This window comes from Apteryx rowi, unplaced genomic scaffold, assembly GCF_003343035.1.
Source record: "Apteryx rowi isolate R43461 unplaced genomic scaffold, aptRow1 scaffold_796, whole genome shotgun sequence".
Taxonomy (NCBI): Eukaryota; Metazoa; Chordata; class Aves; order Apterygiformes; family Apterygidae; genus Apteryx; species Apteryx rowi.
In genome coordinates, this window is record NW_020451089.1 from 93,251 (window position 1) to 343,468 (window position 250,218).

The window sequence follows — 250,218 nt, forward strand, 5'->3', positions numbered from 1 at the left end:
AGCGGGGCGGCGGGCCTGCAGGCCGCGGGCTGGAGCAGCCGTCCCGCAGCCCCCGACGGCGGGGCAGCGCCGCCCCCTCAGCGCGCTCCCCGGTGCGCCGAAAGGGCCGCGGCGGTCCCCCGGGACCACCGTCCTCCCGCGGGGAGGCACCGGGCTGCTCGGCACCCACGCGGGACTGATAACCTGTAATTAGCGTTAATTCTAACTCACTTTGTCATAGTGTAAGCAGAAGTGGATTTCCCTTTTTTTTGTTTTGTTTTCCTATGTGAGTCTGAAGTGCAGCACTAAGAAAATCAGATTCATCACTTTCGCCAACTTCAACAGTTATTGTCTGGGGCTTGTACATGTTTCACGCTTGCCAGCTTGTGTTTTGACTCACAAAAGTAGGCAGCTGCCTGCTTCGCTTGGGCTCATCCCTGGCCCCTAATGCAGTAACAGCAGCAGCCAGATGCACCAGCTACTTTTAAAGATTGCACAATTCTTTTCTGCAGGATTTCTTGCAATAACCTGCCCAAAGAGGAAGTTTCTTACTATTACTTAGAGGATTATATATTCCTTCTTTTAAAAAAGTACATTTTATCCTGAAACTTGTGAAGATCCAGTTATAAAAGAAGTAGATGCTCAATACCTTCTGTTAAGATTGTTTCCTTTGCCAGACTTTAACCAGCAGGAGCTCTTCCCGTTGCTGTTGTTTGCCTCAGGCTGAACTGTTTTGTAAAGTGTGTTGAAAATTTTATCCTGAATAGGTCAGCAAAATGAGGCTTGGGGAAAGATATCGTGGCAACCTTCTCTTCAACCTGCCTCAGTGGTCCTGTGCTCTGYAGTAAGAACTGGTATTTGACACACATCATAGCTTTTGTGTCYGTAACAAGACTAAACTTCTCTACTTCCTTCCCCTCCTCCAAAAAGGACGGGGAAGTACTCCCAGTCCTGATCAGTTTGTACATATCTCTCCTCACTGAGTGACTGAACGCAGTGCCTGAGCTCAGGACTACTGGAGTGCAGTCACTTTCCCCATCGTGGCCTCTTTTGGCAGGGACGTTTTCTGCTCCAAGCTGCACAATTCTAGATTGGCTGAGCAGAAGACTGAGCAGGAAGCTTCTGTTTTGTGATGTCCATGTCAGGGCCACATGGAAAAGAAAGTAATTCTTTTAAAGAAATTCTTAAGAAAGTAACAGGGAAGAGAAAATAATTCAACACAATACAGAGAAGATAAAGCTGAGGCCAGGAGAATAGAAACAGGTATGCAGGCACCCCAGGCCAGCACGTAGGTGGGCAGTGGGTGCCGTGCCCTTCACCATGGCAGTGGGCAGGAATTAGTGGCTTTCTACTATGACAGGAACATTAGGACAGATTGAGGAGAGGATCTGGACCTTCTGCTTCCCAAAGGAGACTGCAACTAGACACTAGGATTTGGGGCAATTAGGTGTGTTTGTCTAAAGAAACTGCGATTAGAACTGAAAAACTTAGACTAGCGGTAAAATAAAAAAAAAATGAGCTGGGATTGGGAGACAATTGGCTGAGGACTGGGAAAACATGGAAAAATATGGGAAAACAGTTAGCTGGCTGGGCTTAAAGGCATATTTTGCAAGACGGGATTAAAGGCCCAGTGAATAGCCTGAAGAGATGAGCTGCAGAGAAGAGGGTGTGGAAGGAATAAAGAAATCTTGAATATCCAGGAATTAACTTGAGGCCTCTGGTTCCTTATGTGTAAAATCATATTCTCTCCTTACAGGACTATTGTGAAAATAAGTTCACTAATATTTCTGAAGAACTATGATTTTATGATGAATGCAAAATCTGCAGAAATGAACAATTCTGCCTTTGGGGGATGGTTTGACTATCATGTAATAAATAAGAACTGAAGACACACCTTGAACAAAGAAGAAAATAAATTATCAAGCTCATCAAAAAAATAATGTACATTCTGTGCAAAAAAATGCAATAGAAGTCTTGTGGAAAAGTAGTACATAATCTCATAGTTAACACAGTCTGGCATTTCTTGATAAATTTAAGTGGTTGACTTTGCAACCTTAATAATATTCTTGCGGTTTAGGATTTGTGGAGCCCTTTTGTTTCTATGTTTATATACATGGCTATTCTATGTAGATGGCTATGCCTACCTTGAATCTGACTCAGTCCTTTGGACGAGAGTTAAAATTGACCACTTGGATCCTTGAGTTCTTTAGGCATATATACAAAAAGATTTGTCTTTACCACTTTTAGAATGGTTGCCCATCAATTCCTTTGAATGTCTTTTTTTTTTTTCTCTCCTGTACTACCAACAGGTAAATAGGATTGCCTGATTTTTCTTTGCTGTATTTTACATTTTGCATGTTTCAAGTATGCCCCGTTTTTCCTTTTTTTGTTATACTTAAGGTCCACATATTTTTTCTTCTATTTGATGTTTTTTCACATCCTAATCTCTCTATCACCCTCCCATACCATAAGTGTGCCCACACACACACGCACTCACACAATTCATTTCCGCTTCATCTTTTGATCATTTGATATTTTCAACAGGCTGTTTTAATGCAGTTTCCTGTCTTTATTATTGATACCATACATTATCAAATATACGGGGGTACCATTTCAGTTTTTAGTCACACAAAAAGTACAAAGTCTCCTGTACTGAGGTTTAGGGCTTGTTTAATTTTCTAGTATAATTATATCAGTATGATTATATTGCTATGGTGTGGCTGTATAATCCCCTGTATGAAAGCTTTTATACTGGAATAAGATTGTCCCTACCAGAAGTTTTATTTACAAAATTTATGAGATAAAAATTATGCTGGTATATTGCCTTGTGTTTGTAAGGCTTCAGAAGCTATGCATTGTTTTCACTTAGAGGATGGATATCATTAAATTTTATGCCAAATTTTGAATTTCTGCTATACGCTTTGATTCTGCATTTCTACAACCCTCATTAATTTTCAGATATTTTAACCAAAAAGTAATATGGTGCTGAAATGTCTGCAGCTGAATGAAACTCAAACTTTTAAATTCATGAAATGAGTATGTCTACCACAGTGATTAGATTCAGGACACTGCCACACAAATCCTTTCTTCCTGGGATTCATAGGTACTTTTTATCCTAGATCATTCTGATTTAAACCACAGAAATTTGAATGCTGGTCTTTCACATTCTAGAGTACAGAGGCAAAATGAGAAAACATGTTCTGACCATCTCTACAGTTTGTAATCTTTAGTCCTATGAAAGCATATGTCCTAATAACACCTTCTTTAACTGAAATGTCAGTCTATCAGCTGACTTAATTACTAGCCATTTTACTTTCAGCTGGAAGAAGAAAGATCATTCCATTATGAAATTAGGGCTCCAAACCTGTTAAGGTATTCATTATTTTCTTTGGCATAACAGCCTTGACATGTTTAAAAAAATAAACAAGCCTGTAATTTGGGGTCAAAGGGTCAATCTGACATGCCTAAAGAACTGAGTCTGTCTGCTGTGAACATAAGTATTTGTGTGTTCAGTTCCCTTGGCAGTGGTTGCCACCTATAAACTGGACACTCACCACACACTGGAAAAATATCAAACTTTCATCTTATAGTGAAAAATGCCCATGACTGTCCCCTCTAGAAGGAACCATAAACTGTCTCTAAGCACCCACTGAGAACATCAAATGATTTTCTCATACTGCTAGTCACATGATGGTGTTTCATAAGTCTGTCACCCACTCACTGTAATTATCAATTAGAGTAAGCGAAGCCAGATAACATTAGATACAAATCAAACTGCCTTGAGGTTTAAAACTTAAACCTTTAGAGGTGGATTCAGACCCAGGCTGTCTGTACAGTGCGTGTCATGCAGAAAGTTAAGAAGGACAGAATAGTATCCAAAGTGAATCAACAGCCAGAGCAAGACGTTGCTTAAAATTAGCAGGCTCAGTGTGTATTTGCATGGAGTCAGGTAAAAGTAAATGCTGAGGACAGGGTTGCATCCTAAGTCCTGCCTCCCAGAACTTCAGTCAGGACTTCAGAAATGCCTCTGTTGACTTGGGATCCACCACCCACAGYTCTCTGAAAGTGTTTGGTAGAACTCACACTTCTTTTAACAAGGCCAGAGAAGAAGCCGGTGCCACCTCCTATTTCCACCCTCGTGGATAAAGAACTGGATTAAACTTGGATTCAGGTTGATGAGGGTATCAAATCCATAGCTCCTGTCACCATGGAGAGTGACCTGCAAGGTAATAATGGGCATCTCTCATGTTGAAGCTGCATTTACCCAGTGATTGTTTAATGTAACATGAAAACAGTTCTTAAGGGTGGCTGCACTAGGTTAGATTACAGGTCCTCTAGCCCTGTCCCTTGTCTCTAATGGTGGCCATAGCCTTCTGTATCTCTTAATGCTCTAGGAGATGAAGGCTTCCTTGAATCCTGCAATCCTCTCCTATCTCAGGTGAGACTTGTGGGAGGGTGGCCACTGACTCTGGCCTTGCAGGACTACTTCTTGGACTTCTATCCTGTGAGGCTTCTTGACTGCCTCTCACACAGCACATGACCATTCTGCACAACATCTAGCCAGTCCACCGCAGAAACACTTCTACAGGCCTGTGTCTGCTTATTCCATTCTTCAGTTCATGTCCTGCCCAGAGACCCAGTCTCTTACTATCAGAAAATGGTGAGGAACGCCAGTGGGCCTGCTTGGGCTCTGAGCTAACTCCATGGCCCACCAGAGGAGTTTCCCTCTTATGTCTCTGGGTGGCAGTGGTTGTGTTCTGTGATTTACAAAATCCTCTGACTTACGCCCTTGCAGTGAAAGGGATACCCTGGTTCAGATGTACATTAACAGGTTTCAGTCCTTCTCTGCCTCCTATGGAACCTCTTCTTGAAGATCTGGCTCTATTTTCCCCCTCCACAAATCAATAAGAGCAGCAGATACCTAGGAGTAAGGACAGGGCAAACTTCTCCCTTGCTCTCTGAGACTTCTGCARGTCCCCTCTCTTTGTAGTTCAGGGACCAGAGCCAGATACACTTCTGTATAGCAGTAATCATCAACAAATTTATCTTACATGTACCTATCCATGCTTTCCTTTACCCATACAGGCTTTCAGCATCAACACCACCCTTTGGCAAGCAGTAGAATCATCTTGTTTTGTTTTGAACCTGGATCATTGTAGGTTCATTTTATGTACCTTAGGTCTTCCACTGAAAGAGACAGAAAAGCCTTTTCCACTCTTATTTGTGGCCATTTGTGATTTCTACAGACTTCTATCATATCCCCTGTAGGCTGTCCCTTTTCCAGACTGAATTTTATTCTGTTGTGCCTCACATGAAAGCTGTTCTATATCTTCTCTCTCACAGGCATAAGAAACATTAGTTATGGTATTTGCTAACTTTTAAGATTTCATTTTGCAAGTCATTCTTCTTTATCCAAAAAGAAATTCCAGAATTTCATGTGAGACATTATATTGACTGTCATAGGATTTATCTGTAAAAACAACTTTCAGAAACTCTGCTACAGATCTAGTATAGTGTGTCACCATTGAATAAACCAAACTAGTAAAGGAGGAAAAACACACTTCGTCAATGGTTCTAAAACATACTTGATGACCCTAGAGAAATGGTGATTCTCAAGACTCTTTATAGACCCTTGAGGAAAGTGTGTTTTAATGAACACAGACTCTTTTGCATCAAGCTGGATCTCTTCTACCTTTCATCTGGCTCCAAGTTTTCTCCTTCCTCCTGTTGGACTCCTTACCCTATTTCCAGCCTTCACTCATCAAACTCTTAGTCTCCCTTCCAAAATCCATCCTTTGTTCTCAGTTCTACTCTGTATCTACATGCTTTTTCCCTGCCTCCTTCCCAGGCAAACCTAAGTACTTCTACTCCCATGACTCCTGTGCATCCCATTCATATTTCTCACACAGTGTCAGTCTCTTTCTCTTAGTGAATCCTAGTTTGTTCCTAATTTCCCATGAGGGATCCTAATCCTGTTATCCTGTCTTCTGTATGTCAAAATCTCCTTGCTCAAGCAATTCTAATTTTTACTTCCTGCCTACTTGGTCCCAGTCCAGACTTTCCTCCGCAATTCTCAGTCACAGTTTCACCCTCGACCAAGAGTTCTACTCTTTCCCCCTCCTTTGCTCAAACTCTCAGTACTTTTGCTTGTAACTTGTATGGCCTCTTCCTCTTCCACTGTGGCACTCAGGTGTCAGCAGTGAGATCACCGAGAAAATGGGAAAATGAGTTACCTTCTCACAGCCTGCTGCCTACCTCCAGATAGGCCTTGGCCAGGCCTAAGGTGAGAAGCACACTCAGTCCCTTAGGAAGGCTAGTATCTACACAGCCTGGAGCAGAGGACTTGGGCATGTTCAGTGAGAAGAGAATTTGTAGCGTTTTTGTTGGTAAACTCCAAGATGTCCATTATGCACTTGCAAACAGATTTAAAAGGTTTGTGACTTCACTGAATTTGAGCAGATTTTCACTGTAGCAGCAGAAGATACATCCATAGCACAGATGTCTTATCACTTACCTAACATTACTTTGATGTCACTATCATATCAAATTTTAAATTCTTCTTCACAGGCCCAAATTGGTAGAAAAGAAAAAGGTTACCAGGATATTAACACAAGCAGAATAACATGTTTTCCATAACTACGTTCCCTAAAAGAACTCAGTTTAAGAAATTTCACCCCAAACTTTTAAAATGGGCAAAGATAAGAAAACAAACAAAAGCATTTGAAATCAGAGCTTATTAATTAAAATTGTGAACTGACTTTAATATAAGGTGAGCTACAGTTCTTGCCTACAATTAGGTACTGTGTTCAAAGTGGAAATCCAGCTGAAGGACTAAGTTAGTATTTGCATACAGAAGCCTGAGAAACCTTGTGCTATAAGAGAGTAGAGAAAACAGGTTATGTGGTATGCCTAGGTATATACAGCTGCTGGTGTTTAGCAGAGCCGGGAAAACCAATTTAACTCTATATGTGAGTTTTTAGTGAAGCACTGGTTACCTCCTTTTATTTGAAAACAGAGCTTTACATATTGCCTTTTTTTTTTTTTTAGTTCTGTGCTATCCCAAAGCCACATACAAGGGCTTTAGCCACAGTAAAACAGCATTTTTGTATGGACAATATGCCTTCAGTATGAGAAGACCATACACAGAGATATTTTGCTGTAGGAATCTATACCATTGCTGCTATTAGTAGACTTATGTAATTAAGGTTATCCACCAAAACTGACTGTAGCTTGTCTGTGTACCTTGTCCATAGAAGAAGAAGCTAGGCTTGCTACCAAAGCTGAGCAGCTTTGGGAATACTGGGTTCAACTCCTGGCTCAGATACAGGCTTCCTATTTGCTGTTGTAAAAGTTATTTCAGTTTCCTACTTATAAAATGAAAGCAATACTTATCTCACAAGGTCATTGTAATGGCAAATTAATTAAGCTCAGAGGAAGGATACTCTTGTGATTAAGGGACTGCATGGAATCTCAGTTTGCCTCCTGAGCGCAGGCTTGCTGTAGCACCTGGCATAAGTTACTTTGTATCTCTGTGCCTCAGTCCCTGTGGTGTAAAATAAGGACAGTATTTCTTCCCCCCGCCCTTTATTTGTTTAGACTGCGAGTAGAGCCGGTTGGAAAAATTCTGACATGTTTTTAATTGAGTATTTGCTGATTCATCAAAATCTAACGTTTCAGTGAGAACCTTACCCAGCTTCCTGACAGCTTGCTGACCTGGTTCCTTGGCAGAGATCTGGGAAGTGCCGGGAGCCTTGGCTCTCAGGGCTTCCAAGCTCTCATTTCCTTGATAGCTGGAGCTCTCAGTGTCCACAGCTGTGGGGCAGCCTGCTGCGTGGGGAGTCCTCTTGCTCATGGCTCAGGGCACTCCACCTCAGGCAGTTCCCCAGAGCCACAGTTCCACTCCTTTTTTCTAAATAGGGGATTGCTCCAGACAGAAAGAAATTGTATTCTGAAATAGCACAATCCTCTGCAAAACAAAGTTGCCCTTCTCTGTTCACCTCTTCAGAGCGGGACTGTCTTTCGCGTTAATGCTAGCACATTGCATAAGACAAGGAAAAGTATAGCACTCTGTGGAAGAAGCGATAAACAGTGTAGAAAGATGACTGACACAGCAGTTACAGTTAATCCCTTCTGTGCTTCCCACAGTACTTTTGTCACAGTTTCCAGTCTCCAAACATGAAATCTGTTGTTTCTCAAGCCATTCGTCTACTGATGAGACCTTGGTGTAAGAACAGAGGTGGAAGTAGTTGGCTGATCTTCACTCTGCTTACTCCTTTTCTTATAAAGGGAAGGTGATATTTCCTTATCTGATACTGTAACACCCAAAGAAAAAGGGAAATACACACAACATTTTATTAATACAGTTAGCTTCAGCAAAACAAATCTCTGTTCATCTCCAGAGGAATAACCTGCGAAATACAACAAGTAAAGACTTCCTAGAAGATGCACACATACAAAGTCACCATTCTGTGTGTGCTCACCTATAATTTGTGAACGACTAGGTGGAACTGGGTGGAGGATTGCCACCTCTTTGGCTATAGGCCACCTTTATCTCTGAATCCTGTATAGAACTACTTGAGAAAAGGAAAATAGAACAGTTTGTATACAGATATATGGATGAAAATAACCATCTCAATGCTCAAAGTACTGATGGTCAAAACTCCTAAAATGTCTATCTGTGGCATTGATAATGACTTTCCATCTTGGGACAAAAGCATAGAAATGCAAGACTGATAGATCTCAAAAGAATCTCTTCAGGCCCCTTGCATTAAGATAAGCTCAAGCTTACCTAGATAGTCCTTTACATCTTCTACTTTTAAGAAGGTTATTACCAGCCTTCCTCCATGAAGTCTCTTCAGTTTTCCTTGTTCTGGAGTAAACAAGTCTAATTTATTCAATCTTTTTTTCATAGGCCACATTTTCTAAATTTCTTCCCATTTTACTTGTTTTTTTCTTCACTCTCCCCATTTTGTCAACATCTTTCTTAAAGCCCAAGCTTAAAATCCTCCTCCTAAGGAAAATAGAACAGAACAGTTATTTCATGTTTTACAAAATCCTCTTGTTTGGAGAGATGAGAAAGGGAGAATCAAAGTAACAAACCCCATGTGAACACCCAAGATGCACTGGTATGCCACTTAAGAAGACATTTTGGAAGGAATACTACATGAAAAAGGAAAGAAGGAGCAGTATGGTTCTCTCTCAGACTTGGGGCAAAAGGTGGCTCCAATATAATAAGGAAGGATAATCTCCTATATATGCTGTGGACAGTAAGACTAAGGAATAATATGCCATAGACCTACACTTTTTGCCATATGCCCAGATCCTGCTATCAGACATAATCATTTGAACCATCTGTCAAGGCACAGAAGCTGTAAACATAGTTGTGACTCAACATTATAGACTGCAGAAATTGTGTTCTTACTCCATAGGGGCCTGCAGGTAGCTGCAACATCAGTGGAACAATCATTGGTGATATAATCCAGAATAAATGTATATATGTAGAGTTATCCAATTCTATGATGGGCAATATAGAGTTTATTCATTTCCCATTATCTTACTTGAAATGCCAGACAGAGGAATGCATCCACTTTTTATTTACTGCTCCTCTACCAACAATGCTTGCATAGTCTACTGAGCGTAGGCAGAATTTGCTGTCTGCATGAAGAAAACGGTTAACATCATTGATTCCACAAGTTGCAGGGTTTCAGTTCTATCAATACATGATGCTATATTTAGGAAAGAAGATCTGGCTAGTCTGTCAGTCTGACTTCAAAGGACTTTAAAATCTGTTTTGATGGAAAGAATGATTAAAGAAACTACAGTTACTGTAAAAGAGGATAAAATGCAAACTGCATTTACTAACAGTAGTTCATGAAAAACAAACTGGATMTCTCTCCTTAATAAAGGTAACTGAAAAAATGTGATAGACTTATATGAACTTCTGTAAAGCACCTGATACAGTGCCAAAGGGAAAATTATTGTTTAAGATGGAGAACTTGAAGATTAGTATTAGAATTGTAGGCAGGGTGAGGAACTGGCTAAAAAGAAAAGAACTAGCGATTGCAAGCAGAGTTATTCAAAGACAGGTATTGTCATTGATATAAGTAAATATTTTCTTTAATAACTTTGTCACAAAAAGTAGGGGTGTGTGCTGTTGTTATTTCGTAATGGCACAAAACAGAGTAGCTGGGTCAGGACAGAGCTTTGGCGCATCATTTAGTAATGGCAATAGCGCATTAGCCTAGAGCCCAGGGAACACTGGTTCCTTTGCTAGGTTCACGCGTGAACACAATAAAATTATTATGAAAGCTACAGAACTACTTAAACAGAAATAGAGTTAGCATTCTTTTTTTCTAAATTGCATATCTTGTTCATTTTGACATCATCTATGGTTAAGTCAGAGGCAGAATTTCCAGAAACATGGCTGAGGGAAAGCTACAGAAAATTAGCCTTACTTATGTTTTTATGTTACCTGCTTTACCAATTCTTTTTCTAAGTTTTATCTTAACCATATTGGTTCCTACATTAATATATTAGGTAATAATTATATTAGTTAATCACATTTGTGAAAATTACCTAAATGCTTCTTTTCATAATCCTAATTATTGCAATTTAACTTTGCACTTCATGTGTAGCAGAATACTCCAGCACTCTAATTTAACAAAAGGAGAGTGTATATTTTCATTTTTGAATGTACAAACAAGGTCACTGTGATCTTCCTGGGATAGTAGAATATTTTCTATTTATCAACAGAACAGTAATGCAGTTCTTGTGTGTCAAAAAAACTCCTTAAACTTACATCCTTCCTGCTGCAGTTTGGCAACAGCAGAACAGCTCAGTAAGGTTAACAGGTTTATGAGAAATGAAAGTGGAATTAACTGTAACACTGCAAAATGCAAGTCTATGCACTGAAGAATTAATACTAAGTATTTCTACTAAAAGGTAGAAGCTTACCTCTTGGAAATGAGAGCTTTCCAGTAGGTGTAGTGGGGCAATAAAGCCTAAGTAGTTTTAAGGTGGAGCTTGATAACTTTACAAATGGATTATATGAATGGTCCTAAAATAGCAGACAACTGGGATTTGATGACGCAGGTAGTCCTTTCCTGGTCTGTGTTGCTTTTGCAGTGGTGCTGCTGCTGAGGAAAGAGCCAGGTGCCCCTGATAGGGTGGAGAGGCACATCGCGAGAGGCTGGGAATTGTGTTAGGGAATACAGACTTTGCTACCTTTTTCTAAAGGACCAGGGACTACACAAAACCCCAAAGAAACAGAGGTTTTGGACATATGTGAAAGAAAGGTTTTCAGTATCAAAAGTTACATCTGTTATCGTTGTGACCCATGTCAGAGAGTGGGTTTTGGTCCCTAGGCTAAACAATGTGGGAAAGGGAATTAGAGATCCATGATGATGAGCACCATGAAACCACCTGGTGGGGTGCTGGGTCAGAAAAGCTGAGTAGGTAGTGGGAGAGAGGTGCTCTACACTGCTGTGGGTTTTTGTTGTGCACAGTAAAGGATTTTCTAAATCAAAGCCTTATATTCCATCCTTGTGGCAGGCATATACGTCTTGAGCAATACACAAAAAGTGAAATGCTTCCAAATATACAAATAAACTAAATATTAAGATTGGAAAGATACCTCCAGCAAGATACTCCAGAAAGATAGCTTTCAAAATTTCCAAGCTGGAGATCATCTTTCCTGGCATGGAAAAAAGTTTTATTTATGATTCTGTAGATAAGAAATGGTTTTGTTTTGCAGTTTAAATCTTACCTTAAAATAAACTGAAGGGCTTTTTGCCTTCACACAGCTGTGCTGAAGTCAGGGAGGCTCTGAGAAGGCATCTAGTTCATTCCACCTAGCAGTTTTTGCAAAATCAAGTCCTTCTTAGGTACAAGGGATAGTCAAATCAAAGAATTTATTTCCAGAGATCCACAGATCACTGAAAAATATCTGGTCCATAATAGCAGGACTCAAAATATCTGGGTCACAGGGATGGGACTTGCACACTGCTCTCTTTATGTAAACTCTTAGAAAATTAAGAAATTAAACTCCCAATTATTTGGGGCATAAAAAGGAGAAAGAAGTCATGATCATTTTCAGAACTAGAAAACGCTTAAATTATGCAGACAGAGCAGYAGGATCAAGATTTGCTTTCTAAAATATATTATATACTACCAATTATCCAAATTTAGTCTAGGACATTTGTTAGTGAGTTACAATCACCAAGTACAGTATCAACAAAAATATACACATGAGATTTCCTGTTTTTTAAAATATTTTTTGTTGTAAAAAATAAATTATGTTAATAGATGTTTGAAGCCATGGAATTTATTTCCATATAAATCCACCTTATTTTAGTCAAACAATCATTTAAACAACGTGTGCATCCTTTTAAAGTAAGATTCAAAATATTCTGGCCAAAAACTGAGGAGTACCATTATTTTCATCAATCTTCAGTCTGAAAGTGAATAATATTATACATCTCTTTTATGGACAGACCTTTTAAGAGAATATATTGTCTAACATTCACAAATGTAAAGCATTTAATTGAAGAAAAGAATGAATGGAATTCCTTTTACACAATTATGGTACCATAATTAAAGACAGAAAATATATTAATCATTTCCTTTAAAACCAAAAAGGAACTTTGAAATCCCACAGGTCATTAAGTTGGCAACTCATTAAAAGCAAGACATTTCCCATGCAGCAGCACAAGTATACTACTTAGTTTCACAGAACCCTGTCCTATAAAACTAAAGCTAGATTCATAAGAAAAAACTTGCTGCAAAAGTGCTGAATATAATTAAATTTACATCCTTCTCTTGTATAGGCAGATAGGTACATGAGCACGTAATTTCTGAAATGTTTCATCAATAAGTATCAGCACAGCAGAGAGGTACTGTTCATCCAAGTTTGCTCTGAGAATAGAAGAAAAATAAAAATATTAGCAAATCATATAATACCACATTTCCAGTTGAAGGGATCCACTTTCAGCATTATCTTGTGAGTTCTTTCTTTCTGTCACTGCAAAGAATAATGTCATTATAGTCCCGCCTGTGCAAGTTGCCGGAGTTCTGAAAACTTAACCACAAATCCTTTTCTCATGGGAACTTGTTTAGGGAATCTCCAGAGTCCTAATTATTTCAGTTTAGAGAGCTTCCGTGGTTACACTACCTAGAAGAAAACTACAAAGGCTATTAATGTGTCATATGCCAAATTCCAGGTGCAGTCAGGAAGACATTTCTCCTTGTTCATACGATTGCAGGAATTTATGTAAGTACCAGGGTTTTCTCGGATGTGTTTGGCATGGGGCAGTAACAACAACAACAGTGAATTGAACTAGATGTGCACTGAGTTATTCTGGGGGGTTTCCTTACAGGCAAATGTAAAGCGACAATCATTTCAGAAAGGGTTTCATTAGAAGTAAATGTACTTTGGTTGTTTGCACATGGGGTGAGAATGTCCCTTTTGCTGGAAGTGATGGGATGTGCTGCAGCTCAGCCATCAGCCTCCCCTCCTGGCAGCGCTACCAGCTGAGTGCCGAGGCCAGGGCAGGCTGATGCGGACCCCCAATGAAAACATAACAGAGCAGCCTTCCCGTGGGAGAAATCACCCCGTCAGTCACCCCACTGGCTGACAGGGCTCATGAGGATTACCACTTCAGCTCCCTGCCTCATCTACTCTGTCTGGCAGGTTTAAGGGATCTTGCAGCTCCAGGGCAGCACTCTTCCCTGCTCCACAGTCTTGTGTGAAGAATTTCTCACTGCAAGAGCAAGATAGGAGAAAGAATGCATTTTGAAGCGATAACAACCTCCAAGAAATTGAGTTAATTTTCCCCACCCAGTTTTCAATGGCAGGCTTGCAATTTAGCAAAAGGGATGCTCAGCACTTAACATAGCAATGTAATTAATTGCACCCTGTAGAAACTCTCATCCTTGTCCTTTAAGGGTCTAGCACTGAGGCTTCTGATCATGCTCTTCTCAACAGGCGGTTTCACATTATACCTAATTTGCTGCAACTCAACTCTGCCTCTGACCAGAGCGGGTCCTCTCCCCTCAGCCATAAGTTCCCACTGCTTTCCTGATATCAATGCTGGGTGACTACAAGTTGAACCTGATCAAGCAGCTGAAAACTAACCCTCTGAAGCAATAAAAAAGGGTCACTGTTCCACCAAAACAGCAATCGGATCCATGCTAGTCTGAGGCTATCCTGTGTTAGATTCCCTGTGGAGGAGGTGGGGGACCACCCTTTTCGGCAACGGTTGGCAGTTACGATGCATTAGTGTAATCTCACTCCTCTGCCTGACAGTTTTCTTTGGCGAGGCAAGAGGTTTGGGTTGCAGGGAGGCTGGTCTCCATGTTCCTGTTTTAATTAAATCATCGGCAAATGGCTCCAATGGAAGCAAACTGAATTCTAAGACAGCATTTGTCACAACATAAATGAGTGAGGAAGAAGGGACTGACTTTTTTTCCTCGTGGTGGGAAACAGAGAGTGAGATGTGACAGAAACAATTACAATTAAACACAGGCATTTAAAAATAGAYGATGGAATTGCTGGGTTTTCACCTTGATTGTATTACAAGGTGAGATCTTTCACAGTAGCTGTGCTTAAATGTTCATGGAGATTCTCCTTGCATTGAGGGAAATTTGTATTCTGTCAGTTTGCTATCACCCAGATACATTTTCCTTGCTCCATTTTGCCAAATTGAGTTTCCTTTTCGCATACAGACAAAGATTTCTTTCTCTTTAAACATTGCTTTTACTGCCTTAGGAACATTGCCAAGCTTGTGCCCCTTTTTATTCTTTGCAGCTAGTCTGGAGCTTTTAATTCATGATATTTAAATAACATTTCAGCTTGATCATTTAACTCTTTCCTAGCTCAACTTACTTCCCCATTCAGTTGCACAGTACAGTATACCTAGAATAGTGTGAAGTCTTCTCTGGGAGCTGAGTCCTCTCAGCACATTAAGCCCTCCCAGCATATTACTCCTGTTTGGAAATCCTGTGTTTGGCTTTTGGGTTCAGTAAGACCTTGTTCCATGCCAAATGGGAGCAACACTTTGAGTTGAATACACCAGAGTGACTTGCACTTGTACCCTATAGAGTTAGGGACATGAGACAGAAAAGTGCTGCACAGATGGGAGGTGAGTGAAATTGCCAGTTCAGGGGCTGTGGCTCATACTCTGATTATTTAAATGAATGCTCAGTAGTAAAGGAGTTCCACTTGAAAAGCAAGATTGGGAGGAAAAGAAACTGGGCTGAGGAGAATGAAYGCTTAGAGAACGTTTACTGCATGACAATATGGTATAAGCTATGCCAATTGATTTTTTTGACTTCACACAATTTCTGGCTCAAATATGAGATTATCGCAGGTAACTGTAAATGTAACATACAGCTGGGTGCATTCTCAATGCTCTTTTCAGGAAAGCTTTGGAAGTTAGAGGAAGAAGCGTTATATCAAAGTTGTATCATTTCTCCAGGTTTTTTGAGGGGCTTATGTTCCTACTGTCCAAACAGCAGACTCATTCTACTGGTCTGCTGGTAGAGGCATCTCAGTTCTTATTCAGCGTACTCCGAATAACAGTGCTAGCTGGCAGATAGCTATTTTCCCTGACCGAGAGATCAGCATTGTCTTTTGTCATCAGCCATAGAGCCATTACTTCTCTTTTCTCACAGTTAGCTTAATATAGAGGTTATCTGTAAAGTGTTTTTTCATATGGACAACAGAGCATTCACTGGTCACTCCACTTCTTGCTTGATCAGTGGTGATACAAAGTATTTTTATGCCCCACATTCTGGCTGCAATGGATCTAAAGAATCAAAACTCGGTCCCCTCCACGACACACAACTTCCAAAGCCTTCAGCAGTGGTGTGAGAGGGAGCCACGCTAGYGAAGCTGAGAACACTCTATTCCCATACACCATCAGATCTTCTTAGTTATGACGAATTTTCCACAATCTCAACAACTCTTTTCCAGAGCAACTACAATCGAGTCAATGACAAAAGAGTCATTTTTGAAGTGGTAGCCTTATTTCTTTCAGTGTTTAAGTGAATGCAGAGATGTACACCATGTAACAAATCAGAGAAAAGGCTGCAGTAGTAATCCTTTTGGAAGCTTTGGCTCTTTTTAAGGAATCAGCATCTTGGTTTTGGTTGCATCACTGCCAATTTGTATTTAATGAATGATGTATACAACTTTGCCACTGCATAGGTACACATTTAAAACTAAAGGATCTAAAGAAAACAAATTTGAATTCCTGGAGGCATCTCAGCTTGATTTGATCTATTCTGTAAACCATTTCACTGTACTTTTAATGTTAGCCATCACACACTTCACACCTTATGCCACCGAGGTTCTCTGAGTTGCTGGTGTCCTATGGGGTTAGGACTTTCTCTTCTCATGCTCCTTGTTTACAGAAGTCATTGCCATCTAATATTAGGAACTCAACATCCCTGCCAGTTCCTAGGCCCAATTTAAAAATGTTTGTTTTGAATCTGGTCTTTCATTACTGCTCATCTAGATTTTTGTATACATGTAAGCCATGCATGAAATGCTCTCAATAAACTGCTCTGTATTTTGAAAAGATGTAACGGCATCTGGGGTTTTCTGTTTTCACATGAACATTTTCCTGAGCCACTCAGAGTAAATGCTCTGGCTCTCTGGAACTGAGCTGTTCTACTGAACTGAACTTCCATAATTTTCTGTGTGGAAGCCATTCCCTGTAGCTGAATGTTACAAATATCTGTCCATTAAGAGACACGTGATCTGCTTTCCTTGAGCAAATAATTTCTTATTGTCCTCTGCAACAATAAATTTCAGTTTTTCTGATCATCAACTTCAAATATCTCCAAGTCAAGGCTAAAACAAATAGGGGAGGTTTTAGAGCTTTTTAAGCGAAAAGGACTGTGGGGACTTAAAGCAAAATAAAAAGGCAACATAAAAAAAATGAAGGACACAATGGCAGGGAGTCGCATTTGCCTTGCAGACTTAGGTTTGTTGTTGTTGTTGTTTTGTTTTGTTTTGTTTTGTTTTGCTTTTGGAGCAATCTCTCCTGAGCTTTAGATTTACAAGCTTTCCTGCTTCTGGCTCGTTTCAAAGCCGAGCTCAGCCTCGGCGAAAAGGGAGTTCCCTCCCACCCGGGTGCGGGGTGCCGCGCGTGGCGGCCCGCGGCGCGCCAGCAGGGGGCGGCGCGGCGCAGCGCGGAGCGGCGCGGAGCGGCGCGGGCGGCCCCGAGCTCCCGCCCGGCCGCGGCCCCCCGGGGCCGCTGCCCTGGGAAAGCCTCCGCCGAGCCGGGGTGCTTGTACCCTGCCGCTGCGTCCCGGCTGAGCGCTTCCAGTCGCACAGACGTCTGCAGRAGGGTACTGAAGTCATGCTTAAAAATAAGACGAAAGGACGTGTTCTGCTTTAATGTTTGAAATACCAGATGCTGGACACACACGTACTTCAAGTAAATACAAATAAATCCTGCCATGGCTTGCGAGGCTGGAGAACAACGAATTCCTTGCAAAAACAAACAACCCCCCAAATACCCTTATGGGCTAAGTGAATAGAGACATACCACAAATGGTTGGTTTCAGTGTCCTGGGGTGAGTTATGAATATGAACTTGTTACAAAAGATGCATGACCTTTTCCTTATGTGAAATTAATTTGAGAGCTGCTGTTAGCAACTTTGTTAGCTATGTTTTGCTAAACTCTCCTAATATACATATTTTCTGAGCTGTGATCTAGCATTATTCCCAAGGGTTCTCCAAGAAAGGAAGTGGAGAATGTTCTTTTCAAAAGCATGAAGTGGGAAAATGTTTAGAACTATTTATAGCTGCACTTAGGCTGTGGAAATCCCAGACATTATAAACTATTTATAGTTATTCTTTGGGTTAAAAGGGTGAAGCCAGAAATCTTATTAAAAAATTACATATGCTTTTTATCCACCGGTTACATTAAATGGTACTTTAGAGTGAGGGATGGGGCTAGCTGAGATTTCTGAAACCTAGGAGAAATCAAAGACCAGATAAAGACACAAATATGGTGTTGAGCAGGGCAAACACACACTTCATGCTGTGAAAACAGGAAATGGCTTCTGCACAGCGCCCTGTCCTGGGTGAGGCCTGCCCCTCTGAGCACCTGCCGATTTCACTGGCAGCTGCAGGGTGGCGGGGACCCACATACTTGCTCTTCAGGCTTGGCTCTTTATTGCAAGTTGGTGTCTTCCACTGCCAGAGGCTTATTGGTACTGGCCGTTAGAAGAAATCCATACTGACTGCAACTGTATTAGAGTCATTATCCGTACCTGTTTTCATGTATTGAATCTCTTCATGCTTTAAGTCCTGGGAACTTTGCACACGAGCCCTTTCTGTAGTGACCTGCCCAGGGCACTGGCAGGAGCTGGGTATCACTGGGGGCGTTAGGTTGCATGTTACTGGCTGTGCTGAGATGCGGGTTCTCCTCCAACGCGTCTGCAGCCGGGATTCCCCACATGTGGAAGGCAGGGGCGCTCCATCCTCAGAGCTCGCTGGGGCCTGATTACATTTTAAAAAGACATAATCTGTAAAGCTTTTTTTGCTTCTGTCAAAATCCAGAATTGGATGGAATAAGTCTGAATTTCTCATAGCACCTAACAAAGCAGCGAAAGATCTCTTTACTATACTATTGGCAATTGAACACAATCAGCAGATGCCAACAGACATCTAAACATAAATGTCCTGTATGACCTCAATAAGTCATCGAAATGCAGCTTGTTAGTACAAAAACATCATATAAAATAACATTGTTAATGCAATTAAACCTTTCAAGAGGAGGTTTTTGCTAGTGTAACATATGTAACGTGTAACATGAAATCAGTGATGCATGTTTTTTTTGTTGTTGTGATTCACTGCTAAAGCTACCGTTCAAAATCAACTTTGTCTCTTTTAAAATGTCTAAAAACAAACCTAACTGGTAAAGCATTATTATTATTTTTTTAAAAAAGCTGCCCTATCCTCCAACACTTTTTACTCTGTCTATGATATCTTTCAGTTAGTATCACTCTGAAATGGATTATTTCAAGCACTGGAAGAGACATCTTTTTTAGTACCTTAAAAAACACTTTTCATTCTTTGAATAGAGGATTTAAATGTCTCATTTAAAATGAAAGATGTAGTGACTGTTAAATGTGGGCGTCCTACTTTCCTTAAGTTTGGGGATGTATTTGGTTTTCAGAATATCAGACTGGTTCATTCAGAGAAATGACACAATGACCTACAGCGTCCCAAACTTCAGCTGAAGCAGTTCACATTTGTGAATCAGTTTGACTCCACCTGTCCTTCGCATCTGACTGTCAGTTTTGGTGGTTTGTCCTGCGTCATGTCTTCTCTTTCAGAGTTGTACTGCAAAGGGTTTTATTAAACACTTTGACAACTATTGTGAAAAAATGCCCTATGGACCAGGTTGTTATTACTATCATTTTTGTTCTAAGCCAAATTTCTCTTCTACTTGATCCTGCAGTGAATCGTAATGCTGAAATTTGTGCAACTGTCTTTAAGCCTTGTATCATTTGCAGTTTGCCACGGGTTTCGGGTCAGCAGAGAGCTCCTGCACGGTGATGCCTACCAATCAGGTAGGTGATAACCTCTTACTTAACATCTCTGCTTGCTAATGGCTCCCTTTGAACCTTCCAACCCTTTCAACAAAGATGTTTGCTTTGGGTGTCTAGATTCTCTTACCTTGTACTTGAAATATCTGTTCACCCAAAAACCTCTATCAGTGGACACGTACATGTACAAACTAGCTGCCTGTTCTTCCTCTTTCTTTCACTACTTCCCCCAACTTGAATTTATTTCTGTAGTGACCCACAGTAAAGGGGAAAAAGAGGAACTTTCCTGGGGGGAAAAAACTTCAAAGTGCTATTCCTTTTCTTTTTCTCCACCTTCCCTTTCAGGTATAGCAGGTTTAACAGACCACATTTTAATCAAATGCTGGTGATATACYGAATAGCTTCCATCAGTCAGAATTTGGCTTCCATCACTGAAAGAACAAAGCCATCAGAGCTTCATCTGATGCACTCGTGCTTTTATTACCTTTCATGGTATGAAGGACTGATGAGCAAAGATGGGGTAAAGTTGTTCTGGCACAGTCAAAGCCCAATCTGGCAATGGCTTGAGTAGGATTTGATTTACCACAACTGGCATTTGCTAACGGTTATTAACCCTGCCATGATTCTCTTAATGATTCTGCAACCTCCTAAGGTAAGAAAAACAGACTTAGAAGGCTGCAGACAAACTGCCTTTTAATAGGCAGGCCTAGATGGCTTCTTTTATTTGCACTAATGCAGCCATTTATATAGTCTTAGCAGCAGCCATGTGCATATTACTTAAGTATTACCTAAGACAATGCTGGGTGTTTTTAAAGGGTATTTTCAAAGTTATTTCTTCTATGCAATGTGCCACCTTTTTTCCAAACCACAAATTCATCAGGAGTTGGGCTCATTCTCTTAAAAAATAGAAGAATGTTTTACAGAAACATAGTTAAAAAAACAACATGGAGAATAAATAGCGTCATCTGTCCATAAACCAGCCTCTCATTACCAATGTTAGCTGGAGAGGCGGACTGACAGAGCCTGTGCTGATCCAGTTCAGATGTCTGGTCTTTTCCTTTATTAAGGAAAAGACCGCAGGCAACAGCCAAAGACGAAGCACCTCAGACCATCTCTAGTGCAGTAATTTTTCTTCTTTTGAGTAACAGAGCTGATGAAAAAAATAAAGTGTGGAGAGAGGAAAGTCACCTCACTAGGTCCTTTTGGGTGCAAAACTTAACAATGTTACCTGAATCATGGACAATAATAACGTGATTGATCACATTTGTAAAGAGGCAGATATTAGTACTTTAATTGAGCAGGTAATACAAAAAAACATATCTCTTCTAGTTAAAAAAGAACATTACTTCTAGGTACCTGTTTTGGTATTTTATAGAAAGATTTTATTAAGTCTGTAAATRTAGCCATATTCAGGAGCTGATTGTACAAATTATCTCAATACCAAACCCACAGCAAAGCAGTGTTTTACGTCACTGACTACCAGTAATAGCAACACAGAAACAGAGGTGTTGAGTTTAAATGTCAGCCATGACCTGAAGCTCTGAGCATTTTCCCACACTCCATTTGTACCATTCAGTTTTCCTGAGAGACCCCTGGGTCTGTACTCTTTCCATGTATAACTTGGGATTGTACATCCCAGTTTCTTCTCTGCTTGGAAGTTGAACGTTTGTATTTGGAAGCTGGCGTAAGAATATTTATACTTTCTTACTGTGGAGTAAGGTATTAATCATCTTAGTGAATTCCTGGTTTTACAGCATCCAGCTACTAAGACAGAACTGGAGAAAGGATAAAGCCTTTGATGTAAGGGAATTTCATTAGCTAAGATGGAGCAAAGCACTCATTTCTGATCTGCAAAAAGTAAAGGCCCTCATATCTCATTAACTGAAGCTGATTCTGCCAAAAACAGAACAGCAAAAAGTTATCAAGTTCAGATCAAGTAATAACAACAGTGGCTTCAGTTATTTCCTCACAATTTCAAATATTTTTGCTTCCTAAAGATATTTGGAACATTGTTCTTTGATTAATTTGAAAGAATTCTAGAATTATTTCAGACATAAGGAGTAGTATTAGTTAGTAGCTACCATYAGCTACTCAGATAATGGCTCCAGGAAAACAAACAGTAATAATATAATTACTTAAAGCACTGAACGATTCCTAGCCATTACTAGGAGGGGTTATGTGTAAATAACTAAGAAACAGTGTAGATGGGAATACTATTCTTTCCAAAACTAATTCTTTAGGGGTGTGATTTCATGATTTTGAGCACTGGCCCCGAGCACTTGTGAGTACAGACTCAGTTGTAAGGAACGCATTTCAAGTGGACAGCAACAAATTAAAAAAGCACCTGACGGTGATTTTTCAGCCAGATGCATCTTAGCTGTATCATGCAGTAGCCAAGACTGCGCTGTGCCCAGCCTACTGCGAGCCTACCCTGTGTGTGTGGAATGGCTCATGTTATGGCTAAGTTTGGGCAGCTCCTGTGAAAAGGATGTTTCTCAAGTCAGCCACCGCAAGGAGGAGTTGTGTAGAAGGTGCCATGCACTCCACTGCTGAGCCAAACTACCATTTGCATCTCTGCACAACTAGAGCGACGTGCCATTTTCAGCTTTGCCTGGGACAGCTGTATTTGCAGCAGCAGCACAGGTCCATTTCTGACTGCAGACATTGAGACAGCTGGGAACTGTACTGAGATTCCTTGTGCAGTAAGCAAGCTTTCCTTGTCACTGTGTGCCATACAGAGCAGCTGGTGGCATCTGTGCAAAGAGTTAGAGCAGTCAGGGCTGGCTACTTTGGTAGACATTTTCTGTGGTTATACATCCATTTCATAGTGTCTGGCCATTTCATAGTATCTGGTCCATGAAGAGTGATAAGTGGTGACAGGTTTGTGCTGTTGATATGGGAAGACATGGTCTCCCACCAGTGTAGGAAGAACTTCAAGATAGAGAAAGTTCCTCTTATTTGGTGCAGTAATGATAGGACCACCAAGGTAAGATTGCCAAGGTTATTTGGATGCTGACTTCCACTTCCAGGGTTGCAAAGATGATTGGACAGTACAGCATTCATAAGATTCAACCCACACTATCTCAGGCTGACAGACAGAAAGGAAATCATAGGAGACTTGGCTGTCATGGCTTCCTCAAACTGTGTTGTAGCCCATTGATGCAACATGCATCTTACCTGCTGCCCTCACCAGATGTGATGGTTCATCATCAGGAAGGACGTTGTACCTTCTTAGTACTGCAGACCAATGTAGATTAGCATACCCATTTCTTCCAACTAGTTTTACAAGGTGTATAATATCTTGTATAATTGCCTGGCTGATACTACTCAAAAAGGCCAGAATGCACCTGGAACTGGTCCCATGAAGATCAAGGGAGTCAGCATGCCRTTCAGGAGAGTTGCCCAGCCTCCAAGAATTCCTCGCTCAGAAATTTTCTGAGCTAGATGTTTTCAATTTGAATTTGTCCAGTTGCTTTTTAAATTCATATAAACTTTCAACATCCATGAAGTTTCATAGCTTGATTATATGTTGTGTGAAGAGCAACAACTCCCTCTAAGCCATCTCTTTTCCAGGTGGGAGAATCCTAGTCTAAATAATCATTTCTCATACGGAGACCATTTCGTAAGTTTGACTTTGTTGCTGCTCTCTCAGCCTCTTCAAAACTTCCTGTTTTGATATAGGGGATCAGAACTACATGCCTGCATGCTTGAAAACGTGAAGGAAGGTGGCTGCTGGTCTGGCATGAAGTATGGAACTTCTGTTAAGTTCAGCGTGTWGACACCTTTCGGTTTACTTGTCACTTTAGCTAAATTAGACTTGGGTCCAAAACCCTTCTGAGCCTGAGAAGATTCAAGCCCATGGCTCCCATGAGAGTTCTCTAATTTCTAAGTTTGTGTGTGGCTCACCACTGCTGTTCTAGGTATATGAAAGATTTCAAACAGGAAGGCAGAAGAGCAGAACTGATTCTGAAGCTCAGTGGCTAAGATACTGSTTAGGTGAGAACAGACCATGGGTTTCAGTCTCTCATGCAACATTTTTTAAATTTAATAGACAAAAAATAGCACTAATAATAATAGGAAAAAAAAAAGAAGAAATGGCACAGAAGGACAAAAGACTGGATGAAGTCAGAGAGAATCTGATGTCGAATCTTTCTAAAACTCCAGATTCCTTTATTTGCTTCCTCATGCCCTCTAATAGCTTTTATATGGGTCATCAAAATATGTTCAATGTCCCTGCAGTTACAAAGTACATTCTTCTCTTTGTCAAGTCGGATACTGAATGTAGCTGGGAATAAAATAACAGTGTTGATTCCCAGACTAGAGAACTCTGCTTTTAGCGTCAATTTTTTTCTTCAAGCCTGTGTTGCCTGGGCAATGTCAGGGAAAATATAAATTCTCTTCTGTAGGAGGAAATGCTCTGCCTCCAAACTTCTAAAATGCTTATCTTTGTGTACAGCTGAAATATGATGAAGCATGTGTCCAAAAAAGTGTATTCCCAAGTCAACATTTCAAGTGGGTGTGAATTTTAAGTTATTCAGAAATACTCAGTCATCAGTGGGGGGAGGAGGAGCACCAGATTTCTTTAAGTGCATATTAAAAGTGGCAGAGTGACCAGTCAAGCTCTTCACAGAGGTCAAGTATGTGTAAGCTTATGATATTGTTTCCAAATGACTTGATTTTCATCTGAATCGACACATTAGGCTATAATCAGAGCAGGTCTATATTTGTTCATTTCTTAAATTAAAACCTTTACCCCTCCTCAGATGATGCAGAATCTCAGATGTGAGTTTAGTTAGCCACACTGATGAAAGAGTCTTACCTGTATCTGTTAAACTGAACATGTAAAGTCATGTCATCTTCAGTACTGCATACATAAAAATCATCTTGGTTTTCATGGTAATCATCTGAATCCCAGTGATTACTTAGCAAAATTTCTTTAGACTGAACTTCTCGTGCTTAAGAGCGTGACCTGCAATACTTCACTCTGGAACAGAAAATCTAGAAAGYGCTCTTTCTTTACCTCTCCCCACACTTGCAGTCAGGTCAACAATATAAAAATGATCTACAGGAAAATTATCCTTAGCTGAGTCTAAAAAACTCTGAAAAGTAACTTAAGGCTCAAGCATATTATGATGCATACAGTCTGAATGTACACAGCCTTTCCAGGATAACATGTTACATTATTTACTGTTTGTTGAAAATAGGCATAGGGTTGTGCAAAGTACATATACAGTGTCTTACCTTAATATAATGAGAATCTCTTCTGTTATGACTCTCCTTCCACATATCTGGCAAGGTAGAGTCTGATGGTCCCTAGCACTTGTCCACTCACGAACATGACAACGTGCTGGAGGAGAGCTTCATCTGGGAAACATACACAACAACAGATGAACCAAAGGGCTGGAAGAGGAATAGATAGAGCAACATCATCCAGATAAAAGAGCAGATACGCAGTTCTTGGCCCATCAAAAGCTGAAAGTACAGCTTTCTACCTGCCTAGCCACGAGCAGGTATTTGTGGTGTACCACACACGGTAAAGAAGCAGAAAATTTTGAAGAAGGACTTGGAGAGGATAAAGAACTGCACAGTGGATTTCTACAGTAACTTGTAAAAGGGAAGTCCGAAAAGAGAAGTATAAAAACAGTTATTAACTCACTCAAGACTTAGTGATCAGGGCTGGTACCCTTTAGTGAAACAAAAGTGAGAATCAACAAGTAGTTAGATGTCAGATCTGATAGGAAGGGTGAGACTAAACTGATGAGAGCTTAGAAAAAAAGGAAGTCTTTTTTTCATGAACTGGAGGAAGGGAAGCAGCTAGTGACTAAAGATGACATAACTTAGAAGTGACTAAGATGGCAAGAACAGAACTGGGAACTGCACAAATAATCTTAGGAACAGGTGTTTGGTAGATAAGAGGGGTTGATATTGCAAGTGTCAAGATGACTGAAGGGAAGATAACAGTATTCAAGATGAAAAATATGTTCGGGACTTGGACAGCAGTTCTGGCAGAGAGGAAAGGGTAGATCTTGAAGTTTATGTGAAAACCAAGGTGCCTGGCTAAGGAAAATATTTGTGCTTTAGAGGGGAGGGTCAAGTCAAAAACAGAGCATGATTTATGAATTTGATTGACACAGCACAATAGAATCTGTAGGCATTATACAAGAAATAGTTATTCTGGAGGAATATGAAGGAGGAAAAGATGATGTCCAGTCACTGTGTAATATAAAAATTGTACCTCTTTTTTGATTTGAGTAAAAGGATTTGCTTGTTTCTCTTCCTCTGCAGATGGTTCTTCATCCCCTGGTAGCAAGGTCTGTGATATCCTTATCAAGGAAGTTCTTCCACCTTTGACAAGGCAATTTCTTCCTTATTTACACTGTGCTCCAGACTGCATTCTTTCGATATTTGTGTGTAAATAGCCTGTATTGTAATTTAGACATGAGATCATCTCTGGAATGAGTAGACGGTTTGTCAGTGTGCAGCATAACAGACCATGATGATTCCTGTCTCTTTTCTACATCATCCAACTGTACCTGATATTTAATGAAGTTCACAGTTCTCAACTGAAAAGCTGTCTCCTCCTGCAAATTGAACGTATATTTCTTTAACGAACCCAAGATTAGAAAAACAGGATCTTAARAGAGACTCATGTTTGGCAGAAAGCATTTACTTACTGAAGTTTCGAAGTTTCAGCTTCAGTTGCTTTGTCTGTTATTAAAGGATCATGTCACAGTGACAATATTGCAAAATCAGCTCCGTTTACCCACACCTCCCATTAAGATCTAGTTTCTATATCTCTGAAAATCCGTAACTATATGGTTTCATAAAATCTGTCATAAAGAAGGAAAAAAACAACTCCCAAACCTGTCTGGACCTGCAGTACCAACCTTTGGTAGCTGGAGAACAATCCTTTTCCCATCTCACATGCAACTGCAGAACTTTTTTTTTTGACCAAGAACAACGTGTAAGTCATTCTGGGCATTGATAAATCTCTTTGGGAAATAAACTCTGCAGGGCGGTTTGTGCCTAACGATAGTTCAGGTGCTTTCCAGACTACAAAAGCTACTACGCAAACTACACTGACCAGAACAGTAGAAGTCACAGGAAGGTTCGGGATTCCCAGAAGCGACGAAGGTGCGGATGCGCCAGGGGCTGGGAGTGCTGCCACACATCACCAGGCAAAGGCCCCTCTGAGGGATGCTGGCTCTGGCATTTCAAAGCAACTTGCAGTCTTGCATTACACCTGGCTGCTACCTATCAACACCTCAGCCCTGCGCAAGAGTTCAAGCTATTCATTTGTGGTTAAAGGATTGTTTCACATCTGTGTCAACAGGAGAAAAACTCCATTTTGTTTACTTCCAGCCAGAGCTCTTACAGGACACCTGTGCTGATAACCTGAAACACCAGTTGTTATTTACTACCAGCAGTTTTAGACCCCCTTGTTGTCAAGCTGCTGCACTGTGGTAATGCTCTTCCAGGACTCAAGCATTTGGTCATGTCACGCAAAGAGCTAATTCTGAAATACAGCAATAAAAGGAGATCAGAAATAAAAGTCTCCGCTTAATGCAAGAAGGCATACAGCCATTTGGTTTTCTGTTATTAGATCTCTCATTAAATAAGTCAGACTTCTGGCACAGATGCAGAGTTTTTCATGCTTTCCAGTTTTCAGTCTGAGCAAATATTCCAGTTTTATTTCAGGGCTGTGAGTTGCTCTTGAGGAAAAGATTAGAGTTTAATCAGCTTTCTAGACAGCGTTCCTCGGACACCTCCACGTCATGCTCTAGAAGTGCCACAGCTCCACTCACAGCCACGGTTCCTCTTCAGAAATACTAATTTAAAAACACTTTTGCCTCACAGATCCTAAGTTGCTTATAGGCTTCACAAAGAAATGCATGTTAATGCTAGCAGCTTCTTAGCTCTGAATGGATTAATAACACTTTACCACATAATGCAGTCATGCCTATATTATCTTCTATACAGATCAATTAAGATACAGAAGTTTCTCACAGTGAAACTATGAATAGAAGCTCAAGCTGTGCAATAGTCTTTACAAGTTATTTTTATTTAATAAGTAACTATCTCCAAAAAATTACCCATGGACAAGTCAGGAAAACACACAGAAACATAAAAGCAGCTCAACAAATCTGTATTTAATAAATCCAAACCAGATGGCTCATACACCAGGATCACTGTGAATATTTAGAGGCTTTTTACTGACTAGATACACACCCCCCAAATACAGTTGTAATCTAAAACTGATTAGAAAAATAGAGAGGGGAGGGGGAACCCGGATGTCTAATCCACCCACCTTATTAGTTTCCAGCAGTCTTGCCTAAAACACATCCCTAGCCAATCTCATATTATTGGCCACTGTAACTATAAAGACATAGTTTTAGATCCTACCTTATTTTTAAGGCTGCCCTTTTTGAACAAGACACCAATTTTGTTTCCATTCAGACACAAGTTTAGCAACACAAGGTCATCCCTGTGTTTGTCCTCAATATTTCTGCATTTGCCAATGTGAGTCCCCAGTAAATTATGTAAAGTGTGGTAAACTGTCTGTGGAAGAGGAAGGAGGGAATTGTGGTAAGGATATTGGCGGACCATGAATCATCGAGTGATATGACCTATACCACCTACGCAAGTGTCATGAGTTAAAACAGGACCTGTGCTGGGAGTTAACTACTTTCAGAAATTAGCTCAGCCAAGGTGAATCTCAAGAAGGATACTATTTTGGTTTTGATTTCTAATTCTAATTTAATTTTTGTTTCTATATTCCTAATAAAATTAAGCTAACCTAAAGAAATCTTTAACCATCTTAATGTAATTTTGTTACAGTTGTACAATTGTCATCATGGATACACAGCACTCCTTTTACCAACAATGTGAAACCAAAATTAGGCATTTCAGTTCCTGCTGGCTATATTTACCTGTGTACTACAATCTTTGCAAGAACTGCCAACAGAGATAAGGATTTCTGTCAAAACACACAATTTAAGCTGAAATTATCTAAAGTAACAGATTGTTTTATCTGAAATTTTTATTAAAAAGAAGTCTATTAGACTTATCATGGGTGTCTAATAAGGACCAACCAATTGACCCAAGAAGTTACAATTTAAATAGCTGAGATTCATCTTAAGAAGATTTTATGAGGAAACTGATTTGGAATGCTATATTATATAAATTAGTAGTGACAAATTTTTATGTGTAGTACACTTAAGAAATGACTACAAAATAAACTAGGAGTCATAATATTCAAAGTTAAGCAATATAATTTAAACAAATTATTCTGCTATTTACTGGGAACCATATGTTCACATGTCACAGCTTATTTAAGTATTTCTATTTTAGTTTATAGTACTTGGCAACCAGACTCCTAAATAGAGGCGCTCATAAGGTCAAGGGTGAAGAGTGGTACCATGTTACTAATGCTTTTAGTAAGTTGGTAAATAGTTTCAATTTAAAATAGGTAAATTTATAAACAGACCTGATTAGCAACTTTTGCATCTAAACATATTTTTCCTAGGTAAAATACTGTTAAAAATGTACGTTAGAAAAGTTAGCAGCAAAAGACCTCAATTAATTGTATTTATTGCAATATTATTGATAAATAAATCCTCTTGAATTACCGGTGTTCAGTATTTCTGAAAATAAAGTCAATCTAATTCTCTATGAAATAATTATAACTTGGAGTTTTTCCATTAAAAAGTATGTTACACATTTTACAGAGCTACCATAAGGATGCAATTTGTGCCTGAAACAGCCTACCACCTAGATACTGCTGAATTTTTTCAGAAGAAAAACATCTGTATAATCCTCAAATTTAAAGAAATTGTGCATCCAAACCCCTGTGCCCTTAAAAACCCCAAGAAGTTAGAATATTGCAATAGCATGGCAACATTTATAAAGCACTGTACCTTGACTGTTCCATAGTATTCACTCGAGATCATTATTTTTAGTCCAGGGTTTCCACTGTCTTATGCTGACAGTTCTCTGAGGGGAGCACTGAGTTTGGAAGGTGTGAGTTATGAGCAGCCATTAATTTACTTGATTATACATTATTCTCAATGGTGGTGATATATCATTTTGAAGAATCCTGCAAATCTTTAAGGGAGGTTGTGTATTTATAGCTTAATATGTACTACATAATGCACTTTACAAACATACAAAACTTACTTTGTACCCACTAAAAACAAAACCTCAGATTGAAGAGGATTTTAACATTTAAGATATTTACAGCAATATAAAAATTTCAAATATACCTAAAGAATTTAATTACAAGTTACATTTTCAACAGATTTAAGCATATGAATGATTTGCTGCCTTAATTCATTTGACTCAGTATCAGTACTTGCTTATAGTTTTAGCTTACATGTGAGGTAAACACAGCTTGAAACTCAATTAAAGGTATTTAAATAAAGTAATATCATAACTATGCATCTGAGCATAATTACTGAGTTTCAGTTACTTTTGAAAACAGGATTTAGGAGTGCAAGTTTACACCAGAAGTGTGAGTTAAGCATGATGGGCAACCTTATACTTTTACCTAAAAAACTTAATTAGCACTAGTCATGAAGATACGGCAACATGGGCCTTCAGCTGTCCACAGAGGCACTCAGAATAGAGGAGGCTTATAGCATCCACACATCTTCACTGGTTGCACAACTCCTGCTACCTAGACCAAAGCCAGCTCAGGCACACACATCCACACAGCATGCACATCTAATTGCACTGCAACATGATCAAATTCACTCAGGCACTAGCAAATATCTTCCCACTTCTTCTCAGTGAATAATGATTAATTCAACTTTTAGGCCTAATGGTCTCCAACAAATAAATAAAAGCATGATGATTTTTATTAGGGAAGTACTTTATTATAAAAAGCTAAAGATTTCACAAGATGGTCATTTACACAAGTAATAAAAATGTAGAAAACATTTGACTATATTTATAAATATGTTGCTTGCTTTTTCTTAGAAAATTTATTCACAGCTTAGTTTCTTGTTGAATCCAAACTAGGCTTGTTTCCTTAAAACCATATGGAAACTCTTGAGTTAGATCACAGCTGAAAAATGTAGTTTTCCATAGGACATATTGTATGCTGCGTGATTGAATCTAAAAGAAATAAAAAAGAATTATTTAGGATAAAATGCACAAGAAGGTGATTATAAAGTGCCGTGTACTTTAGACCAATTTTTGATACAAAACAGTGTGACGGAGCTGAGGACAGAGAGAGGAGAACCCTGTAAATAAATGCAAACAGTCAAATGATAGTACAGCAAACACACCATTTACTTTAGTTTAAAAAAGGTGCTGAATTATCGACTTATTTTTTTTTTATTGTGGTCAACCTTGGTTGAATTAATTGGCAGTAGGTATTAAGAGCAGAAAGCAGATAACCACAAACCAACTGGACTGCAACACAGAAGTGTCAAAGATTAGACAAAATTTCAGATTTGATTTGATTTATTTAACACATCAATCTGTAGGGACAGGCTGCTGCGTACATACAGTAAACATGTCAACAGTTGCTGAGAAAGGGTCAGAACTTCAAAGGTCTGTATCCTTCCTCTCAGATATGTGCTCATGATTCATCATTTACAATCCTTTAGCAGGAGTCTACATAATCATGCCTCATGAGCAGAATATAACAGTTAGAAAAGGCGTCATCAGAATGCAAGAGCGCATATACTGAGAAACTTGCAAAAGGCACAAAGAATTCAGAATCCGCTTCCTAATGTGTGAAACTCTGTGTGGTGGGACAAGTGACTCCTTCGATCCACTGGTGGGCTGAGCTTGGCCTATCCAACTGCATTTAGCTCATGCGGTAACTGGGGCTGGAGAGAGGCAGAACTCTATGAGACCAGGAGAAGAGTTAGACGTGCACAGTCTCATGCAATGAAACTTGACTTAATATATAAACTAGAGACAAAATTATATAATAGCAGGAGATGGGTATTAAATTGCATGTATTATAGAATGAATTGCATGTCATTCTAGATTATTACATTTGTCCATCTGAAAGTTATGACTGATGAACTGCTGTGAAAAATGTTTTTCTTTAGTTTACTACATCATATTTTCAGTCTCACACAAACCTCGTTTCCTCATCTTGTCACTTTTTTGGGACATTTGCTCTTTAAATCTTCTTCAAAGCTTAAAAAAGGGCACAATAAACAATGGCTTCTTCTTGTGTGTCTCTTTCAACTCTTCATGATTTTATCTTTGTGGAAGTATCAAATACACTTGTGTTTAGACAACTAGCTTTTCCTTATGGCTCACTCACTTTCTTTTTTCAGTGATTCTTTCAGGTTTTAAGTCATTATGGTCAGAGAGCATTAACAGTCAAGAGATTAGGACTTGTTTGTCTGGTCTTGTGTAATATTGAGTCGTGGTACATTTATTGTCAGAGTTTGAGTGAGGTACTATCTGGAGGAGCGTCAAAGATAAAGTAAAGCTAGTTTATGAGCAAAATTAATCTTAATTTTTTTTAGTATGCAAGAGTTCTCCCTTTTTGGAAAAAAAAAACCCTTAGCTTGTCAAAAAGAGGGAAACTGTCAGACTGGAAGCTGTAAATCCTAGAGAGATTATCAAAAGCTTTTCTTTGAGGGAAATGATATTACAATTTTACATCTGATTCCCTGCAAAGAGATAACCTTTAGAACTGTGGTGTCCATAATGAAAAAGCAGTCAACTAACAACTCTCAGAAACTCAACAGGAAATTTTAAGAAGAAATTTGTTGCAACTGAAATAGTGACTGCAGAAAATTGTATTTCAAATGTATAATATATAATTCAAGAGAGATTATCAGAGGGTACAAATCATTGTATTTCAGTAGTGCTATGACAGCCTACACCAGTTTAAAATCTTTCTTACTTGTATCTAAAACTGAAACATATGCCATTTTTTAAAAGCAATTATCCCAAGGGGGTTTTCCCATAATTTAGTTTGTTCAGATATACATGATATCTAAGTGAAACAATAATACAAAAGATAAATTGAAACACTTTGGATGAGACTGTTCTTGGTAAAATTACAATGGTAAGTACTAGGATCAGCAAAAAGCAGTCTTAATTTTAACAGAAAATTCTTACCATGGAGACAATCTTCCTAAAAATGTAACAACTGTTAAAGTCTGTTCCATTCTCTTCTCTCCATAATCTCAGTTTAGTAATCTATTTACAGTTAATTTTTGAATACATATTCCATAATATTTTATAYGGGTTGAAATTTAGTCTCTTACCTAATATCCATTTTTCTGATAGGTATTTTACTTCCTGGTACTTCTTTCCTGGGAAACCCCCTATACAGATTTTTGCCTGACGTAAGGCTTTACATATTTTTCCTCCTGAGAGCTGTATAAGTTCAGTCAGCTTTTTGCAGGGTGGCTGACTGGTAGGAGATACAAACATCACAGGCTGACTTGAAAAGAGATTCTGCTGATATTTTCCTGTTGATAGATGACGTTGAAGTCTGCAGATCTGTATTTGAGGAAACATGGAAATTGATAGTCAATATGTTTTAACTGCACTAAAAGTAAAACAAATCCTTTTCTTCATGAATTCAGAAACAGAATTATAGTACATGAATATGTCATATTTTGTCAGCTGATTCAGAAGCTCTTGGGTAAACTGTACCATGAATTTGCTGTATTTTAATATTATGGTTGTTTTGAAAGAAGAGCTAAAATGCCCATACACAATGTACTTGACTGATATAATTCCAAAACCAGAGTTGAGACAATTTCATTTACAGATTAGATGGTTTTCCTATAATTCTTCTTATGACAGAATTGTCTTTCACCATAATCATACATGCTTACRTTTATAATACTGGTTATTGCAGAGAAATACTAAATGATATACTAAATAATTATAGTTGTTCAGTGCAAATACAAACTGAGATTTTTACAGAATTTAGAAAATATAGTGCTCATCAGTTTGTACCTGTGAACTTTATAAAGTATATAATTCAGAGTTTATACTACYTTAGCGGCTATTTCCACCTCCTGTGCTCCAAAGATACCAGCTGCCTTTTCTTGCAGACATATTATGTGACACAAATAACAAAATTCAGAGCAATTTAACCAGTTTATATTTAGCTTTGTAATTTGCTGCTTTTCTATTTTAAATATTGAAATGGGTTTATGCATCCAAAAGCTTAACTACCTTTGCCGGCTCAATTAAATTTAAAAAACATCTAAGCCTAACCTTGCATTTGAGTATGAGCCAACTGTAAAAGACATGAAGGTAAACCTCTAGAAATAACCCTCTACTACGTTATTTGTTTCTAATGTTGCTGCACATTTGTGTAAATACTTAATGGAAATTCATGCTTTAACTCTTAATTCCTTTCGATAGGCCCAGATTACAGTCTAAGGGGACAGAAGACAGTTTAAAACAAGCAGCTCCTGGTAAAAATACATAACAAAACTATGTGGCATATCTAGCAGAATCTGTAAACTAACTGTTTCATGTAAACTCTTTCGTCCTCACAAAAGCAAAAAAGGAAGTCCTTTGTGAATGTTGCACAGCCTGTAACACTATCGAATACGAACCTGCTTGATCTATATGAGGCAAAGTTTCTTCTTTGCATATACCAGATAGGATAGTGGTTTGGCATTTAAAACCATTTCCTTTAGCTACAGTGTGCACAAAAGCAATGCATATAAGCACACCAACCATGTTAAACAATATAGAGTTTTCACATTAAAATAAAAAAGAAATCAAGCTTGCATTTCTTACAGTGAGGTTAACCTTGATCTGACAAATAAGTGTGTAATATTTCTGATCCTGTATCCCTTGTTAAAGGTTAGAGAATTTATAATGAAAACAAAAACAAAGTTTTCATATTATTTGATGCTTGTAATTTTTTATACAGATGATCACAAGGAATCATAAGAGCGAGTTGCACGGCAGAAAAAAGGCTACTCTGCATATATCTCTTACATTTACATAACATGGAAGAATAAGAAACTGTAGTCAGTGAAGAGGTGTAACTGGAACAGTGGAATAAATTACTTATTGAGTAGATACCTGAGTTCTTCCTCCAATTCTGGCACAAACTTGCTGTGAGACCACAGGAAGTTAAGATTTTAATGCAATAATATATATGCTTAGCAGGAGATGTGCAGCCAGAGAAAGTGCACCCAACTTACCCAACTTACAAGGGTTTATGAAACCAAATAGTTCTACAGCATTTTCACACATCCTTAGATAAAAGTGAAAGTGAATTGCCTTAGCACTCATAAAAAAATAGCCAGCTGAAGCACCAGTGAAGCATGAAGCCCGTGCAAATATGAGGTATAGCTCAGGTAGTCTCTGTGCGTTGTCCTCTGCTTGTGAAACAAGTCAATCCTGGCCTGAACTCTGAGATCTCCTCCATCAACAGAGAATTCAACTTTCTGTGCTTGTCAATTCCTCAGCTACTCTCTTGATACTAAAACAAAGTTGATTCTTTGTATGCTGAATGCAGCTGGTTACAGAGACTGCTATGGCTGAAGGATGCCAAAAGGACTCAAGCAGAATCCAAGAGACACCCTCTATTTATAATTCTTGTGTGAATTTACGTTTGTGAATGTAATGGCAYCTAATCCTGCCTCACTGCAGCCAAAGAGCTTCTAAATAATTTTGTTGAGCACTGCAACAAAGTAGAGTTACACTGCAGACTTTGGAGGAYGAGGGCTCAGTTCCAAGGGACAGTCTTGAGTCTCAGTGAGATAAATGATACATGTGTAGAGCAACTCTTCATCACTCATGCAGTGGACAAATCTGATTGTATTTCCTGTGCATAAGTTGGCACATGATATCTCACACGTGCAGATCTTATTTTGGACAAGGTATGCACCATTTACCTCCACCTGAGGTACATATGGAGGTACACAGAATGCTCTTCTATAAATACCTGGCTGCTGGGCATCTTGATGTCATGAAATACAGAAAACTAAGTACTGCACAAATTTAATATGTGGCCTCAGAGGAATCTGTAAGCGTACCACTTGCTGATGGGGTCTTGGGAGCCTTAGGCTTTGAGGCTATGGTCAGTGTCTTAAAATGGGACTAGATCAAGAATATAACACAGCTTGCAATCTCTGATGTAAAAAATAGTGTCATAATTTTGGTGTTGCTGGGATTGCAATCATTCATTTTCATATATTAAAAAACTGTGCAACCATGAGGCAACTACAAAAGTGCTTGTGGTAAGTTAGGTCAACCAATTAAAGAATGCACTATACTCTAATGAAAAATAATAATCCCTTCACATCAACCTCAAAACAGCTTCATGATAGATACAATCCCATCTTAGTTGATCTAACACAGAGAAGATCTCTGCAGTTGTTTATTTGGACAAAACAACTGCAATGAAAGAAGAAAAACTATTATCAAGAGACTTTAGCATTAGTTTATCTAAAATAAAACAGTTTTAACTCAAAGACTTAACACTGTTTTTATCAGCCTGTAACTCTAAGATTTCAAAGATGAAAATGTTCAGGATTGAGAAATTATTTTAAAAATTCAGCAGAACTTGTGTTAGATAGAAGATGCAAAATATAACTTGTTGCAGTCCTGCTATTTCTCACATTTTGTGGAATATGACTTAAAAGGGCTAATTGTATTCCCACTTCCTCATGCATTTTCCCTGAAAGCATTTATTTGCTGTCACTGTAATGAAAACTCTTTTGTACAATATGTCTTTCTACAAGAAGAACATTTGGACTAAATTAATATTAAAGGCAAAAATGCACACAGCTAATCATCAAATCAGGAAATGCAAATTTTGAGCACCARATAACACTTGCATCAGCTGATGTATGCAAGTAGCATGTTTTATTCTATGTTTAGCTTAGATTAAAAGAGACCAAGAAAGTGAAATGCTCACATGCTATTGAGATGGTACCTGATTTCTTAAATTTCCTTTTAAACACCTAGCTGTGGGTATTATCAATGCATTTGTTAGTATGACAAGATAAAGTATACAGTATATCTGTGTGACATCATCAAAATAAGTTTCAACTTGGAACTTCGTATTTATCTTTCCTTCACCTGAATCACCACCAGAGCTTTCCAGACACAGTTGTGCTTGGATTTGCTCGAGCACCTGGGGTCCACCCATTTCTCAGAGCTCAGAAAAATTAGTAGCGTTTAAGTTCACACAGCTCACAGAGTATTCTGAAAGGTTAACTTTGCTTTCTGGCCCACTAATCTGAAAGAAATAGTACTAGCCAGGTGCTGAAGAGACAACCATTTAGCTGACCGTGCAGAGTTTGGTTTTGGGATTAAATAGCATAATCTAGCTCTTACCATTGAATTGACTCAGCTGCTTCTGCAACATCAAAGAGTTCACAGCACTCCAGGAGTGCTTCAAGCCCTTTGAAACCATACAGATTTTGTGTAAGCTTTTAAAAATAAATAAATAATTCCTCAGCAGAGACCAAGCCTGGGAAAATTTCAGGCCCCCAAAGTGATTATTTCCACAAATTGTGTCTGTATCAATTGGCAGTTATAGTTACAATTGTGTCAGTCTGTATTATTACAGATGGCACTGCTGTCTGCTATGATATCAGAGTGACGTCAATTTTCCTTTCTAATTATATTTGTTAGCAGATGGATAGAAAAATGAAATCTCTTATAAGAGGGTCTGTTTACTCTTTTTATTAAGACCGTAAGCACTAATTTCATTCTTTCACTAGATGGATGGATGGTAGGAGGATGCCTGGTATATGTATGTATTTGTCAAAAAGGTATCATTAATGTAGATGTTTCTTTGAATCTAAGATTGGAAGGGGAAAAAATCACTCTTGACAGAAATAAAACTTATGAAGAACTTATGGTAAAGAAATAGAACTTCTCTTTCTCTTCCTTACAAAAATAACACATTTCACCAACTATCCTCCCTCTTGTGTTTCAGTAGTATAAGACGTTCATCTCATGTTTCCTAATATTTCCAGAATTCAGCTCAGAAATTTCAACATCAGCAGAAACAAAATAGTAAAATTTGTTAACCTATGTTGTACATGTACTTGTTCAATATTGAGACTTTTTGCCATCCACCTGTTCAATTTTGATTCTGGTTCTCAATCCCCCCAAACCAAAACACCACTTATTAAACGAACTTTACAACTTTGTCTAGAATGTTATGAAAATGTATACAAATAAGCTCTTGGTGGGTAGGGTGCAGGAACAAATACAAAAGCCTTCCATATAGGAACAAGGATGTGACCTTTTAACGAGACTTAGGAAAAAGCCTCAAGTCCCCCAAAGGTGTATCTATTTGTCAGATCAGGACCCAAATCACAGCAGCAAGAGAAGATGATCAGAGATGATGATCAGAAGAGACAGCTAAGAAGGAGGGGAAAATATCTGATTGTAGGCTGCTTTCACTGTGGGAAATGTTGAAACTAACGGAGTGAACTCTGATTTATATTTTTACAAGACATCAATCTCTTTTCCATCCATCCCCTTTTTTGGTTTTAATTCTGGGTGAAAAAGTTAAGCTCAAGAACAAGAAAGGTTGGCATACAAAGCTTGTCATCATTAAGTAAATAGTAAAATAACATTTTTGCTTAAGATTTTAAGAAAATATTATATTGGATGGCAACTAAACTTGTTTTAAAATGTTAGTTTAGGCTACACTAAGGAGGAAGATTAAAAAAGAAAAAAAMCTTTTAGTAAAAATTATTCTTCCTTTTTGAATTATGTGAGTTCTTCCCCTAAGGTATATATCTGAATAGATGCTTGAATTCATGCAATAGACAATATAAGAAAACTAATTTTTCTGAATGTCTATGGGAATGTTTTCAGCAATGAAACTGCTAATGTCCTACGAACAGCACACAGTTTCCAGTGTACTTCCAGAAAATGGCACATGAAGACATTTTCAGTCCAAAACGCAATTAGAAAAATAATTCCTCACAAGAACTAAATGGAGAATACGGTCCTGAACTATTAAATTTAATATAAATTGTATTTATAGTCTGGAATTCAAAATGTGAAATACTTGCTTTGAAAATATTATATAAAATGAAGCCATTTATAATATCTGTACATGTCTAAAAATTTGAATGTGCATTATGGTAAATCTTTACTCTTAATTTCTGCTATTAATCAGAGACAAATAAACCTACAAAAATACACTTCGAAAATGTATTTTATCATTACTATTTTGCTGAGGGGTTAATATAATATTGGAAACCTTACCAATGCCTATTTAGGCTATTTTCATATGAAGTATTTGTTGAACATATGGAAAGTTTTAACTACATCGTGGTTACTGCTACTTGCAAAAATAATAAATACATTTTATTAAATGCAAACAGCAGAAGATAAAATTTCAGAGATAAGTCTGAAGAGATAAGACTGTATATTTTATGGCTTATATGCGTCTAAAACCCAAGTGTTATTTCATTTGAAGTTGATGAGAAATTGTCCATTTTCATCAAACAGAAAAGGATTTGACCATCAAAGTCTATGGGTTAATTCACCACTCTGCAACTATTAAATGTCAAAAAAGCATGAAATTGATAAAACTGAAAGAATCTTTATGCTTCATTAATCTACAAATTTAACAAGAAGGATGCACATAAAATAATACATCTATTTAATATAGCTGGGTAATGTTGCTGGGGAAATCTCAATGTCTAAGATTTTAATATCCATATGATTTCAGTACAAATAAATATATTGTGCCAGTAACATCTATATTTTCAGTTACTGTAATTCTGTAAAAAGACCAACCTATTCAAGAAGAGCAACATACTAAAGCTACAACACTGCTAGATATACAAGCTACAGCACTGTTAGGAAACATTACCCTAAAATCGTTATGTGCATTTTCAGACAGTCTGTCACTTAGTAAAAATTTAAAAGAAAAACACATATGTGGAACCCCATGTACGTTTGAAGATCAAGGGCTCACACACATACACAGAAATGAAGTATTGGCCTGCTTCTGATAAAGGGGAGCATATTGCAGTGGGCAGACTTCTGAAAGTACAGTTATCCTGCAGTGAGGAATTTGCAGAATCTGCAGGACCCTACAGGGATCAAGGGAGTTTGTGCTAACAGTGCTGTAGCTCTCCTGCAGGACAAGGAAGAAATGCTCTCTTTCTCATCTTTCTAAATGTCAGGTTTATTAAAAGAATGGAAATGACTAATCAAATAGCAACTCTATTTTTGTAGTAACAATGTGTGATGTACATTTGCTACTTAAATTAAGAGATCACCATTTTAGTTTGATTTTTTTTGCAATTTATTTTAGCACTCTGCTGTTATTTTTTCAATATATTAACATTAGAGCTGAAAAATATTCACTAAATTCTTTAATTTAAAATTATATTGAAATGCTGTGCTAGATAAATAAATTGGTGCTCACCAGCATAAAAGAGCTTGTTGAAAGTTGGATACAAGATCATTCAGCAAGTTGTTTCACAAAGAAATAGCTCTTTACCTTTGAAGAATCTCGCCTAAATTAATGTGGCATCACATGGATGCATGAGTCCAAGTGGTTCAAACCATACAAGTATTGTTCAGTAAAAAGCAACTGGGTAAATATATTTATGTGAATAGCAACAATAATCTCATTCCACTCCTTGGCATGAAATACATTTATAATTGGTATGGATGGTTGTTATTCTCTGAGCATAACTCAACTTGCAACATTCATGCAAATTATTTATATTATATCCATATTTCTGAATATTTACTGAAATAACATTTTTATATTGGATAGTAGTAACACTTGGCTAAAATAGAAACTCGTCAAATTAGACAACCATAAGCCCTCAAATAGAGAAAACTGAGAATGCACTTTTTGAATGCTTGATAAAGCTACATCATCACCCCAGCACATGGACATAAACAGAGATTATGTACAGGCAAACTCAGTTTATGTTTTTGCAGTAAGGGACTTGTGCACTGACATGGGAGACAGAAGAAAAAGGAGAAAGGTTTAAAAGACAGAGTGAAAAATTTGGTCCTGAAAAAAGAAACCTCCCATGTTTGCTCTTGGAAAGAAAAAAAAAAAAGAATGTAGAAGAAGGATAAATGACATACACTAAAGATTGTATTATCTGGAAGTTTCTCCAAAACACAGTTGCTTCCCCTCCTCTCCATAGTCCTTCATGTGTTTCCTGGCCAAGATGAAGGGAAGAAAGCTAAAATGCAGCCGATTTAGCTAATATTGTTTCTTTCCACTCCGTGTTGGCAGACAAGCTTGCTTCTCTCAAATCCCACAGACTGATAAGAAAAGCTAATTTCACCAATTTATTCTCTGAAAGACTGAGTCCCAGTGGGAATACTGTATGAAAATGTTTGGCAAATAAATCTACTGCTTGGCAGATATTCAAAATTATACTGGAAGATGTTTGAACCATTTCTTCCGGGACAGAAAATTTTTGCAGGAAAAAAGATAACAAATTCACTTATTTTTAGTTTAATTTACTTGTTTTCCTAAACTAGAACTGTTTAAAAATACTATATAATATCAACATAATCATCTATAGATTAATAGAAAAAAATTAGGGTAAATAAATTTAAGGACTTTTTTGTAAAGTCTTTTCCCTTTTGAGGATAAGCTTGATGTCTAAATCAAGGAGCTGTATTTCTGCTCCTACATATATAATAGAATATATAATATATATAGGATAATATATATCACATAAAAACAATCTGTTAAGGTTGTAAAATGTGGTCACTTTATTGTGGTATTTGTTTATAATTCCAAAAACTTTCTGAATTAAATATTTTTGTATTTGGCTTAAACACCAACTAATTCTTTTTGAAATTAAAAAATCCTTTCATTATAAATTAGTTAAAGAAGGATTATTCTGGATAAGAAAAAGTTTAAACCTTCCTTCAGAAATACCTCAATAACTTGTTCATCTTTGGTTTTGTCTTCTTTCAAGAGAATTAAACTCAACTGACTATCGGGCAGTGATGAAACTGCAAATTGCAATTGCAAATTGAGCTCTAAATTCTGCAAATAATTACCAATTATAACGAATAGTCCTGAAAAGGATTTTTTCTCACCCAAATATAGTAGATCTGTGCCTTGCATCACTCTGAAGTGGTACATGAGTGTGCCACATATCAGTCTGTGCCATGTATCATTCTGGTGTACCACTAGAGGTACTACTACAAGTGGCAAGACCCCAAGAAACCTAAAAAGGTTCAAAGATAGAAATTATCAACCTCTGTAAGCAATCTATGCCAGTGTTTGCATACTCTTATAGTCAGAAAGCTTTTCCTAATATCTAATCTAACTTTTTTTGCTGCATTTTGAGCATGTTACTTCTTGTTCTAGTGCCAAGGGACATGGAGAACAATTTATTCTCTTCCTCTTTGCAACAAACTTTTGAATATTCGAAGACTGTTATCATATCTCTCCTTGGTCTTCTATTCTCTAGACTAAACAAACACAATTCTTTCAATCTTTGCTCACAGGTCATGTTTTCTAGACCTCTGATCACTTTGTTATTCTCCCCTGGATTCCCTCCAATTGATTCACATCTTTCCTGAAGTGTGGTGCCCAAAACTAGACACAATACTCTAGCTGAGGCCCTACCAGTGCTGTGTACAGTGGGAACAATTCATGTATTTTAGGTATAGCATTCCTGTTAACACATCCTAGTATGCCTGCTTCTTTCAGCAGAACATGACATAGGTGACATATTCTGTTCTGGATTCTCTAAAATACTCAGTTGCTTTTTTCACAGAAATACTGTCAATCTAATTTTTCATTTCCGTGGTCAATTATTTCTCCCTGCTTTGCTCTTTTCCTTATTGAACTCCATCATATTATTTCTGATCATTTCTTAAATCTGTCAAGATCATTTTACTTCCAACCTTATCCTTATGCACCTGAGTAATGCCATTGACCTCAATGAGACTATTCGTGTGTGCAGAATTAGCAATCTGTGAAAATCTGTGCAGAACTAAGAACTTCAATATGCAAACATAATTTAGCAAAAATTTTTTTTTCTGCAGTATTTACTTGCTCTAGAAAAGGAAAAGAAAGTTCTCTAAAGAACATCTTTATATGCAATAGGAGAGAGGAAAAAGCATAGAATATGGCAGGAATTGCCATGTAAATGRTAGCAATTTAAAAGGAGATTGAGTTTTGTCTTTGAATATGTTAAACTTTATTTTAGTTTGCAATAGTGATGACAAAAGAGCTAGCTATGACAAGCTGGGCAGTAGGATACCACTTACAGAGTCAATCTACAATTCTACTACTTTAGGTGATGATTAACCAGATTTTCCTGCCTGTTAGCTTAGAAAAATCTTAGACAATGAATGTAGCATATGGATAGGATAGCAGTACATTGTATGCCAATGACTCCATAGTATGCTGGTGTGGTGGGCTCATTGTGTGTATGAGAAAGAGTTGATCTGAGCATACACAAATCGTCTGTGCAGCAGATCTGAAGTAAGCCACATTGAAGCCACCATTTTCTATCTGACACTGTTGGGAGGACTCTCCATCTAAGTAAGTTTTTAAATGTATGCAAGTTCCTCCGCTTCAAAAATCAAAAGGAAGTAAATTAAAGTCAGACATTCTTCTCTTTCCTTAACTCAGCAGCTGGCAACTGAACAAACACAGTTGAACCAACATACAAATCAAGAAAATCTCAGCCTCCAAATAATTTGCTTTAGAAAACCATCCACAACTTTAAAAGGTATACAGCACATACAAGGACATGTTTTCCCTCACAGTTTACAAAGACCTACTCTTGCTGGATATAGCCTCACAAGACCTTCAGCATAAGAGATACTTACATACTTACAGTTTTAGTTCAAACTGGGAGTGCAATTTTGAAACTAATCTCTTGGTTGTCCCCAACTCTGTTTGGGCTTACATCGTGGAGCAGCCTTCAAGTGCACAGACTGGATTCCTTTCAGAGGAAATTTAACCAGCAGATGCACTCAGTTCAAGGGACCAGACTCGAACTAGTCCAGAGCACCGAACCAAGTATTATGTGCAAGGTGGGTTCTCAGCGCTAACTGGCTTGCTCTGCCATCCATTCCCATCACTCTGCATTACTGGCTTATGTAGACACAGCCACAAGTAAGTATGAAGTCACTTTTGGTAGATGTAATAGGTATATTTAGTGAGTTAAAATTGTAAAAGTTAGGTATGGAATCATCTTTTAATTTGAATTCTTATCTGCACAAAAATAATTACCTCAACTAAATTTAGCTTATTTTTTTTTTACTATAACAGTTGCAATTTATCCTTATTGTTCTCTCATAGTCCATTCCCACATGGCAGCAATAAGGAATGTCACATCTTGGCATTTATCCCCCTATGTTGAAACCATTTACCCACGTTTTACATATAGTATCCTCTAGACTTACTTGACTCTGCCAATCCACAAAAAGCTTTTTTTTTTTTTTTTTTTAAAGACCAGTACGTATTCCATGGAACTAGCACCTGTTCCATGAGTAGCTCATTCATTTCAGTGGAGCAGCTTAAGGGATGAAGTGTTAATGAGTAAGTAGCAAAGTTTAATTACAGAAGAAGCACAGAGAATGTCATGAACATACCTGCATTTACACAGACTGAAACATAACACATTTCAAGCTAAGTGTATTTTACCAGTAAAAGACTGTTTTTAAATAGAAATTCCATCAGCTAATAACATGCTGCAATTAACTGAAAACAACTTTATGTTACCTATAGTTAAAGACTACATATAATCAAGATACTAGGCATGGAAGCCTAGCATTTGCATAAAATACATTGAAAAGGATAGTCTCATATTAACTACCTAAGACTTTTGAGATATTGGATCATTTTGGACAGTCCAACTTTCTTTTTAATCAACACAGGATATTGTGCAGCAAGCTCCAAGAATGACATTTGTTTTGGTGGTTTAGGGGCAAGGTGAATCCTTCCATTGGCCTTTAATTGTAAATGATAAATCCAGTGCTGTCAACAGATTTGCTATACCTGGCAAAGTACAGATGAATAATGCTTCAATAAATAAAAGGGTTTTCTATTCCAGCAATAACAAAATCAGTGATCTTGTTGAAAGGAAAAGCCTGGCAAATGTGAAGGGTTACACAGATGCTCCCTAAAGGCTCTTTCCCCAAACAATTGTATTAACCCACCATAAAAGTAATCTTAACATTAAAAATAATTCCAAGTATTATCTTTAAAATATGAATATGTAAGTCCTTTTCCTCTCCCTCAACAAACTGAATTGATTTAAGCCAACGCAGAGTACATTCTTCCCTGTAATCTTTTAGTTTAGCTGAGTGCCATTGCAACACCCAGCAGTAACTCAATGTGTGCCAAACATGAATATTTTTAAGCGTCATTTGAGTTTTAAAGGCTACAGTAAGTGATGGGAACATAACCGTCTTGGGACTCTACAAATAACTTTAAAAAAGCTCATAAATCTGGCTTTCATGGTTTGGTTTTCAACAGCTTTATGAAATATGTCAAAGCTTGAACACAGTCAGTTCTTTTTCCTTCAAATTTCATAGGATCAACTTTTCTCAATCTTTTTTTGATATGCTTCAGTGAGACAAATAAAAAAGACTTGGCTTTAAAAAAGAGGCATCAGCAAATTACTTTTTAAAAGTTGCCTTTTTTTAGTTTCAACTGAGGAAAAAAGTGCATCTAAGTAGGGCAGCCTAAAATATTCCTTCATTAACAAAAATGTAAAATACTTCTGTTCAGCACCCAAAGTACTACAACATAACAGATCACATTATAATGAAAAAAGTGATGCATGATTATAAGCTGTTTTTTCTTAAATCATTTATAAAAGATGCAGGGTAATGATTTAGCATAGTAGAAACCCTGAACATTGCATTAAAATTTATATGTTATTTTCCATATTTGCAGTGGAACTCATGCACTACAATGATAAGTAGCAGGGAATGCTTTATTTTTGAAATACAAACTAAAAGGTCAGTAGAAATTGCATTAATGTTCAAGTAATAGAAAAATCTTTAAAATTGCCTGAGAACTACTGAAAGAAAACTATTCAAATAGATTAGCTGGCATCATTCAAATGGATGCAAGTCTCATGGAATGCCACTAGTTACAAATATATGTATGTGTGTGTCTATATATATATATATAAAACAAATAACAGATTTAGCTTACTTTTGGAAACTCCTGACAGAACTACTATCACAATTACTTCTGGTCAACAATTTTCCTGATTAGTATACCTTGGCAATGGTATTTGTTTATGTGTAATAACATCTCTTCTCAACTTAATCTATGTCACAAGTTAAAAGATCCCATAGGAGGTATCAAAAGTAAAGTCATTTAAACCTCCTGTGCTAAGAGCAACAAATGGAGCTGCCAGCACACAATGTTTTATAGAAAAAAAGTATTTAAAGTGAACAATATTTGATCAGGTGCTTTTTATCGAACATGTTTTAAAATGACAATTATTCAAAGAAAGAGTTTCTTCGAGAGCATCTCTTTCTTCATGAGTACTAACCAAAGCACGCTACTAGCATTTTCTATTTGAATATTCTTTTCATGAACTTTTGTAACTTCTAGCATGACAATAAATGAAAGAATCCAGAAGAACAAACTTTGACTATATGTTTGACAGCAATCTGTGATGGTCTTTTGTATAGCTGAATGAAAAAGATTTATGCTGCGAATATAGAATACTTTCATGACACAAGAGCTGGTAGGAAAAAGGCAGAGTACCTGACACTACATTTATTCTCTGCTCCTCTTTTTTTTTTCTTTTAAACCAGAGCATTTTTCAAGTTGGTGGTAAGCCATCAAGTTGATTTTAACAAAGTGAAAAAATAATTCACAAACCATAATGATTAGTTGTGAGTGGTGCCAAATGACACCCTTCTAAAAATAACTGATTTCAATATCTATTTCAAGGAGTTGCCACCTATCAGCTTTTGAGCTGATACACCAAACAGAAGGTGCAACATATTAACTCACACTTCTGTGCCTTCTTTTGGATCTCAGCTGCCATTGCCAAAGAGAAGAGGAAGCCATTTTAGAATATAAGTCTTGTTCAGAATATAATCTTACTGTGGCTTAGGATTTCAAATGCATTTAGTATTTTAAGATGTGTTAACCTTTCTCTGTGAAGGTTAGCAGTGTTTTGTGCTTTGCTTCCTTTCTATCACTTATTTCTAGTTTAAATAGGATCTTGCGATTTTTTAGTTACAAAGATAATGCAGCAATATTAATTTGAATCACCTTATATCTGCATTTAGTCTTACAGAACCTTATCTTACTGAAGAGGAAATAAAACTGTGACTTTACAGGTGAAGCTATTACAGTGTAGATGTAAAACGGCATGAAGATGGTCCACTTCTTTTTACTGGAAATGTAATTCAACGGTGGTTTTCTTACCTTTTTTTTGAAGAAATATTTTTATAAAATACACACAGAACTTCTTTTTGTTGTTTATTTTGAGATGACCAGCTATAACATGATTAACTTCTTATCATAGTGGACTTTCAGTGACTTCTCATGGCAGCTGGGCAAAGCTTGTCAAACTGCTGACCCTGCCTTCCTCTCTGAGTTTCTTTCCTATATCCCTATTACTCTGTCAATCACATTTTTGAGTTAGGTAGACCAGGTGTTTTTCTTCATCTAAGAACTATGCAGGACAGTAAGACTACTACTTTTTAGCCTGTCTGGATTTTATCTGAAGTGCATTAGTAAGAGTAGGCCTTTTCAATAGGCTGCCAATTGCATAAGGAAGCATTTTCAAATTAAAGACCAAAGGATGCTTAGCAAGTATTGTACATAAACTATGAACAACTGGATATTTGAGTGTAGGTGCTCAATGCTTAATACTCTGAAGCACAGAAAGAGACAAGGACTCCAAGCAAAAATACTGAAGTTACTTTTTAGTCAAACAACTGGATAACTTAGATAAAATACAATATTTGCTCAATAACGTCCTGTGGAAAAAATACACTAGTTTTCTAGCACAAGACTGTAAAACAAATATTTACAGTCTATGGCTCCATCTCAATCCAGAATTCCAAATAAAATCAATGGAAAAAGGTGGCCATAAAACAATATAAACTACCCCAATGTAAGTACTGTTTATATACATTTGTGTGTACATCATAAGAAGACTGTTCTAGATATACTATACTTTCTATACTAAATATATACAATACTTAGAAGATTCAAAAAAGAATTTTCCTTTTCAATCTAGATAACCCTGTATATGGTAAAGGTTTAAAAACATCCTGTGTACTCCCTGGATCATGTGTCTATTTTTAATTTAAAGATATTTCAACTTTAAAATTTAGGAGTTGGCACGACAGTTCTAATGTTACCCATGGAGTTTTTTTCTTAAAATGACATTATTGATTAAATTGCTAATGCACTCATCTTTATCTTATGGACCAGTAGTGGGAGAGCTACAAAGACAGCATTGCTCAGACTGTTGGTGGGGGAAAGGAAAATTCACTGTACAGCACTTGAGTACTCCTGGGATTAAACAGAGGAACAGTATTGATGGGATTTGGAGGGAATTCAATAAAACCTTTCTCATTCAAAGAAGGCCAGTGTCATACAGACCTCTGAAGGAAGGGAAAAACTAAATCTTCTACAGAGAGCACACACACACAAATTCCCAAGTGCCTTTTAAAGATTTCACAGCTAAAGAAAACTACATGGTTTTGCCATGCTCTTCTCTGCTGTATAACAGTCATCTTATTATAAACAAACATGACAATTAAAAAGTAAATAAACCCAGACTAAACTTAAATAATAGTTTTATCAATTATCACCCTGTTACAGATCATTACTTTTCCTGCTAGCAGTAAAGCTGTATGAAATCAGGTATGACATGACTAGAAGGAGGAAAAATCAGAATATTTTCATTAAGCAAGCTTTACGTTTTTTAAAAAAAGGAAGCACATGAAGTTTCTTATGCTCATTAAAAACTGAATATATTCACTCAGAAACATTCCAGTTGTTCCAACATGATATACACACAAAGTACGCACATCAGGGTGACAACTAAAAAGCAACATAGAGAGCTTTACACATAATCTAAAACTAAATCTGTATGTAATTTCCTTCCCTTTGTTAATTGAAGATTAAAACTAAATCAAGGGGAAGCCTTCTATGTGACTGCTTCCAACAACAGATGACTCAACGAGCACCTGAGAATTTGTTGTACTTGTGTGTAGTGGGGTTCTGAACTTCCTGTTTCAATAAAATACCAAACAAGTTGTGTTTCCTTTACAAATAAGCTATTACATCAAGCCCTGTTCCTATAATTTCAGTTTTTGTCTGCATTCCAACATTTTCTTTGGCAAATGTAGAAACATTCTAATTAAAGAGAAGAGAAAAACAAGCATCATTCATCATGGTAAGAATGAATGCTCAAGAGAACATCCTTGCTGGTTACTTCTTCCATTCAGTTTAATTTGGTTTTTGAAGCGCACTTAATTATGGCATGCATTCCTCTGAGACGAAACACAGGTAATAGCTTTGATGATACACTATTAGTGAAAACAGTATTAAAGTAGTAATCAACCTCCCTAATAAGTCTGATACCATGTAAACATAGTATCTGTGTGAGCTGATTCAAAAGCATTCTTAGAATGATAGAATACTATTCTATAACATTCTAGAATAAATATACTATTCTGTACAGCAAATCTTATCTATTATCATATCTCATGTTAAATCATTTAACCTACCATTTGAAAATATTTTTTTAATCAGAAATGATCCTGTGTTTGCCTCAGCGTGTTCTATTTGATCAGAGTAATAAGTATCCTTTACGATGCCCTCTTTCCTTAATACTCAGTTTTTGCTAATGTTTAGATGATAGATAAAAAATCTCTTTCTACTTGATTTGCAAATATTATGAGAAAGACAACTTCCAAAGAAAAGTTAAGCAGCAGTCCTGCAAACACATCATAGCATAATTGTCTGGTTAAGTACAATACAATCTATACAATACAACACAGATGGTTTCTTTTCTGAATTTATTTAATCCCAGAACTGGAAGTGCTGATTCACCATGACAAAAGCTCAAATTAAAAAAATGACATTATAACAGAAGCTATATAATTAATCAACACATTCCACTTTGAATAAGTAAATTAACTATTACTAAAAGGTGTCTGTTTGCACATTATCTTTATGAAGAGCACTACTTTTTTTGAATAAATAGCAAAGAATTTGTCACCTAAAAGCAGTTAGAATCATTATCACCCAGTTACAATTGTGTGCTAGATAAATTTGGAAGCCATTCGAAAGAACATGCACTGATATCTTTAACATAGAGCTATCCACTAGCCAAAAGAGGATGCTGAGAACTGATAACACAAATAGCCAATACGAAGTCTCCAACATTCTTCAAGGAGAGCATGAAACCAGAAATAGTACAGTTAATCCTGAAAAAAATCCTGAATTTAACCATGATCTCATCAACCTCTAGGAAAGGTAGAATACCTCTATCATGTTGCCTAACTGCATGTCAGATGGATCAATACGTCTCCTTCAGGTGTCTTCTATATACGTAAGCAGCAACTGGCCCAAACCCGCACAGCACAGAGCATATGACAAGATCACACTATGAGATGGGACCACTTCAGGAAGGCACATAGTTTTTCACAAGCTTGTGCTGAGCCACACTGAAAACTCGGTGGATAAGAAACAGCTTTCAGTAGTTCACAACGTTCTGATTTTACAATTTTTCTTCTCAGCCACAATCAACTCAAGTACAAAAGTTTAAGTGCCTGTACTGTCTACTTGTATCCACTGTCACCCTGTAGTTAAAAAAAAATGTTGGTAATTTAAAAGATCTAAGCTAGTATGTTATGGTCCTTTTCATTAGCATTATTTGAACCAAATTAGTTTCACATGATGAAGTTTTGTGCAAAACTTTGCCATTAAATTTTTATCAACGTTTACACAGTTGTTTATCTCCTTCATGTTAGACTAAACCCTGAATTTAAATAATAAACTCAGTGAACCCCACAGAGTTTGACCTGGCTTTCTGTTGAAAATAAAGCTCTTTCGGGCACTTGACATTTACCTCGATTCATGTAGGACTCTCTGAGGCTAAGCAAAACCTTTGGAAACCTTTAAAGTTTTAGGATAAGCTTTGCAGTTTTAACATGCTAGCACAGCACATTTTAAATTGTTTTTTTTTAATGTTTATTTCCTTTGATTTTAGGAAATTAACAGTAAACAGAATTTTTACTCTTTTGCCCTGGATTCTCCAAAATACATTATTAGAAGATACTAATTAACAGATACTGTTAAAAAGTCAACTAATTCAACCCCTTTCAGACTACCCATAAAATTCCCCTCCCTCAGGCAAACATACTCCAATTAAACTTCTCTTTCTACAGTAGCTTTAAAAACAGTCGTCTCACGCAGCAAAGACAATAGTCGGCAGAAGGTCGGCAGAATTGGGCTGCCTGGAATCAGTTCCGCAGGTGAAAGTCCCTCGTATTGGCTACTGCCAGATTCCTTCTCTTGAAACAAAGTTGACAGAGCTTCAGGGCCATAGATAAATTTAGCAAAACAGAATGTGGGAGAAGTGTGATCTCTTGTATAGGTAGGCAAAAAAAAAAGAAAAAAGAAAAAGAGTGGAAATAGTCTTCTGCAGATAAAAAGGTCCTTGGGGTCGACACTATCTTTTGTTTTGGATTTGTACAATGCATTAAGATGCAGAGTCCTGTTTTATGTCCAGTGAAAAATAATGAAGAAATAGTACCTTTACAATACTAATATACTGACTAGCAAAATGAGACCCCTTTTTTTGATTGCAGCCTTTGGGACCATTCTTAGGCACATATTAAATAACACATTTTTTAAAAATTATGAGCTTAGATGCTCTGTTAAATAGCTCTGATAAATAACTTCAATACACAAGACATAAATCATTGTAAGAAAAACATGACAATTGAATTTCTTGTCTTTGGAAGAACCTCCAAGGTCTACAACAGAATTTCATCAACACATAATAAATCACAATATAGTAAGAATAAGAATAAAAGTATGTCTCTATACACATACAAGCACATTAAATCAAAAACAATGCAAAATAAATTAACTGAAGTTGGAGTTTGGTTCTGCAACTATCTTACAAGAAATTTAAAACAGATTTTTTTTTGTGTGTGTGTGGCTGGAGCAAAGGTATGGGAGTTAGGAATCAAAGGAGCCTGTTACAACTTTTATACCAGTGAAACCAGGACAGGTAGGACAGAATTTGGCTCAGGTTCTTATAGCATTTTCTTCATCTTAGCTGTGAATTGTTTTAACCTCTACTTTTGTAGGACAGACTAGAGCAGTTAAGACTATCCCTTAGAAACATTCATGAAAGAGTCTGAAAAGAGGAGCTGTATCAGCTAAAATGCCCTTGCTGATGTCCTTGGGAAATCAAAAAGACYTTCCTGTTCCTGTAACTGAGAATTACATTCAGAAAAAAGTATCTAATCAGGTCTGTAGGCCATGAGCTTATGCTGTGAAGATTGTGGCACAGACTTTACTGTCATATGTTCTTGCAAGAACATAAATAGAGTTGCAATATATCCCTTTGCTTATGATTAAATAAGGAAACAGAGCAAGGAATCTGTTAAAAATATGGGAACTTTAATTAAACTACTAAGATTCACTTTTGATGGAACCATTACATGACATTGTGTTATAAGGGAGTCAGATTTATAACTAATTTTATTGCCTGGATATAGTGTACTACAATTTTGATAAACAAAAGCCAATGAGAGCTTCTCAACAGCTGTCTCCACTAAAACTGTGAGACTAGATATTTTCCTTTCTGGAAGTAAAGAYAGCTATAAATAGTCCCCCCAAAAGTTCCACCATATTGTGGCTTCTTCAGCTGTTCCATCTAAAACTACTGTTAAATATACATTATTAAAAGAACCAAGAAATGTGTCTCTGCCATATTATAATGATAAGACCATATATTTCACACATTTTTTCTCTTATACAACAGCATTGCTTGATAGATACATTTTACTGTTCTATGTTTAGAAGTTCTTTACATTTTCACAATTTAAATAAATGGATTATATTTTGGGCTGCCAGTATTTTAACCATGACAGATAAACATTGCATATAAGCCTGATTTACAGTTATGCAATAAAACATACATAACCAATTTCTTTCTAACTAACAAGTGTGGGGATCAAGTGAGACAAAGCAGGATTTTTGAAACTTTAGCTATATAGCTCCTATGGGGCTCCAATGGTTTAACTGTTGCAAAATCATTCATACGTAGGAGCCAGGAAGTTTTCTAGCATACACTGTTCTTCTCATGAACAACTTCTTCTCCCACCATGTTCTCATAAGAAATATGGAACACTAATTCTTCTGTCACTACCATCCAAAAATGCAATATTACTTTCCCTCATGGAATATTACGCACAATCAGAGAAACCTTTTTTACTGAATAGGATAAAAGAACTGATGGAACTGACTGAAAACAACCATGATTTTCTAGGCATTAGGATGATGTTTATACTACTATCTATTTACCCCAGAAAAAATCAGACAAAAGCTAAAAGCTGATTACTGTTAGTATGAAGCATTATTGCATAGTTTACATGACCATCTGCCAGTAAGCTTGTAATAAATCATACAGGCAAACACAATCACAGTCACAGTGTAACAGCACCGTAAGACAACAAATGGACAATGGCACATAATCTCAACCAGGCTTTTGCAACTGTGGAAAGAAAGACCAAAATAAAGCTTTGATTGTGGTTTTATATGATAATACAGCTTCCCCAAACTCTGATTTTCCAGAAGTGCAAGGTTACAGTTCAGAAAACAATGTAAAAGTAGAATGTGTTACCAATTACAGCAAGTCAGGAATCTATCAAAGCCATCTCAACAGACCAATATAAACCTCAATTTCTTTGTAGCAATGAATATTGGCTGCAAAGAAGACTGGACCTAACTCTGTTCCTTTTAATATCTGCACATTAATTTGAGCTTCTTTGCTGCAGATTTAGCTTGCTCTTTTCGTGCCTTGTTATCACAGTATTTCTCATAAGAAGTTTATGGAAACACATCCTGGTGTTTCTTTTCATTTAAGGATCATCTCCTTTCAAGAAACTTGGAACAAAACCCCAAAACAAACAAACAAAACCTGCAGTTTTGCTTTATGAAATGTGTTCTATGCAGAGAAAATTCTGGGCTGAAATCAGCTATCCTGTCAACACTTGAGTCCTTCCTCTAGCAAAGACTTTATATTTGCTCATTTTTCCTTGCCATGTTAGTCCAAACCAGTCAAATGCAGAAAGAAAACTGGTGGCATATATTAAAATTACGAGCAAATTAACTAATGAAATTTTTTTGTGATAAAGAAAGGTCCAAAGTGTGGCAAGACATACACAGCACTGTAAGCGAGGACCAGAAAATGGTAAAAAGTACACCTCACAAGAATTACATACAGTGATTTTTATCATGGAAAATTACCTATATAGCCAAATCAGAGCTTTTTTTAGCAACTAGTTGGTTTGTCACATGCTCTTCATAAATCATTACAGGACATGATAATTGTTCAAATGAACAAATCAAGTATATGAGCCAGAGAAGCCATACAGGTAGTTGGGCAGCTTTCCACAAATGGGTTCCATACATAAAGTCCAACTGGTTTCTGAAACTGTTCTGTCTTGGCYGTTTTGTCTGAATATGCTACATGGATCTTAAAAAAGATTTAAAAACATCCTTTGGACAAAATTGGCCTTTTGACTCGGAGTGTCTTTGTAAACTAACATTTAAAGGACAGTCCACAAAAAACCATGATATGTCGTCCTTCTTTCAGTGTGAGCCAATTTCCCTGGTATGAAAGCAAAATGTACTTCAAGTTCTCATATATTAATTGGTAATAAAGGACAAAATTAGTGCCAGCCTCAACCATCTGTCTTTATTAAATAAAAATAGTAATTTGCATTCCTTATCCTGAGTATATGAAAGTTCTTTTCTTTCTTGTCTGTAGTAATATATCAAATACATAAAGGGATTGTTCTGAGTACCACAGATATATGACACAGCCAAACTAAGAGCAATAGAATATTACATGGAGAAACAGTATGTGACTTGCAGAAAGTAATGTCCTGACAACATGTTCTTTGAACTACTATTCACACTGAGACCATGGTGGGATAAGCGGTCTCTGCCATCTCTTTTCCTTTGGCTAACTCAGTTATTACTGAAAACATGGTAAATGAAGGTAAAGATTCTCATTAAAGCAGGAAACTTGTGGGACAGCTGTAGTGTAACTATGGATCATATTGTGCTCCTGTAAGCGTGACACCCAATTTAAACTGAAGTTTTCAAAGGTATTGAATCATGCTTGGATATAGCTGTAGTGAGAGGATTTGCTTATCATTAGGTATAGTAAACACATACACCCCAGGAAACAGAGGGCTGAATAATATTAGATATGTAAATAGATATTTGAAAGTAAGGATAACAACTTGTTATCCACAAAGTTATCTAGTAAATATATTTGAGATAGAAGTATTATTAAAATATCACCTCTGCAATACTGCCAACTACCCTGGTGATTTGGGCTGTATCTGAAGTTTAATTTAACTCTRACAGAGTAAATTAAATGAATAAATTAAAGCTGAAAAATGATAATCTAGATTATGTTCAGGGAATTAAAATGTTGCACRTTTATTTTACTTCTCCTCTTTGTCTCTGCCCTTCACTCTAGCTCTAAACTAAAGGAGGATCCTATCTGTAAACACATTCATTATAATGTCTCTAAGATTTTCTTCATCATATGCATCACTAATGAAGATGCTACTAAGAGATTCTCAAACTCTCCTGTCTCACCCTCAAGCAAAAAGCCTCAAAAGCAAAGCCAAACACATAGAATATTATCAGTTTCACATTACTAATTTTAAAAACATGAAATAAAGGTCTTTCAATGAGACTTTCAGTGGAATTTATATGCTCAGGATYGCTAATTGAAATGTTCAGAAATCACGAATCTGGCATCCAAAATCATGCTAAAAATATAATTATAGGTTTTAATTATTTGCCTTCTCCTCTGCCATGTAGCAGAGTAACATTTTCATGCTTCTGCAACCATGAGAAACAGATTTTTTCCCCTAAATTAAAACTATGATTTTCTCTTAATCTAATTAGTTYAAAATATAGGACATAACAAAACCAAAACAGCTGAGTAACACAAGCACTGGCAACATTGGTATACCCCAAAACAAGGCAACAYTTTTTAACCCCAAAACTGCTGTGAAAAATAACACCTGCAGTTAAGCTTTCAAATACTACTTGAAGCACTCATGAAGGTGCTTAACTTATTAAAAGGCCCTTATGTACTTATGGGTCAGAGATGTGTAGGTACTTAAAGATGCAAATGGACACACAGTGGGATTTTTGGAAGACTCAAAGCCTAACAGATTTTGACCTATAGGGTACATTACCTTTAAAATCTGACCAACAATCACTTATGAAAATGAAGAACATTTTAAAGTTTAACCATAAAGCATTTGATAGATTAGAAAGAACAGAATACATTTAACTGTTCTAGAGAACCAGTTTAGCTTAGAGACATTGTTAAAGTGGACTAGAACAGCTGAGACTAGAGAAAAATATAAACATTAGAAACCAAATTAGGATTTAGTAATGATTTACTCCTCTGGTTTTGTTCTCTTACCTGTATCTTTTCTTTCAGCTGGGCTTGACAGAGGTCCCACATAACAGGGGATGTCCTGTATTACACAGTCAAGTCTTGTGTCTCATATGAAAAGCATATGGGAGATGGCTTTCCACATATTTTCATAGGAGGCAGGCTGTTTTCCAGATGCCTGGTAAATTGGCAAAATGACACAGCACACACACAGACAAAACATGCATATATAGCAGATGCAGTACCTACCACAGTGCATTTGCTTTTCATGTGCAGAGCTGTTACACTGTCCACAACTGTCCTGGATTTTAACATTTAGTATTTAAGACCTCTCAACCCTACTTTCAATGAGAAAAAAATTAACTAAGGGGGAAAAAAAAGACAAGACGACACCTTCTCTCCCTTATCTATGATACTGAGTTCCTTCATTCTTGTTCATCTTTTGTTCATTTTAATTACTTCCTTCTCCCAGCTGTAATATGGGAAAACCATACTAAGCCATATGCCATCCCATTTTCTGGAAATAGATGCCTCTTTCTGACTAGGAAGAGACAGCAAAGATATGGAATATCCCACATTTAATGAATTCATGAACAATATTGGCAAATCAGTAAGAGGAAACCAGCTTCATTTACTGTAAAGCCTGGTTCTCATTTGGACCAGCCATGAAAGCCAGTATCTTAACTCAGGTGACACCTCTTGAAGATACTTCCAATGATTTAACTAGTCCAGTGAATGTTTTGGTGAGAAATCTACATCTCTGAAAAAAAAATCCTGACTGTGTAAATTTAATGCAAATGGCAACTGCTTGAGGATTTCCCCATTCTGACTCACTTACTGGAATTGTGTTTAAATAAGAATGGTTTTAATTTTGAAAACAAAATTAGCAATTAAGCTATTGATACTTGAGAATAATTTGTCTGGTTGTAAATTTCTCAGTTAGCCAAGCAGGCTCACTTGTGGTCAATAATAGCTGATGAACCAGAGGCTCACTTTCATGCTTTTAGAAATAGCACTAACTATATTCTTTTACATGTCACTCCTATAATTAATAATATACAATGCAGTTGTTCAAGTATTGCAATGAAATCTAACAATATAATAATTTCTGATATTAAGACCACTGCTGCTAATATTGCAATAATTGTGCTTAACAGGTTGCAGGCATTAATATTAGCTTGTGGCTGATGGTTTTAATTCCATGGCTGTGAGAAAATGAAAGATTTATTTCAAAGATATTAATTATATTCTTATCATCTGGGGATGGATATTTTGTCTATAAGTACTTTTCTCATGGAGGTCCAACATAAACATTTTTCTTTCCATCAGCAAAGTGATGGGGTTTAATGAGAGAAATTAGAGATGAAAAAGCTTATTAGGTCACCTAATGCACACTGCTGCCAGTATAGGATTTTTCTTTACATATTTTAGTGTTTTGCCCATCTATATTAAATTACTCATGCAATAGGGATTCCACCACTTCTCATGAGAGGCTTTTCTACAGCCTAATAGATCTTAGTGTCAGAAGATATTTCTTTATAGGTGGTATAAAATTAAAACAAAGTTTAGGCTGTGACTCCTAACTGTTCTGCTGCCTGCTGCAGACCTGCCTGGAGTTCCTCACAGCTGGCTGAAACACCAGTCCTTCTTTAGCCCATTCTTCTTTGCCATCTGTAAGAGGGTTGCAATGAGCTTCCAGAAAAGGCACTGTTTAAACACTTCTCCTGACATTTACCAAAGATATAGTGCCTTCACCTTGAGAAATATGCCCACAGTATAAAAGAAATATATTTCCATAGTGAMTAATGTAGTCAGACCTAGTTTCTTGGTGGTCTGATTTTCAATTGATTCATAGCCCAATGAATCCATTACTGAAAGAGATGAGAATCAAAACAATAAAGCTGGGATGCAATAGGCCCGAAAGTATAAGAAAATGAAAAAATACCAGTTGATAATATACCAATAATGGCACTTTAAGCAGAGAGAATGGGACATACCTGAAAAATGGAATGACCATCACTTCTTTCAGTAAGTCAAACTAGAATTTTTAGCAAAGGACAAGAAATCAGGTGGTTTCATTCTCAATCTCACCACCTTTTCAAGAAATCTGTTTTTTTTTAATAAGCATGAAGCCTGCATTTATAATGTTTAGTGAACTATATATCATTCATCTCACTTAAATTCAGATGCTTATAATGTAGTTATTTTCACTCGAGCTAGTTACTCAAGAGCCACTTTATGATCAGTGAAAAGAAATTTCTCCACTGACTCTACAAGGAAGCATAGGGTGATGTGATGTTTATATTATATTAAAGAATCCCACTGTGACACATTACTTCATTGATAGAAGAGGAAAAAATTCTAAGCTGGCAGGTTTAGGCAGTATCTATCATTCTTCTAGCTGTCATGCCAAAATCTAGTAAATTTTTTAAATTAGAGGTATGTATTTTTGCTCTATGAAAAAAAGAAAAATGAGTGGGGAACAGATAAAGAAAGGCAGGAAATAGTAGAACAATATCAGCTGACCAGTAACTTGATGAATTAGATATAAAGTTAATTATGTTAAAGAAAAATGCTATCCACTGCACATTGTGATTAATAACACCTCACAGGCTACATCTGATCCAGTAAAAACTGATAATACATAACTTTATAATAAGATGAAGCTTTATAGATTATTTAAAATAGAATTTGATCACATGATTTGACTGAAGAGACTGACTTTAAAACCGCGTGAGAATATATAACTACAAGAGCTCCTAAAATCAAGTTTAAACTGAAGCTAAGAAGGTAAGATTGAACTATTTGTTTGAATTTCTAAATATGGATCAGAGTTTGGCTGCGGCTAGCCTGAACTGGGGATTCTTCTTCTGACAATAGAGATATCATCCGTGATTGTCTCTGAATTTCACTGATATCCATTTCTAATAAGATGAAAAAAAAAGATTTTCAAAGATTTAGATTTCCTATGTGCAGTGAAACTACTCATTTATAATTCAGATTTAGTGAAAGAGCAGTAAAAGGACTAATTGGTTTATGCTGGGAAGAATATACCATTTTAATGATAGGATACTGATCTGATCTTCTGTACACATTCCATTGGAGATGGAGGATTATCCTTCCAGCAAATGGTTTATTTGAAGAGATAAAGAACAGACTGTTATTCAGCCAGTGAGGTACTTATGTTAACATATACACAAGAAGAGGAGTTTCACTAGATGGCCATAAGGAAGCAAGGAGTCCGAGCTCAAAGGAACCCTACTCTTGTTATCAGTAGGCAGGCAATCTTTCTCCTGTCCCAGGTTCTCCTGGTTAGGTTTCTACTAACCATCACAGGTTAACCAGGGGACAAAAAAAAGGGCAACAGCATGCATTTACTTTCTCTGCTTGTACAGCAATAAGACTGATGATAAAAAGAATCCCATTTTTGCTGCGGAGTAAGTAAAAGGGTAGGCACTGCTTTTAAGAGCTATTAGTGAACTGTTTACTAATATTGAAGAAAGCAAAGAATTATCTTTATGGAATGGAAACATAGTTTATAATTGGTCTATCCTCTCCAAATTACATATGTATAATACAGTTCAACAAATATGAATACATGAAAAAAATGCTATAAATATTTGTCTTGCACCCTCCATAAAAAAGTTTGTCTATGTACTGTATTTTTTTCTTGAGGGAAACAGATGTCAGGAACTAGGTACCTTACTGTTGCCATAAATGTCCTCTCTCTCTGAAAGCTTTGTTTATTCCTCTTTTACAGTTTCTCACTTCCTTTTCATTCTCTCTTTGACACCAATTTATCTTTGAATTCAAAATCTTAACTTGAACATGTTCTTGGTAAGTATGGCATACAGTTGTTAGCAATAAAGTATGTTATTACCAGATGAGAGAACCTTCCGCTAACCTGAAGGACTGCTTACCAGAGGAAAGGTTAAATCAGAAAGACTAAGGTTATTTGGAAGGCTAGATTACTGTCAACTGCTTAGACATTTTTAAAATACATTCCTTTAAACAAAGAGCATATACATTTTTCTTTAAGATGTCAGTAAGGCAGATTTCTCATTTTTCAGAGCCTTCTGGATTCTTTCACAGTCTACTGCCTTTTCACATCATGATACAACAAAAGTCAAAATCCTTCATAGGTTTAAATAGTCCAAATACACGAAACTATGGTTAAAAGGTGAGCTTTCAAAAGAGCATATAAACAGTATAAGAGGATAAGAGTAAGAATATCTCTGTTCATTTCTTTTAATATAATTCAATAATCAAGACTAAATATGCATGTACTAAGTAAATATGTTCACAGTAGAAGAAACGACCATTTGTCCTATTAATAGGAACTTCATTATTCCTTTTGTGAATCTTCTCAGATACCTGTGTTGATTATTTGTACAGATTAGAGCTTTATAGATATTTGTGTACTCTAATTTAGATATCCCTTGAAAATTTGGATTGATGTGGACTGAATGTGGAATTCATAAGAACCGGAATTTCAAAAAACCCATATGTGCATGTCATCGTTGTTGCTCAAGATAAGATACCACAAATCTAAACTAACATAACCAAATATATTTTAGTTATAGTTGCATCTACAGCATACTAAGCACTTTACAAAGCAAATTGTGTTAATTATCAGTATATATACACATCTATAAAATTTTTAATGTTAATATAACTTCGTTCAAAGAGCCTTGAGCAAAGAAGTTGAGCAAATGCTATATAACAAAAGTGGGACATCAGAATAAGTCTACACTTCGAAAATACGGTCACACAAAGTTTCAGATTAACTGAGAAAAGATATTCCAAATGTAGCCAAGACACTCCAAGAAAGTCACTCCAGTGTAAAGTGCAAAGGAAGCAATGAAGCTGACAGATTTGGCAGAAGAAAAGGAGGCTGAATTCAGAGCTTGTAAGAATGGAAACAAAGTACAGGCATTTAAGCAGGTAAGTCCACTTCTGTGAGCTCTGATGCTGGTATAACAATTATGGTGAGAAGAAAGTTGCATGTAACTCACTAAGTGAGGCAGAACTGATATGAGCTTCCCAGGCAAGTCACATTTCATATATTATTGAGGAGCCAGAAAGAATCTGTTACAAAACTCAAGGTGTTGATGGCGAGGATTAGCACAAGAATTTGAGAGACAGAAATGAAAGGATAGCATCAAAAAAAGGGAGAAAATAAAACACCAAGAACTGGCCAAAGCAACAAAGGGATCTAAAGCTAACTTGCAGACAATAGGTTTAAGTGAATTGAAGGATGGTGACAGTGTCAACTGTGAAAGAGAAAAGGGGCTAGCAAGCATTTCCAAGGGAAGATATAAAGTTTACTTTGGGCCACATTAGGCTTAACTAATGGTGTGGCATCTAGGAAAAAATATCATGTGTCCTAAAATGATGGATTGGATGTTACAAGGCAAGATGGGAACAAACAGACTGAGTCACCAAGATAGAACGATAACTGAAATTTTCAGTGGATTAGATTAATGACCTCTTGCCCTTTCAGTAAAAGTGCAAGATGAGAAATACTGGGTAAATGCCCTCCCTTGAAAGGAAGGCCAATCAACAGAGATGTGGAGGGAACAATCCGAGACAGAAGAGAAAGGCGACGACGAATTCACAAGATGCTACAACAGATGTTCTGAATGATTAGGAAAAAGCAGCAGCTGAGAAAGTGAGTGGACTCCTGGAGCAGCTGCAACAAAATAAAAAGGATAATAGGCAAATTATCCTTTTTAGGGATAATTTAGGGGAGAGAGGGATAGAGAACAGATACAAAGTTAGAAGTAGAGAAAAAGATGAGAGGGAATGTAAGAAGCATCAGAAAGAATGAAAGGAGATTTCTGATGATTTCATTAAGACATTTACAGAGGAAGAAAGACCTAGAAGGGGAAGAACAAAAGGAAAAAAGAACAAAAAAAGAACAAAAGTTAGAGAATTAAGGCACAGGAATCACTGCAATGACTAAATAAAACTTACTCTCTGATTTGTAAATAATTGTTATAAATGTATGGATGCAATGCCTTGACACTCACTAGTACTGTCACAGACATTTCTAAATAATTTCTGAAAGTGATTATTTAAAAAAATATATTTCTTGAGATACACAGAACAGTTTGTAGGAAAAGAATAGCTTGGCTTTTTATTTTGGAATAAGTTTTTTTGCATAATACTTTTATCTTAGCAAATTTATAGTGAATATTTCATGTAAGTGTATATACTAATTCAGATACTAAGATGATGAGCGTATTATAGTGGTAAGATACTACTGTTCATTTTAGAAAAGCTGAGGAACTGGCCAAATTATGTGTTTTGAAGAAAACAATCCATTTTGCCTTATTGGAAAACATAATAATCTGGCATTCCTTTCTCTTAAGGGGAGTGTAAGATCTCAGAACAGATAAGATTTTCAGCAGACTAAAAATCTAGTAGGGTTCAGGATCCTATTCACTGTTTTTTTTAAGTTGCGAGTTCAGGAGTCTTGTCTTTGTTGACATTTGTTCCTGAGAAACATGCTAAAAAAATTCCCAGTGAAAGAAAATATTCTGGAGCCAGCAAATGGAACTACCATAAACTAATATTAAAGTACCAAGAACCAAAGCTGGGGACTTAACATAAGGATGTCAAAATGTGAGGAATGTAAATACCAGGAATATATAAAATACTTTAATAATTTTATTGCAAAGTTTCAGATAATTTTTCATCTCAGATTTAATTTTGAAGTTCCACATTCTCATACGACAACATTTTAATTTATATATATATATTAAATAACCGTATAACAATGCAGCACCAAAAAATACTTGTTCTCATTGTTATATCAATATTTTGCAGATTTCATTATGTATTTTTTTTTCCTTGCAAAAACATAAGAATGGCTGAAAGAAAAACTTGCTTATCTACTAAATCAACACCTCGAAAGTTTTAGATGGCTATGTCTGCAGGTACAAAAAATGTTGACTTGGCTTTAGTCTATGTTACCTCAAAAACTTATGCTTCCTTTTCTATCAAAGGTCTCACAAAAGTGCCTCTGTATTAGCCTGTCAAACAGAATCTCTGCAGCTGTAAGTAAAATGATAATTGGAAAGATAATGTTAGTGGTATTCAGGCATCTCTCTCAAAGCAGCTTAGTCATATGCTGTATGGAATAAAAACAGGATTGGCTGAGTAAGGGAAATTACTGTTTCCCAGGAAAGGAAATTGCCTGAAACATCTGGCAAAACGTTCTAAATGTTTAGTTTTGACAAAATGTACATTTCTGCCCTTCTTATAAGGTGAGTTCTGTAGAGTGAATATCTTCTTTCTTAAAAAGGGAAAGATCTCATTTGTACTTTAAATATACCAAGCCACTGTTTGCTATTTTATGTCAAATACTATATACACTCAGATATAAAGCAAGCAGGAAATCACAGACTAAGCATCAATACTTCAGTTTGCAGAATAAATGTATCATGAATGCAGACATGCTACTCCATCTCTACAGCACAAATAAAAGATGAACAGCACAATTAACATTAAAAATATACCAAGAAGCAACTGAATTATAACTTTTTACTGAATTTCATACTGGCATATAAAAGATTCCATGACATTATTTACATTCCTTCCTACTTCAGCATGTCTAACAATGAGATGTTCCTTCTCCTAACTGACAGTAGACAGATCTTCTCTGTCATTCAGCTTTGCTGGAATGAGTCCTGCCCTGCAAGAACACTTGTTCTAAAGTCTCTGAGGCTCAGTGAAAAGGCTGTATTCAGGCATCTTCCTTCCTCCTCAGTTTTCAAGGACAAAAAAGTATTTAACTTGCTTTACTTTTCACACTAGTTTTCTAAATTTAGCTCTTACTACTTTCTTTCCCCCTGAACTCTGACTGGCTTTGTCTCCCTGGGGAGGCATAGAAGACCACTTCCTCCTCCACAGCTGGGAAAGCTGCTCCCAAAGGGGTAGAAAGGGTGAAGGATCACAAACAAATGCTCCAAAAGATGCACCAAATACAGCGCTATCCTGTAGTGCAGGGTTAGAGAGACGTATATTTATTTTACTGGTAAGGTGAAAGCTCGCTCACTTTCCTGGGCAGTGGGAAAGAGCGCTGCATTAAAGCCGTATGAGTCCATTGGGCACAGATGGAGAAATAACAAAATTCTCAAGCAGGTAGTGGTGTGCGTGCGTGCACGCATGTGTGTGTTGGGGGGCAGTATTCAAGCTATTGCTGCTGCAGCCAGGAAGTATCAAAGAAAAGTTGGGAAAAGCATTACCATGGGAACCTCACAGTGTTACTCCAGGAGCAGGACAACAAGCACAGAACAGGACCCAATTAAAGGTCCCTGCTGTGCTGGTACGGGTCTTCCCATAGGCCTTTGCTGGCATTTCACAGAGCAATACCTGCACTTCCCATACTTTTCCCCTGAACTGCTGACAGCTGCCATAGCACCTGGCCATTCATTCAAGAAAAGGAACAGTAAAAGGTAAACTAATTTCTCTTCCCAGTATTCCTACAACCACAGTTCTCCCTAGTGGAGGTCCAAGATACAGCAAGCACTGTCAGGCAGCCTCCAAGTCCAGCTCTGCTCCGGGCGCCTCTACTGCCCGAGGGCCTTCCAGGGACACCTACTGGCCTTTCCTAAAGGAAAAGAGATTCCACTTCAAACCTTTGGAGACACTCTAGTTTCTCCTCAAAAACACAGCAAAACTGAGCTGGAAGACTACGTTGGTGATCTGACTCACCAGTGTGGCATACGGATGTAAGCTTCACAGAAATTCAAAAGCTGTTGATCTCATCCAGCCTCTCATGGAAATCCTGTCTAACAATTTCGGTCAACAATTTCCCCTAATTTTACATATGTACAGCCCTTGCGCAGAGGTCTAGTAATTAAAAAGAAAACTTCTAAAATACAATGATGGTCAGTCTTACCTTTTCCTTCAATAAATAACTAAAGGATTTAAAAAATCCATGAAAACATAACCTAAGAAAATTAATAAGATTATTTTCCAGTTCTTCCTCATTAGGAGAGGGATGCTTTCAGGGTTGGAGCATTCTTATTTTCAGCACTACTCTATTTGGGGTCCTATATTCTTTGGAGTAGCTGTAAGAGGATAACAAAGCAGAGGACAGACCAAGTTAAGGACATTTAAGTACAAGTAATAATGGGAAATTCTCATACAGTTTAATAGAATTTTTTATAGGAAGTATTCAAAATTAAAGAAAATACTTAATGAATTTGAATGTCTGGTTAGATACCTAGAAATGCTTCATAGTCTAGTATGCAAATCTAATCCTACATGCTGATTTCATTGAGTAATAGTAGGTTCCTCAAAAACTTTGCAAAAGTTTGTTATTCACACGAAAATAAACTTTCTTTCAAAGATTTCAATATACTGAAAAGTAGAAATCACTGTGCAGAAAAGTTTTGAAGTTTCTTTAACAACACAGGTAGCTGTCATATTAATTAGCTTTGTTATTGCAATAGAAAGCTGAACAGATGGGGAATGCAAATATATGCCAAACCCTTTAAATATGTACAGTTTGTAGAAAATATTCTTGACTGTATCCCAAGTTCCAAACATATTCCTCCATTTCCTCTGACTGGAAGGATGAACAATGGCAAATGAACCTTCCACAGGAAACAAATCTGACAAATTGGTTTTATGGGTCACAGTCCAAGTATAATTTGAGCCTTTTGGAGTCTCCAGAATTAAACTCTAGAGACTGCTCCTTCAAAAGGTAACAGACTGTATTACATAAAGAAATCCCAACAGCTACCAACAAGGTACAGCATGCATATTAGCTGCTACAACTATTTTTGACAACCCCTGAACACAACTTTCATGTTATAAAAAGTAAAAACCACATTAATACACTATATTAAATATAGAAAGTTGTGTAAGAAAGTCTGTCCTAAGAGATCCTGAGGCACACTGGGATTTTCCTAGGATAAGAGAACCTTTGGTCTCTAATTCATGTTAGTCTGACTAGTATGGCATTCCCTTTGTTTATTTTAATTAAGAAAATCTATAGCTTCCAGATCCAAACCTAGCAAAACTCCCAGGCAGTTTCTCTCTGGAAATCAGTTTCCTAACATGCTGGTTTCAAGAAGATACCTTCTGCAACAGAAAACTAAATTCTTCCAAAATTTCAGTGGAATCAACTCTTTCCCAAGGTTTGGTAAATTGGTTAGCCATTTTCTGCTTTTTCAAGTTCACTGATTGTTGCAGAGAACATGGGAGTGGGAAATGGGGGGAGAGTTCTTTTTTATTCTTATATATACAATCAAATATTTCCTTTATTAGATTTCCCCTCACCTTTTAGAGGTATTTCCCACTTTTCAGGGCCCAGAATTGGGCTCATGTAAACTGATAAAATAACTAATATGCACCCCTGTCGCTTACTGAGGAATGCCTTACACTTTGTTTGTAAAGTTATTCCCTCTTCCAGTCCCAGCTGACTTTTGATTTGTAACTCTTTTTAATGTTATCCCTTTTAAAGCTAGCCTGTTAATACAGACAAAAAACGCTAAAAAGAAAAGCTTGAAAACATTTAACTCCTGAAAGACATGCATGAAAAAAAAAATTCAACTCAGAGATATGGTAAAATACATTGTCTGCATGTTAGACTGCAGACTTTTCATTAAAAAAACCTCTCTTGCTCTCCTTGCAAGGGCATGCCAAAAGCTGCTTTTGTGTGCTTACAACAGTATCTTTGTAATTATAGGATGTATTAAACATAAATGAAGTTTCATCTTGGTCTACGTTTTAAAATAGTTTTCTTTAAAAGGAACAAACACACACAGGGGCATTTTTTTTTTTTTTTTTTGACAGCGTTTAAAAATTATTACCACTACAAATAATTTACAAGCTCCCTCTGAAAACATGGTTGGAGGAGGCTATCGGAACTGATTCCTCTGTCTAGGAAACTCTTAATTAGAGCCGTGCTTCAGGAATTCGCAGGGGTCCGGGAAGGGCTGGCTCTTCCCGGCGGTTTCCCCAGCCCACCGCGCGGCGCTGGGCAGAGCGCCCCGCTTCTCTCCTCCCTCCCTCGCGAGTGACCTCCCTCGGCAGGAAGATAATGGCCAAGCCAGGAGGGAGGAGCAGCTCCGCTACACATGTCTGCCTCCTCTTATCAACTTATCATATAAGGAAAGCAAAGTGATTGATTCAGATACCAAAGCCGTAAAATCGTGACAAAGACGCGCAGAAGAAAGCGTTCAAGCTTATTCTCAGAACGAGCCCAGCTCCCGCAGCGTACGCGGGGCTGCTTTTCCTTTCCGCATCTGACAGCTCGGGGCGCGACTGGGAGAGGACGGCACGCTTCCAGGCTGCAGCGAGCACAGCCAAAGAGCCCAGCCCTCATCCAGGCGACACATGGCAGCAGAGCACTGAATTTCAGTGCAGGTTACCTAGGTCTGGGTTCTTGATAGTATCCTGAAGCCGTCTAGATCTGCTGGGTTACCATAGGAGTTAAAATGCAGCTGAGCGTTTACTTTATTTTGAGCTGCAATCTTTTCTTAGCTTCAGGATACAACTCCTTTAGTAAAAGCATGGAGACCATAGGCAAGAAGCAGTACCAGGTTCAGCACGGGTCATGCAGCTATACCTTCCTTTTGCCTGAGACAGACAACTGCCGATCTTCCAGTTCTTACGTGTCGAACGCGGTGCAAAGGGATGCACCTTTAGATTATGATGATTCAGTACAAAGACTGCAACTGCTTGAAAACATCATGGAAAACAACACTCAGTGGCTAATGAAGGTAGGGCAATATTACTTCTATTCTAAAAAGCTTGTTTACAAGATCTTGTTATCTATTTCATTTTTTTTTCTAAGAGTTTTGAAACTCAGAATGCATGATCTAGACTACATTTCTGAATTAGTTTTCAATCAAAAAGTTGTTTTGAAGTCTGAAAACAAAATTTTACAGACTAGTAGGGTACAGAAAATTGCACTGTTTTGCAGAACTCATGCTTTATAGTTTATCATTACACTGGAGCTGCTTGGACAAATAGTAATTACACAGGCAGACTGCGAGCATGTCTGAAAAGTCTGACATGAAAGAACCAGATACTTTACAATTCACTGACAAGAGCTAGTTTATCTCTATTTAAACAATATGGAACACGTCTTTATTTGAGGCACATTTTTTTCATATTTGAAACATGATTTTAAAATTTGCCTGCAAGAAAATAACATACGTAAGCCACAGTTACGAAGAGTTGCAAGTCTGACTTGCAGTGAAATCAGTCTAGTGAAGTGACAGAATTTCAAGAAAGTTCATTAACAGAAATACTTTGCATCCTGTAATATTTCCACTCAAATATAATATATTCAAGGGGAAAGAATTGGGGAAAGACAGTGTTTCAAATGCCACATAGCTGCCTTTAATGCAACTCCATCGTAACTATAGGAAAATGACGTGTTTATTCCCAAAGTGGCAACATATATAAAATTTTACCTGAAACAGTAGAAAAAGTTATTCTGTATAAATTCTTGATATTACTGGAAAATAAACCTGATCACTATTCCACATTTTTACAGAAACTCACTTGATTCTAAATGTTATACAGTTCAATATATTTTAAGTCATTAAACTTTTATTTCACTGTTATCTGAGAAAGTGTGATAGTATAGTTTAACTGCACAGTAAACTTATAATCCTGTGTCTGTGTCTCTACTAAGATATCTCTGTTCAAAGCAATAAATCTTCTGCGGATTGAACTGAGCAACTGACATTATAACTACAAATAAGTCTTTAAATGCTATAATGATGTCATAAGGCTTTCTCTCATAAAGAAAACTACTTGTTGCCAGTGGAGAATATTCATAATTCTCTACAATATGAGCAGGCACTTCTTTATTCTAAATCAAAAATTATTATCAAATAATCATTTTTCATTAGGGTTTGTGTCTCTCATCAGTTACAGAGTTACAGAACTAGTATGATACAATCTAAGAAACCATCTAGCAAATTTGTGTGTGTAAAGCAGAACAGTCACACTTCACAGTAGAAAGCAGAGTGTTTTCATCACCTGAAAATAAGCTTTGAAGCTTAAATCCAAAATGCATACACATGAAGGCTTCAGTGTGGGCCTCTAAATCTGTCTTTAGTCATCTTTATGGGCTTAGGATGCTTAATTTAGACACCCACATTTTCAAATGTTAGCTAAACCATCAGTTCAGTAGCTCTTTTTCTTATTTCACAAGCAAGCACACTTACCTCCACATACATATTTATCTCTCTACTTATTAATTTCGCAATGCTCACTATTGTAACGTTAAGAGTAACAGTAACAGATGTGCAATGCAGGATGAAAAACACAAAGTAAAACAGTCTAATCTACCCAGCTGGTAAGCAATTTCCTAACATAAATAGTAGAAATCACACAGAAGACTCCAGTGCTAAATACCACTTAAGTAGGCAAACACAATATCGTAAGTGACATCAGGTAAACAGAAACCAGTAAGCAAATTCCAGCATCCTTATTTAGTAAAAACTGCCCTTTTTCCTGTCAGTCTCTGGGAAATCAGTTACAAGAGGAATAGGACAAGTATATCTCACTCATTCTTTGAGCAGATCAAAAGGCAGATTTTGTTCTACAAGACAGACACATTTCTTTCATTTGAGCAAAGATTTCCAAATAAAATGCTTTAGAATAGGCTGGGTTTTTTTTACGTTCCACAGCTAAACATCCTGTAGAATAACTACTGTTTGCCTTTTTCACTACTTTAACACCTGCCCTTTATGTCATTTGTTATGTTCACAAAGAGACTCCCAACAAAAGTAGCTTTTCCTCAGATTTGCTGTGCTAGTGACACCTGGTCTGCTAAGTAAAGATGAAAAGGAAACAATAACCTTTAAAGTCATTTACTGAGTTTACTTGCTATTTTTTTCAGTCAATAAAACACACAGCTAGGTTCATATTTCAGTTAACCAAAATATAATGGAAGATCAGACAAGGCTTGGCAAAAAAATGTTGTTCACTTACTTTATATACTGTATTGAAATGTAATGGAATCTTGATTAAAAACAACATGGCATTAAGTTCGTAGCAATTGCACAGAACTCTACCTTACCTCTTGCTTTTGAGAAAAATAATTTTGCTCAGTTAAGAGGCAAAACCAGTTGTCTTTTGAAGCTATGTAAAAAAAAAAATTAAAATTGTATCACAAACTTTTAGTGTGACTTAACCTTTAAACTTTATTCCAAAAGTATTGTACATCCCAAAACATTTTTACACTCCTCCCCCCACTCCTGCCTTTAATCCATCAACTAAAGGAAACATTATGCTCCTGAATGAACACTAGGCTGTATGAATGGAACAGCATGGGAAGTGTGCACTTTATCTGGTTAATGGACAAACACAATGGGAAGAAAATTAGTTACGTAGGTCCAGGTTCTTTTTTGATCTACTCCTGCATGCAGAGCAAAAGACTTTGGTCTATAATTGCTACAAATTAAGTTGGGTATTGCTTCATGAAAACACATTCTTTTCTCTGAAGCATGTTAATGCTGTATGCCACTACTGTGAATATCATATATAAAGCTGGAATGTCTTTCAAAAGTAAATTATGTTTTAGCATTCAGATGACATACAAACCACTATTACACCTAACTCGGTGTCTAGCAGTAGATGCTGTAGAGCAAAGGCCAAAACCCTAGATCAGTTGTGCAGTTATGTACCTGAAAATGAACCTTCTTCTTTGACCTTCCTTACCATGGGATCAATTTTATATTGAAGTGTAGGAGAGGCTTGGGGAGAGGGAGCAGGGAGAACAAACCTATCAAGACTTTCAATTGATTTGATGGGATTAGGAGGTTGGTATACAGCTGAGATACATTACTAAGTTTAAAATTTCCAGTCTTCTAACTACTGTTAACTACTATCCTTGAGACACTTTTATATATAAAAAAATCAGGTTTTCAAATATTCCTAAAAGACAAGCAAATGTCTGTCTACAAATAAACAAATCTTTATCTGAATTAATGGCACCTTTACCATTTGAAACATGGCAATTTTACTCAAGTAACTGCATTTTTCAGGTATTAAGACACTGAGATAACCAAATGCTGACTTGAATTTATTTCTTAGTACATCCCATGACTCTGGGAGATATGAGTCTCTGTCCAAAGCAACTGTGCAAAACAAACAGGTTGCATTTTCTTAGTCTTTCTTGTTCAAAACAATATATGATCAAATTGATAATAGCATACGGAATATAGGCAATTTATTTGTAGTTTATCAGCATGCCAAAAGACAAATGAAAGTCTGCGGCAGCAGTCAACTTTTAAACCTAAGAACAGAACTTCATCCTGAACCAGCCCAGCAGACTATGAGACAGACACTTTACTGATAGAAGTGCAGTGGTTTTGGATATTCTGAACTGTGACTCCTTTTTCCTTGTGACCTTTTCCTGGAAACTAAAACTCCTTGGTCATGTTGAAACATTTTTCTTCTTTAAGCACCATAAATTCAGATGTTTTAAGGTGTAGGGAATGAATTCTTATAACTCTTGATGGATAATTATTAATGAATGGTAATAATTCTTGCAATACTTGTACTGAAGTTCTATAAAACCCTATGTATTATCTCAAATATGAATAAGAATATTCTCATATGCCATCATCCACAAACATCTGTACACAATGCACAAGGACAAATATATTGTACAGTATTGCATTTTGAAGTATGCAAGAGATGATTCTGACTCTTAACTCAAGAACTGCATTCCTTTCTTAAGTAATGCATCTGTTTTCACTTATATGTGAAAAGTGCTTGTTTCTGTCTATCAGCTATGTATTTACTAAGCAAAAGAGTACTGGCAGGATCCAAAAGAAAATACTGTTTTACTTTGAGATCGGTGCATGATATCGGGTAAAGTTTCTAAGGAATATTAAATGATCTGACTGTGGAGTTTGTTGTTATATCTTCTATAGATAAATTCCTAAGAAAGGATTTGATACAGTTTCATGTGTTCAAAAACTATCTTGTAAAGACTGTTTGAGCATCATTCCGCAAGTAACAAATTGATGAAACAGGTATGAAATTGTACAAAATCAACAAAGAGGAGGAGAGTTTTTCTYGTACAGATCTACGAGACAAAATTGAATTTGAGAACTCACCGTCTCTGAGAAGTAATCAGAAAAAATTATGGTAAACAGACTTTTGCTTTGCTGAACCAGTTTCCAGCATTCAAAATATATTTTCATGTGCATTGCTTATGTTTTTATTAATATGATCATAAAGTTATCATTTCTGGCTGGTCCAAACAGCAAATGGGGAGACCTTCCCCATTCATTATTGACATCAAGTCCTTTCCCCCCTCCCCTTCCTTCAAGTGCACATGTAGGAAATAAACCTGGAGATGCTCAAGTTGACAGCTTCTGGCCCTTTTTGTYTGCACACCCACTTAACATAAATATGCTATAAAACAAATAACAGAACATTTAGAATGTTCTAGAACCTTTTGCAGATTGGGTTTCATTTAGAAGTGTCATTTCTTTTACAGGCAATTATCTTGCTACTGGTCATTTTTGCTGTCAATCATGAGTTAMTTCACTAATATGTATTTCCCCATAATTTAGCAAGAAAAAACAACTAGTACCATTTGCTTGATTTCTAGTCACCAGAAACAAACTACATAGGTTTTACTTAGCATTGAATTTTGCCTAAAACACACACAGCTTCCCATTTTTAACCATCTTAATATAAAGCTTAGGAGCTTCAGTGACCATATTATGATACTGCTCTTTTCATGCTACAATATTTAGTGTTGTTGAAAATATACCACACTATACATTACTTGAGTTACAATATTTCTCAGTAAACCAAACCAGCACAGTGAAACACAATACTTATTTAACAACCCTTTACATATTTTCATGCAAGAACCTCCAATTGCATCTCTTGTTTTGCGGGGTTTTAAATAGCTTTGGCTGAAGGCCACGATGGGGCAAAGTAAGACTTTCTGCACCATTATCATTAAAGGGCTAGACATGTAAAATGTTGCCAACTGACCGAGAAGATACAGTCTCAGACTTTAGATTAGGGCCTACAAGAGAGGGAGGTGATATTCTCTGATCCTTCTCTGGAGCTTAGTAAACCCAGAGCACCATCAGACAACTCAGACTATCTAAATTAGAGCCCTAGAGTAAGTTTGGTCCACCTTTTCAGTCTGGAAGAAAGAGAAACAGAGGAATGGGAGAAGAAAAAGCAATCCCTCTTGAAGATGCAAATTTACCAGCCTTGCCAAAGTTGTTGCAAAGGCTAGCATGCTGCGTAGCCCTCACCCTCGCACACAACTTTGACACTGAAGTTTGCAAACCTCAGAATTAAGAGACAATAAGTAGAAGTGTAGAACACACTACTAAGATATGAATATATACATTACGCTTCCCATTCATTACAACAGCTTAGATATAAGGCTCAAACTGGGACTAATGTCCTTTCCATTGAGCTCAGTCTCTCTCCATTCCCACACCCCAACAAAAGATGCAAGCTGGAACAAAAGATGCAAGCTGCAATTTCAGAGAAAAAGTACTGGCATCTAACTAGCAATAGGATACTGATAGGAGCCTTAAGGATACCAGTACAGAATGCACATTTTCTTAAGCACTGAGAGAAGATGGGAGAAGTGACTCTTGAACAGAAGAATGTTTCATGCATGTGCTAGTATATGAAATAGGGATGTTACACCGAGAAAATAAGTTGGTAGTCCAAATACACCCTAATAAATCTCTCACTTGTAAAACCAGCTACACTGCTGAGAAAAAAAAAATTGTCAGTAGACTATAAATACAAATATAACCTTCAAAAAAAGGTGAGTTTCTATAGGGCTGAATGAGTACTTTCAGAAATAAGCTACAAAGATAATTCTGTCTCCCATTTTATTCTTTTGAATTTCCAAACTCTCAGACTAATCAAAATGTAAATTGCAGGTGAAAAAATAAAAGGAGAATCAGATTGTTTCATAGGGTTAAACATCTGAAAAAAAACAGAGGTATAGTACAGTGTATGTTAATACTGAGAAATGCCTCAGAGATACGGCACATTCCACAGTGGAACAAATTAAGCCAAATAACTTCAAACACAAAAAATTTAAAAGAAGCTTTACAACTGGAAATACTGTCATCATTTTGTTTCCCTTAGCAGACATCTTTAAAAAGTGGGGTGGAGAAAAAAAGAATCGTACTTATTCCTCCAGGAACAAATGAAATACTGTTTGGTGAATCTCAAGTCCATTCTAAGTAGACCAAGCAGAGAGGAAATGTTAGAGAATTCTTTGAGTTACAAAATCCAGATCCATATTTTGTATAAAAAAAATTCCACACCTAAATAGTTCTGCAAACACTCACTGTGTCAGTTTTCCAGCTGCCTAGGAAAATACATCAGTACTCCTTAAATGCCTTTTTTTATGCTTACTACATTTTCCTGCACAAAGAATTAGTTTTCATCTGCCTGTGCAACAATGTAATCCTAAATTTAAGATGTTGTTTACAAAGTTCAGAAAATGTATCCCACAATTTGCATGGTCAGGAGATATCTGTCTGTTCTCTTTCCAACTTTCAGCTCATTATGATATAGTTTAGAGAGAGTGAAGCTACAGGTACTTTTCTACTGTCTTTATACTTTCTGCTAACCTTCTCTTGACTTCTCTCTCTTTTAGTAGAAGTATGCAAACCAAGTATTCTTCACAGAATAATATTATTCACAAAAGCTATAAGGAGTGAAATATTTCCTTCAGTAGATGAGTGAATACTTTAGAATTCTTAGATGCGTTAGATTTTCCATTCAATCCAGCTGTTTCTAGGTATTCCTGTTAACCTCAAGAAATATCTTAACTTTACTCAACCACCCTTTAATAGTGTCGGAGAAAAAAAAACAAACTTTCAGTTTTGCATTTGTAGTCAGGACTCAAGCATCATGACAGAGCAAATAGTGTACCTCCACTCTCTGTGGGACAATGTATCAACTAGCTACCTTGATTTTGGTCGGTGATCAAAATAAGCATGTTTTGGTAACACAGCTAAGAGATTAACAGACAATATTTTTCTGAATAGCTAGCTATGACATTACTATATAAGTTTCCAGGAGGGAGGAAAAAAGCGTGGCTGGATACAGTCTCAGCTCTCTCAATGGTAACAACTGAAATTCTTGAACAGACATTCAATTTTTAAACTCTGTAATATCTTTTAATAATGCAATCATCAAGATACTGAAAGTAGCCAAATCTATTTCAAAAGCTGTGCTAAAGCCTACATGATGACCACAGTAATTCAGTATAAAGTCAAAATTACCATATTAGAGAAACCTGTTCAAGTACAGCATAATCAATCATACAACTGTCGTCATTTGAACTACTCAAGAAGTAATGTTTTTGTATGCTTTTTGAGTAAGATGTTTGCCAAAACCATATGAAAACACACTAGGCAAATGTATTATCTTTAATTATCACTCCATTTAATAGAACTTCGTGATAGGGAAGTAAAAAACCGAAAGTTCTCATCATTGGAGAAAGAAAAATTGTACCCATTTAAAAATGACAGGAACTTCTTCAAATCTCTAGTGTAAAATGACTGAATGTTTATTAAGCCTAGTCCAAACAACTGCTGTGCAGACCTGTTCATTCTCACACTGCAAGGCCAAGAACCATTCATCTCACGTGCTCACAATATCAGCTTTGCAACTACGGTTTCTTTTTGATTCAGGCCTGCACCTGACCTGTGTGATACTGGAAGGGAAGAGCCTCTTTTGTTCCATTGTGTCAGGGGGTGGCAACGGGGAGACACCCAGCTCCGGGAAGGACGTTTCCTGGGCAAAGCTGCAGCCCTTGCCCACCAGCAGCTCCCCAGCCCCCATACCTGCCAGGTGACGTCAGTGTACTGGAGGCCTGCCCTCCATCACAGGACTTGATGTGTGGTCTTACGCTGAGGTATTTGAGTAAGCTGAGAGGTTTAATTTTGATAGCTGCTGCCTAAACTGATTTTAGTTTTGTCTTACTCCTAAGAAGGTATTTGAGTGTGATCTATACAAACTTATTCTCTTGAGAGCCCTTCCTTTGAACTACAACAACATTGTCTTGTGTGCAGTTGTGGTTAGAAACAATTTTCCTCCACTTTCCATTTGCAAGGTGTAACCACCTGCAAGATACTAGTTCAAATCTACAGTTTCAAAATGAAATACAAAACTGCCCTATAAAGAGAACGTACTAATCAATCAAATAGCAGCAGCCTGCTCTTTCCACTCTATCAGCTGTCAACTGGCAACCTCTGCTATGGAAGAAGTCAGCATTCAAACATCAAAAAAGCTGCGGATCAGGACTGAACGATACATAGTAATGCAAGACACACTTACAGTAGTCTCTTATTGCATTAATAGATAGCCTATGCAGTCAGACAGTTCAATATTCAAGAAAATTCCCTGACGAAGACTTCATGGAAAAATTCCCTGATTCTGCTTTTCTGTTTAGAAAAGTAAGAAATACAAATTTGTAAGTCTTCCTATTAACATGGTAATTCAACTATTTTAAGGGAACACCAACTTGCATTTTCTTACTATGACTTGAAAAAAAMCACAGATAAAATAGGCAAAAGACTAAGTGAATAAGTGAGAACAGACACGATCTTTTATGCTTTTAAAGAATTGGAATTTTAAAATAAAACTAAATTTCCTTGTGTGAGGTTTGAAATTCAACTGTATTACCTATCCCCATATTTTTAATTTATGTCAAACTTTCATCCTGATGCCAGAATTTCTATCAAATATAATAATTACCTCTAAAGTTATAGTAAATAAAGAGCACTTTTGTGACTGCTACTGGAGCCTTTTTTGGAATGCTTTCTGAAAACTACTCAGAGATGAAAGAAAAGTACAAATAACTAGCAGGTGAAACACAAGACTAATAACCTAACCCTTAGAAGGGATATAAGCTGCTACAAGATATAAACAGTCTGATCTCTGCTGAAGCCTCTACCACATACAAACAAGGATTCTGACAGCTTAAGATAGGAAAAACAGTTAAACTACATTTCACCAGCTACAGAAGAGTTTTAGTTATATCCTATTACTAACACCTAAGGGTTAGTATTATCCTTTTTTTTTTCTGAAGCTTTCAACTTTTTGACTTGCATATAAAGAAAACTTATCCATGCCTTGAGTTGTGCTTCTTCCTTATAGCAAGCTTCATTATTTTAAAATGGTCCTGAGAACAATGTACAAAATCCATTGAAGGCAAATGGGAAAATTCCCACTGACTTTAGTGAACTGAGGTTTCATCTGGTGCATCTAAAAATCTTACTTGACTTGAAAGGTGAAGCTTTTTTAACTATGCGAGGATGATAGTGGAGTAAAACACTAAAACAGTCTTGCTGCAAGTCTTTCTTCATGTAGACCACTTCTAATGAGTAACAAACAGAAAAAAGAGTGATCATTTTAATTAGAAGGAAATACACAAATACCAGATACCATTTTCTTTTCTCTCATAAGTCTAAGTGGGAAAGACTCTTCCTCAGAGTCTGATCCCGTCTATTTCTTCACGCCCACCATTTTCCTCCATGGAGTTCCTTCCAGCTTCATGACGTTTTTTTAAACTTTGAGCCAACCAGACAATCCCTGCCCTTAGCCAGCTTTACCATCAGTCTTCCAACCTCCTTTTGCAGCTCTTGCCTTTAGGAATTGCTAGCCTCTTTCACATCCCTGACACTTCAGTTTTTCTATTTCTGTTTTGATCCAGCTTCAGTCTCTTTTTTTTCCTTTCTTGGAGACCATTTGGATTCCTGGCTTTTCAGTCTGAACTCCCTTTTGCTACACCCCTTGTCGTTCATAATTCTCAATTCTGGGGTCTTTGGGCCTCATCTTTTTTTTTTTTTTTTTAACCCCACCCCTATGGATACTCTATGGGGTATTAAGACTTTTCCTTACTCCTTTTCTTGGCCAGTTACATGCAGTACCAACGGCCTGGTATTGCAAGATACGGTTACTAATCTTGGAAGCAGCGTCTGGCCTCTGAAGAAGTCTTTTGAAAGTGCATTTAAAAGTCTCTTTTGTCAGTGGACCAACCTCTCTGATCTTGACAGACAGACAGCTTTGTCTCATAAAATACCCATCCTAAAATGCACAGCTTTGGTCCTCAGTCATTGTTTGTGCTTAGATTTCCTCCTCTTCTCTATATTCGACATGAACTGCTTGCTTGGTTTTGAGAAGATCTGGCTCCTGTTTCTGCTCTCCGCAGAAGGGCACCAACAGGCAGCTCTCTGGCTGGAGGCTTCCAGGAGCCTTGCCTGGAATTCAGCTCAAGAAGCGACTTTCCGTCACCACCCGAGCGCTCTGCGGGACACCAGAGACAAAGAGGAGAGTTCGCAAGCACTGAATGGAAAGAATTTTTTTCTTGGTGCTTTTCCAATAAACTGAGCTACCTGTTTTTAGATGGATAATCCTAGCTCTTGAGGTGAAAAAGTATTTGTCATTAGGATCACATAATTTAAAATATTTTTTTTTCCTCAAGCATCTGTATCACATACTAAAATTACACATTTTGTTTCTGCAGTATGCTGCCTATATGTGCTGATCTTATTGCCAAATGTTTAAAATTGTCCACTCAACAGAGTAGCATCCTGTTTTATCTTTCTAGCATGGAATTCCTCATAAGCTTTCGCTTTTAAGATTAACTGTGTTAATGCAACAACAAAGGGATATAAATAAGTACCATTTGACAAGAACATATCAAGCTGCTGGGATGTTCAGTTTTTGAACTAAGCAGAGGTGACCATTGGAGCTTCCCTCATTTAAAGGGCCACTTAAGTGTCTTTTGCAGTCAGTCAAACGCATTTTATTTTTTGGGTCCTGCCAACTGCCCCCCCCCCCCCCCCAGTATTTTAGAAACCTTAGGGAAGTTCTTTGACAGCTCTGATGTGGCAATATTCAGAGAAAAAAAAAGTCCATCAAAAGTGAGGAATTCTCTGACTGGTTATAGAAATATGAGGCAACTTTTCAGAAAGACCGCTTCCCCTGCCCTCCAGCATATTAGCAATGGAAACAGGGGAGAGAAAGATGCAGCATGCCTTAAAAAGGAACTTCTGCACTTAAGAACTTAAGAGATCAGATTACTTTTTTTGTTGTTTTTGTGCAAATGTACAGAAAAATTAGCGCATATGTTCTTAGAGAAATTCATTCCTTCAAAACTGAGGTCAGCAACTGACAACATGTGCACTGCCTCAGACTCTTAAACATTCAAAAATTGGCATGCTTTCAGCTCAAATGACTGAGTCTCTCTTAGTAGCATCATCGCTGAGCTTTCTTCAAAAAACAGTATATTTTGTAAAAACTCTGTAAACTATATTTGGAAGCCAGTATGTTCCAAAGTTTAAGAAATACTCAAAATGTTTTCAGTTTCCTTTATCTGTGAAGTTTGAAAAATCTAATGATATTTCACGCTCAAAGATGCTCTGAGAACACAGCTTTGAAACAGGAGACACCCAGTTTTATAGCCTACAGAAGGGACTAATTGTATTCCACAGCTTCCTAACTAGTTTGATCCTTGAACTCCAAATCATTCTTCCTTCTGGTTGGAAGTGAAATGCAAGATGACTGCTTCCCTAGAAAGCAGTACTGAGCATGAACCATAAATGCCTAGCTCTCTTTCACTTCCCTAATAACATGTTTTGAAAAGAGGGATTTGCTTCCTATTTCCCCAAATAATTGCATTATGATTTTCTGTGCTACATTGTGAGTTATTATGTAAAATTGGCTCTCCTATTGAAAGCTGAATTCAAAACACACTTCACTTGAATTTGTGAAATGAGATAAAAAAGGTAAATGGTTTTAGACTAAGGAAATTTTGTGCCAGATATAAACTTGCTACAGTGTCATAAACTTTGTAAGGCTATGTAGCCAATGTCTTTCAAGAATAATGCCATAAATACCACTAGCAGCATTCCTGACAGTCAGTTTATTTCAGCTGCCAGTGGCTCAGTGTAATGAGGAAAAAAAAAAACACAAAAAAATACCCCCAAAAGGCAAAGGCTTACTCTAGATCTAGGATAGCAACTGAGTTTATTCAAACTATCTGCTTTTCGGGGCAGAATCTCACCAACCTGGAAGAGTCCTGATTCACTTAAGGTAGCATGAAAGTAAAAATATAACTGACAACTCATAGGACTTGTCTGCAGAAATTTTTGAATATTCATCAAATTAGAGCCCAATACTATAACTTAGAATTTAAAAAATAAATATTGAATGGCAATGTTTCTTATACTGTTTATAAATAAGGAATCCTAATTTTGAATGTTGGTTGTTGAATGAGGAACATTTATATTCATTTCAGTGAATGGCAGAAGCGTCACTGGCTTCTTATCTTCCTAGCTTCAATGCTACTGAACTTCGGCAAAATGCCATTCATGACTCAGACTATTTATTTATTTATTTGTTCTTTATTTTTAGACTAATGGGAACTTTATGAATTCCTTCCCTGACTTCTAAGAGAAATACCACTTAGCTATGATCTTTAAAAACAGTGATTCAGAATCTTAGATTACTGCCTTAATGAATAACCTTTATTCTTAATGAAAATACTTAATCACCAATTATTGTTTTAGATCTGAAGATATTGTTAAATTTTGCTTTTAAACGATTTCCTTACCCACACAGAAACAAAGGCTATTAAAAGATTTGTCAGGGTGATGGTTTAGTTTTTATTAACAATTTTTTTAAATACCAAGAATATCTTTCTAATTTACACATTTATTTACATCTCTTAAAAATGCACACCTATGCATCATATAAAGTATATGCATCATATATACTATAAAGAACCTCTGTCATCCTCCAAGTGACACATGCTGCTGGGAAAGCAGTAGTGCATTATAAAATTTACAAAACAAGCTCAGGGTCTGGAAAGGTGGGAGCTAACAAAGAGAGCTTTGGAATGGTTTCAGCTCTGAAAATCTCTTCCCTTTTTCTATGCACTCTTTTGCCTTTTCTAGACAATAATTTTGATTGTAACTTTTGTAGTTAGCTCAAAACATATATTAGGAAGTATGATTGCACTGTAATACCTTTCAGTATTTGGAACAAAATTCTTTCAGTCAAGAACACAGAGTGAGAGCTATTCTTTATAAATATTTGTGAAGACAATGAAGGCACTTTATACATTTGGTTTCATGTTATATTAATGAGATATTTGGTTTTTACTCAAGTAGATTTTTCTCAATGAAGGGGGATCTTCTGCTAGGAAGAAATGTAAATTATAAAAGCATAACCAACAGCTCACTCTAAATGAGATGTAATCACACATGAGAATAAGTCGTTAAGTTTTCATTTAGTGCACAAGTGGCTTTAACTGAACCATCTCCTGCATACAATTTACTTTAAAGTCTTTATTTACTAGTCTAAGAGTTAGTATTTAACCTTTTAGTAATTTATTACACAATTCTACTTTGAATAACTTTCAATAAATCACAGCTCACTTTCAGCTAGCATTCACTTATAATATTACTATCACCTTTTTGTTTGCTGACAGAAAAAATGAGATAAGAGAGAAAAAACTTAGCTGGAGGTCTTAACCAAGGCAGACACGCTCACTGGGGCAAGTAAAAAGCTAATACTGTAGAGACGTCTCAAGCATTCCCATATACATTCACAAAAGACTTTTTTCCTCCCTTGAGAAACAACGCAGTCCATGGRGACTTCCTGCCCTAACCAAAAGAAAGGGCAATAAACCCAATTTAAAATGTCTCTTTTCCAGACCCAATCACTTTATTCTTCTTCAGTGTAATAATTTTTTCTGAAAGTACAGGGTACTAAAATCGATGATTTACCTTCAGAAAAGAGAAAAATAAAATATTTTAATAAAAGCTAATTTAAAATAGCTTAAAGCTTGATTGATAGATTGATGCAATACCTTTAAAAAGTCCCTTAGATCTGTCAAGATAAATTAACCTTGGAAGGGATAGTGATTCTTCCATTTTTTGCTAATTTTAAGTAATAGCAACATTGATAGACTAAAAGCAAGTATGAAGAGCTTTTTTTTTTTTTTAAAAGAGAATAAAACTGTCTGCAAAATTAGAATTTTTATAGCAGTTAGTYTCCACAACACCAAGAAATTGCAGGGATGCAGAAGATAAATATAAGTATACATGGAGAGCCTGGCAAGAATACTTAGTATTGTGCTCCATTCATTACATACATACACGTTAAACAGTATGTATAGCGTATATATGTAGGTAAACTCCATATAATTACTAATAGTTTGCTTCATATGTGAACTGCTGTGATGAAATTGTTGTGTTCATATATTTAATGATACTGTTCCCTCTTTTTATCAAAACTACTTTACATTTCACCATTATCCATTTTCAACAGTACGCAAAAAGATAATTTCATCCCCAAAACATTTCTGGTATGCAGACTTTATTATATTAGGAATAAACAATTTATATATTTAATGTTTTAATTAAAAGTGAAGTCTATTAAAATAGTCTTTGACAAACTGTATTGTATGTCTTAATATACAAAAATGTATCTGTGAATCAGACATTTGAGGATTCCATGGCAAACACAGATGAGCTTCTATGCCTCAGATGCATATTTGCAAAGAGCTTCAAAAAAATGTTTCAAATTATGGGCTAAATTCTACTTCAGATGACTCATGAAGAAACCAGACGTGGCTACAATCCAAAGAACACTGCCACCCCGAAACAAGGGCAGGCAACTAAGACCAAGTATTGCTGAGTTAAAGATAACTCATGACATCTGGAGTATGAGAAGTGGAAAGGTCTTGTCTCTACTCTGAAAAAATATTCAGAAAAAGAACTGAAGGGACTCCTCTTTGAGGCTTCCTTACTTTGTCCTGTCACTAAATCTGAGAAAAAATTGATTATGGCTGCCTAAAGTTCATTTTTCATCTTGCTCAGTTCTGTATATAAACTAATTATCCCACTGCCTAGGGAGCAAAATCTCAAGATGATGACTGCAAGTATAGAAGGACTATTAAGATCCTTTTGGTCTGAATCCACAAAGGTAAGTTTTGCATAACGCACAGGGCATTTTTTAATAGGGATACAAGAACAGTAATTCAGAAAGCTTTTGACAACTGAATATATTTATCAATCAAACACTGGAGCTTTTACGCATATTTAAAAAAAATGCCCAAAGACATGTGCTGTATTTTCTGTTGCTAGGATTTTGACTATATCTACCCTCATTTTAGAAACTGAACCCCAAAATTATAGAATCAGAAGACAGTTGCAATGGATGCTTAGAAAATCATTGTATGCTGCAGACAGAACTGAATCAAATATATATGTTTTCCTAAATAAGAAAACAACTACTGACATATCATTAGCCCTGCAATTTTATCTAAACCTAAAATAGATGACTTAGCATGYAATATGTGTTGTAATGCCAACTGTTCAATATTTCCATGAGTTATTTTGAACTGTGTTGTAAAAAATTTCTAACCACAATCAAGGTCTGAGACTATCAATGGCTGTTTCTCATGGAGAAAATTTATGGGAATACTGAAAAACAAGAATAAGATAAAAAGGGGATCAGAAATTGGTAATATTGATGCTATTCCTTCTCTGTTAAAATGTGCTATAAATTACAGTTTTACAAACTGAGGTTTTGCCTGTGAAGTGATGACAACAAAATGGATACAGAGGAATCCAGACCTCTTTATTCATATTCTTTGGTTTTCTCTCCTGAAAATACGAAGGAAGCTTACTGCTAGTTTTACTTTTCCATATTTATTAGAAAAAAAACTCTCAAAGAATATGAAGGACCTGAATCTTTAAATAAGTGGCAGGAGAACAATCAGCTGTCACTGCACCTTCCTATCCAAAGGAATATAATGATCCTCACATGCTTGTCACTGTTATCCTTAGGAGAATTTTAGGCAAAGTCTATACTTAAAACTCTTGCATATAATTTTACTTTTAAATTGTAGTATTTTTTAAAAGAAATTTTATATACTATCAACAGCCACAGTTATATCAGCAACAATTCTACTCTCTGAGATCTTTGTTTCTTTTCATCTCTCCTTGATGGGGTAGGTGCAGTTTGTATTGCTTTGCTCCTCAACATGAGGTTTCCTGTGTTTCTGCTGTCTAGAGGTCTGGAGCTGACAATGAGCTGCCAAAACCCAGCTTTCTAGTTTGCATCCTTAACTGTTATCTTTACACACGTACTCAGAGCCTTAAGTACTCAGAGCCTTATCGGTTCTTTCAGTGATGGTATCCGAATTGTAAAATTGCACATTATAACTGGAGGCAGTCAAACAACTCACCACAGCTGCAAGGGAAGACTCTATTCCTCCTCTCCAACCTTCTCACTCCCCTGTGTTCCCTTAGAGAGCTACTCTCCCTCTAGTGCTAGGACATCAGATTAAATCCACAAACCTGACAGAATTGGCCCCTTTTTCTTTCAGGTTAGTGTCTCCAGGCTGAGTGGAGGGTCTAATGATGACTGTGAGAGCCAGTGCAAGGAGGTGAGCAGGAACACATGGCTGGGGCATGGACCAATGCCAGCATTTAGCTGTTAGAGTGAACATAACAAACGCACTTGAGCTTCATGCASTGCATCATATATAGCAGTTGCTGAGTTTATAGGGCCAATCTTTGCCAATCGAAATACAGGGCTATAGAAATATGATTATAGATAAACTTCTGACCTCTTTACTATTTCTCCTGGTAGGTACAGTATAAGAATGTTGTATTTGTAAGATAAATATTATCTTCAGATTTCAGTAGAGAAGTTGTGAGAAAGCCTAAAAAATGCGGTCAGTATTTTCTCAGATTTATAGATGAAGTTCCTGAAAGTAGTAAATTGCTAAGTGTATTAATTGAAATCCACCCATGAGTGAAAGAAAAAAAGATCTTGACAGACTCTGATGACYTTAGGGATGGATACAAAGATCATGCAGATCCAGCCGTCTACCTCCTTCTTCTATGGGAAACAGTACTATTTAGAAGCTCAGGATTAGTATCGCTTCTCTTTGAAAATAAGTATTACAGTTGACAGAGTGGGATTATAACTGATTAAAAAGATCACCATGAAAACTTTCTTTGGAAAGACTGTTTGCTCCAGTAACTGACAAAATCTATAAAGGTGAAATCAGCAGCAAGTACTATTTGTGTCATTCATACGGGTAGCACTTAGCAAAGAAGGGATTTTAATGTATGTATTAATATAGCTATAATTGCTGCCAAGAACATGAGCATTTAATTAGTATAGAGTAGCCATCTGGCAGACAAAAAACAAAAGCAAGATTTCATATATAATTTTAAATGAAAAAATTATAGGTTAAAATGCCTGCAAAATGCACTAATAATTTGCTGATGCTTTGGAAAAACTGTTCTGTAATATGGACACAAAGTATACAACAGACATATGGAAGGCTCTTCATTTCAATAAGAATTGGCAGATCTCCCTTCATAAATGATTAATTTCACCTCTGTCAACAGTTAGAAAACAAATTTCTGTTAATGCATACTCTACATGTTGTCTTTTCTTTCTTGCCAACTTAAAGCCTGTTTAAGAAAAAAACCCAAAATCTTGGCTATAAAAGCAATGTTTTGGAATGTGTTCAAATATGATTGATCTATCCTCATTTTTTTGGCAACTTAGCTAAAGTATTTCTGTCAAACTTTATAATTTAATATGATTTGAAGTAATAAGGCATGACAACCCAAAATTTATATCCTAATAGAGAATTTTGTTCCTCTAAAAATGTATGACTGTTTTACAAACCTTAATTATGAAATTATTTTCTTCAATTTTATTTGAAACCTTACCAGCTGTTTTGAGGCAGTTTAAGCATACTTTAAAAGACCTGTTTTTTCCCATCTGAGATTTCATTATTATATTTACTTTCTTCCATGTCAACCAGTTGTCTTACACAAAAAACAGAATGTTCCATAAGAAAGCCCATCAAGAATCACAGAAATACTATGCCTTCTTTCAAATCTTCAGGTGTTAATAACTCCCTTCCTCCAGTTTTCTTATGACAGGATTCATTGACTTATTCCCTTAAAAACAGAATATGATAACCATGTTATGGAACAGTGAGCAATGCTTGTCAGGTTGAGCTCGAGTTGAGACAAGTCTTACATTTAAATGGAAATTAAACAACCTATGAAGAATACCATGTTTTCACCTCAGGTTTACAGGCCTCTCATATATAATTATCTGAGAATTCAAACTGTTTCTTAATTATAACATATTTAAAGACACATCACTAATAGTCAGCTATTAGGTTTTGACAACTACTTTGTCCAAAATAACCATCATGTAATTAAGGTTTACATACACGAACACTTAAGTCTTATACACTGGCTATTCATAGAATTAAAAAGATTAAAAATTATCTTCCCATAAGTTGTCACACAGCAAAGGAGTAATCTGGCAAAATGCCAAACCCTGTTGCACCTCCCAGATTTGAGCACCACCTTGAAGGACAATGCTATGCTTTACAAGTCAAACTGCCAAGTTCTCAAACTCCTGTATGGAAACTGCAACATTTCGCTCCCATGTCTGTCCCTCCTGGAAGTGACCCAAGCCATTTTTCCCTTTCAGAAATTCTGACTATGCTACTGCTTGTAAACGAAGGCGTCTTCTTGGCAGAAGTTGACTGATAGTACTCTGCAATGGGATATGCCACTAGGAACAACATTCTTTCAGAATTGCTGCTAATCCTCTAGGGTGCCGGTGACACTGAGCCACGGCTACCTTAACCCGAGGCTGCAGCAACAAAAAAGTTCTTCCTTTCCCCTCTCAGAGAAACACAAGGGCCTCACTGCCTGAAAGTATGCTATGGGGATACGTTCTGCCCTCGCTAAGATCAGGAGGACATGATGGGCATTTTGGATGAAAGTATTTCTTTCCTTTATCTTTGAAGAAGGAAGTAGGCACCTGCCACTAAAAAAAAAATTATGAAACATAGTTGTAAAAAGTTCAATTTTTGACAATTTTGGATTGTGCAATGGGAGGAAGGGAAATATAAGCAAAGAGAGGTGAGTGCATATATTTGGTCAATTCATAAAAAGAGATTTTACGATGTACACATGCAGAGAACAGACAAAAGTAGAAGAGGATTAGTGAATATGAAAGAAAGCACAGAAGTTTTATGCTTTGTATGATTCTTAGAGAAAGAAAAAAAAAGAAGCTCCAAAGCCAGTTATGTGGTCAGTATTATTTTGCTGCTTCATGTTGCTCCAAAATAGAATAAATAAGCCAGATCATGAAATTGGCTAAGAATGTTAAAATAAATCTGTTTTGATGGTCATATTTCATACTTTCAAATAAGTAAAAATACTATATTCTCTAAGTTGCTTGCTTAATACTTTTAAGATGAAAAACAGATTTGAAGACAATCTGTTAAGCTAGAGGTCAAAAAAATATTCCAATGATTTAGGATATATCACATGAATAAGATAATATATGAAAAAAGCAGATATTGCAGAGCTAAGATATTCAGAGATAGGCCTATACTTAAAGATATTCAAATAAGATAAGTTGTAATGTAGATCTACAATACCCAAAACAACTGCTTTCTAAGGTTGCAAGCACAGTGACAAGGGGTGTAAAAATCTGGTAACCAGAAACACCAGATGCCTCAGATTGTAATCACAGGTTTTGCTTACTGTAATCAGAACAACCTGAGAGCTGTGTTTTAACCGTGCAATTGTCTAAACATACGTTAAAATGTTTACCTTACCTTTAAGCCCAGAATTAACTCATTTTCTAGTATTCGATTTTGAAATAACTAAGTGATAACATTTTCAAAGTAATGCAATTCTGTAATCCTATTTGCAGATATGGCTGCTCAGATTCTCATTCTCATCTCTAGTAAACAAGGAGCCAGCCTTGAAGCACAAGGTCTAATATCCACAATTATTTTATGAAGCAATTTCTTCTTTGTAATGAAATGGAAAGAATCAAAGCTCTTGATCAATATATTTTTTAAAACTATTGCCTCCTAAATTTTTATTGCAAGCCTTCTCCCAAATAAAAAAAACCCACACAATATTTTCAGTGTTTTCTCATATGCTAGCTCTCTGATATCTGAGATATCTCACTGCTTTTCTCTAAATGTCCCTTGTTTTCCCAATGTTCTTTCTAAATGTGGCTGATCTATATGCATASGAAGTGCCAGGTGAGGCCACATCCTCGATCTATATAATACGTTAGTGTGGTACTGAAGCAAAGTAAATGCATTCTAGAGATCTCCCTTCATTTTCTTTTAACAGAGGCACATTTTGAGCAAAGGTCTTTTCCAGGCTGTCCATAATGATGTCCAGATCCCCAACTTCGATTGCTAAAGTTAATTTGGAATCAGAAATTCTTTAATCCCCAGATGTCCAACCTTTTCAGGGGGGGATACACATTAATTGTTGTTCTCAGTCTTCATGGAGCAGGATCTAACTTCAGTGAAAAATTACATATTTTTATAAGTGCCTCAGAATTTTTGTACATCTCCTTGGACTATGTTGCACTAAATATCATATTGTACTGCTTTTTAAATTAATTTATCACTATAATCCAACTTCTCATAATCTAATACCTCAAGGCCCAAAGCTGGCCTATAGGTCTATAGTTGRTCTATAACAATTACAACCTATCAATCAAAATCCACTGATCTTATTTTAACAGAAAAGGAGAAACTGACCTGAAAGATGTTTCCAAAGTTTTTAAAAATACTAAAATGGTTGATCAAACTAGATTTGTCTCTGGTGAGAAAGTTTTTTAAAATGAGGAATATCCAAGAGCAACAGGAAACATTAAAGGCATGATCCTGTGAACAGGAAAGTACTTTAGTTGTCATATTATGATGGAAATTGAAGATCACAGAATCACAGAATGGTTGAGGTTGGAAGGGGCCTCTGGAGATCATCTAGTCCAACCGCCCTGCTCAAGTGGGGTCACCTAGAGCACATTGTACAGGGTTGCCTCCAGGTGGGTTTTGAATATCTCCAGAGAAGGAGACTCCACCACCTCTCTGGGCAACCTGTGCCAGTGCTCTGTCACCCTCACAGTGAAGAAGTTTTTTCCTCATATTCAGATGGAACTTCCTGTGTTTCAGTTTGTGCCTGTTGCCTCACGTCCTGTCACTGGGCACCACTGAAAAGAGTCTAGACCCAACCTCTTGATGCCCACATCAAATTATCATGCCAAAACCATTTGATTGTATGCCCGCTTTTAGTATTCTAAAAAGGTTAGTATGTAAAGAACATGTAGTACTGCCTGAAAGATACTTCAAAAATGCTAATCCTTGATGTACATCTGAGAAGTACCCACCCTTCTTCAGCAGTATAATGTACGTGGGTTAAAACTTGTGCCAGATCTGAAATCTCTGTTGTGCATTGCAGTTCACCAGCTGCATGGAGAGAATAGAATGAACAAACAGATCCTACTTTGAAATTCTGGTCACACTGGACAAAAAGAAATAATGCTTAACTGAAACTAAGAATATACTTCTAGTTTTACAAGAAGTTTTAACTTCCTAATTCCCCCTATTTTCTTCATTTGTCACTTCTTAAAAATAACTGTGAAGCCCCCTCCCCCCAAAAAATTCTAGTGCTCACTGAAGTAATCACAGAATCACAGAATGGTTGAGTTTGGAAGGGACCTCTGGAGATCACCTAGTCCAACCCCCCTGCTCAAGCAGGGTCACCTAGAGCACGTTGCACAGGATCACATCCAGGCGATATTTAAGGTGGAAACATTCCAAGCTGATAGAACTGGCAATTGATTGTTAGCTGTTCAGAAGTGAAATGGCCATATCTGAGCAGTGGTTTAATAGAGTGTTCAAATATAAACCTCTTTTTCCTTATTGCTATGGAACATAAGCCATATAACAATCTTTAAGGCTCACCTCCTTGCAAGCCATCATCCATATCAAGACAGCATTATCAAATTAACTCAAAAAAWATATATATATATTATCCTGTTTTTATCATTTTCTTTAGATTAGGAATTGCTGAAGTTTTACAATTTGTGCTTAATGATCCTAGCTAATAGTTATTAGCTAGTATCCTCTTCATAGGTTGGCAACAAGCTCAAAAATAGTTATGGCTCTCTTGAATCCCAAATGACTGCAAGACTCATTCCACCTTAGCTATGGCAACATGATGGCTGCCTTAGTAAAACTCCTGAAAGTAGTAACTGGCAGGCATCTATTGCATTACAGTTCCTAGGCAGAGACCAGGTTGGATTCTTGCTCCGAGAATCTGATTTTGCACTCTGTTCAGTGCACTTCTCGAACCTCACCTTGCCGGAGACTCACTAATCATTAGTCGCACGGTATGAAAATCTGCAGAGACTATTTATGTACATGAAAAAAGTTAGGAACCAGTTACCAAACACTTTCTGAATATACTGCTGCTATTGATCCATGTTTGATAGCCTCCCAGCAGTAATAAGTTTGCAAATTCTCTGTTTTAGAAAGATACTGTCTGTAAAAGTTTTTAAATACCTGATGGTATATATGAAGAAATAGGCAGACCAAGTGTTTTTAGCAGCTTTTTAGTGCAGACAAGGACAGAGGAACTGAAAATCTGCTAATAGAACAACATTAGAGTGATTTTGCTTATATGGCTTTCCTGAAGGACAAACACCATAAATTCTGAGTATCCAGAACACTTATTTTTGCTGGTACAATAGCATCTAAGGTCAAAACAATTTCTAGCTGCATGAAAATGTAAAGGAAAAAAACTCCTAATAATCAATACTGCTATATCAAAAAAGTTCACAAAGAGATCTAGTACTTATATTACTTCAAGAAATGATCTAGGAAAGCAGTATTTAGTCCATAAAGAATGAACAGGTAATTACCAAGCTTTTGAATTTTGGGGAGCGTAGAGAAGCAGACAGGCAGAAGCTGAAAATGAGTCTTTGTTTTAAGTCTTCCCCCCAATCCTCCCTGTCTCTGCCAAAGAACCCTAACAACATATCGCGCAGACAGCAAAATTTGTACCAAGAGGCTAGAAAGACAAATCAATTATCCAACCATATATTAAGAGACTATGGCTAACACTAACACAGACAAAGATTTGTTTTTGCTATATTGTGTCCTCTAGCTTTATTAGATTGACTGCCTCCCCCAAAAGCACCAAAGCCTCAGCAAAAATGTGACCCTTCAGCAAACAGGGTTTTTTTTATTATTGTTTTGAAATGCCTCTGCTTGCTTAAGCTCCAGAAATTTGGAAATGCTGACTTATGATCTTTTTTTAAAAAAAACTTTTTTTAAACACAGATTCCATGTCTTGTCAGTAATTTTTTTTTTTTTTAACAGTTCCCACATTTTGAAAAGATAGTTTGTGTTTTCCACAGCTCTCAATCCCAATCCAGTAGACTGTTAAAATGACTCATTTTAACCTTGTGGCTCAAACTCGAAACTTGTTTTTTTTTTTTTTTTTTTTGAAGATAGCTTTGACTTCAGTTACAGGCACATGCATGTAGGTTCCGACTTCCCAGAATATTTTTTAAAAACATTCCCTGGATTTTGAAGTAACCTCACTGATTCCTTAGAAGTGCAGCAGTTTTAATTTTAAAGCTTAACCTATAATTCTGAAAAGCTAACTAGACAGACATGGTCAAGAAGTGTCAATTTCATATTACTGTAGCCTGACTTAAACTGAACTCATCAAAAAATCCTAATTCACGTCCATGGCTTATTTTGGAACAGACTTTTAGAATTAAAGAAGGGAAAATTCTTAGAAATGCATCAATTATTTGCTCACAAAATATCAAGTTCTTTTTCCTGTGAATGATTATCATTTTAAGATACAATTTAGTAGTACACTTAAGTAACTGAGTATATATATAATTTCACTGAAATCAGTAAGTAAAATTTGAACGTTATATACCAGCAGAAATGTGAAATCACTGATTTCTGAACCAGAAATCTGTTTCTAGGAGTTTCCCCTTGTCACTGTTGGGGGGGGGGGGGGGGAGGAGAAATCATGTGGCCTGGCTTTTTAACAGAGAGTTTCAACATAAGCAGAAGACTCATGAAAGAACTATGAAATATTTGCAGAAGTTATTCAGAACATGATTTTAAAAGAAGCGTGGAGAAAAATCAGATTGTTTTTGGATAATTCAAACACATGAAAAAAGACTGCATGAAAAATTAACTGAATTTTCTCCTTCCACTCGTCAGTTCCTTGAAAGAAATGTACTCTGCTATAAAATGACTACAAAAAAGCCTTATTAGTTTAGCCATAGAAATAGCTATGGAATCATGTATTAAAAACAGTTTTTGCATTCCTAAATATTAAGTATGTAAAGAATTTATAGGTTTCTCTACTGTTTCATATATTTATTTGAAAGTGTCTCTGATAAAAATATGCACATAACAGTGTTACATTACATCTGACCTCTTCTGTGACTTCTAGTCATGTGATAAAAAATGCTTTTCAAAATATTTAAAGTCTAGATACAGGAAGATGACTAAACTCTTAAGCTTTTGTCTTCTAAAACATTCTCACCRCTGCCAGAGCTGGTGAAGCTCCTCTGGTGGTAACAACGGTGGGAGCAGGAACACAGAACAGGCTTCGAGGGCCTGCAGGCATTCTCGCCGCTACATCTTCTATCTACCTAACACAAATCTATACATTACAGAGTTGAAAAAACTGGTAGCCACTGACAGAGGTTAATTTCTGGTAGCAACATTGAAAAACCCCACATAAATGGATAACAGACAAGAACAAAGAACGAATTTGTTTAGCAAGTCAGCCAGCAGACTTACTGTACAAACTCCCCCCTTCCAACATTTAAAGAATGCAACTATCTTCTCTCTTTCCTTTCCCATGTAGCTTGAGAATTACATCCAAGACAGTATGAAGAAAGAAATGGTAGAGATCCAGCAAACTGCAGTGCAGAACCAGACTGCAGTAATGATTGAAATAGGCACAAACTTATTAAATCAAACAGCTGAACAGACCCGCAAATTAACAGATGTTGAAGCACAAGTAAGTAATGAATTTCAATCTAAAAATGCTTCTGCTTCCCAAAGCCTGTAACTACATTTAACACAGCTTAGTGTTACAAAAGCAGTGCTCTAAATATTCAACAATTAGAAGTCAACCACTATAATCAACAGCTCTCCCCTACTGAAGAAAACATTAATATTTTGTAATGTACAGCCCCATCCCAAGCTCACTGCCACTTGAAAGACTCCCATTATGGTCAGGAGGATTTAAGTACATCTAGGAAAACAACTGTTACTTTCTTCCTTAAAGATAACATACTTAAAAATACTAGTGTATATCCAAGCATTAATTGGGTAATAGTATGCTTTTACACAACCCCTGTTTGTTCTCTCTATTGTTGATTATTCATCCCTCAGTTACCAGATCTTATCTAAAATGAGGATATTATGTTCATTCAAACACTCTTTGTTCCATTTATTATTTGCCAAAAGGTTTTTTATATTTAATTTTTTCCATTTTTTAATTTCTTATTAATGAAAATGCCTCTTTTTATGTAACATTTTCAGAGATACTATAAGTGGGATAACAAATCTCCAGGACAATGCACTGTATTATTATTACTTAAAAGAGGGATAAATAAAAAGATGAATCATGCAAGAAAAAAAAGAATTAGAAGGAGGCTACTAGAAAAGTAAACTCACACTGAAGTAAACTTGCCTAGTAAACATGCTGTTCTCTGAATGATTTCAAACAAAATATTAAAAGACATAATTATTGCTTTAACTGAAAAACATTAACTATAATAAGACAAACATCATCTGAAACAGAATGCAACTTTTTAAATATATTCTGCTTTTTAACATAAGGACAAAGCCAATTAATGTAGAATGCTGTGTGCTTGTAGTTTTCTTAACATGGAAGGAAAATTACAATACATAATTCTTGAACAAATACTGAATATAGTATATAGCACCTAGTTTTATATAATCTGAGTAACACACAAAACCTGAAATCCTTGCTAGGTATTGTACTATCGTAGAATTCATCCAATGAATTCCAATATTTTTTAACCTAAAACAAGCCTTTGGCATTCTTTGATACACTGATAGCTCATAGTTCAGAGGTGTGCAGAACTTAACTTTCTAATGGAGCCCAGAATTTTACACGTTGAGAGAATATATTTACTCATTCACAGTAATGCCTTTATGGAAATTACTCAATTATTTTCAGCTTAGAGGAAGAATATCATCACTGTAGCTTTTCTTCTCTGCTTGCAATTACTGGTGACTGAGTTAAGGGCCTAATTAACAGCATAAGGAAATTAAGCAAAAAACTACTCTCTCAAGGACACTTACTTTTGGCAACAATTTTCAATTACACTTAAGTGTGAAATCACGTCCTGAACGACTGTTTAACATGAAGAACTTCAGTAATCAATTATTCCTTCCAATGAAAGCCAAATTCTGATGAATTAAAAAAAGCTGTTCTAAAACAATGATAAATATTGCTAGAAAACAGGGCTCAAAGTAATGCAATACAATACAAAGCAAAAAGTATCTTTCATGTTTCCTAACACAAGCATTTCTTCATTTAAAGATGCAAATAAATTTAAGCAGTAAACAATATATAGAGAGTACATATATTGAGATATATACGTATAGAGAGAGAGATGTGAAACACAAGAAATGTCAGACAAAAATGTGGTCACAGGATAACACTTTAAAATACAATTTAAGATTAAGCAAAATACTTATTTCTAGGCACAGTGTGTCAAATTCTGGCACTTATGTAATTAAAATGGAAATATCTAGTGATTTCAGAGGACTGGGCCAAGATGTCAACTAATGAAAGATATACAAAGCAGACTGACACCAGATTGAGTGTCTTTCTACACCAGACTGAGAAAACATATCAATTTAAATTACTCTCTGTATAATAAACATGATAGTTCTAGTAATGAAAAAAGGATATCAAAGCAGGGGGGAAGGTATGACAAGAAAATTAAGGGACAGAGTAACTCTCAGCCATTTATCAGAAATGTAACATGTTACTGAAATATTCCCAATAATAAGTGTCAACAGAACCACACAATTGCCACTCTGTGCCTTCTTCATTCTAATTCTGTGGGCATTTGTGCCCATATTAACTGTTCAGACAAATAGCGTTCAAATTATAGTTGTAGATATAGATTTGTATGACTTAGTATAATGAAATTGCAATTTGTTAAAAAGTTGTATCTTGGTTTTCAAAGACTTTTAAAAAATTTTTACTTAGGTACTAAACCAGACAACCAGACTTGAACTTCAGCTTTTGGAGCATTCTCTTTCAACAAACAAATTAGAAAGACAGATTTCAGATCAGACGAACGAGATAACTAAACTACAAGAAAAAAACAGGTAAGCTTGCCTACCAACCCAGCAAAATATTATTCTCTAAAGTGCCCTTCTAATGGTTTTGGAAACAAAAGTGTTCAAGTAGGAAAATAATGCTTCTCCAATTGCAGCAGTTTCAAAAATCTTTCCTCAGTGAAGAAATAGCCAAACTTGTTTATAAATACAGAAAGAACTGACAGCTAAAATGTCAGAGTAGCACCAAAAAGGCCCCCACATTTACTATCTAAAATATAAAAAACATCACTGTTGATACTTGTCATTAAAGTATATTGGTTTATTATCCTCACTGCAGTTTAATTGTTTAAACTGAAATTGTTACTAACATTTTTCAAAATATTTTTAGAAATTCCAATAACATCAGAACATTCAAGGATGTGTGAATGCTGATTCTGTTTGTGAATTCTCATTCCTCAGTTATAAACATTATAGTAAATTCTTATTTTTATACTACCCTTTTATACAACAGTATTAGCTTTCTGTTATGTTAGTTAGATAGACTTTAGTAAACGCGCCTGTTTCAATTAGAATTCTATGCTTACACAAAGATCTCTTGAACAGAAAATTTTTGGTTATATTCTACAAAGAGAACGAATAGTACAGTTAATGAGGTGATAAATGTACCAGAGCTTATGGTCTGTCTTTAGAATTGAAAATATAACACTGTGACAACTTAAGCTGACCTAAAAATCAGGACTAGTAGTCTTCTTTCTTGTACTTGGCTTTAGTGCCATCAGACGAGAGTCCACACTAAGGTAAATAGATCCATTTTCAAGCAGATCAAGTCCCTGAACCAGTTTGCTTCCTGGCCTCAAACACCTCTGCTGTGAAGACAGAGAGGTGATGAGAACCCACCACAGCAGCCCTGATACTTTATTAACAGAGAAATACACTCTAAAGATGTGCCATGTGTTGCCAGTCTTCCTTGCCATTCTATATGTCACTTGAATTAGAGCATGTATGTATGTTGATACATTGCAGTAATAATAATATATTTGAGTGAAAATAAAACAATCATTGTGTCAGGACAGTAATTTTTATGAATCCAAACAAACACATTTGTTTGCATGATTCATTGCTTTCTGGTTTACAGTAGTCACACATCATTAATGGACTTCTTTCAGGGAAAGAGGCTGCAGGTTTATTCAGTTTATTATTCATAAATGCAAAAGGACAAGAAGATACCTTTGTCAGATATGACAAACTAAAAAAAGCCTCAGACTTATCTTACTACTAGGCCTTGCACAGAACCTCCCTTACCTCCCCCCTGCCCAGCTATACTCATTACGAAGGTCATATATTATTTATGGCCAGAAGAAACATGCAGGTCTCTTCTTATTTTACATCAGATAGGCAATTGCAACTCTGTGGAGCATCCACTAAGCAGCATCCATGTGATCATTTCAAGTGCAAAATGGTGATTGCTGGGAGCACTGACTACTTACTTTATTGTGCAAGATAACCTTCTTGAAGTGCTTAAATGAGTCAGACCCCTATCCCAATTCAAGTGATCAGAAACATAAATTCCATAGACTTTCAGTGAGATATAGCTGCAGCAGTTGTTTATTCCTAGTAAAGCCATAACTAGACATGTTCTGGTTATATATGGTTCTTTACTATCTAAAGTCCTGCTTTATATGTGGAACTTCAGGTTAAAAATTGAAATACTTCTCAATATTTCAATTGTAGCCAATTTATAGTCTTCTTTAGACTTATCTAGATGAAATTATCAATTATGTAACAGGATTCAAACCCAGCCRGTGCAAACATATCTCTAATTAAAATTCTATTTTCATTTAGTACACAGCTATCCTAATACACAATCATATCATTGCCACATTTTTTTTTAACCTTATAAGAAAAGTCAGACTACCATGTTGCAGGTTCCTAGCCATTCTATCTTTTGAAATTCAGACTGATATCCAACTATTACTCCTATTCATTGCTGTACTCAGCCACTGTCCAAAGGTGCATGCTTTTTTTTCAGCTAGCTCCAGCTTCATATCACTGGGGTCTTATTTTACTTTTGGCAATAAACAGTTTACAGAGAAATCTCAAAGCAGCAATAGCAGTGTGTTTTCTCCTTCAAAGCCATGTTTCTCAATGAGAACCATATGTGCAAAGTGCTTTTTATTGTAAAAAACATTAGCTTAAAAAAGCTTGAGAYATGTTTTGACATGTGTTCACTACTCTACTGTATTTATATATGCTCCCTAAAGGTTTTCTCTACCAGTTTAATAAAACAAGCATCCTTAACCAAAGGAAGGCAAAGTAAATACTGAATTTTAGAACATCACTGCTTTTGTGTTGAACTCAACAGACCTTAGACTACCCCTATAAAACCCATGTAAATACAGAAGCGTTATTTCTTACCCAAAAAAAGATTATCTAACATTGAGTTCATCTGCTTGAAACATAAGGTTCAGAATTTTTTTTCCCAATAATACAGTCAAGAATTTTAGGCCAGCTTCTCCTTTCCGATTGTGCATTTTTTACCATTAGCTTTCTCGAGTCTGGTTCAGAACAATTACCAATTAAATCATCCTCCAACCAGCCACCTACTCGGGCCAGCTCCAGAACTCAAGACGGGTAACACATCATAGAGTAACTATTTGTACATTTCCCTGTCTGAAGTCTAACATTTATTTTTGTTAAGGACATATTATAATGCAGGACAATTGAAAAGTTAATAGGTTCATTTTTAAATGAGTTTCATCTTTCAGTAGGGCAAAACATGAAATCCTTCACTGTTATGTCAAACCTCTGGGAAAAAGGTATTCAAGATGATTCATAGTCATAAGTAATAGTTACTTTGGGTCTAAATCCATTTTATACCGGTTATCCCTGTACTGCTAGTGCTACTATCCTTTTCCCAGGACTAAAAAGACAAACTATATCTTTTCTTTCATCACAGTGAATTATCAAACACCCAACTGCTACATTTTATAAGTGTGAGATACAGACTATAATAGAAAATGTTGCTTATTTAAATACTAATTTGTTATATAATAAAGATGTATATATCAAACATCAGCTTTCATTCAGCTTTCTACTGCATGCATAGCATCAAAAAATAGAACTGTGTTCTTATAAAGAAGGAAATAACTTCTGCAACAGGTTTAATATTCTTTATATCAGCTCAAAATTGTTTCTTGAGAACCTAATTGTAATCTTTCATTCAGCTTTCTAGAAAAAAGAGTTCTCGAGATGGAAGACAAGCACACACTTCAGCTGAAGTCAATAAAAGATGAAAAAGATCAGCTTCAAGTATTAGTATCCAGACAGAATTCTATTATAGAAGAACTAGAAAAACAGTTAGTTACAGCTACAGTAAACAACTCAGTTCTGCAAAAACAGCAACATGATCTGATGGAGACTGTTCATAACTTGCTTACTATGATATCTACACCAAACTGTAAGTAAAAGCAGATATGCCTACATCATTGGAGTAACATTCATTAATTTGTGTACACTCTTACCTATAATGTTTTACAACCAGTTTCCCCACATTTCAGCTCCTCAAAAATTAATGTTTTTACCCTAAATTCTATGACAGAGTTAACAGACTTATTTTTCCAGGGGGGTCGAGGAGAAGCTCACATGATTGGTTTTCAACATTTTGCTCATCTTCTGTGCTCTATGTTGGTTTGCCTGCCCAGTTCTCCAGTAGTCCAACAAACCACAGAGGTGCCAAATATCATTTATCTCACATGGCATTCATTCATCTGGCAATACTGTAATACATTGCCTTAACCATACATCCAGGTTAGACTGCATGATGTAGGCCTATAGTTTTTCTTCCTGGCTCACAAATATTACTGCAGGAGCCTGCATCGTAATGAGCCTCTGCCACCTTGCATTGCTGTATATACATAGAGTTGATCAAAGAAAGACAACTAATAGTGGCCATTAAGAGCAAAGGAATCGGTGCTGGCCCAGATCTTAGCATCCAGACCACAGACAGCACCAGCCTGGGGCAGCAGGTACTCCCAGAAGTCCTCCACTCTTTCACTGAAGCTTCCCTATTCATTCTAAAAATCACTCATCTGAGCAAATTTTATATATTACATCATCCCTAATATGCCTGACAGCCCTGCAACAAATCATAGCCACCAACCATAGCTTCCGTATTTATACAGATTCACATGCTTCATAAAAGACCACACAAACCATAAGCTGAAGATTATGGCTGCACATGAATTAAACAAGTGAGCTAATTTATTATCTTGAACTTCATGTCTCATATGGAACATTAACAAATTTAGAAGTTACAGATACTCTCTATAAAAGAGTAAAGAATCTAGAACGTTGGCCTTTGAAGCTCTCAGGGCTGGAAAGACACAGAGCATATAGGATACCTAAAAAGGATTTAAAATGAACTACTAGGAAGAATTTAAAATAGCTTTCATTGCAACCGAAAAGAGCATAGATGGGCTCAGTTTCATACTTTAAGAATACATGTAGGACCAAAACATGCTTACACATTTAAATTTCAGTAAATAGTTTGGGAATACAAATTTTCCTGTCCTAGAAGTTGCAGCCCAGAAGACAGTGTCCAGTGAATTATAAATGTACATTTAGAATGTTGAAAATGTTTTTTTACTATAAAAACAGGAACCTACATTATTTATTCCACCAAAAGGTTCTTTAACATTTCCCTAAATGATTATTTTGATCAAGAAAAGCATTTTTTCATTTTATATACTATTTCTACTCTCTCTATTTCATTCAGCCTGAATAATCAAACAAGACTCCTATAGCTGTTTTAGAGTTGGCTCCATTTTGAAATTATCAAGCACTATCTACAGTACAGTTGGATCACAAATATGGAAAAGTGTTTAACATGCACTATCTATAGTGCCCTAAATAATAGGATCTTCTAGGTCTTTTTAAACAAAGTTTAAAGTTGTAACTTGTAACTAAAGTACCAAGTTTAGCTTAATATCTGGCAGTATCCCCTTAAACACCATTACCAAGGCTGTACATGTTCCTGCTGATGTTATCTGTTATGCTAGTGCACAAATAAGTAAACAAGTCAAAGTCATGTTCGCTACAACACCATTAAACCTAGAGTGGAAAAAATAATGAATGTTTGCCAAAAAGACAAAATTAGCAGGGAAAGCTTTTAAGACAGTATACAAACAATAGAGTGTGGAAAATCAATTAACACTGAATGTGTTATTTTTATATTTGAGGAAAAGCATGTAAACGGGTAAATAATGAATAAGCAAGCTGAAGAGAATACAATATTAAGCAACAATAATAAGCATATATTTATAAAGCACCTAAAATTTTGTAGTGATTGGCTGTGTTCCTCAGATTAAATTAAAAAAGGAAAATACACAGAACTAACCACAAAAGGGTTGAGTATAAAATATCAGTCAGCAGGCTAAATACCAGGAAATTCCAACCTTCATAGTAAATAAAGAACTGAACAAGAAGATGAGCCTTAGATTGTTCTGTAAAACAAGGTGCCTCAGACATATTAAAATGTATTTTTTTTTTATACAAATGAATTTCAGAAAAGATGATTCCTTATGGGGGTGTGCTGAACTACCACGAGCAACCACAAGTACCCTGCTGATACTGCTGCTCAGTATAGAGGGGAAAACCTAGCTAAAACTTTTTGAGAACAATTACTCCAGTCAGCTGTGTTATAAAAGATTTCACAACTCTTTTATTAGATTTCACCACTTTACAGAATTCCAGCCAAAGGTCATTATTAATATAATCAGTTTCTATAGATATGTTTGTAATAGTAGTTAATCATGAGGTTGTAATGCATGCAGAGACCAGAAAAGGCAACGGAAGCAGAACCTGCTTAACTGAATGAGATATATCTTAAGTTTTCTTACTCAACWTATTAATAGGTATCATCTCTTTTGAACCTATCAAGCAGTCATGCTTGTACCAGAACAACCCTTTCAAATATATAAAGTAACACATAATTAAAGCCTTAATCTGCCATTTCTTCCAGGACCAGGCATATTTTTCACTGTCATTAATTACTCCTTCGTAACTTTTATTCATCTCCTGTTAAATGCCTTCAATTTCTTTTTATTTTTAGCAGCTAAAAACAACTTCATAGCTAAAGAGGAGCAAATCAGTTTCAAAGATTGTGCTGAAGCATTTAAATCTGGCCTCACAACAAGTGGAATCTACACCTTAACAGTCCCTAACACCGCAGAAGAAAAGAAGGTACGATGCCTATAAAATGCTGCCTATGCATACATGTTAAGAAAATTATTTGATCTAGTAAATATGCTATTTTAAAGCCTAGTTAATAGTGAACTTTTACCCAATATTTACTTACCATGTTTTTTATGGGTAGTTCATCACTTACAGATCTGAATCCTCAGAGGGGAAAAAAGTCCTTCAGATGAAATCTTGGCCAAGCATTTCATTGTTCACTTCAGCTTACCATGATTTCATTCTTTGTTTCCACAAAATCAACACAGAATTAAAGTAACATAATACTTTTATCTCTGTATCAAATCTCAAACTCCAATACAATCACTGTATATGATCTGTGGCACAGATCACGTTAACCACCTATAATGCAAGAAAGCCTTCAAGTATAATAGTCCTTGTCTCTGAAGATATTCCTGCCCAAGACACTAACGTATACAAGCCTTGAGTGTTTTATAACCATGACTGTGCTTTGACAGCTAGTTTATCATTGGATGTTAAAAAAATGCAGTTTTCCTTTAGATATCACATTGAATTAACTCTTCCTTTGCAGCTTCACAAACTCAGGATCACACCACCTTTGTCAATTAAGGAAAGTCAAAGCTAGCATTTCAGGACACCAGGAGTGCCAGCAATCTCTTGTTTGCTCAAAGTTGTTAGTACCTTCATATGCTCAAGTCCCTCCAGGTGGCAAGAGGAGGTTTAAAACAAAACAAAACAAAATAAAAAACCCAACAGACTTCCTTCACAAAACGGGGCACAGAAGAGTACTTGTGGATTCAAGTGAGCAATCTACTAGGACTGGACTCTCGTAGGGGTTCCAATTTGTTATGTTATGAAGAGTTTTAAGGGCATTTGCATAACTGATTAGCAGTTAGATTAGTGCAGCTGACACTGGGACACAACTAGAGAAGATCCTCCTACAAAATATTGCCCTGATTTACATAAAAGGTGAGACTTTGCAGTGGTTTCACTGAATCAGTTTAAATGAAAACTTATTTTTTCTACATGTTTAATTGAAATTAACTTCAAAGTCATTTTAAGTTAAATCAGTACAATATTTCCCTGTAGAAGAGACCTGAGCTAAAAAGGGCACTCACTGGATGAAACACTGGATGGCCGACAAAGACACTCCACCTACTAGAGTAAAAAGAAAGATAAAGCTTCAGATGGTATAATTCAAGAGAAACAAAATCTGGAAAGCAAAAAAAGTCCCGGATGGAGTACAAGAAAAAAAAGAACCAAAAACTGCAGGGAGGATTCTGAAGACCAGGGCTCAAATGAAAGATTTTTGTTTCCAACTTTTCAGAAACAGCAGGCTGAGGGACATTTGAATATATGCAAAAAATGCTTAATATATTTCTTAGACAAATACTAAGAGACGATTTTGTACTTTTTTATTTCAGGATTTAATATTGTAGACATCTCCTTACAAAAGAAAGTATTTATGGAATTCCTAAGGCCCTATTTTATTATACAAGAAATACAAACAAAAAGCATAACAGAAAATGTACAAAAATAAAAAAAAGTGAGGGCACATTTGGAAAAGCAATTGGTAAAGCTTTGACAAAGAAAGCATTTTTTCCCAAGTTTTGATAGGAAAGAATTAGAAATTAAGTTCATCAATGAAGTAAATTGCTTAAAGACTTTTTCCATGTAGCTCAGGCCTGACTGTGATCTTACAAAAACCCTTACAAAGGTCTCAACTAAAGGAAACAAACAATTTGTTTAGGTAAAGCCTAGAAAATATAATACATGAAAATTGCAGTTTTTGTTGATAACATCTAGAGAAATTAATGATATCTGCAGTCTACTTCTCTTGAAAAAGAAAAAGGCTGTTCTTCCTTGAAATAATATAGTCTCTATTCAATACATCTGTTCCGTAACAAAATTAGTTACATAAGATGCATTCAGAGAGTGTTGTATTACCACATGAAGGGTAATGCATGAGTATTTTCTAAAAGCAGACAAGCGCATGCCATATTGCAAAATGGAAATTTCTGACTGTCAAAATTTAACTGCATTTTCAAAGCCATAAAGTTTAAGACAATTAGTACATTTTGTTTGAACTACTGAGAATCTATAGCAATTCACATTTCTACAGAAATGTCAGTAATCTGCCAGACTACTGAACTCAGTGTTTAAACTATTTACCAAAATATTCTATCCCTAAGACAAAAGTACAATTGCAAATTTACTAGACTGTAAAACATTAAATGCTTTACATTTGAACATAGAGGCCTAAAACACTTAGCAGAAAAAAAAATTCTGATAGCAGAGTAATTTGCTACGTTAAAACAGAAGTAATTTTATTCTATTTAATAATATTAATTTTATTGTGCTCACTGCAGACAGAATGAAAAAAAAGACCCTGAAAGAGACAACTAGTGAAAGTTTTACATACTATATGAAGTGAAAAAAAGACTAAAAGGTTTTAATCTGATGCAAATTTTTATACAAATACAAATGCATAAGAGGAGTTGTCAAGGGAAGCGAACGTTTAGGGATAATCAACACATTACACCATTATCAACTGTTTACGATGTGGATGGCTACTCAGACCAGGAAACAGAATGACCTTTTTTATTTGCCAAAAGTGCTGCACTGCTGTTTATGTTTTCATCTTTTCCTCTTGTAACACCTTCTGACCTCCCAACAGGCTTATAAACAACTTCTGTGAAATCTGCGTAACTAATCCAACTTCACTAATGTGTCTTCCATCATAATGCAAAACTAAAGCAGTGCATAATACAGCTGAGAGGAAAATTATTTCATTCCATTGATATTTTCAAGCTTTCCTGTTCTGCACCAGGACAAAAGCTAAGACCTTTTAAAAACACTGAGGAAAAACAGCAAGACTGCTGACAGAAGAAAAAGCAGCAGAGGCAAACCCATGAGAACTCAATAACTTCATGTTTACAGCAGTTACATGAACCAACTAACTTCTTGGTTTTAATCAGACAGAACAGTTGAGTCTGGATGACCCTGAATGCCACATTATGGCAATATATCAGCTCAACCATTACCCACAACTCTTACCAATGTATTATCCCAAATCTGAAAATACTGGCTGATGTAGTGGCCGAACTCTTCCCCATCTCCCTCCCCCATTTGAGTAGAAATGTTCCAAGCAGAGGTCTTTTTTTTAAAAAACTTTTTTTTTTTTTTTTAACTTTTCTTGCAAAAAACAAGTTGGGCAAGTTTGAATTTAGCAACAAGAATAGTTTTGTAAAACTCTTCTGAAAAGTGATCATGCAGAGAATTAGTTAGTCATTTCAGAAGAAGCCCATGCCATGGAGGTTAGATTTAAAATACACATACATAAAGTGTTGCCAACCCCAAACTTAAAAAGAGGCATTTATGTTGCTTCTACTATACAATCATGGGTTAGATGAAGGGGCATTTTGTGCATTTTAACAGTCTCATCATCTGGCTTTTTAACTGGTAATTAGTATTACGTTAAATTACTTTGTAAACCATGTATGCAATTACTTCTTTCCAGAACAATGAAACTAAGGCTGAGATTCTCATCTAGTCACATCTCTAGGAGCCAGAGAAAGAAAAATATAGTCATTGAGCATCATGACTGAAAAGCTACTTATGAGCATTCAGACAATAGCCAAAAGTGATGCAAATGGAGACAGCACAGACGTTGCAACACTGCTTGTTTTGGTATAAGAAATGTAGTGGATCTTCATCCCAAGAACTCAGCCATAGTCTTATCACTTAGTAAGACTGAAAACACATAGACCCTAAATATCTAAAAATAGATCTAAAAAGAAGAAAAATGACTTGTTCTGAAGGCCAGAGCACTGTTGCTAGACAGTGATGACATCAAACTGACTGCTCACAGGTGACACAGAATCTTTGGGAAAGGTTACTACTTCTGAGAATACATTTCTTACCACATTTTCAAAAATACAGCACTGATCCTTAGCTGAAGGTGAAAAATATAAACAACTGACCTTAGCTCCCACAGTGCTACAGCTGTAAGTAGTGAAGGAGTTCACAAGATAAATCAAATATATCTCTTGCCAATTTGTTGTAATTTGAGAAGCTAATCTCTTTATTCCTTTTGGCATCTGTTTGAAGACTCCTGCTGCCTATCTAATCTTGGTAACTATCCTTACTAGTTCTATGAAATGTTACATTTCTTCCTTTTGAATACAAAACCTAGGCTGGGCTCAAAGATCAGAAGAGCTCTGTTCCAGTAATGAGTGTTAGAGAAAGCTTCATATGCATATCATTTTACTGAAGATTTTTTTTTTTTAAGAAGTTAGAGTCTAAATAAATACTTCCTCCCCCCTCATCTATCACATACTTCATTAAGAAATGTTTCCCTCTGCAGACTGACACAGCAAATTTACTGTGTTTATTTTAAACTAAGCAAATCTTTTCCTTAATCTTCATTCCACTGAGCAGCCTATCTTTATCCTTAAAAATACTTATGAATACATATCATCCACTTAAGTACTTTTAGGAAAAAGTAACAACAGTTAATCAACTTATTTCACTAAATTTCTCTTTTTCAGCTTTACTGTCAGTATTCATCAACTTTATTCTTTCCCAAATTAAAAACAAAGCATATATGTAAATTTGAAAATCCTAGTTCTATAGTAAATATGACATCTAGCAGGTTAAGATTTTAGTCTTGATTAGTCAGAAAATTGATAAATTTCATTTTTAGGGAAATGATCTGGAAAGCTAAGGAATGACTTTATGAGTAAAGCTGAATATGTGAGGCCTGGCAAAACAGGATTCTGGATTGTCAGTCAAGCCTGAAAGCAAAAAAAATTCACTGTATGATGGTTATCTAAAGCTGGTAAAACTAATTTTTCCTTTTTATCTAACTCAAGGGGGCTAGTGTGCAACTATAAAGTATGGCAGTTAGAAACCATACACTGAAATCTCAAACAACTATCCTGTCATGCGTTAAAACAGGTGTTATGACAGGAGAAGGAGGTGATGTAAACCAGTATGTTCCCATTGCCTGTGCCCCACCTTCCACTCAATAAGGAAAAGGATTTCCATTTCCAAGACCATAAAAAACTGGCATCTATAAGAAGCACTTATAGATGACTAAAAATTCTTTTTAGCATGGAAAAATTATACTCTCAAATTTACATAAACTTTATAAAATCATTATTGGAAAGAAATATCTAMACAAGATTTTTCTGGTCTTTTCTTTTAACATTTCTTATTATGTATTTCAGTTGCTACTAAATTGCTTCTCCATCAGGGAAGAAATTTGCACTACCAAAACACTTATTGCAAAGAGTCTATACTATCTGTTAGAGCAAGTCATCTTACCAGTCACATGCAAAATGGTTATTGGCTATAACAGGAATATTTTTTATAAGACATTAACAGAAGTTCAGGAAAGTATTTTTTATAATGGAAAATCCCACTTTTTGAGAATATTTTAATCTCATTAGAACTAAATATAGTGCTATTTCAATGTATTTATAACTTCAAAGTAATAATCCCAACTGAATTGAAATTTAAATGTTGGGGGCCATGGAAATTTTATGTAGCATTAAAAAAACATCATTTAATGTTTGAAATAGCAACATCAGACTGAACGAGTAGTCCATCTAAATTACTATCCTACCTCTCTCTAAGTAACTAAAACATGTTTCAGAGAAAGGTGAAAACATTTTATTCTGCATTTGGCTTATTGTAAAATACTTTCAGTAGGGTAGATCCTGGGAGTGAACAACTTACTCTATAACCAATTATATTTGATAACTGTTAAATCAGCATTTTAACCTGCAGAGATGCTTAATAAAATTATCAACATGTGCTTTAGTCCATCCCTTGTATCCTTCTTCATAGCCTCTTGTAGCAATTACATTTTACATAAGCATTACACATTGCAGGAGTTAGCTTTTCAAGAGATTGATAAATCTTTTACAATACCTTTAGAACTCCACTCTTTATTTGTTTTTTACATACATACATATATGTATATACACACACACACAAACTATTACCAAATCATTACCAGTCATATCAAGTACAGAGATTAGCAAAAAACAAAAACGCAGGTTTTGAGGTGTAAGAACTGCATGCAGCAGTAAAAATTAAAGTTGCTGCTTTCTATTAAATTCAATTTACATGATATACTTTAACCAGGAAACCCTAATCCAACTCATTTTCTTCTTTATCTTGCCAAAAAATCTCCAGCTGGACATCTCTTGATTCTCTGATGCTGAACAAACAGTCTAGACACAACACAACATGTGCTTTGCATTTCCAATGTCTTACAGCCTATTCATACACTAACTAATATATTTCATTTTAGCAGCTCTAAGGGCTTTCCTTTCCTTTAAAAGTTTGATGCCTTTGAACAGTATATATGCCACTGCTCACATGATAAAGTAGTGGTTTGATTTATATAAGTATATATAAATATATGCGTATTACGCACACACACACTGAAATAGCCAGCTATATTGAAAACCTGTAAGGAATACACTCTCCTTCCTATGATGGTGCACGCAACACAGCCACAGCACAGAAACAAACTCTGGCTTGACTGGAGTCATATTATTCAATAAGTTTCCAGCATGGTCAGTGTGGTTCAAAGAACTCAAAACTGCCTGTACTGACAAGACCCCCTCCCACAGACGAGGATGAAGATACCAGCTTCAGTGTCGTTCAAACATGATTTGGGGCATTTATTGTGACAAATAGCAGTAACGAGTTAGGTAAGAAGAAAGATCACCCAAGAGTTGTTGTTTTTTTTTTTTTTCTCTCTAAATAAAGAAAGGGAGAAACACCCAGGCTGAAAATGAAACACACTCAGTTCTAGGGGTTGGATTCTTTTTTTAATTTTTTTTTTTTAAATCTAATCTGTACAGATGAAATATCGTACCAAAGTGTAAGAAGCCAAATCTTTGCTATAATTTTATACTTTTTTTCTAACTATAATTTTCAAACTTTTTAAAGAGTTTGAAAAAGACTCAGAACTTCAGTATCTTAAGAGAAAGTGATACAATTTTTTAAAACTTCCAAGTTACAGAGCCTGTAATGTTAAACTGTGAACAGGAATACTTGCATAAAAACTTTCAGGTTTTTCTGAGTATCAGTACTAACATGTAATTTATATAATTACTGACGTGAATTCAGCTCCAGTTTTGAAAAGAGGTTTCAAGACATGCCCACTTCATCATAATATAGTTATTACATTTCAAATTATTTGATCTTTTTCTTTATTTTTTTTATTTAGAACAATGAGAAATATACTTCCCATGTAAGAAAAGTTTTCTTAAGACAGAAAATATAATTGAAAATTTTTGACTAAGGATTTAGTCAAAGTAAAGTCTCTATATATTCACAGGCCCATCTTTTTTGTGTACATGATATATATAGTTCCTTTATTCCAATGTCCTTTCCTATAACCTTTTAAAGTATACTTCAGAGAAATCGGACCACAACTATGTTGTGCTTAATTCATTGTTCATTGTTTTTAGTTCAATCCACAGTATGTCATTTCCTAAGCTTCTTTCAGATTGGATATGGATATCTATTTTGAACAAAATACTTCATTTCAATATCTCACCTATAAATTAGAATTACTCTGTGCTGGGGATGCATTTTTCGGGCAACTTAAGACTGAGTTCGGTGAACTGCCTATAACATGTCAAACCTTTCAAATGTGTAGCAATAACTTGGCAAATTCAAAGACGATTTATGGATAATTGAAAAAACATTTTATAGTCGTTACTTTTCTGTTCTAGAATACAAGATAACCACTGCAGTCTGACTAACAATATGGCTTGAAGGTTTACTTTCAGCTGATAATTGTACTATACCTAGATTTACTTTTTGGGGAGCAAATCATCTGCAAAGGTATTGAAACAATGACAGTGGGGAGAAAAAAAAACAACAAAAAAAACAGTTTCAGATTGATTGTTAAATTCAGGCAGTGGGCAATGTGTATACTCTAACTATGGGAAATTTGAGTTCATATTTCACAAAAAAAGCTAGAGAAATGAAAACATCTTTTAGGAGGAATATTTGATCAGGAAACTCACAAAAATATCAGTGTAACAGACAGGCAAGTATAGAATCCAAGTCAACATTTTTTTCATTCAAAAAAAATCTACATTTTAAGTTTGTCCCTTTAATACTAGCTATCAGCTATTTTTAATATGTATTCTGTTAAGTGTGATGAACACTGAACAATTGCATCATTGTGGACACTAAAGACTCACTTGTGTGAAAGCTATGAAAAACAGCACTTTTTTTTAGGTTAATCCACATATTCTGCTCTTGCACATGTTAATACTCGCCACTATACAGAATTATGCAAAGTACATGCTCAGTATTTTTGTTTTGAAATGATGACATGCGCTTACACCGTTATGCATTTACTCTGATAGGCTTACTGTGACATGGAAACTGGTGGAGGAGGCTGGACAATTATTCAGAGACGTGAAGATGGCAGTGTGGATTTTCACCGGACGTGGAAAGAGTACAAGATGGTAAGAACAATGTTCTCTGAAGCCTTAGTATTAATTATCTGAAATCTGATATAATAAAGTAATATTAATAATGCCCTCAGATTGTAAGCAGGTTTCAAAAGGTCTTTTTTTTTCATGTTCATTTAGAAAATATGAAGAGAAACTTCAGGTTTTTTTCTGCCTCTTAATCACTATTACATGATGTGTCCACATTTTTAAGTTATTTATATTTGTGTTTCTACTGGCAACTTGCTCCAAATCTACTAAGATTGGCATTGATTCACTTTATTTCAGATTTCTGAATTTTTCTTTGCTGTAATCTACTCTGAAATACTAAAGATATATAACCTTCTCTTACACAGAGAAATTATTAGTTGACAGACTGAAAACTATGATACTTTGAAATGATCACTATATCACTTTCTAAGTCAAGGAAAAAAACAAATGAAAGTTATTTAAATATACAACTTGAATTACAGGGATTTGGTGATCCTGCTGGGGAGTACTGGCTAGGAAATGAGTTTGTTTCTCAACTGACTAATCAGAAACGTTATGTTCTTAAAATACACCTGAAAGATTGGGAAGGCAATGAGGCATATTCACTGTACGACCACTTCTATCTATCTGGTGAAGATCTAAAGTACAGGTAAGCAGAAAAACCTGATCTAAATAAAAAAAATCTGATGCTAATTATTTTAAACTGTTTAGTTGCATTACTTTATTTCATACCATTTACAAAGGTTTTTAAATTCACTCAGGAAAAAAAAAAGGCTTGCTCCAATTTTCACTTATTGCCTTTTTAGTTTTAATAATTTATTTATTTTTTAAAGACAGTACGTACATTTTACTAGTGCACACTGGGTGAATATTCTATACAAGATGCTCCAAAGACAAAGAGAAAATATAGTACACAAGCTGACAGAGCAGTTGGCAGTGTACAACTTCCAGGGCAACAGGAACATTCCTGCAGTTGCAGAAAAAGGAAGTGAATAGAAAAATGACCCCATGTTCATGTTCTTCTCTGGATAGGTAGATCCACACAATTATACTCTTTACAGAGAGGGTAATAACAACAATCTATTGTGTACAATGCATTCATGTATGCATGTGATTACCCTCAAAGTTCAGTATCAGCAGAGTAGTGGGATGACTGTTTTTCCCTAGCTCTGTTAATTTTTTCCACATCATAGCTGAGCTTCTCAAAGAGAACTATTAGCCAAATTGAATTTTTAGACATGCTTTTCCTCTTGTCTGAACAGAATTTTGTATCTTGCAGCATTCTAATAAATTCAGCTAAGTAGTTATTATCCACATTTTAAAGAAAGAAGTGATCTTGTCTTTAAATAATATAGTTTAGATAATCAGATCTTTCTCTACTAAGATCAAATTGTAAGAATTCCTAACCGTTTAACTAAAACGCTGAGCCAATTTTACTTTGTAAAGTTAATTTCCACTACCATTATTTGCATAAAAACAAAATAAAAACAAGGAAAAATTTGCTGGATTAACATTGCAAATTACTTCAAGAAAACAAGAGACTATTAAATCATAAGTCCAGGAAATAAACACATTCCTAGAAGGTGGATGACTAAGGCACACAGTCCTGCAAGAAGATTTTCACTTTACAGAAGCAGCACACTGAGTACAGAGGTAATTCTACCTTCTCATTCCATTACTCACTGTCTCAGACTCTGGAAGAATAATGTTCCTATCTGTGAAAAAGAAGCTAAAAGCAAAAGTCTAGTCGCACCCTTCTACAAACTGTCATCTTTAACACTTGATTTTAATAGCCATATCACTTATGCTCCCATCATTCTAGAAAATATAGGCACAGAGCTTAATTTTTTCTTACGTTTGGTTAAAAAAATAAAAGAGCTTATACATTTTAAACAGTATCAGCCATTACTGAAATATATGGGCAGTTCATACTTCATTCTGTTACTCCAGACTCTCTGTAAATGCAGTAGATAGTGTATGACTGCTTATATAAGAAACTAGGCAGATGCCTTCCTACTGCATGGTCTGGGAATATTTCTTTGTGAATCGTATAGATTCATGGAGCTTTGCCCGACTGGACAGAAAAGCTGCTTAAATTTAAATTAATTTCTCTGAGATCTAACAACCATTCATTGTAAAGAAGGTCAATCTGACACCTCAGAGAACTGAATTCTGTTAAGAACTACATTCTATTAAAATAACTTTAATAAAGTATAATTAAGATTTTGTACCAGTCATGGACAAAACTAGTACATTCTTCCCCTTTCAAAAGATAATAAAAAGGTAAATGGAAGACAATGCTGTTACTTCAACTCAAGTCTCATATGCAAAGCAATTCAAAACTATCAGTATCTCCCTCCCCCAAAATGCTAGATCTTAATGCCTTAGTAGCATACAGTTGTCTCAGCTCCAAAGACAATATTTTATTCATCTGGAAACAGTTAGAATCTACAGCAGAGATTTTTAAAATAATGCATTAAAATACTTATAAAGGCAACCTTTGCAAAATGGGTCATTACCCTTGTCCATCTACATTATTAAAAAATAACTACTAAAAACTAAGATGGTTGTCTGTAAATAAATACTTCCTTTCAAAATGCAACCAAATATTAAATGCATCATTGAATGTGGTGGTTTAAAGAATATATTTAACATTATAAAAGAGAAAAATTAATAAAGTATTCAATAAAGAGCAACTTTCATTATGTTAAAAAACTAACACAATTTTTGAATGCTGGAAAGAACATGAGTTGAGTCAGAAAAACAAAATTTCATAGAATCATAGAAAAAAAACAGACTGGAATGAGCATCAGTTGAGTCCAACTTCCTGCTCAAAGTGGGGTCAGCTAAGAGATCAGATAAGGTTGCTTAGGGCAAGTCGGGTCTTGATAATCTCCAAGGATGGAGGCTGCACAGCCTGTTCCACTGCTCATCTGTCATCACGGTGAAAATGTTTTTCCTGATATCCAGTCAGCAGCTCTCGTTTCAATTTACATCTATTGCCTCTCATCCTCCTGCCATGCACCACCATAGATTTCATGCTAGTTCAAGTTAGTACACAGTGAAAATCTGAATAAGGTAAGATAACCTAGATTCTACTTCTCACATATTGACACAGTGTTAATGGTGACATGGTTGTATCACAACCTTCTGCAGCTTGGTTGCATGAATCCTATAGCAGGGAGAATTACTTTTATCTGAACAAGAGGACATCATTCTAATTCTCACCTTTTCAGGGCTTTTAAGTAATTTAAGTTTCTGCATACCCATGTTATCTACTTTCTGTCCAAATTGTTTTCACTTGTTAACTCTTTTAAATGAGGCTGTATATGAAGGAAAACTTTGTACAAGTTTCACAGGGTTCCCAACAGAAGGGACCACCAGATAATGTCTCTGATATGTCATAAGCCATTACATTTCAACCAAATATCTTTGCATTTTACAGATATGTGGAACATGGGATTCAGTAAAACATTTGTAGAAATGCATACAATCTTGAGATTAGATCAACAAAAATGTTCCTGTGATTTTCTACAATTACTATTCCTTACAATTACTATTCCATCAGTACTACTGAAATACTCCATCAATGACTGCTGGTATCTGCCAGTCAGTTCCTAACCCACTGAATACTAAAAGAACAAAAACAAACAAACAAAAATAACAACCCCCACCACCACACACACACACCTCTTACACAGGTCTACCTGTATTAGACCTAGCTAGCTAGAATTAAAAATTTCCATAATAAAGGTAAAGAATGATATCAGAATGATATCAGATTTAGTTGATAGGACCATTTCTCAAAGTTTTTCTGTTATACTCAGGAATAGTGTGTATCATCCCATTCATTCCTTTTGAATATTTTCATGTTCAAATAGTCATAAGAGACCTTCTGGAATTTCTTCAGTTTTGCCTGATTTGGTAAAAACTGGTCAAGAAGATTTCTGTCCTACTGATGCTCCCTCTTTTGGGACTCTTGATGCCACACAGATGATATTTAACAACTGCTTAAGTTACTACATTGGAAAAACTTCATTTTGTAACAATAGTATATCATCTTCCTTTTCAAAACTTGGAACAGAAGTGCTTCTGACATTTCTGCATCATTAACTATATTTGCATCTTTATTTAGGAACAGTCCAATGAAACTGTTAAGATTTCCTTTGCTTCCATTATTTTTTTAAAATTATTCTTGTCTTCAGTCATACCCTAAGAGATCAGTTTGCCTAAACACACAGATACATGTGTGTGAGAGCAGTAAATAATGTATAAGTACTACAAAGTATAATTCATAACATACAAACTAAGAAGGAAATTCATTTCTTAAATGAATTCTCCCCAAAGAGAGTATAGAAGGAAAATGAGTGACCTTCTAAGCCAAACCACCAATGGAGAAATTGTGACTGAATAGCCAGGGAAATAGCTTTTCTTCAAAAAACAGCAGTACAAGTATTGTAATCTAATGCAATATTACACAGTTCTACCAAGTTATACTTTTTAAAATCCAGTCATTTGCATAACACTCTACTTACATTAGACTTCAAGTGATATTTGAAAATCAAGCCTAGGCTCATAACACTATATTTGGAAACTTTAGTTCTATCTTCGTTAGAGATTGCCTTACAGCAATCAGTGTTTGAAAACAGTTTTGAATTTACAAGAATTCTAGTAAGTATATTCTGGAAAAACAGAATATAACTCTTTGAAAGAGATTTTTTGAAAAAATCTGTAGTGATCTAGTGTTTTGAAACCTAAATGAATGAGAATTCACTATTTTCACATAGGGACTATATAAAAAGTTTTAAGATAATCTGTTGAACTACCAAAGACACTCGAAAATTAAAACTATATAGCATTTAAGGTAACACATAGCAGTACAATGATACATATCCTACAGTAAAAATCCTCAAACTAACAACCTTTATAGTAAGCAGAGAATTACATGCAAGATCAAGACAGATCTGGGGACAAGTTACTTCTCAAAAAGTCAATTCTCTTCCTTAAACAAACAGGATAGCTCTGAGACAGATAAGCTGCTTGACACAGAAATGCAACTGGCAAAGAGTTACTGAGGGCCCAGGGGGTTCAAGGCCTCCCAATTCGACACGTGGACTCTCAGTTGCATACCACAGCAGCAGCTGTGTAATTGCCTCCCCAGTTCAGTGCCCCCATATCTCTCCCCATTGAGACTGCATTTGCACCTGGATGAGCAGATCCAAACAGTTGCAGCCTCCCTGAAAGTTTAACTTCCCAGGGAGAGTGAAATACACTAATAAATACTTGAGATAATCTAACATTTTTATATCTATGAAAGATGTGAAAAGGAAGAGTAATTTGGAAAATGGAAAAGGAATATTGAGAAAATCCTAAAATATCAGTTACAATTGGTAGACCAGGTAATCTTCTTATCCATCATARTTGCAAAGTTGTAATGATTCATTGCCACATTGAGCTAATAGCAAAATAGGAACTAAAGAAAAAGAAAGGAAAAACTCAATTAAAAAAGTTATCTGCACACAATGCATTTACAGTATTAAGAAATGCATGGTGTGCATGAAAAATTATGAGTTATCTACCTGCTCTCAGTTTGTTCTAATAGGACCTGAAAAAAACAATCATCTCTACACAAGTAAAGGTTAAATTCTCTATTCATTATAATAGTGCAGTGACTATTTCTGCTCATATCAAAATATTAAGCTCCAAAACAACAGTTTACAACAGTACACTGGCCAGAAGAGAACTCAACTATTTGAACAGGATATTTATTGCAGAAATATTTCATCATTATTTTGTAGATCAACTATCATTAACTTCCACCTAATATTTGTTTTTCTATTCCTCACTTCTACAGGATCCATCTTAAAGGACTTACTGGGACAGCAGGAAAAATAAGTAGTATAAGCCAACCAGGAAATGATTTTAGCACAAAGGATGCAGACAATGACAAATGTATTTGCAAATGTTCACAAATGCTAACAGGAGGTAGGAATGATTTTCAGTTTCTCAGTCTTCCTATTTTTATTGGCACTGAAATTGTCTGAGGTAAACAGTGGTAATTTTGATTTATTAAATTTTAACTATTGAAGAAGTCCAAAACTCAGATAGAAGGACTAGCATGGTGACCTCAAATGACATATTTTACTGTTTGACAAAGGTCAGTTAAAATGAAACAAGAGAAGTTAAAACTACATGTGCCAGGGGGGTGGGGTGGGGGCACGAGGTGGAGGGTGTCAAATCCAGTCTCTCAAGTTGTGGTACTAGAAAGTCTGTAATTGTGGAACTAGCATGAGCGACAGCAGATTACTCTTCAAAGGAATGAGATAACAGTCCCAGACATCACAACACCTAAAAAGTCTGAAAACTTGCCCTAGGAACTCAGCTGGTCAGTGAAATGGTTCCTGATTCTTTAAGCACAAAAACGTTCCCTAAGTATCAAAAGGCAAAGAAAACACTATATTGGCTCTTGAAGAAAAAGAAACAAAAAAACAGAAAGTCCTCACCTGCCGTATACTGTACAGGTCCCAGAAGGGTCCAAGTATTTAATTACATATTTCAATAAGAGTATTAAACAACAATGCATACATTTAAGATACACCATTATATATAAAGTATCTACATTTTTCTAATGATGGTTCACTTGTTATTGGAGTTTTAGGTGATTTTTTCTTAATCTTGAACCAGACAACTCTTTCTAGAATTCCAGAAGTCCAAAATTCCACACTCTGTGATATAAACACTGCTTTGAAAATTTGATTTTTCTTCCTGTTATCTCTTAAGCAAAGATTTGATTCCCTATACCACTAGTTGCAAGACAAAAGGCAGTTTCAGTTTATCCAAAAGGATGATTGGATTACTGCCCTATAAAACAGGACACATTATCGCCATCATAATAGAAGTATAAAAATATTATCTTATTAATAAAAATAAATTTTCTTTACAACCCACCAACAGGTCAGGACCACAAAGATACAAAATAGATGTGGCCTTTTTTCTCCTTTTCCTTCTTACCAAGTTCAGCTGTTTCAGCACGGAGGTTTTGAATTGATCTGCATACAGAACTGAAACAGATAACTGAATTAATCCTCTAAAAAAAAAAATAATACAAAATGTAGAGTTTAAATGTGTGAAGGACACAAGTTTATCAAAAAGCAGATGAAAAATAAAGAAGATCTAATATCATTAAAGTTCAGGTCAAGTTCTGTCCTCAGATTGTCAACATAAACCTTTGATACTGATGATGAATTAACCTTGCTTAACAACTTCCCTTTCAACTTTAAACTCCTATGGCTAGCTTTGTATTACACAAGCTTCAAGAATATGCAGTTAATAAATAAATATATTTCCTTATTGAGTTTGAGGCAAATATTTTATATTGATGCTTCCAAACCATAAGTATGAAAAATAGTTTTTAGATTTCTTTCTCATTCTGGACAAAGCATTAACACCTTCTCATATATAAATGTTTTATGTATGTGTGTATGTATACACATACACAGAGTTTTGAAAACTACCTGTGCTGATATTTTCATTTGCTGATATATTTTTTTTGGTCTTGCAGGATGGTGGTTTGATGCATGTGGTCCTTCTAACCTCAATGGAATGTATTATCCATTACGACAGAACAACAACAAGTTTAATGGTATCAAGTGGTACTACTGGAAAGGGTCAGGATACTCTCTCAAAGCCACAACTATGATGATTCGACCAGCAGATTTCTAAATGCTTTTGCATTCTTACATGAATTATGTATTGTGTAGTCTTCAAGGACTTCATTTGCTGAGCACATAAGCACACATCTGCAACTTGTTTCATTTTCAAGCCCAGAAAACATGCACTAGTGTTCTGAAGGGATCAGTTCATTCCAATTCTTGAATTGCAATAGCCTCAATCAGCTAAAGCTCATATTATTCACGTCTAAAGCACGAACGTGATATAACAGTGAATTGGTCAAAAGACTGAATAAAAAGAACATCCAAGAAACTGTCAGACAACTTAAAGGACTCTGTTTTATTGATCATTTATGTATGTGTTAGTAAATAACTGGAACTGTGAAAAATATCTAAAATAGTTTTAGAAATATGCCTTTTACTTCATCACTGAACTTTAAACATTAATATAAAACACTTAACTAGATCTAGATCTATTTATCTATCCATGTCATGTTTGCTGTTTATGTACATAAAAAATATACTGTCCTGTAATTAGCTCTATACCATAGTTAAAGAATACATTCTTTCCTCCTATAGTCCCCTAAACTTCTTACACTTATTCAGGGATTTTTTTCCAATAGCCTGTATTACTTAACAAGGGACAAACAGCATTTAAGTACTTTGCATTCATTCTTGGGAAATACCATGCTAAAAAAACAAAACAAAACAAAACAAAAACCCACCATTTCTTTCAGTTTGAACTTATTACAGTCACTATCTTTAAGCTACAAAAATCCCTGCAAATTATAGTATGTTTCCTTATATTTTTATGAAGATTGCACTTTTCTTTCCTTGTCATACAACTGTAAAATAATTGACAAGTTTTATATAAAACTGAGACAACGGCATAAACACCAGATGTCCAGTTGTCTATGACAATCAATTATCACCTGGTGCTGTAGTCCATTTATACCTTTTGTAAAAGTAAGTTATCTAAAAGATATATATATATATATATATATATATATATATGCATGTTCTTTGATGCAATTCAATTCATGCTCATGAATTAAGATAAAAATTGCTACATATGAAAAAGAAGTAGAAAATTGAAAGTAACCTAAGGTCTTATGCTCCCCTCACCCCCGGTGAGGTTAGCACTTCTTCCTGGAAATTCTCTGTGAAGTAGGTAGGCCCTCAATGTATGATACAACATGAATAAATGACACCACCGGGTGATTTTTGCATTTTTTATTGTATGGTTTAAAAATGCGCATTGTACACTGCAGTTCAGATTCAGAAGATATTCTTTATAAAGCACACAAAATAATTTTGTAGAGATTTCTCCCCAAATTAAATTCAGGTTTTAATTCTCATGCTTCATCTTAGCCTTGAAGTAATAATTTTGGAAATTTTATTTTCAACAAATGACTGAATTAGTTGCAAGACAAGAACATATCTCATACCAAAGAACAAAACAAAAACAACTCGGACACAAAGTTTCTGGCAGCTTACTTACCAAAAGGTATTATATCTTAAAAGCATTAAATGATTTTGAAAAAGGTGGAAAACACTCTTCATTTCATATTGATAGTCATTAAAGTTGCTGTCAAAGACTACCCCACCATTTGCAACAACACCATTCTGCTTCACTGAAGATGTGTAACGTCAGCATTACCAAAGGGTGGCAAAGAAAAAAATACTTCTAATATTACTTTATGATATGACTTTAAATAAACATAATAAATGTAAATTAACAGTCATCCTCTGAAGAACTGTATAAAATAATCTCAATATATTTAAAATGACCATTTAATAACATTGTCCCCTAGTCTCTGAACAACTTGATCTAATTAGGCCTGCTTTGAGCAGGAGGTCGAACTAGATGACCTCCAGAGGTCCCTTCCAATCTAATTATTCTGTTTCTATAACATTTAATAGAAATACTTAGACTAGATCACTTTATTTCCTGTTTTTTTCCTGCATTTACTCAGAGAACTACAGAAAATATTTTACATTCATTCATGCTCAAATAATAATCATAACTTTAAAAATAAGATATCTGTTAGAGTAAGAAGAGAATGACTCAAGAGGGAATGACTGGAAAGGTGATGGAATTATCACTTGGACATTGACTTTGTCCCTTTGACAAAAGAAGCACACTGCAAACAGAAGTGATGCAAGCTCTCAGCACAACCAAAACTTCCCTCAATTTTATCTTCTCACCATCTCTCAAGCCCCCCCTTCTTCTGCTGTAAGGATAAATGTTGTAAACAGAATCTAAAAAACAACACCAGCAGCAATCACTTCCAAAGAATGGTATGTAAAATGAAGTAGTTACCGATAACATACTTAGTTATTAGACAAGGCAGTCTGAGAAGAAACAGAAAACTCAAACAAGAAGAAACAGAAAACAAAAAACTGCCTAATCTGAAGTATTGTGGGTTTTTTTCCCTTTTTCTGCTCCTTATTTATTGTCCACATTAAGCTTCGCCATTCTTCAAGTATTGGCTATGCAAAAAAATATCCACTCCCGCCTTTTAGAAAAAATACTACATTATAGTGGATGATTAATTTCTTTGGGCTCATTTCAGAATAACTTACATTTTCCCTATGCTTTGAGAACATACAGCTTATAATCAAGGAATAAAGTCTTCATCTTGAGCACATAAATTTACATAAATTGTAGATTTAGAAGGAATGTTAAAAATAACAAGTTCTTAAAAGTTAATAAAATTATAGTAAAAAGGAAKTTCAATCCCCCCCTTAAATGTTCTTTCTTCAAAGCATCTGTGAAACTCTGAGAAACAAATAGCAGATAAAAATATACTTATGCAGCTGCTACAGTGCAAGAAAAATTGTAAAGTCTTTTTGACAAAACTATCAGAGTTATTGACCACTAATCTGGTAAAATTCTACTTGTTCCAAGTTCAAATTAAAATTTTTGTTTAGTCAATTACAACACATGGAGTGAAGATACACTTGGATATAACCCAGATCTATAAGTAGTTAACAAAAACAACTTCCCTCCTCCCACTTCAAAAGCAGACAACCATGCCCCCACATATACACTTCTAGACTAGCTTGCTATTCATTACTTGAGAATGAGAATTCAACATGGAAAAAATGTTCCATTTTACTCACTTCACATTTTTAGAAGCCCACAGTGATTTTACATTCCCAAAGTCATTTAAGGGAAAAAAACAACAACATAAGCAGTAACTGGACTGAAAATATTGAGTCCATAAACTGACACACCTTCCCATTATGTGATAACATGCCTCTCCAATTTATACACAAGTAGAGATAGAAATAAAATATTCCATAAGTAAATTAAAGGACATTTATACTTAAATTAAAAAAAAAAGTTATTCAGATGTTAATCAGTGAATCAATCTGTTGCCCTTTCCATATATACCAAAGGTTTTGCACACACTTTGAAATAGTGGATAAAGGAGAAAATAATATATTCTTTAATTGAATATTTTTTCTAGTAAGCATTCTTATTCACAACCTATTTACAGGGCCAATCATTTTTCAGAGAAACAAAAGAATGTTCACAAACATAAAGGGCAATTTAACTTACAGGAGCAGCAGGAAAGTTGGACGATAGCTCATATGGTTCCTCTGAGATCCAATGGCCCAATTCCAAAGACCACAGAACCTAAAATAAATTAAGTGGTAAGTATAACTCTCATGACTTCTAAAATAATAAACCTTCTGAATGTGTAATAAGAATTAACAGTGAAGTTAAAACAGTTGTTTTGCATATTTCATTTACCAAAACCAAATGATTTCCCAAACCCTCCCCAAAAAAATCAATTAGAAAGTTACAAATTTTACAATTGAAACACAACATTAAAAATACCGAAGTCATATTTGCTCATGATGTTATATTAATTGTCAAAAGTCGTGGAAGACTGAATATTAGAAAAGTCAACTTCTAATGCAGCTCAGAACACTGTTGGCCTTCTTTGCCATGAGGGTTCATTACTGGTGATCAACTTGTGGTCCACCAGGACCCCCAGGTCCTTCTCTGCAAAGCTGCTTTCCAGTAGGTCAGTTCCCAGCCTGTATTGGTGCATGGGGTTATTCCTCCCTAGGGGCAGGACTTAGCACTTCCCTTTGCAGAATTTCAGGAAGTTTCCCTCTGCCAATCTCTCCAGCCTGTTGAGGTCCCTCTGAATGGCAGCACAGCCCTCTGGTCTATCGGCCACTTCTCCCAGTTTTGCATTATCTGCAAACTTGCTGAGGGTGCATTCTGTCCCATCATCCAGGTCACTGATAAAGTTGTTAAACAGTATCAACCCCTGGGCTACTCCACTAGCAACTGGGATTATGCAAGTATTGTATATAACCCACATTACATATGTGAGCCAGCCTGTAAAGAAAAGCAGCTCCAACTCATTCTCTCCTGTCAACTGTACATACTCTACATATTCTCTATATAGAACATATTCTAAGATTACAAAAAAAGGTTGCTAGAAATGCAGAGCATTGACTGTCTGGAAAATACATGATCATTAGTGTTCAACTTAGCTCTGAAACTCTGGATGGTCATGATCCTTGGAGAGCAGCAGCCCTAACACTCAGATTTTTCTGACTCCCATCAGGGCCATCACAAGATAAGTAACAACAACAACAGGAAAAAAAAAAAAAAGTACTTTAACTGTTCAATGACATTTTTCCCTCCATAGGGGCTACTCATATTTACAAATTGAAAATTGAGGCTATATGAAGACATTCCCTCTGCCTGTCACAGAAATGGTTCTCTATCATATCAATATATGATGAACAAATGAATATAGTAGTTGAACTACTATCTCATTTGTAGGGATCTTAACTCATTTTATCTACTACTTGAAATGGTTATATTCTCAGTTACTGAAATACAGTGTTTTTCTAAGACTTTCTAAAAATATTCCATCCAGGATTTTTCCTGGGTTGGTCTTTTAAATTCTTCTTGAAAGCAATTTATCATTATAAATTGCAGCTGGTAAACTATAATATTAAAAAGAATTTTATGAAGAGCGCTCAGACATAATGCCTCAGGGAGTAGAAAACACTGTCTTTATGGGAAATGGAAAAAAGATTTAACTTCCTATCATGGGGCTGTCCTTGAGCCTACAAATTTTCCTACTAATTTCTAGATAGTTTAAGTTCTGAAACACAGATACATTCTAATGGAAGAGGAGTTGATTTTCCCCTCATTGGCTTCATCAGCATCAGCTGAGCAATAAAGTGTCCAAAACAGGTAATAAAAGACTGAAATTCTTTGCACACACTGTTCACTGTCACACAATTCAGCAACTTTCCCCTTTTAGAGATATTTGAGCTCCCCGACATCTTTTCTGTAGCTCCCACCCATTTGGCAATCCCTAAATATGATTCAAATAACTGTTCTTACATGCTAATGAGAGAGCACGATTCATGTACTCAAAACCAAAAACAAGCCCCCAGTACCCTGCTGTTTAAGCAATAAGTAGTTAAGCAATAAGTGCAGAGGAAGATACCCCCAAAAATGGGATATATGGAATTAGAAGGTAAATCCCTGTGTTTTGCATAATTCTTTCTCTGGCAATCACATTTTGCCTAAATAGTTCTCTAGCCATTTCAAACAGATCATGTCTGTTCCTTACTGTTAGCATAGCCATGCACTATTAAACTAAGTCATTATTCACCTTAGAACAAGCTGAACTTCATCGGTGCATGAAATTATTTCCATGCTTGATTTACAAATAACTGAAATATTCTGTAAATTTTTTGATTCTTTTGGAAGAAGATGCCATATAAATCTATTTATTATGTACCATTTAAATTCTAAAATTTTTGCCCCATAAAATTTGGAAAGCAGTATTATAAAATGTTCCCCTTGGACAAAAATTMGCATAATAGATATTAAGCATGATATATTTATCCTTTACAACTGTACAGACTACTTAAGGAAACAAGATTCTAGACTTAACAGACTGATTATAGTTCAGTACTTTAAATCTCATTTTCCTAAATACAGTTAGACCATCTTATAACARCTTTTTACAAGGAGCTCTTTTGCCCAAATTCTGTTGCTACAAGAAGCAAATTGCAAACTGAATTTTTAAAGCACTCTCATAATTATCAGGAATAAGTTCTATAGTCTTTGGTCAAAAGTTGCTCATGCTTGATGACTTTCAGGGAAAACAACACCCTCTTACATAGACTGCTGCAAAAGTTGGTGCTTTGTGTGACCAAGGAAGTGGTGATTTACTTGTGTGGGGAGGGAAGGTGCTCAGTTTTGCAGACTATTGGAAGTAAACAGCTATTTTTTGCTGTTAATGAAAAGCAGTACATCTTCAAACTTATTGTTGAGCTTTATTATTACAAAAATCCAGAGAATAGAATGTTTACTTTTAGAAAATACACAACTGAATGTTTGAAAACATTCAGCTGTACAAAAAGAGAAACTATTTCTGTAGTCATTATAAGCATACCAAATCTAAAAGTAAGAGTTAAGGACATTAATAAATATGACCTTTAAAAAAAAAGCATTTGAAACATATAATGCATTGTTGTATGTAGCTAAGGCAAATATAGTAAGTAACTTCTTAAAAACATTCAGTTAAGACTGCAATTTAAGATTTTAACATACAAATTTTAAGGTGGTATTTATTTATATTTTTTACAATTAAATAAGAATATTGAGGTCTGTTAGCTCTATACTTACAGCTTTATACAGTTATTGCAAATAAAAGAGAAACTTGTTAATCCAAGCCATTTCTCTTTTAATCACACAGTGAAAATCAACTTTCACAGAACCAAGAAAATTGTAGCTTTTAACGCAATTCTCTCTTAGAGGCATGCTTCATGAAAATTGTTTCTTCATAAATAAATCTTGAGTAGGAACAGATGTACCATGCTCTATAATACATACCTCATGTCCGTATAGTAACCAAAATGATGTCTGTGCTACCAAGAGTAACTGGCAAACAACCCAAGTAGATTAAAACATAAACCCAAAGGATTAGTTATGTTTAAGTAATCTCATTTCATTTTACAGGCCAATTTTGCAGTAATAACCTCTATCAATCCTTGAAGTATTTACAGAATCTTGTTTAGAAATGAATTTTGTTTATCTGAACACAAGATGGATTAATGCCTGTCTATCATGGTTCTGGAATTGAGTACAGAGGCACTGTATCTACTTTCTTAGATTAAAAGGAAATTAGATACAGAGATCATGAACAGGTCCTGCAGTAAATAATTAAGTCATCACTCACTAAAATATTCAAAGTTTTCATGAAGAAAAAACAGAAGAGTTTGCTTCTGACTTAAGAGAATTTTTTAAACTGTATTTTCATAGCAACACTAAAAAAAGGTTCAAAATCACGTAAGACCAAAACAAGGCACAATTTGCAATATTCTTGAGTGAACTACTTTTTCTTGTTAAGCCACTAATATCCTTTTATTCAATAGTTCTTTAGAATGTGGAAAAGGAATAAAGAAAAGCAATAATACTTCAGAATACATGAAGTATTTATATTGAGAAGAGTTATTTAGAAGTTTTCAAGCTTGCACAGTTACAAGAGAAGACTTAAGTGAAAATAATGATAAAGCAGCACAGTATGGACTGAGCATGGATGCTGGACATAGGAATATTGGAAGTTAGGAGAATAAAGCAGATAACATTAAGATATTAAGCATATATTAGCTGCTCCTAAAATTGAGTCTTGCTGGTCTGCTGATACTGCAGCCTAAATTCCCTCCCCACACTAAAAGTCAAAAGGCAATGGCAAATAAAGAACATTTCAGCTTCTTAAAGTGTTCGAAAAGATCTTCCACAAGACAATTATCATTGCACAAAATTAATGTGCTTTATTTAAAAAGTACTAATAATATCAAACAGACCAATTGATTATTTTAAGTATCCAATTTGAAATATTTTACCAATTAGAGTACTTATGGTAGGATTAACTACAGTATAGAAAGGTATTTAAAGGATTTGATATTTTAGCATTAATAGAAGGACTTCTCCTGACTTACTTTCTACAGAATTCCTTACGGTTATAAGTAAGGCTTCTTCTCTGATTAAAGTATTCAATCACATAATATAGGTAAAAAGATGGCAAAATTATGCCAATTAAAAATAAGACAAGAATGCTCTTATGTAATAAAACGCATGTATTAACCAGATTCTTAACCAGATTATGAAATCGTCTTTTTAAAAAAAAGTTCAAAGTGATGTTTTCTAAAAAGCCTCAGTGAAATAATGACTTTAATTACTAGTGGGATTAGACATTTGTAATGGACTTCTACCCAGCCTCAGTAATGATTCAAGCACAGCTCTATAAAAATGAAAAATAGCAGTATTCACACAGTTATATAGTGAATAGTTATGAATAGATGAAAAAAATTGTCATTTAGAGAACTAAATTATCAAGTTTTTCTCTAGATTCTTCTCATGCAGCTCTCCTAGAAACTTCAGAACTTTGTCTAGACATCAGCTCAGTAAAAATGAGGGAAGACAACTTCAGGATTTGATTCAATAATACTTACAGGAACAAGTTAATCTTTGGAACAGTTCTAGTTAATTTATTGGTATTATATGAGAGATCGAGCTGACCCTGTGATGAGTTCAATGGTATCCCACAGGAATTAGTCCAAAGCAGAAGAGAATTTGGCTTTGCTACCAGTCAATACTGGTCTAGCAAAGAGCACATTGATGGTTTCGCCATAGATTGGTTCATAAAAATGACAAGTCATGGCAGTGCATAGAACAAACAATGAAATTCCAGAACACCAATTGTCAGAATACTGATTATCCAAATACTGCCCTGTGTACAAAGATAGGAAAATCCCAAAGGATACGATAACAGCTTCTTCAGATAACTACATATATATCATATAGGGCCAACTTTTTCACACTCATTCAGACATTTTGTAAACAAAAAGGCAACAATATTTATTTTGTTTTCAGCCCAATAACTAAATTTTAAAGTATTTATGAGAAAAATGAAAGAAATAAGTTATTCTACAACCCTTTTCCATATAAGATGGAATTTTTATGAAAATAGCTGTTCAACAGCTATGTTTTACAACTTTGGGAATGTGAAGAAAGCAGAGAAACTGCAGTCTGTAAGGTCAGAGTGAATGGTTGGCAATTGACCTGTATAATCACAGTGAGTAATTCACTATGATCTTGTCTTTACAGGAACAGTCTGGTAACTTTATGTGGTAGTCTGCAAGAAATTTTGAGGATATGTAGTGATTATTTTATCCAGACATTTGGTGAAAAAAAAAGTTTTACCACTGCTCAGCAAAATATCCAATAATTCCCCTACATTTTTACCAATGTGGAACAAAACTATGTTTCAGAACAGAAGTATATTTAATAAATGTAAAAAAAGTCAACCTAAGATGTTATTCCTATTCAGAATCTGTATCTTGGCTAATGTTGAGCAGAAATGGTTTGTCTCGGCATTAATCTGTCCAGAAATAATGCATGTGACATGATTTTGTCTCCATCTGCAACAGATGTTGAGACTTTAGGCATTTCCAAATTGCACACTGAAGTGCAATATAAGAATAGGTTGGTTAGATTAAGTAGTAAAAGACAGTCAGTCATGGTAACACAGAGCTTCACAGAGAAATTTCCTCTAGCTGAGCTATCTACCTAGGTAAGCCCAAGTACCTGAACACTGCACCACTGTACACAGTATGGACACACACATGGTGATATAGTTGATATTTCAGCTACACAAAATGAACTTTATTTTGTAGTAAAATTGAAGTATTTTTCTTACCCATTCATAAGAAACAATCCAACATCCACGAGCAATTCCCAGCATAATATTCAGTGTGCGACGAGGACTCCCTGCAACTACATGACTTGTTGTTTCGCATACATCATCTGAGAACAAAAAGTCTCCAAGTTTATTCACTACCTGAATTATGGTATTTTGTTTTCTAAAAAGAAAAGGGAAAAGCATACAATATTGAATGAACACACAATTGTGTGAATACACAAGTATATACACACACAACACTAAGATTAACTCAAACTTTCTTGCAATGTTTCTACCTCTCTTCCTTACTCACTTACCCCTTATCTTTTTCCCCCCTGCAGCCTTTACCCATTTCCTAGCCCTAAATTCATTAGTCTTAACCCAAAACCTGAACAGAATCTGTCTGTCATCATAGTTGTATCTACTTGTATATCAAAGTTCTTTTGCCCTCTGCATCTATCTTGCCTGCTTAAATAGAAGCTTTTTGAATTAGAAATTATCATATTGTGTACAATGTCTAGTACAACAGACCCTCATTCACAGTTGTTTCTAGAGTACTATCATCAAAAGTATTGCTATGAAACAACCATTTAGGCAAAGCTTTTCTGAGCGTATCATTAGGAAGTATCAAATTTTCAGCATCTGCATATAAATTTAAAGACATCTTAAAGTTTTGGCTTACTACCTATACATCTAAGCCAGTATTTCAGTGAAATTCACTTATCCTTAAAAAAATAAAAAATTACCACCATATAAAAAACAGAATGGTCACCTCTGTCTAGAATTCTAAGTTGACTTCTCTACATATCTATACTGAAGCATATAAATATATCATCACAAAAACAGGTATCCCTAGAGAATAGCTGCTGCATGAGAAGAATTTATTGCTAAAGATCTGTGAATGAAAGCCTGATTCCCTTGGATTCTCTGTTCCCCACCTGACTTCTTGGAAGTGTCTATGGCATTCTACACAAGAACAAGTAATTAAGCACAACCTTGAACGAAGTCACATGTAACACAGTGGTGACCCTCTCAGGTAAAACAGCAAGTTAAGTCACTGACATAACATGAGCACGCTTTGAACATCTCATGAAGCCTCTGGGATAATTTCATTCTTTCTATGTTTCTCTCTACTGAAAGTAACTCAGTTAAAAAAGCTCCCAAAATACACTAGCTAAAGTAAACACTACACAGGGAATCCAGCAATTTAAAAAAGTTTCAAACAAAAAATTAATAGTAAAACCAAACAGCTTCACACAAATTAACTTCACACTGAAGTCAAAAGGTGATATTTTATGTGGAGACGCTTAATAACCAAACCACTAAATTGACTGCCTAACTTCAGACACTAGTTAGTGTGAATTCTGGCCTTGGCTATACAGCATTGAACATTACTAGAATTTATATTATTCCCTTTTCACTTGATGTGTTTTAACTTGACAGATCCTATGAGTGAAGTTTTTTTGCCAGAGTGAAACCCATAGAGAAGCTGACCCTGCCTAGACCTGCTCAGGTGACGCATTTTTCATGCACTGCCTAAAGCTTTTCTTAGCTCTTTTTTGTCTATAAAAAATTCCTTAGAATAAAAGGTCCTGTTGTACAACTAAGAGCTAAATGTAACATACCTTACAAATTACAGTGAAAACTCACGAGTTCACAGTTGAGTCAGCTGCAAAAACTGCTGCATGCAAAATTTACAGCAAAATTTCACTGAACTTGTGATTCAGTAAAAAGGCAGTTACTATTGTGAATCAGTGAGCAGCAATTAATATAATCTCAAAGCACTACGCCATTAAACCACTGAACTAATGTATCTTGCAACTTAAATTATAATGAACCACTTTTATAATTGTAGCTACTTGGTAGTAGCTTTTGGCTACTTTTGGCCCATTTGAACATAACTGGCTTTTGTCTGTTGGCTTGTATTTTGGAGGAATGTTTTCAGTTCTTTAATTCTTTCAGAAGCACTTCCTTTCCCTTCACCCACTTACATGTTGATGAATGCCTACAACTCTGGACAGCCAAAAGCACAATCTTGATGAAAAAGTTCTGAAGAACAGTAATTGTTATCACCAGACTTTTAAATTATTTAATAAAATAGCAACTGTTTATTAAGAAATGTCAACAGATATCAAACATTCTTTCAACAAAACATTTTCCCCAGCTCTGCCAGGATTTGTTTTCTTCTTTTATGCAGATCACCACCTCTGTTTTCCACTACTCTCATCTGCTCTGCAGCTATTATCTTTAGCTCCCTTACAGTAATACTGTATTGCATGATTTGTGAAGCGCACTTACAGTCTCAGTGTTATTAGTATCCATTTTTATTAAACAAAAAGTACACTTACAGTCTCAGTGTTATTAGTATCCATTTTTATTAAACAAAAAGTATTATTAGTTTTGTTTCTGACCTATAATATAGTATACTTGACAACAGCTACTGACAATCATTTACAAAGAATTTCTAAAAAGACGGCCAGAGTGCTCCTCCTCAGTGCTTACATCTATGCAACTGTCATGATTTAATTATTTTTCTTTAAACCTGAAATATTTTGTACAAACATGTTGAGTTTTGAAAAAGAATTCAGAAACTGTAACCAAGCATAGTATGAAATATGGAATTGTGTTTTTGTTGGATGTTCTTTATTTTCTAAGAGTTTTAAGAGAATGATAAGAGCAAGCTAGAAAAATATTAACTCTTCCCCAAATATGCAGTGGCAGCTGCTTCTAATGTTTTGCAACTAGAGCAGCTAAAAAGCCTAACACTGATATTTCTTCAGCAACTATTTATGTTAAAGAAAACATTTTAAACTGATGTTTCAGATCATAATGACTTTTTTATAAAAACAATTGAAATTTATGTGGAAAAAGCTAATTCTTGGGCTGAAAGTCTGAACCACTTATTGCATAAAACTCCACTTTTTGTTTCCTTCAAAAAGAAAAATTCTAAGCAAGTTTTGAATTTTTCTGATTTTATTACCCTGAAGCCTGTTGAGCTCACCCATGGAAAAACTACTTCTGTCTATACCATAACAACACATGCATGTACACAGGCGAGTGTCTATACAGTGTACAGTAGTAACAAAATATATGTGTGTTTTCAGCTAGAAGACAGAATGAAATAAAATATTTTAACACATGGTGCATAGATAAATTCCCCACCYGCTTTTTTTTTTTTTTTAAACAGGCATGAAAAGATTAACAACATTCAAGTTTAAATTGTATTCTGACTAAAGAGTCAAAATGTTTAGTACTTACTCAGAAGACATACTCGTCATAACTAGTGTCCTTGTTGGCTAGAGGTGTGAAAAAGAAGAGACAAGAAAACATCAAAAATCTGTAAAGTTTTCTCTGAAGAAAAACGTAAATTATAAAGCGTTTCATTAAAAGACTGAACTACTTCATACTTACAGTGTCAGCTGAGGCAGAGGCTGTACTAATTAACACATACACTAAAGATGTTAAACTTCAAGGATAAGGAAGGAAGGAAGCCCCTCCATCACATCTGGTATCAAACCATCCAATAGCAGAAAACAAGAATAGAAGTTTCCACCAGTGAAATCAAATCAAAGCAAAGGCTTTCAAGCCAGAGATGCCACAGAAAAAAAGTTTATTTTTTGACATCTGCCTTTTTCTTCTCAGATAAAAAGGAAAAAGCAGCCTAACTTCAACAAAACACCCTTAAGTAAAAGTGATTCCAGTTTATTCCAAAAGAAAGGCAGAAACTGTCTGAGATGCTGAAGAAACAAAAGAATATATTTAAGTATAAGTTGAATATTTTTAATTTTATTTTGGTGCTAAAGGTTTTTTTTGTGTGGAAACTTCAGTAGTGTAAATCTAGGTTTTTAAATCAAATAGTTTCACTCCTAAATCTCACCTAAGCTGACTGAGAAATATAATACACAAGGTACACTCAAAGAGTGCAACAGTTCTCAAATTAGCAATTTGGAGACATCTTAAAAAGCATTCCCCCTCCCCAACAGATCCCCCTAGCTTACATGCAAAGTAAGAGTTTTTGTCCCATACAGGTTCTATATATGCATTTTGAGAGTTAACATTATAGAAGTCAGAAGAGAAAAAGGTGTCCTCTAGTGATCAGTGGTGAGCATGAAAGCCTCTGTCATGCAGGTAGGACAGAACATGAATTTTAGCCATATCAGAAAAACATGTAACTAAATGTAACACAATCACCAAAAAAGTCTACGCAAGAAGAATTTTTGAAAAGTTTGGCTAAGAGTTACTGATAACTACATAAACACGCACAGGTATGCATATACAAACATTTTAAGTTTGTAGAAAGAGTAGATCAATTAACTTTTAGTTATGTTCTGTTAACTTTGTTAGCTCAGTAATGAATCACAGAATTGAAGACGGAACCTACTYTAACATAACTCTATCCCTCCTCTCTTATCAGTACAGAACTATCCTCCATTAAGCATTCAAGCAATTTGTCACATTTAAGAACAGAGTTCCTTAGAATTAGCTCTGTAGACTATTAGCCTTTAGTTTGTACCATGACTATATAGGTGTTCATCATATGAACAATCTTTGCATAATTAAAACACAATTTAGATACTCTTGACAAGTCAGATATTAAAAACTGGTGCTGTATACATGCTAGTATTTTCTCCTTTGCAGCAATGCTTTGTTACAAAGATGTTTTAACCAAAAATATCATACAGTGCCAGTAAGACTGGGGGGGAGAGGAGTCTTCATTAGCATACACAAACTAATTTCATCCTGAAGCTGGGTAAATTAGAGGAATATTAAAAAAGAAGCTACTTAAATCTTGAAGTAAAAATAATGTAGCATTTTCAAATAATTTTTAATTCATGATAAATACACACTTAGAAAACATTATGTAAACTATACAACAGTTCAGAACTGAAAATATATAGAATGTGAAAATGTAAAAACTTATTTACAGAATGGAATAAAACTTCACATGAGGAAACAAAAAATGAGAAAAGTGAAAATAAGAGAGCTAAGTAGGGTAGGGAGGAAGATACAGTGCAGGTAGTGAAGCAGTGAGCTACAGTGGAGATGCAAAAAATACACAAATATTTCTTATACTGAAAAGTTAACATTACAGAAACCTGTGGTCTTAAGTCTCCTATTTCTTCAGGAGAAATTCTAGGTAACATTTTAGAAATGTAAGTTTCAAAATTCCTAACATTACCAGAAATACTTACTGATGATGTCTTAGACTAATCTKAGCCAAAAGACCTTCTACCTCATTATTTTCAACTCCAAAAAGTAGTCACATTTAATAGTTCTTGGAAGCTCCAAGACCTTCATAGTTTCAATTCTGCATTTGAATTTTAGTGGTTAATCAAAATTTAACCGTTTTGATTAGTCACTCAAAAAGACCTCTTTCCAGTAAGGGTTCTCCTGGCAAAAGCACTGAGATATTGGGCATTCTGGGTCATACTGGGAGAGGTTAGGACAGATGATTAAGTCAGACACAGGGCCACAATACACAATAACGAAAACATGCCTCATACTGTCCTAATACACAAAAAGTTGTTGAAGTTTATGTAAACTCCTAAAACTTTAAGGAATCCTTGGGGATCCAAGAGCCCATGATTGCACTAAACATGGCTTAAAAACATGGTTTAGCTCTTCTCTACCCAATTCTTCTGGGCCTCACTTCAGATCTGCAGATTGCTTCAGCATAACCCTGATGTTCTCCTTCAGTACCTCACTGCCATCTGAATAAAGCTCTTCGGCTAAAAGTCTGGAGTTAATCCAAACAAATAACTGCACTAGGTCCTTGGGGCCCTTGTATAGTACCTGTCCCAAATCCAGATCCTGATGCACCTGTTTAGTTTGAGGAAGTGCAGAAAAGCATCCATGCTTGCAACTGAAATGTCAAAAACATTAACCTAATGATCAGAACACTAGTTTCGCCAAAATTTTTGTTAACAAAAGCATTACTATAAACAAAGGCCAACAAAGTAGCTTCAGTTCCTACAACTGTTTCCTCAGATTCAGAGCAGAAATGTTTGTTACCCGCAGTTTCTTAATGCCTCACCCTCAAGGTACTAAACATGCTGGATTCACAGAAATTGGGAAACCCACAGCCTGTCCTGACATTACCCTGAAAAATCAGCTTCTATTAGGACAACACATAGCATAAGGAGTACAGAGTACATCACAGAGTACAGTGAATACTGTGTGCAAGTGTCTTCAGTGCTCCTCCTCTGTCAGTGCTCTCTTAAAGACAAAGATTCAAGAATGCAGAAGAATGCATACAAAAAGTAGAGACTGGTATACATTTAATTTCTTCCAAACTATTACTCCATCTTCCTTCAGAACAGCATATCTTTAGCGAGTTAGAGGTCATTTGCCAAGCAGACAACATTTTGTTTTACTGCTTCAATAAAGACAAGCAGTCTTCTTTAAGATGGTTACTCATTAGAAAAATTAGGCAAACTTGCTTTAATTTTCAGTTATACATCTTAAGTCAATGGCTTTCTCCCCTCCCTTGCCATACAATTTTTCTTCTACACTACTTGTATCTGTTTTATTTTACAATTTGCTTTATTGCAAAATATTTTGAGTTAATATTTTCATTTCTGACTAGCAAAAAGACATCTGGTAAGCATCATTATGAATTCTAATGCACATTTGTAGCAGGATTACTATTAATAAAACACTGAAAAAGGTGGTATTAAGTTAAATGGCCCTTTTTATTTATAATTAATCTCCAAATACTAAAAAGCTGCATATTTGTACTCTAAATCAGAACATGTTTCTTTCCGATTTTTTTTTTTTAGGTCTGAAATGAGGACTGTTATAAACTATGAACCTATAGAACATTTTCACATTTCAGCTTTCCTTTATATACTTCTGAGGATTACTGTTGCATTGATATTTCTTTTTAGAGTCCACCAACAATCAAATTATTCCAAGTCATATGAAATATAAAACAGGCATTTCAATACCTCAAAGGAAACAATATTTCTAAACCCTCCCAATACTTAAAACACAGTTCAGTACTTCCTGTTAACTGACCTACACCACAAAAGAGACATCCAACCTCAAAATGTGTTCTTTGTTACTGCTAAGTTTCAGCGGGTGCTTCTTGGAGCTGAAGGACAATAAAAGAAGTCATATTGTACAACTGCTTTTCAAAAAAGTGACTTCAAATTTTGTTTCCCTAGGAATACCATGAGTGACAAAATGAACTAAAAAGTGACCATAAAAAAAATGTCTTTCCAGGCTAATTCTCAAGAATAAAACACATTCATGATAAGAATTTGCTTGATAGGAATTAATGTTTTACATTGTCACTGCTTAAATTCTGACCTAAGTAAATTAGATCTTATTTTGTCTTTGGGACAAGTCCCCAGGCCTCGGATTTTTTTTTTTCCTTCTCTCTCCAAGAAAGGATATCAGGCAATACAAATGAATTCTCAAGCATGTACTGCTTACTCCAAATATTCCTCTAATATGCGGGGTATTCCATAACTTACCGAAGTTCACCTACATCCCAAAAGGAATAATCTTCAGCATTCTGTTAGACATATACTGTAACAGCATAAAAAGACCTTCACCTTTAGGACTCAACAAGATACCCAATGCGCTTTGGCCCCTATGCCAGGATCCAAGACTTTGGAGGGAAGGGAGAAAAGGTAGGGAGGTAGGGGTGTGTGTGTGGGGGGCACATGTGCAAATAAAGAGTAAAGGAGTACAAGAGTATTATCCCTACCCATTTCATACTCTTTCAATCTTTTTTTTCCTTTGGCTACTGAAGTTCCATCAGATGGTTTTGAGATTGACTCAGAGCTTATATATTTATTTGCTTTCAATCTTTACAGCTGTACTTCAGAAGTCACATTCTTTAGTCCTACTATTACAGGAGCCATAAAACAGAACTATGTGGAGCATAGAAATATTCAGGAATCAGCTTAATTTCATTCTGCTTTTATCTACAAAAGTTATAATGAAGTTCCAAAACTTTAAGCCTGTTTCTAAGAAACAATCCCTAAATTGCACTACCTTATTCTATTCATGTAACCATGAATCATAGTTGACAATAATTCATAATTGTAGTGAATGATTACTATTCAGTAGTTTTAAACAGTGATTACTCAAAGCTATAATTTACTTTCTGGCTGGCCTATCTCTCCTTATCAGTCCTTTGATACTGTTATTTTCTGGATTCCTTTGGCTGCAAAGTGAATTTCAACTTTAATTTCCTGGCCAAAAATAGGAGCTCTGCTTTGATCCTGGAGATGTGAAAGATGTGTCCATCCTAATCAAATCAATCCTACTATGGGGAAAGATGAAAAAACAAAGCAGGTTAAAACATGACAGAAAAATAAAAATGACATGACAGGTGCCAGGGTGTCAAATTTCACCCAGTGTCAAGTATTGGAAATGAGGAATCCTATAATCACAGGCATAGGAACCCTAGAAGTTCTGTGGGCAAGATTAAGGATGATGAATAGCTGTCACTTCAGACTTTCCAGAGTAGCAGTGTCACTTAAAAGATTTACAACTTACTGACATTTTCAGTTTCTAAACACAACCATAATGGCTAAAAACAATAATAAAAAGGGGGGGGGGGAATCAACTACAGGTGATACAAAATTCTGCAGCAAGGGACAGATCTCCCAGCCCTCTGCATCTTCAATGTATCTGGCTGTGGCCATTAACAAAACTAGAAACTGTCTTTTTCCTGTAAGACAGACAAAGAGTAAGGGGAAAGCTGAGTAACAAAGACACTCCTTCTCACCCCTTTGACTGCCAACAGAAAGGTAAAAGTCAATCAGCATGACATAAAAAGCCAAAAGCCAATGATTATCATTTCTACAGTGTCTGGCAAGCACAGGCAAGAGTGATTCTCATTCTGACTGAAGCCCAAGCCCTTCAAACAGGTAGAGGTTAATGTTTAGCTTTCTGGTTGGTACTGCTCAGGAAGAAGCAGCATAGTTCTCAGTTGCCTTTTAGTAGTAAAGTTTTCCATATGGCTTCAACTGAGACATCCTAACTGTGAGATAAAAAAAATTTACAAAAGTAGAGGGCAACAGTAGAGCAGCTCTAGTGAAACTAATGGCATGGTTTTTAAGCCCTCATCAGCCGTCCATTCCATCTTGGTAATGGTGGTGACCACCCATCATGGAAGGAACAGAACAAACCAGGCCTGCCTCTCAGCCACTTCCCTACAGAGGTCGGGGGCTCAATGACACTGCTCATGATGGGTTTGACATCGGACAGAAGCGACTGAGGCACAAAGAGATACAGTCCCATTGTGCAGGTTGTGAGATGGAAATCATAAGAGGGAAAGAACCATCTTTAGATCACCTGAACTGTTAAATTAAATTAACACAGTGAAGTTAATTTGGATAGTTGAAATCTTCTGAAGATTTCCAACCATGCAGCAGGAGAGCTGAATTTCAGATGAATATACTCCTGAACATCACCCTTTGCAGCCCTCCCTCCCCCTCCCCCCCAAAGACTGGATTTTAGCTATAGGTTAGGATACAAGATGGCAAACTTCAGTAAATGCTCTGCTAACAAGACTGTAACCCACCTGTGTCAGAGAGTCAGTCTAAGCTAAAGCCTTACTGCCCTCTAGACAATAAGATAAGCAACTTAATTGAACAGTACTTACTGAAGGCTTTGATGTGCAGCAGCAATATTATGAAGAGTAAAAGAAAAAAATAATTTCAGCATAGATACAACAAGTTGAAAATAATTAAACCCACTTTGTATGAAGAATTTCTTCTCTAAAAAGCAGCTTATTATGGAATTTTCCTTTCCTAAAGGAATATGAATTAGTCATACACAGACACAATTCTTCTAAAAAAGAAATTCTGGAGTGTGTACTTATGATGAACAGCCACAGATTTCAGCATTTCTGATTCTTTATACTAAAAAGGTACAACTATTAAAGAGTAATATGGTACAAGACTTCTCTTATTTAACAGACTGTATATTAATATTACTGTACCATTCAGACTTCTGYGAGCTCATACCGCAGTTCTACAGAGATCACACCTAGAATCCATAAACTGATTTAGACATAGAAAACAACGAAGGTATTTGTTAATTTACTTTAAAAAGAATCATTAATGGAAAGATATGTCAAATGCTTTGAAATAGAGTTTAGGAAGTCTTTTGTTCACATTGATTTACAACAATTTTCAAGAGCTGTGAGGATATCACTTAGAAAGCAGTTCCGTCAACTAAAGGATTTCCGGCCTATAGCGTCATGCCAGGTATCAGTAAGTTTACATAGGATGTTCATTTTTCCAAGAGTTAGATTTCCCAAACAAGAGGATCTAGCCAGCAGTTGCTTTTCCTCCTGGTGGTTTCTGATGCCAAGAGGGAAAATAGGCTCAGTTTTATACTGATTCGCTGCCAAGACAGCTGCAGTCCAGTGGATTATTTGGCTTTTGGGCATGATAGTTATGACCTAGAGCTTTAAACGTAACAGTGTACCAAGGAAATAGAGAACTACTATTTACCAGCAACTAGAGTTAAGTCTTACCATACATACACACCTTCTTCAGTGAGGCAGGCATACGTCTCAAGCACTCGAAGAATATTTTGCCCTCATACTTCCTACAGTACTTATGCACAGTTTCTCATGATCAGAGCCAGAAAAAGAACTGCATCCATTTCTTRCACCTCTCTTCCACCATCACATCCAAGAATGCCATGGGCTTTTAAGGAAAAGGACAGAGAAGGTGTAGATGTACTTCAAACAACTTGGGATTTTAGGATTTTCTTTTCTGTGCTTATCCATATACACTTTTCACCACAGTTGGCTCTAACGCCATCTCCCACTTGCCTTAAAGTAAGTGAAGGAGTCCTAATGAATAGCACCTAGATGATCATTTTTTACCAAAGTGTGATGTCTCTCTGAAAGTTTCCATAATTACACAGGTGTTGGTAAAGGCATATGTAAAACTCCAGGTAGTTATTTTGCAAATATGAATTAAGATGGGGAACCAAAAACACTTGGATTATGATAGAGCAATTATGTTCTGACTTTATGTAAGCCTCCAGACCAAAAAATCACCATATCTGCGTATCTTCTGAAAAGAAGAAACACAGGAAAATTTTTTTCTTAATTCTATGCAGACAGAACCAAAATCCTCTGTATACTTATGCCACTATTTCTTGAATAAGGTTCTGAAAGAGAACCAATATGCGAGTCTGCTGACTGGATAGAAATTGAGTGACAACTTTCGATAAGAATTCGGGTGAATTCAGCTCCCTGGATCTTAACCACCCTGCTTGCCAGGATGACAAAGTTCAAAGTCAACCACCTCCTACATCACTGGAATGGAATATGTTTCCAGAGTTTCAAACAGCAATCCAATCAACAGTGTGGATAGCAGGTGCAAGTCTCACCAGGAAGACAAGAAACACTCAACTTTAGCATTTGAGAGAAGGTTGTGCCTTTTGCCATAGAAGGGTATTGACGTTGCTCTCAAATGTTAGTATTATTATAAAATCCAGAGGTTTGGAACAAATGACCGCATCTATATTTTGATTATAACAATGACTAATTATTATAATAATGACTAATAAGCTGCATCTTGCCAGTAGAAACAAACCATCTTGCTGGATTTCAATGTCCCATTCAATAGCTTATTTCAGACGCTCCAAGGCAGCACTTCTCTGCAGTTATGTATAACATTTAATCTTTTTTATCACTAGACAATTTTACCTTTCAAAGTTATTGTCCGACAATGCAGTATGCTCAATAACTTGTTTCCCACCCTTTCTTCAACTCTCAGTATGTTGAGTCAGCTAGATAACTACAATTAAACAATCAACTATATAGTTGCCCTCAGCTAGATGTTGGTCAGATGCTCATGATTATTTCATGTAGGATGAGATATCTGCTGAACTTGAAACATTCCATGATCTAATCAGATTCTCATAAAATCATACCATCAGACATTCAGTCAATATCGTAGAACTTAACCTTAATGTTAGTCAGTCAGACTCTTACAATTCGCAGCTTTACTTGCTCATCTCATCTCTGCTCACAGAAGCAATCAATCTGAATAACTCTCCAGGCCCATCTGTCCACCTCCCCCCACTAAATCAAACATTTTCCCCAGACCATAAACAAGCAGGTAGTTCCAACACCATCAATGTTAACTATAAATGAGCTTGAGTGCTCTCACCATGTCTAATTCAGAGTAGTTTAACATTCATTCGCAACTGGAAGTTAGTAACATTTCAAGTATCAGTTCTTAAAATACTTACCTAGCTATTTAGTGACTTAAATCAAAATGGAAGGAAAACATAAAATAAGATGTTGTTGAGATGCAATCTGTTTCAGTCAGTGCACATTTATGGACATAAAGTTGCTTTCTTGTATTTCTGGCCAGGCACTTCAAGTTTTATAGTTGCAGACTTTTCAGGACACTAAAATCTGTTTTGCCATGAACAAAATATTTTCAAAAAGCAGTGTGTTGATAACAGGATCCAAAGATGGCCTGTTTTACACCAGTTTCTCCATTGTGTGAGCTGAGATTTTTTTATAAAAATCTCTCTCAAAAAAATCTCACAAGTTCAGTATTAAAAATCTAAGATGAGTGTCAAATCCAAGAGCTACAGAAATACAAACCAAGATGAATCTGTTTGAAAACAAAATTTAAGGAATTTCAGCTAAGTCTATGATGTCTTCTTTGAGAAAATATGTTTTTAATTACCCCCTATGATACTTAACTGCTTTCTCACACGGTTAAATAGTTTGCTCTATTCACTCAAAAGACAGTTGTTTCTTAGGGGTTTTCGAATGTAAAATTTATTCTAGTTGCATTTCTAAGTGACATGATACTATTAGGTCCTTAAAAAAAAAGTCCACTACCACCCATATCCCTCTAAAAACCCCAAACAACTTCTTAGTTGAAAAAATTGGCAGTTAACTGGTTATTCATAATGAGTCTCTCTGATCTGTTTAAAGTGCAAAATGTACGCATTTGTGATGTGACAAATGTGATGATGAATGCACACATTTTGTGACATTAAGCAATGAAATGAGCACTCAACATTATACCAACAAATTAACACTACTGAAATGAATTTATTTGAATAAATTTTTGGCTTTATGGTTTTTAGTGATATCACTGGGTCATCCTTATGCAGAGCAGCAAAGAGCAATGTATTTAAATCCATGGAATAATTGAAAAATGCACCACAGTATGTAAAGGGTTATTTCATCCCTGAACACCAGTGTCATCAATTTAGATTTCTAGACCAGGGAAGCCACCTGCTGACATTCGCAGGTATTAACCCACACCACTTGTTCTTACCAGCTCCGCATGAGAACGATCTGGAACTGTCGTCAGCTTTGAGGCACGACAACCCATAATCTAAGAACTCTTACACATAGGGCATTTTTTAAAAATCTACCTTTGTGTGAATAAGTACAGCACTTTAAAACTCTTGATTTTGTTATAAAAAAAGCTCATTCCTGATGCTACTAAGGTTAAAGTCTCACTTATCTTCCCCCAACATGCCTGAGGTTGCTGTTATAGACTGCTCTGTCTTCACAGCTTTTGTTAGTTTACAAGCAAGAACTTCAGATAACCTTGATTAGAAGTCATCCATGTTAGAATACAATGAGCATGCCTATATAAATAGTACAGATAAAGAACAAAAACATGAGCACTTGTAACCTACAGTTCTGATATAAATGTACCTAAACAAATTCATTCTCTATCTCAACTTCTGCAGAAAACATACAAAAACTAAAACTGCATGAGGTTTTGAAGAAAACAAATGCATAACAATGGCATTGCAGAGAAACACCAAATCTACAGCTTCATTTATAATAAAGAAACCACACCAAATGAAATTAAACAAACACCTAACTCTGGCCATAATTCCTTCAGCTATTTGTGTGCCCTTTGTAAATTTAGTTTTACTATCACATTACAAACCCTATATACCTGACATACATTCACTGTAGAATGGAGTTATAATAAAAGTACTAGATAAAGTTTCAGTGCAGATATTCTTTAAGAATTACATTCAGCAAACAGCTAAAATTTTTAGAGAGATTACATTTCAAACTATGTTTCCTAGGAAAAAAAATAACTGCAATTTACATTGCTTTCCAGATTGAGAATCTTAAAGCCAAATAATGAAATTAACAGACTGCATTTTAAAATGGATTCTTAGGACACCAGCAATATGATCTGAAGCCCTATATTTGAACAATTTATTATAAAATTGCATTTATTCTACAATTAATATAATTTAAAATATTATTTCAAGCATTGCTTTTTTAGAAAGAAAAGGTCTGGATATTCATATTTCTAGAAAAGTTGTTCCATCAAAATAGCTATGAAATGACATTTCTTTTATGCGTGTATTTTTCACATGTGCTTCCTTTTGAAATGGAAACAAGCATTAAAATGCTCTCCATAATCCTATAAGTCAATAAAATCACATTTTTTTTTAAATATTTGTGCTAATCCTCTCACACACTTCTTGCTTCAGGTAAAGGAAACAAAACAATACTTTGTATTTTAACTTCACTTTCACCTTGCTAAACATTAGTAGAATGTTGCAATGTTTAAGTTGCAATCATTCAAAGAAAGYGTTCATATTTATATTAAAAAAACCCTTTTCTCAGGTTTGTTTTAAAAGCTTAATAAAAATATTTTGATTGGAACTAAAGAAGGTTTGCATTTTTTTTTTTACAAGAATTTAGACATTTAGTCTAATTTTGACCAAAACAATATCCTCTTAAAATTTCTTCATAAAGAATTTCTACAGATCTCCAATGTTGGTTTTAAAAATTTTGTATGCATATTTGCATACAAGTAATGGATAATAGATCTTCAACAGATAAATTCATGAACATTAATTCATATTCTTTTCCCTTCCTCCAGCAGTTGTCTTTAAATATGTATTAAAAGCTTTTCAGTGCAAATTTGTTGGTTAAATGTCACATCCTTTTTGTAGAGTTTGTATGTTATAATTAAAAAAAATTGTACAAACAGACTGTGTCAGGAAGCCTTTAAAATGACAAAACAAAGCATTCACGACTCGAGAGAAAGAGTGTGCTATGTTAATGAGATTTGAATTGATCTGTATTATTCCTTGAGTGACTGTATTCTTTAGGTTTCCTAATCAGAAAATGGATGAATGAAAGAAGCTACCTCAAAACACTGAATATGAATTTTCTCCAGCTATAACTTAGTTTTTGCTACCTTCAGACACCTCACAGAAAAAGCTTTGCAACAAGCAAGAGAAAGATTGGTGGATACTACAGAGCAACATTCACAGACAACCACCTTTCACTTGAAGGCCAATGTTTGGCCCTTGGTTTGAAAGCCAGGAACAATAAGAATGTTTTATTGCTCTTTGTTTCTCTTTATTATGTAATAATTATGCTGGGACATTTATGTTAAGAACAATGAAATAAAAATTAAAAATAATGTAAAATGCTCTTGTAACGTAATTACACAGGAAAAGGAATCAGTACCATCAAATCTGACAAATCTAAGCACTATTTCTGGCGATAGCTTTAAGAAGAGCCACTGATTATAGTCTGTGGATATGCAATATATTTAGCAATTTTAGTCATATTTCTTTTGCAGGAAATGAAGCTGTTCTGGACAGATGCTTTAGCTTAAAACATAGGCAATCTTAACGTAGCTACAAAAGGCGAATCTAGAATGAGGTTGATTTATACATTCTATATAATGCTTAAAGTTATTAGTTATATAAATGATATATATGTTGATGTTCAGAAGGAGAAACTGAACAAATAGTTAAGAAATGTGTCAAGTAATAAGATGCAGGCAGGAAGTCAAATCATACTTTTACCCCAGAACAGATCACTGGTCCACAGAGATTAGTATCCTACCTTCAAGAAGCTTAAGAGTTGAACTGCCTACTAATTGCACCTGCTGAGAACTTTTATATAAGAGAGGATCAAAATCTTTGATCAATCTCTTTGAAACTCTACCAATAGCTACCATTGAAACATCTAACTAACTTATTTCATAGAATTACGTAATATTTCTTTCAGTGCTTTGGGACCTCCCATTCTCAAAACAAATCAGTACTCTCCTTTTAATTGTACTACTTGCTACTTACTGATAAAAAGAACTACTATTTATTTTCCTGCTGATCAGTTTCATATTTACAAAAGAAAAAACAAAAAATAACTTCCCCCCAAAACAACAACAACAAAAAACCACATACCCCCTGCCCCAAATGACTATGTTTAGTAATTCCTCCAAAAAGGATAAACATCTTTTCAGGTCAGGAACTCACAGCTATACTACAAGTTCTGTGGAATTCACACTGCTCCACAGCAGGACTTTCTTTGTGCAGCAACGCCATTACTGTGCTGTGTGTATTTTCCTTCTGCAGGGGGTAACAGAATGGGACTAAAGTGGTTTAAGCCAGTCTGCCAAACTCCCTTACAATGTTAACTTGACATAACTCTGCCAGTACAAGTTTCTAATACAGAAAGCTGAGTTCCATGGTTGTATATATTGTCTTTGAACACAATTCACATAATATTTCAAGGAAAATAAGATTCAGAAAAGGTTTTTAAGGTGATAGTGCATAAAGAATGCAGTTTTTTTCTTTAAATACATTCAATGATTCACCAAGAAAAGAGCTTAATGTCTAGTTAAACTGACCTTTTGAAGTCTTCTAGTTTTTCTTAACCCCCCATTGAGCTTATTCTCTTGTTCATTAAAAAGTTTGCAAGAGCCATCAGTAACATGACACTTTGAAACTTCATTTTCATCACCTAGAAACCAAGTGTATTAAATTTAGAAACTTGAAATAAAACTATGATCTTGCAAAATGAAATTGCTACTGATTATTTTATCTAAGTAGAGCTATGTACAATTAAGAAATCCAAGTTAAACTGCGCCAATTATTTTTCTATTTTATTTCAATTATGGAAAACACAGTGACACTCAAGCATCTAGCTCAGTATTTCAGTCTCTGACCTTGGAAACAAACTTGTTGCAAAATTCCCAATTTTCAGTATTTTGAATATCATATTAGTCAGAACTAAAGTATCAGTTAAATTAGTTTTATTACAAAATTTGTAATTTCTCTGAATACACACAATACAGATATTTGAGGGTTTAAAGCACTGATGGCTAGATTCTTCCTTTCTAATTGAAATGTCAGTGCTTTCAGTATCCATTATGTACATCTGTAATGACTGGAAGGTCAAACGTTTTCAAATGACACTTTGCAAGCACATCTAACAAGTTGTTAGCAGGAAAGGAATAACTGCACATGCACACTTATCAGCCTTGTCCTTTAAAAAGGCACTGTCTGTAAGAATGTACTCTAATGTGGCTACCACAAAGCAGTATGTACTCTCATTGCCTGTTTTGTGAATGTGTATTTTAATTCTTCCCTGTTGTCAGGATGACTTTTATAAGCACTAAAACTTCTGGATTCATTTGAGAAAATTTGCTTGCATAAGATGAAAAACACACCTTTGATCTATCTTTTGATCAATGCAGCTTTAATTACTGAAGATTTAAAGTAGGTCATTTTTCCCAAATTTAATTCAATGGAGTCTACTTTAGGAAATTCTTTAATTATTATTTTTTAATTTCAAAGAAATGCATGAGACCAGTTTAATCCCTAATTATTAAACTTTAAGTGGTCTAAATCCATCTCCTCCTGAATAAGATGTTTTGATCATTTTTAGAAAATACTGAAGGATACTATATCCACATTAACTAATCTAACTGCATTTAATTTGGTCACATAAGTCCTCCAAAGTGAATTCAAGATACATATATAAGCATATAGCAGCCAAAAATCATTTATGTCTCCTCCTCTCAGCTACTTAAACTCTTAATCCTTGAAATGACAGAACAAAAAAAAAAAAAAAAAAGATGACAGAACACCACACAGACAGCAAACATTTTCCACTACAAATTACTTTCCTAAAATGTGTTAAGCTTTTAAACTAGTGAAGATTTCATCATTTCTTCACACTGAAGTTCCAAGTTTTATATTGGTTTATACTCAGTGTCACAGTAGCTTTGTGTAATAGAAGAAAACCAGAGCACGTTAGTTCCAAAACTCAAGACATACCTACACAAAGAAGAATCCTTCCTGAACTCTCAAATCAGCTGTCATGGTTGGCTGGCTTTTAGGTACAATCATTAATTTAAATTAAAAAGTGTTATTTAACAAATGGAGAACTGATTACTTAGCTGCATTAACTTTATTTTGCATTGCACTAAGGCTTATCATCTTCAATCATACAGCAAGACCAATGGCAAGAGAAATAAAAGATCTTGATGTGCCAAACAAGAAAAAACATTGCTAAAAAAAGAATTTAAATTTCTTTAACTCCTTTTATTTGTAAAATAGGACTTCTAAAAGCTGTTATTGAAAAATGCATTTTGGATCCTAAAAAAAAGATACAGAACTGCAAAGTGTATCAAGAGATTATCTACTGCATTCCTTTACTCTGAGCAGGAGAATATATTTACATCTTTGTTTAAAAGCAAGATATCACTCTTTGTTAAATTCCGGTAAGGATTCCACAATTATTGTAATCACTGAAAGGATCGAGCACTGTTTCATTTTTTGGGGCCAGAAGTGGTAAAATACTCCTTTTGCCACTCTTGGCCTGAATGCTCAAGCTCCTCAGCTCTTATTCTTAGGGACAGAGTCCAAAAACCAAATGCTTGGACCTCTTTCCAGTTCGGTTTCACTACTCACTGATTCTTTACGTTTACAGGAAAGTAGTAGTAGGGAACAAGATCCATTATCTCTTTTGGGTGATGCATCACATAAGTACCATTCTTTAAAATCCAGTTCCTATTTCCTCTCCTCTGTCTATCAGGACTTCTCAGCACCTCATAGCTTTTCCATCTTGTAGCACTAAAGGCTATCTATTGCCTGTTTTTCTCTGACTGCTGCTTTTTAAAGCACCTTCTTGGCCACAAGTGGGGAGTTTTCATCTTTAGTAGCCCTTCCTAGGTATTTCAGGTGAGGTTTACAGAACCTGTTGAAGCAATTCATCCACTGTTAGCTATCCCTAAATTTTGTCCAAACACTCGGCTAACTTGCATCAAAGCAGGCCATTAGGTCCCCTAAATTCTCTTCTGAAACATTGCGCAATGACAACTATCAAAATTTCCTCAAATCTGATAGTCCTCTGAAGTATTAGAAACCCTCTGAGTGGCTCTAATTTGCAATTTAAATTTCTCATCATTCATGATCACTTATCAATGAGAAGTTTTGATCCAGAAGAATATCTTTGAAATTCCATTTGATATTTTCTTCCAGCTGACAGCAAAGTAAGGATTAGCTACCTTGAGCTAGTTTTTGGTCAATCAAGTCAATCGTGTTCATATAATAAGAATTTTATCTAGAGTATAGCATTCTACTCTGAGAATATTGTAACAAACAGTCTCGCTGAAAGTAAACTATATCACATCTACTATTTTGTACTTATCCAGAGTTGCTTACCCTAACTGTGAACAAAGTCAGTCTTTCTCATCATTCTTAATCCTGTAAGTATGCATTTACAGAATATTTAATAACTTGTGTCATTATTTCAGGGTGGGCAGATATTAAGTAATGGCTAATCAGAACACACTTTCAAGCTCTCCAAAAGCTTGTGTCCACAGGGTTCTCAAAGAGACCCTCTTAATGGTTCAGAAACAATTTTATCTACTTTGTAATCTGCTATAGGACAAGCGTCATCAGCCTTTGTAATTCTAACATTGAAATAATCCTCAACCTATTTCTCTATTCTGAAATGCTTATCCTTTTTTGTTTTAATAATTAGCTACAATTAATCTTTTTGCGAAGACAAATGAAAGAAATCAAACAAGAAATAACTGTCTTCATCATCCCTTACTTGCTTAATAAAGGACACTAATAAAGTAATGTCAGTAAAAGACATCATCCAATACATTTGAGGGCTTTTCTTTCAAAACTGGAAAAAAGTTAATAAAAGCAGATCAAATCTAAGCAGATTCAAATGTGTGTTTTTAAAGAAATAGATCGTATTTTAGCAGCATTAAGCACTCATCTTGAAATTCTGGACCTAGAATCTCAGGTAAAATTCATTCATCTAAATAAATTCAACTTGTTCAACTTTGCAACAAATAAAGATATTCTAGATTCCTCATTTTAACCTTGAACTAAGTCCAGTAGACTGTAATGGATCTTAGTTTGCATCTCTTGCCAAACAAGATAATACTTGCTTTCAACATTCACCATAAATATCTAAAATTCACTCAACTGGGTTAACTTTATTGTTGAGACTAGAAATAATAGTAAGTCCAGGTTCAAGTTTCTAAGTGATTGTTAGATGATAAAATCTTAGAAGCAAGTAAGCAAGTGTTAGCATTCTAAACCATGTAGTTCAAGCGCCAACTTATCTTACAATCAGCCCTACCAAAAGAAATTATAAGCATATGAACTGGACTTTGAAGCAATGCAATTCACAGCTTGAATGACATGGAAATTTTTAGACATCCCTTCTAACATAGATTTTTAACTTTCACAGAAAGTAACATTATTGCATTTCCATAAACTTATATTCACGACAGAGAAAACCTACCCATTTCTGACCCTGTAATTGCTGAAAATCTTGGTGCTGACATGCAAAAACCAGTTACACAACAGTTATTGATTGCACAGCACTGAAATATATCAAATGTGACTGCTTTAATCAGAAGGATAGAAAACTCATTTCATCTTCCTCATGGTTATTTCTGGTGAAAATGGGAATCTGAGTGGGAAAGTTTGKKTTTTTTTTAATATATTCTTATAACTCCTAATTAATTTCAACTCTTCCATCTGTGACAGATCTCTACGTAATTTATAACTTGAACAAAATAAAAATTAGTCAGATTTATGCTTGTGCTGTTCAGCAGAAGAAATGGATGGCCATGAGAGTGCCCTAAAAAGGAACTTCTGAAGTTTGCTACAACATAAGCATTAGGACTTGAAAAGTTAGTCCCTGGTTAGCCTACATATTACACTTCTATGTTAAAATCAAAGGTTGCAGTTAGTCTATACACAGAATGCTTATCAAAATCTTACTGCTTTTCATTAAAGACATTGGGTAAGACAACCACTGACCTAAAAACACAAGGAGAAAATGGGCAAGAAAAGTGTTTGATATTTAAAATATATACAGATATATAATTAAATCTTATATGGATATCTGAATATTCCTATCCATACATGTGATGAGTGAAGAGACCCCTTTAGTTTTTAAAAATAATATACTGTATTTACCACTCTTCAATCACCTAGAACATACGGAAAAAGGTCAACACAATTACTATTTATTTACTCATTAACATGAACAATAACTTACATTCAAGCAAAATAAAAATAAGAAAATATATTAAGTCAATATTTAATAAAACACATGATTCAACATTACAACATCACAGTAACTAGAAGTTTAAAACAAGATTTTCATTTTTCCCACAGAACTTGTATTATTACGTAAAATACAACTCACTTTGTTATCACTCTCTCCCATTTTCAAGACAGCTGACTTGAGCTGTCACGCTCAAGGTTCTACTTGACTACCCAGCACATGCACAAAGCTGATGAAATCATATTTTCCTTTAAGGAAAATGGCCATCACTGATAAATGATATTATTAAAATCACTAGAGGGACAACTTGAGATTTACAAAGTTCCTAACTAACCAAAAGGGAGAAACAGTATAAATATCTGATAAACTCTTGTTTGTTGGATACTGCATTTTCTTCTCCTCCAAAATCTATTAGTTTAAGCATGTTGACCAGTGAGAAAATAAAAGTGTAGCATGTTGAAACATTGTTCATACTGAATCACTAAAATTTATGTTAGAATTGAGTCTCCTCATTTGCTTTTGTGATTAAGGAAAAATTGACTGGTTTTTGACATTAAAAAATACATTTAAAGATCATCTTCTAGTACATGGCCACATGGTATAAAACATGTACAGTGAGTTCATACACATGCGGATGTACATGTACACTTGTATGAGCATACACTTGCATCAACAATTTTTTCAAAACTATGCTATAATGATGTGCCCCAGGTATTAATACAGACATAGTGAACTCGACACAACAGCTCATAGTTCAGCAACTTAAATCCCACAGATACTTGTACAGCCACCTTTTAGTTTTTCTACCAGATGATTTCATAAGTCTGATACCAAGTCTGTCCAGCCCTTTAAATTAGTATTAAATTTACCATAATTTATTAATGCACTGTTCCAGAAYTTTCTGGGAAAAATCTGGCTAAAATATACAATCATAATTACAAATAATTAACCCTATGTAAAGGCTGACAGACAGACATCAAAATACCAACACCTGGAAGTAATTACCACAATGCAAGTTAGGAGCATTTTTCAGTGAAGTTCCTGAGACGCAATATTCTAATCTACAACTATATTGAAATAACTGAGGCTAAGCCAACCTGAAAATGCTTAAATATAGAAAATATTCTTTAAATTATTAAAAACTAGGATCAGTTCCATATAAAAAATTTTGGTTGAAAAAGGTGTTTGTTTTGCAACTCTTGCATGTGCTCTCTAATTTCTAACTCAGTCTTCATTATAACACAAGTTAGAAATTGCTAACTTCAAAATTAGGTTTTCCTAGAGTTTTTAAGCCTTTAACTGCAAATAATTTGAAGTAGCCATTTTAATTTGTGAAATAAAAATAATCTAAGCAAGGGACCCTATGATTAAAAATTACTTATAACCAATTTACAAGAGTACCATAGCATTTAAAACAGGAGGACTGTGGTTTTTAAGAATACTCTAGAAGAATAGCAGTTTACAGAATCCCAGGTATTAGGGGAAAAAGAAGGCTCATATACTTTTGTTGCATTTTGTGAGCACAGTTCCCTTATTTCTCGGTGCCTTCTTTATATTTGTAATGTATGGGAAAATAAATAGGTGTTCTTTTGGCTCCCATGCACTCACTTATTTCATTCAGAAAAAAAGTCACCACTGCAGCATTTTCTTCTTTTGATGTAATTCTGAAATACATTTTCCCTTGGAAATGAAAATTTATTTTGCAATTTAGTTGCACAAATATTTCTAATGAAGCATGATAATATCTTTTCACTTTCCAGTGCTATGCAGCAACTTACCAGTAGTGCGAGTACAGTAATTCATTTTGGTTCTGTAGGATTTGTCGTGAGCATGTCTAGTCACGATGTCAGAATCTAGAGCTTCTGTATTCTCAGCGTTTTCACCATCTGACATACAATTTAATAGTATGCTTTCCGAAGGTTCAGTTGGTTTGAAGTTGTTCTCTAATGAAACATCATTTGCTGGAATAGATTTTTCCCTACTTCTCTCAGAAGTAGCATGAGGCTTATTGAAACTCTCATCAAGTGACTCTATTTTTCTAAAAAAGTCATTGCGACAAACTTCAGGAGGATTCTGTGATTTCTTTGGTACCCATATCTGTACTTCATTTGCATTCAAATTAGATGATGAAAAGTAATCTTCATAAGACACCTCCTCAGTGCACAAAGGCTTGTTATATGTAGTAACTGCTTGCAGGAACTCTTTTTTAGACCCTGACGCATCCAGTTCTGAGGTAGCTGGTTTCAAACTAGATCGTACTTTTGGTTTCTTCTTCCTTTCGTCTTCAAGCATACAATCACTTATATCAACAGGAAAACTTCTACCAAATGAACATGTATTTAAGTCTTCACTGCTCACTGGTGAATTAGAGTGACTGCCAATCAGAGGAGGAGTAGTATTTAACTGGACTATTTTTTCAGAAGGAGTAACATGACCCAACCCCTTGATCTGGGGAAGTGAACTTTTGTTTGTGACTGAAGGAGTTATGGTATTTTCACCAATCCGATTTTTGTTTGGAAACTTTTTAAAATCTTTCTTTTCTGAAGACAGTTTACCATCCAACGTGTGTTGCAAAATCTGTTTTTTACCTAAGCATCTCCTGCTAGATCGCTTTGGGGTTAAACTCTTCTGGTCATAGCTACATGATGGAGAATTCAGTGACGCACTCATGGAAATACGTACATCACTCTGAGTATCACAGATGTGTTCAGCTACCTCTGTTTTCCGCCTTTTGAATTTATCAGTTCCCCAAAGATCATCAAAACTTGAGTTTAAGCAGTCTTCCATCTGTTTTTCTGCAAAATACGAAGAGCAACAATATAAACATTTAACACAGCAGAAACAGTTCAAAATTTCTTAGTAAAACAAATATGAAGTTATTGAAAGAAGTAAACAAGTATTTAGCCATATATGTCTGAATTGTGGCTAAGTTAGTAACAACAATTAAACAGAAAATGGATTAGAAACAAAGCAAGTTCTATGTTGGCAAGGAGTGAGAATAGCACTAGCTAGCATATCTTCTTATGTGGTAATAAGTATCCCCAAATTCTGCTCTGCTTCTTTAAAACAAAGCAGTAGAAGAACTCTCATTCTTAACTATGTGGAGAAAATAGCACACAAAGCACATTTACATTGATAAAGCTAGCTATAATAATACTGGAAATTAAATAAGCATTTTTGCTACCACAGCATTACCACCACCACCTTGTATTCTCCCTAGAGTTAAGATGAAGTTAAATACAATGTGGTATTACTGTACCACATACATCAAAATAGTATATTAAAAACAACTAGAATATGGAAAAATGTATTGTTTCTTATAGCTATTTTCATGAAGCAACTTTGCAATGAAATGGGGGTAACATAGGATCTATTCACAACTCTTTGCAAAAATTTCCTCTGGAACAGGCTAGAACCTTTAATTATTTAGAATATGCATTTAAAAATCTAGCTCTCCTGTACTCTAAGGTCCTGCACTCTAATATTTACTGCAACAAATATTTATATTAATATGCACTGTTGGGTGCAAAGCTTCAGCTCCTTACTCCTTCTGTAATTGCTCCTGTAGGTTTTAGAGGAAGTCTTGATGTTAATTGCTTACTAAACATAAATACTTTTAAACATACAGTGTAGCCTAGCTAAATTCAGAATAATGAAAGACAYGGAGAGGTTTCACATGACATGATCAGACACCCAAAATGACAACTGAAAACATCTTAATTGATGTCCTCTAATTAAACTGGATTCTTCAAATCTTTTAATCTTTATTAACTAATATACTCTCCTATGTCTCATAAGTGCAAACAAAAGGGTCACCATCATAACACCTCAGAAATAGAAGCTATGCTGGATCTCTTAAAGGGATGTGCAGGTCTTTTCTTGATGTAAGATTACATTGTGCAGTCAAAATGCTGGGGAACAAACTCAAGATGAAGCTCTCAAATAATAATGTCCAACCTTCTCAGCACATGATTTATTCACCAAGATAAAGAGTTTGTTGGCATAGCTGTGCTACTTTCAGAATTGAACTATTACTTCTCCACAACACTGCATTAAGAAATAACAACCAGTCTCAACAACGGCTACAGAACCCTGCTTTGTATAATTTTTGCCCCTATTCTCATTTAGGGCACAGTGGCAGAATTTCTGTATGTCGTCAATAAAATACAACATTTGAAAAAAGTTTAAGCTGTAGCTTACTCTCATGGTAGAACAGAAAACTAGTCAGGCCACCCAAGGGCCCCTCATAATTAATTCTAAAAGCTGCAGTCAATCATTAGCATCCGACTGCTGTTCATGTCTCATGTCGGTCACATGAGCAAAGAGATCTGAAGTATGCAACAGCAAAAATAAAATGAATAAAGATGCACGCTGATGTAGATCAACCACCTTCAGAGTAACCATCCCCCTTAGGTCCTACTACTATGCCAAAACACATGAACAAATGCCTAGCTTCCTGAGCATCAGAGTAAGAACCTTGATAACATGAACTATTTAATTCATCTGCAACCATAAAAAATTCAAAAGCTGATTTATTTTTATTCTCGTCATTTGCACTTTTGTCTTCACTCCCTGAATATTTTAGCTGGATAGCACATTTGCTTTTCTTCTAAATTCAGATTTTTACATTGTCTTCATCATTAAAATGTTTCATATCTGCATTAACATGTGTTGAACAGTTGTCTTCAATTCTCTTTTTTGCTTCCTAAATCACACTGTTAAACATACACATTGTGTTTTATACAAGATCACTGCAAGAACAGAAAAACTGATAGAACGCTAGGATAACAAGCTAATGGGGAATTGGATGAGAAAAGAAGGGAAGATGACACAATCAATCCAGCAGTAAGGCAGGGAATTTATCCTAAGTGATTTTTCATGCTCCATTTTCCCTGAATTCTTAGTTCTACATACTTTATCAGTTAAGAAACCTAAAATAATTCAACTTTAAATATAAACAATACAGCAAACACAAAGTTCCTATTTCAGTACACAATTATATCACTGCACATTCTAAAGTAAATATACAGAAGTTGTGTTAATTACCTGGCAACACATCTGCTGAATCAGTTAAAATGCAGGTTGACAGGTGGCAGTCTTTTGGTGAATTACATGGAGGTATCTGAGATATCTGTGAAGCTAGAAATTGATTAATAATAGATCAGTTAGCCCTATCTGCAAACAAACAGATTTTCATAGCATCTAATCATATTTCAAACAGCTCAATGATAAGAGATAAGTGATTGCTTTGATGACTAACTATAAACATACAAATACTTATCAGACTGCTTAGGCAGTATTTAAAATTAATATCACCAATAAAAAAGCCATTAGATAGTCTAAAATTTTTATCTGATTTCTAGAAAACTCAGCACCATTTTTTTCTGAAACCAAAATACAATTGATGAAATATAAGGACATTTCTAAGCCATCTGAGGTTTTTTTTTTTTTTTTTTTTTTTACTAAATAAACTCAAATTCTGCAATTAGCAGTAATGCCTTGATATAGGAGAAATGCTTTTCAAAGATTTTGAAGGTATTACCTTAACACTTCAAAACAAAACATAAAATACAAGCCATGCTAAAATAAATTAAGTTTAATTTCTCATCCATATGCCACTAGTTCTTCACATTCTTTCCATAAGAATTTTTGAAGTGATAAACCTCAAAGTGTATCTGGTATAGACTTTTTGAAGCTTCAAATATTACTATAAAATATGATGTACATTTAAATACTTATTTTTTTAAATACTAAACAACAAAATTTAGACCTCATTCATACTTTTACTGAAAGGTAACACAAATGCTAACACAGAATAAATATCTGTCCAAATGAGTTGAAAGCTGAAATCTAGATATAATTCACTAGGATCTGTATTTTGAAGTCATCTAGATTTGCTCAACTGAGTTTATTTTTAAATCCCATTCTTCAGTACCTAGACATATGGCTCATCAGTTTTGGACTCCTTTTTAAACTGTTGGCCTGGGAGTATGGAAGCACTCTTAACTTTAAGTACTGAAAAATCTGATTATTTGTTGAAGTGAATACTGCTTCAGCAATAAAGCAAAACTTAGAAACATGTAATTTTAAATCTCAGTGCTTTTAATAGTTTATACCTGATCAATTAAATATTTAAGCCTTCCCATTAGTTCAAGGGGACACTGCACATCATATTGAAGTACTTTAAAGAATCAGGGTCTTAAGTCCTAAACTTTGTAATTTTAATTTTGCAAAGTCACTGTAGACAAAAAATCAAAATCTTTGTCAATTAAAGTGTTAATATTAAAACTTAACAGGAAATAAGATTAAGGATCTTGCTGTACAGTTGTAACAATTCACAAGTTTAGAAAGTCCAATTTATACATTAGTACTCTTGAACAGTCCTATGACTGTTCAAGAATTCCTTTTTGCAAAAAAGGTGTTCCACAATTTCTCCTACCATTTCAATAGAAGGAAATTAAGAGTTAAAACATTCACATCTACTGGAAAGGAGAATGTGCAGCCAAACTGATAAGGTGGTCAGGGGCACGGAATACACAGAAGGGCTCAGCTTCGAAAGCTCACTGATGCTCAGCTCAGTTCAAATACAAATGATACTCAGCTTTTGGGTCCAGTCATCATACATAAGAGGCACTGAAGTCAAATCATAACAAAGCAGCAGCTGTAAAATATATAATTCTTCAAATGGGCAGAAACATAGTTCTAACACTGAACTGCAGGAGGAAACAAGTACTACCTATTCTGTGCATATCATTTAGACCAGCAGCACAGTCAAAATAACAACTGCCTACCTTAGCRCTAGCTAGGTCAAAGATTCAAAGCTCCAACTGGCAAGCCTTCGTTTTAGTGAGTTATGGGCACTACTGGACTAATGCCTTTAGAAATGCTTATCCATGTAATGACAAACCCTAACTGACTTTGATGGTACCAGCTCAAGATCACATCCTTCTAAGGTAGTTAGGATAGCAAGTCATGTCTAGTTTAAGTATGTATGCCTTTGTAATTAAATATTTTCATTTCAAGTCAAGGTAAGCAAAGGTTTCAAGATAAGTAATGTATGGAAAAAAAAAAGCCTAAAGGATGGAGCAAGACAAAAGTGCCAAAATTCAGCAATAAAGATGGTAAGCCATTTGCACCTGTTTATGAATAAATAAAATTTAACTTCTTACCAGTAAGAGACAGATTTTCCCTCTTTTCCTTCATCTCCTTTATTCTTCTTTCCATTGCACTACATTGATCTTTTATCTTATTAACAGGGCTATATACAAGCGAACCATCATCTTCAAATAACAAAACTGGTATATCAGTTTCTACACAAAGAAAATGCATTTGTACATTAATCTGAAGCTGCTATAGCATGTATATATTAACTTTTTCAAAAGTCTTTTCTGAAAAATCAAACTTAGGTTCTACATACTAACATCACTAGATGTGCCTTGATAACACCACAAACCTGCAAACAACTCTATAAGAAGTAATTAAACTTTTTTACAGTGAGATGCATAAAAGCCATATGGAAATCTACTCTAAATGCTCTAAAGAAATAATTTCAAGATATTTGAATCTCACTCTAAAGTAGTTCTTACCAGCATTACCTGCCATTTTTTGTATAGCTAATTCTTTAGCCATCTGGTCCAGTCTTCTCTGCAGCTTTCTATCATTTTCTGGAGTTTTTTCAACAAAGTCTTTTGGCTGCATACATTTGTGCTACAAGACATATAAAACTATTAAGTATATACTATAAGACTTCCAGAAGTACTTATGCACCTATCTCTTTATCACAGTATTATCAGTTTATTGTTCTACACTATTTATAATTATCTCCTTGAGAGTCACAGACAACTGCAGAAGTTAACGTTTTCCAAAATGAATTTTAATACAAAATAAGTAGAAAAGGCCCTGAGAGCACTTAGGTTAGATTTCAGAAATATCTAGACTATGCCACCAGTCTAACTTTTTTTTGCTTGCAACAAAGCTAAAGCTTTAAAAAGATTTTTTTTTCTTTTTGAACACCAGGATTTTAAGATTTCCTGCAAGTCAATGGAACACCACTCACACTGAAGTCATTCTGGCTTTTTTTTTAATGGCCAATTGTCATTAAATTTTCATTTAAACCTTTATTTCCATATCTCTATTCACGAATAGAAAATCTCCACTTTTATTACCCTTTTGTCAGATAAGATGTCAAATCATCACAGCTATAAGCTATATTTAAAAACCTGCTCAAATGGATAGATACAATTTACAGTATGTTTGGAAACAAAACAATTCAAATGCCTGAGGTCAGGAAGTCAAGCTCAAAATTTAAAGTCCACTTAAACTGGGCCTATTATTATTWTTTTTTTTAAATTACATACTCACTTTTTTAAATTACATACTCACTTTTTTAATCAAGGGTAATCCTTCATTAGCATATACTGCAGGAAATAAAGATTCATCAACACGTACTCCAGTTTCTCGACATCTGTATAATAAATTAGAACAATCAATATCCTTTTTTAGGATGAGAACCTTTATTGCAAAAAACTTGTCCGAGGTCTACATGTGAAGCACCAACTGTTCCTAAGTTTGTCTTTAGCATTACTACTACAATGTTAAAAAAACATAACTATATCATACCTGCTTAATACAGGACATTGTACAAATTTATTTGTCCTAATGATGTCCTCTAAAACCGCTGCATCAGTGCTCTGGGTTATTCCCTGTGCATTCAAAATTCCCTTTATTCAGTTCTTCTGACCAGATTCACATGAACCTCAAACCTTGCCCTGAATTTTTTGGGTACTGTAGCGCTAGTCTGGCTAGAGAGATACTTAACCTTAACTTGCACACTTCGATGACAGTAATCTCCCAACTACAATCTACAGAATATCATGAAAATAGAAAGAAAAAGGAAATGCTTCTATTCACACAAGTGAAGAGGGAGGCCTCACCTGATCCTGGCTTTTACAATTTATCCATTATTACCAGTTCTCTGATTTCCAGCCTCCCCCCAGTCCAGGGGCAATCTATATTTATGCAGACTTATTTTTCAACCAAATTTATACCTTACTCCTAGATTTTCCTGTCTCTTTGTATTCACAGACTGACTTAAGAACACTGGAACAAATGTTATCTTGGGGTATGATACAATCAACCATAGTTGTGAACGCTGTGGATAATGCTGAAACAAGAATTTGGTTATTAATGCAGAACCCCTTACAAAAATTTTAAAAAATAAGTTTTTTGATCAAAATAGCCAAATATAATTTCATTCCTGAACAGTTTTTTCAGTAACAAAACCGATTATGAGAAAGAGTATGGAACCTTATGGACTACACTAGAATTTCTCCAGAAATCATATAAAACTGTGATTCTAGTGACACCTAGTGATCTAACTGCTTTAAAGTTCATATTTTTAGAACTACAATCTAATGTTCAGAGTTACTCAGTTTTGAGTAAAAAAAAAAAAGCCAAACAACTACATATAATTGTCAACTAACCAAGTTTAGAGTTCCCTGGAGCATCAAATAGAGATGCTATTCAACATCCTGGACTTCAGTGGCTATTATTAACCTCTAAATAATAATCATTACAGAGGTGCAGGCTACATTAAAGTTTAAATTAATACTCATAGAAGCTAAACAGAAGAAATTTATGTATTAAAGAACTTAGAAGAATTTTTTGCTTTGCAAACAAATCTGAGTGTAAATGATTTAGCACATCATACTTGTGACAGGAGCAAGTTACCTTATTAAGGAAACACAAGTAGAGYTTCCCAACTGTATATTTGACTTGTAAGCATTAAGTCCTCTCGGACTTAATTTGGACACAAAGATTTCAGCAATTCTATTTTATGTAGCAAATTCTATTTTATGTATTTTCTTTTAAATTGCTCATTGAAAAATTTTTTTAGTGCTTCAACTCAAATGTCTCATTGATTCAGAAAGTGTCACCCATTTTGAATTAAATTTGCAATTGATCTGAATGAATCTTACAGCAAGTCCATGATTCTTGTGCACTATTCTTAAAGACAGACATATCTACCATTCTTAGAAAAAAAATGAAAAAATCTGAAAGATGTTTTAATACATTAACTCTACTCTCTGCAGTTATGAGTCTTATTGGACTTTCAATTGTCATTTTTATAAGCTTTCAAAAAGTTTTCTTTCCTTCTCAATAAAATTACTTCTTGTTAAACTGTAGAACTGCATTCACTTTAGATGCAAATAAAGAGAGGCTTGCCCTACAAGGTAGAAGCTTCTAATACAAGTTTCAGGAACATCACCAGAGAGAGAGCACTCAAAATCTACTAAGCATCCAACAAGACATCACGCAATAAAGAATACTGCACAAAATTTTGCATTCTAATAGCTTGCACTGTTTTTTATGGACAAGAGTATTATAGTATTTCTCAAACCGTAGGGTATGTTCCTCTTAGAGGCACAAACAGTGCTCCGAGAAAAATAATACTAGTGTACACATAACAGTTTCAAAGTAGAGGACACATTAGCTGTTAAGTGGGAGAATATTTGGCACAAAGCAGAAATGTCAGGAGATGCTGGAGTAATTATTTATGACTTACTTCCTTACTTCCTTGTTTAGTGGTTTCAGAGATCAACCAAAGAGAAGAGTCCTATCAATTCTTCACAATATGAAGTTTTTAAAATAAGGACAAGAATATATCATCAGCAAATGTTTCCAACTCACTATTCATCCTCTCCATGTAATTTAATAATATGTTGGACCACACAAGTCTCAGCACATATCCCTGCAAGACTCCACTAATAAGCTTCCTCTGTTAGCAAAACCAATGATTTATTCCTGCATCTTAACTTTTTTAGAGTTACTTACCCATTCGTGGACATTCTTTCACCACATGGCTTATTAAAGAGTCCTTCAGAGGCATGCTGACTGCCTTTTATAGGTCCAAATAGATTATATCTTATTTTCTTTGTCCAGTTCCTTATGGATTCCTTCAAAGGTGTCTAGCATAGCCACAGGTCACAACTTCCCTAAACAGAAGCTGCACTGATTTTTCCTTCAATTGTATTATCTGTTCTTTTATTTTACTTAAACTATTCTACCATGCCAATTTCTTTCACATCTTTCTAAAATCTGTTTTGATAGAGCAAYTGCATAGGACTTGAGCTTTAAATAGTCTCCATGATACCAGCAAGGATTTTATCCCCTTCACTGTCTTGGTTTCTTTTTAAACAAACTTTCTCAGTTTTATGTAGACTCCTTTTTAAAGTTGAGTATTGTAGAGAAATCGTATCCCCATTATGACAGTACATCTTGGAGGCTCCTTTGCAGTCGCTCTCATTCTTCAGTTGCAGATGCTACTCATCTGATTTTTTTTTTTTTATTAAACTATAATATATCCAAGTCCTAGAATACAGTTCCTCTGACTAAGGTTCTAAATTCCACAATTAGCCATCTGAGAAGCATATTTAATTTTATAACCAAAGATTCACTGCTGCACTGACCCTTAATCTGACATGCACTCAGGTAGCCCCAGGTCACAGAAGGAAATATTCATATAAACAACATTTTATATCACTCACATTCAGTTTTGAGAACTTACAACACATTTTTTTCCTCAGTATTAAAGCCAGCTGGATTGTACAGCTTTAGCTACTACATCTGATACGCTAATAAAAAGTTTGTTTCTGCGGAACTGCCTGATTTTCTTTTGTGGCTTTAGATACTGGTGTTGCTTTTTTATTTTTCTTCTTCTTCTTTCTATTTATGCAGCGGATGTTTCTTCACACATGTAGCACTTTACCAGTATAGGAGAGGGCCTTTTACTTAACCTATATTTTTCTTTCCATTATTACAGCAATTCATCCGTTGGAGTGTTTGAGTAGAACACACGCACATTTTTAAAGATTTTAAGTGTTGTTACAGTTTATCTGAAATCCAAGCTCAGCCTCACAACCACTTAGTAAACTCAGAGGAAAAAACATGGACTACAAGCAAATTTTCTCACAGGCTTGCAGCAAGGCTTAAATTTGATATATTTTTTTTTAGTTTAACTTTTCCCATATGGTAGTTGAGAATTTTCAAGCAGTGCCATTCTGACCCTGTCACATTTAAGAGCCATACTACATATGGACCTTTTCCTTACTTGCTAGGAGATACTCTGTCTATGGGAATTAAGTTCAATTACCTCCTTCATTTTTGTCCCTGATGGAATCTGGGGAGGTGCTATGCATAGATGATGAAATTGCCTTTTCATATGGAAATGGAGGAATTCTATCCAACATAAATATCTGGTCTTCACTGCCTTGCCTATGAATGCCATCTGAGAGCAAAGGAGTGGAAYGCTCAATGGTTAACAACTATGCAACTACTTTAATAACACATTTATTTTTCAAGAGAGAACATTCTACCTTTTTGGCAGAAGTAATATGCTTTACAATAGGAATAATGTCATCATAGCAAAGGGATCATTTACCCATAGATTTATCACTATTTCAAGTGTATAAAAAAACCCAAACAGGTACTGTATTTTAAGTTCTTAAATAAAACAGTACTAGAACACATTCTGTCTGCAACAAGTCACATTCATTATATTCAATACTACTCACTTCTCCACCCAGAGTACAGAAACTATTTTTACGCCAGTCTTCTGTGCTTTTCTCCATGTAGCCAAACGTCCTTCTTTGAAGACTACATGGGTCACGTGCTTGTTGAAGGTTTTTGAAACCTGCAGAAGTACACAGAGAGCTCATCTTTCAGTCTGCTAATTAGAAAATGCTAATGAAACTAGATAGAGTAGTCCACTTTTTCTGCACAAAACATTAACATAAAACCTTTCTCTAAACATGTCAAGGACTGTTTTGATCTTTCCCATCTCAGCAACAAAACCTGAAGCAACCAAAACCAAGTCTCATTAGTCAAGCCAATGCACTGCCTTTTTTTTTTGGAAGCAAGTACTCCTGATACAAGGCAGACTAGAATAGCCTTTTGATTTCAAGCTTCTTTTCTCTAGGTTACCTTTTTCATCTCCCTACTGTAGCTATATCACTACTTTTTCAACATTTTTAAGTAGCCCAACATGATTTTATGCAACAGCCAGCACAGAAATCAGTTGTCATTATCCAAAGAAATCACCATTACATCTCTTCTATTTAGCAAAGCTATCACGGGTCCAAAGAGAAAAGTTAACCTCATCTCATCATTAAAGATCACTTCTAGTTTTGAGGGAGTCATCATGGAAGGGTGGAACCATCATGAACTATAAATGAACTATAAACCTTTTCGCTTAACAAGTGAGATACTAAAACCAAGTCAGAACAGCTTGTGTCATACCTCACAGATTTTCATTACATTGTACAACTGTTCAAAAGTCTTTAGATATCAGTCTCTATTGACAACCAAATGAAAGCCTTTCTAGTTCTAGCTACTCCATTCTTCACAACCAAAGTTTCATTTTGTGGGGACTAAACATCTACGTATAGGACAGTTTGATCAGTTGTTGTGATCCCACTTATGACAATATTTTACAGCAGCATCTTCTCAGCACAACCGAAGAGCAGTAGCTGTGTAGCTTTCTGTTGTGACTCTCAATTGCACCACTATATTTGGCTCCCAATATACTGGATCTGTGTTTGGCTTTGAGAAAAAGCTATTTGACTTTTCCAAAGATTTTTCTAGTTGTAAGCTGATTTACCTCTTCACAGAAGACACAAACCATGAGATTTTAAATATCTGGTTATACAGGACCAATGATCCTCTTTTGGAGTAAGTTATGACTCCAGATATAAGTTCTTAGTCACTTCGGCTAGCATCAGGCTCACAGCCTATGTCTTAAGGAGGCCGCATCCTTAGATGTGGCTTTGCCTCCAAATTATGGAGAAGCACCACTTTAAGCTCTCCTCTCATAACAAAACCAACAGTAAGGGTACAGCTGCATGCAGCAGTCTCCCTCTCCTGCCTCCTCCCTTAACCCCAAAGGTTCTCTGACACTTAACTGACCTTACCTTGAGATGACTCAACCACTCAACCAACAATCTAGTGGGAAATTTTCTCTCCTGCTAAAGTGAGCCAATTCAGTTTAATATTATGTATTATGTAATAATATCAGCCCAATAAAAGCAAAGGGAGCACCTGGCCAGGAATCAAGTGATGAAGGAGGAGGACCACCCCTTTTCAGTCATAGCCATCTGCTAAATAAGCTCATTGTATCATCTGCTTGTACCTTTTAACGCATTCAGCTACTTTCTGATCAACACAAAATAGGGAAAGGATTTTGAAATCTTTTGTTTAGTCATTATTTTCTGTGAGAGAAACCAGAAATCATCAGAACAGAATTCTACACGTCTGATAGAACAATTTAAAAGAACATAACAAGAAATATTTCTTACTCAAAAGATATATATTGTGAGTTGCATTTGCTTTTATAATAAAACCAGTTCTTCTATTCTGTCATGGCATCTCAGCTAAAATCATACAGAAAGAGGGGCTTCAGGGACAGAAGCAAAATTTAATAAATTACAATGAGATACACCTAACACGCCCATTTAAAAAGCACTGGGAGTTCACACAAACGTTAAGAGCATAATGTGGGCTGTAAAAATCTCCATTAACCAGTGATAATGTGCAAGAAGGGGAGATGCTAGTCTGACTTTAATCTCAGGTTGAAGTTTTACAGCTGGCAGTTAAACATCTTTTGCAGTTACAAATCAAGCATGTTTGATATGGCAAGAAATCACTCAAACATACACAAAGACTCTTAGATGAGTTTTTACTGGTACTTTCTGTAACTGAACCACATTTGCAGGAGAGGGAGAATAAAATGTCATGGTACGTAGCATACTAATATACGAGGAGTATGTGTACACACACATACGTACACAAATACACATATGCTTTAAATGCATTTCCCATCCTGCCACTAGTAAGAATTCTATAGCACCTTCATCTGTTCTCAGGTCTGCGATTATCTTCCTTCCTGCACTTCATAACTCACACCACAAATAAATATACATGACAAGTAGAATAAGTAAACTACAGTTTGTAATTAAGAGCCTTCCTATTCCATTTGTTTCAAAATAAATAGTTTCCTTACTTTTGCTCCCATATCAAGAAGTTGCTGTTCAAAGGTTTTTGAGTAGTTTTCTGTTCTGTTAGATGACCAAACATCTACAAACGCTGAAATACCTGGATCAGAGAAAAGTTACAAACAGCCATGTAAGTATACTGAGATACAACTGGTTCAACTGTCTTCCCAACAAAATTCTGCTTTTATACATGTTGCATTCCCCAGCAATCATAGCTTTTAATAAACTGAATATCATACCTTAGCAGCAGAAGGAAAATTCCTTTTAAGAGTATTTAAATTAGCTGTAATAGAACAAACTATTACATTTGATATTTGTTAAATAACTTAAAACACATTACCTGCTAATCAAGCAATACAGTATCTTTACATGTCTGCTTATCCTTACCATTATTTAAACACTGCTAACCTTTGAGTCAATCAAATTTTAACACAAGTTATTCCAGAACATAATGGGAAAAATGTAATGGAATTATTACTTAAGGACTCCCAACTGACTTAAAATTTCACTAGTTCCTTATTTATATTGAATAACACAACTAAGTACAGATCACAAGCCTAATATAACAATGTTTCAAGTCAGTTGTTTTACAGGACTTTTTTGTACATTTACACAGCTTCCTTTAACAACCAGATTCAGAATCTCTTCAAGGAATGAATCAGCTTGACTGAGGGTTTTTTTCCCCCTGCAAAAACAACAGAGATGTATTGACAGGGAGGGATGAGCAAATTAAACTCATAGCAATCCCTTCATTAGTTTTACCTAGGATGGGCATTAGACTAAAAGATTTATAGCTACCCTRGTCATACCAATTTCTTCTTTGAGTAGCGACTCATTAGGAAAATTCCTAGAAAACTGGAAGGCTGTTAGTGCACCAAGAATAACTTTAAACAAACTGCAGGCCAGACAACTCTCAGAACTAATGAATAAAATTGAAAATGCCAGTGTAAGTGTTATCCTTGGCAAACACTGTTTATATATCTTAGTTAATAATGAATCGGAAGTGCGTATGTAGTATCGTCTGTCTTCTCTCAAAATACAAAACAGAATAATGCTGAAACAGTAAAAGTACTTTTATAAAGATTAACATGTTATTAATTAGCATGTTATAATTGCTAGACGTTTTTACCATATAAGAGAAACAAGAAACACAGAGCACTTCCTTATCTTAGCCCGATCAGAGGGGGAAAAAAAAACAACTGATTATCAACACTGTGACTTCAAATACACATGGGAACTTAGAACAAGTCTACTATCAATTCTCTTTTTAATTATGTCCATTTTACTACTGGACCAGGGCAGCTTTTTGTCAGAGTTGCTCTGTTTTCTTTGGCTGCTCTATTGTGAAAAATACTGCACTTGTTTTAGGAAAAAAAAAAACACAGTAACTTCCTCTCATATCAAATATTTTTATAACCTTTTCCGTTATAGGTCTGCTAGAAAAATAGGTTGGAGAATATCAGTAAAGTTCTAACAAGGAACTTGGAGGAATGCATGTACCTACTATAAAAGGTAAAAAGGATTTAAAAAAAAAACCAAGGAGGATAAAAATCCCCAAAGGATAAAAGGTATATTTTGCATTCTAATTAGTCAATTTTAGCTAACTAAAAACACTGCTGCAAAGAGAGACAAAACACTTTGTAGTTTTTGTACAGTAGACAAAAACGAAGATGAGAAAGGGCTTGGAGTTTTTTGCTTTTTTTAAACTAGCTCTGGGAAGGGAAGAGCCAGGTTCTTGTAAAGGGGCTACTTATGCTAGAAGGCCTCAAGAAGGCAATGATAGTGAGGAAAAGGGAAGCAGAGGGCAACCTAAGGAGGCCTAAAGGGGCTGTGGGGGGACCCGGGGCAGGGCGTGCCGAGGGCAGTCACGGCGCAGCACCGCCGCCCCGAGGGCGCCCGGGCCGGGCTGCGTGGCGGGGGATGGGGCAGGGCGCGCTCCCGCCGCCGCTTTCCGGCGGGCCTGCAGCGGACCGGAGGGGCAGCCCCGCTCCCAAACGCGCTCCGGGCCGCCCCCTGCTTGCGCCCGCAGAGCCATGAGGCGAAACGAGGCGGACGCGGCGCGGGCGAGGGCTAAACCCGCGCCAGAGGCCGGGGCTCCTCTCCGACCTGGCGCCGGGCGGCCCCGGGAGGGAGAGGCCGGGCGGGGAAGGAGGCGAGCCGCCASCCCGCAGCGGGCAAGCCCGGCCCGGCCCGGCCGCTCTCCGCCGGGGAGCGCCGAGAAAACGGCTGGGGACGGGTCCGGGTCGCGCTGAGAAACGGGCCCGCTCCAGCCCCGGGGCTGCCTCGGGAGAAGGACGGCCCCCTCCTGTGCGGACGGGCCGGTACCTTTCAGGACGGACTCCATTCGCGGCGCGGCGCAGGACCAAAAAGTTCTGCTCTGCTCCGCTCCGCTGCCCGCACCCGCCACCGTTCAAACACGCCGCCGCCCGCGCCTGCGCACTGCGCCCGGCCCCTGCGCGCCGCCGCAGCGCGCCTGGCCCCGCCCGCCCGCGGCGGCGTGGCGGGAGGGCCGAGGGGCGGGGCCGGCCGTGCCGGGGACCGTTGAGCGGCCGTGGCGGGCGGGCGGGGAGGGAGAGGGTGACCGGGTATCACTGCTGAACGGATACCGAAGTCAGTAACCATAATTAGCTCTCACTTCCTGACAAATTTTTTAGAAATGTGTTTGCTTTGTCCAGCTCCGGTGGGCGTTAGTTTGTGCATGTGGGAGGAGTCATAGGGCAGCTGAATGCTGCTGAAAATAGTGTTTTGAAAGGTAAACGATAAATTAATATTTTGTGATCGTGTTTACCGTGAAGAATCCTCTGGAGGCTTCGCCGAGAATTTTTTTATAGGAAGGTGCGTCAGAGAATCTAATCGCTGTTTTCTGAAGTCTGTTGCGGCTCAAACTGCAGTGTGGGGAGGGAAAAAAACTGAGCAAGCCAACAAGAGGAGGATTAGCAAATGGGCAAGACTAGATGGTGTTTACCCAAGAGTTCAAAATTACCTGAGGGCAACTGAACTCTTGACTATAGTAAGTCAACCCTTAGTAAAAGCACTTTAGGGGCTTTAGTGCTAGAAGGTTGGAGGGAACTAAAAGCTAGAAAACTTGATATCTACCCTAGGAAAATTGATAAAATTTATAAAAAATTTATAAAATTTATAATAAAATAATGAAATTAGCCAGCACAAATAGATTTACAATGAGAAAAAATCAGCATACCTTTTTAAAGGAAAGCCATGCTTTGTGACTCTATTACACAGCCTACACAACTCAGAAGCACAGGACAAAACCAAGAACATTGCTATACCATTGTATAAATCAGTTCTGAAATCTTCAATGTGCTGTTCTCATTTCTTCAACTGTAAAAGGCCAAAGCAGAACTGGAAAGAAAATAGAGAAGCAAAATGAAGATATTACATGGTTTCCATGTGAGAAGTAACTGTTTACACAAGGACTTTTCAGCTTGGGAAAGAAATGGCAGAAGGAAGATGTCCTAGAGGTCTCTCCCAAATCACGAGCAGTATGGAGAAAGTGAACATGGAACGTTGTGTTCCATATGAGAAGTAGCAGGCGTCGAATGAAACAAGCAGATGGTGTCTCAAAAGAGATTTTTTTCACATTGTGCCTAACTGAACTGTGGAACAGTGTTCTGAATGATGACAAACTACATGGGTTCTAGAAACAAATTGAGCAAATTCATAAAATCCATTTTAGGACTATTAAAAATACACAAACCACCTCTACCTCAATAAGTCCCAGAACTGCACATTCTTTAGGCATCTGCTGTTGGAGAGAGAATGCTTATCTAAGTAGACTTTGATCTGGTCCATTAAGCCTTTCTCATTTTCATGGGCAGGCTCAAATCTTAAATCTTGTCCCCTAGGAGTCTACCTAGCAGATGGCTACACCAATACTAACAAAGATATCTAAATCTAAATATATAATATTTTAGCATTGGTAAAATCTGTTTGTTTCTAGGACATAAATATGACCCTAGCTCTGTGACATTTTTGGAGCAAATCTCTTAGTAGCTCCATCTTCTGAATCTGTGTCAGACTTCCTTTCACGTGTATTCACTATGTGAACAAAATGACCAATGAATATACGTGTGTGTGTATGTATACATATGTGTATTTACTTATACTTTATATTTCTGTCAGTAAGTTACATAGATATATGCCAGGCAGTAATGAAATATTATTTCCAAGGTTCTCAACCTTGGCTCAAGGAAAGGGGAATCTAGTCTTAATGCAGTGGCTATAAACACCATTGGTCTGAAGCCAACTCTGGAAGAGGAGGCGATGGAGATTTAAATGTACCATGTCAGAGAGATTCTGTTCTCAATACCATCAGAGATAAGCTTGTGCTTGATCAGAGTTCTGAAGTGCAGAGAGATAAGAAGATGAAGCAATTGAAGAGGTAGCATTTAATCTCTCAAAGTGAAACTCTGGTCCCACTGAAATTAGTAAGAGTCTTGTCATTGAATTAGTGTTTCCTTAGATTCAGGACCATTCCTATGTAAGATTATCTTTATGGATAGAATAAGTAAATAGCTGTGAGCCTTTCAATTGAGTTTGAAAATGCATGTAATGAAACTGGGATGGTCAGAAAATTAGCAAGCAGATCAAATTCTGCTGTGCATGTGCAAATAACATTAGTTCATAAATTGGCCACATCTCTGCGGATTTGCATGGGGACAGGAAACTGCAAAACTTCTGATGATTTGTAATTGCCTTAAGCTGATATATGAAAAGGGTGATCCTATCTTCACTATTCCTTGCAAAAATTATATGTTTTTGTGAATAGTTTCCAGATGAGTCAGCAGGTTTTGTAGTTGTTCAGATTAGACTTTAAAGGGAAATATGCTGAAATGTACCATCAAAGCTGTATGCTTTGATTCTCCACTGGTAGACATAGTGAAGAGCAGTGGCTACAAGAGGATGGAACAACTCACTGTCAGAGCAGACTAGGATTATTCAAAGTTACATTGCACTAGGGACACCCACCTTTGTTAATAAATATATACAATACCAAAAATATCCCATGAATTTACAGAGCTCCTGTTAAACTGCTAAAGTTTTGACCTCACTGTTACCTCAAGCTTTACCATTACTTCATTCTCTGATGGTGACAAAACTTCAGATTTCCATAGGTAGTTAATACCTATCTGTTCCTGTGCCAGTATTGTCTCTCAGTTTAAATAGCTCTTTTTCCTCCTTAGCATTCATTGCCCTGTACTTACAGAAAGCAGTAATATCTTTTTGCAGCTGTTATTTTACCAGTTTGAACACATAGAGCTGTTTTAGCTTTTGTGATGTAATGAACTCCTGAAAATGACAACAAATGGAGTGGAAGTCAACTTAATGTAAGTGCCCTCCTGCTAGGCTTGTTGTTAGGATTATGGATTTCAAGGTGTCTAAAAACTCCCTAGCTTCCTATATTTCATGAACTGTAAGATTAACATGGTTTCTCTACAGTCAATATCTCATATGACGTACAGTTTGTAGATTGCTGCACTGTGAAGAAAGGGTTTTACAGGTTATATTATGTCTAAAAAGGAAGGACCGTGAAAGTTGCATTTCACTTGACCTCCTGATCAAAAAGAATAGTCAACGTCCCAAAGAATCCTTTGAATAGCAAAGGTAACGTAGTCCTAAAAATGTCTAAATATTTACTAAGCATTGAAACAATCTTGAACAACTTTTAAAAAGCTACAATGCAATAGTTTTCCTAAAGTAGGAAAGTAATAGTAAAACATAAAAAGGAGTTGTATTCCCAATAATTTCTTTGATAATTCAAAAGATTCCCTTTCATCAAGGAATCTTTGGGTGGTGCTTTGTAATGCTGTAACACAGAGACAAGTTTCATTTCTCTGAAACAGAGTTCAGATGATGGGGTATGAATTACTCCCTAAGACATAGCATTGAGCTGTGTAAAAGATAGCCAAAACAATTAAGAAGGAATGTTATTATTAAGTATAATCTAGCATCATGTATTATCACCAGCTTTTGTTTGTTTTGATAGACTTATTTCTAACTTGAACAAACAAGAGTTTTAACCTTTTGTATTTTTATTCATTTTTAAATTTCCAAGTGTGAGCTATGAATCCCTGATAAACTGAAAAAGTTGGTGTATGTTACATCTCCCTAAGTAGCAAATCCCAGTCAGTCAATCTGTGTATATAACACCTGAATGCCTGTACAACAAAACATACTTGGGGAGGTCAGCTAGCTTACCTAGTATGCTACTTGGCCATTATAGATGCAGAGATGTGAAGAAATACTTGGTGCAAGCCGCACCTCGCCTGCATGGAGGAAGCAGCAGCAGAAAGCCTCCTAATAGCTCTGATTGGCCACTTCAACCATCATAGTCTCCTCTAAGAAAATAGGCTCTGCATTTTCTTGATAACCCTAACAGTTCTTGCTTGTGCCTGTTTCAGTCTGAACATGACTTTCTTAAGTAGCACACAAAACTGTACCCAGAGTTCCAGCTGCCATGCACCATGACATTAGTACTGGGTATCTAGATATACTTTACAATATCCATCCTAGGATCATATGCGCCTTTTATCAGGGCTACATAATTATTCTGTAATTGACTAATATTTCCAGCTGATGAGCTTCCAAATTGTAGCTGCCTGCTTATTAGTTTCTAATTTCACTCCATTCCAGTCTGTGAGGTCATCCAATTGTTTCTATATTCTGGTCTGCCTCTAATTTAATACAGCCTTGTTTCAGGCCATCTGCAAATTTCATTAGCACACGCTTTCTTTGTTTCCAAGGTCATAATGAAATAGTAACTCATATTGGATCTTAACTGGATCTAAGACTTAACTGGAACTTAAGACTGGATCTTAGCTGCCCATTGAGGACCTCCATTAGAAACCTCTTTAGTTCTCCCTCTACTGCAATCCTACTCACCCCTATCTACCTTCCCCACGTAAGAATTACTGAGCAAACCTCCTTCTCCTCCTTCTCCTCCTTCTCCTCCTTCTTCTTCTGTAATAACTTACCTCATATCAAATGCTTTATTGAAGTAACATAGATTTAATTGTTGTTATGTTTGTCTAAAAAATGATTTTCTTATCAAAGAGAGGTGCTATGTTAAAGTGATAGCAGGCATCCTAATCTGTGCCATTGAGAATTTTTGTCCCTCCTCTGTGCCATGCCTTGCTCCTGAACCCCTTTTTCTTTCTTCTGTCCTGGTTGATATAAAAATCAGCAGAATCATTCCTGAGTAGTTGGCAGAAGGAGGACATCTTTGAGCCCAGGAATGGCCACCTCCAGCTGGTGAGAAATGAATTTTGATGATTCAGAGTGGACCAGGAAACCAGCCCAAAGCAGCGCTAATACAGCGCTCAAATAGGGCTCAAAATAGAGCTAGATTAGTGAAAGGCTACGCTGATACTGCCCATTTTCATACCAGAGTAATCTGACACCCCTGCTGGCAGCAGTTTGTGTTGCACTGTTGTAAATAAGACATAGGAGTCATGCATCAATAGTCTCAGAGGCATTCTAGTCTTATTGCTTCTCCACAAGCAGAATGCCTCCTGAGATTGCCAACAGTAGCTTGTTTGTTTTCCTGTTTCCCTGATTTGACTGTTGCTTAAAAAAGCATGTTTTAACTTTGCACTTCTGTTCTACAAAACAATGAAAGCTTTTCCATTTTACAGAGTAATGCAATCTGAACAGACAAGAGGAATTTCTTATCTCATAGTTTCCCCTTTTAGTATATATTATGTTAAAACAAAAAGTGTAGAGGGTTTTTTTAACATAGCAAGAGGATCTTTGTGGGTGATATTGAAAAAGAGTGTTGCATAAGCTTGTCAGATAGATGTGTGTTTATCATTGTCAAAAACCTTTACTGATAGCCTCACTCCTTGTTTGTGTTTGACAGTATATGGAAAAAATTGAGGGACATTTATTTCTTGTCACAAAGAAAATTTAATATTATGGATCATGTAGTCTTACAAAATTGTTAAATATTTTCATCAATGAGATGGCTTTGTTCATTTTCTAATGCTGATGTTCACAATCAGCATAAAGTGACATATACTAAGTATGAGGCCTTCTTCAGAAAAGGAAATTGCAGTTCATTTTTTTCAGCTGAGGCAGTGACACCAATTTTATTTTTTCTTCTTACCCTGCAATTTAAGAAATTATCCCTTTTAGCTCCACAGCTAATCTGCTGACACAGCACTAGCTTTATTTTGAGTTTGTGAAATGCTGATAATAGGATAGAGACTTACCCTTTTAAGTTTTAACTCACCCAGCAAGACACCTCTTTGAYGTACTATGCCCCCAAAAGACCTAGCATAAAAGAAAAACACAGCACCATGCTGAAAAATAACAGCCCATCATATAATTGAGAGTATGACTCGACAACATGCTAATAAACAGGTGTCTGTGTTGTTCATGCTGGTGTGGAAAGCTTACACATCTGTCCTCCAAAGAGCTTTCACTGCCTGCTGTTCAGGCCGTGACAGCAGCTGTAAAGGGATGGGAAAGCCAGATTATCTGACCTCTCTAGTAAAATTCTGCAGTGAAGTTGTATGATATTCCTAAGCAATGCAGAGCTGGAATACTGACCGTATGTTGCTTGCTTTTCATACAGTTCTTTATGGAGATGCAGCTCTGGACTATGGAAGACAGCATTAAGGAAGAGAATCCAAAATGTTTCATGATTCTGCTGTTCTCACTTGGCAAAGCAGGCCGAAAGAGACTGTTTAAAAACACCCTCCCTTTGGGTGTCTTCAGGTAGATCTTGGTGATACATTTGAGAGCTATTTAAGAGGTCTTCACCTCCTGCTATCTGCTCCGGAACTGCTCCACTGTTTCCGTTAGTAAAAGTGATGGTAAGGTAAATTAGGAGTCCAGGCTGTGAACTGAGGCAGGTGAGGTGCTGATTCACATTTGCCGCTGCTGACTCAGCTCCTGAAGCAATACATAGAGCAAAGAAAACAAATCACAGGAAGTGAAAACTTCTTATATCCCCCCAACATGAATGACGAACACTCATCTGAAGGCACCTAGAGTGCTTTCCAACTAGAGCTTCTGACATGGCTTATGAGTGAAATGGTACACATAGGAAAAGAGTCCTCTGTTTCTATCTCCTTAGGAAGAGGCAGCAAAATAAGGAACACCACTATACATGTAACTATAGTTTGCTGCCTCCTGTCGGCAGATCTTGTCTCCCTAGTTAAATAGGAAGAACTACTCAGGTTCAGAGATCGGGGGCTGGGATGATCAAAGATACGGAGTAGGCTCTGTATGATTAAGTGGGCTAGAACTCTTCAGGCTAGAACTCTTCAGTCTGTTACACGGTCAACTAAGGGGGTCTATGGATTGATGAGTGGTGTGGAGAGGGTAATTAGGGAGTGCCTGTTCACTCTCTCCTYCCATTAAAGAAGTATGTGCATCAAAAGAAATTAGCAGAAAGCAGGTTCAGAGCAAGCTGGAAAATGTGGTTCTTCACACAAGAGGAACTTAAACTGTGGAACTCCTAACAGCCAGATGTTGTGGTTGCCAAAAGTGGACATAGTATTGAGATGGAGGCTAGAAGGAAAATACACTGGGGGCTACTAAATGTATTAAAACTTAAGTTTTAATGTATATGCTTTCCTGAACTTATAACTTAAGTTATAAGAGCATCAGCCCCACTGCTCAGGTATGAAAACCAGCAAGATGAGTCAATGGGAGCAGATCCCTGGAGACAGATTCAGTCTGAGGGGGTTACTGCCTGGGGGTATGGGATACATTATGGRATGCAGGGGAAGAGCATTTGGGGATTGCACAAGACTTATTATGGGATGTTTAGGGGAGGAACCAAAGGTGGAGAATGAGAGAGATCTAGGTGTTTTGGGGAGGAGCAAACACAGGAAACTAGAGGTATAAAGGGATAAAAAAGACCAGTTGCATGTAAAAAAGGGGCAGGTCGGTAGGCTTGTCTGGTCATGCCCTGCACCTGATCAGCACAGTGTCTCCTGTCTTCATATCAAATTTATTTCTAACTATTTTTCCTGGGTGAGAAACTCTATTCTGTGTGCATGTGTGTGTGTGGAGAYCTCAGTGCCAGCAACTGGATTCTGACCACGGGTCATAGGGGCCTGTGTGCCAGTGGTGCCAACAACTGGAGAGACTGGAGTGAATGAAATAAAGTGCCAGGAACTGTAGTCAGACCACAGATCACAAGGCCTGTGTGTCTGTGGTGCCAGCAACTGGAACGAGTGAGTGTATGCAAATCAGTGTGTGATCATTGGTGAATATCAAGTTGGACTAGCTGGCAAGTTGGTTAAATGACCTGAGAGCCAGGTATGTGTGTGTGTCTCTAAGGGTGAGACCAAGAGGGATTTGGCTGCTGGAGAGACCAGGGGAATCCTGGCCAACTGCCAGAGGAACTGTAGGGTCTGGGTGCAGGGGGCAGGGGTCGACTGGGAGACTGAGTGTGTGTGTGTATGTCTGTATGTCTGTATGTACATCTCTAGGGATGAGGCATCTGGGAAGAGTGAGGATCCAGGACCAGTTACTGGATGGACTACATGTCCAAGGACCACTAGTGGAGGGATCTTCAGTGTTGGGGGGTGGGGGAAGGTGGGGGGAGAAGGGGTGCCAGCAACTGGAGTGGGGCTGCAGGCCTTGGGGGCTCGTATTTTCAGGTGCCAGAAACTGGGGAGACTGGGGATCCAGGAGCCAGCTATGRGGTAGATGGAGTGTCTAAGCCCACTTACTAGAGTGATCCACACTGTACATATGTGTATATATATATATATACACACACACATATATCTTGATATATATATATATACGATATATATATATACACATATCATATATATATATCCTACTAATTGACCTTCCTGGTGCTGTTTGTGTTTATGTGAGTGCTTTGTTGATGTGTGTGGCTGGCCATGTATATATATATATACATGCATTGTATATGTGTGTGCATATATTTTCCTACAGGAAATACATTCTCAGCGTTGCTACTGATTGGAACTTGGCGTATGGTGCTGCATCAGCCTCATCTCTATCAAGCTACCGGATTTGACCTCCTGATAACACCGTGAAGCCATAAATAGGTGGAGACTCTACCTGAGACAGATTACTGGATTAGATAAACTCTGACCCAGAATACATATTTTTATGTTTCTTAAGTTCCAATTTGTGAGAACTTTGATACTGTAAGGAAGGAATTTAATTAGGCAGAAATGCTGAGAGGCACTCATTTTGCTGAGTGAATGATCTACTACTCATGAACAACTGACCAGCAAGATGATAATAAATGGCAGCCTTGGCTGTAGCAACCATGAAATAGTGGAGCTCAAGATCCTGAGGGTAGGCAAGCAGCTGAGTACAGACCTCGGACTCCAGGAGTGCAGACTTTGACTTATTCAGGGGACTGGTAGGTGGGATCCCATGGGAAGTGAACCTGAAGGTCAAATAAAGAAGCTCAAGAAAGCTGATAGTTCTTTAAGACAGCATCCTCCAAGTGTAAGAATGGTCCATCCCTATACTGAGGAAAGCAAATAAATGTATCAAGAGCCTGGCTTGAGTTGAGTCTCAACTTGAGTTGAGACTGGAATGGGACACCATGGGCCACAAGAAGAGCTTCTACTAGTACAGTAACAAAGGTGCATAGCAGCAGGACTAAAGGCAACCAGCATAAGTTGCTTCAGGGGAGATTCTGTTTGGATATACAAAAAAATTTCTCCACCAAAAGAATTGGAATCCTCCCTACTGGGAAGTTCTGACTTCACATAAGAAAAAAAATGTTTACCATGGGGACAGCCAAGCAGTGGAGCAGCTTGCCCAGAGACTGTGGAATCTCAGTTCCTAGAGGTTTTCAAGACCCAACTGGATGAACTCGAAAGCAAACCTGGTCTCAGTTCAGTGTTGGCTGAACAAACTCCCAAAGTCCCTTCCAACCTGATTTATTCTTTCATTCTATGATTTTTCAGCTATATCAGCTCCTGAATGAGGTTACCCCATGACTTATGAGCAACAGTACATGTGCAAGGCAGGGGACAGGGCCACATGGTTGAGGGAGGGGCTGAAGGAGATCTGAATTAGACCAGTTTAAGATGTAGTGGAACTGCACCCTCAGAGCAGTCCATGACATCTTTCACCTTATGCTGTATATCAGGCCAATGTCGTAAAGATGGAATAAAAACATTTTTCTACCTTCCACCCCTTACAATCTGATCTTTTAAAGAAGAACACATCAGCATTGAGATTGCTGTCTTCCAGAATGTTATGGATCACTTTAGTTTTTAGTATAATAAGTATTTTATCAATAGTATTGACAGTCAACCAGATTTTCCATTATCTAATGCCTTTTTGTGCTGTACATTCTGATAAAATGATTAGTCTGGAAAATGAATAAAGTATTTTTTTTCATCTTGCTTGTCCATTTTCTCCCTCTTCTTTGAATACATCTAAACAGTATATAGAATAAGAGCTACAAAATGTTTTTGCATTCCTCTAGCTCTGTTTAGTTAGTTTTATCTATTAGCAAAGTAAGTACACAGAAGAAATGTGACAGAACTAGGTATAACTCTCAGTACTGTTACATATGCAGGCAGATAATAGACTAACAGCAAAAGTTGCTGCTATGAACAGATGACAAATGTTAGATAAATGTTAATTTATGATCAAGTAGAACAAATGCATTTTGATTGTTTGCAATGCTCATGATATGCATTTAGTTATCCAGGGGTCACATAAATCTTTTCTGTAATTCTACTGAAGCCAGTAATGAATTTGACCAATCTAATATTAAGTGGAAGAAAATGTAAAAATGGATTATAAGGAAGAAGGTAAATGGCAGGTGGAACTCTTGGGAGTGCTAAAGAGTAACCCATTTGCTTTTCTGCTTTTTGAAGTTGGATTCAAATTTCTCTTTCAGTGAGGCACAGAGAGAATACATTGGGATCACTGGAATGTAACAAAACCTTTCAGAAAAGTAAGCAACTTGGTCAAAATGTCCAAAACATATGAAATGGGATAAAAGGGTGCTCTCAGTTGAGTGATCAGTGTTGTTATGTAATGCTTGCAGAATACTTATATGCATTCTATGTATTATGACAGTGCTTTTGCCCTGTGGGCTACAGATGCATAGATCACTTCGTAGGAATTTGCAATATGAACAGTATTTATTATACAATAATCCATGGATGTGGAAATTTAAAGTGACACATATATCTACTGGAAAAGCTCTACAGATCCACAGACTGGAAAATGTTGAAAGCCACTCACTGATAGCAGGACTATTATTTGACTTTTATAAGGTATCCCCAAGTTTTAGAGCAAAGATTATTTTGGACAAAGTCCTGAGGAAAAGAATAAGATTATTCTGAGGTGATTATCTAGCTACTTTGGCTTTTGTGTTCTTTCACATAATGCAGTTCTGATATACCGTGTAACACAAAGCTAGATACTGTGTGAACAAAAAGATTACCTTTTTCTTGCTATATCATGTTAATCTACTGCATATATGCTGCATCACCTTTTGTAGAGAGATGTCTGTTGGAAAAGTTAAAAAGTTATTCCTTCTTGCAGCCCAACAGAGCAACATTACATTTATGAAAGTGGTTACTATTCATCTAGTTGAAATTTTTGCATTGGTTTTGTAGGCTAGAAATTAAGATCTGGGACTTGTGTGTTAAAGATTTCAAGGAAAGGGCTCACAGTACAAGCAGTTTGGGCACGAGTAGTAGACTCCAGACCCTTGATCAGACTTTATATGGTAATTTTACATACCTAAATTTCAGTGTGGCTACTGTTGGTGTTGTACACCATACAGGTTCAAAGTCACAGCACAACAGGTTGTGCAGTACCTGCCAAAGAGTAACTGTCTTACCTGGAAGCAAGTAAATGATTGATGATCCTTTCATGCTGACTAGCAAGATAATGGTATTTATGGGAGGCAAGTATGTACACAGATAGTTACAATGGCATGACAAATTCACTGCATGTTTATGACCTATGCTAACCTCTTTTAACTTGGTAACTTGCTGATACTCTTAGAAAACATTGTCCAGCTTTCTCTGGAACAAGACACTGAGATGTTTGGATTGAGCATCTAAAACTGTTAATTAGTTTGAAAAAAATTAGGTCTAAACCTGACATTCTCAAGAATGGCAGAATGCAAACCAAATAGTTTACTATGCTTTCATGTAGGACTTGCAGGCAGCAGCAAAACTGTATCAGACAAAAAGCAAGTGAATGTATTATTATGAATAAAGTTGCATCATTATACTTGCTTGAATAAGGAGTAGTGTATGAAGTCTTTCACAAATGGGATTGTAAAAGGATTCATGCTCTAGGAACATACTCAGAGACATAGAATTCATCTGCTTTCCCTTCCTATTGGAACAAGGAGTTCTTACTGGCAATATATTGGGTTATAAAAAGGATTCGAATGTCTCCTGAGGCCAAGGAAAAGACAAAGAGTTCTTACAAAAAGAAACTCCAGGAGCACTGAAGCTCAGCAGAAGCAGTAGGATGAGTGAGGTCTTTGTCTTTTTGGTGAAGTTAACACTAAAGAAAGCCCCTATAAAGGGAGAACTTTGGATCCACTACGTGTATGTCTTGTTAGAAGCATGGAGAAATACTACCAGCTTATGTGGATGATGTATGCTTTCTAACAGTTTAACAAGTTCACCACCACTTGGACTCATTGTAATTCTCAGTATAGTAAATATCAGAGGCATTTTCAAACTTCATGAGAGACCTTAGGTATTTGGACACACAGTTTTTCAGATAGTACATCCACGATAAAATCACTTTGAAGGTGAAATAGGCTTAAGAAATTACCCCTGCCATGCATGCACATTAATACCATCGTTGTTTGCTGCCCGCTCTGTGTGGCATTACAATTGTTTGATGTTCATGATGCATCATTGACTCTGTTCTAAAGAACTGTCTTTCCCTCCAAGCCCCATTTTTCTGAGAGTATTATTTCATTTTGGTGATCTGATTTACAGCAAGTTGGAGGGGCCAGAAGGAGCTGTTGGGGATGAGAAATTTTTAAGTGTGCTTCATCATTAAAGACAGCATATTATGAACTACAGCCTCATTTTTGACAGCMGTGTTATACATGCCCTCTGGTCATTACATTATTCAGTGGTGATCCTTGCTTTTCCCAGACTGTGGCCCTATGTTGTATAAGAAAAAAAATTCAGGACTTTCTTCCCATCTGGTGTCAGAGACTAAAAGGAAAATTGTATCCATGTCCCAGACCTGTCTGTGGTCACAACATCAGGTTCACAACACGCAGACTGTGAACCCAGGATGTGGCATGTATTGCTGCAGAAATTATGTTTGATTGGTGAAGACAAGATATGTGCATAATTTGGAGGAAAAATAGCAAGAATCAAGAAATAAGCTTCTCCTAGCAAAACAAGCATACTGAGCAAATTAAATTAAATCCATCACATCACAGAAAGAAGCACACCAGAAGATTATCCTTACATGAATCAAAGCTGATCAATGCTTCTGGTTACAAAGAGAAAATCAGGAGTGCCATTAATCTGAAATGCTTCAGGGAAAGCAGTTTCTTCATTTTTTAGAACTATTCTTACATAACTTTTCAATCTCAATTGAGTTTCAAAAGTCACCTAGAAACTAAAAAGGAAACACAGCTAGCATTTTTTGCAATAGTTTTATTTTACATCATAGGGACATTGCTCTTGCTCTCCCACTCTGAAAGTAGGCGGCCTGACCAAAAGAGATAAAGATCTTGTTTACTAAATTCAAGGGTAACAAAATGATTCATGGATAATGACCAAAGGGTTTCATTTCTGAATATAAACAGGTACCAACAATGTTGGGGGAGTTAATGTAAATGTTTTTACTTCTTAATGTGAGAAACCTAAAATGATATATTTTCAAGATGTCAGGAGATGCATCCGTTTTCTCAGTTTGATTTAATCATTTCTACCTCCCTGTAGCATAGGAATGTTATAAGAATTAATTAGTTAATTTTTCTAGGTGCCATTATGTCCTTTCATACTGAGCAGAAACATTTCAACTCAAGTTTCATTGTTTCAAGGGGCTGTAATTTATTGTGATAAAATGATGCAGCTCTGCAGTTTTGACCAGGAGGTCAATCTGAACTGGAGTAAACAGGATGGAGTTGTACATATTCTTTAAGGAGAGAGAGCTTTCCTCTCTCATCAACAGTATTTGCAACAGAGAAAGAGGAAGCTGAGAGAGCAAGAGGGTTTCAGAAAAATGAGAGCAGCGGGAAGGAACATGGCTGAAGTCCAGGTAAGATTTTTAGTAAGGAAACAAGTCTTTGGCAATGACTGCTGGCTACCACACTTGTTCACAAATATTAAAAAAAAAGAAAAAATCTTTGAGGAAAAATTTTCTCACTAAAATGAAAAAGGGAACATCAGCCAGTAATATACTTACCAAATTGGTTGATTGCACTTATAAAGCAATAACACTGACTGTATGAATTCTCATCTAAATTCCTAAACTTTACACAAAGGAGAGAATGGACTTTCCTCAGTACCAGAAATGAAAAATGTAAAATGTTGTTTGTACGCTGAACATACAGTGTACAAACATACAGTGCCAAATGGATATGTTAATATTTTATGGCACCATGAATGTTGTCCTCAATGCTTCCTGCCCACCAGCTACACCGCCTCCCTCCCTCACCTGAAGTAGGTCAGTCTCTGCTCACTGTAGTGGCTTCTTTATGTCCGGCCTGAGTCTTTCCTCAACCAAACACTGTATCAGAAAGTTGGGCTTACAAAGAATTYGTAGAGTCCATGAATAAAACCAGAAATGAACCAAAAAGTTTAGTATCTTATTTCCTAACAGATCAGAGTTGGCTGTCCCCTGTTGCCAGATTGCTGAATGCACTCTCCTTTAGCAGATGGTCACAACTTCTCCCATGCTGCTCTTTTGACCTCACCATTGTCCTGCCTTTCCCCTCTGGAAAACAACAACAAAAAAAGCCCGGAAGCTTCATTTTGGACCAGGAACAGCAGCTGCAGCAGTGCCAGTTCTGCAGATTCCTCTTGGGTTCATGGCCAGCTGCTCACTTGGACATTGGAGGTGGAGGCGTGGGAAGGAGCAGGTTTGTTTTACAGTGCTCATTTTCCTTCCCAGGCTCCTTCTGTGGATGGAAGAATATAAATGTCAGCTTGCAGCAGCCCACATCACATGCACAGAAAGTGAGGTACTTGTGGTATTTGTACCTATAGCTTAGGTAGAAAATTGGAGCGCTAGAAACAACTTAACTCTACTGCTCTCTCAGCTCTTCTGGAGTGATAGCTGTCCTTCTCCTTTCTGAAGAATAAATGCAATCCGTTCCACAACATGCTGCCCACAAAGAATGGGCTTGAATGTTTTTCTAGTGTCTGCGGTATTTTTGAGTGCTTGAGTTGTCTCTATTCTTCTCTTGTCTGCAACAAGGGTGTTATTAATTTCTCCACTCAGTGAATGTGGAATTAACATCTCACTGGAGATGCATGGGACAATTCATGCCTCTCACTGTGAATAAAGACTGGAGGTGGGATAAAGAGGGATATTACCATGCTGAATTTTGCTTCTCTTTAGCTAGAGGTGCGAGGGGACACCTACCCTTTCTTGACTTTTCCCAGCCTTACAAATGGCCCCTCGTTTTAACATCCAGACATAACGTGGTCAGTGTGGACAGTGAAAGGCAGTGTGGATCTGGGACAGTRAGGTGAATCACCTAATTTGTATAGTACAGATGAACAGGAGTTGACAAGGCAATAGGAAGGCCCTGCTGCACAGTACAAAGATTTGTGAAAGCGGTTGCTTGCACAAGGACACCCCATTTCTTGGAGTTTGAGTGAGATGTTCTAAGGACTTGCTCCATGGATGCAGAAAGCAGATAGCGATCTGGGGCACCATGGCTCAGCTGGTCATTAGGAGCAATGTGATGTTGGCTAGCTTTCTAGATCTTCCCAAGAAGCAGAGAATCAGCCTCATTTTCAGTTTTATTTAGATAGTATCTGTTCCTACAGAGATTGTGTTATGATGTATGACTTTGCTGGGTATCGTCCAGCTGTTATCTTGGAGATTTGCCAGTGACTTTGTTTTAATATTCCAACACACTGTTCCATTTCCAGTGGGGGTAGCTGTCTGATATCCATATTGAAATATTTCTTCTGTTTATTTTTCTGGCTCTTTTTAACTACTTCAGGGTAAACAGGCTTTGGTTTAAGAAGTATAGTAGGTGTTGGCACAGTGGTCTTAAAGATCTATAAAATGTGTTGAATATTTTAACTTTCCTAAATGTGAAGTTACCAGATCTTCTAAATTTGTGTTTATTATTGTTGTTTTTTATTTTTATTAGTATTTATTTGACTTTTTCATTAATTAGATGGTTGGGCAAAAGTCAGCACCTCAGTGGTGTGCTTAAAAATGTGTACGGAAGAGAATTACTGAAAATGAACCCGAGACAAATTATGACCTGTAATTTATTGACAAACTCTTTCAGAAATATTTGGTGACCAAATTTTTATTTATACCATAATAATATGTTGTTACCAATGCAYTGTGCAACAGTTCAGTCAAAAAACAGCCTAAATAGCAATCTACCAGTAAGAGGTTATTGTTTTCATTTTGTTCAAAGAGGTTCCTCACCGTAGACTAAGAGTGATCAGAATCACATGGTAGCAGAGATTATTTTGCAGTCTTTCTCTTCTACAGAAAGTATAAATTCATTACAGATAATTAATTATTATTGCATCATTTATGTCTGCCCAGACATAAACATGTAGGTTCTTATATACAGCAATATTTCAGCATCCATGGATACACTATAAAAATGGTTATGTCATTTTTTTCACCTCTCTGGTCCAGTCCCATCATGATAATTTGCAGGATCCAGATTATGCAAGTTCAGCAGGGTTCCAGGATCCTAATAGAAAATGAGATGGCATCTACTATTTTAAAGGATTTCTTCTTCCAGTCCTTACTGCTTTTTCTCTATAGCTTAGTGGTTTCTGGAGAAACAAAGCCCAAGAAGGGCAACATTCCTACCATTAACTCTAGTTCATGAAAATAAATTTTGGTGATTTTAAATTTAAATGTTATTTTCCAATACTGGAATGCTTTAGCTCATTTCATATTAAACCTTGACCTCATTAGGAGTCATGAAAGGCTGCTTCTAACAGCTCCTTTAAGGAATTGAATTTGTAGCATCCATCTGTTTCTCAGGGTACCAACTTTTATGAAGTATATTATGTAACAGGTTAAGACAAACTTCTTCTACCCTGAATGACTTAGTGTTGTTTCTCCAGCTTTTTAGTGTATTGTTTCTCCAGCTTTTTAGCCCTGGTATTCAACTAATAATTCTTAACAGGTTCTACTGTAATAAATAAGACATACATAAGTGTAATTTGTGCTTTTTCTTGTTCTCCCATAGCAACTCTCTCATTAAGTCTATAGACTTGTGCACAGTTCTCCACCTTCAGTTTTCTTGGCTTCTGTTGTGCCTGAGAATAGGGCAATACATAGCTGATTTTATTCATCTCAATCCAGCAACTGATGTAGTTTAGTTTGTAACTTGGAATTTCTTGCTTTTAACAGCCCTAGGGCAAAGAAATATGCCTATGACAAGATAGTTTATTTTCTTCTGTGTATTAAAGTCTTTTTGGATTTCTTAAATTAACATCTAGAATATAGTGTAGGTCTCCAGGTACCTTTGGATATGCAGCCTTAGGAAGTTTTTCAGGATGAAGATAATTTTCACTTGGGAAGCTGTAAAAATGATACAATGACCTTCTTTAACTCTTGCCAGATTCTTTTATAGACAGACTCATATAGGTCTCTTCAGGTACTACATTTTTGCCAAGTACTTCTTTTCTTCGGGCACTAATACAGATTCTACATGGAGGCATGCTGACGAACTATGTAATTCAAAGGAAAAAAATTATCCTTCCTAATTCTTAGTGGAGAGTCTGCAGTATTAATCTGCTGGGCAGCTGATTACAACAAAGATCCTGACAGTGCACTTTTCTGCAGCCTACATAAAATATCTATGCTGTTTTCAGTAGGAAGAACGTTGCTAAAATTAGGACTAAAAATCCTGATTGTGTTGCCACCAAAACTGTAAAAATAATTTACAGTTAAATTTAAAAGTGAAAAAGCTAAACTCACCTGAGTGATAGGTATTTAGTTTGGGAAAGGCAACAAGAACTGTGGGGGGATGTATCCCATATTAGCAAGCTGCAGCTTATACATCTGCTGCTCTGCTCTTTGCTGAGGAATTTGACTGAGACTGGATGTGCTAGCGGGTCTCGCTCACATCCCTGAGAAAGGACAAAGGGATTTCTGAGATCATTCCTGTAGATGCATGATGTTGAAATATCCTCTGTGTAGTCCCAGTTCCTGCTTGCAAACACATGCAACAATGCCAAACAAATTCTAACATGCTAAGTTCTTTCTTTCTTGAATATCTTCTTTTATTCATGTAGAAACAAATATTAAAAATACAAAGGGGGTTCATGCTTAAATATGCCTAAAGCCATTACAATTAACTTCTTACTGTTAATAATAGTCCCTGAAACAAATACTACCCAAAGCAGTACATATTTTTAAAGAAAAGGGCAGCAGCTTTGGTGTAGAAACAACTAGATGGTGCTCCTCTGCTTTGAAATTTGTGAGGGCTGCAAGACAGGTGAACTAGAGAAGGGAGATGTAATCTATAGAAAGAAACGTGTAATCAGCATCAATCCATTCAAAATGTTTGTTAAAGATGGCCAGAAACATTTGCTGAGTTACAGTTAGGGTTGTAATTTAGCAAAGAAGGAACAATTATTTTGCAAAACACTACAGCCTTTTCATAATGTAAATTGGATGATTAGTAGAATAATTATCCCCACATACATGTATCATAACTTAAGTGTAATAGTTGACAACATTCCTTTTAAAATTACTTTAAAACATTTAAAAAAATGTACTGGGAGCTTTTAGCAAGTTAACAATGATATGACATTTTTTAAAAGCAAATCTTGTTGCAATGATAGTCACAAATTGAGGAAAAAACCTGCAACAATGACAATATCTGAATGAAACCTATAGCTTAAACTATACATCTTTAAGTGAAGTAGAAAATTCAAACAGACAATATTAACTTGACAATCACAATTGCAATTTAAAATTCTGTAACTGCAAGTAACTCCTCAAATGCTAGTCCATTGTAAGATAACAAAACACAGATTTTTCTCTGTTTTCTGATAATTTATTATGTGCTCCTGATTGCATGTTATGTGAAATTCATGTAATGACTATACTTGTAAGTATGTGTGTCATTTCTTGCCTTGATGTGTGTGGGGGTGCTCATTTTCTCAGATTTTGCTAGATACGGTATTTAACAGCAACATTAACAGACAAGCTGAAAAGCCTATAGGCAGGGATATTCAGACAGACTGATGGAAGGCAGTGAAAAGGGCCAGAGATTCATGATATTTTCTTCATAATTTTCTAAGAACCTTTCTTTACATATTAGAAAGATAAGAAAGTCTTTAATAATGGATAGAAAGGAAATCTTAAAAAGAAATTTGGAATGTACTGATTGTTTTGTCAGAAAGCTGAAATCTTTTGAACAAATGAATGAAAGTTGTGTCGCCAGTGTAGCTATCACAGGGCTCGTAGAAAATTACGGTAATGTGTTTGATCTTTGAGGCCTTGCCCCTTCTTCATCTCACTCACATATATATAAAACTAATTTAGTCTATATAAATATTATACCACTGCAAACTGTCATAACTTTGTCATGTCTTACCACTTATTTGCATATCAATAATAGAATTTAAAGTTCCTGAAACTACTTTGAAGTATCTTATATTTTATCTATTTTTCTTGTAATATGAAGCAGCATTGCCACTTTTATGGTCTGGCATCTTTTAATGTGCAGAGATATATAGAACTTGTTATTTATCATGCTGAAAGATAAATACAACCCCAGTATAAAACAGGAAAATGAGAAGTTGCTACCATATTGCTATATGTGCTTGAGAAGTTTGCTGTTTTCCAAAGGGAAGGTGTAGAGCCATGTAATTTTACTAAAAGCAGAAGGTAGAAATACAGAATTTTTCAAGCCACTACTAAGGCCATTTCCTGTTTTTACAGACAACCCTATCAAATAATCATGTTCATAAACAGATCAAACTCCATTTTAGGTTTCCTTTGCCTGTGCAGCTCCTAATGGAAAACTGCTGCTGAACCTCATTTCCCAGTTGGTTAGAAACCTTCTTCTAAACTCCAGTTTACATTTATTCATGGCCAGTCAATATCTGTTTTACACTTGTGCAACATTGCTTAGATAATTCTTTTCATTCCCTGAAACTTACCCCTCTGATGTTTTTGTAGACACATCATATTCCCGCTAAGCCTTCCTTCTGCCAGACAAAAAAGCCAGACTCCTTATGCTTCTCCTGTAAAATTGAATCCATTTCCTTGATTGTCCCATAGCCCTTCTCCGCATGTGTTCCAGTTTGAATTCCTTCACCTTGGGCAGCCAGAATTGCATGCAGTATTTCACATAAAGCCTCAGACATGCTTTGTACAATAATACTAAGACTACCCCTTCTTTTCTGGAAATACTCTGCCATGGGATTATATTGCCTTTTCCTTAGTGGCCCTGGTTTATAGTAATTTGTAAGTAGTACATCTAAGTTTTTCTTCCCAAACTGGTCCTTTCTCACTACCAGACGTGGAGAATGAAGTGAATTTAAATCTTACAGACCCTAACTTGGCATTGGGGTTCCCTTCCAGCATCTTTTTTTCACAAGTTTAGAGTCTGAGGTATTATGACAAGAGCTTTGAAATTAACACTTAAATAACAGGCATTGCTTCCCTGGCCACTTAACTACATTACCTTGCAATCAAATTACTCCTTTATTAAGTAATTTACTGAATAATGAGGAAAGTGTTCAACTGACCAAATAGGCTTTATCGAGAAATCCTCCTCTCCCCTTTCCATGGTGACAGATTACAGGAGGCCATTATCTGACTGCCCCCTCACTCCAGACTTCCTGTCATAATCTCTACCTCGCTCTTAATCTTCTTGCCCAGTCATACCCTGTCTTTTCCTCAGTTCCTTTGCTTAGTCCGAGGTCTGCCTTTCCTTGCTTCTCAATCAGTCTGCCTCTTCCTCCAGTGCCTGCACCCCTGCCGCCACGGCACCGTGCGTAACTCCTCGTGCTCGTCATCCAGTCTGCCGCCCTCCCCTGGTTCCCTGCAGCACCCTGGCTCCTGCTGAGACCTGTCCCACTGCCTTGCACGTGCACTTCCCAGTTCCCTTCCCAAGTGCAGTTCCAGTCCTTTGCCAGCTAATTCTGCTCACCATCCCCTCTGGTCATCCTCTTCCTTTTTCCTCTGCCTGCCAGTAAYCTGTTCTGCTGGCTCTTGTTTTTCTATCTTGCCGTGTTTTTGCCAACCTAGTTGCAGTTTCACTTTCAAGTTTCAACTTTTACACAGTTGTTATTACCCACAGCACTCACTTCCAGTTCCAATTTATGTACTGCCTTCCTCAGGTTTTTTTTTTTTTGCCTTCACTTTCTTGTATCCCTTTAGGCTCAGCTTGTGTCTTTCCAGTTTTGAATGTTCACAGTTCAGTGGTTTCAATGCTCGCTGAAAGCCGAGGAGAGCACCCCCGTACCGATTTTGCTCCTGGCCCCCTCCTGGCCCACCGCCATCCAAACTAGTACCTGCATAGAAAGGTATTACTCTGCACTGGCTGAAGCAGGCTCACCAAGCAAAGCATCTACACAGAAGCAAAGCTGTTAAGATCAAAAGTTTCTACAGAGAACTTGTAAATGGCAATGATTTTATGTTTTCCAGCCCAGACAATTTTAGAAATATTTGTATGAAGTTAGATAAGGTGCATCTTGGAAACATGCCTTAAGTCAAAGCATGTGAGTACCAGAGGGCAAATATACCTCAGGGCAAATAGGTACCGCAGAGCAAATATAGCTCAGGATACCTTTTCCTTGACTTTACAATATCGTTTGCACTACCTGTACTTATCATCAGAAAGAGCTGAATCATTTTAACAAAAATTTCTCCAAAGTGTTTGGCCTCAGAATGGAAAGGTTTCAGTTGAGTTAGATGAAAATTTGCAAGATTATAAGCAACTAAGGGCAGAATACTATATGGAAAATATCAACCAACCTGAATCATAAGCAACCCCAGCGATCTCATCTATAAAAATACAAGAAATTGCCAGACGTAGATAAGTAATTTAACATGCATGTTTTTGATTTCAGGCTTCTATCCCCCACTAATGTTCATTGTTTTCCTAGTTTTTAAACTGTTGAAGATGTTTGAACAGTGTTTGTTAAACAGTTTGACTGTGGCGTCAGGTTTCAATGGTAATACTAATATTGGAAAAGGATGAGGTATTTCTGAGTCACTTGGGACATCCCATGAAATGCATTCCCTGCTCATTATTTTGCAATTTAAGACTAGAGGGGTTGAATAAGCATTTATTGTCCATCCTACTGAAATCCATTTGGCTATAACCTTTGTTTTTCTTTTCCTCCCTTTTTCAAACCTAATGATAATTAATTTAAGGTTTTGCACCATAAGCTGTAATAACCATTCAGCAGCCATGGTTCCAATTTTATATTGACAGAGGAGGTTGTTCATAAAATCATAGATCTCCCTAGTTTCCCTAGGCTTTCTTTATAGATAATTGAAAGGGAAAGGCTCTTGCAGAGGATGGTTCAGAGCTGGGCCCTAATTAAACTGCTCTGTTTTTTCCCTTGGAGAACTTTCTTTTCACTATTGATTATAGAAAGAATCCAAACACGTTTTTCTTACGAAGTTTTTTACTTCACCTCTTACAAAATTCAGTCATCTGCTGTTTGATGTTGACTGAACTCCATGTCATAATATGATGACTGACCAGGGCATATCAGAGATTATTTAAAATAGTAATAAATAGTGGACAATGTGTTTATCACCTTGTGTTGATTGACTTGATTAGTGGTCTATCACAATGATAGATTACTGAATAGTTAGAGTATTGCAATTACCTTAGAGCATGCATGATGACCAAAATGAACTTTTCTATCCTGATAATCCCATGGACATCAGTAATATTACTCACTGAATGAATTATCTCTAAATATTTTCAGGTTTGAGATCTAGTATACTTTCTAGTATACTTAGTAGTGTACTTTATACTAGTATGGTCATACTTTCTAAAGACAAAGGCACAGCCTCTGTGCCAAACAATAGTACTCAATCAGTTGCTGAACTTAACCCATATTTTCATTTCAGTGTTTTTTTAGCATATGCTGCAGTAAGGATACTGACACTCAAACATTTTTTTGGCTTTTTTTTTAATGAATCTGAGAACATTCCTATCCTGTGGATACTGGGATGCTGGTTGTTCCCATGTTTTTCCTTGTAAAAACCATTGTGCATATCTAGCTGTAATGTGACAAAAATGTCTGTGTGAAAATGAAGAAACAAGGTATCTTTACTAAACATCTTTTCAATTCTAAGTAGAACATTTTAGTTTACATAGAAAGATTAAAAACACTGTTTGTTCCTGATTTTGTCTTTGTAGATTCTTTGTACTGCATGAAAGGTCTTATGCAGTCATAAATTTATTGTTATTTATTTATGATTTTTATTTGCCACCTATCTGTTCAGTCTTATCTGACTTTCATTTATTTCTATATTTTTGCTAAAATGAATTATTGTGGGATTGTTTTTAAATTTCTTTTGATCATGGCTTATCAAGGCCATTTTTTCTTTTGATCATGAAGAGACATATGAAACAATGTATTTGTGAAATCCTTTTAAATGAGGATAAAGCAGGTACATATCCAAAATATCTTTCCCAAAGTGGAAAACGCAAAGGGAATGCATTACCTCTTTCAAAGTTAACCTTCTACATATTCAAGGTGTATAAATAGAAAAAAAATTCCTGAATAAGCAAAAAAAATGCTTTTAAATTGTTGTCTAAAAGACCTTCAGTGTGATATAAAATGATTCAGACTGGTGATGTGATGTGCTTAGAATGCACATAGATAACATATATAATTTTTTTATTATAGTGCTGTATAAACAAGTTTCATTAGACATTTGTCTAACTTGCCCTACAATCTAGCAGAAAATTATTTTTCCTGCATTCTGTTCTGACTTACAAAGGATCTAATCCTGCAGTTCTTACCCAAGCAAATTTTAAATGCGTATTTATTGTCTGCATAAGTATCCTAGAACGAGGATCTAAATGTACCCTACAGAAATGGAATGATTAATTGGTGAATAAAAGTAAGAAAAAGATTTTACTTTTTTAAGTAAGAAAACTATAATCTCAATATTAAAATTAGGGTTTTTCATTAGTTTAGAATTCCAACTAATGGTCAAAGAGAGAAATAGGGGCAGAATAAAATAAAAATCTATACCCTGCTTTTATCTCTGTTTCTTTCCAACCATAGGGTTTCTTTCCAATTTAACTTAATATCATCATGCATCTCCTGAAGTTCAAGATTCAAATTTACATCAAAGAAGCCTTCCTTATCTGTACAAGTACCTTTGCCATATTGTTATGACAGTCCAATTATTTGATCTACCTTTATATAAAGAAATAGTATAAAGCAGTACATCAGGGGGTATTCACAAAGACTAGCTTTAGGCATAGGAGGCTAATTTTCTGTAGGTTTCCTCAGTTGTCGGTAGAGAGTTTATAAGTCCCTTTATGAAATACTTCAGAGTAGGAGCATAGTTTAGTCTGCTCTGAAATGCCCTCTGGAGAAAATGCTCTCTCTCTACTGACTATACGAAAAGCCTGGAGAAATCATGCTCCTGTGCTTAGAGTCTTGTGACCCCCAGCTAGCCCTGCCCCACCCTCTGTCCATTCTTGTGTATCTGAGGTTAGGTTTCTGAATCTATACTTTAACTTTCAAAAATCTTGAAAACTCAGAATTCACTGTGATGAAYGTTTGCAGATGTCTTCTTAACAGTCATCCTATTTTGGTGTACATGATTGAATATAGATTTAGGGTCCAACTATGACACAAATTTTTTTTAAGTTGTCATATAATGCATAGATATGCATTATAATATTATATATATGTGTGTGTGTGTGTGTGTGTGTGTGTGTGTGTGTGTGTGTGTGTTGTCTATATTGTCTATATTGCATACCTTATACATATATTCACCATCATTTAGTCATCATGTTTAGACTTTGCCATAGGCTTATTTTTAATTTCAACTCCACATTTTTGAAGAGTTGAGTGTGAGGTGATTAAAGATTCCATCCCTGACCTGCTGCAAAGCAGCTCTGCAGAGAAAGATCTGGGAGTACTGGTTGACCATGAGCCAGCAGTGTGCTATTGTGGTCAAGAAGGCCAATGGTATCCTGGGGTTCATTAGGCAGAGGATTGCCAGAAGGTTGAAGGAGGTGATCCTGCCCCTCTACTCAGCCCTGGTGAGGCCCCATCTGGAGTACTGTGTCCAATTCTGGGCTCCCCAACACAAGAGAGACATGGAGCTACTGGATCAAGTCCAGCGCAGGGCTACAAAGATGACTAGGAGACTGGAGCATCTCTCTTATGAGGAAAGGCTGAGAGAGCTGGGCCTGTTCAGCCTGGAGAAAAGACTGAGGGGGGAATCTTACTAATGTGTATAAGTATTTGAAGGGAGAGTGTAAGGAGGATGGGTCCAGACTCTTCTCAGTGGTGCCCAGCAATAGGACAAGAGGTGATGGGCACAAACTGAAACATAGGCAGTTCCATCCGAATGTGAGGAAAAACTTCTTTCCTGTGAGGGTGACAGAGCACTGGAGCAGATTGCCCAGAGAGGTTGTGGAGTCTCCTTCCTTGGTGATATTCAAAAGCCATCTGGACACAGTCCTGTACAGTGTGCTGTAGGTGACCCTGCTTGAGCAGGGGGGTTGGACTAGATGGTCTCCAGAGGTCCCTTCCAACCTCAGCCATTTTGTGATTCTGTGATCCCTGCTCTGCTCTATTGTCATTATAGTGAAGTATGGACATATAGTAGTAGAAGTTGCATAAATATATAAGTATTTACATAAATAAGTAGCTGCTTCCCAAAATTTGCAGTTTTCATTTGAAAATGTCTCCCCTAAGATCCTGTCAAGCAGGGAAGAAGAGAATAAAGAGGGAATTAAAATAGCCCTGAACAAGCTGAAATTTGCTTTCCTTAGGTCTAGGATTGTGATTCCAGGATTTGTCTTGCTCACTTTTCTCAGAATGGACTCAAGATCACTGCAGCCAAGGCTGCCCTTGACCGCCACATGCTAGACCAATTTTTACTTATTTGAGAGTAACAGGTCTGGTTAGCATCTCCCTAGTCAGTTTGTTGATGCCCTGCATCAAGTAGTTGTTGTCAATACACTTCAGAAACACCCTGGAGTGCACCCAGCTTTATGTCCTTCCAGCAGGTATCAGGGTGGTTGAAGTCCCCCATGAGTACCAGGGCCTGTGACCATGAAGTTTCTAAAGAAGGCTTCATCTGCCTCCTTGTTCTTGATAAGGTGATCTGTTGCAGATGCATATTACAGTGTTACACATGTTGGTCTGTCCAATGATCCTTACCCATAAGATCTTGACTTGCTCTAAGGCAAAGCCTTATTTGAGCCTCTCCATTTTATAGAGCACAGCTGCTCCTCCTTGCTTTTCCAGTCTGTCTTTCCTGAAAAGCTTGACTGAATATAAAAAAAAAGATGGAAATTCGTTGCAGCACTCCAGTCACATAAGCTGTCCCACCATATTTCTGTACTCACAGTGAGATCATATCTCTACAAATATGCAAAAACGTCTAATTCCTCTTGTTTGTTTCCCATGCTGCATCCATTTGTGTACAGGCGCTTGGTATAGACCAACACTCATGCTGCACTTATATGCATAGTGCAAGTACATCCTCCACCACGTTCTTCCCTGGTGATATCCTCACTGTCCCCCAGGCTTTCACTTCTCTTTAGGTTATAGTAACCCTAGTTATGTACCCAGTCTTGGGCCAGAAGGGGAAAATCTTGTTCTGTAGGTAAAAGTGGTAAAGAGGGAATTAAAATAGCACATTCATGCTCCCATTCAGTAAAGCAAGCATATGGGCCTTGGTGCAGTGACAGTTATATAAGCACACGTGTTCCTGTAAAGAGATTAACTGTATGGTGCAGAATATATAAAGTTACTTAAAACACTAGAAAATCCATAACAAGGAATAGAATCTCTGTTTCAGCAGAGGGATTTGTGAACTGTGCTAACTCTGTTCATGTCACCACACACAGAAATATGTATCTATTCTTTGAAAAGTCCAAGGTTTTGAATAAGGCTACAGTTGATGAGGGATTTATCCTATTCAAAGTATTAAATTCTGAAAACATATAGAGTTCAGGATCAGACTTCCAAATCATGAAAAATACTTGAATCAATGCTTGATATACCAAGGCAATACAAATGCTTTTTCAATTCAGTGTTTATTTGTGACATGTCTTCTGGCATGATATTATTACCTGGCAGTCTTCAAAAGCCATTTTGGCACTTGTACTCTGCCCAGGAGGACCAACGTAATGCACTTTTAGAGTAGACCTCAGGAGAGGATATGCACCAAAGTAAAGTACCCACTTAAATCCCACCTCATCCATCAAAACAGGTTCTAAATGAGTGCAAAGTGAGACAGATTTTTTGTGGCTTCTGTGTGCAAGGGTTATTTTCATTCTGTAACTGTTTATAACRCTGAGTCTTCTGTCTGGTGTGGACTCCATGTAATCTTATTTTTATCTTATGTACATCAACAGAGAAAATGATTCTTTGCTTTAGAGATCTTAGTTTAAAATGCTGGACCAGTTCTCGCTTATCTCACTCCTGTCCAGAACAGCAAGTCAGGCAAAGGACTCATCCATCATAATTCTGAAGCCAGACTCTTGTTTGATATCAAACCATTAAAGTTGCAGAAAAAAATGTGAACTAAGGACCTCAACCTTTCCCCTCCATAAAGTCAGAATACCCTTCTCCAAGCACCTGTCCCTGCTGCCCTCGTAGGGCTGGCAGAGCATGGAAGAAGTGAGGAAAAGCTCTGACAGATTTTTGACTGCCGTGGTGTTTGGCAGAAGCTGGAATAAATCACAAGGAGAAATTAGGTTATTTTAGGAAAAGAAGAGCAGAAAACAGAAAGGCACTTCTATCTTCAGCTAAACTAAGTGTAAATTTGGTATATCCTTTCAGTATATATTACTGAATATTCAGTATATTCTCCCTTTTCTCAGCATTACAGACAAAGCCAGGATTATTATTTTTTAAATGTTGGGAGGGATTGTTTTCCATAAGCTTGTAGCACATATCAGTGGGCACCAAAGGAAAAGAATCCTTGTAAACATGGCTATATGCTCAGGTGAGTCTCCAAACACACTTTTCTGTGTTTTCCTGAGGCGTGTATTTTTTTCTTTGTTTGTCTGTAGTGACTTCTGTTCTCTTCCTTACTCTCTCTGCACAAAAGCACTATCCCTCTTATGCTCTGTGTTTTGACCTCTCAGACCACACTCCCCACCCCAAATGCATTGTTTCTGCATTGAGAGAGAGGAACATAACTACTGGAAAAAAGCAGTTAAGTCCCTTCACAGAACTAGACTGTAGCCTCAGTCCCAGATGTGGGTGCATATTTCTGAGTATGAAAGAAAAGCAGATGAAAGGCTGGAAAGGTTTTTCTGGTTGTTGTGCTGTAAAGGCAGAAAGCTCAAAGAAGATAAGAGAGAAGCGGCCAAGGGAGTACCAGCTGCAGCCTGAGCCAGTCTTGGGAATGCGGTCCTGAGAAAGGCAGCTTTTGGGGCTGAGAACTGCTCCAGGACAGGCTTAGAGCTGTAAACTAAGAGACTGATTTTTCTCTGTGTTTGGAGAAAAAGGATTTTGTATTTTCCTGCTGCTGATGTAAATAAACAGGATTATATCAAAGAAACTCCCTACTCCATTATCAGTATCTCCTCATGCGAGCAACTTGCCAGCCACAAACTTTGGCTAACTGCTTAGGTCAAAAAGAGGTAACAGTATATATTTATACGGAGTGAATAATACATGAATGCATTGCTCTCCAAGTGTGATATTGTGTTCTTTATAATGTCATTCATTGATCTATATGGCACAAACAGTGGGAGCAGGTCAATACAGTTAAAGATAATTAAGAATTGATTAGTACCTGAGAAGTCAAATGAAAAGTCACATTTTCCCCAATGGTTGGAGTTGTTAAATTAATTGATAAAAGCAATAATCTTTGTCTGAGATCAAAATCTGGTTGCTCCTCACTATTACTAAGATACTTTGTATAATTAATGTTGGCATGTTTTCATGATGTTGCACATGCCCTGGGTACCTTAGCCTTTGTAATGCTAAGGGACGCCTTCTACTTCCAATTCTGTGCCTGCCTTTCACTTGCAGCTCTGCAAACTTTGCACCCAAGCTGCTGGTCAGCTGGGGGAGGACACTTGCCTGGGGACTCCCATCACTCCTTTTCCCTGTTGGCCACCAGGGAGAGTTTTCCCTTTTGCTTTCTCTCTCCCTCTCTCTCTCCTTTTATTTTTGTTTTTCCCCAGAAGTAACTTTTACTGTTAATGTATGCTGTTTGCTATTTTTGCTCGCTAATCTTTGTGCATGTGAACCTGTCAGAAAAACCAAAACATTAATTTTGGAAAAAGAGACAAACAGTCTTTCATTTATCCATTATAAAGCATTTAATTAAAGGGGAATTTTCATGAGAAACATAAAGTACATCAATAAGCTTCTGCAATGCCATAAAGTCTTTTAATCTATTCCAACACATGCTCAAGGCACATACACTCTTTTGTGAAGTATTAATAGTTTATATAAATTTTTTGCTGAACATGAGTCCTGAAGACCTCTAACCATTGAGAAGTGCTTTCCACAACTAGTTCCAGCTTCTTGGAGTGACTTTGCAAACTAACTGTTGATGTTGTTTGCTTCCAAACATTATCTATCCTGTGTTGATGGCTGACCTAAGGATTTTGGGAGATTAGGAAGGCAATCCTTTGTGTTAAATTCGCCTGTCCTCCTTTCTTCTAACTTCATACTTAGGGGTGGATCCCATTGCTTGTCTATGAGGGGAACCTCTAAGGACCTCACTGAATACTCTTGCAGCAGAATCATGGCTGCGTGGTTGATTATTTTTAAAAATAATCTTAATTTTTTCTTAAAAGTGTTAGAGTGACTTTTCTAAGAAGATTTCTCATTTTGTGCATGATGGGAGTATAATCAGTGGTGGAGTCCTTGTTTCCTCTCCTCCTACCAAAAAAAAAAAAAAAAAAGGAAAGAAAAGAGAGAGAAAGGAGGAAGGTAAGACAAGGCAAGAGATTTGCATTTCTGGACAGTATCTCTGCAGTGCTGGTTCCATCTTTGCTGTATCTGACCCTTGCTTCTGGCACATCCCTATGCGTCTGGACAGAGGTCAGTGGTTTAGTTTTTAGGAAGCAATCTTGCTTTAGCTTAGGCTCCTTGGCTAGTTGCGGACACTTCTTTGCACTGCTCTGAATCAGTATGGCTTGGCTGGACTTATGCTTATCTCCTGATAAGCATTTGGCTCCACATTGCAAGACATGAAAAAAATGAATATTTCTTTTATCTCTCTCATTTTGAAGGATATGAAACTGGTTTGCAAACACACATTTGAAATGAAATGTATTTCAACTTTTTTGTCCTAAAATTTCTTAACATTACCAGTGTTTCTACTGTTTTGTTTAAGTACTACTACAATAAGTAATTAATAACCTTATAGTGCTTGTGCAAATAAATCTACTTTTTCTGAATTGTAAGTTGATTTTGTATTGAAAAGTAGTCTTTGTGAGTAGTATTTTATTTAAATTCAACGATTTTTATTCCTGAAGTGGAAGGTATAGTTGCATTCTGTCACATGTTTTCTAAATAAATTATATATGAGTTTGAATCCCATATGTGGCATAAATCACATACGCTATGTAATTTTTTGCATCATATTACAAATATTACTGTGGATAGTAATTCTATACTTCATCTGCACTTCAAATCTCACCACTGGCTTTATTTTAATGCCTAAACACATGCTTTCTTATGCCTGGCATATACCAGAGATGATGATGTGGTAGGAATATTTAGATTCATATAATACATATTTGTGCCACTGCATTTTGCCTGTAAAGTTCTGCTGGGATTTCTTTCAACATTCTAAGCTACTGATTAGTTTCAGGTTGCGCTTTCTCTCTTGAAATGGAGGCAAAAAAACATCTTGCTAGAGAAATATTTCATTCTTTCTGCTCCCACCACAAATGCTGAATTTCTTTCAATATGGCCTGAAGCCCAGGACAAGCAATATTCTGTAATGTACCAGTGACAGGATTAAGATTCAGTAGTTTGTGATCCATCAGTGTAGAAATGGGAGCTGTATACCATTGGCAGGGCAGTTCACTGGAAAGGAAATGGAATGTGTACCGTACTTTCTATCAATCATGTCACTCCTGAAATATCAGACCTTGCACTTGTGATATTATGGGTGAAAAAGCAATTTATATGTAATTATTGCATTTCTAAAATGTATTAGTGATCATTTCACTCTCCTTTAGATGTTTGCACAGTTGTACTCCTGATATTAGAGGATTTATTTTGCTGCAGGAGAAAGATGAAAGTGATACTAATAATATTTCTTAAACACAAAAAATATTTACAAAGTCTTCTTTGGTAAAGTCTGAGAAATATATAGAATGCTTCATGGATGATGGAGAGAATAGCTTGTCATTTGTTTGGTATTTATCAATTTAAGGCCAGAATTACTAGATCGTCTAGTCACTCATAACAGGTCATTGCATTTCACCCTGTTTTTCTAAGGCACATCTTTCACAAATGGATCAAATCTTTAATTGAATATTTTTGCCAGTAATAGGAAAACCTAATGGTTACATATTCTCATCACTGAAATTTTGTGCCGTATCTTTCATATGAATTTGTGCGGATTCAACTTCAAGCTGCTGATTCCCACTTTGCTTTCTTCTGCTAGATTAAAGGGCTCGTTAGTACCTGGTGTTTTCTCCCTGAAAATGCACTTATATTCTGTAATCAGATTGTCACTTCATCTTTTGATAAAACTGAATAGAGCTATTTCATCTCTCACTGAAAAGCATTTTCTACAACTCTCAAATTATTCTGTGTTCTTTTCTGTACTGTTGAATTTTCAACAACCTTTTCTAGAAATAGACCCCAAATCTGGATGCAGTCTTCTTGTATTACTTTCACTAGTACTGTATACAGCAGTGTGATTGCAATGCACCAAGAGTTTATATTTAGTTACTAGTCTGCTGTGATTCTTAGATGATTTTTAATCACTGCTTTCCAGGATACAGTCTGTCATGCTTGTTGGTTCTTGGTTTCTACAAATATGATTTTGCATTTTGCTGTACTAAATTATATTCTATTTAAATAGCCCAATTTAGCAAGTGAGACAGATTGTGCTGTATGACTGCTTTTTCCTCATCATTATTTTTATCTCTGCTAACTGTACAGTCACCTGCAATATTTTTTTAACTAGCTCACTGATGAAAATGTTGAATAACATCAGCCCTTGAACCAGTTCCTTTGGGGTTATATGAGAAACACTCCCAGTCAATGGAAGACTTTTCCTTGACCACAGTTCTTGAAGGTGTTTCAGTAAAGCAGTATCAAAAACTGAATCCTCACAAGATTCCTCTCAGGTTCAAGTCCTCAACCTTCCTACTGTCAGTCTTTTAGCTTGATCACAAGAATGGTCCAGCCCCACTTCAGAAACTCTTTTGAATTTCCAGGATGAATCTGTTTGCTTCACAGCTTCATCCATTTTCAAAGGGTATTTTGAGCTCACTTGCATATGCAAGCTTTGAGTATTAGAAGTTCCCARATACCAATGGTTTCTGGCATCTTTGCACACTACTTCATGTCTCTTTTCCCCATTAATAGGGACAAACACAGAAGTAGTCCCTAGACTGATTACAAGAAGGACTCCACTCTGTAAAATATAAGAAAAGCACCACCCCTTAACCTGGGTGGCTCTTCTGGGAGCTAGAATGTATTATACAGAGCAGAGAGGGCACTCACATCCTTTCAGGAGACTCCAAGGTCAATCTAAAATTCAGTGTATACATTCTCCATGTTAGCTTTTAACCTATTTACCATGCACTTTACTGATATTGTGTGAGGCTCATTTATTAATCATAGTGGAATGTAGTACACATCAAATGCTTTCCAAGTCTGTATATTACATCTATATAATTCCATTTATCAGTCTTATGAAAGAAGGAAATCAACCTTATTTGATGAGATCTGTCCCCCATAAAATCACAATTACTGACATTAATTATAGTCCTATTTCAAGTTTTTGGAGAAACTTCTTATCAACATTTCTGACTTTCTGCACAATTTTGATTGGATTTGATGCCAACCTAATAACTCATATGTCCATAACATTTATTTCTTTAGAGATAATACCTGAGATGATCACATTTCTATTCTTCCGAAATTTCCCTACTATCCTAGTACTTGTTATATTGAACATAAATCATACTGGGTTTGCCAGCTAACCAGTTTAAGACTCCAGAATATGAGCCATGCCAATGTGAAACTCTTTATCACTCTTAAATGATTTTTATGTAGTGGAAATTCAATGCATTTTATCTGATCCTTATTCGAGCATTCARTACAGCACCATGTAGGAAGATATTAGTTAAAATGAAGAATGGTAAAAATGGATAGAAATACAGGAGCTAAGAAGAGAATTAGCTAAAGAGAACATACCAACAAGTTGGTTGAAAGAATTCTGATGGAAAGAGATTGCCTGTAGAGCAAGCATTCCTCAAGGATTGGTCTTGGAAGTGATCTCATATAACAGTTTAATTAATGACCTTGGCAGAAATAGTAGGAATGTGGTAATGAAATTTGCTGATGACAAAATTTGGGAAGTATTATCAATACAAAAAAGAAATTGGACGACCTCAAGGACTGCAGTAATAGAATAGGATTACATTTAATAATGAAAAGTGCCAGGTCATGCATTTAGGGACTAATAAGAATTTCTGCCACRTGCTGAGGACTCATCAGTTGGAAATGACAACAAAGGAGAATGATCTGGATCAGTCAGGGTATGACAATAGGAATACTCTGTGAAAAGGGCAGGTAACCCAAGTATGTATCTGGTAAAGTAGTTCCAGTAGAGAAAGGTGAATATTAGGTCCAGTGTAGAGTGCACAGAGGGTGAGACCCTCATCTGGAACACTGTAAATAGTTCTATTTATCTGTGTTCAAATTTTCCTGAGCTTTGTAAAATTAGCCTTTCTGAAGACCCAAATATAATATACCAGTTTACTTTATCTTGTGTTTGCCTGTCGCTAAGCAACCTCCAGTTCACAGTGTAAGAATTAATGTATTTGTATAAGGTACCTTGCCAAATGATGAGTATTGCTCTCTCCGGGGCCTATGTATGCTTTTATATGCAGTTGTGCTGCATGAAATCCAGCAGATTATTTATATTTATATAGGTTCCAGTCTATAAAATCTTTATCCTTGCATGGTCATGACTGACAGTTACTAACCATCTCTCTAGAAGAGTATAGGATGGTATTTAAAGATACTTAGCACTAGCCTGACTTTTTTGTCTTTGGTGAAGTGCCCCTTTGGCTTAATTGAGAATAGAGTGAGGAGCACTTTTAAAGCTTTTAAAAATCCAGCAGTGCAATAGGCTTTCACATGAAGTTCACTGAAATCAGTAAATGGACATATATTATAAGCAACTGTTTTGGAGAAGCTTATCAGCATCTAAAATCTTCCGGAACCAATCAAAGCATTCAAGACAATACAAGGCTGTAGGACTAGCAGAAGGTCCAAGTTGCCTTCCAGGTTATATGGAATATGTATACAAAGAGATCAGATAGAGTTCTGAGAAAGAGCCTGCCTATATTTGTGTTATGCATTGCTGAAACCAAGAAGTTTAAACAAAATATTTTTATTTCAGTGAATTGGCATTTTTTGACAAAACTCTTGCTTTGTACTACCAATTTTTCACATGGAACTTTTGCAGGACTGGGCTTTCAGTTCAAAAGGAGCAAACTAGAGCAGCATCAGGCTTCCTGACATCGTCATATTTCAAAGGAATGTTGCCATGCAGTTTTGAGGTGTCATTACACATAAATATATATAAATATACCAATAAAGAATGATGACATTCTGATGAATTGTTGCACTACAACATGACCATTTTGCTCTATGGGATAAAACTCCACAGGTGGCAATCACAACCCTATCACATTCTTCCAGAGGAGGGAAAAACCCCACTCCCACATGCCTTTATGGCTGAGCCAGCAGGTAGCTTTATCACTTGCTCACAGCTGTATATTGGGGTTTTTAGCCATGGGATTTACTGCATCTTTGGACTGGAGTAAGTTTTTTGTGTGACTGTGCATGGGAGGATGGACTGAGGAGCATAACTTCAGAAGGAACAAAATAAAAAAAAGTACTAGTAGGGRTTGTATGGTCAGATTTCTCACAACCATTCAAAGGCTTCACATCTTCAGCTGAAGTTTTTAATCTTCTACTTTCAAAAATATTGTTTTCAGCCATAGTCCTTCTAATGCTTATCGCTGGTTCCTGGCTATCCAATCCTGACATAAGCCAAAGAGAAATAAATGTGCCAGAGCCTTTCTGTGCTCCCTAACACATCTTTCCTTATAAATCTATGAAGTGCAGGGAAGTGAAGGACAAATGAAAGCAATAGTTAATGCAGATTTGTGTAAATGTCACAACAGGTATTTGATACATGATGGTGTTAGTGTCTTACAGCAAAAGGTGCAAGGAAGGTGAGATTTTGGTGATTATGAATTAAAATATCCTTGCAGTATTAAAAACTACACAGATTATTTTGATTAATGGCTACAAGAGATGTAAATCAGTGATGGAACAGTAACCAAAAAATGGAAGCAGTACTTTCATGAGAGGTTTAATAAAACCATTCACAAAATTCTTTGATATTGATAGGTCAGTTGAGAAATGTATATTTAAAGTGAAATGCTGGTTAGTTCAGCTTGTACTCACTGAACAGCTTAATCATAGAGAAAACATAGCTTTGGTTTATCCAAAATGTTAAATTAACCAGTATTGTTCACATAATTCTTAAAGGCTTGTTCTTCAACTTTGTTACCTGGATAATTTTGCTTAAGTGTGTAGCTATAAGTGATCCAACCATTCTGTTTCTATTTATCCATGTGCAAAGAGGGAGCCATCAGAGACAGCTTTCTTGGTGAGAAGAGTTTTGCTCTCCTGCGCCTGCCTTCTCCCCCTGCTGAGGACCATGGCACCTAAGGGAGCACAGTGGGTGTACGCTGGAGGCATTCTCAACCAGCCCTAAAGACTTCATTTTGGAAAAGATGCCATAATACATTCATAAGGCAAAAATTGCCTTTTCAGGTGCCCCAGAGAAATAACTTGTCAAAATGCCACTGCTACCACAGTTTCAATTGGGTTTCTTACCAGGAAGAAGTGTGACACAAACTCCTGTTTGTTAGTGGAATGAAGCCAGCCTGGAGGTACAGAGTGCACCTGCGGGCTGTTGCAAAGTTATTTCTGATTCCTTGGGAGCCATCCCAGCTGATGATTGGAATATATCCGTGAGTTTCATGATCTGCTGCAAAGGAAGAATTTTGGCCAGGTTAACAGAACTGACATTTTAATCCTTCCCTCTGTATCTCCAATTAGGCCCACAAAGCGTGAAGAAAGAATGCGTTTGTCTTGAATACTGTGTTAGAGCTAATCACACTGTTAGTACTTGATTTCTTTTTCAATTATTCTCCCATCTTGACTGTGGAAACATTTTGTTCAACATTGCATGGACTATGAATTCTTCCATTTTTATTTTTACTATGAATAGTGATAAAAACACCTTGATCACTGGAATTATGTATGCCATTCATTTTGTCCATGTGTTTTTTACACGTAGCTATTTAAAGCTATTTATAGCTGTTTATTTGGGGACTGTCTTATATAAAAAACCTGTTATTACATTTCAATGACAGGTGTTTATAAATAGCTGAAACCAACACAGTCATAGAAATAGAATTATTAAATAAAATACATGAACTAGGTGATTCAGAGGCTTCTGTAGTGGGTTAAAAGCAATTTATTTTAAAAAGGAATAAATTAAATATAGTCTCTCTTCTTCACTTTATAGTTTAAATAAATACTTGTTTTTAAAACTCCTTTTGTTTGTAATTAAAACAAAGTTGTACTTTTTGGCTGATAGAAAACATTGTCTGCTGAAATTTCTACTATGAGAAAGAAAATGTGTATTGAATGACCATTTTAATACACATGCATGTACTACAGAAGATAACATCTGCTCAAGACAATATTTTGAGTAAGAAATTTACTTACATTCTTTAAGCTCTCATAGTGTAAAAAATGAAACATATTAACAATCCTCTGCAGGAGTATAGTTTATTAGATAGCTTTGAATGGTGTTTTACTGAACAGGCCCTAAAGTTAATGACAGATGTCTATGAAACTAAACTTGGAAATTGTTTATTACAATTTTGCAATTTAACTTGTCTGACCAACAAAAGAAAAATGAGAAACACTGTAGGAAAAGTTTAAGACAATCTTCACTGGTACTTGGTATGCTATTCAAATAGCTGCTGGCTAGGAAGGGAAAGGGAAATGTGCCAACACAAGGTGACGAGGGAGACCAGCAGCAAGAAAGAAAGATTTGCTGTTTGCAGACTTGACTGGTTGATTTGACCAGAAAAATAATTACAGATCTCCTAACCCTTAAGGAGTATTGCAGCATCATGCATCACAAACACTGCTTTTGGAATACAGTATCTCAGGAGCAATAACATTTGTGTATTGGAACTTGTAAAATTTTAGAGTAATCTTGCATTCTCCTTTTATCTTTGATACTCTTTCTTTACCACATCTTTTCCAGTAATTGGTGAGTAATTAAATAGACAGATTGTACTGAGTTCAGTAAATGCCCTAAACATAACTCCATTAATATGGCCATTAAAATGTTGTGTAATATCACAAGCTCAAGTTTATAGTTTTTCCTGATCACATACAAGAGGGGAACATACAACTATGCACAGTTTACTATGCTAAATGTGTGAAATAATAATGATAAACATGCCATAAATTCAGTGTGGATGTACACATCTATATTGTGATTTTTCTGATTCAGGTTATGACAGCTGCAGAGGATTATGGTTTCAAAGTTTTGCCATGCTAAATTCTTGAAAGTCACTATTTTATTGGTTGTAAGTTATTTACTGAAATTAGTGTCAATTCCTCTATGTGGCTAAACTGAAAATAAAATTTAAACAGAGAAGAAAAAGAAGACATTTGATACATAAGATTGAGCAGTATTTGCCCTCAGAGTAATAAGAATATGAAAGAAAATCAACAAAACTGGATATTAATTTTTATTGAGTGGTAATCAAAATAACTTTCTTACATGCTTCCTGCTTTCAAAGATAGTTAAACGCAGAATCTTGTTTTCCTGGAGTCATTCAGGCATACAGTAACCAAAGCTCCAAGGAGATGAAACCTCTTATTTCAGCAGATGTTTTAGCAAATAGCATTCCTGCTGAAATTTCTGGAGGACTTTTCAGTCTAACACAATGACTAATTTACCTCATGGGTTTTCACTCTTCTTATTTTAAATTTTTTTGCCATCATGCAAACTGTAGTTTTAGTTATATTTGACAAGTTTAGTGTCTACAGGCAGTAATAACCTGAGGTTGCTGCCATGCCTTTATTTTTTTAATGGTTTTTTTTGTGTCATCTCACAATTAAAGGTCCACCACAGCTGGATGTTTTTGTAATGTAACGTTACAAATAAATAATGTTACCTTACTCTGGCATTTTGAACACATCAGAGATTTTCCAGATTTTAATGACCTTTAAAATTGAAAAATTGTTCAGGTTGCATATAGAACCAAATATACATGAAAGCAATTGTTTTCTTGATATTCTGTCCCAATTTTGAGAAACAAACTTCTTTCATCTTCATCTTGTTGTAGAAAGTATCATGAATTACATGAGAGGTGCTTTTATCTAAACCTTTTAGAAGCACTTATATATATAATCAGATCTTTCTTATTATAGCCTGAATAAAGTAAAGAAGCGTAAAAAATTGCACCTGACTACAAAGCTCATCTATGCTTCGCATTCTGAGCTGACTGCAAAGTTCAGCATACCTATGTGTTATAAAATCAAAATCAAGTTCTGATGAAGCTGGGGTTATAGGATCAGCAATGCTTTCTTCTCTTTTGATTTAAGTTTGCACAGTTCCAAGCACAACTGTTTTCTGGTCCAAGTGTGGGATGCCCAAATGCCACCATGATAAATAGAAGAGAAAAAACATAATTTTTCACATTGACATTCTTTTCCAATTCTGTCCTCGAATATTATTTTAGCTTTATGCTTTCTGTGAAGAATGCTTTATACTTAGTGTTGCATTTCAAAAAACAAGAAATCTATTATTTCTGAAGAATACACTGTATAACATATATGCAAACTAGGACTCATGGGAAGTAAGCATTGTGATACATCCCGTTCCTGTTATGTACCACTGTCTTATATAGATTAATGTTATCTAATAAATTACTTTAAAAAACCTCCATAGTTATTTAATCAATATATTCTTCAGTGCAGGTTTAGATGTGATTATTGTTCAATAACAGTTCTGCATACCATTCCAATATACCTTTTCTGCCACTTTGCTCCAATTTATACACAATTTTCATTTATGCAGGTGTGCCACTGTTTTCAGGGAAGAATACTTAGCGTGAATCTCAGTAAGTGGACTTATACAGAGAGTTCATGAAATTTTAAACACTGTAAACAACAATGCATTAAATGAGCTCTTCATGTTGCAAGTCATTCTGTATAAATGTGCTAATAACCCTTGTGGTTCAGATACATTTGGTGTAGCTCTGTATTAACAAAAGATTATTTTAAAGCAATCTCCACCCTCTTGCTTATTTTTTCTGTCTTGCTATCTTAATCAGTTTTTTCACATATTATACAGGTTTGCCTGGCTTCAGTCAAATGATTACTTTAAAAGACTCTTAGATGCTTTAAGGATTATTTGAATTACCGATTTACTGGATGGCATTCTTCTTTCTGGGTGGATACTGATGTACAGCTTCAGTATGGCGTTATAAAATACAATTCTCCTAAGAATGCCTGTCTTCTTGAAGTTCCTCAAAAAATTGAGCTCTTGACCATATGGCAATTAGATAACAGTTTTATTATTTTTTATGATTTATATTACCATTGCGCATAGGAATGCTAATCATAATCTGTGTATCAGGTAATATACAAACACAGAACAAAAAGCCCCTAAGCAGTCTGCAATCTATGTATGGGACCAGAGGATGGATGCTTGAAATGGGTGAGCATAAAAAGACAACGAGATATCGGTCAGCATGACTGACAGCGATCTTAGCTGTAAATCAAAGTTTCAACAAGTGATTTGAAGGAGAACAATGAAAGTCCTTGCAGATACTCAGTGAGAATTAATTCTACGTGAGATTTGGCATGGGACAAGGTGAAAATGTGGTTAGAAAATGTAACATAATTACRTAAGTGTACAATAGAGGCTGGCCTCCTGGGACAAATGCAGGTGAGAGTTACAATTTTGAAACTGAATGTGAGCTGTTAGATCAGGGCTGGAGCTTGAATAGGAAATATCTATCCTATGCTTGAGGTGGTAGAAAAACACAAGGATGAAGGATGGTAGTCAGTTATCAGTGTGACACTGATAGTGTTCGAGCCATAATAGATCTAACTTTTACTTTTATTTTTGGGCAGTGCTACTCTGGTGTCAGGTGAAGTAACATGTTATTTTAGTTGTGTTCTCATTTGATTGTATTTCTGAAGAGTTTGCAAGCACTACAAAAACCACTTGGAGCAAAGGTGTTGCTTTCACAAACAGACTGTAGATAATAATTCTGGAGGGAAAAAAAACCCAAACTGTCCAGTGAGTAAGCATTTAAATAAATAGTTATATTTATTTGAAAACATTCTATGGGATTTGGTTCAGTTATCTGGAGAATAATGTATGAAACCTTGGGCCAGAGACGTATGAACTTTCTGATGTAGCTGCCATTATGTTAAGCTTAAAAATAGAGATAATACATATATTTAATTTTCTCCAAATTTATCTGAAAAAAAATTCAGAGTGCCAGTTACTGTTACAGATCTGTGGCTTGCTACTGGACAAATATTTTAAACCAGAAAAATATGTTATTTTTATTGAGTCTGTAACTTCAACATTACAAATGGAAATAACATGGAACATGTTCCGGCTTCAGTATTCTGAGGCATTTTAACCATGAACGTTTGAGGAGGCTGTATTAGGGAACATATCTTTAAACAGGTTTAAAAAACTGTTACAAGTACCTGACATAGTGTAAGGGCCATGTATCTTTTCAAGTCTAGGCTTGAGGTGACCTGCCGGTCATCAGCTGTCTTTCTGCTTGGGAGAGTGCTGAAGTGTTCTGCTACTTGTGCCTGCTCTGTCTGCTTTCTCCTCTTCCCTCCATGTTCACTTTTGACAAACCAGGGTTGTGTCTTTTTTTTACAATTGTAAGCGATACTTCAATAAAGGTTGCTACTCAGGTCAGTGAGACTAGACATCATAATAATTCCTAGAGATCAATTACAGATTGTTGTGTCAATAAGTGTTTTTGTTTTTATAGCACCAAGGATTGCATTGAGCTTCACAGATTGAGATGCAGATATACTTCCTGCCCAGAAAGATATGCATTTTGAACAATACAATGTGAGAGAGCTACTCTGAATACAACCAATATCTGACTGTTTTTATTTCTGAAAGTTTGTATACTTGGAAAATTAAGGCCCAACTATCCTTGAGACCCCCCTGTWCACCCGATGCACTCTTTTCCTTCCCATGAGCTTCCTCTGCATGTTTTTGATTTCCTTCTTGCTACCCCTCTCTTCTTCCAACATATTTCTAAATTGCATGTTCATCTCCTACCCCGTAGTCTCTGGGGAGGAAGGAATCAGAGCTTTAGTACTTGTGGAAGATTGGAGACAATACAGGATAAGTGATGGAGACAGTTGTAGTGAAAACACATATGTACATCAGTGGAAGAAAGCTTTTATGTATTGAAAATAAGTGCCTAGTGAGAGATGGCATTGAATGAATACACAGAGTTAATGAAAGTGGGATAAGCAAGAACTGCATATGTAACTTATGTAAGTATCCATACATAAAAGTATACTGAGGTTAATTGCTATTATATATTGTAGGTAGACAATATACAAATGCTTAAATGTTTTTCCCAAACTTTGGTCTGTATACTGCTACACTCTTATGGTGTCTGAAGTGATTAATCTATGTTTTCTAAGTGCTTTAGGACAGAAAGAGCTGTGTGATGCAACAGGCCATCAGGCATCTCTCCTTGTACTTGCATGGGCAAGTCAGGTATGGGAACAAAGTAACCCAAAGTCATCATTATTCTGAAAATACTTGTTTAGGCTTTTCTGCAGAGTCATATTCTAGAAAGATTCTGTGGCAGAGAGTGGATTCTGAATTATTTATTATTGGGACCACTGGGAGGGCAAAGCAGGGCACAGTTTGTCTGTTCATGGCTTTCCATTGTGTGGGCCTATGGTTTTTAACATAATACTTTACATTTCAAAGTTGTCAAAGAACATCTTATGTGATCAGATTTCAGTTAGTGTAGGAGAGTGTTTTCTTCCTTCAAGAATTCATAAACAGAATGATTGCAATCTCATATGTGGCTACAACTGGTCAGCCAAAACCTGTCCTACTCCTTCTGATTACCCCTGAAATATACAACCTATCTCCAATACTTCTGCTTCCACTTAATTCTTGCTTTAGCACTGAGCTAAAATACATGGGTTTTATGGATTCAGAAATAGCTTTCTGTGGGCATTTGTCTAAATGAAGCTTTTCTTACCCAAATGTTCAGAAAAGGCAATTGTAAAAGCCAAGTGAACTTATCTGAAACAATTTTTTTTTAATGATATCATTTTTCTATATTTAGAGTTCACACCCTGCAATTCTAGATACCTAAGAGGGAAGTAGAACACTCAGTACCTGCCTGGAAACGTTTACTCCTTTGAAAGGGAAAACTCCAAATTAACAGTTCAGCACCGGAATGATCTTTCTGTTAGTTATTGTACTAGGATAACTCTATAACAAAATTAGTTACTTGCTGATGCACTGGAATGACAAGTCATATTAATGATTTTATATCAGCAGTGTAAAATTCATTGTGTTAATTGATTAGGTAATGTTATTACTTCTATGATTAAATTATGACTTTGTATCATACCTGGGGTTTCAGAAATATGTGTTAAAAAGGTAGCTATAGTTATGCTTCTCTTCAGGTCAGTAGTTTTTCATATTTATGTGTTACGTAACTTAAAATTTACTGAATAAAAATAACATTTTTTTTTTCTTTTCCAGTACAGATGAGTGTACTTTCCACTCCTTCTCTTGCATCTGAACCCTTATGTAGTGAGGACTCGGAGTGCCACAGCCTAGCTGATGACCTAGCCAGTGTAAGTCTGCCTATAGTTGTCAGAACACTTGCTATGAAAAAGGGACTTTCAAGTCATGGCTCCAGACCATTTTCAGAGCCTTAAATTTCTCTGTTCCATGAGCTGTCTAGCCATTAGGTAACAGGCCTAACCTGGCCCACCTTCTGACTATTTTCTGTTTTCAGCAGCTCAGTTTTGAGGGTGGATGGTATACCTTCCACCTCCCAATAATGGAAAACCAGATGGTTAGTCCCATATCTCCTGGGATGTGAGCTGAGGTTGCTCTATTTCTTAACTCTTAGGTGAGTTCTCTAACAGCTAGTCGTTATAGAAATGGTGGACAACCTACCATCACAGCAGGTAAGATTAGTTGTATTGATGATTGCAAATAGTTTTTCAGACTTCTCTGCAACATAGGTAGAGATTGGGTTCCTGTGTGCAGCGGCACGTTAGGAGAAAGAGAGGTGCATTTCTCTCTGGAAGAAGCACTCTGCACATGCATGGCTGACTAAAATGGAGCCTTTAGGAATCCAGGCAAGCAGAGACAGGCATCCAGTAAAGAAAGTGGCCTGATATGTTGATATGATATGATATGATATGACTTAGAGATTGGTATTCTGTTTGGGACTTAGAGAGGAGTATTAAGCATTTATGTCTTAGCTTAAACAAGACTGAATACCCTCTCTTGTGTGCAAATTTAAGAATGATTATCTATGTTTGAGAGTTATTTGAATATTTATAAAAGATGACAGGGTAATCAAGAATAATTTGAGAGTAACTTTGATGCTGTTCTTATGGAAGTATAGACAGACAACTCTTATTCAATCATTCTATGGGATAACAGCAGTTTTACTGAATATAGATATGGCATTACAGCTGCTTCAGATTGAAAATCTAGTGAGTTGTCTTGTGAATGACTGACAATAGCGAGAGTTGAAATGATAATACGCGTTTCTCCTGATGGTATGGGAGAAGAATTGAGACAAAAGGAATGTGGTACTACCATCTTAACTGTCATTGCTGTGAAGTCAAGGCCCTTCGGAAGAGGTTTCTTTAGGAAACCAATTTCAAGTCCCTGCTCTTTTAGGTTCAGATCAGGGAGTTGCACTAAGGTCTTCCAGGTCTATTCTTTAGTTTATAGGTRTGAAAACTTTTCTCTCTCTCTGGACCAGTAAACAGTTAATGTAGATACAGGAAAAGTATTACCCACAGGAAAAAATAGCATAATAAAGAAGGATTCCTAAGTGAACGGTACAGTGAAAGACTTCCAGTAGCTAAGAGACTAAATTGCAAGTGCTTCTCTTGCCTAATTCTCCTTCTGTGTTTCTAGCATTTCCATACAAGATATTAGAAGTGTTTCCCAGTAAGTCTGGATGTCATTCATATTGTACCCACAAAAAACTTTGATAAATGAGCTTTCCCTAACAATAAAAATTTCATTGAAAAATTCTAACAAGCTCTTGTCTGAAATTCTCTGATTTTTTTGTTTTTTTTTTAGTATTTATTTACCTAGAAGTCATTACAAGGCATTGCATTACATAAAAATGATGAGCATTGCACTGGTGAATATAAATAATATCTGTGAGGCTGAGGAAAACATTTATCATTCTCATTAAGATATGAGCTCACCCTTACACTTTTGAAAGCTTTGTGGAAGATTATTGTTGAATGACTTCTAAAATTAATGATAGTTGCTGTGCAATGTATAGCTTAAAGGATTATCTAAGCACACCTACATACAGAGGCTTTGTGTTCTCTATTCATTTTTTTTCTGTTGAAAGTCCTACAAATAAATATTTTATGCTGATTCTGCATTTTACATAATGATAATAAATTCAGAAAATACAGAAATGGCAATAAGTGTCAGCTGCTCTGATTGTCTATGGCAGGATAAATAAATTTATCATTTTTACAAAAGGGATTTAGGTGCAGAAATTTTTGCCCTGTGTCTACAAATACTATGTGTTGATTTGCCTTTGATGTTACTCTTATACCAGCTTTCTGACATAGACTTTTGCCAGTTGGCTTTCAATGTATGCATGAAAAATCTCAGCTCTTGTATGAGCAGAAAAGAATGTAATGGACTTTATGTCGTTTGGAGAGGAAGTAAATTTACACCAGCAGGAAAGCACGTTCTGTTTTACGTCCTGGGCATATTGACAATAGTGTTTTCATTCAGGTCGGGAGTGCACTTTCAAAGTGAATCTCTTGACCTCCCCACTTATTTTCCTCAGTTCACATTGTGGGTTGACCTCAGTACACAAAAAGTTGATTTTGGACAAAATGAAATTGGAAGATGGGGCCCAGTCACGAATGGGTCCATGGGACAAGACTAAAGCAAGACCAAAATAGAACAGCCCTGACTTACGTGTCCTGTAGATATCCAGTCCCCAGCACTATCTCACTCCTCTGCTCCCATTTGTCTACAAGATTTGCTAATGTAAACATAGTTGCTCTATCCCCTTTGGAAGTGGGGTGGTTTCCAACACAGTTGTGCCAGAATAGCTGTAGTGGTATAGATTCTCTAAAACAGACCAGTTTTTAGCAAGAAAAACCTATCCTGAAACACGGTTTGGAGGTATTGCTGCTGCAATAAGAAGCTGCTTATCACACATGACAGGTCAAGCAGYGAGCCAAATCACAGGCCCTTCAGTAGTATCATCAGTCATATGAGAACTTATTTTCTGTTTGCCCTTTTCTTGGTGAAACAATGGCTGGAATCCTATCATCTTGGAATGCCCAGCTCATATCTATAGTAAATACAGAGAAGATGACGGACACTTCATGCTTTACAAAACATAGTCTGTTTCTTGCTAGTTGGGGGCCAGTTACTGATAGTTCCAGCCAATTTTGAATGCAGCCTGATTTCTGAGAAGATTTATCCCACTAAAGTGGTCTAATAAATGAGATATTTATCAAAAAGTTTTATGGAGTACTGATTCATTGTATTTTCTGTTTCCTGTATTATAGGAAACATTAACTTTCTGGAAAAAAAAGTGCTCTCTCTGTGATAGGACTAAGACAATGTGGATTGCCTTCAGTGACTTTGGTTGCTGCACACTTTTGATTTAGAAAAAAGCATCTCTTAGCCTCATATTTGATTCATAGAATTTCAGGCAGGGCCAGGAGCTATGCATAGTACGTGCTACTAAATGTTAGGAGCAGTTCCTTTAAACATACCATTTCTGGAGCTGCTTATTGATTAAACAGCTATGTATAGTAGTGTGAGATCTGACAATAACAAGCCTTTTCTCTTGCTGCCATTAGGACCCTTAGATAAAGAAGTTACTATTAATTATATTATATAAAGTGTGTCCATTGCATTGAAGAAAATAAGAGCACTGAAAACCAACATGGATTTCTGTCAACTTTCCCTATTGCCTGATGTTTCACAGGTCATTAAAATTTGTATGCTTCCTGTGACTTAGGAAAACCAGTAAGGACTTATAAATAGAGGTAGGTGCATTGTGGATACAATTTTGTCCTTTTGTTTCAAAAAAGTGGATTTCATTATTTAGAAGGAGGGCAGATCAGTGGAAAAATCACTGTTCTTTTCTTTGCTACTAACTTCTACTGCTAGCACTTTAAAGTGATTTTTTGGTACTGGGTAATGGTTGTCATCTCCATTGCATACATTATCCCTACTCTGCTTTAATTTAAAAGCACGAAACCTTAGGCCTTGGTCCAGTACAGCGTTTAAAAGTATGGTTAACTTCACTTTTAAAAATATGATTAACTAACCCATGTGAAAGTCAAATGTGATGGTTAACCGTACATGTAAGCATTTAAATACACCATGAGTATAACTAAAACAGTCTGCAGATACCCTGTCCTGCCTTTGGTTGGATGTTGTGCACTCCAGAAGGATGCACTGGTTTCCCTTCCATCACTTCTCTCACTGTGCCTGTGGCACCTCAGAAGGTGGAAAGTGGATTTTAATTTTGTTTCAAGAAATAAAATACTTATGTTTTTATAAATTAAAAAATCAACCAGCTGGAGAAAAGCACTGCCCCCACCCAAACACCAGCAGTTGATGGAACCAGTTTCTGAGCCTCTCTATTTTATTTTACAGTGACTTTTCTGTAAGGAAATATATAATGTAAAAATAAAATTGTAATTCTTCCTGACCTGCTTTGTGAAACTACCTGGGCCAAACTACTGGACTGACACTGTTCATGGAGTTTTATGATAGTATTGTAAGCGTAATGGTAGGGGCAGGGGCTCTGTCTCATAAGTCAGAATTTTATCTCTGCCTGCAGAGTCCTACCTGGAACACCTGAACAAGTATAACAAAAACCAATAGTCTGCTACTAGTAATGGTCCAGAGTAGTTTTCTTCCTCCCATTAACTAGGAGAGAAGAAAAGAGGGGACATGGGGACATAGTATTTACACTCCACTGTACACTCAATCTAGTGTTCAGGGCTTCATTGTTTGTGCTGTGCATCTCTGAATTAACAGAAAATTGATATCATGAGAAGGAAGACTATGGCATGGTAAGCTCCAGAAAATTTGAATATATATTTTATTTTAGATCTTTTTTCTCTCACCCTGTCTTATATCAAAAGAATGCCTATTTTAGCAGCTACCTTTGACTTCAACTTTCAATATTTTGGAGTGAAATTTCTCAGTGAGCTAGCCTGGGTGCAACTCTTGGCTTTCATTTTAAACTTTATGCATCTTCTCTTTTTGGTCTATTTTTTGCTATAGTATAAATAGAGCTGTTAATAATGCTTCACACCACTGTCACTTACTAAAGAGAGGTAGCTGTTTTCCATTATAAGCCTACCTTCCATGCCTTATCCTTAAGAAATACTTAGAAATTTTTCTTTCTACTTCAAAATTTGTGTGTAAGATCTGTGGCCAGAGGATAGCTTTTGATGAAATTTGATAACATTTAAGTCAGTCTTCTAATTTAGTTTTTAATAAAAGGTGAAAGCAAAAGGTGACATAATGATGGATGCCTGTACTACAGGGTGTCAAAGCTTTTCAGTTGCCTGTCTTTCTGCCAACAATTGGACATGCTGTGATCATAAGTGCCAAGGAGTTAAAACAGAATGACATTTTTATTTCCTAATGCTGGCAAAACCGAAGTTTGGATGCCCAGAAAACACTGATGACCACTGGCTCCCTTAACACCTAACTTACTCCAGTATCCAGTTTCTGACAGATTTTAAGAGGTTTGAAAATGAAGCAAAATGAAGCACCATAAACTTAGGAAAATGAAAACAATCTTATTTTCCTAGAGCAGGTTATACAAAGGAAGTGTAGTATGCACTTGTAACCTCAAGCACCAAAGGCTCCAAGAGGCTAACTAGTAAGTCTGAGTTTGTGCTGTATTTTGAAACCAGGAAATATAAATAAGCATGATTTAAAAAAATCTTAAAAGCACTTTTAATCTCTTTTTGTTGTCTCATGAATAGGCTTTTTTTCCTGTTAATTTATTTAAAATCTTTCAGGTGTATATCACCTTTGTGGAATTTTTTATTTTTTAATTTTTATTTATTTATATTTTTATTTATATTTTTATTTATTCTTTATTTTTATTTTGTGTTTCTCTTTTTGTGTTCCTCTTTCTCCTTTCTTTTATACAGCATTTACCTTTTGTCGTCCCTCCCTGATATGTGCTTGCATTACTATCTCTGTGTCAAGACATAGATTCAGAATGTCAAAAGACTTTTATACTTACATAGGGAGAGTATTCTGCATGGTCTCATTATATTTGTACAGGTTTCTAGTCAGTGTTAATATGTCTCTTCACTGTATCTTCTGAGTCTGGAAGAGGATGTGTCCTCTGAGTTAAGCAAAAGCTACTATAATGATTTACAGACCACTTATGCATGATATTCTTATGCTCTATGTTTATGTTGAGCTTGAGCTGAATCTTCTGCAAATGTCTCCTTGAAAAGCATCAGCCAAATTCCAATTCTAGTACAAATGAAATTAAAAAAAAAAAAGTCAGATTTTGAAGGGATTATCTAACACCTATCTAGGGTTTTCCTTAGTTCTCAGAGCATGCTTGCCTGCCATACCCAGGCAGTTCCCATTTGGAAATCAGTTGTGCTCAGTATTTCAATATGACAACTACTTAAGATCACCCCTCAGTTATGGTATAGGCTCCTGCATTGTACTCTTTCTTTTTATAACGTTTGCCAAATGCAGCTGTGCCTAGATGGGTCATCTGTGATGTCACAGGGTGAGAATTACCCTGGAGCTGTCCTCAATGAAGGCTATCATGCTATTCCCCCCCCCCCCAAACAAAACAAAACAAAACAAAACAAAACAAAACAAAACAAAACCCAACAACAATAATTTTGCCAGTTTTCTTGTGGTGTTCACAGTCAAAGATACCCATGCGTGCTGGTTCAGAAAGAGACAGAGTTTTTTCTGTGGGAAAAGTCCCCTGTGACTCTGCACTTGCCTCTCACATATCACCTTCTGATTACACACATACTTGCTCTGAGATTTTTGTCTAGAATTTCTGGAGCTGCATCATAGCACACGCCAAAAGGAGAGCTTTTAGGAATTTGTCCATAATTCATTGCTGGAGAACTAGCTTTCCCCTAATGGCTCCAGAGGTGGGGTTCTGGCTCCAGAAGCTCCTCAGTGAGTTTGTGCTAGAGGGCCAAACTGTCATTAGACTCATGAAATTGTCTAGTTACTTGTCATTTGAATGTCTAAGTAAAGAAAATATCCTCAGGGTGGCATTATAATTATGTACCAAAGTCATGGTTCTTGGACTATTCCCTTCCAAGTATATGCTAGCATGTGTGTGTTGTGTTAGCAGCTGTGTTTGGGACCACAGCCTCAGCTTGGCAAAATTAGCTTTACCTGGTGATCTGCAAAGCTAGATAGGGTTGAGAACAGAACACAGCTGTATTAAGTGCCAGTCCACCTCCAAGTAAGAGGAGGCAGAATTTTTCACAGGACTGGAAGACAGGGAAACAAGAAATTGTTGGGAATTTCTTTAGGGGACTCATGGCTATGGGTAGACAGGCTAGTAGCAGTTCATATGGTTGCACATCTGGAACTGAAAGAAAGCTCAAGCTATACTTACCTTGGGAAATGAGGATAAGGAGTTTTTTGGTGGATGACAGGGTTTGGAGGAAGAAAGCAAGCTTGAATTGAGATGAAACTTATTGTATGAACACCAAGGTATCTCTGCCTGGGAATACGGCTAGAAACTGGGGTAGTTCATTGTTCATGTTCATTAACACCTTTAAACTAGGCTTTGGGAACATGTAAATTCTGCAAACTGAAGTACTGATGGCAATTAGTTTACAAAATACATATTCGAAACTTGAAAATATGAATATATTTTATAAAATATATTTGCATATATTTTATGATTCAGTGTATCTTTTTGATTTTTTATTAAAAATAGAAAACTATAAACTATTATATCTGTGTTCAAGATCAAATCTTCATTATGCTAGGTCTTACGCTTACAAAGACAATTCTGCTGCAATGCTGTCTATGTAAATCTTTATGTGCAAGAAATAATTTTGTCTGAAAAATCTCATTGAGTTTCTGTGGATAAAGCCACATGCATTAGCTTTTCACTATTACTGAAATTGTTTCTAGACTTTAGATTCAGTTAGGTAAATGATATAGGTTGTTGGAGGAAAAGATTTCTATTAAATAAATGAGCCAAAGGGACAATATATCTGCCTCACATCATGACATTATTTGATGATTACAGTGCAGCTACAAACAAAAGTGTACCCTAACCGATCCTTCTGCAGAACTGGAATCTCTGTCTGTTATCTTTTCCTGAATATATGGTTTAAAATTTATTTTGGATTTTTCCTATAAAAATAAGGTCCTTACCACTTTATACAGGAGTTAGCGAGGCATTATCAGTGTGGTGACTGCTTTAGAAGAGCTCCACTCAAAAAGCATTCAGCTAGCATAGTTTTAGGCATCATAATCTCTTCAAGGGAGGAGTGTCTAAGGACAGTAAAGTTAACCTGATTCACTTCTATAAAATACCTTGGGAGCTGCAACTTCTACCTGAACAGTCATCAGTAAAAAGGAAAAAGTGACAAATGATTCCTTTGTTATGTATATCAATGTGGCATCTGATCTCCAGTGATGATCCCCAGATACAGAGGAAGGAAATTACATCTGAGCTATAATTAATACTAACCTCTGAATTCTATTTATATTTGATCACCTCTATTGTTTGACTGTAAATAACAAATATCCTAAAGTATTAAGACTTCTAAAATTCATTCTATTTTATTTAATAATACTTAAAATTTAAATGGTTTCCTTATATTTTAGTTGTTTGTAAAGTCTCTAAGAACAAACATGTAATTGCACCCATATCAAGTATGGGTACAAAAGGTAAAATATTGATTCTACTGAAGGCAATGAAAATTTTCCCAGTGACTCACATAGAAATAAGTCACACTTAAACCCTGGGAAATCCTTTTCTTTAATATTTAAGTGTGTTGAATATCTGTTTAGATATCCTGAGATGGGCATTATACCTACCAAATTTGCTGTTTACTTCTTCTGGCCAACCAGACCTTTGTCATGTTGCTGTAAACCGAGTCTTTACTGCAAGCTTGAGTTAGCTTGGGTTACCTAAGATTTAGCCTCTCTACAGTGAAAGTAGTACCCAGGCATCACAGACTTTTACTTTAGCAGCCCAGAGTCTCCATGATGTCACTATCTTAAGCATGAACCATACCTGAATTTCCCTCACATCCTCTAACAGATCCATTAATTTGAGGTAAAGTAAAAGGTAATGTAAAGATTTATAGGGGGTTGATAGAGTGGGATTAGAGGTTGCACTTCAAGTTATTCCTTGGACTAAGAGTGTAGTACCTACAAGTCTTGAGACTTAGGCAGTTATTTTTGAGAAAATTATTTTTCAACAATAAAAGTAAAAACACTGCTAATTCTGAGTCTGACAGAGGAAAGAAGTAGAGAGGAAAATCAACAATCCATCTGTAGCCCTCTGCTTGAGCATCACATGAGCCCCAGCACTGTCAGGGAGCTACTGAGAATTTCGGCACAGGGATGATGACAATGTGCTTTGAAATGCATCCAAACCCAAAGGTTTGAAAATGCCAGGGCCCCATCAGGAAATTTCTTGAGAGGAAAACACTAAGTTTCTAAGAACAATCAATCTTCATGTTCATGAATGAGTTCAGAAAATAATGGTATAAAATTGTGCTATTTAGTTATTTAGCATTTGCTATTTAGCAATTGTCCATGATTAAGAAGTATTTATCAGCTTATGGCATTAATGTGGTCCTCATTACACTGTCAGACTTTCAAGGACTTAGGAAATCCAAGACAATATGTACTGTCAGAGATATTTGATCGGTTCCTTTCAATCATGCTGATCAAAAAATCACAGGTTAAGACAGGATGATAACCTATACATACTCAGAAGAAGAAGCACATATAGATCTATCATATTTTGGGGTATATTTATGCTACATACAAAGAAAGTGTGAAGTGCATGCTACATTTATATCTCAGATAAGCTCTCAAAATAACAGCTATGTTGACTTACATAATACACAGATCTTGTACTGGGCAGGTGGTCTGGCTGAATTTAATCCAGAAATATAATACAGAGGTGGTGTAAATACAACCTGAAACAATTTTCTTTTAAAATTTGAGCAAATAGTCGTGGAATTTGTTCAAAATATTTAACTGGTTCTGGCCATTATTCCTTCCATTGAAGTTTACAAATCCTTCATACCCTGAATAGTAAAAAAAAATGTTATTAATGTTGTGAAGTTTTGTTTTGTATGTTAATGTAGGAGGGATTTCATTTTCTCATGATAAAGCGCATGTATAATACTAGATTCACCTTCAATTATTGTTAAACAAGCAGAAAATGTGTAGCTTAGTTATAACATCCCAGTTGTACCTGTTAACTGATAAACATCTGCCCAGAAAGATACTAATTTTCAGACAAAAAATTGCAGTTGCTTGATATCCTTGCGTTGAATTTTAATGTGACTGAACTAATGGCGTAAATATATGGAAAGCATATGAAATAACAGCATTACGTCTTCAAAACGTGACTCATGTTCTGCTTTACTACTGAGTAAATAGTTTTTTTTTTTTTTTTTTTTTAAACATTTGTTTAAGGCTTGAATGATCGAGGACAAGGCATTGCCAGGAATATACCAGTGGAGCACGCTGTAAGTATAAATGTGCAGGGTTCATGCCAAAGAAGTCTAGTTACAGATGAGCAGTTCCCCTTTGACTGAAAGGGATTTTCATTGTACTGTGTACATAGTACAAAGCACAAAGCATTGGTAGAATAAAATAGCTAGCTCTGAAGCACCTCTCTCTTCTATAATTGGAGAAAGGATGATTTTGTACTGTTGTATCTACAGGATTTTTGGGCTAAACCAGTGTCCTGCCTTCCCCTGGGAAGCCATGCAATAATAGTGTATCTCATGCTTTGCCACTGTAATTGATGGATGCTGAGGAACCTGGGTGTGACATATAAGCCCTAAGTCCTCTTGCATCCTATTCCTGAAATTGTCACCTTGTGGCCTTTAATGCCTTCTTTGTAGTACCCCCATGACGATGCCTTACACGGTAAGGCTACTAACAATAGTGAGCCGATCTCTTCTGGTGTAGCCCTCTTAAACCAGGTCCCATTGTAAGCTCACAGGAATAATACATTTGTCAGGCTTGGAGACTGTATTTTTCCAATCTCATGTCAGTGGTATTCTTCCGATTTATCACTTAGAAACAGATGTCCTGATGTTGATACTTTTAGATTTAATTTCTTGTTGGTGCATAATTTAAACTGTGCTTTCGCCTCAGGTCCAGCCAAGGTTAATTTGTATTTGTAAATCTTAAGCCTAGAAACAAAGTGTGTCTGTCCATCTGTGAAATACCCATGATATTTTTTCTACTCAAGTCTAGCAGTAGAATTACTTAGCTCTCTGGATAGTGAGTTATTCCAAACAAAACAAAATATTTTTGTGATAATATTGCACATCACAGCTGTAGGTTACCTAAATAGGCATTGTATCCATTACTGTTCTGTTACATTGTTCAATACATCTATTATGTTCCATCAAAAAAGGGAAAACATATATATTATGAGTAGCAAGAAAACCAGCAGGTTGATAATTGCTCTATGCTCACCAATATGAATTACTAGCTGGCTCATCTATAATTGTAATTAACACCTCCTGCCTCAGCTATGCAATTAGCTGATGTTACTACAAATTTTTGCTATATATTTAATCTTTATCTTGTTTCTCTGGCCTGCTCTTGTATTAAATTTATAAGTAGATCTATAAACTATATATGGAGCTGCCATGGCAGTTCCTCATTAGTCACAGGAATTGTAATAGAGGCCTGTGTGCTTGGACCGCTGGCATCTCCAGGGAGTTCACACTAGACACACTCCATCCTAGTTTGGTAAATGTGCCTGCTGTGTATCTTTTCACATTCGCTGTATCTTTTCTAGCATCTGTCTTAACCTGAATTCATTTAGCTAGCTTTCTGCGCCTACAGTCACTTCATGAATTTTTCTTCCAGATACCATGTTTTAGGAAGTCCCAAACAGTGCAGGTAAGAAATTCTGGGGCAAAACTGTTTTCCTCTAGAAATGCTTTGTGGGGAAAGGTCTCCCAACCCCAGACTGGGCTGGACTCAGCAAAACCTGCCAGGTGCTACTGCTGGGCTCCGAGGCTCGCTGAGCGGGCGCCAAAGGGCCTGTAGAGACCCCAGCTTTCAGAGGCAGGAAGCACGCCCAGCTTGGCAGGCACACGGGCACTTCGCTGCTGGCAGCCCGGCTTGCCAGCTCCTGTGCCAACCGGCTTGCCAGCTCCTGTGCCAACAGGCTTGCCAGCTCCTGTGCCGCCCTGGGGCTCGCCCACAAGTGCAAAACAGTGCATGGGCTGTGCAGCCGCAGCCCAGCTCGCTGTGCAGCACCTTCCCAGGACAGAGAAGCCCTATAGCATTTCTGCTGCTTATGCTATGGAAAAATGTAAGTGTGCTTGAAATTATGCATAATATTGGGGGAGTTTGGGCCTGATGTGTCACAAGTGCAAGCTCTTTTCAGGCCCAAAATATTGTTTCCCACAGGGTAAACAGAGGTATGAAAGACCCTCTTCCTTATGCTCTCAGTCTAAAAAGAGGCCCTCCTGGCCCTGTTCCTGCATATTCTGGTCTTGTTTTGGGCCAAGGAAATACAGGAGAATGGATAGAGTTCAAACCATTTCTTTTCAGGTCAGAGAGAAGAGTTTTTGACACTAGGTGGTACTAAAGACAAAGGCCAATGTTTTCAATCTTTGGTGGTTAAAGATAGGCAGCTCCAACCCTTGCACCACAGCTCATATTATGCCTGGAATAGATAAACTCTATTAGATCAATTTTCAGAGTGTAGGGCTATGTGACTTCTTGTGAAAAATTTGTCTTTGTTGTCCATTAGGACTTTTTCAGGTAATCCTTCGAAAATCTGTGAAACTACTCTTTGACATAGGTTGGGGTAAATCTAACACAAGATATCACTTGCTAATACAAAACAGCATGCATTATATTTTGAGCCTTCTGTGTTCAGTTCTGAAAATACATTTCTCATGAGCAACACTGGGAATATTTTGCTGCTCCAGCTGCCCCCTCAACACTTTTCACTGTATAATATATTTTACGGCTTCATTTAAAGCATGGGGATCCATCTATCAAGGGTATTTCTGAAGATATTCTCTGTTAATTTAACACCAACCTCCACTCTCAGATGGATGAGCATGTGATTTCCTTGATTTTTCACTGCTGTTTCTCAGTTTCTGACTTCTTCCTTTCTGTTTCTTGGCAGCTGCYTCCGCCTCAGTCACTGCTTGATCAAGGCTCTCTTCTCCCCCTTCTAATGTGCAGTGCTTGTTTAGGAACTCAATCTTAAATCTGTTATCTGAGTCTGTAGAAGCCATTAGACATGATTTTTGCTAACAGGTGAAAGTAGAAGTGAAACTTCTTTGGATGGTGAGATGTATTTGATGCCAGAAGCAAGGAACTCTAGCCTTGAAAAATCTATAAGCAGTTTTTAAACTTTTTTTTTCTTCTTCAGTATCCTGGCTTTTAACTTCAAGATCTTTACTGTGTTTATTACCGCAAAAGTTAAAATCAATGTGTGCTAGCTATCTCTTCACAGGCATCGCAATGAACTGCCTGCTGATCCCATGCAATTCAAATCACTCTTAAAATGCGTTTTACTAAAAATACTTTGCTTTTATGTAGAAGATGACACTGAAATGGTTACAGCAATATAACATGGATTTTTTTTCTGAGAAATATACAAGCAACACTAAAGCTACAATATTATATGTACACAATCTTGTTATCAGCAGTGGACTTGATTTGAAAAGATTGATTTTTAAATAAATAAATGTATTGACAGGCTTCTGAATAGGAGATAGCAGACTTTTGGGCATTGTACAAATAAATACTGTCAGGAAAAATGCTTTGTTCAAATAAAATTCAAAAAATAAGAGAGAACAATAAAAATTGTTATTCTGTGTTTCCCCCCAAACAATAAGCATTTCAAATTTAACTTTGCTTGGATTATACATAAATATGTTAGCTTGTACCAGTTAACTCGTACTGAGGTAAACTGGAAAAGTATGCAGTTGCATTTTTTTAATTGTCTTTGTATTCCATTAACATTTTGAATTGTACATATTAAAAAAGATCAATTGAAGTAGACATATTAAGAACGTTATCTCAGCGCACAACTATATGTTGCTTCTCCACGATCTGTTTATGCTAGAGAACAGAAATGTCTCAGTAATATCTTTAACTCAATTAGAAAAGATTTGTTGTTATTTATGATAGGTAAAAGCAAAGTGGAGCTAGCTTAGGTCAAATTTCAGACAGTTTGGCTGAAATTTTCAGTTCTTTCCTGTCATAATTTCTGGCCATGCAAGAACTGCAAGGTAAGGAATAGCTTGGGACATGGAGGACTGCATGGTAAATACCAAGCATATGTAGAAAACATCAGTGGTAGCAGTCTAGGCTTGACTTATTAAGCGATGAGGTTCACCCATTAGGTTTCATTTGACTTATCCTCTTCAGCTGAGACCTAAGCACCTAACACTTAGCACTAAATTGTAACTTTACAACTTTGCCAGGTTGCCATGTATGTGTGAAGAGAAGCTCTTGTGGCAGCTGATGGAAGCATTATCCTAAATCAAATGCAAAGTTCCTAAAGAAAAGAACAGAGCAGTGACAGCTGCCACCACCCTTTATAGCAAGCACCATGGTCTGCTGGCTGACAAGATAGGGCAGGTGGAACAGACCTGCACAACAGGCAGAGCTTCACTCCTTTKCTTGTGGTGTCCTAGCTTTCTGCTGCCTTTGAGTGTACCCATTTTTATTTGCCTAGAGCATAGAACATGTTTGTTTTTGTCCAGATGCTAAGACTTCAGAGGCGGAAACAAGCCATGTAAAACTTTGCAGGACAACACCTAATATGTTCCTTGTATAATTAGCAAAGTCATCCTCATTGTGCCTTCATTTGTTTCCTTGTGTAACTGGTTAATGTCTGCTTTTGTATGTATTGCATTCACTTTCTCTTTCCCTTGTATTTAAATGAGATTAAATGTTTCCTAAATTATATTTGTTAATAAAAAATAGTATTTGGTGAAAGAATCAAGAAAGAAACCATAGTAAACCCATTTGACTCAAGCAGCAGATTATAGGTAAAATCAATATTGCAAGAAGACAGTGCTGTAACTGCACTTTAATAGCATAACAAAATGCCTGCTCTTAATTAATCCAAACTGTAATGCTTAACTCTTCTTTTGTAAAAACAAAAAAATAGTGCAAGCTCACAACTGCCATTAGCTTTTCCGTGTGCTTCTAATTCCTGAACAGGTTTGCCACAAGGACACACCTGGAGGAGGGCAACCCTGCTAGGCTCAGGCTCTGGCAAGGATAGTGCTCTTGGTGTCTCAGTGTGGGGTGCTTCTGTGAATCAAAGAACTCTTTGGCTAATTTTGACAATCAAACTAAATCCCAAACTGATCCTGTAAGGCCTGGCATATGTAGAACATGGATAATTAGAAAAGTCTAACAAAGATTTTTTTAAAGTATTTTGAGTAATAGTGAACTCATTGGGGGTGGTACTTCTTGAGTTAACAATACTTGGATTGTGAAATTTCCTTTTCCCCCTTGTGGGAGACATGGGGGAGGGCCTGTGCTACTGAGGGCATATGTGGAGGAGGCAGTCCCTGAGGAAGCTTCTGGGGAAAACTTCAGTCTTTCTACCAAACAGACCCTTAGACAGTGCATCTTGGAGAGACTTCTCATTTCTCTGTGTGTTGGCTACTGTATTTGACTGTGGCTTGCTTAGATCACTCAGATACAGACTCCTCCTTCTCTCCTGCTTGGACTGGCTTTGCAGAGGGCTGAAGAGGGGAATCATGGAAGATGAGGCACTAATTGCTGGACCATCAATGAATGTCTTATAAGGCATTTCAGAACAGGAACATGGCAATGGTGCAATTTCAGTGGTGCATTTTCTGTCAAACTGTACATAGATTTCATATGCTTACTCTTTTTAGGACAATGAGTCAAGTTTACTGAATGCCCACTTCCGATATCACCTACAAAAAAGTATGTTGTGATGGATTTTTTTTGATATAAAGCTGAAATTTTTAACAATAGCATACTATTTCTATATGAAGTGACTGAAAAGCGCCTTTATTCCTTTTTGTCAGGAGCACAAACATACTTGGATGGTTATACTAGCTTTCTTTTATCATCTTCCAATACCTACTTTTAATTTCTTCTCTCCGTTTTAATTTACTTTAACATTCAAAATTGTAATTTCTCTTCTACAAATGGCAGACATAGAAGTTTAATTGTTTGGCGTTATTACTAAGTCCTTCCCCCCTCCCCCCCCCTCCCCCCCCCCCCCCTTATTGTTTCCTTGGCAGTTACAAATAATTAAGCTCATTTCCAAGAATATGCCATCATGTCACATCATAAGCATTTCCTTATGGATTGCTGTGGAAGATGGAGGTACTATCTTTCTCACAGCAAAATCCTACCTACATTAGTTTACCCTCCTTGATTTTTCATTTTTCTCTAATTGTTGGAAGCATATGGTTCTTTCTGCTAGGACACTCAAGCTCCTTGCTTTCTCTGTGGGCATCAAGACAGACAGATGAAGATGTCTTTAGCTGCTGCTTAGCTCTGTGGCTATCTTCACTTTCTGATGATAAGCATATTCAAAGCCACCTTAAAGCTGATCCACTTGATAAAAGAACTGCTAGAACCTTCCTATAAACCTAAAGTCAAATACTCAAGCTAGAAGACGACTGTGTAGCTCATTGGTGCACACCAATCCAATGCTATGATATGAACATGAATACATTGAATGTGGCCTGGTAGATAAGTGTTATGTCTTTTTTCCATTTGAGATATATAAAGACTAGTGATTATGGCACACCCTTAGAATACTGGGTCAAGTTTGAAACCCAGCAGGTGCTTAACTCCTAAGGTATTGGTTATTCTGAAGTTTTTTTTTCCCCTGTATCTACTTTTTCATTAATAGGAAAATTGGTACTTCAGGAGTCTAATTCCAGTGTGATTGTGTCACAGGATTCAAAATAGCAGGAGGCTTTTCTTTCCAGCTAGATCAGCCAGCTACATGCCATTCCTTGCCCTTTACAGATTTTGACTTTTTTATTTGGGTTCTCAGTTAATTTGGTTGCAGAAGATGGGGAACACCCAAATCCATCAGTGTATCCTATAGATACAGTGGTCACCTGTGCAGAAGCTGGGTACCATGGCACTGGGCTTTATCAAGCAAGAGCTCTGATCTCCAAAGTCACCRGGGGAGCTGACTCCATTGGTTTCAAGTACTAAAATATCCTAGAGATGCTGAGTTTTAGGAAACTAACTTTCATTGACTTTCAATTAGGATCTTCAGCATTAAATCTTGCAAAATGCTGAGTTTTCTTAAAATACAGTGAATAGCCACAGCTCTCCTTAAAAACAATTGGATTTGAGGCTGCCTAACACCTCAGAAAATTGCTCAGCACTTTGTTGGATCAAGCTTTTAAAAATGTTACTGTCAGTTGGCTATAATCAGTTTGAAAATTCTTGGACACTTTTGGAAATACTTGCAGATCATGAGTGTGCAGCTTTGGTATAGGATATTAAAAGTGATTTAAGAATAGGAAAGTTTTATAATAGACACCCAGACATAATCAGTTTATTATGAGGCTCTTCTAACAGCTCAGAAAGAGTTTTGTTGTTTTCTAAACATTTAGAAAGTGATCATTATGTCTCTCCTAAAGAACCATTGCATCCTGCTATATAAATAGTGTTTTGAGTGTTACAGAGTATTGACTCTACATACCTTAACACAACATTATGTCAATCCAGCTGCCAAGCGCAGTATTTGTCCATGTTTTTGGTATGACAAAAATCTTTACAAAATCTTTTCTATCTGGATGTGAAGAAAACTGTGATTCAAATGACAAAGTTATTTCATCCTACAATGAACGTTTTCTCTTTTATCAGGCAAATGATCTCTCTCTCTCTCTCTCTTTTTTTTTTTTAAAGAAAAAGGAACCATGTCGATGAGATTTGAAAAGCTGACTTGTAGCCTGCTCCCAGAAACAAACCCCAGGACTGTGCGTGGGGCATGAAGGAAGGCTTCCTGGGCAGAGCAGGGAAGGAGTCAGGCATCGCAGAACGGGATCCCAGGGAATGGCGGGCTTGGTAGGAAAATGCCTACAGCTGGTCAGAAGAAACACAAGAAGTATTAGAAACCAAAAGATTTAAGTGTCTGACTCCCTTCCCCTTCTGGTGACCAATCTTTTGCTCCCAAGACTGTTTCAGGATTTTGAGGAAAAAAAAACCCGCACTGCATATACATAGACACTTAATTCCTCAGCTATGTTTAAGGACACCCTGAGAATACTTTTTGAATGGATATAAGCAAAGGAGTGCTTCGTTTATCAATTTTCAGCATTGTCAGGCATGAGCTACATACCAGACTGCTCATAAGACTGAAGCTCTAAATGTCATGCCCAGGAACAGACCTTGGAAACATTTAAGTAAAAAGTAGAGTGTATTAAAGAATCATTGCAAGGAACATTTAAGTTAAAAGTGTAAAGTCCTTTCAAGCCATGACTAATCCTTAAAGTAAAATTAAACTGTTTTTATTATTAAACATTTTAAAATGCATTTAAACTTAATATATGGTCTACACATACATTTACATTTTCAATAAATTGGAAACTTAGCTCATTATAGAATTATAGTTGCCATATCCTTCTTGTTGATTCATTTTTATTGATTAAAAAATCATTTAAAGGTGCTTTTATTCCAAAATAGTGCCTACTTGTAGATTCATACATGCAGCAAAGATGTTACTAAAACCAAAGCTGTTATTTTAATGCAAATGCACAAAGAATGCATTTTGTTGGTTTTTCAAGCTTCTTAAGGAAATACAAAATATATTTTCAGTTTATGTTTACAATTTCAGCCTAGATATTGTATTTACTGTTGGTTTCTATCATCTGGAAAAATTCTTAACTAGCGTCAATATAAGTAATACAGTTCTGCTTTCTGATTTTCTGTGATAGTAATTTTATATTGCCAGTGATAGTAATTTTTTTTAAGTATTTGACTCTTGCATGAATTACTTTATAAGTGTTCTTTAATTCCTTCTGAATTAATTCATGACAGATTTATATATGGTAATCAGTTTGAATATCTAAAATAAGTGTTAAAGAAATCATAACATGCAGGCTTAGCTTTTGGCTATGAATAACTGGAATAAGTTCAGATAAATTTTGGTGCTCTAGAGGTTATTACAAATGTCATAGTTAAAGAAAGTTTGGTTTGGCAATGGATAGGAATTGCATAGTAATACAGTAGTAATATTTATAGAGGAGTCAAGGATATTTCAGATAATATTACTAATATCACTTTAAAATTGCATTACTTTGGGAGGTACTGCCCTAATATTAGCTGCATTTTAACAACAGTCTAATTCAGCTTCTCCATCCCTGCTGGGAATCAAACAATCCCCTTTCTTGTGAATTAGTGTTAATAAGTCTTCAACAGATTCAGCTGTGGGATAATTAATGACATGCTTGTTCTTGCCAGAATAGTTCAAGTGGGCTTCATGCAGCATGCTGAGCTATTATCTTCTAGTGGGGTCATGCATCATGTCAACCAGATAACAGCACTGGCTGCACAACAGATTTGGAAATTATATAATCAGAATAGCTCAGTTTTTTAGACCCTGTATGTGAATGCTTCACCAGGGATTTTGCAGGGGAACAGCTGAAAGTTACTGCATAATGTACTTACAGTGAATAACATGCTTGAAATTTGGTTCCTAATTTATTTCAGTTCAACTGCATTTTCTGTAATGTACAGTAAAAATATACATTTGTGACATAATCATGCTGTTTACTTCCTTATATTCATAATATTCTTATAGATACTTACAGACATGTGGCACATCACTCTGCTTATTCCTACACAATAGCTGAAGAGGGTGGGCAAAACCTCTTCACTTTTGCCATGTTTGCTGTTACTCAGTTTGGTTTTCCAGGGCCAGGAAGGAGCCATACAGAGGGGAAACAGCAAAACTCCCTCTGCTTAGTCCTTCTTTGTTATGGCATGCCTGGATCCTGGCATACCTGCACTGCTGTTCAGTCTCCCCCTTTCCCCTGCCAGTCTGTTGCTGGCTGCGTTTGAGCCTGTTAATTATCACTTATGGCATGTCAACATCAATAGGGTCTAGCTACTGATCAGGGCTCCAGTGTGGGGTATTGGGTATACACAAAATAAAACATGGTCCCTACTCAGATATACCGTGTAAGTCAGGTTAACAGATGTAAATACAGCTTCAAAGGGACTTCTTTGTAAGGCCCAATAGATTCATGTKAAAACAGCTATAGTCGTCTCCATCAATGGATTTCTTCTCTATCCATTAAGCTCTTTTTGCAAGAAAATCTCTCATGGACACAAGAAGAATGTGTCTTCATTCGAGAATTCATAGAGGTACTGTTCCTGCTCCCAGCTCGGCTGCCCATTCCCTATTTTAAGAGCTATTCCTGTCTTCTGGGATTTTTTTTCTCAGGGGCTACTTCTAACTGCTACTTTTTCTCTGAGCCTCATTACTTCACCCATGCTGTCTCCCCTTGGACCACTACCTGACTTTTCTGCAACATATCCCTTGTATCTCTCTTGTCTCAGCTTTCCCTCAAATTTTACCTGTTTGTGATCTGATTCTTCAGACATCAGTTGGGAATTCTCTTATGGAATAATGGAATAATTTCATAGAAGCCTATGTTTTAATTTCTTTACATATACTATATTAACAGCAAATGATGCAAGGCTGATTTTGAAAGGAGCAGGTATAAATAGATGCACAGAAATATCTTTAATTTCTAGATCTACCTCCTTCATCATCCTTTTCTGGCAATATTTTATATTTCTAAATGTTTAAGAAAATCTTTCTTATCTCTCCCTTCTCCCCTTTCTTAATATCCTTGTGTGACAAGAAAAATAAAGGAGGAAGATTGTATCTTTAACAGTGGAAATCTGTTTATGAACCATCTGGGCTGAAATATCACACATCCACAATGTGTTCCTCCCAAAGGTTTTACTCCCAAACAATTTAGGTTGAAGTTTGTGATGGACCTCCCAGATTTTCTCTATCGTGTGTTTTCTGACACAGCTGAGCAGCTGCCAACCCTCAGAACGGTCAAATTCTTCCTGGCAAGTGGTTGGCAAGTAGTAGGATCATCTCATGCAGGCCCATTTACACCTGTAAAGTGTAACTTAGAATGTTTAAACAGGTTTTCAGATTACTTACTGTCTTAGATACTGTCAGAAATACAAAAACCGTGCATTTACAGATCTGCCCTGCAACCAAACTCACACAATAATCTGCCAGCTGAAGAGCAATTTAACTGGAAGGCTGCTGTCAACTACATCAAATACATGTTCTTCTTTTAAACTGCTGAGATCGATAATGTACATCTGATGGCAGAATGGAAACAGTGTCCTGAGCTAAGCCTGTACTGTTCATTTTATCTCACTGAACCTCACCCCGACTCATCATCAGAGCTTGACTTCCCTTATTGGATTGCCAGTGGTGGCAATTTTCTGGCATGTGTAACGCAGTCAGTCTCCCCAGAGAATTAGAATAAGATACCAAATGCACTTCATTTATTTAAACCGTATTTCAGTGAAGATCTTTGGTGGAAAAAGTGTCTTGTATTAAATTGCTAATCTACAAATCTTTCAACATAAAACACTTGCACACAAATTGCTCATTCTTCTATGAGAAGAATATCTTAAATAACCCCTTCTGAGAGATACACTTGAGACCATCAGTTGCCTTGTGTGTATTTCTCTGCTACATTTACTCAGAACCTGAAGATGCTGCACATTTCTTGATGTATTTTACTTTGGTAATATCATTGTGATTATGCTGCTATGTAACACATGGTGAAGCAGAATAAATTATATCCTTCATCCTTCTTATGCATTTTCCCTCTGTCTCTTTAAGTGTGCTATCAATGTAAAACAGACATCTGTTAACTACCTCTGCACTCTTTTTCTCTATATTCACCATGCAGCAATACAGTAACTAATGGCCAGACCGTTTGGAATAGATAGAAGAAAACAAGTTACTTGTATCTTATGATACCATGCTGCTTCAAGTTGTTATATGTTCAGTAGGTGTAAAAGTGATTGAAAGCACATAGGTCTAGGCAGTTATCTGGGTTTCCTTTATAGTCAATGCAAAAAAAAAAAAAAAAAAGACCACGTTTGAATGTCATTTGACCCTAAAGTAGAGATGTAAAATAGTTCATAAGAATTATATCCTGAAGAGTTTACTTCTCCCCACTGACTCTAAAAGGACCTTAATGAAACTAGTTGAGATATAAATATAAATATTTTTCAAAGCAGAATTTATTGCCTAAACTTAGGTGTCGGATGCTGTCTTAGAGGTCCCAGATATCCAGGTCCCCTGCCAATAAGGAAAGGTGTGGATCTCCAGTAGGTTCTGTGTCATTCCCGCCAACTCCATTTAGGTGGCTTAAATATCCTAGAAGATCTAAAGTGGCACTTTACACCTATGTTTAGACACTGATTTGCTTCTCAGATGTCTAAAATGAAGCGAATGAATTCTACTGATATTGATCAAAATTATCATTAGGGGTCAGGTTGGAGTAAATTTTAAACCAGTTGCTTTCAGAAAGATTCTTTTGGAATTTTACCTTTGAAATGGCCAGTAGAGTCTGGTTCTCAGATTTACCTGATGGGCCACCATTACATAACAAATGTAACTGTTTCAGGGCTGACCTTGGTAGCCCACTAAAAATATCAAGTGCAATACCAAACAAGTTAGTTTAACTACAGTGGTAGAAGCTGATATGAAGTCAGATCCTACAGAAAATATTTACAGCTCCAGTGATAAAATGCAAATTCCTTTCTATGGGTTAACAGAAGTTTATAACTTASTATTTGTTTATACAAAGCAATGGTCCGTGAAATTATAAAAAGTAAAAAAAAGAACACTATCATTACTATTGTTCTCATAAAAAAAAAAGATCAAGTATGTTTAAAAATGTACTTAGATTTCTCTGCTGTCATTCTGTATTGTTACTTACAGTACGAACCCAAGTTTTCAAACTGAGATAGGCATTACATGTTCCGTTAATCCTAGATTCCCAAATTAAATATAGACAACTGTGTTAGAGATTTTCTATGTATTATCTACAACATTTATGAGACAAAAAGTTGCTCCTCCAGAATGAAGTTACTGGCTGATTTTTAGTGCACTTGCAAGACTTGTGTTTCATACATATCCTGCTAGCAGTCAATTCTTTTCTTTCTTTCTTTCTTTCTTTYTTTTTTTTTTAAGTCTTCAGATGACTAATTAACCTGAGTTCAACATTTTACTGAGTAAATAGCATTTGTATACAGGATGCCTGATGGAAGTTGGGAGTAGATTTTTCTTTGCATTTTTCTGAACTATCCCTTTGGGAAAATGGCAAGAAAGATAATGTTAAAGAATTATGCAGAAAGGAAGAGAAAGAAACCTAGTCAGGACAATTCTTACAAAATGTTGGTAGTTTTGATAGGTAGCTATGGAATGAAAAGGCTGATTTGAGAGCCATCTCTCTTTTTGCACAATGAACAGAAATGAAAATAACTCAAAGCTTGTAAGTACTTGAGGTATCAAGCTTTATATTCTGACTGTGTGTGTGGACATGCAACAGAAGCATGGTGGTGTGATTTTTGAGTCCTTTTGGGCAATATCAGTTTTAGTGCTAGACAAGAGGAAAGATACCATGTCAGAGAGAGTTTTAACATTATTTTGGCCACAGATGATTGCATTTTTGCCTCTATTTCATTTAGAACTTTTGTAGTGTGCATCGTTGCATGAAAATTAGAAATTTACTTTGGCACAATTTATGTGTAATTCAGAATGTCTGTGTGTGTATCTGGGTGTATAACTGAGACACGCATGACCACAGAATCACAGAACCATGGAAGCTGGAAGGGATTTTGGGAGTTCCTTCAGTCCACTTGGGTCTTGAAAGCCTCCAAGGATGAAGATACCACAACTGCTCAGGGCAGCTTGCTCCACTGCTTAGCTGTCATCATAGTGCCTCCTCACTAGCTAAACAGGTGTCTCCCATGGCAGATGAGTAGGTCAGTCACAGGCACTCATGCACTGCCTATCATTTACCAAGTATATGTGTACCATTCAATTTAAGAAAGAAGGCCAGTTTATACTGGCCTAACAGAGCCAGGGAAAGTCGAAAGAATGCATTTGATTTCTTTAGAAATGTAAAGGCCTTTTTTTCTGCGTATTTTTTAAATAGAAACCAAGACTGAGTATTCCTGCCCATTCTGGCTACATACACATGATCTTTATTTCTCATACTTGGATGTATAGCGGTTACTCTGACTGATCATTATGGTGTCTGTCTCACTGTTCCAGGCTGTCCTCATACACATTACCAATTCATGGCTGCCAGCATAGTCTAATAAGCTCATTTTTGAAAGTTGATTTTTGATAATATAAACAGACATATTTCAGAATTTATGGGAGATTTGATTATGGTAATTTCTTAGCAACTGATCCTGGAAATTTAAATTCTTTTAACCCACTTCCTCAATATGTTCTTCTTTTCCTATATAATTCTCATCTTTTTCTACATAATTCTCATTGCAATAAGATACATCACGTTCCTCTTCAAGAACACATTTAGGGKGGGATTCATCTGAACAAATGAAGATGTGTACAGTACATCTAAATTAGTCAACTGAGACTCCATAGTCATTGAAGAGAAATAGGTCTCTCCAGGGTGTGATTTATATTATCCTACAGTGCACATCTGAAATAGATTAGATGAATGGCTGTCTGAATGTGCCTGTTGCTCTACATTGATAATACAGGGACACTATGGTGAGAAACTCAGTTGTAAATGTATACACTGTATGTATTTAAACTTAAATAAATTATAACCTAAAAATCAACTGTGCCATTTCTTACTTGAGTTCATTTTCACAAAAGATTTTTTTAATACAATTTTAATGTAATTTATTTTTATGTGTGCACATGAATGTAGTAAAAGACAATTTTCACATTTGGATAATACCTTGTCTTATTCCCAAATATCCTGTTTTTCAAGGTYATTGCTTTCAGGCCAGCTGCACACCCTACCTGTGAACACCCTAGAGTGTTCACTGCTAATGATTCTTGAAGTATCAACATGGACACGTATTAACCTGTTTCTCCAAGCAATGCTTTATGACAGAATTGTATTGATATTTTGAGGCCAAATTTTGCAGCACTTATTCAGAATAAGTGAGAATATAATAATAGTAATAATAATAATAGTAATAATAATATGTGAACATTAGTCCTGTAAAACAGACAGACTGACTAGGCTGAATACCTGGAACTTTTTATTTTATTCTTTAGTTAAAGAAGTGATTCTAGAATCTGTTCTCACTTACATGTGCTGAAAAAGAAAAGAAAAAGGTTTAGTTAGGTCCACTTTCAAGGTCTTTTGAAGCAATRTATATACTTTTGACAGCTCATGAAATCCTACACTCTCATTTGTTAATAGTAACCATGTCTGTAGGAGCATGCAAGTAATTTATTTCAAGAGACAACCGATTCCACTTGAATTCTGGTGGTTGTTGCTCTGCGTGTTAAAGTGCAGACATTGTTTGACCCAGGTAAAATGGTTTTCATTATGTTTCTTCACCTGAAGTGGTGAACACATTCCATCTAAATTCCATCTTGGTTTGTGTGCCCTACAATGTATGGCTTGTAAAGCAGGTCTCGCTCTTTGGCAGTCATTTGTGCAGCCACCAGCTTTGTGTTCACATTGTTTTCTTCTAGRTTCTCTTAGAGAAGATGCATTTGCCTGATGATCTCATTTAGCTGTAATTCACACTCTTAATTTGATATATATGCCTACTTTTTTTTTTTTTTTGAAAAGTTGTTAGATGTTTTGGGGTAATCTATAAAAAAACAAAGAAAACAAACTGGCTGAAGATTCTTTTAATTCTATAGTAACCCAGGCTGTATTGATATGCAATTGCAATGTTTTTATTCTTGCCATAAGATATCGTGACTATTAAGTTTTAACCACACTGAACTCTGTCCTGGTTTGTTGCTTCCTTGCACCTGTAGCTTTCTAGGCACCAGGAGTTCATCTTCTGAGCAAGTGGGAAACTACCTCATGCTGAGTAGGTCGGCATGCGCCTTTGGGCTAACTGTCATTAGGATCCAGAAACTGACAGAACAGATTGAAAAGTCTGCAAAGGACCAGATTTGACAGGTATTTTCAAAACCTTTATAGCATACACTGTTAGCATAAGATAGCAGTGCCCACCTCCTRTGATAGGTTAATGATTAGAGTGCTATTGTAGTAACCTGAACTTTAATTTTCTCCTCCTTTGGAGGGGAGGGGTCAACTCCACATATCCTTTGTCCTGACAGATGTGTTTAACATTAACTGGCATTGGAAAACAAAAAACAAAAAACAAAAGCCCCAGAAAAACTGCTAAGCGAAAGGAAAAGAATCAAACCTTCCAGCACATCCCCTGGGTTACAGTCTCTCTGTCCCTCCTCTCATCTCCTGCAGTGATACTGAGCTGTTTGGCTTTAATTACTTTGTGATGGGACTACCTTTAGAGAAAGGAGAAAGTTGCATGCACAGTGAGCACTGTTGGAAAGACAAGAGGACATCCTGATAAGGAAGACATGGAAGTTAASGGTCCCATATCCCAGGCGAGTGCTCCAGTCTTTGTATGGTTATGTGAAATGTGGACCCAATCATTGCCTCTGTGAACAATTAAGAAAAAAGAGCGAGCCCTTCTCAGTGTGGGCTGTGTGGGGAAGCCTGTATGTCTCATGGTAGGTCTGGGCTCCATTCTAAGGACAAACGTCTGGAAGTTATGCATGTGATATTTAACTGGAATTCCTGCAAGTCCTTTGCTGGATCTGGATATAAAATCCTTAAAGAATCTCACAACTCTCTACCTACTAGTAAGATTCTGCAAGAGTGAGTCTAGTCCTTCAATCACTTGCTAACAAGATGATTTTGGTGTTGGTACCTCGTATTTATTAAGCTTGTTACAAGTCCTTCACAATCAAATCCTTTACCACCCTTTTAAAATGAATTGTAAAGTACAATGACACTTCAGTGCTTTGCAGGCTGCCTGCCTGACCATCCTCCATTTTGCAGAAGTGAGACAGTCTTGCAGTCAGTAGGACTTCTGGTTTCCTCCTACTGCTCTTGCCAAAGGGCTGTTGCCCATGTGCTAYAATCTTTATTCAGACATACTGCCTCCAAGAGTAAAAGGGCTGCTCAATTTTCCATGTCCATTTAGTGTTCATTCTTTTCTGACCCTGTCTACAAGCATATAGACCCAATTAGTACAAATTTCCACTAATGGCTTTGGGACATAGTCTCCTGATTGTTAGGAATTTGTTTGTGACAACATATCATATATCAATGGGTACTGAGCAGTAACAACCTTTACAGAGTGCCACCTCAGGCTAACTTATGTGATGTTACACACTGTCTGTCTTCTCTGATTTGTTTTCTGGTTCTGTACCTGTAAATGGGACAGTCCATTTCCTCGCCAGTGAGGAAGCTACCATTCTTCTCATTTTCAGATGAGAACTGAGACATGGTTTATATTCTCTTGGAGGAGAGTGTACTTCTCATTATATCTCATGGCATATGCATCTCTACTTTGACTGCGTAAAAACAGAGCTTCAAATCAGTGCGATAATTAATACCCTGTGCTGCTGAACCATATTTTGCTGCCACTTTGGAAAATCTTTGTAATTTTAACAAGACTATATTAAAATCTTTGAGATCATCATTAAGTTGTCGACCAAACTCTTCCTTCCTCTTTCACCATTCTGCTCTGCTTGATGTGGAATTGCTCTATCCCAGGACTCTGCATAACGACCATTGTATTTTCTGATTTTTATATGCTGTCTCTTACTTCAATTTTTCACCATCACAGTATAATGTCCTTTTGCTATGCTGATGGCACTCAGCTCCCTCTTTTTCCTGATGCTTCAGCTGCAACCTATGTTTTGTCACAGTGTTTGGCAGAAATTCAGAACCAAACATTCCAATTTTAAAGTGAATTTGAGCAAGATGGAAGTAAAGCTAGTTATCTCATGGCACAAACTCACAACAACCCTTTTTGCAACAACATAACTTAATAGTCCTGTGTTCTTTGTGCAGTTAAGTATCTTGATATTATTTTTGTATCAATGTCTCTATTTTAAAGACTAAATAACATATATATTCAGACTAGAGATGGGTTTATCACTTAAGAAATGCTGCTGGAGAAAAAACATTTATATTCCATTCCCAGAGTGATGATTCAGTCACTGACAGTGTTAATCTTCGTCTAGTCAAAGAATGTGCTAATGCAACTTTATGCTGATATTACGACTATACTCAATCCAAATGCTTCTTCACAGTTTATTAATTTATTCCAAATTACCATGCCACAGACCTGTTTTTCTCTAGATCCCTCAAAGTTTTTATTTTTAATTTAATATTCTTTTAAAATGTTATTGATAAGTTATTTCTTAAGCCACTCAGAGACACTTTTAGGACCGTGCCATTGCAATTATTCTTATTTTCTTGGGGAGAGTAGGATATAGCATCTTTTCCTCATTAATTGTGTCAGTCTCCAGTGTTTGCCTTAAAGGTTTTGGTTGCAAGTTTATTAATTTTTTATGAAATAATATTTCACCACTGTTTCCCAGCTATGACTAAGTCAATGACTTATCAGAAGTTTGTTGTGTTAAAAAAAGATGTTAGTGATCTAACATTATGCTAAATTGCAAAAGAAAGACTCTATGAAGAAAATATTGATTCCCCAGTAGTTACTGCAGTACAAATTTTACCTTTTAAAATTCAAGCAGTTATTGAATCCCTGCTTTTTTTTGACCCTGGCTAGTACTTTCTGTCATCTTGTTGCAACAACAGCTCTTATGCTGCACTTATGTGTGCATCTGACTTAATTCTTGTGAATAATCGTGTTGATCACAGTTGGATTAGTCAAACTGTTCGGCCCCAAATGCATACAGTACTTTTTATTGTGTTTGCCTTAGAAGGAGCCCAGAACATTTACAAAGGTTATGTTTCTCTCACCTCTCCCTTCTTGTCTTCCATCTTTTCCTTTGATGTACCTTTAGCTTAGATTTTTAATTTTTTTCTCTATTCCCTAATGGTCAAACAAATCTTTCCTTTGATAAAGGTGAATCCTTTATCTCTGTAGTAGTCAGACTTTGAAATTTAGCTGGAGATCTAGTTATGAGTTTTTGTCATGCTAGGTTAAGCAGTTTATGTTGTTTAAACAGAAAAACGGTGTTTAAGTTATTAGTCCTCGGCCATGTACTCAGTAAAAAAATGTTGGTATTTTGCTGAAGGGAGGATGGAAAGACACGAAGAGCTAAGTCAGCTTGTTGAAGCAATGAGAGAATCTGCCTACATGAATAAGTAAGTCATTCCTTGAAGAAAGGAAATTGTGGAAAGTGAGAGAAAGCAGCCTGGCAGGTCTACTTTATCAGCATAAAGTAGAGTTTGTTGTTTACCTGATGTTGTTATTGCTCCCATTTCATGTCTTCTGCCTTTATTCCCAAAGTTTAAATGAAATTAAAGTTGTGAACGGTATTGTGACGGCCAGTAAACCCGTGAGGATGTTTAAGTATGTTGCATCCAGAGTGTATGACCTATTAAGTGGCAGAGTAAACTGACTGTTTCAGGTCCTGATCTAATAAAATATAATTAATTTGGGGGGGGGGGGAAAACCACTTTCAGTTACAGAGGACAAAATAGAAGTTATTTGCTTTTCAATTTTGGGTAATTTTCATGTTAATATCTACAGATTGAGAACTGATATAGTAAAGGACCTAAGCACTTCAGGAATCAGAGACCTTTGTGGCTTCCTGAAAGGAATCTGTATCCTAGACTTAGGTTTCTGGCTCCAATTAAGTGCACAGAAAATACTAAGCAATGGACAAAGCACAAAACCCAGCATCCTACCCAAAAGCATCAGGGTCTCTCTAAAGCACATTTCTTACTGCCATCCTTTTTCAGAGTTCGGGAAACAGTCAGGTTCTTCTCTCTGTTCCAGTTTCCAATTACTGTCCCTTGTCAATAGGTATCTGCTATTATTCTTTCAAAGAGAATAATTTTTTGTTTGTTTTTGAATGATAGTGGTGTCATGTAACATACTATTTATAGTAATTACTGAASTCAGAGACCTATGTTGAGTATTTTTATCCAGCCCTAGGGAAAGGTCCAGGATCTGGTTTGTGTCTGGATGGAGCTGTAGCCTGAAGCTCTAACTCTCCAGGCTAAGATGGAGAGAAATACCTGCCCTTCTGCATTTCCTGTGGCTCAGGACAAGACAGCTACCCTACAGCTCTGGATGAAGATTTTGGAATATAATACAGAGAGGGTGTGGAAACCCAGACAGACTCTTGAGAGTGGGGAAAGGGGAAAGAGGAGAAAATAGGAAGATGGAAGATAGCAAATTACTGCAGAGCAACTTATATGGAGTAACTGTCAGTGAGGGCACCCTGTGTGTAACTAAGAGAGAGAGCTTGAAGGAGAAGCCTGGTCTCTCTCAATAAAAGTAAGACACATGCTTATCAAAGCCCATTCAAAAACTAGTTGTGAATGCATGGGGCTCTGTGACTGAACCAGAGTATCCTGAGACATCCTTGTCTAAACCTAATGAAAACCAGTATGCTTTCTCTGGCATTTAAAAGAAATGGGAATGGGAAATGAGGAAGATGAATTGTGCAACACTTTCTGTGCCTGCTAGAGAAATTGGTGGCATGAGCTTCTATACTGAAGGGAGGCTGAAGCTAAATATGAAGCAAGTCCTCAGGGAAAAGAACTCTACGTATCTTTACATACATTGCCTCTGGCCCTCAGACCATAGCAGGTGGATGTCAGCTTTGGAGCGGGGTGGGGGGAAGATTACCCTGTGTCCTATCCCATAAAGTGATTAGGTGCACTGGTAACTCCAATGATTTCAATAGTACTGCTGTCCTACTTAAAGGAAAGGATATATTTGCATGCATTGCCAGACTCGGATCAAGCACTTGATCCACCCTGACTACATGTCCTGTTTGGGTCCTACGTGTTATTACTAAAAAGTGAGATTCCTGGAAAAAGTTGTTGTGTCCTCTAGTCAATGTCCTCACACTTAATCTCACAGTGTGCTTGCATTCCAGAGCCTGAAATTAGCTCAAGATATAGGAAATAGGCTTAAAGCATAACCTGTAAGTTAACATGGGCATCACAGTAAGCTGACTTAATGGAAATGATTTCCCTTTGTGAGTAAGTTGCAGACAGTTCATTTTCTATGTATATTTGACTTCAGGCAACTTGAGTTTTAGAAACACCTTCCATGCATTTTGTCAGTCGCACAAGGATATTGTTGCTTAGATAAAGCATGATATATGTTTTTCTATTTTATACTTTAGTCTTTTGAAAAGAAAATTAAGCAAGCTGTGCTTATCCTGTTGTTATGGTTTCAGGCTACCTTTAGCAAGTTACCATTTACCAAAGCATACCTCAAGGTACCTTTAAAAACTGCACTAAAATTTTGCTTGGAGTCCAATACATTGCATATTGATTAATTTTGCTGTAGTGCTGTGAGTGCTTAGTACTTTATTGTGATAACATACATAAATGGGGTTGTTATTGTAAGATACTAAGATGCCATTAATGCCTCTTTCTGCACAGCATGGGGTGACCTTGCTCAATTTTTTCATACAGAAACAACTGCATATTGTGTATGTGTGTCATGCTTCCTCAGGAGAAATCATACAGGACAAAATAAAAACCAAAGTTAATGCAGGTCAGTACTATGCAGCATAGAAAGCTGCTAAAATACTGTGAGTCTTTCTCAACTGAACATTTTAGATATGCTTTGCCCAGTCAGGGTATCTCCCTTTGAGCTTTACATTACCTTATTCATGTGCTTTCCAATAGCTTTGCCTTTGCAATCAAAGCCCCCCTCCCCAGCGCTATGAGACACTACTAGGAAGTTGTCATCAGTGTGAGTTTCCTACTATTTGCTCCTTTGTGAAACCAGCAGCACACATTTTGACAGAGATCAGGGTACTGCATGCTCCCATAAAATCTCAAAGGTCTTTTAGCCACTCTTCTGTAATCCAAATCAAAGTATTGAATTAGTGTACTTATTTTGACACCTCACAGCCCATCTGCTTTCTTCCTCTGATTTCTGCTATCTGGTCAGAACAAATTCCTCGGCTGAACAATACCGTTGGTTTTGGGGCTTTTTTGTCTTTCTATTCCTCTTTTGTTCAAGGTTGTGCCTACCTTCTGAGACAAGGCCACACAGTACTTCAGAAAGTCACTGTAGAGTATTAGGTCTTTTAATTAAATTTGTTTTCACTGTGCTATGTCCAGAACCTTGTTTTCCTTCCCTATTTGCTTATAAGGCCCCTTTCTAATTTGCAGGGTAAACATGCTAACTTTGCTAAACCTTATTCCAAGATTTTAAATGCTTGTTTGATCTGGCTACAGTTTATTGCTTTTTGTACCACTGTAACATAGGTGCAGCTCCTGGAAATGATTGCAAGTTTGTTTAACTTTTTTTGCACCTGTCTAGTCAGTTTGCTGCTACTCTCACACCTAACTGTAACCACATTCACAAGTGTGTGGATTGTTTGGTTGGTCTGATGGGCTGGAGCTTTCAAAATTAATTCTGTTTGCTTCCTGAATATTCCCTATTGTGGTGCTGATTACTCGTCACCGGAGCCACGTGTTTTTACTATTTCATGCTTGCTTGCCTCTGATTTCTTTGACATTACCTGCTTACAGAGATTCCATGGCTGCTAATTACAGGATTTTGAGTGCCTGCTATCTCTGTATTTTAAATGTGGTCGAGGCATTTGTTAGCTGTTCTGTATGTTGAGAGACAATGCTATGAAAGCCAACTTAACAAAAGTCAGCTTCATTTTATCAAAATCTGAGGACTGTTGTTTAACACTCTGCTTCAGAAAGGGGGAAAGTCAGAGAGTGGAAAGATTACATTCACGATAGCATTTTTCCTTTTTATGCTCTGGAGAAGGTACTACAAACATCAGGGCAGAAAAAAGTGATGCGATTCCCCCCCCCCCCCCCCGCCCCCATGTGTCTCCTTTCATATTGCAATGCAATTTGTTTTTACTGGTCATCAGTCTTAGTGATCACTTAAGTTAGAAGGAACAAAATGCTTTCCAAAAGCCATTGTCTGTGTATACTGATGTGTCTGACTTTCATTTAAAAATGGCTTTGATTTGTAAAAGGGAGTTTGGAAGTGATATAATTTTTTTTTTCTTCAGTGTCTTTACTGGATAAAGTCATGATTCAGCACCTTTCACAATGTTAATTTAACCATGGAAAAGCTAATTATGGTCAGTTACYTCCTCACTGGAGCAAAAATGCTTAGTAGAAAATTTCTATCTAGAGATTTCCTGTCTTTTTATCACTGTCAGAAGCTTGAAGTTTAATCTTGCATTATAAACCTTCCACACTCCTTCTAGAGTGACTATTTTACCAAGTCACTGTTCTTCCAATCTTATAGCTCTTAGTCTTGGCAAAAGAAATGACCTGGCTGGTTCCTGGAATAGCTTAATAATTCAGGCACTGTTTCATAGTGCCTTTGAAATGTTTACCAGCAGGTTGCTTATTGAGAATTTTTATTTTGTTTTCTTGGCAGTGATCTATCTATTCTCTTATAAAAGCAATCAGCATATGTATATAGTAACCATTCCAGCAAGCTGATCCATCCATACCATCCCATAACTAGGCGATATAGAGTATTAATACATCATTGCAGGTCAGCCACATATTCTTTACAGTGTATCATCTCAGATGTTCTTGTAGCTGATACAAAGTATTCCCTCCTCTTCCCCCGGCAACTATTTACGTATAGCATATTACTAATTTAAACTTCAATATTTTTAACTGATGTGTCTCAATTAGGGTGTGTATTACATTGCTGGTATATTCAGAGGAATGAACTCATTTGTATGAAATAAGAATCAATCCTGACCTTGAATCAAATCCAAACAAAACATCTGAAGGGTTCAGAAAAGTTTGGCTAACTATTCCTGGCTAGTTCATCTGCCTCTGTGCTTTCATGATCTATGAGGACGGGGAGAAAAAAAAAAAAGGTGATATACAGATAAGACTTTCTCTGAAAGTCTATTTTTAATAATACTTCCTTACTAGTCCAACTTAGCAAACCTAAGAAATTGTGAAAAAGCACTAAGAATGTTGATTCTGAAGTGGTGAATGAATTCAATGGCTTTTGGATATCTGTCCCTCATCAATACCAATGACAAAGACCCCTACAATGAATTCATCTATGCCAGGTACACAAAGAAATCAGATGCTTGCTTTATTTTGCTTAAATACTACTTTGATATGTCTGGTGGCTCTACTTACTCTTTAAAAGTATGAAGGTTTTTTTGAGGGAAATTCTCAAACTTCATGAAATTATTATTATAACTCTCTTATACCAAATGATCTTTAGCTACAGCAGCTTACGTTCTTGTGCAAATAATATGTATGAAAATGTTTTATCCTGAACTCAAAGATGTGTCTGTCTCAATAAATAGGATATATAATTATGTAAGTGGAAATGGCTAATACTAGTCTGATTATTCTTTAACTAGTCCATCAAAGTTGATTTTGCATGGAAGGGGAAGATGTTCAAATTTCTCTGTTATTTGCCTTTGTTAAGCATTCAAAATTTGTGAAAGATGTATGCAGGGTAAATCAGAATTTTCACCTATAATATTTTTCCTATGATGTTAAGTACCATGGCAGTGGATGTAGAAGGGAAATAGATATTCTCAGCTCATATTAAGCTTGTATTAAGTACAGAGAAGTTTCTTCTATTGATTTGCAGGGCATCAACAATGGATCCTTGAAATTTGGCTCTATTTTGAAAGGCACTTTAAAATCTCTCAGCTAATGGACCTCAACCAGTTGCTAGTAATACAGAATTTGGAACACAGGGTAAGCAGTAGACAGCACTGCAAACACACTGGATAGACCTCATCACTTAAGAGATCTTTTTGTCCTCACACAGTGCAGACACTTATCTCAGGCTGAGCAACTGGTTATAATGTACTTCCTGAGGCATGAGAAAACTAACTAAAAGCCATCATTTTTTAATTAGAATTTTGTGAATAAATTTTCACATTTTCCCTTAATTAATCAGTTAAATCATGGCTCTTTTTGTAGYGTCAGCTCTTATTTTAAGGTAGCCATGTTTTACTATAAAAACCAGTTTTATAGCTGCTGAACTATGACAGTATTCCAGATCAATGCAATGACCTATCAAAAGGTGAATGTACAATGATCTGCGAGCAGAGAGAAACTGGAGATCAGAGGAACTTGTGTGATATAGAACCATAATGATGGGGGTAAAAGAAAAGAGGTATTCTGTCTGTAGTGTCAGTTTTTCCTTCTTCCGTCCTAGAATGAAAAGGTTTTGACCACATCCTGTTGACAGTGACTCCTCCTGAGAATGATCAAAAGGTCTACAATTTCATCTTCCTTCTTTATACTGATATTTGCAATGTACAGCAGAGAGCAGAAAAGCCCCAAAAGATGTGAAAAAAACCCAATGGAAATCTGAGCTGCTGACTCTCTGCAGCTCCTTGGGGCTGACATTTGGTAAGAAAAGTTGTCTAGGTCAAGAGGAACACAGAACGTAAATAGCATGACTATCAGAAGAAAATAATAATTGTAAAATCAGCTTGGTTTTGCTAATCTGTCTGTAAGTTGTTCTTTATAACAGGAGTAATGAAGTTTTAACCTGGAAATAACTTAAGTATACTAATTCACAGCATCATTACAAGATATTTACAGACAGGATGCAGTTTCATGTTTAWGACAAGCTCCACGCTTATGAATTTTAATTCTGTGCTGGTTATCATTCATTCTTTCATTATCCAGCTGTGAGATCAGTGCAGAGCATATAGGGTAGCTCTAACCCTTCTGCAGTGTAACTTGCGCAAGATGAAAAATTCTTGGTAAATAAGAAATTAGCGACATTCTAAAGACTTGCAGAAGAGACAAAATGATCAGTTTCTTCATACAACTGAAGAGCATCTGTGGAGTGAGGCAGGGGGGAAGTGTAAGTATTCCACTTAAAATAGCAGCTGGTTTCACATCGCTAACTGACAAATCTGAAATTGTGATTCACTGGCTAAAAAACTTTGGCATTCTAAACCTACTATTAACCTTCTGCAGAGGGCAATTGAGAAAAAAACACAGGCAGAAACAATTCAAGCCCTAGCAGCACCACCATCTTCAGAAGAAATCAAAAAGCTGTACATCAGCTCAAGTCACCACTCACGAGACCATAAAGGCATTCCCTCTTGCACCACTTAATTATGGTGCTGCAGCATTTATTCACAGACAGAAACTGTGATTTATACACGTTTGGGAATATGAGACTGCACCAGTTGATTTTAGTGGCACAATTACTATTCTCCTACACAAGAAAAAGTGTGACAGGTCAGATTGAAAATTGTCAATGCTGTCTTTTATCTATTCCTAATAAAACGCTAGCAAAGCCCTTGTCATTCAGACTGTGGAATATATGTTCGGTCTATTTCTACCCAATGTCAATGCATTTTGAGAGCATGCTGTAGTACGCAGCTCATTTTGAGAGCATGTTGTAGTACGCAGATAAGATCTTTATTTTATAAAATAATTCCATGCAAAGGAACACAAACAATATCAAATGAAATACAAGACTTTTATAGTCTTAAAAGAAGAACATGGCAGCAGCTTGTCAGAAAACATGGGAGCTAACATGAAAGTTGTCATTTTCTGCTTATTACCTCAGCTGTATCTCTAAGAAACATCTGCTCCAGTGTTCTTCTGGTCACTTTGGAGCACCAAAGCCTTTGCTGGAATTAGAGAACTACTATTGCCTTTCACAAGTTTAATAAACTTTTACGGATTTTTAAGATACCAAGCAGATTGATGGGGTCATGTTACTTATCTTGCTGATTGATTCAGAAGTCTGGATGTTTCACACAAAAGAAAACTGGAGTGTTTTATGAAATAACTGTACAAGATCAAGTTCCTTATCACCAATAAAAAGTTTGCATTTGTCAAAGTCAAAGCTACTTTTCGCTGAGAAATCTCATATCGGGCATTTTCTTTGAATGACCTACAGGGATGGGATTTCACTTTAGATTAAGACAGCAACATTTAGGTGTCTGCAATATAGGTGTCTACATGTGAGGTAAGGGTCTAAGCTCCTTTTATCACCAATGGGGATCAAGTCAGTACAGCCAGCGGAGCCTAGGTTCAGCTCAGCCTCGAGGAAATAACAGCAGCTGAAACTCTGTGCTCTGCTGACTGGGGGCTGCACTCCCCCGCCTACCCATGTTGGCAGTGAGTTGCCTCAGAGGCATCTGTGTAGGGCTGTTAAATATTTCAGAGTGCCTATGGGAGACTCATGCTCTTTGCTGGAGCTGCTGGAGGCCACCTCAGGTGCCAACAGGAGAACTGAATCTGGCCCCTAAATCTCCACTGAGTATGAGGGGAATTCAAGCATGTAACACACATGTTGCCACCTATGTTTTAGATAAGTAACTGCTGGTGTCTGAATGTGGAGCTGACTAATACACTAGATGTCCTTATTTTGTGACATTCATAAGAATTATTTTAAAATTAAAGTTTGCTTTAGAAATTGTGATACCTCATGGAAATTGATGGTGAATGGTAATGAAAAAAAATGTTTATTTTTGTGTTTTCTTGCCTGGACAGATCATAGCTATTGCACAAGGCAGGATAAACTGAAGAGAACTTTTATTAATGAACATTTTGCAATGCCCTTGTCAGGGAGTGGCAAGGGCTGGCTGCTCCCTAAGGGACAGGGACCAGGGAGTCAAGGGCGATAACATGGCAGGGCTGGGCCAGGTCTGGCCACCAGGGCCTGTCCCCCGCTCTGAGGGAGCAGGGCCCCGGGGGAGCCAGGGCAGCCCCAGTCCTGGGGGAGTTGGGCACCGCCGCGGGGCTGGGGCCGGGCAGGGGCAGGGCTGTGGCGGAGCTGRAGCTGGCACCACTGTGGCGTCGTGGGGCAGCGACTGATGGCCTCCACGGGGCCCTGACAGCTTTTCAAATTTATGCATTTTTTCAACTACATTTTGCTTTTTCCAGCTCAGCTCAAAGCGGTCATAGAGAAATGATCCGGGAGGGCTAACTCAATACTATTCACACTCTCATTATTAGAGGGAGAGCCTACCTCTGATTGAACTGCACTAACCCAAGACAATCTTCTTTTAGTACAAAATAATTATTTACTGCCACGTTGTGCTTTTGCCTCTTACTTCTCCTGAGTAGCTCCTTTCCCAGCAAGGCAGCGCTGATGCTGCAGGCAGCTTTCCCCCTTCCTCCCCTGCAGCCACGCAGCACCGAAATGTCAGAGCAGAGCTCTCGCCCTAACGAGGCTGCTGGGTGCTTGTGCGCTCGTGGGAAGCAGCAGGATGGTTTCGGGAGTCCCTGAGCACCTTGCACTGCCGCTCCCTTCACGTCGCTGCCTTCACCCCTYGGAGACGGGTCCCCCCGCAAGCCGGGACTGCTGGGGAAGCCAGGGACTTTGAGATGGAAAAGAGTGAAAGACCTGTCTCCCTATCAACAGCTCTCCAAAATCCCAGTGACCCTTTACAGAAAAGATTTAATACTATTACAATACTTGACAGTGCTATGGTAATCTCCAGCTTGATAAATATTCATGATTAACAAAATTCCTGTTTTCCTTTTGATTTGGTTCAGTTTTCTTCATTAAAGAGACAAGGATGACTCTTCTTCATTCTGTTTCTACCTAAGGAAAGTACAATATTAGTATAAAGATAATTATTGATGCAGCTGTAGCAGTTGCCAACAAAATCACTTGTTGCAGAGTTGTGAACAATAGCTGGAAAAGCATTGAACTAACTTCTTTGATTGAGYGCACATTTTATATTTGGCATCACTGAAGTTACTTTTCCTGTACTTCCAAGTTAAACTTACAGAAATGGGGATTGGAGACTGATATACTACCCTTTTTTGCTAAAGTGAACCCCCCAAATGTACTTACCACTGCACTTTGTAGTAAAATGGGAGATGTGATTCACTGTTTTTCTGTCTCTTTTCCCTAGAGAAGCTCATAAGCCTTTTTAGTTCTCATTTTCTTTTTCCTTTTCCTTTTTTTAAATCACAAAAGAGAGTCTTTCCTAGAATTTTAGCCATCAAAGTCAGTAAGTTGAACATAACTATGTTATGCCGAAGTGGGATGCTGAGATAATGAGTAGAGAAGTAATTCCATTATGGCACATCATCTTTTAAAATTAGCCAGAGGGTGGGAGTATAGGTTTTTTTTTTTTTTTTTTCCTGTAGCAGAGTGTAAGAGGAAAGGATGGTAAGAGCTCCTTTCAGTTGATAACCAGGGAGGTTTGCAATTGATTTGAACATTTCTGAACCACTTCACGATATCCCTCATGCTAAGAGGTATAATACAGACTAACAGTAAATCTAGACATCCATTTACTTATGACTTCTGACATATTTTATGTGAAAGTCTTGACTGCTTACCACCCCAGATGAAGTGGTTACTGATGATGTGGAAAGTCAAATTCAAATTTATCTTGAAAATTCTTTGGACATAGTGGGTGCATGGAACTACTTACTTTTAAAATTTTCTTATTATCCATGGAGGACATTTCCAAGGTTAATATTTGTAGATTTTTTTTGAAATAGTAAATACTCTTAAACAAAGAAAAAAAAAGTGTTTGGGACACTAAGAAGGCTGAGTTACAACAGCTTTGCATTGAGCAGACCAGGAAAAGCATCATTYACTGCACACTCTTCTTCCTGCTGAGGTGGCGTAGTAATTGTATGAGGTTAATGCATGTCACATCATTAACTTAAATGTTTTTCATTCTCTTCATTATGAAATATGAAAAGATGGTGTTCTTCTCTCTTAAGCATACCTGAACCAGAATGTCCATCTGCTGTTAAAACAGTGGCATTTGAAAGGAACCTCTTCCATAACATGAAGGGACTTCATCTTCACTCCAAAGTCAGTGGTAACCTCTGTGTGATGCTCCTGTGAATCAGTTCTGTTCTTAGTCAGCACGAGGCAATGGCCCGGGGCTGTTCCCAAGGCCTCGCGCCACCTCCCAGCCCTCTCCGCCAGCTCCCGGCCCCAGGGGACCTCTCCTTTTTGTCTCTCCTATGCTCCACAAATGGGCTAAGAGCTGTGAGCTTAAAATTAATTATACAGATCTCACAGAACTATCTTTCCAGGTGGCTGTTAGTGATTTTTTTACCCACAGAGTTTATTCGGTGTCGGCAGACTATTTTTTAGTGGAATTTTGGAGCCATTATTTTAAGAGCCATTTGAATCTATCTTTAACAGCTACAAAAATCAAAATGTCGCGATCCTGCCTGTATCACTCTCTTCCCTGAAGATTTTGGTAACTGTGCTGTTAAACTCTGTCATTTTTAAGTCGTAGTTATGGAAATTTTCCTAACACCTACTTTGTTAAATACAATTAAAAATGCCTGATTTGAAAATAGCTTAAATGTTGTGATAAAATAATTAGGTTTCTTATCTTGAAACTTGACAAAAACAGTCAGGAAATGGAGAAATATATGTAAGATTAAGTTACTTCTAAAGACTGGTAGAATGTCACTCTTAATTACCCGGACAGCTGATGAATATCACCGTGTTACACAAAATGGAGATAAGAGCACATGGAAAAACACGTATATAGCTTTTGTAAATTAGAAAATGAAAGTATTTTTCAAAAAAACACATTTTAAAATCATAAAATGTATGACTAGAAGGAACCTGAAGAACTTGAAATAGGATCCTGCATACCAAGACCATTTCTGAAAGGTGCTGCTCCAAGATATGTGAAAAATGTGTGAAAATTAGCCCTGCCTTTGATAGACATGGGCAGAAATTAACAATCATGTTTTCTACAACAGTATTTTCTATACTGAAGGGCTATTTTTGCAATCTTCCTCAGCTAGTTTTCTAGTCTAGAAGAAGCTCTCATCTTCACAGAATCACAGAATCACAGAATCACTGAGGTTGGAAGGGACCTCTGGAGATCATCTAGTCCAACCCCCCTGCTCAAGCAGGGTCACCTAGAGCACATTGCACAGGATTGCATCCAGG

The 250,218-nt window shown here is 36.4% G+C and overlaps 2 protein-coding genes and 2 long non-coding RNA genes across 14 annotated transcripts; 1 reads left to right on the forward strand and 3 right to left on the reverse strand.

The window, feature by feature from the left end:
• Window positions 1–6,728: 6,728 nt before the first annotated feature.
• LOC112977050 lies at window positions 6,729–11,467 on the reverse strand. Its single transcript, XR_003257291.1, has 3 exons — window positions 9,537–11,467; window positions 8,768–8,989; window positions 6,729–8,291 (listed from the first exon to the last, which is right to left on the reverse strand). It is a non-coding gene; the product is annotated as an uncharacterized LOC112977050 (long non-coding RNA).
• Window positions 11,468–30,426: 18,959 nt separating this feature from the next.
• MCPH1 (microcephalin 1) lies at window positions 30,427–166,332 on the reverse strand. Of its 10 annotated transcripts, none has more exons than XM_026088911.1 (14): window positions 166,240–166,332; window positions 163,923–164,014; window positions 161,440–161,558; window positions 157,250–157,331; window positions 156,463–156,574; window positions 156,037–156,177; window positions 153,914–154,006; window positions 150,646–151,662; window positions 144,171–144,283; window positions 130,786–130,823; window positions 127,546–127,708; window positions 121,353–121,430; window positions 32,787–33,024; window positions 30,427–30,657 (listed from the first exon to the last, which is right to left on the reverse strand). In XM_026088911.1, the coding sequence occupies exons 1-14, from the start codon at window positions 166,256–166,258 to the stop codon at window positions 30,602–30,604; spliced, it is 2,361 nt and encodes a 786-aa protein (XP_025944696.1). In that variant the 5' UTR covers window positions 166,259–166,332; the 3' UTR covers window positions 30,427–30,601. The 10 variants fall into 10 exon arrangements, 9 of the variants coding, with proteins under 9 accessions (XP_025944696.1, XP_025944695.1, XP_025944698.1 ...); XM_026088910.1 differs by having other exon boundaries at window positions 156,454–156,574; XM_026088913.1 differs by lacking the exon at window positions 156,037–156,177.
• On the forward strand, window positions 67,271–118,788 carry ANGPT2 (angiopoietin 2). Of its 2 annotated transcripts, none has more exons than XM_026088919.1 (9): window positions 67,271–67,903; window positions 92,954–93,109; window positions 95,345–95,466; window positions 98,643–98,875; window positions 101,528–101,658; window positions 110,037–110,138; window positions 110,597–110,763; window positions 115,969–116,099; window positions 117,676–118,788. In XM_026088919.1, the coding sequence occupies exons 1-9, from the start codon at window positions 67,619–67,621 to the stop codon at window positions 117,834–117,836; spliced, it is 1,488 nt and encodes a 495-aa protein (XP_025944704.1). In that variant the 5' UTR covers window positions 67,271–67,618; the 3' UTR covers window positions 117,837–118,788. The 2 variants fall into 2 exon arrangements, with proteins under 2 accessions (XP_025944704.1, XP_025944705.1); XM_026088920.1 differs by lacking the exon at window positions 67,271–67,903 and adding an exon at window positions 83,093–83,159.
• Window positions 166,333–179,514: 13,182 nt separating the features above from the next.
• On the reverse strand, window positions 179,515–187,272 carry LOC112977047. Its single transcript, XR_003257286.1, has 3 exons — window positions 187,232–187,272; window positions 186,237–186,320; window positions 179,515–181,024 (listed from the first exon to the last, which is right to left on the reverse strand). It is a non-coding gene; the product is annotated as an uncharacterized LOC112977047 (long non-coding RNA).
• Between the last annotated feature and the right edge of the window lie 62,946 nt (window positions 187,273–250,218).

Excerpts from the sequence above, each read along its gene's own strand:
- ANGPT2 (XM_026088919.1), top strand. The coding sequence starts at position 67,619 with ATGCAGCTGAGCGTTTACTTTATTTTGAGCTGCAATCTTTTCTTAGCT. Across the intron at positions 67,904-92,953 it reads ACACTCAGTGGCTAATGAAG|CTTGAGAATTACATCCAAGA; the intron begins GTAGGGCAATAT and ends TTTCCCATGTAG. Across the intron at positions 95,467-98,642 it reads AAACTACAAGAAAAAAACAG|CTTTCTAGAAAAAAGAGTTC; the intron begins GTAAGCTTGCCT and ends TCTTTCATTCAG.
- MCPH1 (XM_026088910.1), bottom strand. Across the intron at positions 161,559-163,922 it reads TTCTTGATATGGGAGCAAAA|GTTTCAAAAACCTTCAACAA; the intron begins GTAAGGAAACTA and ends GTACTTCTGCAG. Across the intron at positions 156,178-156,453 it reads AAAAATGGCAGGTAATGCTG|AAACTGATATACCAGTTTTG; the intron begins GTAAGAACTACT and ends TTCTTTGTGTAG.